Source organism: Asterias rubens, chromosome 21 (genome assembly GCF_902459465.1).
Source record: "Asterias rubens chromosome 21, eAstRub1.3, whole genome shotgun sequence".
Classification (NCBI taxonomy): domain Eukaryota; kingdom Metazoa; phylum Echinodermata; class Asteroidea; order Forcipulatida; family Asteriidae; genus Asterias; species Asterias rubens.
In genome coordinates this window covers 11,500,996-11,724,306 of record NC_047082.1, presented here as the reverse complement: position 1 = coordinate 11,724,306, position 223,311 = coordinate 11,500,996, and the positions used below count along the sequence as shown (strand labels likewise).

General features: G+C 39.4%; 9 protein-coding genes and 1 long non-coding RNA gene across 12 annotated transcripts; 4 read left to right on the top strand and 6 right to left on the bottom strand.

The window, feature by feature from the left end:
* Nucleotides 1-8,529: 8,529 nt before the first annotated feature.
* Nucleotides 8,530-52,715, bottom strand: LOC117304780 (CAD protein-like). The gene is made up of 39 exons (XM_033789388.1): nt 52,069-52,715; nt 49,483-49,752; nt 48,507-48,565; nt 48,226-48,309; nt 47,216-47,357; nt 45,930-46,101; nt 44,375-44,668; nt 41,490-41,643; nt 40,555-40,686; nt 39,877-40,110; nt 39,166-39,387; nt 38,020-38,208; nt 36,705-36,938; nt 35,565-35,702; nt 34,827-35,071; nt 33,471-33,717; nt 33,111-33,311; nt 31,839-31,961; nt 31,078-31,260; nt 29,867-30,085; nt 28,634-28,804; nt 28,148-28,330; nt 27,073-27,177; nt 25,544-25,786; nt 24,358-24,606; nt 23,810-23,974; nt 23,293-23,424; nt 21,700-21,901; nt 20,826-20,941; nt 20,048-20,263; nt 18,950-19,184; nt 17,220-17,422; nt 16,209-16,286; nt 13,905-14,046; nt 13,319-13,515; nt 12,187-12,342; nt 11,797-11,898; nt 10,993-11,087; nt 8,530-10,050 (listed from the first exon to the last, which is right to left on the bottom strand). The coding sequence occupies exons 1-39, from the start codon at nt 52,151-52,153 to the stop codon at nt 9,948-9,950; spliced, it is 6,720 nt and encodes a 2,239-aa protein (XP_033645279.1). The 5' UTR covers nt 52,154-52,715; the 3' UTR covers nt 8,530-9,947.
* Nucleotides 52,716-54,544: 1,829 nt separating this feature from the next.
* LOC117304583 (nucleolar GTP-binding protein 2-like) lies at nt 54,545-71,551 on the bottom strand. The gene is made up of 14 exons (XM_033789108.1): nt 71,381-71,551; nt 69,846-69,933; nt 69,336-69,430; nt 68,095-68,228; nt 67,148-67,246; nt 63,642-63,794; nt 62,547-62,705; nt 62,094-62,207; nt 61,409-61,642; nt 60,488-60,646; nt 59,086-59,184; nt 57,387-58,020; nt 56,831-56,952; nt 54,545-55,670 (listed from the first exon to the last, which is right to left on the bottom strand). Exons 1-14 carry the CDS (start codon nt 71,448-71,450, stop codon nt 55,533-55,535), a joined length of 2,298 nt encoding a protein of 765 aa, XP_033644999.1. The 5' UTR covers nt 71,451-71,551; the 3' UTR covers nt 54,545-55,532.
* A 193-nt stretch (nt 71,552-71,744) lies between these two features.
* On the top strand, nt 71,745-74,446 carry LOC117304690 (inner kinetochore subunit wip1-like). The gene is made up of 3 exons (XM_033789284.1): nt 71,745-71,905; nt 73,035-73,148; nt 74,262-74,446. Exons 1-3 carry the CDS (start codon nt 71,816-71,818, stop codon nt 74,286-74,288), a joined length of 231 nt encoding a protein of 76 aa, XP_033645175.1. The 5' UTR covers nt 71,745-71,815; the 3' UTR covers nt 74,289-74,446.
* A 2,585-nt stretch (nt 74,447-77,031) lies between these two features.
* Nucleotides 77,032-98,251, bottom strand: LOC117304367 (tudor domain-containing protein 6-like). The gene is made up of 6 exons (XM_033788774.1): nt 97,575-98,251; nt 86,493-90,926; nt 85,563-85,669; nt 84,654-84,735; nt 83,615-83,784; nt 77,032-82,519 (listed from the first exon to the last, which is right to left on the bottom strand). Exons 1-6 carry the CDS (start codon nt 98,107-98,109, stop codon nt 79,832-79,834), a joined length of 8,016 nt encoding a protein of 2,671 aa, XP_033644665.1. The 5' UTR covers nt 98,110-98,251; the 3' UTR covers nt 77,032-79,831.
* Nucleotides 98,252-100,836: 2,585 nt separating this feature from the next.
* On the bottom strand, nt 100,837-125,234 carry LOC117304674 (transcription initiation factor TFIID subunit 2-like). 2 transcript variants are annotated; one of them, XM_033789243.1, is made up of 27 exons: nt 125,074-125,234; nt 123,955-124,009; nt 123,312-123,384; nt 122,568-122,658; nt 121,592-121,710; nt 119,966-120,063; nt 119,080-119,318; nt 118,126-118,228; nt 117,560-117,678; nt 117,067-117,280; nt 116,184-116,447; nt 114,977-115,069; nt 114,084-114,260; nt 112,524-112,633; nt 111,762-111,827; nt 110,676-110,808; nt 109,989-110,108; nt 108,992-109,132; nt 108,521-108,631; nt 107,902-108,012; nt 107,002-107,218; nt 105,312-105,486; nt 104,599-104,698; nt 103,301-103,399; nt 102,525-102,686; nt 101,775-101,967; nt 100,837-101,146 (listed from the first exon to the last, which is right to left on the bottom strand). In XM_033789243.1, exons 1-27 carry the CDS (start codon nt 125,130-125,132, stop codon nt 100,962-100,964), a joined length of 3,627 nt encoding a protein of 1,208 aa, XP_033645134.1. In that variant the 5' UTR covers nt 125,133-125,234; the 3' UTR covers nt 100,837-100,961. The 2 variants fall into 2 exon arrangements, with proteins under 2 accessions (XP_033645134.1, XP_033645135.1); XM_033789244.1 differs by lacking the exon at nt 103,301-103,399.
* A 210-nt stretch (nt 125,235-125,444) lies between these two features.
* On the top strand, nt 125,445-130,299 carry LOC117304549 (40S ribosomal protein S21-like). Its single transcript, XM_033789073.1, has 6 exons — nt 125,445-125,509; nt 126,541-126,603; nt 127,245-127,308; nt 128,393-128,464; nt 129,003-129,058; nt 129,972-130,299. The coding sequence occupies exons 2-6, from the start codon at nt 126,554-126,556 to the stop codon at nt 129,988-129,990; spliced, it is 261 nt and encodes an 86-aa protein (XP_033644964.1). The 5' UTR covers nt 125,445-125,509; nt 126,541-126,553; the 3' UTR covers nt 129,991-130,299.
* A 4,147-nt stretch (nt 130,300-134,446) lies between these two features.
* On the bottom strand, nt 134,447-158,884 carry LOC117304650 (biorientation of chromosomes in cell division protein 1-like 1). Of its 2 annotated transcripts, none has more exons than XM_033789209.1 (4): nt 158,838-158,884; nt 147,339-147,531; nt 143,406-146,742; nt 134,447-134,833 (listed from the first exon to the last, which is right to left on the bottom strand). In XM_033789209.1, exon 3 carries the CDS (start codon nt 146,729-146,731, stop codon nt 143,417-143,419), a length of 3,315 nt encoding a protein of 1,104 aa, XP_033645100.1. In that variant the 5' UTR covers nt 146,732-146,742; nt 147,339-147,531; nt 158,838-158,884; the 3' UTR covers nt 134,447-134,833; nt 143,406-143,416. The 2 variants fall into 2 exon arrangements, with proteins under 2 accessions (XP_033645100.1, XP_033645101.1); XM_033789210.1 differs by having other exon boundaries at nt 147,339-147,403; nt 158,838-158,853.
* A 15,264-nt stretch (nt 158,885-174,148) lies between these two features.
* On the top strand, nt 174,149-187,727 carry LOC117304355 (monocarboxylate transporter 13-like). Its single transcript, XM_033788759.1, has 6 exons — nt 174,149-174,467; nt 178,935-179,231; nt 182,788-183,188; nt 183,605-183,830; nt 184,310-184,453; nt 185,421-187,727. The coding sequence occupies exons 1-6, from the start codon at nt 174,290-174,292 to the stop codon at nt 185,669-185,671; spliced, it is 1,497 nt and encodes a 498-aa protein (XP_033644650.1). The 5' UTR covers nt 174,149-174,289; the 3' UTR covers nt 185,672-187,727.
* A 3,752-nt stretch (nt 187,728-191,479) lies between these two features.
* LOC117304437 lies at nt 191,480-192,994 on the bottom strand. Its single transcript, XR_004520595.1, has 2 exons — nt 192,868-192,994; nt 191,480-192,003 (listed from the first exon to the last, which is right to left on the bottom strand). It is a non-coding gene; the product is annotated as an uncharacterized LOC117304437 (long non-coding RNA).
* Nucleotides 192,995-193,352: 358 nt separating this feature from the next.
* LOC117304436 (monocarboxylate transporter 3-like) lies at nt 193,353-213,782 on the top strand. The gene is made up of 6 exons (XM_033788894.1): nt 193,353-193,824; nt 196,601-196,894; nt 199,015-199,391; nt 206,265-206,490; nt 212,761-212,904; nt 213,425-213,782. The coding sequence occupies exons 1-6, from the start codon at nt 193,515-193,517 to the stop codon at nt 213,643-213,645; spliced, it is 1,572 nt and encodes a 523-aa protein (XP_033644785.1). The 5' UTR covers nt 193,353-193,514; the 3' UTR covers nt 213,646-213,782.
* Nucleotides 213,783-223,311: the final 9,529 nt, after the last annotated feature.

The window sequence follows — 223,311 nt, the reverse complement described above, 5'->3', positions numbered from 1 at the left end:
TTCGGAAAAGTTCACAAGGCTATAGCCTTAGGATTTTTTCCGAACAAATCATAAGGCCTTATGATTTTTTCATAAAAGTCACAAGCTATAGCCTTATGATTTTTTCAAAAGTTCACCAAGGCCTTATGATTTTTTCGGAAAAGTTCACAACTGTAGCCTTGAACTTTTTGAAAAAATCATAAGCTATAAGCCTTATGATTTTTTTCGGAAAAACATAAGGCTTGTGAACTTTGTTGAAAAAATCATAAGGCCTTGTGAACTTTTCCGAAAAAAATCATGAAGCTTATAGCCTTGTGAACTTTTCCGAAAAAAATCATAAGGCTATAGCCTTGTGAACTTTTCGGAAAAAATCATAAGGCTATAAGCCTTGTGAACCATCCGAAAAAAATCATAAGGCTATAGCCTTGTGAACTTTTCCGAAAAAATCATAAGGCCTTGTGAACTTTTGAAAAAAATCATAAGGCTATAAGCCTTGTGAACCTTCCGAAAAAAATCATAAGGCTATAGCCTTGTGAACTTTTCCGAAAAAATCATAAGGCCTTGTGAACTTTTGAAAAAAATCATAAGGCTATAGCCTTGTGAACTATAGCCTTATGATTTTTTCAACAAAGTTCACAAGGCTATAGCCTTATGATTTTTTCAACAAAGTTCACAAGGCTATATAGCCTTATGATTTTTTCCGAAAAAAATCATAAGGCTATAGCCTTATGATTTTTTCAAAAAAGTTCACAAGGCTATAGCCTTATGATTTTTTTCAAAAAAAAGTTCACAAGGCTATAGCCTTATGATTTTTTCCGAAAAGTTCACAAGGCTATAAGCCTTATGATTTTTTTCGGAAAAGTTCACAAGGCTATAGCCTTATGATTTTTTTCGGAAAAGTTCACAAGGCCTTATGATTTTTTTCGAAAAAGTTCACAAGGCTATAGCCTTATGATTTTTTTCAAAAAAGTTCACAAGGCCTTATGATTTTTTCGGAAAAGTTCACAAGGCTATAAGCCTTATGATTTTTTCAACAAAGTTCACAAGGCTATAGCCTTATGATTTTTTCATAAAAGTTCACAAGGCTATAGCCTTATGATTTTTTTCAAAAAAGTTCACAAGGCCTTATGATTTTTTCGGAAAAGTTCACAAGGCTATAGCCTTATGATTTTTTCAAAAAAGTTCACAAGGCTGTAGCCTTATGATTTTTTCCGAAAAGTTCACAAGGCTATAGCCTTATGATTTTTTGTGAACTTTTCGGAAAAAATCATAAGGCTATAGCCTTGTGAACTTTTCGGAAAAAATCATAAGGCTATAGCCTTGTGAACTTTTTTTTGAAAAAATCATAAGGCTATAGCCTTGTGAACTTTTTTGAAAAAATCATAAGGCTATAAGCCTTATGATTTTTTTCGGAAAAAATCATAAGGCTTGTGAACTTTGTTGAAAAAATCATAAGGCCTTGTGAACTTTTCCGAAAAAAATCATTAAGCTTATAGCCTTGTGAACTTTTCCGAAAAAAATCATAAGGCTATAGCCTTGTGAACTTTTCGGAAAAAAATCATTAAGCTTATAGCCTTGTGAACTTTTCCGAAAAAAATCATAAGGCTATAGCCTTGTGAACTTTTCGGAAAAAATCATAAGGCTATAAGCCTTGTGAACCTTCCGAAAAAAATCATAAGGCTATATAGCCTTGTGAACTTTTCCGAAAAAATCATAAGGCCTTGTGAACTTTTGAAAAAAATCATAAGGCTATAGCCTTGTGAACTATAGCCTTATGATTTTTTCAACAAAGTTCACAAGGCTATAGCCTTATGATTTTTTCAAGAAAGTTCACAAGGCTATAGCCTTATGATTTTTTCCGAAAAATTCACAAGGCTATAGCCTTATGATTTTTTTCAAAAGTTCACAAGGCCTTATGATTTTTTCGGAAAAGTTCACAAGGCTGTAGCCTTATGATTTTTTCAACAAAGTTCACAAGGCTATAGCCTTATGATTTTTTCCGAAAAAAATCATAAGGCCTTATGATTTTTTCATAAAAGTTCACAAGGCTATAGCCTTATGATTTTTTTCTAAAAAGTTCACAAGGCCTTATGATTTTTTCGGAAAAGTTCACAAGGCTATAGCCTTATGATTTTTTCAAAAAAGTTCACAAGGCTATAGCCTTATGATTTTTTCCGAAAAGTTCACAAGGCTATAGCCTTATGATTTTTTGTGAACTTTTCGGAAAAAATCATAAGGCTATAATAGCCTTGTGAACTTTTCGTAAAAAATCATAAGGCTTGTGAACTTTTTTTTGAAAAAATCATAAGGCTATAGCCTTGTGAACTTTTTTGAAAAAATCATAAGGCTATAAGCCTTATGATTTTTTTCGGAAAAAATCATAAGGCTTGTGAACTTTGTTGAAAAAATCATAAGGCCTTGTGAACTTTTCCGAAAAAAATCATGAAGCTTATAGCCTTGTGAACTTTTCCGAAAAAAATCATAAGGCTATAGCCTTGTGAACTTTTCGGAAAAAATCATAAGGCTATAAGCCTTGTGAACCTTCCGAAAAAAATCATAAGGCTATAGCCTTATGATTTTTTCAAAAAAGTTCACAAGGCTATATAGCCTTATGATTTTTTCAAAAAAAAGTTCACAAGGCTATAGCCTTATGATTTTTTCCGAAAAGTTCACAAGGCTATAAGCCTTATGATTTTTTTCGGAAAAGTTCACAAGGCTATAGCCTTATGATTTTTTTCGGAAAAGTTCACAAGGCCTTATGATTTTTTTCGGAAAAGTTCACAAGGCTATAGCCTTATGATTTTTTTCAAAAAAGTTCACAAGGCCTTATGATTTTTTCGGAAAAGTTCACAAGGCTATAGCCTTATGATTTTTTTCGGAAAAGTTCACAAGGCTATATAGCCTTATGATTTTTTCGGAAAAGTTCACAAGGCTATAGCCTTATGATTTTTTCAAAAAAGTTCACAAGGCTATAGCCTTATGATTTTTTCAAAAAAGTTCACAAGGCTATAGCCTTATGATTTTTTCCGAAAAGTTCACAAGGCTATAGCCTTATGATTTTTTCCGAAAAGTTCACAAGGCTATAGCCTTATGATTTTTTCCGAAAAGTTCACAAGGCTATAGCCTTATGATTTTTTCCGAAAAGTTCACAAGGCTATAGCCTTATGATTTTTTCCGAAAAGTTCACAAGGCTATAGCCTTATGATTTTTTCCGAAAAGTTCACAAGGCTATAGCCTTGTGAACTTTTGAAAAAAATCATAAGCCTTGTGAACTTATTTTTTTTTTCAAGAAAGTGTTCACAAGGCTATAGCCTTGTGAACTTATCATTTTTTTCAAGAAAGTGTTCACAAGGCTATAGCCTTGTGAACTTATCATTTTTTTCAAGAAAGTGTTTAGCCTTGTGAACTTATCATTTTTTTCCAGAAAGTGTTCACAAGGCTATATAGCCTTGTGAACTTATAATTTTTTTCAAGAAAGTGTTCACAAGGCTATAGCCTTGTGAACTTATCATTTTTTTCCAGAAAGTGTTTAGCCTTGTGAACTTATCATTTTTTTCAAGAAAGTGTTCACAAGGATAGCCTTGTGAACTTTTCAAGTTTTTCCAGAAAATGTTCACAAGGCTATATCAAATATCAAATTTTTCCAGAAAGTGTGCACAAGGATAGCCTTGTGAACTTATCAAATTTTTCAAGAAAGTGTTCACAAGGCTATAACCTTGTGAACTTGTCAAATTTTTCCAGAAAATGTTCACAAGGCTTATAGCCTTGTGAACTTATCGATTTTTTTAAGAAAACTTTCACTAAGATAGCCTTGTGAACGTATCAATTTGTTAAAGAAAACTTTCACAAGGATAGCCTTGTGAACTTATCAATTTTTTCCAGAAAGCGCCTTGTGAACTTATCAACTTTTTCCAGAAGATGTTCACAAGGCAATAGCCTTGTGAACTTGTCAAATTTTGCCTTGTGAACTTATCAATTTTTTTCCAGAAAATGTTCACAAGGCAATAAATAGCCTTGTCAACTTATCAATTTTTGTAAGAAATTGTTCACAAGGATAACCTTGTGAACTTATAAAATTTTTCCATAAAGTGTTCACAAGGCTATATAGCCTTGTGAACTTGTCAAATTATGCCTTGTGAACTTTTCAAATTATTACAGAAAATGTTCACAAGGTTGATAGCCTTGTGAACTTATCAAATTTTTCCAGAAAATGTTCACAAGGAAAGCCTTGTGAACTTATCAAATTTTTCCAGAAAATGTTCACAAGACTTATCAAATTTTTCAAGAAAATGTTCGCAAGACAATAGCCTTGTCAACTTATCAATTTTTTAAAGAAAATGTTCACAAGGATAGCCTTGTGAACTTATCAAATTTTTCCAGAAAATGTTCACAAGGATAGCCTTGTGAACTTATCAATTTTTCCAGAAAGCGCCTTGTGAACTTTTCAAATTTTTCATGAAAATGTTCACAAGTCAATAGCCTTGTGAACTTATCAAATGTTTTCAGAAAATGTTCACAAGGCCTTGTGATAAGTGAACATTTTCAAGAAAAAATTTACAAGTTCACATTTTCTGGAAAAATATTTTTTGAAAGACGCTGTGTCGTCTAGCTATGGCGCCATCAGCGTCTTTCAAAAAATAGTCATGGTCAAATACACTCTAACCAGAAAATGTTCACATGGTGATGCTTTGAAATTGTTCACAAGGCCTTGTGAACTTGTCATATTTTTCCAGAAAATGTGAACTTGTCAATTTTTTCTTGAAATTGTTCACTTATCATATTTTTCCAGAAGATTTTCACAAGGCCTTGCTTGAAAATTATCACTTATTATATTTTTCCAGAAGATTTTCACAAGGCCTTGTGAACTTATTAAAATTATTTTAAATTAAAGCAGATTTGTGCAGAAAGTTAGTGAGAGTGAAGACCAGGCATTCAGGGGACTCGAAGTCTAGTCGAAACCAGCGTGGTGATCACCCATTAGTACCCTTATGGGATGGCTAGTCCCGGCCCCTCCTTTACTTTCCCACCCGGAATAATCACCCTACCCTAATTTGGGGAGAGACATGACGGACCCCAATCACTTACTGGTGCTAGCAGTAAAAGTCATGTCCCTTTGGTACGGGGCGGGATTCGAACCGGGTGTACCAGCTCTGGAACGCACGCAATTGAACGATCCAGTGCACTGTGTCGCCACTGTGCCCGTTGGTGTAAGTAGGTGATTTTAAACACTACTTATTTAATTCACTGCGTCCAAATAAAAGAGAAAAATGCAAGACACCAGCGGGATTTGAACCCGGATCTCTTGGCTCCTAGTCTACTCGCCTGTGTCGTCTAGCTATGGCGCCATCAGCGTCTTTCAAAAAATATTCATGGTTAAATACACTGTAACCAAACCCAAATTATCCCGCCTCTAGAGACAGAATCATTATTGACAGATATTGTTTCTTTTGTTTATCCTCGGAGGTTTATGCAATATTCCATTTTATTTAGTATTATTTTATTGATAAGATTGCGTCATAAATGCTTCTTATTTCCAAATAATAATTTCGGGTGAAGATCAGACAGCCCAAGCGATCCACGGATCCCCATCTTACCTTCCCGATGTTACTGACGATATGTCCCGGATGTTGTGATTCCATTGCCCTACGTTGGTGACGTCATGCTTAGCTTCTTCACTTCCGTGAAAATCTCATAGCAAGAGAAATTTATTTATTCCTCCCGACCGAGGCCTTTATGTTATATATTTATTCTTCATTTATTTGTTTGCTATTTTCTTTGTTTTGTAGTCGTCAAGTCCATTTTGACCGTTTTCTGAAAATTCACAAAGGGTTTAGCAGGCAATCGTTAAATTTTGTAGCACGGCAAATTTTGCCGTAAATCAAATCAAAATGGGTAAGTCTAAAATGAACTTGTCAAATTTGTCTTCAGTGAAAATGTTCATATCTTCAGTGAAAATGTTCATATTTTTCCATTAAATGGATTTTTTTTTTTTTTTTTTCAGTTTTGGAAATGTTTTACCATATTGGCTCTTGGTAAATTCATGCAATTTTGTCCATTTTCAGCCTTTTTTCTTAACAAATCACGACACAACCAGTAATTGTATTGATACCTTACACAAGAGATTTATTCCATTCGTACCCTGAAGCTACTATAAGCACAAAGAACTTCTTAAAGGGAAGGTACACTGTTGGTAATTGTCACAGACCAGTATTCTCACTTCGTGTATCCCAACATAAGCATACTAATAACAAACCTGTGAAAATTTGAACTCAAATGGTCATCGAAGTTTAATGCCGAGAGAAAAAACACCCTCGTTGGACGAATTTGTGTGCTTTCAGATGGGATTAAAATACTTCTGGCTAGAAGTCTTTTATTATTTTAGTGAGAAATTACCTCTTTCGAGAAAACTACGTTACTTCAGAGGGAGCCGTTCCTCACAATATTTTATACTATCAACAGCTCTCCGATGCTCGTTAACAAGTCAGTTTTTAAGTTAATATTTGTTTTGAGTGATTACCAAACGTGTACCTTCCCTTCAAGTCAAATTTTCCTGCTGTTGGACATCCTTGGAAATGATGAAAACAAAGGACAACTGAGTTCATTTCAGGAGTTGAAACTCTGATCATCTACAAACCCCATTCACGCGACGTCATGTCACCCAGGATGAATCTAGGTAGAGCCATTTTTCGAGCTGGATTCCCAACAGTGTGTTACTGCCAAGATTTCCCACTGTTGTATATTGTTTGTTACTGCTATTCAGCCGTTGTTTGCTTATCCTGAAAATCACGTGAAAATTTGGTTGGTAATCTTGTTTTTATCATATTTTATGCTAAGCAAATTGTTGTGCTTAGCAGCTCTATGAAATTGGGCCCAGTTGGGGTCGTGCTACATGAGGCAAATTACCGGGAACCAGTTCTAGGCAAAATGAAGAGCATCAGCAAGGATCATAATTTGCAAAATTACTCATGCGCTACCAAAATGATCCTGTAGCATGCCTCTGCAATTGGTTGCCTCCCATAAGTTGCTTTTAAAACTTGCCCTGTGTGTGTGACAAGACCCTTTTCAATTGGTCTCTGAAAATGGCAGACTACCCTAGCCGCATGCGACGCCAATGAATGGGATTTAGAAAAGTGAAAACCAATGCTGACAAAAATACCCATGATTGTAGTATACATACATCAAATTCAATGAATAACGATCGTTACATCACATTATGTAAGAGTTTAGTTTATTATGACAAAAAAATAGATTTGGAAAATAAATTGCCTTCTAAGTTTTGAAAGCAGCACCACCCTTAGTTTTAATAATGAGTCTTAGCAATATTTCCTCCTTTCCACAAGAAAATCATTTTAGGATATTGTATGGTAATCAGTTCAACTACTTAAATCACCTATAGAAGATTAAATCTTTACACATTACTTTTGCCACTGTTAAATGAACATTGCCATGGTTCACTACAGTTTATCAAGGTTTACCTTGTTTTCCCATGGTTTAACCAATGGTTAACTATGGTTTACTACAGTTTATCAAATTTTGTAGTGTTTACCTTGGTTTCCCATGGTTTAACCAAGTTTGCTGTGGTTTAACACGATTAAAGGGTCACACCGGCCGAAATGTGCTATTTGGGCTACTAAATAGACTAAGAAATGAATTCAACTGTCTTTCAGGAATGAAGAACAGTCCCTAAAAAAAATCTTCAAATTTGGCCGTTTTTGAGCATTTTAAAACAAAAACGAAGGTCGCGTGATTGTTCTAACCAAAAAGTGGTACAAACAATCACGTGACCTTCCGGGCTAGTTTTACTTCCAGCCGTCTAAAAGTAACTTACCAAACCAATTTAAATCTTTTTTTTATACAAAATTATTAACGAGTAATTGACGAAAAAGATCATGTATTCAAGTTATCGCTACAAAATGTAAATAATGGTGAAAAATCTAACATAAGATTCGCATTCAAATTGCGTAAACGGTGAGCGGGTGTGTCCCTTTAACCATGGTTAACCGTGGTTTATCATGGTTTGCAGTTGTTTCCCTTGATTCAACATGGTTTGCTGTGGTTAACCAACGTTAACCAACATGTTTGCCAATTTTTTAACGTGGTTTGCCACGGTTTACCATGTGTTTGCCAATTTTTTAACGTGGGTTGCCACGGTTTACCATGGTGAAATCATGGTTTGCAGTGGTTTATTGTAGCCAAAATTCAAACACAGTTTTACAATTGCCTCATACATTGTCATACAGCAAGCGGCCCAACTTTCAATTTCAAAAACACAGTTCATGGCCAGAAAATATGTACACCAAATTTCATGATAACAGTTAACTCTCATATACTCTTAATTACTGTCAGTTTTTCCGTTTCACAATTTTGATTGCATATAAATGAACACAGATGGAATGTGATTGTGATCTGTATTCTTGTTTTATTTAAAGAACTGCACCGAGTATTAAGGGCATAATATTACTAATACTAATACATAAATGTTGAGCAAAACCAAACTTACTTTCATAAAGTGGCATTTAAAGCTCACAATTTGCCTACTTTTTTTTTTTTTTTTGGGGGGGGGGGGGGGGTTGCGCTTTACTGTTTCTCCACTTGTGGTATTTCATTACACAAAATAAACAGGCCCCGTCCCCAAAAGAGTAGACAATTCATTAAATGCTTATAGCTTGTTATGACATACAATACAACAAATACAACATTACAGAAGGCACTCAAATCCATACAGGTAAACATGAATACATCCATCCACAACAACCCAAACTGAAATTTGTTTTCAAATCCAAACTTTACATATCAAGTTATTTATTACACACCCAACGTTCCGGCATGATATCTGATCCTTGGAAACAAGTAGGACCAGTTGATTGAGTATAAGGGCTGGCCTAGTTGTTCATATGGTGTAGGGTTATTAGAAATTTCAGGATATTTCATCAAATTTTTTCTGATTTTTCCATGGGCAAACCATGTACTTTTAACATCACTCCAAATGGGAACCTGCAGCCGATTTCACGAAACGCTAGGATTAATCCTAACTCGAGTTAGGACGAGTAACTCGTCCTAACTAAGGATGGGTTCAATTCGTCCCACGTATTTAGATACGGATCTGAACCCGTCCTAAGTCCTAAGATTAATCCCTAGTTAGGAGGATTCGACTTTTGGGGACACTAGGTGGTAGCAGACTAGTACCAGGTAAATCCAATGTTCTTGAAGATGTTCGCACTTGCAGAATGACGTCTACACTTGTGATTTATCTGGGCCCAATTTCATAGATCTTCTTAAGCAGAGAATTATATCTAGCACTGGTAAGCATATTTTAGTTTGTGCTTAGCTACTTTTAGTGCATAAGCAGCTCTATGACATTTGGCCGTGGTAAGCCAACTACATCCTAGAGATTCCATGTCTCCCATATACCTCTGAGTTTCTTCCCTTCTTCGGTCCCAATTTCATATAGCCAGTAGGCAGAACATTTTATACTAAGCACATTGTATCTGGTAAGCAGAAATTAGCAGGGAACCAATCAAAAAGAATACACATTACATTAAGTTTTCACTGGTGACCTGTTTCTGCTTAGCAGGATTGTGTGGTCAAACAGCTTTATGAACTAGGCCCAGTGCCCAATGTCATAAAGCTGCTTAAAGCAAAATAAAACGCAAACATGAGGATACCATCCACAGTTGGGATACCATCCACTGATGGCACAAGTTGCATGGTATTTCGGCTGGTTACCCGATTCTTGTGACCGTAATTCTGTTGTGCTTAGCTTCTTTGTGTGTGAGCAGCTCAAACAAATTCGGCCCTAGTCTTTAAAAGTCAAAGGGTAACATACAAAAGATCCTAAGAAACAAAACCAAAAACAGATTTCCCCTTCTTCCGAAAAAAACATATGAAACGGAAATTATTTCTACCTCTAGGGGGCAAGTGATAAACGAAGATCTCTCGTCGGGTCCCACTTTCTTCTCCAACTTCGCCTAACACTTGCCGAGGACTGTTGCCAGGAGAGCCATACGGATGTACATACCACACTCCGCCTGGCGGAAGTAGGCCGCTCTAGGGTCGCTGTCAACATCAGAGCTAAGAAACAGAAACAAAAAAACCCTCGCTGATTAATAAAAGGTTTCAACAGGAAGGCCTCCAAACTTCCCTTCTTCTCAAAAGAATTTTAGAAAAGACAAGCACGAGTGGAACTCGCTAGACAGTATGGGCAAGTGCGCACTGTTGCAGTTTGTCACTTTTTTGAAATAACTGGGCATGGCTAGCAGTGGAATTTGCTCACATTGACTTAAGATTTCTTGTTAGGACTAGACAACAACGACAAGTGTGCCCTCTACCTTTTCACTCGCCAACTTTTATACAAAATGGCCTATCCAGGAAGAAACTGTAGAGGGAGCCCTGTATTGTGAATTGTCCGTACAGGCTGCACTGCCAGTGCAACCTCGTTGTCCGACCATCTAACAAATACAGGCACTTAAAGAAATGTTCGCAATGGACCTTTTAGTGGTAAACTCAGCGAGAAGAAACCTTGTCTCTCATAGAAATACAGTCCTACGGAAATCCAACAACAAATTTAACATTGGAGAATTTTTATCCTGAACTAATTTTGACAAGACCCCTAAAAAGCACTGGACACACTTAATAGTAATTACTCGAAATTTATATTACATAAAAACTAACTAAAACATTAACATAAAAACTAACTCGGTAATGAGAAATGATGAGCCGTTAATAGTATAAAACATTGTGAAAAAAGCAGTTTTTGAGAAAGAGGTAATTTCTTATTAAAATATCTGAATCTGAGAAAGACTTCAGGCCTGAAATCTTTCTCAGGCATCTGAAAGCTCACAAATTTGTGCAACAAGGGTGTTTTTTTCTTTCATCATTTTAGCACCTTCAATGACCAATTCAGCTTGTGCATATTTTGGGATACACCAAATGAGAAGACTGGTCTTTGACAACTGTTTTAAAAACGTGTCCAGTGCCTTTAAGAAAAGGCCAGACCGCGGAGTTGACCCTTACCTGATCTCGTTGTTCCGAGGCATAGGATGCAGCACAACCATCTTCTCCTTGGCTTTTGTCATGATTCGTGGCGTCAAAATGAAATTACCGCATTGCTGTAAACAAAAATTATTATAAAAACAAGGCAAAAAAAAACATCATTAGGGAGCTCACAAAATTAAGAAACATTAGTTATCTAATAATGTGCGGACACAGACCAGTCTGTTGGACTGCTGAGGAATTCTACTGGAATACATAAAATAGATTGTACAAGTAAACCTAGGCACTGAAAGAGTTAACATCCTCCAATATTGGCGTGTCAAGCTCCGGTGTTTCTGAGCGGCAGAGTTTGGGTTCGAGTCCCAGTCGTTGAACTTGTGTCCTTAAAGCCATTGGACACTTTTGGTAAACAGTATTTTTTATTTTTTTTTTTTAAATACAGCCCTCTAGCGGCGAAAAAACTATTTGAATATCCGGTTAATTTCGGATAGTTGGCCAGCGGAAAATTTCACTTTTCGCCCAGCACTAGCGAATATCAGGGGTGAGAGTCATTACTAACGAAAAAGTCTGAAACTTGGATACAACTTCAAAGGTTTGTTGAAATAATGCCATTTCTAACATTTGGTAACCCCTGGGGTTATAGATTCCAAGGAGCTTTTGGAAACAGTATCCAAAGCACTGGAGAAGTAGACCAATGAGCAGGATTGATTAATTTTTGGGTAAAAACATATTGTCTGATTTTCTTCACCAGGCCGACATAAAAAGTCTGAATTCAGCCAAAAGTCTGAACAATCTCATCCCTGGAATACTAAAACACAGACTTACCGTTTCATATTCCTCTTTGCTTGCGAAGCGTTCTTGTTGGATACGTGTCATGTAAAGCACATCAGTATCAGGTAATGCCTCCTCAATATTCCTGAACTCCGCCTGGAACCAGAAACAAGTTCAATTCATTCTTTATTAGTTCAAACAACACAGCTTGTTATTCTATAGGCCTCTCTTAAAGCAATCGCACAACAACAGTATTGTCCAAAGGCCAACACTTGGTGTATCACAACTTATATAAAATAACAAACCTGTGAAAATTTAGGCTCAATCGGTCATCGGAGTCGGGAAAAAATAACTGGAAAACCCACCCTTGTTTCTGCATGTTTCGCCGTGTCATGACATGTGCTTAAAATAAATCCGTAATTCTTGTTATTATGGTAAGCCTACCTGTGGTATGCCTCTCTCACTAACAAAGTCTTTGACTGCTTTAGGCATCTGAAGGTTTTGCGTGGACACATAGCGCAAGTTGACGCGATATAGCGTCAACAGACGAGCCAGAGAGTGAACGGTTCGTCCATGCTTCAGGTCCCCTACCATCGTGATCTGGAAAGAAATCAAAATCAGTTTGCAATGAGCTAAAATTGAGCGGCAGCATGAGTTGAATTGTCCAACTGTTCAGACTTATATATATCTGATCAAGTTACATGTAGGTAGCCAAAATTTGTATTTGAGGAGAAGGAGGAGGGGGGGGGGGGGGTTATGGAAATGAAAAAAAAAAAAATGAAGGGTGGCTTTGATGTTTACCCAGAGAATCAGTTTGCAAGAAGTAAAGGTTAATACTGCTACTATTATTATCATTATTATTAGAGATTTGCTGGTACTTCAACCAATCATGCCTTATAAGTGAACTTAGTAAGTTAATTTAGTTCACAAGCCTGAGGAAACCCGTTAACAAGGGTGCTTGCTATGTAACCTGAATCACTAGGGTTAACCCCTACTCTTCCTCGACAAATCTTAAAGCCATTTGACACTTTCGATAAACAGTATTGTCCAAAGGCCCACACTTCGTGTATCACAACTTCTATATAAAATAACAAACCTGTGAAAGTTTAGGCTCAATCGGTCATCGGAGTCGGGAGAAAATAATGGGAAAACCCACCCTTGTTTCCGCACGTTTCGTCAGGTCATGACATGTGTTTAAAATAAATCCGTAATTCTTGATATATCGAAAATTGATAGTTGTTTTAATGTTTTCTCAAAAAGTAAAGCATCTCATGGAACAATATTTCAAGAGAAGTCTTTCACCATTACCTTCTGTAAACCCTGTTAGTTATTTGTAAATCTGTGAACTTTAATTTTTTTCTTCTGTTCCGAAAGTGTCCAATGGCTTTAAGGGTTCTTTTAAATTATACTACTACTACCAATCCTAGTACATGAGACCTAAAGAATAATGCTACTGTTATCTCAAATATCAAATAACAAATCACGAGGGAAACTGACTAAGTAAAATGTTTAATAATTGGGGTTTTGAACAAAGAATAATTGACAAGAGCAGGAATATCTTTTCATGACGGCGTACCGTAAGATCATTGACTGTTCCGATCTCCTCCCTGATGGTGAAGACATCCAGCAAGGCTTGGGTCGGATGTTCCCCTACCCCATTACCAGCGTTCAGGATGGGCCGACGGCACACCTTGGCTGCAATGTTAGACGCCTCCTGGTCAGGATGACGCAGAACTATCACGTCACAGTATCCACCGATAATCTGGACAGTGTCTGTTTCAAATAAACAGTAATCAAGTTTGTAAAATCATTTTACAATTGTAAAATAAGTTCATGAACCTGTTTAGCAGAAAATACTGCTTGGCAAATTTCTTTGCTAAGCGAAAAATGAGTGGTGTACAAGTTGTACAAGTTGTAACAATGTAAACTTTACTGAAAGTCGATAGGTAACATGTTTCTGATTAGCAAGATTTGTCTGTGCTTGGCAAGTTTTTGTGCTTAGAGGGTTTATGAAATTGGGCCTATTGACTTTGAATGTCAATTAACCAACAAGGAAAACCGACTAGTTAGATTTTAAACAATTTGGGTTTGAACAAAGAAAACTTTACTGGAGTGGTTCTTGAACCAACGACCTCCAGATTAACGCACAGAGTCCACCTTACCTGCGAGTGTTTCTCCCTTCTTGGAAGATGAGGTGCTCTCATTGAATGAGATGACGGTCCCTCCAAGACGTTGCATGGCGGCAGCAAATGAAGACGCGGTCCTTGTGCTTACTTCATAGAACATACTTGCCATCACTTTACCCTTTAACAGACAGTGGAGAAACAAAAGTGTCAAATGATAGTTCAAGAAATTTCAATTTGCGTGCAATAAGTATAATTGTCAATAAATTACCCGTCACAATCCTTATAGACGTCTTAGATCATCCACTTCTTCCTTACTGCAGCGTTCGACCTTAACGGTGGTCCGCTGGCCAAATGCCAGTGGAAATCGCGGCGGACCAGCTGAAACACCTTGCCAAGTGGTCCGGCTGACCAGTCGAAAATATCCGTAGCGGTACTACAGAACTATGACTATTGTTTTATATTATTTTCAGGTTCGAATAAAACGTAAAAACAATCACTCAAGGTTTGGATAAAACGTTAAAAGAAATCACTCTAAATGCCGCTGAATGCTGGCAAACTTCCGACGATCACGAATACTGGTTGTTCCCCAAACCCAGAACAATTGGGGTGACAGGGCTTTTTCTCATGCTGGTCCTATACTTTGGAACAATCTGCCTCTCAATATCTGTAACATGTCTTCTATTTAATGTTAGAGGCCCTCAAAACTTTTTCACAGCTGCTTTTCATTAATTTTTGTGTTTCTTTCTTGCGCCATGAGCATCACTTGTGGTGGATACCGGCGCACTATAAGTGTTTTTATTATTATTTTTATTATTATTATTTTAATTATTATTATTATTATTATTATTATTATTATTATTATTATTATTATTATTATTATTATTATTATTATTATTATTATTATTATAAAAATATATAAAATGTTGGCATTTCCCTATTTTGTTCATAACTTTGTTTGGGGGTTGGGGTGCAGTCAGAAGCCATTCAACATGAAACTGCCGTACAGACAATTCTGCTCGACAAATTTGTTCAGAAGGAAACCAGTCGACAAAGGTGCATGCGACATGGTATTTCGGCTGGTAACCTTATTCTGGTACGCATGATTTTGTTGTGCTTAGCTACTTTTTGTGCTTCAGAAGCTTCGTCAAATAGACCGATCCATTAAGCTCCACCCACGACGCACGTGTGAGCAAGAACACGTGAGCCTCTCCATGCCTTTCTGCATAACTCTGCCGCGCGCGCCAACCATACGCGCACGCATGTCGGACCTTATTTGTCGGACCTTCGTTGCGTTGTGATTGGTCAATACGCAATGGGGCGGATCTTAAAGGATCGGTCTATTGGGCTCTGAAGGTGATATTGGCGAGACACAAGTTGCTTCGGCTTCCACCTCTGCCACCGCAGTTCCAATACCATCAGGGGCACTATCTGGATTGGGTTTTCAGTCCCTACTTGAAAGGTGAACGTCTTCACTGCCACAGTGGAATCAGTACTGCTGTACGGATGCGAGTCATGGACACTAACCAGTCTTCTAGAGAAGGCTGGACGGCTGCTATACAAGAATGCTTCATTGTATAAAACAGATTCATTGGAGAGGCATGTCACAAACCTGGAGCTCTATGGTGGACTACCGAGAGTAAGCACCAAGATTAGGGCAAGAAGGCTGAGATTAGCAGGTCACTGTCTCAGACATACTGAGCTGGCAGTGAGCAAGCTTGTGCTTTGGGCCCCTACTCAAGGTCACTGTTCCCAAGGCAGACCACAAACCACCTATGTGGACACCTTGTGCCGGGACTCTGGCCTGCGACGGGAGGAGCTGCGTATGGCAATGGAGGACCAACGTGTTTGGAGGGCCATCATTTAGTCGATGCTCCGCATCGACTAAATGAATGACTTGACTGCATGGTTTTTCCCCTTGAATAGATCTCTGGGTTTTCTTTCCACATCTAAAGTGGAACTTCTTCATTGCTTCTCCTCTTCTTCAGTTGATGAACAGGATTTATCACAGATGTAGGTGTAGATAGACCATAGAGTTATATATAAGAACTAGAGGGCGCACTGGCCTATATGCGCGACACGGCATGCGCCCAGGCGGCCATTTTCTAAGTTGACAAAACAGGCATTGCTTAGCATGTGTTTGTGCGGCCATTTTATAAGTTGAATAAACAGCATCGCGTAGCATTCAATCAACACAAACGCAAACGTGTGTTTCATATTCAACGCGCGAACAGAATGGCGCGCGCGTGTCTCCTTGTGGTCCCGTCGCGTTTGTGCAAGAAGTATCACCAGTGAGCCCTATAGTCCATATATATAACTCTAGGATGTAGATAGACTTCTTACCTTGAGAATGTGGTCCAGAGTTCGTTCTTTCTGAACGGCAACACGCATGCTGTGTGCAACATTGAACAGATAATGGAGCTGGGGAAATTGAAGATAAAAACACACGCTCAAAACATGTTTGTACACTAAGAAATTCAGGGGGGGCTTACTTTACTCTGTGGAACGATGAAAACACTGGCACACTTTCATTTTCATGAATCGGGCACACAAATTAAGGTGTCCTGGCCAAGTGGTTAAGAGCATCTAATTTAAACTCTGGTGGCAAAACTTATTGGGATGTGGGTTCGAATCCTGACTATCACACTCGAGTCCTTGGGAACGATGCTCTACTACATTTGATTTTTGGTCCCTACTTGAACAGAGGATAAAAGTTGAAAAGTCAATGATTAGTTATCCCCTTCCACTGTAAAAAGCTGTGAGACTTGTATTTTTCATGTATTTCTTTAAAAAAAATACTCCACAAAATGGCCTACCATGTAGGTTCACGTCATATAAGGAAAACCATGCAAATTTGGGGCATCTTTGTGTGGATTGGATCATCATATTCTACTTTTAAAACATCTTTCCAAACATATGCATTTCATAACAGTTTTCAAATGCTTTTCATAGACCAGCTTGTCCGATCCAAGACCGTGTCCCTTGAAAGACACTGGCCACTATTGGTAATTGTCAAAGACCAGTCTTCACAGTTGGTGCATCTCAACATATGCATAAAATAACAAACCTGTGAAAATTTGAGCTCAATTGGTCGTCGGAGATAATAGTGAAAGAAAAAACACCCTTGTCGCCTGAAGTTGTGTGCTTTGAGATTTCAAATTCTAAAATCAACTTCGTGGAAAATTATTTGTTTCTCGAAAACTATATTACTTCAGAGGGAGCCATTTCTCACAATATTTTATACTTTCAACCTCTACCTACTACTCGTTACCAAGAAAGGTTTTATGCTGATAATTATTTTGAGTAATTACCAATAGTGTCCACTGCCTTTAAGATGACAATTAAGCTACTCACGTGTTCTCTAGTGAACTGCGTTGCACTGAGGATGTGTTTATTGTAGAGTAGATTCACACCGGCTGTTGATTGAATCTCCATGGGAACAGCTTGACTGGGCTGAGGGGTAAGCTGACTGGGGTGTTGCTGGGGAGGAGGGGTGAAGGTCAGCGCCTTGTAGGGTCCCGTCACTGGGATCACATTGGGCGACAGGATCCCGATATCTATCGATGAAACAAAGATTTTGGGGGTTGAACAAAGAATTGACTAGAGTGGGATTCGAACCAAAGACCTCCGGAAACGTGCCGGCGCTCTACCAACTGAGCTATCTAGCCCTATCACTTTTATTAAACATCGGAGTAGACGGGAAATAAGGTTGAAATGGGTCTTTCAATAAGGGAATTAAAGAAAAGTGGTTGGCCGGTGTTTCTCCCTCCCTTTTATTATTGTAGTCCCACAACGAGGATCCACAACAGATATTGCAACGGCGGATGGACGTAGCGTGTGTGTGGAGTAATGTATCCTGCAGCGTGCACATTAAGCACATGTACACACATGAGAGTTCGTAAAGCTAGCAATCTGTTAAATGCGCTGCTCAATCTCGAGATTGCACAACAGATGTTGGTGGCACCGTATTGAGCGACGTTCGCCGACGGGTTGCGCTACGCCCTCGCATTTGCGCCGCCTGGAAATAAAGTTCCCAATGTTACTGGACTCAACAATCAGGGCAGGTTGAACACGTTTTGTTTGATCCCCCGAAGCGGCTAGTTCTTTGCGTACGTCCATTCACCATTCTGCCGTTGCGTTGTGCGTGGTTGAGCTGAAGAAACCGCTGGCCGACACGAGTGTAGCCTGGATGTCTGACGTCAGTATATAAAGATCGTGGGATAAATAGACAGGGGACGAGTCTATTTCGCTGAGACACGAGTATAGCTTGAATGTCTGACGTCAGCATGTAGAGATCGCTAGGATAAATAGACGGGCACCAGTCTAGTCTAACCCGAGTTGCGCTGAGAGGGGGAGCTGAGGGCGGTTGATACACGTTGTACAAAGGAAACATGGAATACAATTGTGGTGGGATTTTCAACAGGATTTTGTCATCACACAGGCAGGTTTTTGTTCTCGTTTAAGAAAAAAAAACATTAATTAGAATATTTTACAAACGATCTTTCTTTTCAAAAATGCCGCAGGAAATTAATTAGAAAACATTAATTAGAATATTTTACAAACAATCTTTCTTTTAAAAAATGCCGCAGGAGTTCAAAAAAATGTCAAAATCAACATATAAACCGCGGTTTATAATCCGAAAATTACGGTATTAGCAGTGTTAGGGATTCTTTGGTTTCTCTTACCTCCATGTTCAGACACTCTATGCAACCTGGGTGGTATTCATAAACCTTAGTAGGGTTGGGATTTTATTTCTGTGCTCATACTTCCATGCACCCTGTGGGCTATTCATAAACCTTAGTAGGGTTGGGATTTTATTTCTGTGCTCATACTTCCATGCACCCTGTGGGGTATTCATAAACCTTAGTAGGGTTGGGATTTTATTTCTGTGCTCATACTTCCATGCACCCTGTGGGGTATTTATAAACCTCTTTATATGGTTAGGTTTTCTTCGGGTTTTGTTACCTCCTTGTTCATCAGACACTCTATGCACCCAGTGAGGTATTTATGAATCTCTTTATATGCACCCTGTGAGGTACTTCTAAACCTCATCAGGTGCGTAAGGGTTTCTCTATGATTCTTACCTCCATGTTCAGACACTCTGTGCACCCTGGGCGGCAGATTAAACCTCTCAACCCCTGCCTTATGAGGAGACGCCGGGGCAGAGTTTGGAGCCGATGAGGGAGTCACCTGGACAGCCAGGGGTATGTTAGCCGCAGTGGGTACGAGGTTGGGGACATGCTTCTTCATGGCAGACGGGATTAAGATGCCCTCCGGGGTTGAGCGAATGTCACGACCGAAACCGGGTGCAACCAGGACCTTTTGAGGATAAATAAAACCGACATTTAGAAGTTAAACTACAATGGAAAATCGTTGTTAAAGAATGGTTAATAAATTTTGAAAATCCCTTATCGACACTGGACACTATTGGTAATTGTAAAAGACCAGTCTTCTCACTTAGTGTATCTCAACATATGCATAAAATAACTAACCTGTAAAAATTTGAACTCAATAGGTCGTCAAAGTTGCGAGATAATAATACAAGAAAAAAAACTTTGTCACATGAAGTTGTGTGCTTTCATATGCTCGATTTTGAGACCTCAAATTCTAATTCTGAGGTCTCGAAATCAAATTGGTGGAAAATTACTTCTTTCTCAAAAACGATGTTTCTTCAGAGGGAGCCGTTTCTCACAATGTTTTATACTACTAAGGTTTTATGCTAATTATTATTTTAAGTAATTACCAATAGTGTCCACTGCTGTTAAGCCTGGTTCATACTTCCTGTGAAAGCGTATGCAAAATTTTGGTGACACAATAATCGGTATACACGGTTTTTCCTTTTGTGAAGCAAGAAACTTTGCTTTGCAAAAAGCGCTTTCAGGAAGAACGAACCAGGCGTAATGGTTAACTATCCGATGTTTCGACCCTCGCACGATGTCTTTCAAAAGCTCAATGTGACGGGCTCTATGAAAATGAGTCACTTGATGACAACCCACTTTCCAGTAGAGGCCTGATTAGTGATGGGACGGTGAAAAAAAAAAACATTCTAATTTTTGTAATGTGGTTTCATGCTTCTTTAGGGTCTAAATTTACTCATTTGTTTTTGATCGATAAAGGTGAATAAAACATGTTCTTATTGTGCATCCCTTAGACATCAAAAACCAAAAGAAACAAAACACTACCTGTCCATCTATGTAGGCCACCTCCCCTCTGAGCATGACCCTCCTGAGTTGACCTTTGACCTTGCGACCTGCAAAGGGAGTCCATTTACTCTTGGTGAAGCTCATGGCTTTTGGAATGGTCCACACGTGATCCATATCCACCTCAATGTACGTATCACGCTGTTCTGGAAGACCGAAGATCGCCCGTGGATTGGTGTACAGTCGGGCAATCAGGTCCTGTCAACATGAACAAAATTACATATTTGCCAATTTATTACATTTTCTTTTTACAAGGGTCCCCCCTTTTCATTATTGGCCACTAAAGGCAGGACAAAAAAATGGGGAGAACTAATGGAACACAATATACATTTTCTTTTTACTAGCGCCTGGCGTCAGCTGTTGTGACCAGAGGTGCTTAACGCAAATATTGCCAACATTTGCAAAAATTTCAAGTGGAACAAGTTTTGCGCGGCCAACATTGGCGAACGTTAGCAACCGTAGGCAAACATACTTCTGAGATGTTGGTGGGTGGTTTTAAAATGGCGGATAAGAAGAAGAAAACCAAAAAGTAAAGGCCCGGTCCCACTGCAGCCATAACGAGAACGATAACGATAATGACACAAAGAGAATGCATTCCATTGGTTGAATGAGCGTGTGCGTGTTCTGCGTGGAGCAATTCAACCAATAGAATACGTTCTCTCTGCGTCGTGATTGTTATCGTTTTCGTTATCGCTGCAGAGGGACCGGGCCTTTAGGCTCTTTATTTCACAGTAAGTAGTCATAAAGGATGTGAACCAACCTCCATAGTCAGTCTGCCATCATTGACTGCAGTCAGCAGTAGCGGTAGCATGGTTTCCAGACCGGGGAAGCCCGGAGGTGGATTCGGACTCTCCTTCTCTTCCACAGTGTGTGGGGCTGGGATCGAAAGCAATAGAAACGACACTCAAGAAATTGCATTAGACATAAAGAAAATGAGAGATTTGAGGCACAACATTTGAGGTTGGGCTTCTCCAAGGATACATCAAGCAAAACAACATTTTGTTGTTGTTCTCCATTGTTTTTGTCCATCATTTGCGTCGCGACTGAAAAGGGTTTCTTTCAATATATTTAGCTTTTCTTTTTCTTTTTCTCAAAAAGTTTTCATTTAAAAACTTTAAAATGTTGAAACCGAAAAAAAAACCTATAAAACTTGTTATTTGAAAAGTTGTGATTATAAAAATACTATTCAAGACATATAAAGAGAGAGTTTAATGCAGTGAATTTGTTGTGTTTGAACATTTTCATACCAAAGAGTTTATTGTCCCAAATACAATATCCCGTTTTCAGGTTGAAACAATCTGATTGGCCAAGAAAGAATTGTTCTGGGAAGAATCACAACAAGACAACTTTGAAATTGCAAACAGTTTGTTGTCCCAAATACAATTTCCGTTTTTGGATTCTTTATTGAGAAAACAAACCAGCATTTTTGGGAGCCTCATGTATGTATATTATTTTACAGGGGCTAGAGTCATTGCTGACAAAAATGTCTGAAACCTTGATCCAAATCTTAGAAGCTACAATGAATTGACAGCATTTGCACTTTTCAAGAAATAAGAAGTATTTTTACAACATCTGCTTTTCCTTTATACAAGTGGGAACGATAAAATAACTATTCCAAGAGGTTTTTTTCTCACCATGATCTGTGGCAAAGCAGTCGATGATGTCCATGTTCTCCCACAATGCATTTTGATCCTCCACAGAGCACAACATCGGTTTGACTTGACCTTTACCGTGACCTATGACATCCAGGTCATCCTGGGTCAGGAAGAGGTGATGAGGAGCAACCTCGCAGGTGACCTGCATGCCAGCATTCTTGGCCAATCGGATTGTTTCAATCTGGAAACAAAATCGAAAGGAAGCATTTGCAATTGTTCTGTAAAGAATCTCAGAAAAGCGACTTTGAAATTGCAAAAATTGAAGTATACCCCTTTCAGTTACCATCTGTTTGCAACACAGGGTGTATCAAACTCAACTGCGCATGCCAACAACTCTTGTTTGAAGCAAAGTATCTATTTCATTAATATGGAAATCCTTGCAGTGAAATGACATCATAAAATATAATACAGCACTCTTCAACGCATGGCTGAAAATAAGATGTAGTTGACCAGTGTAAAATAAGGCATTGCAAAACCTTCACGGGAATTGATCTCTTCTGTTACTACCCAGGAGAATCAAACTCCTTCCTTGGTCCTTTCACTAGGGGTACTTCTAAGAGGAGGGGGTTTGCCTCAGTGTCTGCGGAATGTGCTGCAACACCTTGTAAGGTACTCCCTAAATGTTGTCTCACAGTTAAAAAAATTCAAAAACCCGTCTTCGAATGTTTCTGTATGTTCAAGTTCCTTGAGTACCTTATCAGTGGATATGTGCGCTATAAGAGACCATTTATCTTCCAGTATGCGCTAATCCACCATTCATAAATACCCCAGACAGTTTCTCTTCTCCTATTGGTGGAGAGAGCGTCACGTGGGGGTGTTTAAACGGTTGATAATGACCAGTGTTTATAACCGGCTGGCTTCCGCATGTCAGTCGCGCAAGATTATCACGTGGAACGCAATTCATAGCAATTAGTAACAGCATGTAATCTACTTCTAAGCGCACGCGTAATCTATTTTTAAGCGCACACACAACCCACGTGCAACAGACAACAGACTCTTTACAAAGTTTTTGAGAAAAAAAATATTTCAAACCTCGAATTTTCAACTGTCAAAGTGTCTGTAATTGTATTTTTTTACGTTTTTTTAATAAAAGGGCATTTATGAATGGGAATAAAAGAATAGTGACTCGCAATTCGACCCTGCCGGCTCTAACTGGCCGTGTAAGAACTCGTCGCTACCCTTTTATTCCCTTAATCAGATACTCGAACTGGAGGGTGGTATAAAAAGCTATAACCTAATTCCAGTTTTTATATTGCACTCTGCGTATTGTGAATGTTTATGCGTCACGCTTCGCATTCAGACAGTGCAAAAATTACATTCTAATCTTTGCGCATGCATGCCGTTTGTCGTGAAATAAGGTTCTAAAATTTTAAGAGACTGGAAGATAAATTCGCTATATCACGCGCGCTCGTGGAGTACGGAAAAATATTGGCGTCTGCGTCCCATATCCAACTCGGCTGACGCAGAAGCGCTACATTTTTCCATATTCAACTCGCGCTTGTGTGATAACTTATATTATATATTATATATTATTATTATTAAAAGCTGAAGCTGTGGTTTTAGAGAACGAACCTCTTCCTTGCGTGCGACGTGAGCGATATGAATGGGTCGATTGAAGGTCTTTGCCCAGAACAAGATGGCTGCAGTGGTGCGTCCCTCAGCGTGAGCCACTAAGGGCAGGTGGTGAGGCCAGTTCTCAACATGCTGTTGAACAATGAATGACAAAAAGCATGATTAATCATTTGCAAAAATAGATAATAATGATAATAATATTTAATATAATTGGGGCTGGATAATAATATTTAATAATAAATTGGGGCTGGTAACAGAGGCTGTTGCCACCTACTCCTAGGGCTGAAACAAGGTTACCCTTTTTACAGTCCATACGGATGTAGCCTTGGGTATCATCAGTCCGAAGCCTGGCCGGTAGAGCAGAAAGGACTGTTGGGCTTGGGTGTATACGGACAATACTTACCAAAACCCAACAATGTTACAGTAGTGTACACCATACTTCAAAATGGCGTTTTGCTGTGGGCGGCAGTGGGTTATTTCAAGGCAAGAAAGTGTCATATAGTAAAAGAGCACTGACCGTTGCCCACAGGGATACGTCGTCCAATCTGAGGGTCGTAAATGTATCATTGAGGTACATCTTCAGTCCCATTGCCATCGGGCCAATATTTGCCACTTCCTTAGAGTTCTCGGCCGCCGCTCCAAGATACAAGCCGTAATCACAGCGTGCTCCAAGTCTGGCCAGCTGAAGTGAGAAGCATAACAAAGAGGTTAACCCAGATACAAGCCGTAACTATAAATCAGACGAGCTGAAGTTAGAGTCATTTTATAAGAGGCCAATCTTGATACAACATCCACCTAACAGTAATGACGGCATGTACAAGAATTAAAAACTCAGTCCGCAGTAGTGACGTTAACAAAAGCTGAAGAAGTAATCCTGACTGATTTCCAACCTTCCTCCCAGGTAGTAGTTATAAATCAGGACATTTATTTTCAGAACTGAGAAGTCCCCCCCAAAAATCTGAAAAACAGTAGTAGACCATAATAACAGTTCTTAAAAGAACACAATCTACCCAGCAAGTAGATACCGCAAACCAAATATTGAATGTAAGGGACACTCATTAATACCTTCTGGGAAAGGAGGAACGATGGTTCATCTGTAACCGCTGGGCTGGTGTTCGGCATGACTCCAACCATGGTAACGCCACCGGCCAAAGCAGCCGCGGTCCCAGACGCAAAGTCTTCTTTGTGCGTTGCTCCCGGTTCTCTTAAGTGGACGTGGACATCGATCAAGCCAGGTAGGCGAACGATACGATTGGACGTCATGCAGTCAACGTTGGTCTTGAGGCGTGGGGCGCCACCAATGCGTCGTAGGGCCTGTAACAAAAAGAATAGCAGATTCTAATTCCAGTCTTATGAAAGGAAACTTTCAGTCCCAAATATTATTTTAGTAAAGGAAGGAATAAGAGTTGTACAAAACAATGTTTGGGACTGAAAACCCAATCTACATAGTGCCTCAGGTAGGATTAGAACCATGTCCCATAGGCGGTAAGGCAAGGCAAGACCACTATGTCAACCTGATTGTCCATTACTTTGATATGGAGTGACATGGCCGAGTGGTTAAGAGCCTGGTGCAGAAGGCAAGGCCACTATGTCAACCTGATTGTCCATTACAAGGCCACTATGTCAACCTGATTGTCCATTACTTTGATATGGAGTGACATGGCCGAGTGGTTAAGAGCCTGGTGCAGAAGGCAAGACCACTATGTCAACCTGATTGTCCATTACTTTGATATGGAGTGACATGGCCGAGTGGTTAAGAGCCTGGTGCAGAAGGCAAGACCACTATGTCAACCTGATTGTCCATTACTTTGATATGGAGTGACATGGCCGAGTGGTTAAGAGCCTGGTGCAGTCACCGGACTGTGGGTTCGAATCCCGGTCGTGACACTTGTGTCCCTGAGCAAGATGCTTTACTATAATTGCTTCTCTTCACCCAGGGGTATAAATGGGTACCTGCGAGGGTAGAGGTTGATATTGGGTATGAATTGCCACAAGCGCCTTACAGGCAGCTCAGGGCTGTATACTCCCCAGGGAGCTGAGAAACATTACAGGGATGTTATTGGCCCTATGACCAGGGCACTAATGTAAAGCGCATTGATACGGTTATTGGGAAATGCGCTATATAATAATTTGTTATTATTATATTACATAGGAGTTGAGGATATTGGAAGGATTGGGGTCACGTGTTGGCAAGAGGGCATAAGGAATAAACATTCATACAGTGTACTAGTCTCGGAATTTTCAAACCTACCTCCACAAAGAGTTTTGCCTTCTTGACGTCGGTGATCAACGGGATCTGCTTGTCGATAGCTAGACGACGTGTCTGGTACCCACGGGTTACAAACGACGACGCTCGTCGTGTACCACCATTGCGCATCGGCAGATTGATCACCATGTCGAAATGTTTCTCGGCGAGGTAGTCTACAATGCTTTGCTCTTGGTCTTGGTTGCGTTTCTCACCGGTATCCTCGAACGGCCAATCAACAGCCTTTATCTGATTACATAAAGTAAATAAATACATGTTTGTTTTTACCCTTACATGGATGTGTATGGAATGCGCTGCCTGCGAAAAAACCCTGAACATCTCCTGGCAAGACAAGGTACGAAATGAAGAGGTGTGAAAGAGAGTGTCAGCTGGTGGTAACCCACCAGAGTCGATCCTTCTACGCATCTACAAGATCCAACTTTCCTGGGTTTGGCCATGTAGTGAGAATGAAAAACAACAGACTCCCAAAATGCATCCTACTTGAAACAGTAACTGGAAAAAGTAGAGGGATAGTCCTCGTAAGAGACATCATCATGAACAGCACCTTCTAGCTGGAACATCAAAGAGCGCAAGATAGGCAAGAGTAGAGAAAGAATATTCGTAGAGCCAACGTCCTGCGGGATACGGTGCAAGATTGATTGATTGATTGGATGTGTATCAAGCACTCCATACTCAGGATTTCCCCCGAGTTTATTGAAAACAAATCTACAGGCAAATCACTCAGGCGGGATTCAAACCCCTGACCCTTGCATTGCTAGATGTCTTAGCACTAAACCAACTGAGCTAGCATGATGGTTAGAGGCAGTTCGAGTCCTATGTGTTAGCGGTGGGTACCACAATAATTTAATAATGTTAGTTTACATGTATGTTAAAGAATATAATTGTTTACTGTTATTAAAAAGAAGTTTCTTTACTTTTGACAAATTGTTGGCCAAGGACTATTAAAGGAACACGCTGCCTTGGATCGGTCGAGTTGGTCTTTGAAAAGCATTTGTAACTGTTGTTATAAAATGCATATGGGTAGAACGATGTCGTAAAAGTAGAATATAATGATCCACACAAACATGCCTCAAAATTGCACGGTTTTCCTTTCACCCCGTCGACTAACACGGTCAGTCATTTATGGGAGTCAATTTTTTGACTCCCATAAATGGCCGACCGTGTTAGTTCGCACAGTAAAAGGAAAAACACGCAATTTCGAGACAAATTTGTGTGGATCATTGTATTGAATTAAGTTTTGCAAAAAGTAACATCTGCTGTCAGGGACACAACATCCTTCAACACATTCAAGGCACTTCTTGAAGCCCACTTGTTTCAGGAGGCCTACCATCAATGACTTGTTATTTCTTCTGTGCCTCAGCGCCTTTGAGCAAACTTTTGATTTAGGCGCTATACAAATTACGTTTGATTGATTGATTGATTGATTGTCAAAGGAAACAAAAATTTCTGTGCGGATATTGATACATGTATACCTACTAATACCTGAAGTGACAAGAAGAAGCGAGTCAATTTACCTTGATATCATGTTCACTGTAGAAGTCTGCCGTTCCTATACTCGCATACAGCTTATAGTCCATGTGTTCCAACATACGTACTGCCGGTAAGAGCTCCACTTTGCCCTGCAGAGAGAGAAACATTGTCCAGTTCAGGAATGAGGCGAGTCGAGGAATGTGAAAAATGGCCTAAGTTCCCCCTTATGCTACAATCAGAAGCTATACAAACTCTGTGAATCAGCAGAAATGCAAAGAGCAAGTTCGAGTTTGCACCATGGTTAAAGGCAGTGGACACTATTGGAAATTGTCAAAGACTAGCCTTCACAGTTGGTGTATCTCAACATATGCATAAAATAACAAACCTGTGGAAATTTGAGCTCAATCGGTCATCGAACTTGCGAGATAATAATGAAAGAAAAAAACACCTTTGTCACACGACGTTGTGTGCGTTTAGATGGTTGATTTCGAGACCTCAAGTTCTTAATCTGAGGTCTCCAAATCAAATTCGTGGAAAATTACTTCTTTCTCAAAAACTACGTCACTTCAGAGGGAGCCGTTTCCCACAATGTTTTATACCATCAACCTCTCCTCATTACTTGTTACCAAGTAAGGTTTTATGCTAATAATTATTTTGAGTAATAACCAATAGTGTCCACTGCCTTGAACTAAAGGTTTACCATTTTTACTCAAACTAAGGCTGGTTGACCATTGGTTGACCATTTGGAACCAGACTAATGACCATGGTTTCTTCACTGGTCTCTATAGCCTGCTCCATGCTAACATGTGTAAAGCGCCAGATAGGAACCAGTGACACTTTAGTGAAATGCGGAAGGTAATGAAGTGTTGAATATCGTGGTACTGATGGTTGATTAAGCTCTAACTGAGTCGTTCAAATACATTGCTGGCCAGTAGTTGACTAAATATGTGCACTCATACTTGCTCCATATAGACTATTTTATTCTCCCTTTGGAGAATGCATAACTTCTCCGAAGAAAATGTGAAGCTGCGAGGATATTCTTGCGTAATATCCTGAATTTTGGTTACTATTCTATGTAATGATTTTCAGGGAACCAGACTATGTAAACTGACTATTCACCTTGTAGCTACCGATGGACAAGAGGATATTCTTGCGTGGTATCTTGAATCCCGTACTCAGCATGGCCTTCAGGTACGCCTCGTATCTGTCCTCGCCAAAGCAGGCTACTTCCCCGGTACTCGCCATCTCAACACCAAGAAGCATGTCGGCACCGGCCAGGCGAGAGAACGAAAACTGAGGTACCTAAGAAAGAAACAGAAAAATGTGCACATAGTGATGGTCTGGGCCCCATTTCATAAAGCTGCTAACGAGGCTAAGCACAACTAAATTATACTTACCAGAATAAGGTTACCGTCAAACTACCATGTCTTTGTTACAAAGTCATGATCCAAGTCCATTGAGACGAAGGCAATAAAAAATGCCCAGGGCAGTAATTTAAAGCGCGTTGATACGTTACTTTGAAATGCTCTATAAGAACTTGTTATTATTACTCAAATGTTTCACAACTTTTCCACTACTGACGAAGAAGAATAACCCAATGATTACCTTGACACCGACTTTTCCTACTCCTGCAATGAAGGCGCCAACAAACTCCACGGGCTCCCCCATCATGACCCTCGTTGCCAACGCCACAAAGTCATGATCCAAAGTCTTGGAGACAAAGGGGAAGGAGCGAGACACGCGCAGGTTGCATTCTATCACCTTCAACTGATTGTCCTAAAAAAAGAGTTGAGAAGAAAAAAAATTAATTTATGGAGTTCAGATTACTTATATTATTCTTCCCCCGAAACCCAAACATAATTTGGGGGGGGGGGGGGCTAAATTGCGACGGAAGCAGCTACAACGTGTTCGAGAAGCAGGCATCAACCCATTATGACCACGGAGCACAGCCAAGATCGAAAGTATTTTATTTTTCCCGAGGGAGGAAAACCGGATAGTCTGGAAAACCCTCGTGGCACAGCAGAGAACCAACGCACAACTCAACTCACATATGACCCTGGCCGGGAAACAAACCGGGGTCACCTTGGTGAGAGGCGAGCGCTTACGCACAAGCCAACCATGCCACCCTAAGGAGTCCCTAAGATATTTAGACTAAGCAATTTGTCTACCCTTACAGGGACACACTGCCTTCGGGTTTGGCGCTTTGGGCCATAACAAAAAAACATTTGATATAATTTAAAAAAAAGGTTTTTAAAGTTAGGCATGATATTTGGTCCCAGCAGAACCAGTTACCCTCTCATTTTAACCCTCTCATTTTACTCGTCTTCACCTTTTTTCACTGGTCAACATTTGAAATGAAACATGGGCCCAATTTTATAGCTCTGCTTAACGGTAAGCAAATTTGCGTGCTTACTGTAGTAGAAAAATTTGCTTAAGCCTTAGCATATTTCACAAGGTGAGCAGAAAAAATGGGCGGCCATATTGCGTGTTTACCGTGGATTTGCATTGTGACATCATTTATTTTCGTGCGGTCAGCACCAGAAGGTTAGCATGCCTTTTCGTGTGCTTACGGTGAGCAGCGCTATGAAATAGAAATCGCACAGTAAGCCAAAAACACGGCCGCTAAGCAGCGCTACGAAATTGGGCCCTGGACGCTTTCCAACAACGAACTAGCCAGCAGCCAGACAACTAGGTGAGAATTTTGACTGGTCCTCATGTGTTCTTACTACCATTTGGCCAGCGGACCACTGTTACGGGAGACACTGTAAACAAATTAATCTGTTAAGCAGGTTTATCAACTCAAAAGCTGTCTGAAATAAGGCCCAAGTAGTCAGATACCTTTGCGATGAGTTGCAGGTTGTAGGGGCCATTGACCTCCAGGTTCTGTCCGATCGCCGTCGTGATGCTGAAGATCTTATCCATTGTCTCTTGATTCAGATCCTGAGGTGGGGTGACGAGGGTAGCATCCCCGGAGTGGACTCCTGCATTCTCGATGTGTTCCGAGATGGCTATGGCCACAATCTGACCATCTTTGGCGACAGCGTCAACATCGATCTCCTGTTAAAATGAATAACATAAAAAAACAATTCAAAAAGAGTGTGAACAAGTGGTTTTCATTTCGGTTTTTTAAAACTTATTTTGTTGCTCGAGTGTATTTCAATCCCACTGTTTTAAAATCGAGGTTGCAAATAAATGTTCTATTCCACTCTAATTAGATATTTTCTTTAAAGGCACTGGACACGTTTGGTAAATGACCAGTATTCTCACTTGGTGTATCCCAACATATGCATAAAATAACAAAACCTTGGGCTCAATTGGTCATTGAAGTTGCAAGAGAATATTGAAAGAAGAAATACCCACAATATGTTGTGCATTCAGATGACTAAGAAAGGCGTCAGGTCAGAAGCCTTTCTCAGTTTCAAATATTTGGTTTAGAAATTGTCCCATTCCCAAAAACTACCATTACTTCAGAGGGAGTGGTTTCTCACGACATTTTATTCTATCAACAGCTCTCCATTGCTCAATACCAAGTAAGTTTTTGCTTAAATGAAGAGCAAGTACGATCAACGACCATAGTTAACCATAGTTCGACTAACTTTGATCGAACCCGCGTTAGTCTACGATAGTAGGACCAGTCTAGTCAACTATTTGCGACCATCCACTCGAGGCTGGTCGAGGTTGGTCGCATCGATGGTTACCAATAGCAATTTGCCATATCACAGTGTGCTGCAGGCAGAGAGGACCAGTTATTCTTAAAATAGCTGAAAAGAAGCGAGTATGGACTTTTTATGTGTTCACGGCATAGAGCTATGGTTCACAATCATCTTTTATACATACGGTCGCTAGAAAATGACTAAAGTCGTTCGCACTTTTATTTCAGCGCGCATGCGTTGCGTACGTCACAAACTAATCACTAGTCGACGATTGTACCCTGATCGAACTTGCTCATATATTTTGAGTAATTACCAACTGTGTCCAGTGCCTTTAACCAGTCAACCATGACGCGCCATTAAACATTTTTAAGTATGATAAAAATTCACCGAGCGTACCTTTGCCTCTAGGATGAACTTTGAAATGACTACAGGATGATCTCTGCTGACGGCTGTAGCTGTACAGAGATAAGCCTCTAGGTCGTGATGGGTGTGTGCTACGTTCATTGCAGCTCCACTCAGTACATAGGATGGACGAATCAGACATGGGTAGCCTACACGATCGCAGAATTCCTTAGCAGCCTGTCAAATCAAAAGAAGGTAAACATTTGATTTACGGGAAAGCCTCATTAGAGATGTTTAGAGTTCAGCACAAAAACCCAGAGAACATGAATCATTTCCAGTGTGCGTGTTTGTTTGCTTTGAATTACGTGGGCCATTAAACTTAAAAGATGAGCAGTTAGTTTGATTTGGCAATCAACAGCATCATTGGTTTGTGCAAGATCCAGATATTTAAGTCCACTGTTTTAAGTTGATTGGTTTTTCGACCGTTGCTCTTGGACGTGGACATGTTGAGTGCCTACTCAACTTTCTCACACGACAACATTAAACCAAATATGAGCATGTTTGTTGTCTTTCCTTTGTCATTTAAGGGTTTCATTATGGCAACCATATTTCAAACGGAAACAAATTACCCCAGAAGCTAAAAAAAAACTCTGAAAATTAACATCGAAAGATGAGCGTGGAATTTTTTTTAAATAGTGTTATGAAATGGTTAACTTATTCAACATGCCACATAATATTATTTGCTACACATTTTTTTGAAAGCAATATCTCCTTGATGTCAAGTCAAACACTCTTTGGCTGAGAAATGGTCTCACCTCAATGTTAGTGAGTTCCTTCCACAGGGGTTGGTTCAGTCCGATGGTGTCAAGCAGACGAGAGAACTTGAAGCGGTTCTCCGCAGAATCAATGCTCTCTGGTGAGGTTCCTAGAATTCGACACTGGATTAAAACAATAATAAATAAATTTAATATTTGATTATTACTGTACGATAGTTATGCACTTTGCACTAGAGTTGTGCCTCTCTATTTACTTTCCTTAACAATTAAACGGAACTTGTGATATCCTGTTATTAAGCTTGGGCGATACCACGATATTATCGAATATCGCGATACTAAATTGGACACGATTTCGATATCGGATCGATTTGGTTTTAATCGAAATATCGATATATTGCGATAAGTATTGCAATATCACGATGTATTTTTTAGCTAAGACATATTGCACCCCATAGGTTTGGAGAAAAACCATAAGAATAGGTCATGAGGACACTTTTCTTATGCTATGACTGTCTCTTCTACAACTTTCACTGGGAGTTTGAAGACTGATGATGTCAAATTTAATTAATCGGGATTATATCGTATATCGCGATATATTGTCGGCGATATATCGTGATTAAAATAAATTGATATTGCCCAAGCTTACTGGTTATAACCCTAGTCCAATCCCAATTATTAGCCTATCTGCAAACAAAGTGGTACAATTTAAGTACGGCAATTCTGCTCATAGTACAGACTCCTTGTTTTAGGTTTGTTGCCACTCCATCTAATAGACCGATCCATTAAGCTCAGCCCCATTGCGTATTGACCAATCACAACGCAATGAAGGTCCGACAATAAGGTCTGACATGCCCGCACGTATGCTTGGCGCGCGCAGTAGAGTTGGGCAGAAAGGGATTTGAGAGCCCCACGTGTTCTTGCTCACATGTGCGTCGTGGGCGGAGCCTACTGGATTGGTCTATTGCAGGGCGGATGGTTGCCAGAAACTTTTGAGCAGGCTCGAAGTTCTGGGTAGTATACAGCCTGTGCCGCCAAATATGTAGCGCAATCAAGGCTAATCAATCACAAGAACCAACTCTGCCCTCAAAGGTACCCATTTACCCTTGGGTGGAGAGAAGCAATTAGAGTGAAATGCAGCCAACCCTGACCAAACATTTGAAATTGAATTTACGTGAGTATTGGCTGTGTTTTGTAGAAAATTTTTTGATAATTTGAAATAGAGTACGTGATGGACTCGGACGAAGACTATGTCCACTCCGTTTGCACATTTTTACAAAACTAGTCCAGTGTGATGGGGTTGGTTAAACTCACCTGTTGTCGATGTAGCTGCATAGCGATGTTGTTGGGCAGTTGACCACCCATAGACAGTATCACACCCCTGGGATTCTCTATATCGTAGATATCCATGACGACCTCAAAGGAGATCTCGTCAAAGTACAGACGGTCGCACATGTCGTAGTCCGTGCTGACGGTCTCTGGGTTGTAGTTCACCATGATCGTCTTGAAGCCAAGCTGTGAAAGAACGTCCAAACATTGGTGACAGTTTTACACCAAGCTCAGTAAATTGTTTGTTTGAGATGATCTTACTGTCAAAGGAACTCAGCAAAGCTGGCAACAGCCAAAAAGTCAATTCATAACCCGGAGCATATCAAAAAATTATGTTAGACGTACCTCTCTAAGGGCAGTAATGCACCCCACAGCGCACCAATCAAATTCCACACTGCTTCCGATACGATACACTCCCGATCCAATCACCATGACATAACCACCGGGGAAGTCTAGATCGTGGGACTCTCCGTTGTATGTCAAGTACAGGTAATTGGTTGTAGCTGGCCACTCGGCGGCTACCGTGTCGATCTGCTTGATGTGGGGTCGGATGTCGAGGGTGTGACGGGTCGTACGTACGGCTAGCTCAGTCCTGATGGAGGAACAAGTAACAAAGATTAGTTGTTGGAGAAGTAAATTCGTGCTATGTTTTTATAAGTGTTTTTATTTTCTGGACAGTATTGAAAAAATTCTGCTCAGCTGTCGGCAAGTCATACAAATGTATTGACCCAATTCATCTGACGTCATCATCAGAATAATCTTGGATGCGCCATTTTGGTGGTCAATGTCAACGTGTGTTATTCAGAGAAGTGCGCAATTTAGGCGACGCGGCGTTTACACATAAACCTATTGACCACCAACATGGTGAGCGTGGCACAGTCGCTGTGTGTGACGCGCATGCAAGGGGTCAAAACCACCATATAGCCGGGAATTTCACCCATTTTACGATACAACCTCGGCAGCGGCAGTGAGAGTATCACTTTTATGGAATGTGACTTTCTCTTTAATGTTGGGGTGAACAAAGACAACAATTGAAGAGAAAGAGTTTTGAACCTGCAACCTCTGGGTGTATGCACAGGTACTCTGAACTCCACAATACAAAAAACTTGTCCAAGCTGTATGTACAAGGCAGAAGACACTATTGGTAATTTCTCAAAATAATTATTAGCTAAAACCTTAATTGGCAACAAGTAATGGGGAGCTGTTGACGGTATAAAACATTGTGCGAAGCGGCTCCCTCTGAAGTAACGTAGTTTTCGAGAAAGAAGTAATTTTCCACGAATTTGATTACGAGACCTCAGATTTAGAACTTGAGGTCTTGAAATCAACCATCTAAACGCACACAACTTCGTGTGACATGGGTGTTTTTTCCTTTCATTATTATCTTGCAACTTCGACGACCGATTGAGCTCAAATTTTCACAGGTTTGTTATTTTATGCATATGTTGAGATACACCAAGTGAGAAGACTTCTCTTAGACAATTACCAATAGTATCCAATGTCTTTAACCAGACAATAAGTGTTCAAAGAGTACACAGTAAATACAATGTATGATTAAAAACTGTCACTTGTGTTTTCAATTCATACTCATAACTTGTAGCCTTCAAGATTGTTCCTCCTGTCTGAGTCATCAACACCAAAACTTGTTTATCCTACAACCAGAGATGATTTAAGACAAGAAGTCATCTTTGCCAAACTTACATCTCCACGACTTTGCCGATCTGCTTATCGGAGAAGCCCAGCTGCTTGGCCTCCAGCAGGATACCGGCGGTGAGCGCCACTCCCCGAACAGCCTCAAGACGCTCAGTGCAGTCGACGATCCGACGGAACTTATGCAAGAACCATGGGTCGATCTTAGTGAGGGAATAGAGACGATCGATGGAATAGCCGGCCTTCAGAGCTGCGGCCACGACAAAGATACGCTCATCTGTTGGCGTTTGTAAAATCTGCCAAAAAATAAAGACAAAGTTGAGGAACAGGTGTGGAAGTACGTAAAGGCCAGAAATTCCTTGAAATGTTACCCTGATAATGGCTTATGTGATATGTGATGCAATCAAGCAAAATGAGTCTATTTGTATATTTAAAAAGAGCATAATATATGCTTTGCTATTGTTCAAACCCAAAACTTGTGAAAGTTTTGCAATGCTAATTTAAACCTTTTTTTAATGTAACTTATCAGGGACTTACTAATATAAAGTAAAGTCTTTTGAACAGGATTCGAACCGAGGTCCTTGAAGTTGAAGGCGACTAAAGTTACCACTACTTAAGCTTCCAAATAACCAACCGGACCCACAGCAATTGCCATGATGCCCTGATGCTTTTGCCGTGGTGCCCTTTGCAAAGTTCCAATACAAATTGACATTCTAGTCGTAGTAAGTGCCATTTACCAGAGGAAAATCACTGTGCCCCGTCAAGAGTGAAATTCAAGAACCGTCTTACCTCATCTGAGACTTTCTGCACGTCACACTCAAAGCCATTCACATGCTCGTTGACCATACGCAGTGCCTTCTGGAACGCCTCCTCGAAGCAACGGCCGACAGCCATCACTTCACCGACACTCTTCATGGAACTCCCAATCTGATAAATCAAAGAATACGGCATTTGTAATAAGGAATAAGGCGCACTTTACTGTAAACCATTCAAAGCCGCCGGTTTAGTAAAAGTATTGTCAAATTGTTGGGAAAGCAAGCTTGTACAAGTGCGTTTTAAGTTTGTGCTGGAAGAGAGTGATGTTGTGCACTTGTCTGAGTAACCTGTCTGGGTATTTTGGCAGGTTACCTAAATCTAGTAAGCATAACTTTGTTGTGCTCATCTACATTTTCTTTTTGGGCATCTTTTAAAAAGGAGCAGTTTCATTGAGCTGCTTAAAGACACTGGACACTATTGGTAATTGTCAAAGACCAGTTTTTTCATATGCTGTATCTCAACATATGCATAAAATAACCAACCTGTAAAAATTTGAGCTCAATTGGTTGTCAAAGTTGCAAGATAATAATGAAAGAAAAAACCACACTTGTCACACGAAGTTGTGTGCTTTCAGATGCTTGATTTCGAGACCTCAAAATCTAATTCTGAGGTCTCGAAATCAAATTCGTGGAAAATTACTTCTTTCTCGAAAACTACTTCACTTCAGAGGGAGTCGCTTCTCACAATGTTTTATACTATCAACCTCTCCCCATTACTCGTTACTAAGTAAGGTTTTTTGCTAATCATTATTTTGAGTAATAACCTGTGGAAATTTAGTTGGTAATCCTGTTTTTATCAAGGAAGAAATTTCATACTAAGCAAATTTTCGTGGCTACAGGCTTTATAAAATTGGGCCCTGCTCATTTTTACTTAGCACTTAATATCCAAGCAGTCATTTCTGCCTATAGGCAAACTCGGGTGCTGTATAATGGCAAAGGTTGTGGGTTCAAATCCCACCCAAGTGATATGCCTGCGGATATTACACAACTTAACACCGAGAGGGTTGAAACATACCAACTTGTTGGCTTTTGTGAATTTCTCGTTGTAAAGAAACTACTCCAGAATGAAAAAAAAAAAGGTCCCACACTGAATCCCACACTGAGACATACTTACCGTCTTGCTGACTTTAGTGAATTTCTTCAGATCCCAGCGGGGGATCTTGACCACCAGATAATCCAGACTGGGCTCAAAGCAGGCTGTAGTGGAACCGGTCACGGAGTTGGTCAGCTGTGGTAGCGGGATACCTAGCGACAGCTTAGCTGCAATGTAGGCGAGTGGGTAACCGGTTGCTTTACTGGCCAATGCTGAGCTACGGGAGAGGCGAGCGTTGACCTCAATGATGAAGTACTGCAAATAAGAAGAAAAAAATAAAAATTACTTGATTGGTGAACAGACAGATAGTGTACGTCACATACTTTTGGAAATACAAACGAATGCATCTATCATCAAAAGAAACCTCTTTACCTAAAATAGGTATGATTTTTAGTCCTTAGGGAAAAAAAGTAGGAACACATCATTGAATACAAGGGCTGACCAACATGTACATGTGCATTCAGTGTAGGCTATTTGATTCTAGTGTTCAGATTTGTCCAAAGGCAAAATCGGAAATCAGACTAACTTTAAGAAACACGTTGCCTTGGTTGGTTGAGTTGGTCTTTGAAAAGGGTTTGTAACCGTTTGTTATAAGATGCATACGAGTATAAAGACGTCTAAAAAGTCGAATACAATGATCCACACACATTTGCCTCGAAATTGCGTGGTTTTCCTTTTACTTTGCAAACTAACACGGTCAGCCATTAATGGGAGTCCAAAATTTGACTCCCATAAATGGCCGACCGTGTTTGTTGACGAGGTAAAAGGAAAACCACGCAATTTCAAGTGATACTTGTGTGGATCATTATATTCTACTTTTAAAATATCTTTCTAATCATATGCATTCTATAACAAACGGTTACAAACGCTTTTTTTAAAGACCAACTCGACCGATCCAAGGCAATGTGTTCCTTTAAATCAGACTAAAGTAGGAAGAAAATCATGCATGCTAAACTCTCCGTAATATTCTTTCAAATTATGGTTTTTCTCTAGAAAAAAAATAATACCGTTTCCACAGTTGAACAAATCGTAGACAAGACAAAAAGGAAAGAACAAAAGAAAGGAAGCCAACAGTTTTGACTAAAATAAACAAATAAAAATTGGGAACTTTTTGTTCCTGATAATGTTTCAGGGAGAATTAATGACATCCTGTTTGAAGGCAGAACCGCCTTATCTTCATTGCCAAAAAAATATTTGAATAATTCGCAACAGTTGAAATGTGCTCAAATCCTGCCAAACATTTGCTGCGAAAACAGCCCTTTGACAGGAAGTATGAACTGGGCATATGCCATTTTCAGCTCAACCCATTCCTACAACGCAAGGAGCTCATAGTTACCTCTTGTGAGAGTGGATTCAAAGCATACTGTATGTTACACTCTCCGACCACACCAAGATGACGAATGACTTTGATGGCTGCTGTGCGCAGTAAGTTGTACTCAATGTTAGTCAGCGTCTGACTTGGGGCAACGACGATCGATTCACCGGTGTGTATGCCGAGTGGGTCCACATTCTCCATGTTACATACCTGTCAATACAACATAATAATAATAATTACAAATCGTTCTTGTGCACTCCGTCAGAATGCCCTAATGCTCTGTACAAGCAAGGTATACTTTTGGTAAGCCAAGGAACTGATTCCTACATTTTAGGAGGTATATTGAAATGATGGCATTTCCACCTTTTGGTGACCACTTGAGGTTAAAAATGTCAAGGAGCTTCTGGGATCAGTATCCTCAGTACTAGAGAAGATCAAAGAGCAGGATTTATCGAGATCAGAAGAAGATAACTGCTCTTTTGTCTCCTGACGATGACTAGAGCAAGCTAGTCGAAATGTTGACACCAATTCAAGAACTGACTCCATGGTAGTACAGTTAATCCTGATACAATAAGCTAGAGTAGTAGTCCCAGCCTATTTCTATACCAGGTAATAGTTAATAAGCAGGACAGTTCTTTTCAGAACTGAGAAGTCTCCCGAACACCCGAACAATCTACTCTGCGGTAGTAGAACAAAGCAAGACAGTTCTCTAAGAACAAACTCTACCTGGCAAGTAGATACACACATGGTGTTACTGCAAACCAAATATACATTGATACCTCACCATGCAATGCCTCAAATCCTATATGCTATTTTGTCATCCAGCAAATTCATAAAAAGTCCTAATTTTCTCATCCCTTACAGGTGCAGTGAATCAAGCCAAAAACTTGAGAACATGTGCCACTATTATTTAGTTTGGCTCATCAAGGGCTGGCTGTCTCAAGCCTTTGTTTTGTAAATTGGAATAAACTGATATACCAAGTACACATGATATTGGATTTCTGATTTATCAATATAAATGTACATTGATTGTTGACGAAAATGTTCTGTCGATGGACCTTAGTTATGCCAGTCATTTACTGAAATAATAATAATAACAATAATAATAAACAGTTCTTATAAAGCGCATATTACAATTAAGTCTCTACGCGCTGAAATCGACCTTACCGTGATGCAGTTGTCGAAGGCATCCCTCACGACCTCGTACTCGACCTCCTTCCAGCCTCGTAGTGACTTATCAACGAGAACCTGACTGGTATGGGCAAAGGCTGCCGTCACTAAGGGGACCAACTCGGCTTTAGAGTTGGCGAATCCAGACCCCAGACCTCCCAGAGCAAAGGCAGCTCGGACCATGACTGGGTAGCCAATCTTCTCAGCAGCCTCAACTGCCTGCATCAGATGAAAAATGAAACAAAATGGTTGGTTTTTGTGGTGAGTCTGGTTGTACCTATTAAGAATACAAATTATCGTTAATTTCAAGTTCCATAATAGAGATTACAAGATACCTAGTTTGAAGGATTCAGGTACTTTTCAAAATGTCCACAGATTTACATTAAACTTACAAGGTTTGAAGATAATGATAGTAGAAGAAAAAAGAAAAATTGTGACATTATTTTACTCATTTCTCAAAAACTACAGCACCTCAGTAAGTAATATTTTAAGGGTAGCTTTCTACAAAACAAAGTGTATTCATGCCGCGCTCGAACGGCACCCGCTGTACAATGCGTAAAGCAGAATAGAATGCTCGACGGTTACAATCTCTTAACTTTTTACGGACTGATTTCTGATGCTTTTTTAGTTTAACAAAAAGAAGCTTAATAAAGAATGCAATTTCAATATGCCGTACTGTCCCCACATGTTATTCCCACTACCATTTACCTCATCAACAGAATATGCCGCCTGACTCGGTGCCACTTTCTCCCCAATCGACTCCATCTTCTCGGCAAAGATCTTCCTGTCCTCCGTATCGATGATGGACTTGACCGGCGTACCGAGCACCTTCACGTTGTACTTGCTCAAGGTCCCTGCTGCATCCAGCTGAACGCCACAGTTCAATCCAGTCTGACCACCGAAGTTTAGTAAGATGCCGTCTGGACGCTCACTCTCTATGACCTGTTCAGTAAGTCAAAATCAAGAAATAATGGCATGGCGCAGTACTCACGTCAAATTCATTCATATAGAATTCTTTGCTGAAGACGCCCTGTAAAACACAGTATTCTTTGGGCCGTAAGTGGAGAACAAAAATGAGTTCGCAGAATGTTAAATTTCTTAACATAAAATGGCTTGAATGCCTTGATGTGCTATAGAGGTGGATCAAAAAGCAATATTGGTTCATATAAAAAGAAAATAACAGCTACTTTTATATGGCAGACATAAAAACATCTGATTTCAGAAAAAATTCGAAAAAATCTCATTCCAGACTTTTCAGGCTATTTAATGCTGATTTTTTTGAGAAAACTTCTGAGAAATCGGAAATCAGACTTGAGAAGGACGACTAGCATCATAGTAGACATCATCAACATGCATTAATATTGGACGATGAATATTGATGACTACCTGTGCGACATAGTCCGGTGTGATGGGCAGGAAGTAAACGCGGTCCGCCATTCCCTTGGATGTTTGCACCGTTGCGATGTTGGGATTGATCAGAACCGACTGTACGCCTTCTTCTTTCAATGCTTTGATCGCCTGAAAACACAAAATAAGAATTTGTCAGTAAAAGAAAATGTTATACCATCTGTAAAATTTACTGACAATCTGTTCTTTCTGACTGAAAGCATAGAAATATATTGCTTAGCAGAAATACGTTACCAGCCAAAATACCATACAGTTTAAATTTCAGCAACTGGTACTCCACTTAATTCTTGCTGAGCAAAACTATCTGCTCAACAGCTATACCGTGTGTCTCAAAAAAAACTATACACTTTTGAAATGGCTGCTGAATAAAAAGTATATGATTCTGGAGGAAAAGGTTTAGGTGTATGGATAACTAATGGTCTCAACTTTCATATGACACCATAAAGTCCGAAAATAATTCATGATTGTGTGAGCAATGCTCACTTTTGTGAAGGGTTGAAAATTAGGCTGCGCAGGAATTAGCCTTCCCTTTGTGAGAGGTAAGTCCTTTGTAGCTTACACAATTCAATCCAAGATTTCGGCTACATCAGGTCAATGGGTAACCTGAAGAATACGTAGCCAACATCTTTGACATTCCCGTTTTCAAAAAAACGTATTATTGAATAATCTTTGTACATAATCCCCATCTGATTATTAAGAAAAACCAATGAAATGTTCAACTCATCTTACAATAACTGAAATGCGGGATGAAGGTTTTGATTAAAAGTCACCGATGTTAAAAAACAAACACATATTTGCTAAGCAAAATTATCTGCTTTAATAGCTTCATGAAATTTGGCCCTGGGAAGCAGCAGCAAGGGGATGATGTCAAGGGGATGCAACTTTTTTATTTCGGATACCAAATTTGGTCTTACCTGTGAGCCAGAGTAGTCAAACTCCCCGGCTTGACCGATAGACAGTCCTCCGGAGCCCAGGATCAACACCTTCTTAGGAGGGTTGTCTTCCGTTGGGGTTCCGGGTAGTGGCTTGAACATCATGAGTGAACGGATCCTCTCTCGTACAGACATCCTGCAAGGCAACGTCATAATGCTTTTATCCGATGCTCGAAATTGGGGTACAATTACACAGGACGGCAGGGCTTGTAGCTTAAACAAAATTACCGCATCAAAACTTCTTTGCAAGTCTCAAATCTAAATAAGAAACAATTGTTCCCTCACAAAGTACGACGTGTAAACTGTTTCTATTTGAACAGACATTTCGGCAACATCTTTATGGCTAATACAGTGCTTAAATTTGGGGTCAAGTTCAACAAGACTGTAGGGCTTCACTTTTCCCGCACCAATAACGTTTTTGAAAAGTCCAAAATCTTAATATAAGAAAGACTTAATGTGTGTCACTGTCAAGGCCAAAAGGGTATGGTATGATAGGGTATTTCCAGGAGTGGGAAATACCCTACATCATACATATGCATGAGGTGAAGAGGAAATAATGCAACATTGACTGACTGATGCAACTTAAAAACAATCAGTCATCATTGTTGGCCAATCAATGGACCCAACCTAGGCCGTATTTCATAGAGCTGCTTTATAGCACAAGGAGTAGCTAAGCACAACAAAGATATGCTTACCACAATAAGGTTAGCAAACTACCATGTCACATGTACAATCTTTGACTGGTATCCTGCTTGTTTTTGCTAAAGCAGGAAATGTTTAAGCAATATTTACAGCTCTACGATATTGGACCCTGATATTGACACACTTGTTCTTTGGCAACGGCCTGTAAACAGGTGTTGCTATGGATACAAGGAAGGATGTACGTCGAATGTATTCTCGTATTAATAACCTGCCTATTTCACACACATTTAGAATGTGATGCCCTTGACAATGCTAATGCACTAATTTTTTTTTTTTTTTTTGGGGGGGGGGTTCCCAAGTACAATACAGGGCTACGTAAATATAAAGTCTTGTTTCTCACAGGACATGAGGTAAGAGTTTTTTGCTGACAAAAATATTTAGAACTAGCATCCAGATTTGAGGGGGGGGGATGTTGAAATGGTGGCGTGTTGAACTTTTTGTAACCAACCCGGAGTAACAAGGTTTAAGGAATTTCTTTATTTATTTAAAAAAATTATATAATTTTTTTTTTTTAAACTCCAACTGTGAGAATTTAAACAACAAACGATTACAAAGCCTGTCTGATTTACCTTTAAAAATTACTAGACCGTTTCCAAGATTTTTCAAAAGTCTAAACTCAAGAAAAGAAAAATGTCTAAAATTATGAAAAATAAAAAGAACAAACTGTTACAAAGTCTATTTATTAACTATCAATTTTGTTTAGAAAGTTTTCAAAGGACGGATTTTGAAAGAACAATCTTTTAACCAAAAACTCCCCACTAACTTAAAAAAGAAAGACTTTTTCTGAAAAGTAGATGCCGGCGGAGAAACATAATTTTTTGAAGGCAATATACAAGAACCAACATCGTCAGATATTGAGAACAAATTTTCACACAGAATATGGTCGTTGACAAAGCCCGTTGTAATGGAGGCACAATGCGTGATTAATAACTGGTATTCTTTGAATGATATTACATGGAGTATATGATGCACTGGTCAGCTGGTATCCGTCCACGTTATGCTCATATCGCATTGATGCAGCACGAGAATACCACAAGAGCATCCTGCACGTTAGTATGCCAAACAAACAAGCACACGGGTAAGATTGTGGTCGAGTGTTTGCCACATGTAAGCTTGGGAGTCTTTATTTTATTTATTTATTTTTTGTGCAAATTCCACCAAAAGAAGGCCTGAAAGGGTCTATATAACTTTTGTAGGACAAAAAACACCATGTCCACAGATTTACACTAAACTTACACAGTTTAAAGATAATGATAGTAGAAAGCTTCCCTGAAAATATTACGTGCTGAGGTGCTGTAGTTTTTGGGAAATGAGTAAAACAATGTCATGAAAATAATTTTCGTCTCATGAGACGAAAATTATTTTAATAATTTACAAATGTATTTGCATGACATTGTTTTACTCATTTCTAAAAAACTACAGCACCTCAGTAAGTAATATTTGAAGGGAAGCTTTCCACTATCATTATCTTCAAACCCTGTAAGTTTAATGTAAATCTATTTACATTTTGAAAAAGTACCCAAATCCTTTAAGCCACTCTTGTTTCTAGGGGCTACCAGAAGAAAAATTGTTTAGATGAAAATAACTTGGGGACCTGAAGGTAGGAATAGATATTACCACTTAAAGCCATTGGACACTTTCGGTACAGAAAAAAAAAAAAGTTCACAGATTTACAAATAACTTACAGGGTTTACAGAAGGTAGTGGTGAAAGACTTCTGATGAAATATTATTCCATGAAATGCTTTACTTTTTGAGAAAACACCAAATATCAATTCTCGATATCGAGAATTACGGATTAATTTTAAAACGTGCGGATACAAGGGTGGATTTTCTCCCGACTCCGATGACCGGTTGAGCCGAAATTTTCACAGGTTTGTTATTTTATATATAAGTTGTGATACACAAAGTGTGGGCCTTTGACAATACTGTTTACTGAAAGGGTCCAATGGCTTTAATTGTAAAATGTCCAGATTGTAGGATGGAGGGAAACATGCACCAGGCAAGGAGTTCCAAAGAGATGCAGTAAGTGGAATAAAGCTGATTGGAATGGCTCATAGTTATACATCTCAGCAAAACAAGAGTGTATGAATTAGGCAATGGGTTTCTCAACTAATGTAAACTTGGAGACAACTAAATTCTCTTAATACTGTACTCGACTACTTACTTGTTAGAATCAAGTCCCATCTTGCGATCTCGCACCGTGTCAATGAAGACGTCGAAGAGGAATTCCAAGTCCCTTGGGCCAGCCATGTTCTCTGGATGAAACTGCACGGCAAAAAGCGGCTTGGTGTTGTGAACGATCCCCTCATTGGTCAGGTCATTGGCATTGGTAAACAAAATGGACCAATCGGAGGGCAGTTTGGTGGGATCGATGGCGAAGCCGTGGTTTTGCGTGGTGATGTAACAGCGCCCGGTTCCGCTGTGGACACAAGGTTGGTTGTGGCCACGGTTCCCGTATCTATGGTAAGGACAGGTTCACAGCATCATTTAAGTGTGGTTTTACTTATTCATTTTAAAAAGCAACATTCAACCGTTCTGGAGTACTATGCGCATTACATGATGCATACACATACATGTAGTGCCATCTAGTGTTGCGTATCGTGGTACATGTTTGAAGATAGTAAAAATGTCTATTGCACACAGTATCTGGAGGACCATTTAAAGGCGCCAGTCACTAGCAACTCACTAGTGCTGGGCAAATAGTGAAATTTTGTTATTCGGATACAGCTGGCCAACTATCCGAAATTAACCGGATATTCGAATAGTTTTTTTCGCCACTAGAGGGCGCTATTCAAACAAAAAATTAAAAAAAGAAAATTAAAACATATTTTTTTTGCTGCTAGAGGGCGCTGTTTGTTTGTGAATTAGATCTTATGGGCGGATTGACATTAGTTTTAGACAGTGTCACTCGGTTCATTCATAAAAATGACCGGATCTAATTTAAAGATGGCGATTTGCTTTTTCTTTTGATCGTGATTGACTCTACGTGAAGGAAAACTTTTGTAATCTTTGAACAAATTACGTCAGAAATGTCATTGTTTTAACTCTTCACGGAGGTGAGCATAGTTAAATACTTAATTTATGCTGTTTCATAAGGATTCAGACAAAACATTCATATCAGTTAACGCCCGACGTCCGCGGATATTAGGATATTAAAGAATATCCGGTTACTCGGTTGTAATTACAGAACTATCCGGTTTGTAAATAGGTATTCGCGCCCTATGCGGATATCCGGTTAAGAAAAAAAAGGCATTCGCGGTTACGGATAGGAAAACCAATTCGCCATTAACCGGATATTCGAATAATTCGCCCAGGCCTACAACTCACTGTGGTTCAAACAAAAGATTAAAAAAGATGGTGTTTGAAAGATGACAGATCAGTTGTGTCCCTTAACTCGTCTGGCCAGGAACTTCAGAGATGCAGTGCACAGCTGGAAAAGGCCCAATCCCCGTAGCTTGCCAGGCGAGTTTTAAAAACAGATAATTTTGTGATGAAGAGATCATAGGCCCCAGGTTGCGAAGTTATAACAGGTCTTGTATGTAAGATTGAGCTAATCCATGAAGGGTTTTGAATGCAAGTAGCAATTTTGAGTTATGTTCTGTATTTAACAGGAAGCCAATGAAGATTGTGTATACAATGTTAACATTCTCCAGCAAGTAATACAATATTGACGTCATCGAGAAGGGTCTAAGTATACTACTTTATCTAATTAGACTTACTTCATCTTGAAGGAGCCAGTGCCCAAAGCCAGGGAGATGAGCTGATGTCCGAGACAGATACCAAAGACAGGTTTAGGGTTGGGCTCGCTGAGAATGCGACGGATATGCTGTATGGACTCTGCACACATCTCAGGGTTTCCAGGTCCGTTGCTTAGGAACAGGCCGTCATAATCTTAACAAAAAATTGTAATAGATGTTAATTTTTTGCATCGGGGATAAATAATTTCATTTGTTTTTTTTCCTTTAAATAGATGTGTATTAATGACACTGGACACTATTGGTAATTGTTAAAGAACAGTCTTCTCACATGGTGTATCTCAACATATGCATGAAATAACAAACCTGTAAAAATCTGAGCTCAATTGGTTGTTGAAGTTGCGAGATAAAAAAACAAAACATTGTCACTCGAAGTTGTGTGCTTTCAGATGCTTGATTTCGAGACCTCAACTTCTAATTCAGACGTCTTGAAATCAACTTCTTGGAAAATTAATTCTTTCTTGAAAACTATGTCACTTCAGATACTCATTACCAAGTAAGGTTTTATGCTAATAATTATTTTGAGTAATTACCAATAGTGTCCACTGCCTTTAAGCACTGTATACTCAGTACTTTCTCTTTGAGTTCTGTCAGAAATACTCACAGGCAAATCATTGGGGTGGGATTCGACCCCAAGACATTTGCATTGCTAACGCAAATGTCTTACCATTAGACCACCGAGCTAGCCTGCTGGCTAGAGGCAGTTCGGATCCATGGAAACAGTCAGAGTTTAAATTCTTCGACCATCGTGACTCAAGTCCAAATCAGAGTCAGCATTACTGTGACTCGAGTCTGACTCAGAGTCTGACTCAAGTCTGAGTCATGAGTCAACACTGGTTAACAACCATCATGACTCGAGTCCAAGTCCTAGTCTGACTCACTGTGACTCGAGTTTGAGTCACAATTTAACAGTGGTTTACATCCATCAAGTCCAAGTCTGAGTCAGCATTACTGTAACTCGAGGCTGACTCAAGTCCGAGTCACAAGTCATTAATGGTTTACAACTATTGTTACTTGAGTCCAAGCCTGAGTCAGCACTACTGTGACTTGAGTCTCACTCAAGTCTGAGTCACAAGTCAACAGTGGTTTACATCCATCAAGTCCAAGTCTGAGTCAGTATTGCTCAAGTCTGAGTCACAAGTCATTTAATTTGTGATTTATAACCATCGTCACTCGAGTCCAAGTCTGAGTCAGCATTACTGTGACTCAAGTCTGACTCAAGTCACAGTCACAAGTCAACACTAGTTTACCTTCGCTGTTCAAGGGATGATCCCACGGGACAATCTCGATGCGAGCGCCCAACGAGGCCAAGAGTCTCAATTGGTTGAACTTGATCCCGGTGTCCAGGGCAACTATTTTCACCGACCCCTTTGGATTTAACACTCTTGGTTGCTAAGGGGAAAAAACAATGATGGAATAATATGATATAGTGATGATGCTACCATCGACTCCTTCTTTTATAGATTCTAAAAGAAAAATGTATGTTTTTGCAAAGAGCAAGTAACACAAACAATGATGCAAGCATTGAACTTTTCTTTTGAAGAGGTACAGCAATTTTCATCTATTAAGGAGCACTTCTATGAGGAAATGTTGTATTGGAACTTTGCAAAGGGCATCACGGGAAAGGCACATGGCAGCAGAGCAATTGCTGCGGGTACAGTGGGTTATTTCAATCCTGCTGAAGCAACAAAACTGGAGCACTGGCTAGAAACTAAGCTTGGGCGATATCACGATACTATCGAATATCGCGATATTAATTTGGAAACGATTACGATATCGGATGGATTTGGTTTTAATGGAAATATCGATATATCGCAATATATCGCGATATATCGCAATATCGATTAAATATCGCGATGTATTTGCTAGCTGAGACATCTTGCACCCCATAGGTTTGGAGTAAAACCAGAATAGGTCATTAGAACACCTCTCTTATGCTATGACTGTCTCTTCTACAACTTTCACTTGGAGTTTGAAGATTGATGATGTCAAATTTCATTAATCGCGATTATATCGAATATCGCGATATATTGTCGGCGATATATCGTGAATAAAATAAATCGATATCGCCCAAGCTTACTAGAAACCACCAAAAACTACAAGGTAAGATGTTTAATTTTAAATTAATGTATTCAATACTAGCAATAACAAATTAATCCAAGTGCAAAACAGCTGTTAAGTTACCAGGCTGGTAAGTTAACTTACCAGGCCGGTAAGTTACCAGACCCAAAAGTCCAATGCGATCGCGGCTATAGCTTACCTTCAAGGACACCTCGGCCACCAAGTTACGCAGATTGGGATCCTCAAACTCTATTGATTCGGGATCAGTTCCCTCCAAAATAATCTAAAGACACAAAAAAAACATCAACAAGTTTGAGTTGAACATTTTTGTTTGATCTAAATAATTGGTCAATTGGAATTGGTGTTTTCCGTTTAACCGGCACTTCACCAACTGAGGATATTAGCGCCAAACAAATTTAGGTTATCACTATTATTATTGCTGTTAAGATCTTTTCCATCATCTTTTCTGTTCATGTTTACCTTTCCTTTCATTGTTCCACTCTCTCTGATCTTCTTTGTCAGGGCTCGTGTGTCGATTCCTAAAGGGTGAATTTAAAGAAGAACATGAGCTTCGTAAAAAACAACATTTACACCGTTAAAGGCGGTGGACACTGTCGGTAATTACTCAAAATAATTATTACCATAAAACCTTACTTGGTAACGAGTAATATGGGAGGTTGATATAGTATAAAACATTGTGAGAAACGGCTCCCTCTGAAGTGACGTAGTTTTCGAGAAAGAAGTAATTTTCCACGAATTTGATTTCGAGACTTCAGATTTAGATTTTGAGGTCTCGAAATCAAGCATCTGAAAGCACACAACTTCGTGTGACAAGGGTGTTTTTTTCTTTCATCATTATCTCGCAAATTTGACGGTCAATTAAGCTCAAATTTTCACAGGTTTGTATCCCAGGTTGTATCATAAACTTTGGTGTGATCCCTAGCCGTTTAAGGTTGAACGGCTTTCGACTGCAACCCACAAACAAAGATGTTGACACAATAAGGGGACCGCTGATGAAGGGCTGTATAGCTCAGTTGGTAGAGCACCAGTTGGTTTATCCTGAAGTCATCAGTTTCAGTCCCGTTCTAGTAAGTTTTTCCTTTTCAACCTTAAATTTACCCGGTCAGTTTCCCATTTTGGCAACCAGTAAAAAGCAACATGCTTAGACTGCAGGACTTGCAACCACAAGGTTGTGGGTTCGAATCCCTCAAGCATGCTGCTGATTTCACAATGACTAGTATTGTAATCTAGTTACTGGGGAACCCCAGTTTGTGGATTTGTGCAAAGGGAATCACAATTTGTTGATTTGTGCAATTCATCTTCATAGACATTAAACTAATGTGTGTATGAGAGAGATTGGCTATTGCCAGCTTGGCATTTATTTCCTTAGACAAGAAGATCGATTAAACAACCAAAAACAAAAAGTATTTAACCTTCACTTTCAGTTTCATCTCACCTGATATTCCCGGAACTTGACTTTCTTTCAGCCAATCACTGAGTGACCTGGTGGCCGCCCAATGACTGTACTTCTCCGACAGTTCTCCGACAATGAGGGCCGAGACGTGAACCTTTTCTGACTCGAACCACTTAGGTAGACCATTCTGGTCCCGATCGTCTGGTGGGACGCCATAGTTACCGATGAGTGGGTAGGTCAAGACGAGTATTTGTGACCGGTAGGAGGGATCAGTTAGTGACTCTGGGTATCCAACCATGCCAGTCTGGAAAACTGAATGCAGACAAATTTTTACGGGGATAATTAATCACTCAGGCCAGGGGCCAATTTCATAGAGCTGCTTAAGCAAAAAATTTGCTTAAGCACAAAAATAGCTCGCTTATTTTACACATGTTACTGGCCAAAATTTCCTGCCATATACATTGCTTATGACTAGGATTTAGCTGTTGTTTACTTAGCATAACAATTGAGTGGAGCCTTGGCCGGTAATCTGATTTTACTAAGCAATGAATTTTTTGCTTAAGCAAAATTTTGTGCTTAAGCAGCTCTATGAAATTGGGCCCTGGAAATAACCCGCGGGATCATAGAAATTGACTCAACTGCACAAGAGCTCCTACCACACAATCAAATTTGTCTTAAAAATATCGAGGTCGAAAGTTACTGGTTAGTATGTGTTGTTAGTAGAGTTTTTAAAAGAGAGGAAGTTAGGCAAAAAAATAAAAAATACCAGTTGATTGTCCCAGCCCGCATCCTTTTTGGGGGCCGCATCCTTTTTTTTTTACCATTTTCTTTTTTGATTTTTGTAATAAATAAAAAATAAAATGAATCCTTTCAAAGGACTTGTCTAGGAGCTTTTCCTGAATTAAGCGTGATGCTCTCGAATACGAGTAACCATCTGTTTCATAAAACAAAATTAGTGAATGCCTACCAGCAAATAATTATATATAGTGTATTATCCGACCCTGTTAACCCGGGTCCGTATGCAACAAATAAAAATAAGTTTGCGGTTGGTTCATACTGAAGAAATGGTGACCTGTTTTATTTGAAATACTAAGCGGCCATCTTAGAAAAAAAAAAAATAAAAAAAAATAAAGAGACCCTCATCCTCCTCTTTTTTGAAAAATCAAGACGATCAAAGTGGTATTTTTTTTATTTGGCCTAATTACTCAGGCCTGGAAATAACCCGCAGGATCATAGAAACTGACACGACTACACAAGAGCTCCCGCCACACAATCAAATTTGTCTTAAAAAAAGGTCAAACGTAACTCATGGTTAGCATGTTTTGATAAGGGAGTATTTAAAAAAGAGGAAATAAAGTCCAATCTACTAAATTCCTAAATAAAATGCAAATAGAATACGAAGTGGCTGTTGCCTGGAATTTGTTTCCAAACTAACACATCTACTCTCTTTATAATTATCAAACAAAGTAATAACTAATTAGTAACATTCAGTCAACAACAACTAACTCTGGCTAACTTCACAGTGCAGTAGCGAGGCAATGTAATATAATGCAATGATAGGCCTACATATTATTTATAAATAATTTTTTTTAATTGTCCTCTCTCTTATTAATCACAATTACAAGCATTTGAGTTTGATAATCTGCACTCAACCAACAATCAAGCACCCGTTTTGCTTAAATTAAAGTCCTCACTTATTTTAAAGTCACCTGGAAATAGATTTGTTTTTCTTTCAAACATAGAGTATATGCTTACGAACAATAAAACAATTTTTTTAGTAATTGTTTGTCACGATTTATATGTTTAAAAAATATATAAAGTTGTTTGGGGGGCTGACTCCGCCTACCCCTTTTGTGACGTCAATCGAGGCAGACTTTGCCTGCAATGTGTATAGTAAACACATGTGCAAAGTACATGTACGTCCAAGTCGCGAGTTGGTACATTTCAAAAAGTGTTTTTCTGCATTGCCGGAAAAAAACAATTTTTTTTTTTTTTTTGAAACATACAAACTCACGACTTGGTCCGTACATGTACTTTGCAATTGTGTTTACTCTACGCATTACAGGCAAAGTCTGCCTCGTTAGACGTCATGAACAGCGCCCTCTCGGGTCGGGGTCTACTCTTAAATTTGTAAATAACATAAGAACTGATTTTTTAAAACCTTAGTTAACTGTTAATTCACATTCCACTCATCAAAACACATATATTAGTGACAAAAGCTTTATTTTGAACAAATACCACTTCCAGGTGACTTTAACTAAGTGGGAATCCTGCCAACCAAGTTTAATATCAATCATTATCAACAAGGTAAAACGTAAACATTGATTCACATTATTTGTATCTTGTTTACATTACAGATTTGCTCTCCTTGGCTTTATCAAGTTGGAAAAGTTTCCGTATGGCGCCACCACTTTTTCATTCGAAATGAAATAATATAGTATCTAATTTACCTGATTGATATATCCCTTTTTGTAAAAATGTGTGAAAAAGTGGTGGCGCCATACGGAAAGTTATCCATCAAGTTTAATAAAGTTAGTTTTTGATTGAACTTTGGAGACCATCAGGAAGATTTTTGTGGGCCGACTTCAACTTGAGCCCCCAATCAGAGTTCTAACTAAGTCAACTTACCAACTTCACCAGGGACGCTGACCTTTGCCCCGAAATGTTTCCCACGAAAGCTTGAGCCATCCTCCAAGTACAGTGTGGCGGCCATAGCGCTACGTACTGCTAATGCTATCGGACAAACTGAAACGTAATTGCTGCTTGGTAAACTGTTCAGCAATGGATCGTGTCAACGTCCAAAGTTCTGAACTGAAAAGATAAGACAGCTAATTACTGATACAATACTAGCACCGTTTGTTTATGTTAGTTTTCTAATTCTAGTCTAGCCGGGAGATTGAGTTTCCCGCGGGATCAGAGCAAACAAGCGCGCCAAGAAGACTTGAACTTTGATGTTCCAGCAATGCCAGAGTTCAACGACCGACCTTGCTTCACACGTTGTACACGCACGTGGATCGTGGATTCGCGAAGAGTCTGACTATCGGCAGATTCGACGGATTTATCTCGACAACTACGTAGTATCACGCCACCAAAGTTTCACCGAGTGTACTCGAACTGTGAAGTAACAAGATGACAAAGTTAGAGAGAGAACTGTGAAATTTTTCTACAGCTACGATTCGTTGAATCTGGCAGGGTTGTTGATGAACAACTTGGCATGGTGTGCCGCCATATACCATTTGACTATCTCGCTGGTGTACGCTGCTTTTGACATGCCGTTTGCACGCAACAGGCATGCGCGCGGTTACCAGCCGGCAGGCTGTGCACTGTATGCATATGGTGCAGTGAAGTGTGCATGATAGCACGTGTTATTCACGCACTGATGATGCGTTATTGTGACTAAAACATGATGACGTCATTATGACGCATGATATTTTCTTGGGAACTTGGGCCCCTAGAAAGTGTTTGAAACTTATCCATTATTTGACTCAAGCACGGACGTGGGTAATCAATAAATTAATGAATAAATCTTGAAATGTGAACCCGTTATATGCATCTCCACTAAAAAAAAAAAAAAAACAGACAGAGCCCAACTTCTTCGGTGATCTTCCAACTTCGGGTATTTAATTGGATGACATTTTTAGGCCCTGATGAAATAAATGTTCCTATTTGCCGAGCGGGTATTGCTCATGTAATGGAGACAGTACATTAGGCCTATGGAAGAACTTCGAGTAGGAGGTGTGGCCTATAATAGGGATACAGACCCAAAATGGGGCGCTGTATTCTTTTTTTCGAAATTTTGACCACTAGCTATTGTCATGAGTCATAACAGATAGTATCAACATTTTGAGAAAAATAATACAGCGCCTAGTTATTGGGTCTTTAATAGGGATATATTTTTTTTTTAAATGATGCTCGAAAGGTTTTATTTTTAGAACTCTACCGAAAGGTTCAGGAGTTGGTGAATAAATCCCCCTTTATAGTTTTAATGGGGATGCAGCCCAGGTGGGAAGTTGAGGGCGCTGCACAAGTTTCAACGTTTCAAAAAAGAAGAGGCGCAAGCACTTCAATTGTTTGTAAACCCACAGAACTACTTTTCTCCGGGGACAGAATCTTCCCTCAAGCGAATAATATAATGTCCACACTGGAACATTAATTCCTGAACAAAATATTATACTAAAATAAAATGATGGGGGCCAGGGAAAACTATTTTTTACATCAATACATTTCTTCGAAGTGAAACGTTTCTCAAGACCTACATCACCCCTCAGGAATATTTTTGTGGAATGAAATACTTATAACGTTCCCTAAGATTTGCCGATAATACTCAGGCGTGTGTAAATTTTCCTTGTTGAGTTAAAGTTGGTTCTGAGAACAATAAAACAGTGGTTGACAACTCAACGTTTCGATCAGATACAAAATACGTTCCTATTCAATTAAAGCATGATTAAAGGCAGTGTGTGCCTCTGGTAATAACTCAAATGATGTTGATGTTAATCTTCTTCTTTTATAGGACTGACCCCCTTTGAAGTAATGTAGTTTTAGAGAAAGAGGTAATTTTCACAAACAAACTTGATTCTGAGAAAAAGCTAGGCTTTCTACACAGATTCTACTTCATTCCACACCGAGCTTGTTAAATTTGAGTGAATTTCCCTGAATATTTTCTGCAATTCTATGCCGGGCAAAGTTGAAAGCTCCTTAAAATTCTTATGACATTTTTAACAACATTCAGAAAGTTAACACTCCATTTCAGATTTAAACCGATCAGAACCATTTATTTCAACAATTCTTCCAAATAATGTCGTGGACAAAGTTAAAATAATATGTATCAATAATTATACAGGTAGATTATTCAAAATGATTTTTTGGGGGAAAAACTGCTAATATATTATACAGAGGATGATAATATTAATTAAGTCAGGATTTTTTCAAACAGTTGAGAAAAATCCACAGTGACAACAGTTGAAAGTGATTCAAACTCATTATTAACCAAATTTCACAACAAGGTAGCTTAGCACAATTCAATTTTGCTTACCAGAACAAGGTTACCAGCCAAACTACCATATCACATGCGCAATTTGTGACTGGTTGGTATCCTGCTCATTTCTGCTAAGCAGAAAATTGTAAAGCAATATTTTCTGCTTAAGCAGCTCTATGTAAGTGTTGATTTTTCAAACAATTTTCTGTGCCCCTGTGTGGTTTTAGTTTGCAGAACTTTTTGGGGCTTCTGAAGTAATAATTGTCCTTAAAAAAAACATCATTGTCACTAAGAAACCCTGACTTGACAAAGAAAATGCAACCAATGTTTTAATAATGGGCACAGTGATTTCTTGCTCTGTTGCGAAAAAATAGTTTCCTGCACTGTGACCATGCAAAACCTTGGCCGTTCGCCACAGCCGATTATATGCCATGGTATGCTGGATTCTTCCAGCGCTCAACCTTAGGTTCCACTGAGCCAAATACAATGATTAAAAATTGTGCCAGATTTGTTGTCTATTCTTGCATTCCACATTTACATTTACAAAAGAAAACAAAATCTGACAATCAGAGAAAAGGGGAGATTACAAGCACAAATTCCAGTACCTTCTGTCCCTATTTGCATGGGGGAAAACATGCACGCCTGTCCCTGTGTACAATACACAAAGGAATGACCAGATGACTATACACATCAGCCATCCCACTGACTGCAAGAAATTATTGTGCTCCTAAGTTCAGGGGTGAGACTCCTTACTAACAAAAAAGTCTGAAACTTGGTAACAAGTTCAAAGGTATGTTGAAGTGATGCCATTTCTACTGTTTGGTAACCCCTGGGGTTATAGATTCCAAGGAGCTTTTGGAAACATTATCCAAAGCACTCGGGAAGTAGACCAAAGAGCAGGATTTCTTTATTTGTGGGAAAAATATTGTCTGATTTTCATGACCAGGCCGACATAAAAGGTCTGAATTCATCCAAAAAGTCAGAACAATCTCATCCCTGTAAGTTGTTCAGGACGTTAAACAGTTCTCCACCATGAGCCCTTTTAGAAAAACTTGTCAGATATACGTGTCATGAAGTGGTTTCAGATAAATTATAAAGACATAATTTTGGACAGAATTTATTTTCTCCTCTGTTTCTGTCCTTTAAGGACTCCAGGTTTTTGACTCCTTTCTCGATTTCTATTCTTGACGTTGGCTTTGGCGTAGTAATGCTGGCCAGTCTTCTTGGGGTGTTCATTCCTCTCTTCTCGTCTCCTCTGTGAAGCGAACAAAAAAGGGGAACGATAAATAAGAAAGAAGAACAAGGAATTCTGATGAGGCATTTTTGCTTCCTAGACAATGTCAAAGAGTTTAAAGGCAGTGGACACTATTGGTAACTACTCAAAATAATTATTAGAATAAAACCTTTCTTGATTACGAGTAATGGGGAGAGGTTGATAGTATAATACATTGTGAGAAACGGCTCCCTCTGAAGTGACGTAGTTTTTGAGAAAGAAGTAATTTCCACGATCTTGATTTCGAGACCTCAGATTTAGAATTTGAGGTATCGAAATCAAGCATCTGAAAGCACACAACTTCAAGTGACCATGGTGCAACAAGGGCGTTTTTTTCTTTCATTAATATCTCGCAACTTCGACGACCGATTGAGCTCAATTTTTTACAGGTTTATTTTATGCATTAGTGGAGATACACCAAGTGAGAAGACTGGTCTTTGACAATTCACAATAGCGTCCAATGTCTTTAAACAGTTTTGATATGTACTTGAGTATAACTCTCAACAGTATTGAAAGATATTTATCCGACTCAAAGTCAACATTCGAATTTAATGTTTTAGGATAAGATGAGGTATTATTATTCAACCACACAACACTAGTCCTAAGTTTACTGCGGTCCAGTGTTAATTTGAAGCCCTGAATGTGTACATTTCTTCGAAGTGTAACGTTTCTCATAATGCTTTACACTACAGAAAGCTGATGTAGGCTTCTAACCATAATTTTTGTTCGCCACTAATTTTCAGAGCGATGTTGCACACTATGGTAGGCCGCCAAGCGAGCGATGGTACGGCACGCTTTTATTAATTGCTTAATTCTGGTTTAGAAGCCAAGGACTCTCAAAAAAGCGAACTTAATCACTAGCCAAGAACCCAATGGAGAGAAGACAAGGAAGGACGTCTCAGTTTTAGATGTGGGAGGAAAATCCTAGAGAAACATTCCAGGGAAAAACCCACTTAGTCAAGTAGGCACTGAAAACCCAATCCACATAGCATTGATTTAATACATTGTCTTAAACAGACAGTGGATGAAAATGAACAACAAAAGTAGCATTTTCGTTCATGGCAGAAAATACTATAATATCCAACAAATCCTAAGACATCCAAATGTTGCCTCACACTAAGAGGTCAAAGGTCAAGACTCACCTCTTTAGCATTTCTGGTCTTCTTCTCCGCTTCATCTTCCGTATCGAAGTATCTCCTCTTCATCTTCGACTTCCCGTCCTCAACATCATCAGCACCGGTCAGCTTCAGGTACGAGTGACCAGCTGGCAAGGAAAACAATCAGCGGAGTTAGTAATTAGTAATAATACCAACAAATAATATATTACTTTTTGGGTTTTTCCTCGCATCGATGTGTGTTAGCACTCAGTACTTTCCCCGTGTTTGGCGAGAAAAAATCACTAGCATACATGTATTACTCGGGTGGGACCTTTGCAATTCTAGAGCAGTGTCATACCAAATAGACAACCGAGATTGCCTGTTAGCTAGAGGCAGTTCAAATCCTATGTTTTAGCGGCGGGTACTGCGCCAAAAATATTATACATTTTGTCGCCGTCCCCCTGAAATGTCGTCAACAAAAACTAATAAATATTATTATTATTATTATTATTTACAAGACACATGGGACCTCAGTTTTAATCAAAGTACACTACCGATAATCATCACCAAATGGTGACCAAATGCTGAATTTTTTCCATACCTCTCTTTCTCTTTTGTGCACTCTGTCTCGGCGTTCCTGTTGGTGTCTTGTCCTCATTCTGTTTCTTCGCTGCCTTCACCTGAGCAAGCATCTGCAGATTATCCGCACTGAGAAACGCATTCACTCCGAATGCGGTCGCTCCCAAGTCCCCGTCCTCCGCGCTTTGTGCAGTCGTTTTATATTTCGCCAACATCGCCGCCGCGGATGACGTTTTCAGTTTCTTGCCCTTAACCTTCCGTTTCTTCCTGTCATTTGTCGCAATGACTTTTTTCTCCGTGCTCTCTTCTTTGTTGTTTTCCTCTCCGACATCAGCCTCTTGAGGGCTCTCTCCACCTTCGTCGTCCTCTTCATCATCGCTGACTAGATCCACATCTCCTTCCGTTCCTTCAGGTCTTAAATCCTCACCGCTGAAATCGACCCCTACGTGGATCTCACTCAAGTCCTGCTGGACTGTGACTACAACTTTGTCTTCGGTGGCCGTCGATTGTTCACTTTCGTCGGCCGGTTTCGCCTCAGCTACGGATTTGTCCTTGGAGTAAGCTGTAGGTGGTGCTACCGTCTTGTAGTCGTCGGCTGACACTGGAGTTGTTTCCGCTGTGGTTTCTTTTCCACCCTCTCTGTCAGGTACCGGATCCTTTAACACACAATTGTAAATAAATAATAATAGGTATTTGTAATTTGCCAAATCAATCTAAACAGTGCAAAGTTCAAGGCGCAGCAGAGACAATGTAAACAAAACAATACAAGTACAGAACCAGTGAATGCTCATCAAACAATAATAATAACACCAGGCTGCAGCATTGAGCCAATGGCGAGAACTGAACCTGTAACCTACAGAAAGACTAGCTGGTGCTCTACTATCTGAGATAACTAGCCCTATGTTGGCTTTCTCTCTCTTAATCAATATCTTTACTGGAGGGCAGATGGGGTTTCTAAAAATAAGCGTCCTCGTCCCAAGTTGAATTTTGTTTCAATGTTAATTAAACAAATTATTTGTTTTTATTTGAACATTCAAATTGATAACAAACTGCTACAGATATTCTTAATTTCATGAACATTGAAGAAAATATCATTTAAACAGAAGGTTTAAAAAATAAGGTCTATGTTTGAGTTGCTTTCTCTTTTTCAATACACGTACGAATTGCCCAAGTTTAGATCAGCAATAAGTGCCAATACACAACCTGACAATAGACCGATCCATTAAGCTCCGCCCCATTGCGTATTGACCAATCACAACCCATAGCACAACCAAAAGTCCGACACTATAAAGTCCGACATACGTGCGCGTATGCTTGGCACACGCTGCAGAGTTGTGCAGAATGGCATTGAAGAGGCTCAATAGTTCTTGCTCACGCCGTGGGCGGAGCCTAATGGATCAGTGTATTGGGCCTGCAGCCGATTTCACGAAACGCTAGGATTAATCCTAACTCGAGTTAGGACGAGTAACCCGTCCTAACTTAGGATGGGTTCAATGCGTCCTACGTATCTGGATACCGAACTAAACCCGTCCTAAGTCCTAAGATGAATCCTAAGTTAGGAAGAGTTTGGTGAAATCGACGGCAGGGCCTGGAACTTTGCCTTTGAAGGGGGATAGAAATTTTGCTCCGGTAAGGGGCACCAATATGAACCAAAATGTGTTTTGCAATGAAACTTTGCAAAGGGTACCACAGCAGAAGAACAGGGCTTTATTGAGACTTACTGTTTCACAGTTTGGCGGTTTGACAAAGAACGGAATTTTCCCTCGTTGCCAGTCGTTGAGAACCATTTTAGAGACGGTGCGAATGTTTGGCTCCCCACCCTGGGTAGGATCAAAAACAACAAAATTAAATCAGGCTTTGTTGAAATTATATCAAAAAAAGAAGAAGTTATGAGTGACCAACATCACTAGGGCACTGCTGACCACTTCAAGGTGATGGCTACACCAAACTGTTCCCAGGGTCACGTTGCTATTTACTCCTGGGGCTGACACAGGGTTACCCCAGCCACCTTCAGAGTCCATAAGGATGAGGCATGGGTATCGTCTACTAGGAGTCTACTTCGCAGTCCATAGCGTCGTCCTTTGGATGGGACGTAAAGCCGTTGGTCCCATGTGTTGTGTAACGCATGTAAAAGAACCCAGTGCACTTATCGAAAAGAGAAGGGGTTCGCCCTGGTGTTCCTGGCTGTGGCTGCTTAATGCGCCGTAGCACCTTGTAAACCCTTATAAGGTGCTAAATAATTGGGTCTCAGAATTCATCACTGCAATAACCAAGCCCTGGCGGCCTTACACTTTCGTTTTGTACTACAGTGACGTCCTGGACATCAGGGTACATTTCTGGGGCGGAAAATTTTCACAGCTTCATAACTCAAATCTTACCTGCAAGAAAGCACCAATTTCAACAGATTCACATTCCATGGCAGCATATGTTTTTCTGTGGTGGGTTTTGATCGTCATATATTTTTCACAAATCCGTCATTTTCATGAAATATGCAGCTCCCAACGTTAAGGAATTCCCATTTTTGTTTGTACTCTCACAGTCTGCCGTGTGTACGCAAGACGCACAAATTTTGAATTGTGTTGTTAACGCTGTGCAGTCAAGATACGGTGACCAAGAATTCATGCGTCTAAGCTTGCATCATGCGTCTTGCACGCGAATGTATACTCGTACGCACGACAACAGACAACACTGTGAGAAAACGATCAAAACGGGAATTTTTTAACGTAGGAAGCTGCATTATTTCACGAAAATGACGGATTTGTGAGGAATATATGAGGACCAAAACCCACCGCAGAAAAATGTATGCCGCCATGGAATGTGAATCTGTTGAAATTAGTGGCTTGTTGCAGGTAAGATTTAAGTTATGAAGCTGTGAAAATTTTCCGCCCCAGAAACGGGCCTCAATAGTTAGGACTCTCTTCCTGTGTGTACAGAGAAAGAGTCCTATATAGGGCTATGCAATAACCTATCTTTCTGTAAGTTTGTATATACCCAGCGCCTTGAGTACCTTGTTTGGTAGATACGTGCGCTAAATAAGACTTTGATATCATTATTAGAGCAGAATGCACTACCTTTGAAACTTTAATACAAAGCATACAGAGAGAAGAGTTTTGTTTGTTTTACCTTGAGCAGTTTGCCGGTTCTCTGAGCTACTTGTTCCAGGAAGTCGTTTGCGTCCGTCCAATCCACAAGTCTGTACGTCTTCTTGATGTAGTCTAGTTTGACTCTCGCAAGGAGGTCTGGGATGTAGTCCTCTGGTGTCTCACAACGCTCAACCCGCACCTTAAGAATTGTATCAAGATTCATCAATACAAAAAGCTGTCGATTTACACCAACACCTGCTAAGCACACAAATTTGCTTAGCATGAAATTTCTTCCTTACTGGAAAGCAGTGAACTACTACTCACATACCCCACTCCTACCGTGTCCCTAATCCACCCACTTCCCTACCCCAGCACACCAACTACACTTACCAATAGGGCCCAATGTCATAGAGCTGCTAAGCACACAAATTTGGTTAGCATGAAGTTTCTGCCTTGATAAAACCAGGATTTCCAACCAAATTTCCACTTGTTGCATTTTGCTTGTTACTGGTATTCAGCTGTTGTTTGCTTATTCAGAAAATCACGTAAAAATTTGGTTGGGAAATCCTGTCGCACTGCTGCAACAATATATCTTGATGGAATGATCCATGTAACAAAAGTCAAGAGAATTGTCCAATGTAACATAAGTTTATTTAAGTTTGCTTTCTCCCTGCTTTTCAGCATTTGATGTTGGCCTATGGATGAACATCACTTGCCTCAGGGAAGTGGTTCCAGGGTGAATGCATATACTAAAACTACTTCACTGACAACTATTCGCTCGGCCCAAGCGGCCAGGTCTATCCAGGTTTGCTGCTGATCAGCTTGCACAGATTCTTGCCCATCCCATCGCCTTTGGTTAAGGCAAGGCTGGGACAGAGCGAATGACAACTATTGATATGAGTCAAGCCAGTGAAGAGATTTGAGTTAGAGGGAGATTTACGTAATGTGTAAAATATCTTACCACTCCTTTGAGTACAACCTCAGCATCCGTATCTCCAGATGGGTAGACCACACCGGGACAATCGATCAAGAAAATACGTCTCATCAACGTGATGTACTGCCACACTTTAGTCTCGCCGGGTACAGGTGCCACCTTGCAGACTTTCTTGGCACGTAGTGTGTTGATAACAGAGCTCTTGCCGACATTTGGGTAACCAATGAAACCCACGCTGATTTGTTTCTTGTCGACATGGAGCTGATTAAATAGTAACATTTGAAATCGACGTTGGTATTCAACAGCATAATAACTAAATTAATAATGATGTGCGTTTGGCTCACTCTCTACACTGGGAACCACAGTGCTTTACGAGTGGGGATATCTACCTGGGCCAAATTTCATAGAGCTGCTTAGCGGCCGATTTTGTGCTTACTGGTGCAATTTCTATTTCATAGCGCTGCTAACCGTAAGCACACGAAAAGGCATGCTTACCTTTCGGTGCTTACCGCATGAAAATAAATGACGTCACAAACCAAATCCACGGTCAACATGCAATATGGCCGCCCAATTTTCCTGCTAACCTGTGACAAACCCCTTCTCTTTATGATAAGTGTACTGGGTTCCTTTTTGAGCATTACACACCACAACATGCTGGAGTCAATTAAGTACATGCCTTGGAATAGAAAGACACAATGAACATAACTGTTACCTTGCCAAACTGTCGCAGAAGCTGTATCAAGGCGCCTTTACCAAATGGGTTCTTCACGCTGGCGTGAAATGCTAGAGTTGGATACTCTGCAGAGAGTATGGCTACCCAACGTTTCTGGAAATAAAACAGAAACAGACTTTAAATAATTTAAGCAACATCTTGTCATGTGTCAGGAAGAATGACGTAACAAAATTAAATGGTTGTAAACGTCAAAGAGTTCACAATGTTTGCAGTATTATTTGTTGAAACTTACTTCAGTCATCATAATTGTTATGTGAAAGTACGCCAAATTTCCCATTCATGTCAACGACAGAGCTGAAGTTGAGACTTATGGAAAAATTGCTTCTAATGGCTAAATGTCAGGCGTCTGCCCCTATCGTGTAACTTCCCCCAGGTCATTTTTTGTAACTATAGAGGGCGCACTTCACCATACACATTCTTATGACATCTTACCGTAACCCAAGTCGGTACGAGATCAACTTTGTTCAACACAAAGACTAAGTGTTTGTGGGTTTTCTCCTTCTTCAGATAAGTCTCCACGAATTTTGACCTGGTCCCCATGGGGTCCCTCGCATCCAGGACCTGGACAAGGATGTCGGACGAGTCTATCACCTACATCGTACAAATCAAAATCAAAAGAGCAGGTGTAAATACAACTTCGTTCCCAGGGGTGACCTACATGTATCTCGCCACGCCATTTTTTCCAGGTATGCCTTGCTCGATCATAACCCCTGGAAGTGTGACTTCAAAATATCCAAATATATGGGATATTACAATTAGTCCTGTGGTTGCTCTGTTCTGTGTTGGGCGTTAGTCGCGCACGGGCTGGATGCGCTGTGTGTAATAAAAGTCATGAACTTGCCTTGGCGTTCAGTGTTGCGTGATGAATACGTACATCTTTATACACACGCGTTTCAACGTATACTAGAGCTTTTGAAGACGCACAGCGTTTCATATTGTGCGCGTATATGGAGTAAGAGAAGTACGCAGAGCTAGCGTGATACGGTGCACTGCCCATGGTAGCGAGGTTGGTGTAAATAGTCATTTTGTCTGATAGTGCTATCATAATCCTACTACTACTAATAATAATCCTACTACTACTAATAATAATGCTACTACTTCTAAACCAATCTTGTAAACTGCTTTCCATAGGCATACCCCAAATGCGCTACACAGGCATGAAACTTTCCTAATGAAAATGAACAATTCCTGAACAACTCTTGAGCAGCCCTACGAAAGAGGCTGAGAAAGAACATGTTACAATCACAACGACACATAGTATGAAATGGAAAAAAATGCCCTCAGTTTACCCAGAATTATCTTTTATAAGAAACAATTTTTTTTTTAGTTTGGCCATTTTGCCATTGAAGGGCTGCAGACAAGTCCAGTCTAGAGTTCACTGGCACGAGCCTAACATCACTGGCCTAGTGCCTGCGATCCAGTGTTTAGTTTTAGCCCCGACTTGCTTATCTTGAAGTAGCTTTATGAAAATGGCAAATGGTCGTAGAATCTACCAAAGCCATCAATTCACGCCCAGCCTTAACATACCTTATAGAGTTCATTCCATATTCTTTTAGATTGTCCAGCTCCAAAGATCCACTCCCTGACCTCTGGTCTGACCCCGTCATCATCCGTCACTAAATCTTTGTCTTTCTCTACGTCGTACTGCTCAGTAGAGTCCTCTGCTGTCTTTATGAAACTCTGAATAAAACAAAACCCCAACATACATGTATATCTTTATTTGTGTAGGGTCTTTGTACATGTACAATGTACGTGTAGGATCTCGCCCAGGTCCTTTCTTTCATGTGAGGTTTTTAAAGACACTGGACACTATTGGTAAATGTCTAAGACCAGTCTTCTCACTTTGTGTATCTCAACATATGCATAAAATTAAAAAAAATTACGAAAATTTGAGCTCAATTGGTCATCGAAGTAGCGAGATAATAATGAAAGAAAAAACACCCTTGTCACACGAAAATTTCTGCTTTCAGATGCTTGATTTCGAGACCTCAAATTCTAAATCTGAGGTCTCAAAATCAAATACGTGGAAAATTACTTCTTTCTCGAAACCTACGTTACTTCAGACGGAGCCGTTTCTCACAATGTTTTATACTATCATCAGCTCGCCATTACTTGCTACCAATTAAGGTTTTACGCTAATCATTATTTTGAGAAATAACCAATAGTGTCCACTAGGCCTGGGCGAATTATTCGAATATCCGCTTAATGGCGAATAGGTTTTCCTATCCGTAACCGCGAATGCCTTTTTTTTCTTAACCGGATATCCGCAATGGGCGCGAATACCTATTTATAAACCGGATAATTCTGTAATTACAACCAAGTAACCGGATATTCTTTAATATCCGAATATCCGCGGACGTCGGGCGACAACTGATAGGAATGTTTTGTCTGAATCCTTATGAAATTTCTATTAAGACAGCATAAAACAGCATAAATTAAGTATTTAACTGGGCTCACCTCCGTGAAGAGTTAAAACAATGACATATCTGACGTAATTTGTTTAAAGATTACACAAGTTTTCCCTCACGTAGAGTCAATCACGATCAAAAGAAAAAGCACATCGCCATCTTTAAATTAGATCCGGTTATTTTTATGAATGAACCGAGTGACACTGTCTAAAACTAATATCAATCCGCCCATACGATCTCATTCACAAACGAACAGCGCCCTCTAATGACAAAAATATTTTAATATATATATATATAATGAATAGGGTAGATGGCCTTAGCTTTCGATCCAATCCGGACCTTCTTCAGAGGCATAAGACAAGTACAAACAAATACATATCCATTTATAGAAAAAGAGAGGGGGAAAGGGATTAAGGAAAGGATCCAGAAAGAAGCGGGAAAATAACAGCCAATCAAAGTTCCTATTTCAGAAACAATATTGGGGGCTATGAACCAATAGGAGTGAAGTGGCGAGGACAAAGGATGTTTAGAATGAAAGGAAGGGTTACTGGACCATAAAAGTGGTAAATGTATTGTTCGACAACAATGGAGGGAGACATGAAAGGGTAGGATTAGAGAGCAAGTTGCATCATGATGCAACTAACAATGGTCAATTAATAAGAATAGCAAGATCAAAGGTATGATGATTTTAAAAATAGGTATGAGGGACCTGTGGAAAAAAAGGGGGGGGGGGTTACTTACATCAGATAGTTACAGTGATGAATTTATAAAAACAACTTTAAACTAGGTTAATTTATATTTTATGTACAGAATATATACAACATATGAGTTCTTAGGCAGAAGTGAAGTGGAGGGTAATGAGAAGTTATTTAACACCAGTGTTTATGTTAAGTCCAAAGGGTTTGACTGTCTTGAGTTGGTGAATCCAGTGTGATTCTCTATTCTTGCGGTGTGTGTCATCACCATTGCAAGCTTCAATCACCAGAAGTTCAACATCAATGACACTATGATTGGGGCTGTTGAAGTGGATAGAGACTGGGTACGGTTTCTTAGTCTTTATGGAAGAGACATGATTCGCAAAGCGAAGACTAAGTTTGGTCTTAGTCTCTCCCACATATTGTAGCCCACATCTCTTACATGATATGACATAGACTACATTAGACGTGCTGCATTCAGAGTCGGTCTTGATGTTGTATGAAGAGCCAGTGGTATGACTCTTCACCTTAAGTGAGGGCTTAATGTGCAGACACGTTTTGCATTTGGAACGGGTACATTTGTGACAGCCCAGTATATCTGTCGGGGGTTGTGTTTGGACTGTACCTGGGGGAAGTTTGGCCCTGACTAGTATGTCACCAAGGTTCTTAGGGCGGCGGAATGCAACCATGGGAACCTCAGTGATTGCTGAGTGTAACCTGCTGGAGGAGTGAAGTATAGGCATGTTATTATTGAGAATTGAGGGAAGTTTGGGTAGTTTGGGGTGGAAGGTGGTGACCAAAGCAACTCTATTGGTAGGAGGTTTTTTAGCTCCCGTGTTAGTCAACAGAGTATGACGAGGTACGTTGAGAGCCCTGTTGATAGCAAGTTGGACCCTACGTTCGCTGTGTCCCCTAGATACAAGGTGTTTCCTTAGCTCTGATGAGCGCCTCTTGTACAGGGTATCTGTGGAACAGATACGCCTGATACGTAAGGCCTGACTGTAAGCAATTGCCTTCTTACAGTGACTAGGGTGACAGCTATTGGAGAGAAGGTACTGGTGGGTGTCGGTGGGTTTACTGTAAACATCTGTGACAAGGCCATTAGGAGACTTGGTTATTGTCACATCTAGAAAGTTCACACTGGTGAGAGATTGTTCGGTAGTGAACTTTATGGTGGGGTGAAATGAGTTGATATGGGCAATAAACTCATCCAATATATATTTTTTTTAATATATATTTTTTTAATAGCGCCCTCTAGCGGCGAAAAAACTATTCGAATATCCGGTTAATTTCGGATAGTTGGCCAGCACTATTCGCCCAGCACTAGTGTCCACTGCCTTTAATAATGGGTGACCATCGATGAAATGACGCCCGGTGACTTGCTGACGATATCTCTAAATAAGGTTTATTCAGAACCAACTTCTTTCAAATATCTCTCTCTTTCTTTTATTTCTTTATTTTGCTCCAATCATTGTTTGTTAAAAAAACCCAAATATAATTATTTATAAAAAGCATCCTAAGTTGCGGCAATAGCTTCGGCTACGACTGTGCTAAGTGTTTTGCTTAAGACATCCTTAGCCCTACATAGGACTCTTCCTCTGTGCCGTATACAGATCCAGAGTTCTAACTATCAGGGTCCATTTCTGGGGCGTAAAATTTTCAAAGCTTCATAACTCAAATTTTACCTGCAAGAAGCCAATAATTTCAACAGATTCGCATTCCATGGCAGCATACATTTTTCTGCCGTGGGTTTTGGTCGTCATATATTACTCACAAATCCGTCATTTTTGTGAAATAATGCAGCTCCCAACGTAAAACAATGCCAATTTTGATCGTATGCTCACGGTTGTCTTCCTTACTTCAAAGCATGATGGCCCAAAACTCTAGACATAGCCTTAGCCTGAAGCCCCTAACGCGTACAGGGCCTTACCTCCATGTCAGCAAACTTCAGGTTTGGTCTCTTTCTTTGTTTCTTGGGGCCAAAGGTAGTCTCAAAGCTCTCTGTGTCTAGCAGATGAACTCTTGCATTCTGTATAGGATTAAACAAAAATCCAAGATCAATGGACAAAATAGGGCACCAAGTAATAGAACACCACATTGTCTTTTGTAACAATTGAATTCTGAGAAAAACATTCTAGTTACAAGAGGTAATGTTAATAACCGTATAGTTGAGAGTTTCGTTTGTCTTTTATTTAAAGCCAGTGGACACTATTGGTAAATTTCAAAGACCAGTCTTCTCACTTGCTGTACCTCAACATATGCATAAAATAACAAACCTGTGCAAATTTGAGCTTGATTGGCCGTCAGAGTTGCGAGATAACTATGAGAGAAAAAAAAAAAACCTTGTCACACACAGTTGTGTGCTTTCAGATGCTTGATTTCGAGACCTCAAATTCTAAACTTGAGGTCTCAAAATCAAATTCGTGGAAAATTACTTCTTCCTCGAAAACTACTACACTTCAGAGGGAGCCCTTTCTCACAATGTTTTATACTACCAACCTCTCCCCATCACTCGTAACCAAGTAAGGTTTTATGCTTTGAGTAATTACCAAGTGTCCACTGCCTTTAACTCTAGAATTGTACTCAATGTCCCACCTAAGCCTGCACCAGTTTTCTCTAAATCTAACCAAAATACATTCCTCGGTCTGCAAATGTCTCTGTTACAATATCAAACTTGGGATACAGGTTGTTTTTGCACCGATACGATAAGTGGTATTTCAGGCCTGATAGTTCACGGAGGCAACGAAGGCGATTGCCTCCATGCCCCCTTGTCATTGCCTTGGTGCCCTTGAAATGCTCCAGTAGAAATTTAAAATTTCCTCATAGGGTGCCCTTTACTAAGGATCATACAGGCATGTTACATGTATTTTAACATACCTTAGCCTTCTCTTGCAGTAGCGTGATGGGTAGTTTCGTCTTTCTCATCACAACTCGATACGGATCCTTCAATACTTTGCCCATCTCTTCTTGGAAGGTCTGCAGTGCTGACTGTGTGATCACTCTGGTGTTACCTGCAGGGGATTTCAATCAGGATTTTTGAGAAATTTAATTAAAGGCACTGGACACCTTGGTAATTGTCAAAGACCAGTCTTAACTCACTTGTGTATCTCAACCTATGCATCAAATAACCCGTCTGTGAGAATTTGAACTCAATTGGTTGTCAAAAATAATTGTAGAAAAAAACACCCTTGGCGCACAAGTTAAATTTGAATATATTTTAGTGAGAAATTTACTTCTTTCTCAAAAACTATGTTACTTCAAACAGTGTTTTATACTATCAACAGCTCTCCATTGCTCACTACCAAGAAAGTTTTGATGCTAACAATTAGTTTGAGTAATTTCCAATAGATGAGAAAACAGAATTAGCTGAGACTGTACACTCTTTACCGACCAAAAGAATGCAAAAACAAAAAGAATTACAAGTAATGGCCTGATGTTCAGAGTCCTTCTCTATGGCCTTTGAGAAAGACTCTGCTGTAGCCTTAAAGAAAGACCTGCTAGGGTCAAAGCATCAGGCCATTACTTAAATCACCGGAGTGTGGGTTCGAACCCCGGTCGTGACGCTTGTGTCCTTGAGCAAGATACCTTACTATAATTGCTTCTCCTCACCCAGGGGTATAAATGGTTACCTGCGAGGGTAGAGGTTGATATTGTGTATGTAAAAGCCTTAGGAGCCCCACTGCAGCCGAGAAAGATTAAAGGAATGTTATTGGCCCAGTGACCACGGCACTAATGTTTATAGCGCATTGATACGTTTATTGTGAAATGCGCTAAAAATTTTTAAACTTGAATTATTCTCTGTTCTATGCTGAGCTGTTCCGCCAAAAACAACCTGTGCAGGGGTGTGGGGGGGGGGAGGAGTATACAGTGCCCAATACACATCTGAGTAGGGATAAGAAATAATAATAAATTGCAAAAAGTCATTGCTAACCGTAACGAAAAACCACGTACATCAAACCACCTTTTGAAATGAAATTCACAAGTTAGTTTTATTGGATACGATCTACATTTATATCTAGGATAAAAGCAATAAAATTGGTTTGAAACCACAGGTATACTAAGCCTTTAATGGGTACAAGGTTATAACTGCGTTGGCCTGATAACAAGTATTTACTTACCAAACCACCTTCGGTTAGGCTCAACCCTGGCGACTGTTCCTGATGGCAGTTTAGACTGGAAAATGGCCGGCTTGGTGATCTTTCCTTTGGCATTTCTGTGATTAAAAACAAATGTCCAAAATTAAGGCAAACATTTTCTACACTATTATGGTTAACGCTTATACAATATGTATAATGTTAGCTAACTCCAGGGTACATATTTTAAACTGGACCCCTGGCCCGACCAAGCCCTGTCGAAGTAACGTAGTCTTCGAGAAAGAAGTAATTTTCCACTAAAATATTTGAATTTGATTTCGATACCACAGAATTAGATTTTGAGATCCGCGAAATCAAGCATCTGAAAGCACACAACTTCGTGTGACAAGGATGTTTTTTCTTCTATAATAAAGTTTTCACAGGTTTGTTATTTTGTGCATAACACTGCATATGTTGAGATACACCAAGCGAGAAGACTGGTCTTTGACAATTACCAAAAACCTTTGTCTAGTGTCTTTTATGATTGAACTCTACCTTGTTGGCTTGCCACCCTTGTACATCTTAAGACGCTTGATGGTAGCGCGGTCGCGCATGTTGTGGCCTCCTGCTCCATCGATTCGATCTAAAAAAAACAAGCAAGAACATTCAAATGTTTGATTTGTTTAACAGGTTCCTTTTAGGCCTAGAACTTCTTGGTTGTCACCATACTGACCGGGGCGGGTCTCAGGCCTGCCTGTGTCAAAAGGAAATCTGTTCCTGGGAGATTCTGTCCCGCATGAGATATTAACACGGGCTGGGAAGGTTGATTCAAAGAGGGCGCTTTCACCATCAGAAGATCTTTAGTTAAACCATAGTTGCGATAAGGTAACCCTCCTCCCGACGGCCGCCAGGCCAGAGGGTTACGAGATTGTTTCGAGCGGCAACGGTTAATCTGGTCCAACACGTACATTTTCGACAGCTAGTCACCAGATTTGCCCCATTTTTACCACTTTCAAAAATCATGACACACATTCTGAGGGTACGAACTTAATCATCACTGTCTAATGCAGCCTGCCATAATACTCGAAACACCATTGAGGAAATATTTGGAAGAAAAATGGACAAAAACTTACCAGAACCGGAGTGAAATTCACAGGTTCAAATGTTGAACCTGCATGGGGCGGAGCTTCGGCTCTAGGTGTGTGACGTGTAGTTCAAAAGGTCGTTGCAATGCGTGGGGTGCATTGTGTAGCCCGGCAACTGTGCACACATGTGCGGTCCGACACGTCACACACGTAGAGCCGAAGCTCCGCCCCACGCAGGTTCAACATTTGAACCTGTGAATTTCGCTCCGGTTCTGGTAAGTTTTTGTCCATTTTTCTTCGAAATATTTCCTCAATGGTGTTTTGAGTATAATGGCAGGCTGCATTAGACATTGCGGATTGAGTTCGTACCCTCGGCCTCAGAATTTGTGTCATGATTTTCGAAAGTGGTAAAAATGGGGCAAATCTGGTGACTAGCTGGCGAAATTGTACGTGTTGGACCAGATTTACTGTTGCCGCGTGAACCTATCTCGTAACCCTCCGGCCTGGCGGCCGTCGGGAGGAGGGTTTCGCTATCGCAACTAGTTAAACCATAGAGTTAGGACAGAGAAAACAAAGTTCACCATGGGATTGGGGGACAGAACCTCCTGCCACATTAATAATAACAATAATATCAAAGTCCTATAAAGCGAAAATAGAAAGGACTATTCTACTTTGAATCGCACTCTGCAGACTGAAAGTCCGACTCTTTTATTTATTCCCAATCACAATTTTTTTATTCAACCTCAATCCAAGTTATTTATGTATAACATAGGTCATTTTATTTTTGGTGTGTTTAGTGTAAAAAAGGAGCATTAAATTTGTTAGAAATTCTTGTTTCAATTTAATTTAAAATAATAATTTTTTAAAATTTAAAGAGACAAAAATCAAACTGCAATGCAAACAAGACATCCCCCCATGACCTGAGAATTGATTGAATGAATGGAAGAATAGAATGGAATGGACAGTTCTAAATTATTTCAATTGGAGATATGATTTCATGCTTACCAGGATTGGAACTCGAAGCAGATTGATTGATTTTCTCCTTCCTTTTCTGTTTTTGAATTGTCTTCCCCATTTTTGATAAATTATTGCTGTCAAATGTAGGGTCAGAAACATGCAGCAACAAGATGTAGAACAGTGTGTTTTCTCGGCAAAACACACACGTGAATATTTTCGCTGGTGTTCACCACCATTCCAAACCCTACTTTACTTGCCTACAGGGTACCGATGAATAACTGACCTATGACCTTTAAAAGTTGCGAAATCAACAATGCTCCTAGACTTCTTTACACAATATAGTTACGTGTTTGTAGCATTGGTATCTGACTAAAAACGGAACTCCCATTGGTTTGTGTACATTGTGTTTACGGGTGTTCACCGCTACATTCAAAACCAAAAACGACAAATGCAGTTGAGTTTTTCACATATTAAATCAGCAAAATGAAAAGAAAGTTTCCGAGATGCAAGATTAAAACAATACTGAAAAAGACCCAACCGAATGTGCGGTTGGGTAAAAATGTCGATATACTGGTAAGATTTACTGTTCACCGACCAACGAGTACAACGTTACATTTTTAACAATAAATACAAATCTGTTTTTTTGTTTACGTTTTTGTGTTGTATTTTCTAGTTGTGATATGCATTTGATCTTGATCATTGAGACAGTCATCATAATCATAAACACCATGGAGGAATCGTCCATGTAAACACTAACACTACAGATCATTAGCTTCCGTCTTATAATTCGAATCATCCAATTTTGTTCAAATGAAATTAAACTTAAATAAATAGAGTTTTTGTTTGAGCGAGTATGGCTGGTCCTAGCCTGGTCCTAGCCCCACTTGTGTGGCCAAGGATAGCTGAATACTTCAGCTATCCTTGGCCACACAAGTGGGGCTAGGATGGTCCTACTCCTAGAACTATTTACGGGAGACGATAGCCGGACGAAACTGAAATAGTTCTAGGAGTAGGATATGGTCCTACGTACTTTTAATTTGAACTTGAAATTTAATTTAACTACACTGAAACTGAAAGTGAAACCGTCAAAACCAAACGTTAAAAATAAAAATTTCCGTATGGCGCCACCACTTTTTCATTCCATATGATAGTACACGTATCTATCTAATTTACCTTATTAAGGTTTATCACGAATAGCAAAATATCAAGAGAGGGCGCTGTTGAACCCACACAAAGGTAAAGGCGTTGCGTGCGCGAGTCGTAGAAACTGCATAGAAACCGCCCCATATTCCTTCCCACAATGCATTGCGTTTCTGAATCGCGATAAACCTTTTTTTATTATTATTTTTTTTTAAACATTTGTGAAAAGGTGGTGGCGGCATACGGAAAGTTTTGCGTGTAATCTAGGTCCAAGGAGAAAACAACTTCTTTGGTGCCCTTGCTTGTTCAAGAACGAAGCATCGAGTGTGTTTAGTGTTTATGGGACGTAAGACTAGTCACTTTTAGAATTGAGGTTCATTCCTCTATCGTCCCTATGAAAAGCGAAACGAACCCCAGTTCTAGGGGTAAGGATTAAATATACAGTGTATTTGTACGTATGTGTAATGTGTAGGACTAGGAGAAGGTTCCGATCATTTGAACCTGCAGTATCTACGTACATGTATTAATAAAGTATGCAAGTAAAACTTTCCATTTCTCACAGGTTTTTCTAGACTACATGATGTTTCTAAAGAGGTTGTCTACCGAGGCGAATGTTGCAGCACAAGAGCAGAAGGAGAATACACTAAGTGCCGATCACATCAATTCTGTGCTCAAGGTGTGACGGCTAGACGCAAAAAAGACTGAAAGTCTTATTCAAACATTGGGACCAATTGAAGTGTGCAAGTTTGTTTCCTTCGTGCCTTAAAAGCATTGCGGTGCATGATGAAAGCATTGCGGTGCATGATGAAAGCATTGCGGTGCATGATGAAAGCATTGCGGTGCATGATGAAAGCATTGCGGTGCATGATGAAAGCATTGCGGTGCATGATGAAAGCATTGCGGTGCATGATGAAAGCATTGCGGTGCATGATGAAAGCATTGCGGTGCATGATGAAAGCATTGCGGTGCATGATGAAAGCAAAGTACTTGGACAAATTGGCCAAAATTTGTTGAGTACTGTACATGCAAGACTTGATTGAGATTATCAAGTTAACCTCGTGTCCTTGAATAGAGGGGGTGTTTGTTGCAGGATACGTCATTACATTGCATCAAGTTAACCTCGTGTCCTTGAATAGAGGGGGTGTTTGTTGCAGGATACGTCATTACATTGCATCAAGTTAACCTCGTGTCCTTGAATAGAGGGGGTGTTTGTTGCAGGATACGTCATTACATTGCATCAAGTTAACCTCGTGTCCTTGAATAGAGGGGGTGTTTGTTGCAGGATACGTCATTACATTGCACAATTGCACAATTTTCAGCCGTTCTTGTTGGTCTAATGTTGAAAGAAACCATCACCTGTACATTTGTGTACACTTACCTAAATAATTTCAGAACCAATCTAGACCACATGGGAACACTTAAAAACAAACATAACTGCAGAGTTGTACATCTTTGAACTTCTGGGACCTGTTGCAATTTTGAACTGGAACTGATTTTGAATATTAAGTTGAATACAATTTGTACTAAGGTTGTACTTCTGTAGAAGAGGACTCAATAAACAGGAAAAAAACAAAATACCAAACACCAGTCTGACGTTTTATATGGCCTGTGGTTTGTGTCCATGTCCGCTGTATAGGTATACATGTATTTGTTGTGTGTTGTGCACAAAGTCTCTGTGGATCACAGAGAAGGTTGGAAGGTCCCAATTGCCCAATGTCTTAATATGGACGAAGCAACATTAGATTCAAACATTCAATAATATAACATCTCTTTCTGTTCTTTCATCCAGGATGTTCTTAAAGGCATGAGAGGATGAATCATAATCAACAGAAGACAATCACAATCTTCCAATCAACAGCCGCATCAGTTGCAGTTTTGATGTCAATCTTTCCCAAGCTTGATCTGTAGATCTGTCATCAATCAGTACTTTTCAGTTTCTGATTAAAAATGGGGACTTTCTCTAAAGAACTGGGGGGGGGGGGGGGGGGGGGGGGGCGCTATTTCATAGAGCTGGTTTTTAAAGCACCGAACAATTGTGCAAGCAAAAATTTGCAGAAAACCAGTCAAGACATCCCATGACTAATTCGGTTGATTTTGACCCAAAGTAGATAATATTAATTTGGGAAAAATTGCAAATCGAACTTGTATAACATTTGATACAAGTAATTCTTCACCTGAAATGAAGAATCACAACATTTTACAAAGGATGTTTCATTGTGCAAACAAGCCAACAGTAATAACATATGTACATGTAAAAATATTAAATATTTTGTACCAACCTTGTAAATAGTATTGTTTAAAGTTTTGAAACAATGAAGTTGTTCAACTTCAACATATTTGTATTGTATTTTTTTTTTTAACGTACAAACAAATAAAAGTCGTTACTGTAAAAATTATGGTCTTGTACAGGTGTTTTTTTTTTTTTTTTCAGAAATTTTTTCAATGGTGATATCCTATTTTCAAACATTTTAAATTGGCAATATGCTATTTTTGGAGGCACTGGACACTACTGGTAATTACTCAAAATTATTATTAGCATAAAAACTTAATTGGTAACAAGCAATGGAGAGCTGTCGATAGTATAACAAATTGTGATAAACGGCTCCCTCTGAAGTGACGTAGTTTTCGAGAAAGAAGTAATTTCCCACAAATTCGATTTCGAGACATCGGAATTAGATTTTGAGGTACGTAAATCATGTGACAAGGGTGTTTTTTCTTTTCTTATTTTCTCGCAACTTCAACGATCAATCGAGTTAAAATTTTCACAGGTTTGTTATTTTGTGCATAAGTTGAGATACACCAAGTGAAAAGACTGGTCTTTGTCAATTACCAAAGATGTCCAGTAAAAAATAATGTATTTAAAGGCTCACACTGTGTCATTTTTAGAAGACGTTCCTAACTTTGACAAATTCAAACGGTTTGGTGACCGTTTTATTTCTCTCAAGAAAATTGTAAGTCTCAAGAAGATTTTGAATAGATTTTTAAATATCCTGATAAATAACCGTGTGAAAAAAACCCCAATAAGTTCAAAGCATAAACACAAATGGAATCTTGTAGGCGCAAAAAGTCCTTTTTATTCCTCCATAACTCAATGAATACAAAACTTAATGGCTAGGAGAAAGAATTGACTGAATCAATCCTCCTTAAAAATCTGATTACATTATACAATGGTATGTCATGGTAAACGGAATGTGTATACCACCCAACAATACCGAGTTGCATACTGTTTCAACTGCATTTTCCTTTTAACTACAGGATGTTTTTTTTTATATATAATAACATGAACAATTGTAACACACAAAATGTTTTCTCAAACTCACAGAAATCTTAAAGCAAGTGTTTATTTACACAGTGTACCATTTTTATCCACGATGTACCTTTATACAAACTGTCTGTATTTCCGTTTGGTAAATTTTGTTTGAAAAACTTGGGTCACTGTGGAACTAACATTGGGCCCTGTAAGCCATGAATTGCTACCTACAGTAAAGCAGTGACATGGAATTGGAGCAAGTATCCCCAATCAATGGTTGTATAACTAACTACGCAGTCATGCAACCATCTACATGCAATTTGAGCAAATCGGTTTGGGCTGACAGTTGGTACAGTTGTAGTTGCAAATACAAAAGAAAAAGAAGAAAAGAAAAAAAATCTTACTCCAGAAGTCCCATTCGAAATACAACAATGAGAGTAAGTCCATCACATTCCAACTTATCTGTCTTCCAAATTGCTTGTTTTTGGTAAAATACATCATTTGTAGAGGGTGGCATTTCATCTCACAGAGATAAAGATGTTGCACAAAAACGAATGCTGTTTATGGCTGCAGTTTAGTGACAGAATCACAAACTCATTCATTACATTTGTGAAGGAAAAACTTGTTTCTTTTAGACCACTGCAACTGACAACATCTAAAAGAAGGTTGACAAATATGTTACCCTCAACTAAATCTTGCAAAACCAAAATGACACCCTTGTATTTGATTTATAGGTAGATATATAATATCAACTTTAAATTTGGCACTTTAATCACAAAAATGTGGTCGATTCACTACCAGAGAGACCATTTCACCCAAAAGCTATGGAACTAATATAGTAATAGTAAAAAATAAAAAAAATGCAAAAAAGGAAAAAAACGAGGTAACAAAAAGGCAAAACTTCCCTACCCACACCACAGAACAAAAAAACACCCACAATGAACTAAAAGACAACAAAAAACAGACTTTACGCACTGACATGGTCCCACTGCTATTGTAGAAATAAAGCCATGTTAAAGGGAAGGTACACGTTTGGTAATTACTCAAAACAAATATTAACTTAAAAACTGACTTGCTAACGTGCATTGGAGAGCTGTTGCTAGTATAAAACATTGTGAGAAACGGCTCCCTCTGAAGTATCATAGATTTTGAGAAAGAGGTAATTTCTCATTAAAATAATAAACGAGAAGTCTTTTATTCCTATCTATAAGCACACAAATTCGTCCAACAAGGGTGTTTTTTCTATCATAATTTTCTGGCAACTTTGATGACCAATTTAGCTAAAATGTTCACAGGCTTGTTATTTTATGCTTATGTTGGGATACACCAAGTGAGAAGACTGGTCTTTGACAATTACCAATAGTGTACCTTCCCTTTAACACAACGCAGAAAACAGAGCTTTGTAGATGTGAAAATAGGTTGTTGTAACCTCAATGAACGTCCACCCAACTCCATTGACAACAAGTGCATCAAGTTTATCAGTTGTTCTCTTTGAACAAATTTCTCAACTTCTGATTTGTGTAATGTTTACTTGTGCATAAATTCAAGAGAAGAAAATTTAAACATAATTTCCTACATCTTTTTCACTTTCACTCTTCGCAGTTACTGCACCAGGAGAATATACAAGTTCAATAAAGTTTTTTTAAATTTTTTTTTTAAACATGTTCATATAATGCGTTTAATGTGCAGTAGTTGTGTGTTACCCCGGGTTTGGAATTTCAACTTTATGAGGGCAGCGTTATTTTCAATATTAAGCAAGGGGCATCTTAAAGTCTTTATTGGGAAACTTGTGAAGGGGCACCAAGACCAGGGGCAACAGATACCATGGCCTCCAGGCCTGGTACCCATTATGCCAATGGGAGACTTTGGAACGCTAGGTGGCAGCAGACTTACCAGGTAGATTTCCATTGTTTACGTAGTTCTGAGCATGCGCACATTACCAAGAACAATGGATTTTACCTGGTAAGTCTACTGCCACCAAGGGTTACAAAATTTTCCCATTGTGGTTATGCTTTCGAAACCCACGGACAGGATTTGAACCATCCAATAATATGGACAAATATTGGGTGCTGCACATCATTAATCTAGGAATAATCGTCCCCAGCAAAAGGGTCCACTGACTTTTGGACAATATTCAAATGAATATAATTTGTTTTAAATATACATGTACATTACATGTATACATGTATCATGGCAAAAGTGAAGGCAGTAGAAAACAGTCAAATACAGGATCAAATCAACCATACATCATCGTGTCGGTGCATCAAGGTTGTTACTCTGTGCAACAAGTTCGTAACTCTGTACAACAAGGTCAAATCTCTGTGTCTGTTGACTGTGTGTGTACATCCTGGTCAATTTTAAGTGTGACTTTTTGACATTCTAAACTTCAAGTTTTACATAAACACTGTTTTCAGAGGTACGACCTTACTGCACCGAAACGACGACATGTACCTGGGCCAAATTTCATGGCCATGCATACCGTAGAATTCTGCGCTTACAGCCCCCCATGAAGCGGATGATTCCGTGGGCTGTAAGCGCTGAAGTCTGCAGTAAGCAAAGCCCAATACCATCAGAGTAAATGTATAATACTTAAACAAAAAATAAAGAAATAGTTTTAATATATAAACAAAAGTGTTAATAAAGTGAATAGCTGTCAATGGTTTGTTATCGTTTTAAGTATAGAATCTTCTTTTTTTTTTTCCTTTATTTTTTTTTCACTTTAACGCTCTAGTATAAAAAAAACTTATGACAGGTGTCTCATACTCTACAATCAAAACATCACCTCTCGATTTAAACTTCAACCAAATGTTTTTTAAGGCGTGAATTTTATCTTTCTTTGTACAAATGTTATCTGCGTGGAGTAACACATGAAAAACTAGGTGGGAAACGATCACTTCATCAGCAAAGACATCCTTTGTCAATAGCGGCTTCTCTAAAGTAAATTTTGTATGTTTTTTGTTTTCGTTTTATTAAGATGGCGTTGATACCGATCTCCTTTCTGTTTTTCTCTTGTTGAGAACTTATTTCAAGATACTTAAACAGCGGCTACAGAATCATGTTGTCATAGCCGGCTATTTATGTGGAAAATAGCACCCTCAGTTGGCCACAGCTTGAGAACTGTGTACAGACCCAATTGGGGAAAATTGTCACTGACGTCAAGGGGTCATTATAATAGATAAGCCGTTTTTGACCCTCAGGTGAAAAAGCCGTGCGGAGAGGTGCATTTTTGACTTGAATTATTTATTACCAAATGAAAATTTTAAGCGTAAAATGGTTATAAATCAGTATCTACAATGTCTGTTTGGCCAAAAAAAGGTAATAGTTGAAATATTGAGATTATCCTGTAGCCGCTGTTTAAAGTCAAATTATATAATCAGAGCATAATTCTGTAACTCCAATTATCTTAGTATTTTTTCTTAAAGCGAGAACTTTCTCAAGGACCACTTTCATGGCTCTGCTTACCCTAAGCAAAGAATCAGAACTGCATGACGCAGGAAATTCTGCGCTTACATCAAGCGTATTACACAGGTTGGAAAGGAATTTACGCTTGAAGTGTGCGTGCCTTAACCACATAACTAGGAATTCTTCGCTCACACAGCTAGCGCAGATTTTCATTGATTGCCCATATTAGCAACGAGTGTTGATTGAAGCTCAGATTTACGTAGTGAGCATAGCCATAAAACTGGGCCCTGATCGCATGAGTGAAATCTCTTTCTCTGTTTTACGTGGAATTTATCAATACGTGACACTTCAAGCAAGGCACTATCATCGTACAGGGAGGAATGCAAAGTTGAACAAGCTGTAACTTGGGGTTGAACTTCATGTGAAGACACTGGGGGTCACACAACGTTCAATCTAAGCTGCCAGTGCACGTTACTCCGGTGAAACTAGTAGCTTCTTTACAGGCAAGATTTGAATGATGGAGCTCTGAAATTTGTCCACTCCACAAACAGACATATACAGGATGTCTTTGTAAAAATACGAAGGCTCCCAGGACTACCTTCAACCCCCCAAATTACGCCTTGTTTAATGTTGCATTCCTCCCTCAAAGGGTCTTAAAGACGAGCTTCATCTTACTCGGCTCCCGGTTTGGGTTCTGGGTCTGGAGTTTAATCCTGGTTTTCAAGCTCCTCTGATTCCGAGTCGACCCTGGCCGCGCCCTTGGCGTCAGGCGATACTCCATCCAAAGTCGGTGGATCCATTTCTTGCGTAACCGGGCTCGACTTGTCTCCGTCTTTTTTGGATGGACTGTCTTGGACTTCCTCCTTGAGTCCTTCTGCACTGCTCGTCTGGTCATCACCTTCCTGCTCATTTGTGATATTGTCTTCGGAAGATTCCTCTTCAGTGGCCAGCTTCTCTTCTTGATTCTTGATCGACGGGTTGTCCTTAGGTGATTGCTCACCGGAGTCAGCTGCTTCTGTTTTGGGATCTTCCAGACTCTCTTCAGATTCTAAAGATGCCTTAGGACCATTCTCCTCTTTGATGTTCTCGCTGTTGTGCTCGTCTTCATTATTCATCGCCTCAGACGATTCTTCGTCATCAGCCATGAATCCATTGACAACTTCCCCAATATCATCAACATCCTCCTCATCATCTACATCGGACTCTGATTCCTCCTCTTCAACAGCTTTCTCACCATTGTCCTTTTGCCCATCAGCCACTCCATCATTATCTTTGAGCCTTTGAAGATGGTGGTCAACAAACTGGTCGAGAATATCCTTCATGCTTATCATTCTTGCACCATGACTCATTGGGCTATTCCCATCTGGTGAGGCTTCCTCAGTTGCGTTGGTTTCTTCAGGACTGGTCTCTTCATTGGACACAGTAATGTCCTCGTTTTCTGACTCTTTGGCACTGATCTCTTCATCTTGTTGCTTGTCATCATCAACCTGAGCTTGCTCAGCCGCTTTATCAAACAAATCATCAATAACTTCAGCGACGCAACTCTTAACTTCATCCCCAGTTTCAGAAGATGAAGCACCCACATCCGACCTCTCCTCGCTTGTAGCTTCCGAACTTCCCAATGGCAGTTTTAGAATGATGCCTTCTTCTTCCCAAAGGGTCTTTGCGACATCAATGAGCACCTCCTCAACGAGACTTTCAACCGTCTTCATGTAGATGCTGCCTAAGATTTGAGCATTGCCTTCCTCTGCAGCTTCAAACAATTCTTCTGCCCCTACTGAGTCTTTATCAACAGCATCAAAGAACTCACCATCTCTTTCTTCGTCTTCTTCAGTATTAATGGAGCCTGCTTGTGAATAATCAACCAGCTGGGACAAGAATGTATGATCCTCTTCTGAGAGCTCAGCAACTACCTTCTTTTCCTGAACTTCGATGACTTTTACGTGGAGATCACGTTCTGTCCCCTCACCTTCCAGAGCAGCTTTGGCCTTCTTGTTCCAAGTTGTCAGAGGCACCAGCGGCTTTGTCAAGTGAACACGAATAGCCTGGCTTGGGATCTGTCTCAGTTCATCTTTCAACTCTCGGACACTCTCGAGAAGGACCTTGTCTGTCCCGCCGTAGTCAGCATAGAAGACTTCAACACTTTTCTCTTGGTCAATGGACACAACTGTAGCTCTGTACCAATCTTCAAACTCAGAGTGCTTAGCAGCACAAGGATCTCCAACCTGTGGGACCCAGCTGGAGCTTTCCAACTCTTCGTAGACCTCCAACATTTTCTGATCAATGTCCAAGACCTTTTGTTCATTGTGAGCAAACTGGCAGGAGACTTCATCTGGACCATCAATCGTCACAAGACATAACGTGATGTCCTCACCAACCTTGAGATCTAACCCTTCAAAAGCCTGCTTGAAAGAGTCTGGTAGATGAACCCCAACTGGGAAGCTCTCTTCAAGGTCCTTGTCGACTTTAGTAAGGGCTTCCTTGTCAGCTGCTTCTTGGAGTTGTTTCTGCAACATTTCTGCTTCTAATTTGGCTTTGGCGTCTTCCTTTCTCTGGATCATTTTTTGTATTATGGACTCCTCCCCATCATAGAGAGAAAGCAAGTCATCAAGAAACTCTGCCTGGAGCGTCTCCCCATCAACCATCTCTCTAAATGCTTCCTCATCCTCCTCGGACCACTCCATACCAGATGGAGCTGCTTCAAGGGAGCACTTCCTTGCCTGCAAAGGAAACGCCAGCAAGGTATTCGTTATAAGTTGGAGGTCGGTCAGTCGGACGGTTTGCAGCTTGGCTTCATCTACAAGGAACACTCTCAACTCATCTTTACCAACGACGTCAAGTACCTCAGCCCGCCGCCATAATTTATCCTCGCACTTGGCGATACACGGCATACCCTTGCTGGGTACTATCCTGGTCTGACCAATTAACTCTTGGATATGTTCCTCTATCTTAGACGTAATCGTTTCCAGACTTTCCGTTTCCTCTCCTACTCGGCAATAAAACTCAACAGGACTTGTGACTGACAGGATAACCACAGTCTGTTTACCATCAGTGGGCGTGGATGATGCTTTGTAAGTTGGTCCGTCCCAGTCGGGTGTGGTGATGACCAATCTGCTCTTCGTTTCATGTCCAGCTGGAACTTCCTTTGCGTGACTCTTTTCCACGAGGAGGTCAGACACAGGTACAGCTCCATCATGTAGTGTCACCGCCACCGCACCGTCGGCACTCCTTTCCACACTCACAACTTCAGCCATCAGGGAGTGATCGGATGTGAGCTTCTTGAAGGCGTTGATGGAATCCTGGTCCCAAGACTGCTTCCAAGGTTTGATTCCAGTCAGCCGACATCTAAACGCCTGCCTAGGTAGTGTCATAAAATCGGCCTGCATTGCTCGTACCTAAATATAAATAAAAAAAGTTCATTAATAACTTCCACTTTGTGGAAAAAAAAGAGGAAAAAAAAACTGTTCAAGGTGTGCAAATATTCTATGAAACTAGGACATCTTTTTGGGGACTATTGGATATGTAACCCCTCACTTGAGTATTTGTTTTATCTTGGGGGTTGGAGGCAACAGTTCCAAGCACACCCCACCCCTAACCCATTTTTTATTTTGCAGTAAACAAACGGATTTTGTAATTTGATACAACAATTACTTCATCCAACGATTTCTTTTCTGAGTTTAAGAAAATAACAAATTATCCAGTAGCTTCAAGGGATCATTATAAAATTCCCACTGAAATTCATGACTTAATCCATAATTTATATTCATTAACTTCAATTAAAGACACTGGACACTATTGGTAATTGTCAAAGACCAGTCTTCTCACTTGGTGTATCTCAACATATGCACAACATAACAAACCTGTGAAAATTTTAGCTTAACTGGTCGTTGAAGGTGCAAGATAATAATGAAAGAAAAACACCCCTGCCACACAAAGTTATGAGCATTCAGATGCTTGATTTCGTGACCTCAAATTTTAAATCTGAGGTATAAAAATCAAATTCGTGGAAAATTACTTCTTTCTTGAAAGCTACGTAATTTCAGAGGGAGTCAATTCTCACACCATTTTATACTATCAACCTCTCCCCATTACCCTATCATGTAAGGTTTTATGCTAATAATTGTTATGACTAACTACCAATAGTGTCCACTGCCTTTAAACATGTATCACTGCTGAATTCTACCAGACTGCTCCACAGTGGTGAACATAGTTTTATCAACAAAATTACACCTATTGTGAAGAATTGTCTCTCAGTGTACTTTGACAGTACTTTGCAGTACAGCAGCTGATTTCACAAAACCTTACGCAACTGCGTAAGTCCACTTGCGCAACGTCTATGACGCAAGTTGCTCCATAAACATTGCGCAAGTGGACTTACGCAGTAGCGTCAAGTTTTGTGAAATCGGCTGCAGGAGGTGTTTAGGTTAGACTGCTGATAAGATACTCACTCCATAACCAAGAGTTTATTTTCATCCATCCCATATTCTTACCTTGGCACTTGGCATGGTGTCAGTCTTTCCATTATCAACAAATAGAACAGTGATGTTGTCACTTGTGACCCCTGTGACCTCTGACCTGTACCAGTAGCCATCTTGAGCACACTGGGCCAGGCACATGTCGCCTGCACACAATTTCATCTCTTGAGGTTCCAGGTTGTCTCCTGCAGAAGAATTTGAAGAAAAAACAGTGAGGGGAAAATACTCCTGCAAAATTTTTATTTTGTTTCAATAGCGACTCATAATTATCCAATTACCTCTACAGTTTCCCTTTCAGTAGCAATTATTTCAATGCAGTAATTCATTGCAATGCACAATCATGTCGCAATAGTACAAGCAATACATTAGACGAGATATTATACATTTAAGTACACAATGAATCAATAATAAGCAGCAAATGTCAACATTTTGGTTTGAGGTTTTAAGCTGGAAATTGTGAACATGTTCAAAAGCACTTTTTAAACCAAGGCGCACCTCTGTGACCCGAATGAACTGCTAACGAATGCAACTTGCCAAATGTGTCATGATTGAATGATGACAAGTCTCGAAGGAGTGACAACTAACACATGTACACAAACGTACACCCTAATTTCTCAAAAAGTTGGGCACCCGTTAGCTTTATTCGCAACAGTATGACAGGGCCTTACGGGGTGTCGCGGCCGAGTGGATACGAGCACAGAACTCAAGCTCTGATGCTTCTGTTCAGCAGAGTGTGGGTTAGAATCCCGGTCGTGACACTTGTGTCCCTGAGCAAGACACTTAACTATAATTGCTTCTCTCCAACCAAGAGTAAATGGGTACCTGTGAGGGCAGAGATAATTGATGTGATTGGTTTAGCCGGGTAGCGCATATATTGCGTACATGCTATATACTCCCCAGGGAGCTGAGATGGTTTAAGGAAGGATTTAAGGCCCAGTGACCAGGGGTAATAATGTCGGAAGCGCTTTGAGACACCCCTGGAAAGCACTATATAAAAATGGTCTATTATTATCATTATTGCAAGGGGCCATATTGAGAGTTGAATACCACTTACCCAACGGGATAACAAGGCTCTGTATGGAGTCCATCACGGCATTCAGATCATCTTCAGATTGAGCTAGCTGACACCAGAAATCCTGAGGGATGCAAACCAAAAAGACAGCTTTTACAAATCATACTGTAAAATTTGACACAACAATTAATCCTGAAGGATACAATTAAACAAATCTGGTTGGAGGCAACTTAGATGTCAGAACGGTAGGAAAGCTATTAATTGGATTGGATCAGTATTCCAGTGAGTGCTCACGGACTGGTCCATTGGACTACCGGATTGTTCCATTTCAAAATACTAATTATGCGCATATTCATTCAAGTAAGATTGCTCCTATACTTTCGCTCAATAATATGGTCCAGTGGAATGTTCTGGCAATCTGATGGATTGCATGCAAGCGCCCGCAGAAACATTCTTTTGCGCTTATGAGGCGCCAGCTTTGGACCATCCCTTTTAAAGGGTCTATGTACTTTTTGTAGGACAAATAAACACAATGTCCACAGATTTACATTAAACTTACACCGTTTGAAGATAATGACAGTAGAGAGCTTCCCTGAAAATATTACTTACTGAGATGCTGTAGTTTTGAGAAATTAGTAAAACAATGTCCTGAAAATTATTGTTGTATCAGTGATCATGAGACGAAAATTATTTTAGCATGTAAAAACCTATTTTCATGACATTGATTAACTCATTTCTCAAAAACTACAGCACCTCAGCAACTAATATTTTAAGGTAAGCTTTCTACTGTCATTATCTTCAAACGGTGTAAGTTTAATGTAAATCTGTGGAGAGTTGTTTTGTGTTACAAAAAGTACCCAAATCTTTTAAAGAAGACCCTGGGAGAGGCTAGCTAAACTCTTAACAATTTCGGGGATTGAATTTCTTTCATCGATCCTTCTTAATGCTTACATCTGGACTAGAGACGGTAGTAACAAAGACCTCCACAACTTGACTTGGCTCCAACGGGGCCCATGAGTAGCTTCCTGCAGATTGATCTGGCACAGCCGGTAGTGGTTCTAAAAGATGGAAACAATGATTTGAAACATTACTTAGATGAGACTCTAATCAGTGGATTCTCTGGTGGAAAATGTTTGATAATTAGCTGTATGAAAGTGAATTTAACTTTAATAACCAAGGAAATTCATACAGGGCTCTCTCTTTAAGGAACATGTTACCTTGGATCGGACAAGTTGGTCTATAAAAAGCGTTTGAAACCGTTTGTTATAAAATGCATATGGTTGGAAAGATGTGAACTAACACGGTCGGCCATTTATGAGAGTCAAAAATTTGACTCCCATAAATGGCCGTCCGTGTTAGTCGAAGAGGTGAAAGGAAAACCATGCAATTTCGAGACATGTTTATGTGGATCATTGTATTCTACTTTTTTAACCATATGCATTTTATAACAAACAGTTAATAACGGTTTTTATAGACCAACTCATCCGATCCAAGGCAATGTGTTCCTTTAACTCTTTCGCTTAAGCTATCAGTTTTTTGAAAATTCTGTATTTAAAAAAATTATTAATATGAAAACCTTCAAAGATAATTCTTTCTCAAAACACTAGCAGTGGTTCTCACCAAAAAAGTCTTTAGGCCGAAAAAGAATTGGACTTCAACCCAGTTTTAGTATCTCCTATCTCTTGATGTTTTTACACAACTTTTGAAGCAACGGTGATATCAGAAAGGGTTTTAACAGCATTAACACATTTTTATAGATGATTGTATTATTTTTTAAATGACCCGAGTCAATAAATGATTAATTTTGCTTGATCGTATCACAAAAATTAAAAGTTAAAAATGCTTGATGATTGTGACAGATGCCGAGTTTGTTTTTCTCACCTGGTTTGTCATCTCGGAGTTCAACACCCAAGGCTTCAGCCACTGGTTCTCCATCATTCCGCAGTCTCACGATCATCGTTTGTCCCTTCAAGCCGACGAAATCCGCCATCAACGCTTCACTCTCCAATACCAGCTCCTCAAACTTTGCCACGGCAACATCATCATGCGACGAGACGTCAGGGATGCGAGCGAGAGCGCATTTTAACGTCTGGGCCGGTAGAGATGAGAAGGCATCCGTCATTGCTCTCATGTTATCTCGAGGGATGCTCTCCTTGTTGCCGTAGTCAACAAAGAAGACGTCAGCGCTGTCTTCCTTCTCGGCCACAACCGTAGCGCGATACCACTGCTCATCATCAGAGAATTTAGCAACGCAGGGTGATCCCAGAATGCTGTCAGCTGTCAGAGTTGGAAGTGATGGCGCTTGAGCTTGCAGGTCTTCGGAAAGTGGTTCCAGCTCTTCAAACGACTTGGAAGCTATCTGGCAGTAGAACTCGTGTAATGAATTCACAACGGTGACGTAGACCTTCTCTGAAGATCCTAGGGCGATGTCTAGCTTCTTGAAACCAGCAAACTGGTCTGGTTGGTTGTCACTCTCTGAAGCAAACCTGATGGTTTTGGTTGTTATCGGCACGACCTCAGCGCACCCCTTTTTGGCAAGTTGTTGACCGAGGCTTATACCCAGATCCAAGAGGGTCACCTGGTAAGCTGAGGTAGGAGGAGTAATCCCAACAACTTCAGCCAAGAGTTTTTTGTCAGTAGTCAGATCTGAAAAGTGATTGGAAGCCTCCTCCTTCCACTTGCCACCCGCTGGGCGAACTCCCCCGAGACTGCATAGTATGGCTTGCTGATCGACCTCCATGAAGTTGTCTTTGATGTTCTTGATCAAACTTCTGGAGACGTCGTCCGTGTTTCCGTAGTCGATAAAAGTCACAGTGCATGTGTCAGGATGAACTTGGGTGATTCTCGCTCGATACCAGCCTTCATCCAGAGAAAACTGTGCAATGCAGGGAGCGCCGACTGTTGGAGCTGTCAATTGCTCTTCCTCGGGTGACAGGGCGCTGTAGTGTGCATCTATCGCATTCATCAGGTTGTTCAAGGTATCTTCAAATCGGGCAAGCTGGCACCAGAATGATGCTGGACTCGTGGCAGAAGCAATGTATACCTCCTCTTTGGATCCGATAGCAATCCCTTTCAGAGGGGAGAACTCCTTCGCCGAAACTTGGGATTGTGGTGTGTCGGTAGACTGCATTTTAGCCAACTCTGCTTGCAGCTCGGGAAACTCTACTTGATATGGTTCCTCCTTGCCGTAGAACTTGCACTTCAAACTTTTGTCGATGGCTAAATCGAGAAATTCATCGGCAGCAGCTGCACTTGTCGAGGATGATCCTTTGATTCTGCACTGAACGGCGGCTATGGTTCTCTGAGCGAATTCACCCTTCAGAGGCCTGAGAGCAGATGCAGCTTGCTCCTCGCTGTTTCCAAAGTCTACAAACCTAACGATGACCTTGCCGGGGTTCGGCTGCCCTGTGACCACAGCACGATACCAATTTCCGTCTTCGGAGAACTTGGCACAGCAGAGAGTCCCCACTTTGACTGGCGAAAGTGCACCGGAGGCATTGTTGTCGTAACTTGTTTTGAGTTTATGCTGAAGATCGTCAATTTCATCGCTTCTGTAGCCGAGCTGAATGTAGAACGACTGCAGGTTGTCAACGTGAGTGACGTACACTTGGGTTTCTGTCCCTCCAAGCGCTCCCTGCTTGATGTAGTTTGTCGTCCCTGAGGTCGATGAACTACCTCCCTTGGATTCAACGACAGCCTTGGATTGCTCAGGCTGACTCGTACCTCCAAAAGCTTTTATTATCTTGGCATGCATGGCATCATCCTTGTACTCAATCTTTAGCTTCCCGTCATTTTTCGCCTTCACCATAACTGTTACCTCTTGATCCAAAAGCATCTCCTGGAACTTCTTGGATATTCCTGCCATGCTACACTTGATGGCCTGGGTCGGTAGAGATCTGAACTTAGGTAGAAGGTTACACAACGATTCTGCCGGTAAAACATCAATGTCTCCAAAGTCGACAAATTTCACCTTCACTTTCCCAGGACCTTTTGGGTGAAGTATCTTGGCACGATACCACACCCCGTCAGAAGATGACTGGACGGCACAAAATGCCCCAGGAATAACTTCGGTAAGAACCTTCTTGTTAGAGCCAGGGGATGCATAGAACTTGTTCATGTCTGCACAGAGCTGCTGGAGCTGATCGTAGGTTGAGCACAGCTGACAGAAGAACTTGGTGGGGCCTTTAACGACGCTTGCTGCCATCAGGGCAGTTTTACCGACCTCAACACTTTCAGCGGCCGATGTAAGTTTGAATGGCGGGGTGGTAGCAACCGGCGTTCCTTTCCGTCTCGGAGGTGTTGCTTCTTTTGGTGGTTTGGTATCCTTTGGGATGTTGGCTCGGATCTTCTTGAGCTCTTGCAGCATATCTTTACCCTGCCACTTCAGCTGAACAACAGAAATCCCCTTGGACTCCTTTACAGTTACCTGGAAGCTCTCGAACTCGGCCGCCAGACTCTTAAAACGTTCGGCAACTTTGTCTTCTTTCCATGCTGCATCCCAGCCACTCAGACAGCAGCACACAGCTTGTTGGGGAAGCACCAGCAGATCTGTCGTTATCTCTCGGACCTTGTCCACAGGGACATCTTCTTCGTTGCCGTAATCCACAAAGCAAACCCTGTAGAAACCTGGCTTCCTGTCCTTGATGACACCCCGATACCAGCTGCTGTCCTCAGAGAACTGAGCTACGCATGCCATTCCTACACAGCCTTGCATCAGTGGTTTGAGTTTGTTCTCGATACAAGCAGTGTGGACCTTGTCCATCAGCAGGTTAAGTTTCCCCTCCTCTGCAACTAACTGACAGAAGAACTTATTGGCATCTTCAACGTGGGACACGTAAACATTGGTCTCCTTGGCGCCCATTTTCACTTCCATCCAAGCGCAGAAATCCGATGAAGCAGCCCCCTTTGGACTCAGCGACTCGCCCCTCGGTGAAGAGCGCTGAGTCGCCTGAGAAGCTTTGACCATTGGAGGTGACATCAGCGTCTTTTGGGGTGGCAAGATTTTCTTGATTTCGTGATTCAAGACAGTTCCGTCCTTATCTGACTTTAGGATAACTGTGTATTTGTCATTCTGAACCCCAGTAACTGATGCCGTTAAGTTTTTTTCAGAGTATCCTTCAAGCCAATCGAAAGCTTTCTTTTCATCAGAACCTTGAGGAGTGGGCACACCATCTAGACAGCACGCTATACACTGAGGGGGTAGTGCTAAAAACTCTGGCTTCAACATCTTGAGTTGACCTGCGTCAACAACCTCACCATTACCATAGTCGACATAATGAACTGTGACCTTGTTTCCCTGGATGAATTTGATGCAGGCCCTGTACCAATTATCATCGTCGCTGTACTTAACACAACAGGACTGGCCAATCTGTGGCGACTGGACGGTGTTCTTGTGCGACGGATTTGAGTACTCTGACTGGATATCATCCATCATGGTATTGAAGGCATTGGCGTCCTCCATCAGTTGACAAGATAGGTCATCCGGACCTTTGAAGGCAATGAGCTGGACGACTTTCTTGGAGCCGCGGCTGATCAATTGAGACGAGTAGGTCTTCAGAGCAGAAGCATCCCCTCCACCGTTGCAAGTCGCCGTTGAAGTCTGCCCAGAGCCTCGAGAAACCAGACCTTCTTTAACGAGCACGCTGACAATATCTGCATTCTCTTGACCTTGGGGATCTATCAGCAACATGCAGCACGAGTTACCGCTCATCCCGACGACTTTCCCACAGAGCTCTTTGTCAGTTGTCAGCTCATTGAATCGATCAATAGCCTTCGGAGAGGACGGCGCTGAATCGACCCCGCTCAGTAGGCACTCTACAGCGAAGGACGGTTGCTTCATCAAGTCATTGGTGATCATCTTCAAACTTGCTGTATCGGTGACCTCAGAGTTGCCAAAATCTACAAACTGGACTGTACACTGGTTGGACCCCTTCATCTTTGTGACTACAGCTCGGTAGTTCGACCCGTCTTCTGAAAATGTGGCGACACAAGGAGTACCAACTTCGACGGCTCCCAGTGCCTTCTCGGTGGCTCCGAGATGGTCATACTGTTGGCTGATTGTCTCCATCAGCTGATCCAGACTATCGCCGATGCTGGCCTGCTGGATCCAGAACTGACCGAGGGAGTAAGCGTTACTGACGTAGAGGTTCTCCCTGCTTCCTACGGAGAGTGTAGTTGGTGTGTAGGCCTTCTTTGAGTGCTTCTTCGCTCCTGTGGATGACGGAATACCGACTTGCCTCTGCACTGCAAACTCATCCTTGATGAATCTTTCTGCAATGTTGTCACCGGTTTGCGTGAAGAGTTTAACTTCCAGACCTGGAGATTGAAAGAAAAAAAAAATACAAACAAATTAAAGCAACAGGAAAACTTATAAAACAAAAGCTGTTGGCAGTAAAAGCAGTACAAACTATTTTAAAATTATTTTATGAAAAATGGGGCACCTACTGATACCATGTACAAAATTGCTTGTGCTATACACAGATTGTTCACACATGGCTGCAGATTCAAGTCTATAACAAAGTTAAAACGAGTAATTTTGGCTCAGGATTTTGTTGTAAGAGCCCTACTCGGCAATCTGGGGCGTTCTTTATTTGTGCAGGTTTTTTTTTTTGAAAGGGAGGGGGCGGGGGGAGGTAAAACAAATTGATTTCTACTTATAAATAACAGGGAAATCGCATGTTAATTACAGTTATAAAGGTAGTCAATATAGTTTTCCAATCCACTTTTCTCGCGTTAGGGAGAGAGGGGGGGGGGGGGGGTCGCTTAGTTTTGTATCCTTGATTCCCTACTCCCCACACTCATTTGAACGAAATTGTTTGGTTAATATTTGTGAACTCACTTCCTGTTTTTTTTTAATGAAATATTTAGCTATATAACCAATGAATGGGGACACGGATCATAAACTTCGCTGCTAATTACAGCAGAACCATCCCCTTGCAGGTGTAAGTCATGCTTGAGTAATTGGTTACATAATCACAATTATATTCAGCCAAGTAAAAGAAAATACCAGTTGATCCTCCGGGTTTTTTCCAAAAAGGGGAGGATGAGGGATTTTTAAATTTGTTATTACTTTCAAAGGTGGCTGCTAAGCATTTTATTTCAAAATGGCCACCACACCAATTCTTTAGTTTTAAGTCACCACTTACCAATATGTAGTTACAAGTTCTTAAAGAATTACAAAGTTTAATGAGATTCACACAAAAATTTGTCTTTTTGAAGAAAAACAAATGAAAAATAATAAAAAATCAAAAAAGGGTGCATCCTCAAAAAACAATCAACTTGTACTTTTGGCCTTTTCCCATATACAATCAAATGTTTTTAAAACCTAATTAACATCAATACCACAATTTTTCTATATAATCCATGCTCCGTTGCACGCTGAACAATCTATAAAACCATCTGAGCATAATCATGACAACAAAGTTGGAAATGAAGAGAAATACACAAAGAAGTTGCTGGGCATAAATTAAAATGCACCTGTTCCACTAAAAAAAAGAGATATACTTCAAAAAATACTTCAAGATGTGTAGTAGACCCATAAGACTGTCATTAGTGTCCGTGTTGTGATCACTCACAAAATCCAACAAAACAACAATAAAGTCCTTAAAGACACTGGACACTACTGGTAATAGACCGATCCATTAAGCTCCACCCCATTGCATACTGTCCAATCACAACGCAACGAAGGTCCGACACTAAAGTCCGACATGCGTGCACGTATGCTTGGCGCGCGCAGCAGAGTTGTGCAGAAAGGCATTGGAGACCCCCCACGTGTTCTTGCTCACACGTGCGTCGTGGGCGGAGCCTACTGGATCGGTCTATTGTCCAGTCTTCTCACTTGGTGTATCTGAACACTTGCATAAAATAACAAACCTCAATTTCATGGCCCAATTTCATGGCTCTGCTTACCATAAGCACAGAACTGAAGCAGCATGCGTATTTCAGGGGTAAGCGGCGAATTTTGGCTATGAAAGTGGGCCCTGATGTATTTAGAGCTGGTTAGCATGCAGGCCTGGAATCGGCCTCCTTTTGCCCTAGATACTTGGCCTTGGTATCTTTACTATCGCCTCAAATTTGTGCCCTTGGTATGACTATGACCTCCTGGGTGCCTTTGCGTTTTCAAGAACTGAGCATCAAAAAATTTTCAAGTTTAAAGCCATTGGACCCTTTCGGTACAGAAAAAAAAAAAAAAAAGTTCACAGATTTACAAATAATTTATAGGGTTTACAGAAGGTAATGGTGAAAGACTTCTCTTGAAATATTAGTCCATGAAATGCTTTACTTTTTGAGAAACCGGTAAAACAATATAAATTCTCGTTAGCGAGAATTACGGATTTGTTATAAACACATGTCATGACACGGCGAAACGCGCGAAAACAGGAGTGGGTTTTCCCGTTATTTTCTCCCGACTCCGATGTCCGATTGAGCCTAAATTTCCACATGATTGTTATTTTGTATATAAGTTGTGATACACTAAGTGTGGGACTTGGACAATACTGTTTACCGAAAGTGTATAATGGCTTTAATGCATTTCCTCAAAAGGTTGCCACTCATGCGAAGTGTGAGAGACTTCACTTCAATTAACAAACATTCCCTTCACCCAATGTTTTTGCGCACATCCTTGATCAAAACTTCTGATATTGAACAAATTTTGTTTGCAGATCCAGACCTTCCACAAAGTTTTGTTCACGGAACCCTGTACAGAAAAACAATTGTTGTCCTTTCACAAGAGGAAAATTTGTTAAATTTACAACCATGCTACAATTTTAGCAAGGGACCTTTGCTAAACTGCTCTGTGTGAAAAGGGGCATAATATCAATTCTACTGAAGGCTGACATTATTGATCAAAATCAGTATCACTCAAACATTGGGTACATCTGACTCATTTTCACAAAGTGGGTCACGTTTATTGAAATCAGTAACCCCCTTCTGAATGACATTGAATGGCCAGACAGTGGTGGGTAAGCTTATTAGATAAACAATTGCTCAGTGGATAATCTTCATACTAACTCTTAATCCCTTGATTGTGCACACATGTAAAAAGATGTAATCTGTGTTCATCAACAGGTGGCTCCACATCCACACAGACCATGGAGGTCAATGATGGACGTAGGCAATATACAATGTGAGGATTTCTGTTGAATTTTTATATCTCTTTCAGTGCCTGCTTTCTTTTTTGCATTTTGAACCTGAAATGCTAATATTTTTAAGGTTTTTCAAAATTGTGTGAATTTTTTTACAGAATCTTTTGCACCAAACAAAATGTATGGTCTGTGTTGCCTTGGAATTGTGTAAAAAAAAATACGTCTTTTGCACCAAACAAAATGCATCTTGATGATTTAACTGCCTATAGTACAAAGTCAAATATAAATAGTATTTCTTAAGTGATAATGCCCTCTCATGATAACATTAAGGGTTGTACACGGAACACAATTGATTACCTTTTGGAACACAAATAAATAGATCGTACAACATCTGACCTTGGCACTGAAAGAGTTAAAGACACTGGACACTATTGGTAATTGTCAAAGACCAGTCTTCTCACTTGGTGTATCTTAACATATGCACAAAATGACAAACCAGTGAAAACTTCAACTCAATTGGAGATGGAAGTTGCGAGATAATAATGAAAGAAAAACACCCTTGTCACACGAAGTTGTGTGCTTTCAGATGCTTGATTTCGAGACCTCAAAATCTAATTCCGATGTCTCAAAATCAAGTTTGTGGAAAAATTACTTCTTTCTCGAAAACTACTTTACTTCAGAGGGAGCCTTTTCTCACAATGTTTTATACTGTCAATGAGCTCTCCATTACTCCTTACCAAGTTATTACCAATAGTGTCCATTGCCTTTAATGTCTGCAAAATAGAAGCCAGACAATTCAACCATAGCCAGGTAGCAGAGTTTTTCTTGTCTGAAGGCTGAATGACAACACTACACAAACAACTCTACCATGTCTACTATAACTAGTGTACCAGGCAGTCAAGTGGAACTTGATGAACGGACAGATAAAGGCTTTAAAAAAAGATCACAGTGGGGGATATGCAACAAGTAGAAAAAGCGAAGTGTTTCTACTTGAAACTCTGTAAAACAAGACTCAAATTTGTTGGGGGAAACCCACAAGTTACATGTAGATGGCTTGTAGCTCAAAACTTTTACTGGACCAGAACATTTTGTTACAAGACGGGAATCAAAATGAGAAGAACACTAACAGTGTATCTCCAATGTTTCACATTTGAACGTTTTTTTTCCGGATCGAGCACAAGAAAGAGAACTTTCTCTTTTTTATCTGAGCCCTGCCCCCAATTTCACGAAGCGCTGCGACGCGTCGCAAGTGCAAGTTGCGACCGGTTACACGTCGTAAGTTGCGATGCGTATGAAATCCATTTCATCAAAGTTACGATGCGTTGGATACGTCGCAAGTTCCTTGACAACGAGGAAGAACACGTCGTAAGTTACGACGACCCATAGGGTCGTCGTAAGAATGCTATGTTTCATTTGTTTACGCACAAAATGCATGAAAGGACATAACAATTACCACACGTAACTTCCGTGAACCAATCGGGAAGACACTAGACAACAAATGGAAATTAACCCTCCCCCCCCAAAAAAAAAAAAATTAAAATAAAATAGTTTGGGTAAAAGAAAAGAAAACAAACACGCAAACAAACGAACACACAAAAACTAAAACAACTAAACAAATAAATAATTATAAACCAACCCCAAAAACCCAAACTAGTCCGAAACGGTGTCTGCCATCTTGAATGACCTATAATACACGACTGTTTCATGACCAAGTTGTACACAACATAAAACAGCCGCAGAACTTTAGCAGTTCATCCTCGTCCAAAGGGTTGTTTTTATTAAGAGTGAAAATAGTTTGAAAATAGCGACTCGTCGCACTTACGACGTGTACACTCTTACAGGCAGGGACTCTCAACACAAACTTGGTTGATTGGCATTTTGACTGTGTTCTTTCTCTGTGACATTTGTTATTATCTTTGTCATAAGCTGTGTCTCAGTTCAATTTCTACCTCTATGGTTCACTGCACGGTGTACAATATTTTGATTTATTCAAGGGGAAATCTGTACTGTATACATTGTGTATTTTATTTTGCTCAGAGTGCTGGGCAAAAATTGTAAGTTCTGGTAGGCCTGCCTAGCACTGCCCACCAAGGCTACAACACTGGAGATCACAAAACCAAAATCAAACTTACTTTACTTGGGGTAAATTGTTGTTTTCTGACCACTAATTCAAAAGTACAATGACCAAAATCATCATTTTGTTTGGTTAATGATCAAGCATGATACTTGGTCCATCAAAACAAAAGTAAGATTAGTTTATTGAGCACAAGGGTTGGCCTACAAACGTACACATGATGGATACTAAAAACTAATTAATCAAATTGTCTCTTTTTTTCAGACAACATACTAAAATAGGGGGTCGCACGAAATACCGACAACTCACGACAACTCACGACAACAATTTTTACATGCACTTTCACAGAACAGTTGAACATAAGTCAACCGTTAAATATATCCGCAAGAGTCATATGCACCCAAATCACTTTCAAACTGTTGAATAATTGTATTTTTAACTGTAAAAAAAGTGTTTTTTACCCCGATTTTAGTAACAAACGGTAATATCCGCCATGTTGTCTTTCAACGCACTTGGACCGCAGGGGTGATACAATATGCAAGATGATTATTTACCTTTTTTTTTTTAAATGTATTTTATGGAGTTTAAACAATATTATATTTAAGTTTTCCCTTTTAACTTCGAATTCGAAGTGGTGACTTAGTTACTAACAAGAAAGAAAAAATCAGCAGCTAAAACCAAAACGAAAAAATAAAACTCAGCCCTCAGAAATTACCTCGCCCCCTGCGGTGTAATAGAATCGTCCAACTACGTCGAAAGACAAAATGGCGAATATTTCCGTTCGTTACTAAATTTTTTACAGTTAAAAATACAATTTTTTCTACAGTTTGAAAGTGATTTAGATGCATTGACTCTTTTGCACATATTTAACGGTTGAGTTAGGTTCAAATGTCCTGTTAAAGTGCATTTAAAAATTGTTGTCGTGAGGGGTCCGTGAGTTGTATTTAGTGCGACCGAAAATAGGAAGACTATTGAGCAAGTAAATACAAATTCTCAAACAGGGCCAGCGAGTTAGACGGTTTGTAAGCGTTTTATGCTTTTCAACACTGAACTAGCCATGCCAGACATCTGGAAGAGAACTCTTACTTTTGACAAGCATTTTTAGCCAGTGAACCACTGTTGCTAAAGGGAGAAAGCTTAACATGTTGTCCTAAAAACTGCATAATTGATTCTTTACTTTAAAGTTTAACTGATCAAATGTGACCATAGCGTCCAGCAACAACTTGTACCAAAAATGCCCATAGAGGGCACAAATTGACAAGATTTTACCCATTTCCACTCAACCGAAAAAAGATTGAAGCAAAGATTTTGTCTTAAGTTTCTCGTGTTAAAATAGTATTGCTTCTAATACAACGTCTGTTTCACATTATTTTTTTCAGACACAGTTCTACAGTACCAGAACAAATGGTGTACAAAAATTTACAAATTATATACAAATTACATAGTCAGCCATGTGTCTTCTATTACCTATTCTAGTCTACCTACAATGTTACTATACTCGGCAAGAACCATAAAGAAAGTTAGGACATAAATGCCAAGCATTATTTTTAGTGTCCTACTCAAGGACACAAAGTGCTGCCAGGATTGAGGTTCGAACCCACATTGTGATGACTCAGCCACCACTGGTTGACTGCTGGTTGTCAGGTCGTATGGTGATCATTAATTACAGGAATGGTCTCTCTAAAAAAAGGGTTAATTTAAATGCAATCCAGGCGTAGCGTGGCTTCCAGACTTATGGGATCTACAACTGAGGGAATTTGATGAGCGAGCAAATGGGTTCGGCATCTGTTTCAAAATTATATTTACCATAATCTGTCATCTGAAGTGGCTCTCCTACAAACGTCTGGTCAACCAACATCTTCGTCACGTAGCCTTGGGTTCCCATCTTTACTTGATTATGCTGCATGACAGCCGAGACACCAGCCAAGACGCAGTCGGTAGCCTGCGCTGGGAGCGCAAACACATCCTTCCCGTTGATGGAAGACTCTGTTCGCACAAGATTTCTCGGGATGATCTCGGTGTTGCCGTAATCGATGAAAAACGCAATGACATCATTTCCGGTGACGCTGTCGATGCGGGCGCGATACCACTGCCCATCCTCCAGGTACTTCGCTATGCAACGTTCACCAACTTGAAGCGTGACATGTGACGATGGGCTACCAGCAAGCTGAGCCATGTACTGAAACTTTTCACTTTGACCCTCGATTGCCTCCACACCACTGGGGTCAAGTTGAGTCCAAAAGTTAAACAGGCCCGAACTCTTGTCCGTGTATGCTGCAGTGACATACACCTCAACTTTAGAGCCCATGTTGTCTAAAACCTGCTTCGAAACACTGCCCATGTTGGCTCTACAGATTCTATGGGCTGCACAGATTGTGTTTACTGCGATCTGAGCCTTAGTTGCATTTGAAAATAGTTGAAAAACTCACATTTTCTGTCGTGACAAGTTGGGTGTCACTCTTTTCAATCTCGCACTTCCAGCCCGCGTGTTGGACATGAACTACATGCTTCAAAAGATTGTGCACTTTATAACTCGCGGTTGGACGATACTATAACTATTTAGGGATGGTCGAAAAACCCAAAGGGGAAATATCCGTACTTTTCTACATAAATACCCAAACAAGAAACAAGTGTTTGGAAATCCTAAACTAAAATGTTGATTTAAAAACACTTTAATTGTACTTTGGTATGAAATATATGTTTAATATTTCATGTTTGTGCTGCAAACACAACAACAAGATTTTACTACCCCTATTTATACAATACAGCCTCCCACAACCTTTACCCAATTAATTTCAGGGGAAATTAATATGTTCCCCTTTCATTTAAAGTGTTTGGTAAGTTCACGTTTCCTTTAAAAATATTTGTCCATTCGCCCCAGATAATTGACCAGAGTTTAGAAATTAATCCGATGACGGGATGTTTAGCGTCTTCGAGCAAATAATCCAAGACCAGATTTGCGGGTTTGTAACCTGTAGTTGGTTGCACTTTTCCCAACATTACGCTGAATGCTCGCCATGCTGCAAATATAGAGGGCGCCCTAATGTGTCAAGTTTTTCTTTTCTTTTTCGGGGGAAGGGGGCGGGGGAGAGGAAAGTTTGAATGCTGGGTTTTCACAAAAGCCAGCCATAAAGAGTGATAAGGAAAAGTTCTTGCAAAAAATCATTATTTAAGACTTGTAAAAATGCTTACCCGTCAAATATATACCATTTTCCTTGGTGGGGTGCAGGGGGGGGGGGGGGCACTTGGGCTTCAAAGTTACCCTTTCTTTACAACTTAATGATTTATGCAGGCAAACTTCAGGCCAATTGTAAAAACAAAACAAGGAGGGCGAGGTGTAAATTCATTTAGTTTTCATTACTGTTGTACCTTTATATTGGTATTAAAAGAAAGATATTTAGCGATGAATACTGAACATTTCCGCATGTATAAATTCAACTATGGGCATTGATAAGCAGTTCAACTTTCATTGGCCTTTGGTGATGGTGTTAAATAAATCAAAGATCTCACCAATGTAGAAATTTAAAACCTTTCGAATGAAATTAAACATGTATCTTAACAATAAAATCCCAAGCAGTTAGCAAAGTACACAAAAAAATAAAAATAAATCGTACATTATTTTTTGACATGATTGTTTTATTTCCACAAATACAATGTTTGTACATATTTATAGCTATTTACAATTAAACCAACAAATTATATTTGCCACTCTACAATTTCCAACAGAAACCATTTTCCCGTTCCCATTTTGCTTGAAATGCAAAAAAATGCACATTGAAATAAACATACAGGTAGCACCTTCTATAAATTATATTTTTATGCTATAAAACGAAAGCAAAACTAACTACTTTTGGGGCCCTCATTGCATCAAGTTTCTGAACTTCAACATCCTTTACTGTGGATAAACACAAATAACTAACTTTGAGGCCATTCAGAACGATCATTGTCCTAAAATGTTAGGGTTTTTTTCAATTTTTGACCCACCCACACCCCCAATTTAAAGTTTTTGTACCATTTCTAGTCGGCCATAAAGGGCATTGTTGACGTGGTTTAGACTAGTTGTTCATAATTTTGATCAAACTTTTAAAGGCAAAGGACACTACTGGTAGTTACTAAAAATAATTATTAGCATAAAACCTAACTTGATAACGAGTAATGGGGAGAGTTTGATAATATAAAACATTGTGAGAAACTGCTCTCTCTGAAGTGACATAGTTTTGGAGAAAGAAGTAATTTTCCACGAATTTGATTTCGAGACCTACATGTAGGAGTTAGATTTTGAGGTTTAATCAAGCATCTGATGAAAGCACACAACTTCATGTGACAATAAGGGTGATTTTTCTTCCGTTATTATCTCGCAACTACGACGGCCAATTTGATTTCAAATTTTCACAGGTTTGTTATTTAATGCATATGTTGAGATACACCAAGTTAGGTGACTGGTCTTTGACAATTACCAATAGTGTCTTTAAGCTTCATTACACAGCAGCCTTCTGTAGGTATAACCTGAGAGACCAGCCTACTACTATTACAGGGTGTCGAGGCCGAGCGGATAAGAGCACCGAACTCGAGCTCTGCTGTTTCTGTTCAGCAGAGTGTGGGTTCGAATCCCGATCGTCACACTTGTGTCCCTGAGTAAAGACACTTAACTATAATTTCTCCTCTCCACCCAGGGGTAAATGAGTACCTGTGAGGCCAGAGATGGTTCTTGTGAGAGAGTTAGCTTTGAGTGCGCTACATATTTGGCGGCACAGGCTGTATACTCCCCAGGGAGCTGAGATAATTTAAGGAATGAAAAGGCCCAGTAATCAGGGTAATATTGTTGGAAACGCTTTAATACATGGTGTATAAAGCTCTTTATCTTCAAGTACGCGCTAATCCACCAATCAGATTCGCAGAATGGAGTGGTGATAAATACCTATATTGCACGGCTAATATCACTACCTGCGTCTTGTGTGTTCTATGGTCACGCGCCAAGTTTGCTTGAAGATAAATCTGTTATCACACGCGCGCTCGTGGAAATACGGAAAATATAGCGCGTCTGCGTCCCATATCCAACTCAGCCGAAACGCAGAAGCGCTATATTTTTTTCCGTTTTCCACTCGCGCTTGTGTGATAACTTATAATATAAAAAACCCTGATTACTACTACTATGGTAAGGAGATAATTCAACCATTATCCAATCATCCCTCTCTAATCATGAACATCCCGATCATGGCGTTTCTTGTGTCGATGTTTATCCTTCTTCTTCTTCTTCTTGTGTGATTTATTTAAGCTGCTTCCAGATGTCGATTGTCCGCTGTGGTCGTAAGATTTGTCCGAACTGCTGCGATTTAGTTTTGGGATACGATACTTGAACTCCATGGGTTTAGAGAGACCTGTTAAGAAAACAATATATAGTTATGGACTAGCAATGAGGTCACTAGAGGGACTGTGAGTAATCGAAAGCGGGACCTATTTTCCGGAGGTGGAAGAGCACAAGCCTATATTACGTGACAAACATGTACCTCGGTCCAAAATATGAAATAAGAAAACAAAGGTATACTTTTCCTTTAAAGGAAAATTACAGAATTGGTTTTGCTAATAAACAAGTTGCTGGCAGTGTAAGCACTTTATGTAATCCACCATATACATAAACTGACAAACCTGTAGAAGTTCGGGATCGATCGGCCATCTGGGTCACGAGAGAATAGTGAAAAACCGATTACAAATTTTGCATTGCATCGATGACAAAACAAAAATGAATAAAACACTCACTGAGCGATAAACTCCAAACTCTACTATCATCATCATAAGACCGTGTAAGTTTTATGTATATCTGTGATCTTCACGTTTTTTGTTTCTTACCAATTCTGTAACGTTCCTTTAAACAAAGCGCAAACAGTTTGCTTACCAGAATAGGGTTACACTGAGCCAAAATGCCATGCCACAAGCCTGGTCTCCTTCAGTTAGAGAGAAGCGGGAAAAAAAAACTTAATGAACCAAAAAGGTTTGCATAAAACTGACCTGGTAATGATGAAGGGTTGGGCATCATCTCCTCCTTGACTCTTACACTTGTTGCTGTTGGCGTGCTGGGCTCCGTCTTAATCTGCCTGTGGATCGATGTAGCCTGGTCGGTTTTCTCCATAGAGGGCGCTTCGTCATCATCAGACGAAGACTCGGAAGACATGACGCTACTCTGCGTCTCTAGTATAGATTTCTGTATGGTGAAAATGAATAATACATACTGGCTTCTTATAGAGCACTCAAATCTATCACTCGGTGGTGCTCACGGTGCTCCAACATTATTACCCCTGCAGCCGATTTCACTAGGATCAATCCTATCTCGAGTTAGGACGAGTAACCCGTCCTAACTGAAGATGAGTTCAATGCGTCATACGTATTTTGATACGGAACTGAGACCGTCCTAAGTCCTAAGATTAATCCTAAGTTAGGAAAAGTTTGGTGAAATCGACGTCTGGTCACTGGGCCATATGTTTCAATCCTTAAACCATCTCAACTCCTTGGGGGGGTATTGAGCATGTGCTTCCAAGTATGGTACACATAGGTTCTTGGAAAAAAAGTAGGTTAACTTTACTTAGTACATACTGTATATATCTAGACTGTTTTAAGAGAAATATCAATTCCTACCATCAGCTCCCCCCGAGTTATTTTCGCACATAGTTTTTTTTTATCTTGTAGCCCCTTACAAAGAGTGGCGTTCAGCCTTGTTTGGGGCGAACTTGCAAAAAATAATTAATAATAATAATGTTTTACCTTCCTCTTTAAGGCGTGGTCTTCCTCAACTTCTTCATCGCTCTTTGACCCGCCTCGTTGCTGTGAGGATGACGGGAGGGGAGAGATAGTCTTCCGTTTGCGATCAACGTTGCTCTCTGAACCGGAATTCTGACTCTCATCTTTCATCTCCTCACTGTCATTCTGTGGAAAGTGAGGATGCGAGATTCAAACTTCAGATTCTGCATTAGTTTACATGTATTTTCGCGAAAGAGAAAAAGAAATCCTGGTGTATTTTATGAGAGTGTTTGTTGTGGTCTTCACTTGGTTTAGTCATGGTTTTATTTATTGATTTGGAGAATGAACAAAAAATTATTAACTAGAGCGGGAGTTGAACCAACGACCTCCGCAATAACATGCAGGCAAATGAGCTTTATTAGCCCTATTCTGTCAATTTCTTTATTCCGGTGTACCAAGTCAAAAACAATCGACCTTTAACTGCCATGTAGCCAGGGATCACACTCAATTTTACGATACAACCTGAGAAGCGGTTTTATGTAATGTGACAAAAACATAAGTGTATTTTGGAAATTTTGAGCTAAATGTGTGGGTAAGCCAGGAATTATTTTGAGGAAAAACCGTTGATAGAATTATCCCATCTCGAAAAAAGATAAATAATTAAACAATGACTGCTGGAAGATTAAAAGTATCTTGATCAACAAGTCATGTTACATGAATGCGACATGTGACTTATCATGCAAGTGCATCATGTGATCAAGCATCATGTGTCATGTGAGTGTCATGTGACCTATACTTACCAGGGATTGTGAGTCACTCTCTATAGAGTCTTCGTCGGGGATTACAATAGATGGATTCAGCATGGTTCGTTTCTCCTTTAAATTAAGCACCAAGCCAAACTACATGCAGCAAACAAAAAGATTAGAACAAAATGCTGGGTGCAGTTACACGGTCATTGCTGTAGGCTGGGGGAGGGGGATGAGTTGGAGACATGATAGGAGAGGGAGAGAGGATAGGGGGAAAAGTAATCAGAACATGGGGAAGAGGTTGAATCTGAGGGAATAAGACACTAGCGAGTTAGATTTGAATAATGTCTGGTACAATGACTTGCTTTGTCACAAGTTGCCGCTTACATTTGAGTTCCTCAGACTATAGAGACAGATGCTACATGTGGGTCAAATGATTCGGGGCAAGCTTTTGTATAGCAACCTCCAGATGAGCAGACCCTGGTACCATTGTTCCATACACATCCATTCAGAATTGTGTATGGATGTTCACCGTCTCTAATACGTAACTACGCAAAAGCTTGCCCTGAATCATGTGACATAGAAACTGTCTCGATAGTCTGATGAATTCAAATTTAAGTGGCAATTTGTGATCAAGCAAGTCATTGTACCAGACAATATTCAGATCTAACACGCAAATGGCTAATTGGGGTAGGGGGATTTCAGCTCATTGAAAGGCAGAGGAGATGCAATAGACAGACACAGAACCTTGGGACAGGATTTTTATGTCAGGAAGCTGGTGAGCTGATCAATGTCAAATTAACAAAAAAAAAATTGAGGAAGGTTAGGGGGGTCGGGTTGAAAATGGAGTCATTCATAGGTTCAAGAGTTTATTTTTGTTTATGCAGCATGCACAAAATGGCCATAAACAACATGCAGATACTTGAAAAACAAGGCTAGTATTGCTTAAAATAGACCAATCGGCACTCAACAGTTTTCCAATGTTTTTGTGTACAAAATATTGCACAGCCAGTACTCCCAGCAATGGCTGTGCTATCACATCACATCCAGTTGTATTCAGGATTCAGTTTCTATTTAGTTTTAAACACTTATGGTCAGTGTTCTACATTACTATGTAATTTTTTTGTTTTGTTCTGTTTTACAAAATAGAGAAACATTGTTATACACCGACGTGGTGAGATAATGTTGGTCTTTTGTAGATTTCAATAAATAAATAATAAATCATTTGAACAAATTGATAAAGAAAGATAAAAGAAAGGGAAGACAGGAAATGCACAATGAAAAAAATAATAAAATCTTATGATTTGTTGCAAAAGAACCAGAGGAGACAGAGAAGCGTGTTCACTACCAACCTCAGGTATTGGCAGACAAGATGGACGGCTCCTGCCGTATAGACTGTGGTAGAAGTCAACAGCATCGCATCGCAACCTGGCATCGTGTGACGTACCACAGCTACAAAGAAAAATGAAAGAGTAGCGCGGTTGAGTGATACAACAGGCGTGATCCAGCACAGAAAAGTATTGCTAAACAAAAACAGGTTACCAGCCAAAATTTACACTACATTAATATTGTTGTGACTGGTGCCCCACTAAATAATTGCTTAGCAAAGAAAGTTATTAAGCAGTATTTTCTGTAAGCACAGAAACTTGCTAACAACAGAAAAGTATTGCTGAACAAAAACAGGTTACCAGCCAAAATTACACTACATAAACGTTGTTGTGACTGATGCCCCCACTAAATTTTTGCTTGGCAAAGAAAGTTGTCAAGCAGTATTTTCATAGAACTGCTAAGCACAACAATTTGCTTAGCATGAAATTTCTTCCTTGATAAAATTAGGATTAACAACCAAATTTTAATTTGTTGCATATTGCTTGTTGCTGGTATTCAGCTGATGTTTGCTTATCCTGAAAATCACATGGAAATTTGGTTGGTAATCCTGTTTTTATCAAGGCAAAATTTTATGCTAAGCAAAGTGTTGTGCTTAGCATCTCCATGAAATTGGGTATGTTGATTACGACATGCAGCAGTTTGGAAAATCCCAACCCAGCTTGGGCCATGTACTTACTTCATGAGAGTCCACATTCTCTCCACCAGAGCCTCGTTATTAAGCGGTGATTCTTCTCTATGCTTAAATGGTGGATTATCGATGAGCATCTGGAACAAACGATGTCTGACTGATGGCATGGGATCTTGTTCAACGATGTCCAGAAGCCACGAAAAGATGTCCGCATTGGCTTCAACTAAAGAGAGTAACAAAAATTGTAAGACAATAACCAAAACAGACAAGAGGATGGACAGCTTGGGCGTGAACTTGTTCATGCGCCGACGGGTTGACTGGTCTTAAAATATTTTAACTACCATTTGGCCAGTGGACCATCCTAGGGAGAATGCTGCTTTTAACAAATCACAGGCCTTTAGTTTTGTTATCCTCATTACCTATGGAACCCATAGACCATTGAGTTGGTACTCAATGGTTTAGGAAAGAGCAGTTTTCAACATGTGGTTTAGGGTGTCACTGCTTTAGGGTGTCACTGCTTTAGGGTGTCACTGCTTTAGGGTGTCACTGCTTTAGGGTGTCACTGCTTTAGGGTGTCACTGCTTTAGGGTGTCACTGCTTTAGGGTGTCACTGCTTTAGGGTGTCACTGCTTTAGGGTGTCACTGCTTTAGGGTGTCACTGCTTTAGGGTGTCACTGCTTTAGGGTGTCACTGCTTTAGGGTGTCACTGCTTTAGGGTGTCACTGCTTTAGGGTGTCACTGCTTTAGGGTGTCACTGCTTTAGGGTGTCACTGCTTTAGGGTGTCACTGCTTTAGGGTGTCACTGCTTTAGGGTGTCACTGCTTTAGGGTGTCACTGCTTTAGGGTGTCACTGCTTTAGGGTGTCACTGCTTTAGGGTGTCACTGCTTTAGGGTGTCACTGCTTTAGGGTGTCACTGCTTTAGGGTGTCACTGCTTTAGGGTGTCACTGCTTTAGGGTGTCACTGCTTTAGGGTGTCACTGCTTTAGGGTGTCACTGCTTTAGGGTGTCACTGCTTTAGGGTGTCACTGCTTTAGGGTGTCACTGCTTTAGGGTGTCACTGCTTTAGGGTGTCACTGCTTTAGGGTGTCACTTCTTTAGGGTGTCACTGCTTTAGGGTGTCACTGCTTTAGGGTGTCACTGCTTTAGGGTGTCACTGCTTTAGGGTGTCACTGCTTTAGGGTGTCACTGCTTTAGGGTGTCACTGCTTTAGGGTGTCACTGCTTTAGGGTGTCACTGCTTTAGGGTGTCACTGCTTTAGGGTGTCACTGCTTTAGGGTGTCACTGCTTTAGGGTGTCACTGCTTTAGGGTGTCACTGCTTTAGGGTGTCACTGCTTTAGGGTGTCACTGCTTGTGAGTTTACTGAAACCATAACGTGCTCTATGCTGAAACAGACACCAACAACATTTACACAGGTTCTTGTTTATAACGTGAAGTATTAGGAAACAGTGTTAAATGCTGTCATCTAAGTAACTTTTAATCATACAAATTGTCCACACACTGATCTTGAGAAATCAAATAAGAAATAGAAGGACTTTCTCTCCGCTCTTCAGCATTTCCATTATTTGACGCCATTATTTGGCTTGTGGGTTAGGATTACTCGCCTTTGGGAAGTGGGTTCCAGGATAAATGTGTATATGACTTTTTCACTATTAACAGTTGATAAGAGTCACAGTGAAACATGCGAGTAGAACTCAAGAGATTTTGGCTAATGGGAAATTCACGAAATGCTACTCCACCTTTGACATAATCAACGAGAGATTCTAACGCGGCCATTCTGATCTCTACAAAGTGACTGTACTGAGCGTAGGTCTGGAACAGCGTTGGATCACTGGGTAGGTGGCCGTTCTTCTGGAGGGTGCGGATTGCTTGAAGGCAGCTGATGGTGACTCGATGATGATAACAGGGTAGGAGCTTCTCAAGATTCAGACAACGAGTCACCTCCTCAAGGACCATCTGAGAAACGGAACGGTAACCCAGGAAATCGTAAGAATTATTATTACCAAGAGTTATTATAACAAGAAGTCCACTTGATCCACTAAGCGAAAGTAGTACATGTAGTCCCTGCCGATTTCTTACCTTTCACTCGCGTAGAAATTAAAAGCAAGACAGTTCTTTTCAGAACTGAGAAGTCTCTCGAATTAGGCAAATCTACTCCGCGGTAGTGGAATACAAAGCAAGACACATAAATCCTAGTTTATTGCTTCCCAAAGTAATCTATGAAAGCACTGCCTGCTCGGAATGTTTATGGTTTCAAGTTAAGTCCCATACAAACATAAATAAAAACCTTAAAATACGGACCAGTGAAAAAGCTGGTGGAAAAGTGACGAGATAGCTGGTCCTGCTGTCCAGTCACTGAAAAAGTTAAGTAATAAACCGAAGGAGACTGACTGGGTGAATTTTAAATGATTTGAGTTTGAACAAAGAAAAAACTACTAGAGTGGGACTTGAACCCACCACCTCCAGATAAAAGTACCGGCACTCTACAAACTACGCCGGTACGTTAATCGGGAGGTTGCTGGTTGAAGTTCCACTCAAGTAAAGTTTTCTTTGTTCATACACAAATCATGATTTTTTTAGGGCAAACCCTGTGAAGTGGTGGAGCTTAAAGAGATTTAAACAGTCTGATTAGATGGTACCTTTGTTTCTGGAGTGAGATTCTCAACGCTTGTGCTGACCATTGCCACAGCTGGAGTTATTGTCCTGGTCAATGCGGTAATGAGTGATGCACGGTAGTAGTTATCTGAAAACTGACCACGTCAAATCAAAAACGTGAAACCTCATTATTACTATTCAACGCTGGTGCTGAGTTATCGTCCTGGTCAATGCAGTAATGAGTGATGCACGGTGGTAGTTATCTGAAAACTGACTATTAGTTCTGACAAGACCTGTGGGGTGTCGTGGCGGAGCGGATAAGAGCACCAAATTCAAGCTCTGGTGATTCTGTTCAGCAGAGTGTGGGTTCAAATCTCGGTCTCTGAGCAAGACAACACTATAATTGCTTCTCTCCACCCAGGGGTAAATGGGTACCTGTGAGGGCAGAGATGGTTCTTGTGATTGATTTAGCCGAGTAGCGCATTTGTTGCACAAGGCTGTATACTCCCCAGGGAGCTGAGATAGTTTAAGGAATGAGTTAAGGCCCAGTGACCAGGGGTAATAATGTTGAAGCACCATGAAATATCACCTTCCTCCACTGCAAACAAAGTATTTGGGTCCATCCACGACCCTGATCTACCAATGATGGAGTGAATGACATACCTTGTTTTTGGTGTTGTCGTTGTACTTGATCAGGTCCACCAGGAAGTCGAGGGATTCCCTTGGACACAGTGAGTGGCCATTGCGGATTGTGGCAAGTGCTACGGGTAACGTCTAGTTAATAACAGGGAAGGAAAGTTGAAGCACAACATCAAGGCTGAATTTCATAAAGCTGCAAATAATGCTTAGCAAACTTCTTTGCTAAGCAGACAATTAATGGTAGGGGCACCAGTTGCAACAATGAAACCTAACAAAATTTATAAAAGTGGACTTAATTGGATCATGCACACACCAATTGTAGAGTGCTGGCACATTAATACAAAGGTTCAATTTCCGCTCTAATCATTTTTATTTTTTTTTGCCCCGCGCCCCCCCCCCTTACAAAAAAAAGTTGACAAATTGAAAAGCTTTCAGGACCAATCATGTCAAGGTCTTTCAAAAAAAAATAAACGCCAAATAATCAGAGAGTTTTACCTTTTGTAAGAAGTAGTCCATGAAGCTATTGAAGTTATTTTGTCTGACGATATCAGCGCAGGAGTAGGAGCCAAAGAGCTTCTTGAACATCGCGATGATAGCCGTGTGACCCATGTAGGACGCTACCAGCTCGTTAGAGATCTGATGAAGGGAATGACAAGAAAACAAATATAAAACAATTAAAGGAACTTGTTGCCTTGGATCCGACGAGTTGGTCTATAAAAAGCGTTTGTAACCGTTTGTTAAAAAATGCATATGGTTAGAAAGATGTTTTTAAAAGTACAATACAATGATTCACACAAATTTACCTCGAAATTGTGTGGTATTCTTTTTACTTTGCGAACTAAGACGGTCGGCTATTTTAAATGGCCGACCGCATTTGTCGACGAGGTAAAAGGAAAACCGTGCAATTTCGAAGCATGTTCATGTGGACCATTATATTCTACTTTTACAACATCTTTTTACCCATATACGTTTGATAACAAACGGTGTACCAACTCGACCGATCCAAGGCAACGTGTTCCTTTAAACCACTGAAACGTTGAACAAGACACACTAGGACTTTCTCTCTGCTATTTAGAAATTTGGTTATTTGACAACAGGGCCCGTTTTCATGGCTCTGCTTACCGCCGAATTCTGCGCTTATGGCCACCATTCTTTGCTGACATGACTAGTGCCGATTTTCTGTGGTAGCTGTGTTAGCGAAGAACGCCTAGTCAGGTTGAGTATGCACATGCACAAGCAAAAATTCCCTGCTAACCCGAGAAGTACGCTTGCTGTAAGTGCAGGTTTCCCTACATCTGTAAGCGCAGATTGTTTACTTTTAGGATCACTGGTCTTGGTGGCTTCCAGGGTGAATGTTTATATCTACTTTACACTGAAACTGGAGAGTAGAACTCAAAGATTTTGGTTAATGGGAAATTCACGGAATGACGGGCTCTAATAACTGTGGAGAAGAAACTTGAAATTACATCTCGGAGGATTACAATTGCCTTACCTTGGCTAATGAATGAGCAGCCACCATGCGCACCTTGTGGAAGCATTGTCTGTTCTCAATGGACTCTGATAAGACATTCACTGTAGATGTACTCGGAAACTTCTCAAGATTCTCAATGGCCTGTAAGAAAGGTTTCCCTCATTGATCAGTTGATTAGTCAGTGTTATATAACACCCAAGCAGATCCTTGCCATTTGATTGGAGGATTGTCCGTCACGTGATAGCAAAGAAAAGTATTATTGCACGCTACGTCACTCACCGTGCATTTTTCGTTCCATTCACCAGGTATTATTCGTTCCATCCGAAAAGTACTATTGCACGGTGAGTAAAATCATCACTACGTGCGCGTCTTTGATAATACAGCAGTGTTTACCTCAGATTTAGAACTTGAGGTCTCGAAATCAACCATCTCAACGCACACAACTTCGTGTGACAATGGTGTTTCTTCTTTCATTAATATCTCGCAACTTTGACGACCGATTGAGCTCAAATTTTCACAGGTTTGTTCTTTTATGCATATGTTGAGATACACTAACTGTGAAGACTAGTCTTTGACAATTACCAATAGCGTCCACTGTCTTTAATAGACCACAAGTCCTTTTGGTTTGAAAGCAGTTTGCAACAGCACATTCTACCTTTCTGTATCCAATTTTTTTGTTAGTGACTTTGACACTTATTTTTGACTGACCTCAATCTGAGCTATAATATCTCTCTCATATCGCAGCTGATAATGCCACTGGAAATCCGGCTGTTTGAAGATAACTTGACGTAACAGTGTCATCTTGGTATCCACACGGATCCATAATACTGGCGAGTCAGCACTGAAAGTACAAGATAATGGTGTCAATAAATTAATAGTAACTCTTACCCAATTGCGCTTACGAACTCCAACAACATTACGATAACTCAAAACCCAAACTCTTGGACTCTGGTTTACTAAGCCTGGTTTACTAAGCCTGGTTTACTAAGCCTGGTTTACTAAGCCTGGTTTACTAAGCCTTTCCTTACCATAGGTGACTTTATTCGACTGCACTCATACGCGCACCCTCTTCCGCACCATAGGCGATTTTAGTCACTGAGTACAAAGGCTGAATGTCAGTGCAAAAACCTAATATCTCTATTTTGTAAAAACAACGCATTAGGCACGAAAATGCCCTTGTTCAAACAGGGGTGGGAGTCTGTACTAACTGAAAAGTCTGAAGCTTGGATACAAATTCAAAGGTATGTTGAATTATGATGCAATTTCTACTGTGTGGTAACCCCTGGGGTTATAGATTCCAAGGAGCTTTTGGAAACAGTATCCAAAGCACTAGAGAAGTAGACCAAAGAGCAGGATTTATTTATTTGTGGAAAAATATATTGTCTGATTTTCTTCATCAGGCCGACATAAAAGGTCTGAATTCAGCCAAAAGTCTGAACAATCTCATCCCTGGAATACTAAAACACAGACTTACCGTTTCATATCCCTGTTCAAAGATAACATATCTCTGTAAGTACTTGTTTGTTGGTGTACTTCCTGGTTTAATTTTATACATTTTAACAACTTCCAACTCGCATGTAACACAAATTTTGGCTGTTTTTTGAGATCCCTTCTAATTGGAATGGAAAGATCAAAAATGCAAAACGGCTATGGAGCGCCAAAGTGTTTACAGATCACATTGAGGAAACCAAGACCAAGAATTTGACATCTATTAGCCGTTCTCAATGATTTTGGTTTGATTGTATGAAAGGAAATTCCTTGAAGCATTGGGGTAGGGTTGTAAATCATACTCACTCCATGGTACTAAGATCCATATCCACTTCCTCACCATTCATCAATGGAATCTTCTTCTTCTTGTGCCTATGGAAAAACAATAGTAATACAGATTGTAACCCTTAAAGGCAGTGGACACTGTTGGTAATTACTCAAAATAATTATTAGCATAAAACCTCACTTGGTAACGAGTAATGGGGAGAGGTTGATAGTATAAAACATTGCGAGAAACGGCTCCCTCTGAAGTAACTTACTTCTCCTCATACATGTATGAATTTAGGTACAAAAGTTTTCTGTTGGTAATGGAGACATTTGTTCTCATTTCCAAAGGTACAATGTATGTTGTGATTATTTTCAATCAGTTGTGTAGCTTTATGGAAAGGTTTGCGGTAACAACATGTAATGACTATCTCTAAATGAGATGAGTTGGGGTGGTTTTGAACAGAACCGTTGGCTCCAACTCGCAATTCGATCAGTATGCTCTGATCGTCTTCTGTAGCTTTGTTTTCCTTGTAGATGGCAGTACAGTTGAGAAAACTTGTGTGCCAAACTTTCCAGGTAACAAATGTTTACTTCATGCACAAACAAATGTTTCCTAATTTCAGTTGATCTTTCCTATGTTTCTAACCTCAAAGCTTCAATTTGGTAAAGTAAACAAAACAACTAGTTCCTTATTTGCTGCGTGTATAGCGCGTTGCATTCATGCGGTGTTTAGTAAAACTAAGACTTATTATGTGGTGTGCTCTAAACCAATCAAAAGGCAGAATGTTTTTGTTATAATACCTTCTGCTTTTTGAATGACAAGTGATGTCTCCTTTCGTTACGTTATCTTCAACTTGTAGAGTATGCTCAAAGGATCCGTCTAACTCTTGAACTGTTACCTTCAGCGGTCCCTGCAATGATAAATAACAACAATAATAATATCTATAATATTCAGTTCAAAAGTGTGTCTGAAAGTGTCTCAAAGGCTGTCTGTCTTTATACTGTGTGACGTCAAGTGGGGACAATGTATTGGATAGCAAGGCGTCCTTTATCATGCTGCAGCCATCTTGGTCATGTTCCCTGTATCCAATAACAGTAAGGGAGGCTAATATTCATTGTACAACAAGAAACCAGACTATTTTTCCGACCAACCTCAATTTGGGTACATTGAAGTTAAATGGGTGAAAATGCAAGATGGCCGCACTTAGATAAAGGTTTCTCTAATACAAAGAGCACGAGAAAAATCAATCAATCAATGTTGCCCGCCGGTGAGACAAATGACTTTGTTTAGCAGCAAATTCACACCTATATGCAGGCATTCAGGATCCACTACTTTCAACAGTGAAAGGCAGCAAGCTTTCCTGGTATGGACATGTGTCCCGTCACGACTCACTGTCCAAAATAATAATAATAATAATAACAAACAGCATTTATAAGGCGCATTATGAATCAAAGATTCCTCAATGCGCCTAACAATAAAAACTAAAAGGCAAAAAAACAAGACTATTAAACCGAAAAATAACCGACATAAAAAAGATACAACAATGCAGACAAAAGTAGATACAATCCTCCAAGGAACAGTTGAGGGCAAGCGACAGAGAGGCAGACAAAGGAAGTCCTGGTCTGACCACATTTGAGACTGGACGGGCCGAAATATTGCTGCCCTTAAAGTCACCTGGAAGTGGTATTTTTTCAAAATAAAGCTTTTGAGACTAATATATGTGTTTTGATGAGTGGAATGTGAATAAACAGTTAACTAAGGTTTTAAAAAAGCAGTTCTTATGTTATTTACAAATTAAAGAGTAGACCCCGACCCGAGAGGGCGCTGTTCGTGACGTCAATCGAGGCAGACTTTGCCTGTAATGCGTAGAGTAAACACAATTGCAAACTATATGTACGGACCAAGTCTTGAGGTTGTACGTTTCCAAAAAAAAAAATGTTTTTTCCGGCAATGCCGACCAGGTGTATTGCTGCTGAATGCAGAAAAACACTTTTTGAAATGTACCAACTCACGACTTGGACGTACATGTACTTTGCACGTGTGTTTACTATACGCACTGCAGGCAAAGTCTGCCTCGATTGACGTCACAAAAGGGGTAGGCGGAGTCAGCCCCCCAAACAACTTTATATATTTTTTAAACATATAAATCGTGATAAACAATTACTAAAAAAATTGTTTTATTGTTCGTAAGCATATACTCTTATGTTTGAAAGAAAAACAAAATCTATTTCCAGGTGACTTTAAAGCATGACAGAGGACAGAGCACTGTGGCAACTATCGTGGTACCCCCAACGCCCAACTTGACGGTCTGAGGATGAATAAGTGAGTGAAATGTGTATTCCTGGACTTGCTCTACTCACCACATATTTCAGAATTCCTTTCCGCCCAGGGTCTTGTCTCAACTCCAGTTCCACAATGTTTCGTTTTCTGTTGAAGTTGAAGCTGCCATGGAATTGAACAATCCCTCCTTGGTACACCCATTGGTCCAAGAACAACGAAAGATCCTTACCGGAGACAGTTGATAATGACTTCAAGAACTGACGATAAAAGAAAGAAAGAGAAGAAGAAAACAAACACAAAGAGTTTTGAGAATACCAGTTTTGAAATTGACACTTATACTTCTGTTCATTTACAACAAAATGAATTGACAAAAGTGACTCAAAAGTGTGCCATATGGCCAAGCAGTTAAGAGCACCGGACTCAAGCTCTGAGTGTGGGTTCGAGTCCCGGTCGTGACACTTGTGTCCTTAAGCAAGCTTTACCATTATTGCTTTGCCCTTCAATTGGCAGTGCATGTAAAAGAACCTAGAACACTTATCGTAGAAGGTTAGTGGTTCACCCAAGTGTTGTTCACATATCAAGCACACTTGTTTGCAGGTTGCTTCATGCGTGAGAGCTAAAGTGATTTTCCTGAAGACTAGCAGAGTATACTGTTCGAAACGTCGAGACCACACCACCTCTTCTCTCAGAGCTAACACTCGAACAAAAAAGATTCACACATGGTTGTACCCGCAAGTTTACTATTTATTTATAGTTTCTTCTTACAGTGACTTACGTAGTTCACTTGTGAGGAACCCTTAGTTTCATGACCAGAAATATTTCAATGTAGGCACATTTATTTAAGTTACCTCTGGATTGGTGTTTTGTCCAATGGGTGGGCCTACATTGCTAAAAACAAGTTAGCAATCAATATAAGATCAAAGAGAAATTCAAAATTAACTGGGTCACAAAAAAATTGTTTGTCTTAACTCACCCCGCTTGTCGACAGGAGCATGTTACCCCAGGAGTTAGTGATGAATTTAAGAGTTGCAGCTGAAGTAGCCAGAGACAGTAACTTGTTGAACACCTGGTAGATATAAAACATAGCGGGAGAACGTTAGCATTTAAAGCAATCGCTCAACATCGGTAAACAGTTTTGTCCAAAGGCCTACACTTCGTGTATCACAACTTCTATATAAAATAACAAACCTCTGAAAATTTAGGTTCAATTGGTCATCGGAGTCGGGAGAAAATCACGAGAAAACCCACCCTTGTTTACTTACGCATGTTTCGCCGTGTCATGACATGTGTTTAAAATAAATCTGTTACTCTCGATATCGAGAGTTGATATTGTTTTAATGTTTTCTCAAAAAGTAAAGCATTTTATGGAATAATATTTCAAGAGAAGTCTTTCACCATTACCTTCTGTAAACCCTGTAAGTTATTTGTTAATCTGTGAACTTTTAATTTTTTTCTGTTCCGAAAGTGTCCAATGGCTTTAACATAACAGTTACATTAGGTTTGGCTCATGAATGCTCTTAATTCAATAGTTTGGTTTGGCGCGACTGAAACGGGTGTAGCTTAGTAACAAGTCAGGCATGAAACTGTTACTTCACCCCAAAAAAAAAATTACAAAATTCCAATCGTTTCGTACAGTGTTTGTTTTCAAGTTTAAAGGCAGTGGACTCTATTGGTAATTACTCAAAAAAACTATTAGCATAAAACCTTACTTGGTAATGTGTAATGGGGAGCTGTTGATAGTTGAAAACAGTGTGAGAAACGGCTCCCTCTGAAGTAACCTAGTTTTCGAGAAAGAAGTAATTTTCCACTAATTTGATTTCGAGACCTCAGATTTAGAATATGAGGTCTCGAAATCAAGCTTCTGAAAGCACACAACTTGTGTGACAAGGGTGTTTTGTTCTTTCATTTTTATCTTGCAACTTCGATGACCACTTGAGCTCAAATTTTCACAGGTTTGTTATTTTATGCATGTGTTGAGATACAGCAAGTGAGAAGACTGGTCTTTGACAATTACCAATAGTGTCCAGTGTCTTTAAGTGGCACAAATGAGAATATAAAAAGAGGAGATCAGCTGACCCCAGGAAAAGTTGCATACAATCAAAGTGCAGAAAAAAGTCATTTTATTTGACACTCCTTGTGGGTAAAATTTGAAAGATGACGATGTCAACAGGTTTTCATACCTGAAGAAGCAAATCTTGGCCGATCCTGAGCTCAATCAGCCTCATGACGAGATGCGCCTTAACCCTCATCATCTCATGATACCTCCAGGACACCGTGTGAGGGTTCTTGATGGAGAAATACGCCCCGCTCTCCCCGGACTTAGGGGTGGGTTTGGTAGAACCTGGCTCAGTGTCATCGGTGCTGGTGGTTTGGGCTGTTGGAGGATTGGAATGAAGGATGACACCTCCTATCTGTTGCTCGTACTGACAGAGTGAGGTTAACTCCTGAAAAAAAAAGGCAAAAAGTGTCGCGTGGTTAATAATAATAATAATAATAATACTTGGTTCTATAGCGCTTTATCAGACCCCTAAAGGGGCATATCAAAGCCCACAGTATTTTTCCTGCAAGGTATGTGGAGTAATGGTTGTTTACAAGGAGTTGTGGCACAATATGCTGCCAATCAAACTAGAAACACAGGGGCGAACCCCCTTCTCTTTTTAATAAGAGCACTGGGTTCCCTTTACGTGCGTGACACAACACGCGGGACTATTGGCTTTACGTCCAACCCGAAGGACAAACCAATGGTTAAGTGTCTTGCTCACGGACACAACTGTCGCAACTGGGACTTGAACCCAACACTCTGCTGATTAGAAACACCAGAGTTTGAATTTGTGCTCTTAACTGCTTGGCCATGACACTTCCACTTGGTTTAGAGCAGGTGCACAAAGGTCAAATTCAGTTCTGTCCCTATTTAAGATAATCAATAATTTTGTCCGACTTTTCAAACCCCCGAACAATCTACTCCGCGGTAGTAGAATAAAGAAAGACAGTTCTCGAAGAACTCTACCTGGCAAGTAGATACAACCATGGTGTTACCGCAAACCAAATACATATCTGTCTCACCTTGTGTATATGATATCGATACTCGTTGACCCCAAACATCCTCTTCAGCAGTAGACCTGTCAGATACTTGGAGATACCTTTAGGCAACCATAAATCAGACCAGCTCTGTGAGCTGACGAAACAACCAAAGTACTGCTCGGCTAGGGACTGCGCCATGAAGCGTCGGGTCATGAATGTCTGATCGATGATGCGGGACGAGTGAAGTAGATTGGTGCTGTAAGGAATAAGTTAAGCCGGAGAATAAACTAAATTGATTATAAAAATTGGTTTAACGTCTATGATTATGAATTACACATATCAAGAAATTGTGATTCAGTAACTAGACGACAATATTTATTCATCATTGTGAAATCAGTGGTTAGCTGGGGATTCGAACCCACAACCTTGTGATTGCAAGTCCTGCAGTCTAACCACTTAGCCACGGTGGCCGCCATGGTGAAATCGACAGCAGGTCTGCGTCCTTGTGGGTATTTGTAGCCACTCGTTGTCTTACCTGAGAATAGAGAGTGTAGCGAATGAGGAGTAGTCTCTATATGCTTCATCTACAAACACCTGTTTGTAATTACTGTAGGGATATCTGGTACCCAGACACTCCTCAAAGTAATCAAATGCCTGTCAACAAAAATCAAATCACAACCACATTATTATCCATTTCAGAATGACGTAGCACTTGTCATTAAATAAGTTCATCCAAATTGAAGATAAATCATGGGTTACAAGGTTTTTTTTCCCTTCAAATTTCTGTTTAGATGTTGCTAACATGTTGTTTTAGTTACTTTTCACTCCTAAGCTAGGTTGTCAGACTGGCAACCATGTCCAAAGCTTAGCTGTTGATTTACCAACACCTTGTTGACCCTCTTGTAGGAGTGGAAGTAGGTAAAATCTTGCAATGATTTACGGCAGCTATGGTCTCAAATGGGGTAAGGTGTTTTAAGTGAACCATATATGTATCATAATTCATGATTGAAACAGAACCCAAACTCTCACACAGTCAATTACACTCAGAGGTTCATATTCCTACTCCTGGTTGCAGAGAAGCAATTGATGGTCTGAACTCACCTCATGTAGAAATGCTGTGGAGTGTTCAAGGAGAGGCTTCAGCTGAGGTAGACAGAAATGAGTCACCTCTGGCATGACTGGATCAACTAAAATCTCATACGGCCTGAAATGCATTTAAATACACAAACTTTAATTTAGTTTTGTAAAATTGCCTGGCCAGCTTTGGAGCATGAAGAAGCAAACCCATTGGTGCATGCAGCAAACATGCACGCCTTCAAGGTCTACTTATCAACAGGATGTAGCAATTCAAACGAGACACAATAACCATCTGACAATATTGAATCAGGCCTGCAATCCCCCAGGAGGCCATGGTATCTGTTTCCCCTGGTCTTTGCATTGGTACCCCTTCAAAAGTTTCCCATAGACTTTATGATGAAAATGGCCTTGCCCTCTCAAATATGAAATTCCAGGCCTGTAGAATTACCTGTCAAAAATAGTAATAATAATAACAAATTCTTATAAAGCGCATTTCACAACAAACCTTATCAATGCACTTTACATTAGTCCCCTGGTCATTGGGCCAATAACATCCCTTTAATCTTTCTCAGCTCCCTATAGGGAGTATACGGCCCCGAGCTGCCGTGGCGCTACAAAGGCTTTTTCATACACAATATCAACCTCTTTCCTCACAGGTACCCATTTATACCCCTGGGTGAAGAGAAGCAATTATAGTAAAGTATCTTGCTCAAGGACACAAGTGTCATGACTGGGATTCGAACCCACACTCCAGTGACTTAGCATTCGAACTTGACTTCGACGCTCTTAACCACTCGGCCACGACACTCTAAAAAATAATGGGTGTATATATACTAACTTGATCCAAGGATAGCTTGCAGAGAAGTTCTTTGTGAAAAAAGCAGATATTGAAACTTGGAATGGAAACTAAACTTATTTGTCATTGTTTCATCAAAAAACTAGAACTGGAAATCAAAGAACCCTGCATTAGAAACTTACCCCACAGCGAATGCAATGTTTGGCGCAGAGGTCGGCACATTGAGCATATAATGAAAGGTTTTCTTTCTCATGTCTAGAGTGTACACAGTCTCCACAAGATCCCCCGATGCTACGGCCGTCATGGCTTTATCGACGGTGAACTCTAGCTTCCATGTACATGGTTCTGAGTAGGTATCGATGCATGGAAACCACGCCCGGGATGAGTTGTCGTGACTGTAGGTGAACATATGAGCAGCTCTCTAAAAAAAAAAAAAAAGAGAAAAGAAATATTTATAAATTCTTCTCTTTAAAGACAGTGGACACTGTTGGTAATTGTCAAAGACCACTCTTCTCACTTGGTGTATCTCAACATATGCATAAAATAACAAACCTGTGAAAATTTGAGCTCAATTGTTCGTCGAAGTTTGGAGATAATAATGAAAGAAAAACACACTTGTCACACGAAGTTGTGTGGTTTCAGATGCTTGATTTCGAGACCTCAAATTCTAAACCTGAGGTCTCGAAATCAAATTCATGGAAAATTACTTCTTTCTCGAAAACTACTTTACTTCAGAGGGAGCCATTTCTCACAATGTTTTTTACTATCAACAGCTCCCATTACTCGTTACCAAGTAAGGTTTTATGGTAATAATTATTTTGAGTAATAACCAATAGCGTCCACTGCCTTTAACCACCCAATTTCTTAAAGCTGTTTAGTAGAAAATACCGCTTTGTAAATTTCTTCTCTAAGCAAAAAATTTAGTGGGCAACCAGTCACAGCAATGTAAACGTTGTGGAATTTTAGCTGGTAAACCTGTTTCTTCAAAACAATACTTCCAAAAACTAAAGGTATACTTTCCCATTTAAGGGTTTTAAATTTTAATTTGAGTCGCATGAAAAATCTCACCTCTGCCATGGATCCTTCAGTGTCAGGGACGACAAAGTGAATTCCACCCTGGGGTCTCTCCAAGGAAAACTCTATGCTGACTTGTAACATCTTCTGATCTGAAATACATCAAAATATTAAAATCAACTCTCTGCAACAAGGAGTGTCTCTCCGGTCACTCTAATGCATGAATTGATTCTCAAATTGTTAAAGGTTGGTGTCTGTTTGGAAATATTGCTGCGTGGCGTGTCGTGGTTGAGTGGTCTAGTCCACCGGACCAAAGCGCTGGGGGGGTTCAAATCCTCGTCATGACACTTGTGCCTTTAAGCAAGTCACTTAACCTTCATTGCTGCCTTAAAAAGTTTGGAAGGTATTGCATTTGGCTCCGACAGTCAGGCTCCTAGTGGATGATACCCATGCCTACATCCTTACTGACTGTGAAGGGGGTAACCCTGTTTCAGCCCCAGGAGTATGTAGCTTCGTGCCCCTGGTGGCAGTTGCTCTGGGTTGATAGCCCAACTCGGTTAAGTGAAGTCCTCACCATGTTGTGTGCTTTCAGATGCTTGATTTCGATACCTCAAATTCTAATTCTGAGGTCTCAAATTCAAACATTTTAGTGAGAAATTGCTTCTTTCTCAAAAACTACATGTACATTACTTCAGAGGGAGCCGTTTCTCACTATGTATTATACTATCAACAGCTCTCCATTACTCATTCACAAGTAAAGTTTTATGCTAATAATTATTTTGTCCAGTGCTTTTAAAAGAGATGCAGGTGTAAACTATATACTCGCAAAAAACATGGATTGATTCAAGGTTTTTTTTTTAAATACCATGACAGTTATTTTGCATGTCTCAGCAAGTAGACACTGTATTCAGCTGCAAATTTCACATGCGACCCTTTTTGAATTTTTCTTTATTAATTTTGCCTTTAAAGGCAGTGGACACTATTGGTAGTTACTCAAAATAATTATTAGCACAAAACCTTTCTTGGTGACGAGTAATCGGGAGAGGTTGATGGTATAAAACATTGTGAGAAACGGCTCCCTCTGAAGTGCCATAGATTTTGAGAAAGAAGTAACATTCCACGAACTTGATTTCGAGACCTCAGATTTAGAACTTGAGGTCTCGAAATCAACCATCTAAACGCACACAACTTCGTGTGACAAGGGTGTTTTTTCTTTCATTATTATCTGGCAAGTTCGATAACCGATTGAGCTAAAATTTTCACAGGTTTGTCATTTTATGCATATGTCGAGATACACCAACTGTGAAGGCTAGTCTTTGACAATTACCAATAGTGTCCACTGCCTTTATATCAGCATTACGTTGACAAAAACCTATACATGATTCTACTTTAAAGGGTCTGGGTACAAAACACAATGTCCACAGATTTACACTAAACTTACACCGTTTGAAGATAATGATGGTAGAAAGCTTCTCTTAAAATATTGTTTACTGAGGTGCTGTAGTTTTTGAGAAAATGGGTAAAACACTTTGTTTTATTCATTTCTCAAAAACTACAGCACTTATAGTAATATTTTAAAGGAAGCTTTTTACTATCATTATCATCAAACTGCGTAAGTCTGTGGACATCGGTTTTGTGTCCTACAAAAAGTACCAAAACCCTTTAGGTAACTTTACTTACCATTGACAAGATGCATGGCGTCTTGAGGAATCTTAATCAATAACTCTCCATTGGCCTGATCGGGGTCAACAGAGTTCATGGCTGTACTGTGGCAGCCAGAAAAGAAATCAAGATTACGCCTGTAAACAAAACAAACATTATTATTAAAGGAAATTTAATTTTCAAATATTCATAGGTTTATTGGAAAGACTAGTGTATCATGTAATGCAGGTCTGGGCCCACTTTCATGGCTCTGCTTAAAGGCAGTGGACACTATTGGTAATTGTCAAAATCCTGTCTTCTCACCTGGTGTATCTCAACATATGCATAAAATAACAAACCTGTGAAAATTTGAGCTCAATCGGTCGTCGAAGTTGCGAAATAACTATGAAAGAAAAAACATCATTGTCACACGAAGTTGTGTGCTTTCAGATGCTTGATTTCGAGACCATTTTCGTGGAAAATTACTTCTTTCTCGAAAACTACGTCACTTCAGAGGGAGCTGTTTCTCACAATGTTTTATACTACCAACCTCTCCCCATTACTCGTAATCAAGAAAGGTTTAATTACCAATAGTGTCCACTGCCTTTAAGAAAGGAAAAGGCCCAGTTGGCTCAGAGCAGAAAGGAAAAGGCCCAGTTGGTTCAAAGCAGAAAGGAAAAGGCCCAGTTGGCTCAGAGCAGAAAGGAAAGAGCCCAGTTGGCTCAAAGCAGAAAGGAAAAAGGCCCAGTTGGCTCAGAGCAGAAAGGAAAAGGCCCAGTTGCCTCAGAGCAGAAAGGAAAAGGCCCAGTTGGCTCAAAGCAGAAAGGAAAAGGCCCAGTTGGCTCAGAGCAGTAAGGAAAAGCCCAGTTGGCTCAGAGCAGAAAGGACTTAAAAGACCTCTAGAAAGACCCAGTCAGCTCACAGCAGAAAGGACTGACAAGATAATATAAATACTTTCTGGGTTGTTCGAGGTCTTATAAATCCTTTCTGATTTGAGCCGACTGTATGAACTTACTGTTTCGTTTCATTTTGGCAGATGGAGAGTGACGGATCACTGTACATGAATGACGCCTCCCATATCTCGTTAATGCAGATACGATAGATTCGTGTTCTTTAGTTAAGGTAAATAATAGTTCTACCCTTACAACGATGTGATAATGGAAATAAGATTTATATAGTATTGGTATTTACATAGAAAACTATTCACTGTGCTAATATAATTAGCGAGCGCGTGTAAAAATGCAAGTCTTTTAACACAATCCACTTCAACTGATTGGCAAACCAAAAGTACCTGCTCTGCACAAGCGCTTGTCAAAATCTTGTGAGCACTTGTGGGGCGCTTAGCAAGTATGTTGAGGCATTCCATTTCAAATGAATTGTGTTCTTTTGTGGTCAACCTACACTGCAAACCATACCACAAGATCAAAGAAGAATTTGTAGGAACCAGTTGCTCTGCTTGGTGCCTCTTTTGATGGCAGGCTGATTAATGCACCACAGAATGGAACAACCACAAGAATTATTTGAAAACAAATCCAATGAATACATTTGGATACTTACTTCAAAGTCACTTTTCAATCAGGTCCATCACACAGTGCTTATTGCTTGGTGTTTGAGTAAAACCAAAGTGAATTTCTCAATCCTCACCTCTGATGCGATCTATTACATCTATTAAATTTAAAATTGGTTCATAAACTTGTTTGAAATGCTTTGAGTAGATTCTTAATCTCAACATGATCTGCCAATGTCAGATAAAGGATATTGCACTGTTTGCTGTTGAGGAAGATCCGATTGACCCCTGACCTAAGGGGAAGGAGATGTAGTTCAACATAGCCCTGCAATAAAATAACAATACATGTAGGCATTAGATTTTGATTTGGATAATAATAATAATTTATTGATCTTATATTGCGCTCTCTCCAGGACCAGCCTGTTCGAGTGCACTCTCTCCAGGACCAGCCTGTTCGAGGGCGCATGACAGTAAAAATTGCAAAAGATTAAGAAAATGACAACATTAAGTGAACAGCTTAAAGAAAAGTACACATGTTCCCAATGCTCTTGTTAGAGCCAAACGAGAAGAGAGAAGACAATTAAGAAAATTCCAGTTTTAGAAGTGGGAGAATTATTCCAGGGAAAACGCACACAGTCAAGAAAGGAATGAAAATCTGATCCACATAGTGTCCCAGTGGGATTCGAACCGGAGTCCCAGAGGTGGAAGGTGAGGCAAGACACGACTGACCGCCATTAGTTCAGGCACTTTTAACAACAGAATTTGAATTTGTTAAATTATCAACAACGACGCACTGCGATCATTTATTTTTCCATTAACTAGATGTGATTTTTAGGAAAACAGAATACATGTACATGCACAACTTTTCAAGAATTGTCAGTTTGAGCAAACTTACGATGATTGACTTCCTCTGAAAGTTGACTCCGGTTATGCACAATATCTGATGATTCGTAAAAATACAGAACAAAAAGGACATAAAATTAGTCTGAAATTTAGTCTACACTAATTGTACATGTAGTTGACCAATTTCAATAAATCAAGCAACACTTTAAAAGCATTAATTTTCTTGTATAAGACTAAGAGGAAATAACAAAAATCCAATCACAGGGTGACAGGAAGTCCCTTCTAAAGTTTTTGTTAATGTTTATTTGACAATGAAAAAGTGTCACTATCACTAGTATCAGGCTTGAGATTTTGTTCATGTACGAGATTCATGTAAAAGATTATCTCATATGAGTACATAAGATTTAGATACTAATTTTGGGAACAAAAATAAATGAATTGCTTGACGTTCACTAAATCACACCCAACAGAGACAGAGTGTTAATAAAAAAAAAGACTGTGCATGTCAGGCGTTATGAACTATATGGTTTTTTTTTGCAATTTATACCAAAACCATAGGACCCCATAGGTTATTTTGGTTGGTAAGTAGTTGTGATAACGTCCCTCCTCCCGACAAGATGCGTTACGTAATCACAACTACTTAATATTTTTCCCACATAAAGATAATAAAGTTAACACTGTTTTAGAGAAAACAAACTTAAAACCAGATAGGCCTATATCTATTAAAATAGTTTTAATTCAGATTCTAAATAATTAATTATTTAAATTTAATCAATCAAATCATCGTGCGATCATGTTCATGTTTGAATGATAAAAACCCGGGCCAACCAAACAAAACAAAATTGACAAACCTCTATTCAAACGAGCAAAACATAAAAGCATAATTTTCTTGTACAGGAGGAAATTACAAAATTACATTTGTACCTATGCATTCACAAACAAACTTTCAATATTCAAATCCAAAGTTGTTGTTTTGAATTGATTGCAATCTTTCTTAAATTGCGCCACATTAAACAGTTTTTCCATCAATGCGCAAGATCAACTCGTGCACATTATAAGTTGTCATTGGTAAATGCGCATTATCGTAAAATGCCCGACCTGAACATTGCACAATTTGCTAACACGAGAGGCAATGCTTATTTATAGAACGAGAAAAAAAAGAAATACTTATAATCTAAATGGACGAGGTGTCTCGAACGTTTTCTCTCCTTTCTTGAAGATCTTGGACATCTTTAGCGGTTTTTCTATGACCTAATTGGACCACAATCAACTCGAAAACCTAAATAAACGGAGTTTTTGTTAGGAAAAATAAAATATTCGTCTGCTCCGCTCATTTTTATGCACAATTTGACCTTTAACAACTTTAAAATATCAAATAAAAGTAAACCACTAAACAAAATATATTAATTAAAGAACATCATTCTGAAACTGTTAAATTTACTCAAATATTTTTGTATGTAGCATTTCTTGAGCAATTAGTAATGTTTTAGAATGAAATAAAATTATAAAATTTAATGTTACTAAAATTTGCCTCGTTGTGGCAGATTTATCAAAGCGCGCCCTCTACCTCTTTTACATGTGGCTTCTGTGCTAGTTGCGAACCCTCGGTAAATCACGAATTAAAATTGCTTAGAAATAACAAATAGCTTTAAATTAGCTTGATTATTTTATGTTTAAATAGTAGTGGAATAAATAATGTTGGGTACGAGTTATGAATTTGTAGTATAAGAGACTTTTAAGATGTTAAAAAATTAGAATGTTTCTTGTCATGTAATTGAACATTAACAAATTCCGGTTTACCTGGCAAATGCACACTGCCCCCAGAGACAGCAGTGCGCGTTCTGTCGTCCAGCGGAGCGTGTCTTCCGAGCAATTTCTAGCTCAATGCCTCCTAATAATATGGCAACTGTAGGGTCTTCTAAGTTAATTAAAACCCTGACAATAGTTGAATAAGGAGATGATTTAAAAATGAAGGTGTTTTTTATTTTGCTTCCCCAAATAATTGGCCCCCGAATTTTTGAAATTTTGAATTGAAATTCCACAAAAAAAGTCACTACACTAGATTTGTTTAAATCTTTGGCTAGGTTTTGCCTTTAATATTTAGTTTTATTAGCATTGTTGTCATGGTTGTGATGGCGAATAAAATGTATGATTTTGTGCTTGATTGAGTGAGGTAATATTTAAAATGTAAATCACATAAGGGGGAGGGGGTTTAAACTTTTATGTATAATTTTATGAAGAATCTCTCCTCTACGTCTAAATCTTTGACTCTTTTGACTCTGAGACACAACATGTTGAGCTACTGTAACTGATGATCACATGTTTGTTGACTGAACATGCTGAAACTGAAAGCTATGAATTTGGGCCCACATAGATTAAGTCTTAAGATGAAAAACGGAAGAAAACACTGAAGAGTGAATGATGGAGACTTTCGGGACACCACCGCATGCACTGTACCTCTTTTTTGTCCTTGAAATTTTAAATCTGTTAAATTATTAAACAGTAAATATTTAAGAAAAAGAAGTAGGGTAGCGGTGGGGGGGGGGAGGGGGGCTATCATCAAGGTACCCAGCTACTGGGTCCAAGACAAGACTCAATGCAATCAATAAAAATTTATCGTATTATTTTGTTTTTACAGAGAAAACGCCAAAATGCAGAACGAAGCCGGTGAATACGTAGATCTCTACACCCCACGTAAATGGTGAGTTTAATATCTAGACCCACACACGGCAAAAATCATTAAGAGAAAAACCATACAATGCCAGGGCTGTATGCTTTGGTTTTGAAAGGGCAAGGGCACCAAGGTATTTTCTTCTTGGTAATGGGCACCCTATGATGAAATTGCGAATTTCTACTGTAGCATTTCAAGGGCACCAAGGCAATTACCAAGGGGCACAGGAGGCAATCACCTTCGTTGCCTCCGTGAAGTATCAGGCCTGGAATGCCCTAAATTGCAAAGTAAGGCTTTCAAAACCAAAGTAAACACCAAGTGGAAATCATTTCGAAGACCCCGTTTCAATTCAGCGTGCTTCGGCCAAACATCCAAAGGTTTTGCTCCATAATGCCCCACAGTTATGAAACATCCTGGGTAGAACCCTTGTTTTGTTGTCCTATGACATAACGTTCCTATTATTGAGAGGTAAGTTGGCCAGCCCCCAACGATCTTGTTGAAGCAAGAGTTGACTGTACACATTTCAGAAGTGAACAAACTGTCCTCTTAATTAATAATAATATTAATAATGAAACAGTTTTTATATAGCGCAAAATTACAACAAAGTCTCAAAGCGCTTTTGGTTTGATTAGTAATAAAAAAGAGTAATTGTTTTCTTCTTCTCTCTGCAGTTCTGCCAGCAAGAACATTATCAACGCCAAGGACCATGCTGCTATTCAGATCAACATAGCTGAGGTATATTACTATAATAATAATAATATAATAATGTAGGTATTTATATAGCGCCTTTAACAAAGATCAAAGCGCTGAACAGTGAATAAAACAAGAACAAAGCGAGAAGGGAGAGAAAAACAGAACAACAAAAAGGATTAATGACGAGGCTGATTGAAGAAGTAGGTTTTGAGTACAGTTTTGAAAATGGCAGTTGAAGATGATTCCCTGATGAGTTTGGGTAATTTGTTCCATTCCTTCGGCCCAGCCAGAGAAAAAGACTTGGAGCCGGCAGATCGAGAAGGCCTTTGCTCACAGAGAAGGGATTTATCAGAGGAGGAGCGCAGACCTTCTCTGCCAGGTGTATAAGAAGACAATAGATCAGAAAGATAATTTGCTCACCAAGCTGTGCATAATTGCAGTCTTTTTGCTTCGCGCTGGGGGTGTGAATTATGATGGTTTATGTTAGTGTCGTTTGTTATTAAAGATGATCTTCCCATCAAGGAAGTTTGGCAAACTCTCACAAGGAAATATGAACCAAGCGATCGCAAAGGCCAATCTCTCTCATACAAACGTTGGTTTATTGTCTATGAATATGAACCACACAAATCAACAAATTATTATTCAGTAACTAGACGACAATACTTATTCTAGTCATTGTGAAATCAGCCGTTTACTTAGGGGGGGGGTGGGGGTGGTTGAACCAATGTGATTTCAAGACCTTCAGTCTATCCACTGACCACGGTGTCGTCGTGACTCTGCTGTGTTGAGCTAGAGATGCATTTTTGCATTAACCCTATTTGACATGGCTCCAATTGGGAGCATTGGAAACAACTAAAGGAAATTTGGAAAGGGGCTAAACTGCCGGTTAAACATCCCAAGTCTATGTTCGGGCCTGATACTTCACGAAGACAACAAAGGCGATTGCCTCCGTGCCCCTGGTCATTGCCTTGATGCCCTTGAACTGCTCCGGTAGAAACTTACAATTTCCTCGCAGGGTGCCCTTTTATACCAAGAAGAAAATGCCTTGGTGCCCTTGCATACAGGCCTGTAAGGTTCATCATTCAATATAATGTTGATAATAATTGTGTGAACGATTTATTTGCAGGTTGACCCAACCAATGGCCATTATAATGGTAGCTTCAAGACATATGCTATCTGCGGGGCCATCAGAACCATGGTAAGTAGAAATCAAATCATTTGGGCCTGTCAAATCTTGTTTGAATCAGGTTGACATGCACCTATTTTGTGACTTGGGGTGACAGTAAACATATTCCGCATGACGTGGAACATCAGTGTCTTGCTGACGGGACTGATGGTAGAACTAAATAAACGGCAACTTTTGTCGGAGTTGAGGCTTTGCATAATCCAATAATATCCTCTGTGAAAGATAAGACGGCACTGAATCAAAGCAAGTTGATTTGTTCTCCAGTGCACTCTTCAACATCAAGGGCTCCATCCATAATTTTACACTTTCAGTATGGGACTTCAAACAGGTGGACTGACAGTGTCCAAGCCTCACCTGAGAAACTGCCTTGGTGACATCAGATGAAATGTCTTAAATGCAATTGCACAATTCATGGGCGTCATCACCTTAGAGAAATCTTCCTTTCTAAAACCATTTTGGGAGTCCTAATCCCCTTGTGTTGTTACCTTGCAGTATGAATGTTAAAAGATTGTTACAAAATTGTTTTTCTTTTTGAACTGTTTATCCTCAGGGGGAGTCGGATGATTGCATCAACAGACTAGCTCTCGCGGATAACATTGTAGCCAAGTAAGTTCTCACCAAATATCAAACATGAACAAGCTACAGTGAACCTGATTCCAGTCATCCCATTCATTACTCCTTTTAAAACGTCGAAGACAGTGTCAATGCTCAAATTTTTGGGGAAAATCCAGAGGGCTTGCAGCTCAAAAATGTTGCTGCCCCGGAGAATCTGTTTCAAGACCGGAATCAAAACGAGAATAATACTATCTTTACAGTTTCACATTTGGGCCTTTTTTTGTGTAAGAACAAGCACTATCTAAGAGAAGATTAATCTCATTTTCTTATGGGTAATACTTCAATACCCAACGGAATTGAAAGACAATTGTATTTGTTAGTTAAAAATAAAAAAATGCAGTGAGTTGTTATTATTCAAAAACACAAGACTGCTAGTTTTGTGCAGTCCTTAGTTTACTGGATCTACGATAATATCACTGACCTCGGGGCCTATGATTCAGTGTTAATTTTGAGCCCCGAGTGTTAATGTTTAGTGTGATCAAAGATAATAGAGCGCCGTAGGCGCAAGATGTAAAACTCGGGCTGAAATGTGAAATCCCACTGGACGCCATTTCGGCAAGTAACTCTTTTGATACAACAATAGATTAGTGCAGACATTGACCATCTCTATCAATGGAAAACAAAACATTCACTTGCTGAAGTGGAGCACATGCGTATTTCACATTCCAACAATAGATAAAGCTTCAGTTGCGCATATGGCGCTCTATAATTTTTGGTGTGATCAACCATGTACATAAAATCACAAGCTCGTGAAAATTTAGGCGTAATCAATGGTGGAGTTGGGAGAAAATAAGTTAAAACGATGCACAATTTTCAGGATGTTATACACAATGATAAATATTCTATATTTGTATCCTTTTTGTTGATTGCTAAACGTTGTCGGTCCCTGTTTTTTGTTTTACAGGAACTTCAGTCAGTATTAGATGTTCCTAGGCAATCACAACTGAGACCAGAGGAGGTCTTCAAGCCATTGACGGAACATCAAAGTCAACTAGCTGGTTTGAAACATTTGGCTTACAGACTTTCTACACAACGACACACCAGATTGGCAACACTTGTCATGTGCAGTTGTTCCACTTGAACAGATCACATCCTGAACAAAATAAGTTTCTTGCATAAGGAAGATGATTTTTATAATGCATCTTAAGATCCTAATGTTACTATTTCCTGAACTACCAGTTAATGTTAATATCAATACTGAATAAAAATGTGTCTCAGTTGTGAAAAGTAAACTTTGCAGTTTGGATTTGTTTTCTTAGTTGTTTGTTTATATTAATTTCCACACAAGAACAAGTCTTAAGCCCGGTTCATACTTACTGCGAATGCAAAATGAATGTTGATGTCACATATTCCCAACAAATTATTCACAGCAGTTGAACTGTGCTCAACTTTTGTAAAACATTCGCTGCGATAATGTCTTCACGTCAAATTTGCTTTGCATTTGAAGGAAGTATGAAAAGAATGGCTTGGAAGAAAATAATACATCTTTGCATTGAGTAGCCTTGATCAAGGCGCTCCAGTCAGCTGCGACCTGCAAAATCTCAGTCCCCATCACTGAATTCCGCCAGCGCACCCCCCATACATAACACAAAGCGTGCATATAATACAAGTATGGCGTATGTACACATACATACTGTACATGTACATGTACCATCTGTACGGTACACGAGTACTATTTAAGTAGCTTGAGCCACACGCACGAGGTTGAAGACACGACCGTACTCGTTACTGTTCTCGCTGTACAATGTACTGCACATACAAAGTATACGTTGTTGATGTATACACTGTGTGCAGTTTTTGTTGCTGAATCGTGCCGCGCACTGGGCCAACAGCCTTGAATCAAGGCTATACATTGAGCAGAGGGCCATCTAGAAACCCATAGGGCTTGTTCCGATGATCCTATGTACACTACATGTAGTTGTTAATGGGAAAGTGGGTGTATTCATGCGAAAGTAGGAATATGTTGGGATACACATAGTGAGGATAGAGGACTCTGACAAAATATCGAACAGTATATAGCGCACGTATAGACAAACAATGTACTCGATGCACTTGGCTATACAAACTTTCTGGAGGATAGGTTATTGAGTTGATGAATTATGAAATACATGTATGTAGCACCTTATAAGGCTTTACAAGGTGCTACAACGCATTCACCAGCCACTGCCATGAACATCAGGGCAAACCCCTTATCTTTTCGATAAGTGCACTTGGTTCCTTTACATGCGTTAGACTACACATGGGACCAACGGCTTTAAGTCCGAAGGACGAAGCAATGGCTCTGTGTCTTGCAAAAGACATGGGATTCCAACCCACACCCAGCTGATCAGAACTACCAGAGTTTGAATTTGGTGCTCTTAACTGCTCGGCAACAACACTTCAACAAAGTATAGCATGCCTTTAAGCATCCAGCACATAAAGGCACCTTCTGTGCGACTTAAATCTTCTTACAAATGACTTCGAAAATCAATTCAAAAAAACTACCAATCATTAATCTCTGACAATCTTTAGATTCTTCTTTAATTGCAACTTCATTACTAAGGACAATTTTATGGGCAAGCATGGTAGAGACTTGTAATTTTGTCTTTACTTTTTCCGGGGACTCGATCCTTTTGAAAATGAGCGCATCACAAAACTGAGGTTGACCCTGGGACCCCTCTAGTGATAGACTTGATTCAATTCCCAAACAAATGTAATGTGCAAGCAGAGTGCGTCCCCGTCGTTAAAATGTAGTTATTGCAGCTGCGATCCTGTCCCGCACGCGGAACAGGTTTCTCTGAATCAATAGTTTTCTCTGGCGATGGCACGGGATTGGGACTCGAGTCAAGTCTACTCTGGGGAGGGTATACCTTTGGTACATTGTACACCGACTATAATGAAAACTTAACTTGGTAAAGAGCACTGGAGAGCTGTTATTAAACATTGTTAAAAATTGTCACCGTGACCCTTTGAAGTAATGTACACTGTAGTTTAAGAGGAGGGTCTATTTTTCACCCACAAATTTGAATGAGAAAGGCTTCAGCAAGGGTGCTTTTTCTGAAGATTAATTTACTTGCAACTTCGATGACCAATTGAACCCAAATGTTCACAGATTTCTAATGTCATGCATTTATGTACATGTACATAAAATCTCGCTCAAATTATTTTCAGGTTATGCTTATCAATTCCTTGGGTTAATTTTAACATTCTACACCAACGACTATTTTTTATTTATTTTTTTCAAAACACGATTCTGCACATTAAATTGCTAGAGACCTTCTAAACTGCACACTTGCATTACATCCTCCTAAGCACTTAAAGGCACTGGACACAATTGGTAATTACTCGGAATAATTGTTAGCATAAAACCTTACTTGGTTACAAGCTAGCAATGGAGAGCTGTTGATAGTACATGTATAAAACACCGTGAGCATCAGCTCCCTCTAAAGAAATGTAGTTTTTGAAAGAGGTAATTTCTCACTAAAATATTTGAATTGAATTCGAAACCGAATCAGCTGAAGTCTCTTATTCGAAACCTCAGCTGAGGTCTCTAATTCAAGGCATCTGAAAGCACACAACCTGTGCGACAAGGGTGTTTTTTTCTTCTTCCATTATTCTCTCGCAACTTCGACGACCAATTGAGTAGAAAATGTCCACAAAGGTTTGTTATTTTTATGCATATGTTGAGAAACACCAAGTGAGACGACTGGTCTTTGACAATTACCAAAGGTGTCCAGTGTCTTTAAACAAAATACTTGTAATTACTTGCATATTATAAGCATTCTACCTGTGTTTAAAGAGCTTTTTATATTGACAAGATTGCTAACTTCCACACTGCTTTGATGCCATGTGGGCAAGCCAATGTATGCGTACAAACAAATAGTGTAATTTATTACAATCAACCTGCTTCAAAGTTGCATAATTACGAAAAAAGCGAAAAAATACAAAAAAAAATTCCTGTGATAAATAATTACAGACATGTACAGAATCAAATATAATCTCTAAATGCACTCAGCGTTGCAAAATCTCACTATTATATACAATCTATCCATAAACTTTGGTTATAGTACACCGAAAGGCAATAAGACTCTTTTTTTTGTATATCACATTTCACTCTTAATAATAGTACTGCATGGAATCAAACATTGTTGATAACTTTACCTGCCAACTTTAAAAATATTTACAATACAATCTGACAAAGCAAACTGATTAAATCTCTCTTATTTATAAAATATCTTCCATCTCAACAAGTAAAGTACTTTTTTGAATACCAAAGAAGTGCAGTACTTGTCATAAACTCATCTGCAAAGAATACCTTTGTGTATTTTTTAAACGTTCCTTCGTTTGTTTTAAAAGCAGTGGACACTAATTTGGTAATTACTCAAAATAATTATTAGCATAAAACATTACTTGGTAAAAGAGTAAAGGGGAGAGGTTGATAGTATAAAACATTGTGAGAAACGGCTCCCCCTGAAGTGACGTAGTTTTCGAGAAAGAAGTAATTTTTTTGCGAATTTGATTTCGAGATCTCAGATTTAGAATTTGAGGTTTCGAAATCAAGCATCTGAAAGCACTTAACGTCGTGTGACAAGGTGTTTTTTCTTTCATTATTATCTCGCAACTTCCACAACCCATTGAGCCCAAATTTTCACAGGTTTGTTATTTTATGCATTGTTGAGATACACAAAGTGAGAAGACTGGTTTTGACAATTACCAATAGTGTCCACTGTCTTTAAAGGGAGGGTAACTGCTCAAAAAAATAATTACTATAAAATCTTACTTGGTAAAAAGAAGCACTGCAAATGCTGATAATGTATATAATTTTGAGAACTGATTCCCTTATAAGGAATGTGGTTTTCACTTTGGGTAACGTTATGCAGAAATGTTTCTGATTGTGTATTCCAATCACGGGTTATTCGTCCTGCATGGACATAACCGCTCCAGATTTTGGGGGATATCTCAACAAACTTTTAAATCCAAATATTCACAGGATAGGTTTTACTTTCATATGATTGAAACAACCGAACGATTCTTAAAGAAACACGTTGCCTTGGATCGGTCGACTTGGTCTTTGAAAAGCGTTTGTAACCGTTTGTTATAAAATTGATATGGTTAGAAAGATGTTGTAAAAGTAGAATACAATGATCTACACAAATATGCCTCAAAATTGCGTGGTTTTCGTTTTACTTCATCGACTAACACGGTCGGCCATTTATGGGAGTCAAAAAGTTGACTCCCATAAATGGCCGACTGTGTTAATTCGCGACGTAAAATGAAAACAGTGCAATTTTGAGTGATACTTGTGTGGATCATTATATTCTACTTTTAAACCATCTTTCCAACCATATACATTTCATTACAAACGGTTTCAAATGCTTTTTTATAGACCAACTCGTCCGATCCAAGGCAACGTGTTCCTTTAAAACCAAAGGCTTACTTTTCTTTTTTAAAATAATTATGAAATACAATTCTGCCTCTTGCTTGCCGCTTACAATTAAGGAGGCTTCTAACACATTTATCACGGCTTAAACGCTTTTAAAACAAGCACTCTTTGGTATACTACCCAGTGTTTTCCCAAGCCATTAAAACTGGGTCGGGGGGGGGGGGGGGGGGGTGGCACAGCGAGATTATTCACCACTGGGAAGGAGGTTGATTGCTTGGTTGAATCCTTGGTAGCGGTTGTGCCATCAGTAGCTGAACCTTATCGTAACCAGAGTTTACAAAAGCTCACCATCACCGATAATTGTAACCAATGCACCTCCCAGTATGGCAACACTACAGGAGGCTCTGAAAAACACAAAACAAGTATTCTGAAATGAGATATTTTACCACTTAACTTTAAAAGATAACAACTACAATTTATAAGGCGCTATTCCCTCCAGATCATAGCGCACTAGAAAGAAATTAACTTGGAAAAAGGGTGAGTCTTAAGGACTTTACGAAAAGCAGATAGAGTATTAGTGTGGACCGAAGAAATCGTGGAGGAGTGTAATGTGACAGTAAAGTGGTAATACAATGAGGTGTAGTTTTGTTAAAGTCACCTGGAAGTGGTATTTTTTCAAAATGAAGCTTTTGTCACTTTTGATGAGTGGAATGTGAATAAACATAAGGTTTTAAAAAATCAGTTCTTATGTTATTTACAAATTTAAGAGTAGACCCCGACCCGAGAGGGCGCTGTTCGTGATGTCAATCGAGGCAGACTTTGCCTGTAATGCGTAGAGTAAACACAATTGCAAAGTACGTACGGACCAAGTCGTGAGTTTCTACGAATGCAGAAAAACACTTTTTGAAATGTACCTACTCACGACTTGGACGTACATGTACTTTGCACGTGTGTTTACTATACGCATTGCAGGCAAAGTCTGCCTCGATTGACATCACAAAAGGGGTAGGCGGAGTCAGCCCCCCAAACAACTTTATATATTTTTTAAACATATAAATTGTGACAAAGAATTACTAAAAAAATTGTTTTATTGTTCGTAAGCATATATACTCTTATGTTTGAAAGAAAAACAAATCTATTTCCAGGTGACTTTAAAGCATTTAAAAACGAGAAAAGCAATCTTAAAATGGATTCGTTCTCTAATTGGTAGCCAATGAAGTTCCCTAAGTGATGGGGTAATATGTTCTCTAAAGGGTGTGGAAAATATTAAACGAGCTGCACTATTTTGTAATCTTTGAGCTCTGTCCAATTCATATGACGTTACACCAAATAAAAGGAGATTGCCATAGTCAATATGAGAGAGGACTAAAGCTCTGCCAACATGACGGAGAGTATCCTTATCCAGGTACCGTTTGATTCTCCTTAAAGGCAGTGGACACTATTGGTAATTACTCAAAATAATTATTAGCATAAAACCTTACTTGGTGTCGAGTAATGGGGAGAGGGTTGATGGTATAAAGTATTGTGAGAAACGGCTCCCTCTGAAGTGCCATAGTTTTCGAGAAAGAAGTAATTTTCCACGAATTTGATTTCGAGACCTCAGATTTAGAACTTGAGGTCTCGAAATCAACCATCTAAACGCACACAACTTCGTGTGACAAGGGTGTTTTTTTCTTTCAGTATAATCTCGCAACTTTGATGACCGATTGAGCTCAAATTTTCACAGGTTAATTATGTTATGCATATGTTGAGATACACCAACTGTGAAGGCTAGACTTTGACAATTACTAATAGTGTCCACTACCTTTAAGTTACTTATAATTGGCAGGACAGTAGAGGGCCTGATATTTCACAGAGGCAATTGTCCCCATGCCCTTGGTCATTGATTATGTATTAGAAGCCTACCACTTATACTCTTTGTTAAATTATAATAAGAGTTATATTAAAACTGAATCTAAAACTCTACTGTGACATATGTAGGCATCAGTCTGATAGGCCTTTTCAATGTAAATTCCTCTTTAAGGAAAGTATAGGATTTCTAATAATCTACACTCCCTTATTAAAACAATTAATGATTAGTTAAAAAATTGGGAATATTTACATACTAAACAACTGTAAAAGCAAAAAAAATAACTTGTACGCCAAATGATTGATACTTGTTTTGACTATTGCGAATTGAAATCCTGATAAACTCAACCATTCATTATAATTCGATAGGTTTGATTATCTTGGTGCTGCAACTGACAACACCGTCTACAACAAACAGTTGGTGGGACAAGCAATAGCTTGCAATCACCATCTGGTGTAATGATTTCCTAGCTAATTACTTGCAAAATGAAACCTCACAGATCACTAGGTTTCATATTAAATTACTCTACTATATGATCATTTGTCAGCCGAACACGGAATATATAGTCTGTAACTGAAGACTTCAATAGAAGTTTGAAATGGGATATTAATTTTAAGGTGTGTCTGATACTGTTTGTGACATGATGAGCATTGCAGGTGTTTTTGATCAACAGAGATGTTTCATCAAGCAGCTCAGTCGTCATCATTATGCAAGTTTTAGGAGCTGCATGTCATGCATGTGTGCTTTAAAAACAGCAGCTCAGTCGTCATTATTACGCGAGTTTCAGGAGCTACACGTGTGCTTTAAAGACACTGGACACTACTTGGTAATTGTCAAAGACCAGTCTTCTCACTTGATGTATCTCAACATATTCACAAAATGAGTAAACCTGTGAAAATTTGAACTCAATTGGTCGTCGAAGTTGCGTGATAATAATGAAAGAAAAACCACCCTTTTCACACGAAGTTGTGTGCTTTCAGATGCTTGATTTCGAGACCTCAAAATCTAAATCTGAGTCTGAGGTCTCAAAATCAAATTTGTGAAAATTACTTCTTTCTCGAAAACTACTCCACTTCAGAGGGAGCTGTTTCTCACAATGTTTTATACTACCAACCTCTCCCCATTACTTGTTAAAACCAAGTAAGGTTTTATGCTAATAAATATTTTTAGTAATTACCAATTTTATAGTGTCCACTGCCTTTAAAAACAGCAGTATGGATGTTTTATTTTTACATCTATAATTTGCAGTACCCGCTGCTAAAAATATAAGATTCGAACCGCCTCTAGCTACCGGGCAATCTCGGTGGTCTAGTTTGTAAGACACTGCTCTAGAATTGCAAAGGTCGTTGGTTCGAATCCCACCCGAGTAGTGTGCCTACGGGGTGATTTTTTTTTCTCCAAAGAACTTGGGTAAGGACAGAGTATACAGTGCTAACACACATCGGTGTATGGGTAAAAACCAAAATGAATGTTAAATATAATCATATAATTTTTTAGACTACAACTACAAGTTTGGTTCTGAAGCGTGCAAAGAGCTCTTCTCAAAAAGAAGGAGAGCAATTTACTACACATGTAGCTCTCCTCGTATTTTCTGAAAATGAAGGAAGCTGATGAAATACAATGTATACACATGTAGCACTCAGACAAACTTGTGAATAAGCTTGGGCGATATTGATTTACTTTATTCACGATATATCGCCGACAATATATCGTGATATTCGATATAATCCCGATTAATTAAATTTGACATCATCAGTCTTCAAACTCCCAGTGAAAGTTGTAGAAGAGACAGTCATAGCATGTTCTAATGACCTATTCTTCTGGTTTTACTCCAAACCTATGGGGTGCAAGATGTCTCAGCTAGGAAATACATCGCGATATTGCGATATTTAATCGATATCGCGGCGATATTTCTATTAAAACCAAATCGATCCGATATCGCAACCGTTTCCAAATTAGTACTGCGATATTCGATAATATCGTGATATCGCCCAAGCTTACTTGTGAATGTATGTAATACACTAAGTTGTTTGATTAGTTTCTAGTAAACGGCAACAAACACAAGTCAACAACCCTGTCTTTTCAGCCCATGCAATAGTTTTAGTTTCATTTCAACATGTTTAATGACTACGCAATGTGCAATGTCTGTATCGTACAGATGTGCACATACATGTACATACATTGTGACATCCTACTTTGCTCGGCAATGAAAATTTAAACACATCTAAAGATCAATCTTAATTTTGCTTTGTACAACCCCCCAGCCTCATGTACATCATGTACACATGTTTATTGTACACCCCCCTACTATAATGTTTCATATTTTTTGTAGGGAAATTCTCAAGAAGGCGGCAACCAAACCATGGCATTGGGTGCCTTAAAGCCACACACTTTCGGAACAAAAGTTCAAAGATTTACAAATAACTTACAGGGTTTACAGAAGGTAATGACGAAAGACTTCCCTTGAAATATTATTCCATGAAATGCTTTACGATATCGAGAATTACAAATTTATTTTAAACACATGTCATGACACGGCGAAACGTGCAGAAACAAGGGTGGGTTTTCCCGTTACTTTCTCAACACCGATGACCAACTGAGCCTAATTTTTCACAATTTGTTATTTTAAGTTATGATACACGAAGTGTGGGCCTTGGACAATACTGTTTACCGAATGTGTCCAATGGCTTTAACAAGCCTTGACCATTGATTATGTTGGCAAGTTTCAGATGTAATGTAGAATTTGTACATTATGAGTAGCTATTGAAACCACAACTACATGTAGTGATACTGTAGGGGAAAGGCCTGTTTTATTATTTGTTAGAACGATGAAATGTGTTTGTTGCCATTTTGACAATCATAATTCCATAGTGAAACAATAACTTGCATCTAAGCACAGAATCATTTTAAAAGGCATGTTTCGCACGCAGACTTACGGGAAAATTACTACTGAAACCAAAACTAAAACTAAAAGTGTGTTTTTTTGTTGTTGTTAGAAGGAACACTAGGGTTTCAACCTTCTGTATTTGAGTTGAAGTTTCAATTGTTCAATTTGTAGGATTCCGAAGTTTCTAAAATGATTTAATTTTGCACTCATTTCTTACACAATTTTGTACTTTAGTACGTGTTAACTATGAAATGTACACCAATGCATTCTTTAATTTCTTAATATCATTAATAAAAATCTGCATACTACACAGTAGGTATTGTATTGACATCAGGTTCACCAGTGGCTTAAAAGCATGCACATCTAACGGTACATGCTGTATGTTTGTTATGTTTTTGTAAATTGGGGAAAATTACAAGTGTAACTCATGTCCATTTCTCAACAATGGTGTGTACAATTTCTAACTAAATTGCCACATCTCAATTTGCCCTGTGGACTACGAGTGCAACACATTTGAAATCTTTGTATTCCACTCCTCCCCCCTCAGACATACATGTACATTACATGAATAATTCCAACAAAATATTTTAGTTTTTGTTTTGAGTGTGTGAATTTAACTCCATCTCACCAATAAACATGATAAACCAGTTGCGATTCTCTACAAGGGTTATAAAAGGTCACACAATGGCATTGCACAAAATGTTAAAAATCTTGGCTCATAAAAGTTGTTTGGCTTTTAATGAGTTTTTAAAGCACACAGCCCTAACAGTCACAACATCAAAAGATAGGCCTACAACACAATTATATGTCATTTGCTTATGTAGGCCTATGTTATATATATTGCTTCAAACATTACGTCTCTACAATGTACATGAACCTGTTACGAATTAAGCTTTAAAGAAACAAATAGACCCCCACCTATCTAGCATGTCTGGTTATTTGTTTATTTTTGTCAACGGTTGTGATAACTGGCTTCCCAGTTACATGTATGGGTCAATGGTTTTAATGGTAGAGTTCCCAGCTCATATGAATGGCATGTTTGATGCATCACAGGTCCTTCCCACAGACATGACAGAATTAATGACAATACGCTCACACCATACCAAAGTTATGAATGTACATTTCGTACATGTTGGAACCATGGTGCCATAAACTATTGCTCCATGGTAGAATTTAAAGGCACTGGGTACACGTTTAGTACGATAATTGTCAAAGACCAGTGTTCTCACTTGGTGTATCCATAGAGTATGTATGGACATCCCATGGTGTATCTCATCATAAGCATAAAATAACAAGCCTGTGAAAATTTTGGCTCAATCGGTCATCGAAGTTACGAGAAAATGATGATCGAAAAAACACCCTTGTTGGACGAATTTGTGTGCTTTCACATAGGAATAAAAGACTTTAAAGCTTGGAGCCTATAAAAAAGGGAAGGTACACGTTTGTTAATTACTCAAAACAAATATTAACTTAAAAACTGACTTGGTAACAAGCATTGGAGAGCTGTTGATTGAGTAACAAACATTGTGGGAAACGACTCCCTCTGAAGTAACATAGTTTTTGAGAAAGAGGTAATTTCTCACTAAAATATTAAAAGACTTCTAGCTAGAAGTCTTTTATTCCTATCTGACACACAAATTCGTCCAACAAAAGTGTTTTTTTCCTTTCATCATTTTCTCGCAACTTTGATGACCAATTGAGCCCAAATTTTCACTGGCTTGTTATTTTATGCTTATGATGGGATACACCAAGTGAGAAGACTGGTTTTTGACACTTACCAAGCTTGTACAGTGCCTTTAACTACTGTACAAGAGAGGAACGAGAGCATGAAGGCCGGTTTACTCGGTCGCGCGATGGAAATCTTGACGCGCAATCATAAAAAGACACGGTTTTTAGGTTTTAGGATCGCGCGCAAGATTTCCATCGCACGACCATCGCGCGACCATTGCGCGACCGACTATAATCCATGTAAACCGGCCTTTAGGCTGTTGGCAAAATTGTGTATAGACGATGTGACCTCTGACGTCACACGAAAACCATAACATGAATCGCGCGCATGCCGCCGGGCAAAACCTTTGTGTTTTGGCAGCCAGCGAGAAAGTGTACGCAATCTTACTATGACTACGCAACTCTTTGCCCGGCGAAACATCACGTAGTGTTTTGTCAGCAGAGGGCGGTTTGGATGTAAACATAGGTCACATCGTCTATAGTGAGAAGACTGGTCTTTGACAACAACCAGAGGTGTCCAGTGCCTATAAATACAATGTATGAAAGTATGTATGAAACAATTTCCAGAAGTGCAAGGTGACATAAACAATAGAATTCTGTCATAATGGCATGAATGGCATTACCAATACCACATGACTCAGATGTTACAGGACTTCCAAAGCTGCACAGTGTGTATTGTGACAAATGCCAAAGGTATTAAGTTTGGGTCAGTAAACCTCCCAATTGACTAAAAAGAAAATTAAAGGCAGTGGACACTATTGGTAATTGTCAAAGACTAGCCTTCACAGTTGGTGTATCTCAACATATGCATAAAATAACAAACCTGTGAAAAATGGAGCTCAATCGGTCATCGAATTTGCGAGATAATAATGAAAGAAAAAACACCCTTGTCACACGAAGTTGTGTGCTTTCTGATGCTTGATTTCGAGACCTCAAGTTCTAAACATGAGGTCTCGAAATCAAATTAGTGGAAAATAACTTCTTTCTCGAAAACTACGTCACTTCAGAGGGAGCTGTTTCTCACAATGTTTTATACCATCAACCTCTCCCCATTACTCGTAATCAAGGAAGGTTTTATGCTAATAATTATTTTGAGTAATTACCAATAGTGTCCACTGCCTTTAAAGTGTTTTTCTACAAAGTATGTTCTTGAACACGAAAAAAAAACACTGAGAGTGAGATTGATGTTTTCATATTGTACACCAAATCTTGTTTTTTTTAAATTGATTCCTTCCTGCTTCATGAGAGATTATATGGAATACATTTTCATTAAAAGGCAGCGGACACTTTTGGTAATTACTCAAAGTAATTATTGGCATAAAACCTTTCTTGATTACAAGTAATGGGGAGAGTTTGATGGTATAAAACATTGTGAGAAACGGCTCCCTCTGAAATGACAAAGTTTTCGAAAAAGAAGTAATGTTCCATGAATTTGATTTCGAGACCTCAAGTTTAGAACTTGAGGTCTCGAAATCAACCATCTAAACGTGTACACAACTTCATGTGACAAGGGTGTTTTTTCTTTCATTATTATCTCGCAACTTCGTAGACCGATTGAGCTCAAATTTGCACAGGTTTGTTATTTCATGTATATAATAAGGTACACCAAGTGAGAAGTATGGTCTTTGACAATTACCAATAGTGTCCACTGTCTTTAAATTCCTCATCCCACCATCATAGAAAATGTATCTTCTTCAGTTGAATTTAAAAACAACCAATTGACTCGGTTGGTTGTTTTCAAATTTGACAGCTTGACATTTTTACCCTTCTTTAGGGACCAAAAAAAAGGCCCAGACATTGCTATATTGTTCATTTATTTTATCAAAGTTTGTTAGTAAAAATGTCAACAAAAATATCACTGTTTTGGGGCACTGTGTTTTCAACATAGACAAAATTGCATAATTTGCAAAATGGCAAACTATGATTTATAGACTATCGATACGTACATGCAACATGTACATGTAGCACTGCAAATGTACTGGTGGTATAAAATGACTAATGCCATTGAACTCCTGTTGTTCAAATTCTTCATCAATGATGTCAATATTTCTGTGCAACGTCAACAAATTTCAGCATCCATTCTTACCTCAATCATGTTTAAAATACAAGCTGTAGGCCTGTCACTGTAAATAGCGGCCCAGTGGTAAAGTCTATCTAATCTAATGACTTTTTTAGTTCCACAATTCTACACACTGTACTCCTGTACAGTGTACATAGTAAATGTACAGTGTACGTACATGTAGTATTATGTATAAGTTCATTGTACACCGATACTATTGATATTTGACTTTACAGATTCAATTACACTAAATTACACTTTGCGCTATGCATGATGTAATTTTTGCTCAATATACCTGGGTGTTAAAAAAAAAACATTCCAGCACTTTTACAAGACGCCTCACTACTTATTACCTCTATATTATTGCTAGTTAATTATGTTCATGAGGAGACTTTGCTTTGAAAAAACCTAATAAATAGTGTCTCTACAATCTAGAAATGATAACAGACTTACATCATCTGCGATCAGGAGATGCTGGATGCACGAGCCTTCCTCATTTGACACAACCACTTGATGACACGGGCGTTCTTGGTGATGATCGACGACGACGTATCCGGGAGCTTCTTGGCAAGATGCAAACCCTCGTTGCTGACATTACTCCCCCGAGAAATGTTATCCGAGTCCTCCGTACTGAAGGAGCCAGCCCGGTCGTGCTTGTACTCGTGCATGTTGTGGAACACGTCGTCCTCGTCGCTGTAGTGTAACGGGGAGAGGGGTCCCTGGAAGAAGCTGTCGTTCATCCCCATCTGATTGAAGAAATATTCCACCTCGGAATGAGCACTTGAGATGGAGCATCTCGGACTCATCCCAAGATCCGATTTGGAACGGCGGCGAAGCATGTCTCGTCTGGTAGGGGAGGTCAAAGACGCAGGCGGGGAAACGAAGGCATCTTTGCATTTGCTTTTAGTTGCGATATTCAAATTAAGTAAAGGTCTGGTGAGGTTAGTTGCCTGGTACCTACATGGAACTGATGATCCAGCGACGTTAACTAACAAGGGTTTGCTATGCGACATATCTGCAGTGTTATCATCTCTCTTGGACTGCTGAGTTGCTTCCTGCTCTGACTTCTTAAGATCCGAGATTTTCTGTCCTCTTTTGAGAGTGTTTAAATCGTCTTCGGGGTTTATTATCCTTGAGAGCAAATTCTGCAATGATTTATCCTGCTTCTTACTGTCAGCGCGAGTCTTGCGGACGCGCAAGACTTTACTCCTTTGCAGCTCTTCGTCGCTGTCTGTCTCTGAATTGTCACCGTGACTTCTATCGGATCTGGACGGAAGTCGGTGCCGCTTGTATTCGGTTGCACCTCTTCTGACTTCCGTCCCCTTTGTCTGACTAACTTCTGCCACTCCTTGCGAATTATCTTTACTGAGCAAGTCCGCAAGAGAAATCTTCTTGGCTCTTGGTTCCGCAGCTTTCGTACTTGTCTCATTGTCACCATGACGGGGTTCGACGTTTCTGCTGTGTTTGAATGGTGGAACATCCGCCTTCTGACCAAACTTAGAATTTCGACCGCACTCCTCATGTCTTTGTTTTTCAACAAGATCAACGTGGCGTAGCTTAGTCTTATCTGGATACCTGACTCCTCTATGTTCATTCACATTAGACACTGGTTCCTGGGCAACAAATTTGATCTGCTTATACGGGTGTTCCTGACTAGTCATTAAAGTCAGTTCAACATCTCTAGATGAAGCTACCTGTGACGAAACTTCAACAGTGTTCTTTTCGTTCTCCACCAGATTGTTAAGGTTTAAGTTTAAATTTTTGCTGCCTGTAGTTGTTGGCCTGGTTGGACTGAATGTACCTCTGAACCCCTGTGAAGTTTCCGTACCAATTTGGTTTCCATTACCATCCTCAATCACAACAGGCTCGTTGTCCGTTTTAGAATTCTTATCGTTGGCATTCTGTAGATGCATCGGGCTGCTCATTACCCCAGAGAGAAAACTCTTAACTGTCGTTTTTGCGTGTTCATGCATTCCTGTTTCTTGTGAAAACAGTTGTCTTGGCAAATTCTTATTCGGCTCGTGTGTCCTCGGAGTCTGTACAACTGTCGATGAAGCTCTTAGTTCTCGGCCAGTGATTCGGTCGCTCTTTGTGACCCACTCTTGGTTCTGATTGAAATTGATGGGCCCCCAGGATTTCTTTTGAAAATTCTCAAGGGTGTCTGGACTGGATTTGACACGTTGATGGGAAACCGACGGTGCCGAGACTTTTCTTTTTTGCTGTTGATGAGGGAAGTCCTGTTCTGGCCTCAGCTGATCGTCGTGACTTAAGTGTCTGACCCGATTTGGCTTTGTCTCCGATGAACTTCTCGCGAGATTGCTGCGATCTAGATCTGATTTTGCTCTTCGGTGGTTGACATCCATGGTGGAGGAAGATTCTTTCGGATCGTCTGATTCTAGCCTCATCTTGGAGACCCTCTCTCTAACATGTTGGATGGGATGTCTTGAACCAGATGGTTTGGTGTCAGAGGAGGGCTCAGTTGATTTATGTTCCATGCTTTCCATCAATCTGGCTAGCTCGTCAGACTTCATCGCTTCAGTCACCTCATGATTGTTGGCATGGAGCGTCTTCTGAGTCTTGCAATTTCCGGCAACAATTTCTTGAGAGTGTTTATGTCTGGGATTTGCATTACTACCAAGAGAGTGCTTTTCAAGATGTAATATGGGGTGACAGTGATCAGTTTCATCAGTGGATGTGGGCGCTCTTTCATTAACTGTTATTGATGACATCTTATAAGTTGGCTCAATTGCGGCTAAGCTTCGCTCCAATCTCTCTGAGACCCGACTCCGGGGCTTGAGGACAATCTTATTGACCTTGCGTTTTTGACAGCCCTCCTTCATGGCATGCTGTGCTTTGAAGCGTTCAATCTGTCGTCTTGTCAGGTCAGTTTGATGGTTTGTTTTAGGTTCCGCAGTTACTTGTCTTTCACTAAGATGACTCTTGTCTTCACTTGAAGAGGACCTTCTTGCCGGAGGGTGAGCAACCTCTTCTTGGCCGTTTTTGACTGGTTCTGTTGATTTAAGACTTAACTGAGGTTTTCTTGAGTTTCTGATTGTTGTATGATCTGTTTCTCTACCGCCTTTCCATGAGTGGAATGATTTCGGCGAGCTCCCCGATTTTTCCGTTGGCGTTTTTCTACCCTGACTTGTGTCGCTCTCACTCTCCGCAGAGCCGATCGCTTGAAACTGCGCCTTTAACTTTCGGACACGACTACCTACACTTGAAGCTTCTCTGGGGCTCTGCGGGGAGGCTGAAGCGGACGAGACGAGAAGATGATTCGGAGAGGGATTAAGAACGTCGTCGTCCGAGGAGCTGTTGTTCTTCTCGCTGAGCGCTAAAGAGGCTGCAACAATCTCAAGCGTTCGATCTCTGCTTCCTTTCCTTAACGCTGATACTTCCGGTTTCCTTACATCTGATTTGTCAGGAACAGGGGGAGGGGGACAAGTTTTCTTTGGCAGATGTGGACCTCTGTCACCGTCATCTCCACAGACATAATATGGCACTGCTTTGAATACATGGCTTTCTTGACTGGCGGTAACACGAGACGTTCTAATTTCTGTTGGCTTCGTTCTGTTCTCGTTTCCTTTGGCGTCGTCCAACTCCTCACCGCTTCCCGTTCGAACAAACTTGGCACGGCTCTCAGCCAATCGCTCCATGGCCGATTTATGCCCTAGTTTGTGATGATCCTTTGTGGGCGCTTCTCGGATGAAACTGGGTCCTGCGTTGAGAATGCGGAGAGGGAAACTTGTGGTCGCAGACACCTTAGATGTTACAGCCATTCTGATTTTTTCTGAGAGATAAAAAAGGAGATGGTAAAAGTGACTTGTTATGAGAAGCATTCTCCCTGAACAGTGGTTCGCTGGACAAATGTCAGTTAGTCTTGCATCAATATACACAGACCTATGGATCAAATTTGATCACCAGCTGGCCAACAATTTACCTAATTCCAAGCTTTACGCCCCAGTATTTACGAAAAGGTCTATGTGACCCCAAGGGATTTGAAAACAAGTACATTGGGGTTAAGTATTCACAATGTGGCTGAAACAAGTCAATAATAACCAAAGGTAAGTTTTAAAAAAACAAACACTGACTTAGGGTTGATCAAAGTCAAATTTACTAGAGTGGTCTACCATTCTGTACACTTAAGGAAAATCCATTCTTCACCGCTGTTATTACATTGTGTATTGAGTCATGTGAGTGTGGGGATGTACAGGTCTACATAGTGTTTTAAGTCCCTACATTTATGTGAACCTTTCGTTCTCATGTCCACATGACGTACATGTACATTGTATGATGTAGCGTTAAAATGCACACAAACACAGCTGGTTCAAGATTGCCTTTTTAAAACATGTTCTTAAAAGAAATAAAAATAACACCATGGCATACCTGTATATTAGGTATAGATCTAGTGTAGAACTGCAGCCACTTCCAGCATCAGGATACCACAATAACTGTATAGGATGAGTCAATCTTTGTAATCCATTCATCTAGAAATAATCCCAGAGTGCTGCATTAGCCATTTTATTGTCATGCATTCATACAGACGCTGGCTTTCTGTCAGCTAGTTGTACACTATCTCCTGAGAACATGAAAGAAAACACATTCACACGGGTTAGCAGTCTGTGTATTAAGTGATTTGTTTCCTGTTTCATTGATGAGGAAAAAGCAGAGGGTGTGATGATACAAAATGACACTGCAGTGCTACAGTGATATTTAATGGCACCAAAATCTTAAGCGCCGTCCCTTTTGGAAAAAAAGGAGGCGGCCTATAAAAAGGAAGCGGGCGGGGACGCTAAACATGTTTTGTTTTTGTTTGTTTGTTTGTTAGGTTTGTTTTCATTGATGAGGAAAAAGCAGAGGGTGTGATAATGAGAAATGACAACTGCAGTGCTACAGTGATATTTAATGGCACCAAAATCTTAAGCGCCGTCCCTTTTGGAAAAAAAGGAGGCGGCCTATAAAAAGGAAGCGGGCGGGGACGCTAAACATGTTTTGTGTTTGTTTGTTTGTTTGTTAGGTTTGTTTTCATTGATGAGGAAAAAGCAGAGGGTGTGATGATAAGAAATTACACTGCAGTGCTACAGTCATATTTAATGGCAACAAAATCTTAAGCGCTGTCTCTTTTGGGAAAAAAGGAGGCGGCCTATAAAAAGGAAGCAGGCGGGGACGCTAAACATGTTTTGTTTTTGTTTGTTTGTTATTTTTTTAATTTTATTTTATTTTTATTTTTTTGGGGGGGGGGGTGGGGGAGGGGGGTCGGTGTAAGTGAAGCATGGTGTTAACCAGGATTTTACATAGGACCACTGGCCCGATGCCAGTGATTTTAATGCCAGGCCAGTAAACTCAAGACAGGACAAGTCTGGTGGTATTATTTTTTTCATTGCAACATCATAGTGTTTGGACCCTGGAAATCACTTAAAGACACTGGACACACTTCTCACTTGGTGTAACTAATCAACATTATATATGCATGAAATAACAAACCTGTGAAAATTTGAGCTCAATTGATCGTCAAAGAAAAACACCCTTTATCACACGAAGTTGTGTGCGTTAAGATGGTTGATTTTGAGACCTCAAATTCTAAATCTGAGATCTCGAAATCAAATTCGTGGAAAATGACTTCTTTCTCAAAAACTGTCACTTCAGAGGGAGCCGTTTCTCGAAATGCTTTAAACCATCAACCTCTCCCCATTACTCGTTTTATGCTAATAATTATTTTGAGTAATTACCAAGAGTGTCCACTGCCTTTAAAGCACAATGAGACAAGAAAACAAATTTAAGTATTTCATTGATCTTAGAATTGTAAAGCCTATACATAGGGATAAGAAAACTGACGGAACAGAAAACAAAATGAAAGTTCACAGATTTACAAATAACTTACAGGGTTTACAGAAGGTAATGGTGAAAGACTTCTCTTGAAATATTATTCCATGAAATGCTTTACTTTTTGAAAAAAACATTAAAACAATTATCAATTCTCGGTATCGAGAATAACGGATTTATTTTAAACACATGTCATGACACGGCAAAAACGTGCGGAAACAAGGGTGGGTTTTCCCATTATTTTCACCAGACTCCGATGACCGATTGAGCCTAAATTTTCACAGGTTTGCTATGTTTTTTATCAGTTGTGATACAGTCTGAGAAGTGTGGGCCTTTGGACACAACTGTAACCTAAAGTGTCCAATGGCTTTAAATAATTTATAGTCTAGAAGAATTCTAGTGTCAGGTGCCGCATACCAGAGTATTAGAAAGTAATTCTAGAGAGATTACACAGTTACTGTGGCATTCAATTTATCATATATTTTTGTCCATCCTACATTGTAGTATTGTAGGCCTACAAACATCACTTCAGTCTCGATGTACGAAATACAATGTAGCCAGTTTTTCACACCATGCAACAACTATTCATTCATGCCTTGTTAAATCTTCTGAATACATCTTCATCTTCATATAAATGATCATGGCACAGCATTTGTTTGCATGTTGAGTATTGAGTGTAGACAGTCTTGACAGTGTGTGAATTTATTCAATATGGTCAACCTACATAGTACAATAGACTGGAATAGAAATCTGACAATTGCCTGGCATGGGCCCACTACTCTACTGATTGTCAGTAGAGGCCCGTAAGGGCTCTATGGATCGGAGACATTGGACAACCTTTCCATCAGGGAGTCACATAATAGACACATACTGGCATTGACAGTAGATGTAGGTTTCAGAATACGTTATGTCTGCGCAGTGCCGCTGTTTGACTGTACATTGTACGTCCGTACTTGTACTATGATATAAAGAAAGTAGTGAGATGCTACCTGGGCCAAATTTATGGCTCTGCTTTATTGCAATGGAGTTCTGTGCGTAATGGAGCCCATTGAACTAGCCTAGAAGTAACATTACATCTTCTGTGGAATTGCCCAAAAATTTTGTAAGCCCAAAAGCCACTGTTGGATCATTTTGACACAAGATAATAAAAGCTATATTTCTTTCAACAGTGCCTGCTTCCCCACTTCAACTTCTATCCTATTTTAGAAATTACAATACTCATTCCCACTTCTTTCTGCCAAGGTCTCAAGTTTGTTTATGTAACCAACAGCTATTGAGAAGTGAGTCAACATTACAATGTCAACCGTAGTATTTTTTTTTCAGAAGGGAATATTTAAATCACAATTACAACATGAACTGAATCATATATAATTGGGTCATGACAATGGATTGTTAGGCCTATCCTTTATTTCGATATTCACTCCCACAAAAGTTAAAGCCAGTGTATAGTACTTTGGGTATAACAATGGAATCCTTACTTGGTGTAACATACATGATGTACACATATGTACACCCCAAAATGCTCTGCATCAAGGTAACAAACCTTTGCAAATTAGTGCTCAATTGGTCATCAAATTTGCAGATATAAAAGAAGAAAAAACACCCTTGTTTTTTGTTGCATAGAATCTTTTGCCTTCAGATGCTCGTTGAAAACTTTACACGCCTGAAGCCTTTCTCAGGTTCAAACTTTTGTGTGAAAAATCGCCTCTTTATCTGAAACTATTACCTCAAACGGGGCTAATTCAAATTAACAGTGTTGGAAATATCAATAGCTCTCCCATGCTCATTATCAAGTAAAATTTTATGGTCATTGATGTACACCAAAAGTACAAGCTCTGCCTTTAAAATCCTTTCATATGAAAGCCCGCCAACAATGTTTTACATTGTATGTAACCAACTTTTCTTGATGACTAATTTCCAGAGAAAAGTGCATCATTGTAGGGCCCTTTTGGGTTGATCATTCATACTTAATAATAATGCCAAATACATGTACCATGGAGGAAGCAATGTACTTTGGACTGTGTTTCACTTTGGATTGTGTTTCAGTTTTAGAGACAAACCCACTGCAAGGCTGGTAGAATACCATTCATACTTAATAATAATGCCAAATACATGTACCATGGAGGAAGCAATGTACTTTGGACTGTGTTTCACTTTGGATTGTGTTTCAGGTTTAGAGACAAACCCACTGCAAGGCTGGTAGAATACCAGAAATTCCATGGCCACTTATTAATAGTCACTGTTTGTTTTTGATGACTGCTCTACTGGAAGTAGTTTATAGGGAGAGATTTATGTTCTAAATTCTCATCCTTGATTTGACCATAGAGGAAGATTTGACCAATTGTATCTTGGGGGGGGGGGGGGGGGGGACCGGGCAATACATTATTATTTTAACCTTGGAGGAATATCTTTGCCCCCAATTTCAATGTTGTGTGCCGAGTGCTGACAGTACTTTACATATTTTTTCCTCGTTTTTAAATTTTGGGTGGGTCAACAAAAATCAAAGTTTAGATTTTATTTCATGAACAAACCTAGCTGGCCAAGCTGGCAGGATTGTCATTACTCCTGACTAAAAACTACTACCAAGTTGTTTGTTGTAAAAGCAGTGGACACTATTGGTAATTACTCAAAATAATTATTAGCATCAAACCTCACTTGGTAACGAGTAATGGGGAGAGGTTGATAGTATAATACATTGTGAGAAACGGCTCCCTCTGAAGTGACGTACTTTTCGAGAAAGAAGTCATTTTCCACGAATTTGATTTCAAGAACTCAGATTTAGAATTTGAGGTCTCGAAATCAAGCATCTGAAAGTACACAACTTCGTGTGGCACAGAGGGTGTTTTTTCTTTCATTAATATCTCGCAACTTCGACGACCAATTGAGCTCAAGTTTTGACAGGTTAATTTATGCATGTTCAGATACACAACGTGAGAAGACTGGTCTTTGACAAATTACCAATAGTGTCCACTGTCTTTAAGCCAAAAAAAGCCATCACAAAAAGTGACAAACAGACATTGAGTTTCACATTTTTTTTCCAGCCACAACATTTCTTGGTTTCCAATAAGTAGCCTTTGATCACATTGTTGACACATACACCAACCCTTTCCTTGACATCACTGTTCTTCAAAGCTTCACGTCCAAGACCTCGACCCCACTCAAATATTACTCTCACTTCAAGAATTAGTCGAGAAAATACAAAGTGACAGCTAAATTTTCCTTTATTATATCACCTGTCATTGCTACATGTCAAAAGGACTTACTGTCAGTCTGCCTAGAAATTGTATTCACTTACTTTAAAGGCACGGACACTATTGGTAATTACTCAAAATAATTGTTAGCATAAAAACCTTGTTGGTAATGAGCAATGGAGAGCTGTTGATAGTACAATGTATAAAACATTGTGAGAAACGGCCCCCTTTGAAGTAACGTAACTTTTGAGAAAGAAAGCAATTTCTCAAAATATTTAAATTGAGTTTGAGACCTCAGATGACGTCTCAAATTCAAGCATTTGAAAGCACACAACTTCTTCAACAAGGGTGTTTTTTTCTTCTTTTCATTATTCTCTCGCAACTTCTAAAACCAATTGAGTTCAAATTTTCACAGGTTTGTTATTTTATGCATATAATAATATGTTGGGATACACCAAGTGAGAATACTGGTCTTTGACAATTACCAAAGGTGTCTGGCGCCTTTAAAAAACATCTAGGGAAAGGATCATGGAAAGGTACAATTTACACTGTAGGGTCATACTTTGGACTGGTGAAGACCCAGGGCTAGAACTTGGAAGACAAAATCCACAGACCACGGGGCTTGTTGCTCAAAAGTTGACTAGACCAGAAGCCGTGTTGCAACATCAGGATCAAAATCGAAAAACAAATTCACTTGAAGCCTTGAAGGGTATTAAAAGCTCTACTATGATCAATCAAACATCGCATTTTACATCTTGGTTTAACGAAGGTTAGAGACTTTGTTTAGACCTTCACCATGACTTTAATTAGCTAAATTGGGAATGAGTGTTGGACCACAAAACTGAATTTGACCTTGGACTTCACTTGGATCCTTCATTGGAAAATAAAATAATTCCCAATCACTCTTGCTAGCCATGTACATTGGGTGTTTATGATAGACATAAATCACCATTAAGAAAAGAAAATCATGGATCTGTTTTAGAGAATGGACTGTCATTAGAACAAAAAGAGGCTCTGCTTACACACTGTACTCCACCCTTAGAACTTGCTCTTAAAATACAAGGCGCCCTAAAGCGTATCCGGGATTAAGCAGAGCCAAGAAAATGCGAATTGGAGCCAGACATTCAGTATCAAGGTGTCCGAAGTACAGCTGGTGAGTTATGACAAACTTTTCACCTCCCATGATGGCTGCAGGTTGAATAAACTTGACTCTTAAAGGCAGTGGACACTAATTGGTAATTACTCAAAATAACTTAGTGTGTAACAAGCAATGGATGGAGAGCTGTTGATGACATAAAACGTTGTGAGAAATGGTTGTCTCTGAAGAAGGAGTAATTTTTCACAAAATTTGATTTTGAGACTTCAAAATTAGATTTTGAGGTCCCGAAATCAAGCATCTGAAAGCACACAACTTTCTGTGATAAGGGTGTTTTTCTTCCATTATTATCGCGCAACTTTGACGACCGATTGAGTTAAAATTTTCACAGGTTTGTTATTTTGTGCATTAATGTTGAGATACACCAAATACTGTGCATTAATGTTGAGATACACCAAATACTGGTCTTCGACAATTCGACAATTGCCAATAGTGTCCAGTGCCTTTAATAATAAATTTATGTCAAACATTATGGAAGAGTTGAATTACAACATCAGGGCTATGTGTGTCTACTAAAAGTTTATACTTCTTTAAAAAACAGGCAGGGGGTCCATCCAGTGGGTTGATGGGAGGGTCAAATATGTTAGACTAGCCCTAAATCCCCAAGCATTATTTTACAGACCTTGAACTTTATTTGAGGAGAGCAAATGGCAGTTATTTATTTGTTGTGAAGGTTACTCTATCAGGCCTAACTGAATAATATCGGGCCAGTTGAGGCTTTTCGCAATGAAATACATAGGTGTAAAGAAAGGTTTGCGGTAACACCATGTAATGACTATCTCTAATGAGTTGGGGTGGTTCTGAAAAGAACCGTTGGTTTCAACTCCAACGTTGAAACTCCAGAGTTAAAGTTATAATTTGTTTTTCCCTTACTCCTTCAAGAGCAAAGTTCAAGGCCTGTTAGTGTTACAGTTTTTCTAGATCTTAAAACTTCTAACTATGAAAATGATTTTTTATTATTTACACAGTACGAGATGGTGACACCGTTAAACACTACAGAATAAGACAGCTGGACCAGGGCGGTTACTTTATTGCTAGACGCTCAACATTCAACACACTCTCGGACCTTCGCATTGTTGAAACCAACGATTCTTTTCAGAACCACCCCAACTCATTAGAGATAGTCATTACATGGTATTACCACAAACCTTTCTATAGACCTAATAGGAGACTTTCCAACGCTAGGCGGCAGCAGACATACCGGGTAAATTTCCATTGTTTACGTAGTTCTGAACATGCGCATAATTCTGAGAACAATGGATTTACCCGGTAAGTCTGCTGCCCTCTATCGTCCCAGAAAGTCTCCCATTGAATATGACGTTTAGAAGAAGAGCATACTGATCGAAACGTCGAGTTGAAACCAACGGTTCTTTTCAGAACCACCCCAACTCATTAGAGATAGTCATTACATGGTGTTACCGCAAACCTGTCTTTATTGTATTTCCACCATGCAAAGTTTCAAATCTTACTTACATGTACATACATGTAGGTGTATGTAGTAATAGTTCAATGAGTTTGCAATTCGTGGAGCTGTCAAATAAAGGTGTTGACAAGAGGCCATCAGGGACAATGTGTTGTTATGTTATTTAGGGCTCGCCCTTAACACTGGCTGGGTGTACATTGTCTGGTAGAAACTGTTGTAGGCTAGTGAACGCCACTTCTCAAGTTGCCCTGTGGGTTACTATAGACTGTGCGATCTATATAATATCCTCATTTTCAGATGCATAAGTTATAAATCAAATTTAATGTTTAACTTAATTTTTTTAGTGTGTAAATGTTTATCTGAACATTAAAAATGGTAGTGAATATAAAGATATTGTCCATTGACGATACACTCTACTTGTATTGTAAGTGTATGTTAAATTTGCATCTGGGATTAGGCCTAACAAATATTATTTGTTTTTTATACCAAAACACCAAGAAATGTAGGGCCTAAATGTAAAGCATTTAATCAGTTTTCCTCGAGCCCTGTAAAAAAACAAGCAGGGTTGTTTCAATCAGCTAGAGGACTACATGACACAGTGTAGGGTTAAAATTTGTATAATGTTTGGTTCAAATATAAGCCAAAATCGACAGGAGCATCGATATGGAACTGTCGTGGCTGAGCAGTTAAGAGCACCGAATTCAAACTGCACGGTGTTTCTGATCAGCAGAGTGTGGGTTCGAATCCACAGCCGTGACACTCGTGTCCTTAAGCAAGACACCTAACCCTTGCTTCGTCCTTCGGATGGGACGTAAAGTCGTGGGTCCCATGTGTTGTGTATCGCATGTAAAAGAACCCAGTACACTTATCGAAAAGAGAAGGGGTTCGCCCCGGTGTTCCTGGCTGTGGCTGCTGTATGCGCCGTAGCACCTTGTAAAACCCTTATAAGGTGCTAAATAATAGGGTCTCAGAATTCATCACTGCAGAACCTTTCTTTCTGAAAGTTTGTATTATATACTCAGCGCCTTGAGTACCTTGTTTGGTAGATACATGTACATATTACTATAAGACTTCAATATTATTATTATTATTATGTATTTGAAATTGTAGGAACATTAAAATTCTGTCCTTTTTGTCAATTCAGTATTAAAGCCACTTGTGTGTTGTGTATTGGACACTTTCGGTAAACAGTATTGTCCAAGACCCACACTTCGTGTATCACAACTTGTATAAAATAACAAACCTGTGAAAATTTAGGCTCAATTGGTCATCGGAGTAGGGAGAAAATAACGGGAAAACCCACCCTTGTTTCCACATGTTTCGCCGTGTCATGACATGTGTTTAAAATAAATCCGTAATTCTCGATGTCGAGAATTGGTTTAATGTTTTCTCAAAAAGTAAAGCATTTCATGGAATAATATTTCAAGAGAAGTCTTTCACCATTACCTTAGCTGTAAACCCTGTAAGTTATTTGTAAATCTGTGAACTTTTAATTTTTTTTTCTGATCTGAAAGTGTCCAATGGCTTTAAGGCCACAAGGTTCACGACCTTGCACACACACCTTACTACATGTAATTGCCCTGTGCTTAATAAAGGAATCTAAAGAAAAGACCAGTTTGTCATGTAAGTGGGGTAGCTCTTTGGGGAAATGTCTCCTGACTCTGAGTATGAATGGAATGTAGACCTACTTGGTAAACAGATTGAATTCCCCAAAACTTTCACTCAAACATAGGATTTGTGGAGCAGATACTTCAATGGATTGATAATAGTTTTTGAAAGATGTGAACTAGAAAAAAAAAATACAATGAAGGACACAACTTTCCATGACTGTTACAAATCAATTTTGCTTTAAAAAGGCAGTGGACACTACTGGAAATTACTCAAAATAGTTGTTAGCATAAAAACTTACTTGGTAATGAATGTTACAAGTTGGAGAGCTGTTGATAGTATAAAACATTGTGAGGGGTAAACAGCTCCCTCTGAAGTACATAGTTTTCGAGAAAGACGTAATTTTTCCACAAATTTGATCTCAGTTTAAGATTTTGAGGTCTCGAAATCAAGCATCTGAAAGCACACAACTTTGTGTGACAAGGGAAGGGTGTCTTTTCTTTCAGTATTATCTCGCAACTTTGACGACCTATTGAGCTCAAACTGTCACAAAACTTGTTATTTTATTCATGTTGAGATACACCAAGTGAAAAGACTGGACGTTGACAATTACCAATACTGTACAGTGTTTTTATTGTGACCTCTTGTGAAACTACCCATAAGTGTTTCACATGAATAATGTGCAGGCTTTGAACTTCACTCTGGCCCTTTCCCTCTGGTAAGGCTCGATTCAAAGGGCACCACAGCAAAAGCACGGGGCACCACAGCAATTACTGTGGACTGGGTGTCACTCGGCTAATAATTTTGAGCACTTTGCATTTTGGTTGTGTTCCTGGGAGTTCTTATAAAACCAACCAAAAAGTGTTGTTTTCTTTCTCAATAAAATGTGAATGGCCATGATGCAGATTAATTTGTTTAATCTATTCGTTCTATTCAGGAAATGGTATTGAAAGTCTCTCAAAAAAATAACTTTCATTACATGTATGCCATTAAAAAATCAACTTTAAAACGTATCTTCGTACATTTTTCAAGTAAACTTTTTAATGCCACACTTTTGGTTCAAGTAACTTTTTATTTACTTACTTAATTTACAGTTATTTGTTTATTTTAAACAAATTATTACAAAACTCATCCTGTACTTTTTATTTTTATGAGCAGACACTGACACTGACGCCGGTAGGAATTTAACTCTGTATTAAAATGAAAATGATTAGACAATTCGAATTCAGTTTTCATTTAGTTTTACACTCAAATATGTTTCTAATGAATGTACATGACCACTATCTAGTAAAATAAGAATGCGTTTTTAAACATTGTCAGTGTCAAGGTTTTTGAGCGCGATAATACAGCAGGTTTATTTTGATTGCCACACTCAGAATTTGTGTCATAATTTTCGAAAGTGGTAAAAATAGGGCAAATCTGGTGACTGGCTGTCTAAATTGTACATATTTGACCAAATTGTAACTTGTCGCTCGAACCGATCTCGTAACCCTCCTGCCTTCCGGCCGTCGGGAAGATTGCCACAATCATCTTTAGTAACTTGTGGGGGCTTAAAATTTATATACAAATTACCCTTTCAGTTCTCAGGTTTGAGCTGGTTTTTATAGGCCTCCGCAAAAATAAAACATATATAAAATTATAAACTGTGAAAATTTAGGCTCAATCGGTCATCGGAGTCGGGAGAATATAACGGGAAAACCCACCCTTGTTTCCGCACGTTTCGCCGTGTCATGAGGTGTTTAAAATAAATCCGTAATTCTCGATATAACGAATTGATATTGTTTTAATGTTTTCTCAAAAAGTAAAGCATTTCATGGAATAACGTTTCAAGAGAAGTCTTTCACCATTACCTTCTGTAAACCCCGTAAGTTGTTTGTAAATCTGTGAACTTTTTTTCTTCTTCTGTACTGAATAACGCGCTGCCGACGGGCCTGAGAGGAGCTGCAGCGTTGGCTGTGTTTAAACGCCTCCTCAAGACATTTTTATTTCCAGAACCATCCTAATTTGCTCCTCTTTTTGTGTATCTATTGGCCTGTTTACGTTTTTGTTTTTGTTCTTGTATTCCCCTCCCTTTGTCAGGCACTCTGTTCTTTGTATAGCGACTGATAAATGCTTTACAATATATATTATATTATTATAAAGGCAGTAATATAAAAAAGGGAGTACCGGCATAGATGTAGATGAACAATTAATCCAAATCATTTCACAGTCACACAGACATGAGACAGATCATCAGCATTTCTACACAGACTGGTCACTGGCATGTCATATTTTAATTATTCAAAAGACAGAAAAAAATACAGTGAGTCAATGACTAAGTAAATACAAACAAATCATTAATTTCTTACAGACAGATCATAACTACAAACAAGACAATAGAATATAGATTTTTCTCGCTTGCGTCTTCCGAGTGCGTGATTGCAAAACGCGGCATCAGGAAGACTACACCCGGGTTCACGCTACCTGACTACGGCGGCACCTACACTCAGCAGGGGCAGTCAGCTGGGCAGCGGTTTGCCCGTGCAGCGTCGTCAATAACTGCGTTCTAAAATTTGTTTTTGAAAAGACATACAATTTACCCATCCACACTGTCAGAAACATAAATGACACTCTAACACATAAGACAGTCATAAAATCTTTTTAAATCATATATTTTTCAACTAAAACAAATAATGTGAAATTACCTTAGAAATGTTCACGCTCCCGCATTCACCGACTCAGATCAAAACAGTTGTTGATGACACAAAAATTAACGGTAAAATCAGATTGAGTGTGGGATTAAATTCAATATGGATCTTAGACAAGTATTACGCTATGTGGATAGGTTATGGTGGGTTACCAGTCTAAATTTCTAAACTTTTTCAAGATAGGGGGCGCTGTTGATTATCTGCAACGTTTGTTTTCTAAAAATCACGAGTACGAGGCCATCATTTTTTTTATACTAAGACGTGACGTCAGCCTCTATACAAATAAAATAATTGAGCCGATATCTTCTTGTCCCTATCAGCTACTTAATTAAACCCTTTTTACAAAAATTTTGTAAAAAGGGTTTAATTAAGTAGCTGATAGGGACAAGAAGATATCGGCTCAATTATTTTATTTGTATAGAGGCTGACGTCACGTCTTAGTAAAATAATAAATAGTTAGAACAGTCGCGCCGCATCACGTCTTGAAACTGTTTCAATCCTGACCCAAGGAGAACTGTTACTTTGATAAGCCGTAAGATGTCATCGCGACGCTTTACGTCTTGAAACTGTTTCGTGGCCGAGCGGTTAAGAGCCGTGGCACAGCGGTTAAGAGCACCGAATTCATTTCAATCCTGACTCCAAGATAATTTCTATGAGCCGTAAGATGTTAGATCGTCGCGACGCATCACGTCTTGAAACTGTTTCAATCCTGACTCTAGGAGGACTGATATTTCTATGAGCCGTAAGATGTACAGATCGTCGCGACGCATCGTCGTCTTGAAACTGTTTCAATCCTGACTCAAGGAGAACTATTACTTATAAATAAGCCGTAAGATGCTAATATCATCGCGTCGTATCACGTCTTGAAACTGTTTCAATCCTGACTCAAAGAGAACTATTACTTCGCCGTAAGATGTTCAGATCATCGCGACGCATCACGTCTTGAAACTGTTTCAATCCTGACTCAAGGAAAACTGTTACTTTTATGAGCCATCAGATGTTCAGATCATCGCGACGCTTCACGTCTTGAAACTGTTTCAATCCTGACTCTCGGAGCCACTGTTACTTCTAAAATCTATGAGCCGTATTTGTTCCACGGCAAGTCATGTTTGGAAACTGCGTCAAAATGAACCTATACTAATTCTACCTCCAAAACACACCGCAATGTTGACATTGGTTATAAATTTCGCCACCTCAGTTTATACATCACGAATAAATAGGTTTTATCGGTCAATTTTGGCAAATGAGCAGCCAATTAATTAACCACCCAGCTATTCTATTTCGCGCGAAATCGAATGCTACTGAAAAGTGTCATTCGATTTCGTTTAATGATTAGTCAAATATAATGTTGCGTCATTCGATTTAACAAAATAATCATTCAATTAAACAATTCATCAAAGCAGCATTCAAATTCGCAACGCTTCTTGAGGCGTGTGTGCCACGAAAAAGAATGACGATACGTTAAATTGAACAGAGTGCTGAAGGAATTTGAATCGACTTAAAACGAAATTGAATGGCCGAATTCTGAATTTGAAACGCAGTAACGACTGGAGAGGCAAAACAGCTTTAACTCGAACGCATGAAAATGAAGTGGCTGCTCATTTTCTGAATGTGACCGAGAAAACCTGATTGTTCAATTATTTACATGTGTTAAGCTGAAATCTCAAACAACTATGCCAACTCAATCGGGTTGAGTGCTCTCTGCGTCCGACGGTCCTGTCTTTATCCGTTTGCTGTTGTTCAGGGGTGAAAGTCATTAACTAACGAAAAAGACTGAAACTTGGATACAAATTCAAAGGTATGTTGAAATTACGGCAATTCTACCTTTTGGAAACCCCTGAAGTTATAGATTACAATGGACAAAATATTGTCTGATTTTCTTCACCAGGCCGACATCAAAAGTCTGAATTCAGCTAAAAGTCTGAAAAGTCTCATCCCTGGTTGTTTCAAACAAGGGGCCTATTGTCAGTCTGTCTTCATTCTTTCTAGAGAAAGGTACAAAAGCTATGCTTCACTATGTTTCCTATGATTATACAAAGTGTTTTTGTTTTCAGTCTAGTGTGCCCTTCTAGAATTCAAGTAAAGTCAGCTTTACTTACTGTAACCGTGTTAATTGAGTCTGTTGCAAAACTCACACTGTCCTATTGTGTTCACTGTCATTAAGGATGTTTAATATGAAAACATTTCTGATTGAATTGTTTGATGTAAAACTTCCGACAATAGAGGGCACTATTGATATCTCTATAGTTGTTGCGATTTTCAGCTTTTTGAAGCGACAGTGATCATTAACAAAATTCCGTATAATTGCGCCCTCTGTCGATTATTTATAATGTGGCACAACAATTCTGTTTGTGGAGCTAGACAAACCGACTTGAATGAAACCTTTGAGAATAAGCAATTTGGGACGTAAGTGGCAGTATTGCCTTTATTGGCAACTGCATGCAAGCAACATGTGGTATAGGCCTAGGCCTAGAACAATGGGTACAGTAGCACTTAAAAACCGCATAGCTTTCGTCAGATATATCTGATGAGTTAGTTATAGTATAGGTTTTTTCGGTCAATTTCGGCAAATGGGCAGCCAATTTAACCACCAATCTATTCTATTTCGTGCGAAATCGAATGCTGACTGAAAAGGGTATTTCGTTCTCGTTTAATAATGACTAGTCAAATGTAATGTTGCGTCATTCCATTTAACAAAAATAATCATTAATTTTAACAATAATATCCATCAAAGCAGCAATCAAACTCGCAGACGCTTCTTGAGGCGTGTGTGTCACGAAAATAAATGACGATAAGCTAAATTGAACCTATTGCTTAAGGAATTTGACTCGACTCAAAAGGAAATTGAATGGCCGAATTCTGAATTTGAAACGCAGTAGCAAGTCGAGAAGCAAAATTCGAACGGATGAAAATGAAATTGGCTGCTCATTTGCCGAATTTGACCGAGAAAACCGAGGTACCAGAACACGGTTATTTAGTTAGTTTCTATGATGGAGTCAACAATTTACCACGAGGGTCTTCTAGGAACAGAGGCATATGGCAGTAAATTAAGTATCAAGAAATAACAAAAACAACAACAAATTCTTTTAGAGCGCATGTTACATCAATAACCGTATCAATGCGCTTTACATTAGCGTCCCGGTCATTAGGGCCAATAAGAACCGTTTAATCTTTCTAAGCTCCCAGGGGAGTAGACAGCCCGAGCTGCCGTGGTGCTCAAAATGCTTTTTCATACACAATATCAACCTCTACCCTCGCAGGTACCCATTTATACCCCTGGGTGAAGAGAAGCAATTATAGTAAAGGTATCCTGCTAAAGAACACAAGTGTCACGACCGGGATTCGAACCTACACTCAGGTGACTAAGCACCAACATTTGAATCCAATGCTCTTAAAGGATTTGGGTACTTTTTCGAAATGTCCATAGATTTACATTAAACCTACAGGGTTTGAAGATAATGATAGTGGAAAGCTTCCCTTCAAATATAGTAATATTTGAATGAGTAAAACAATGTAATGAAAATACGTTTGTAAAAAAATGCTTAAAATAATTTGGGCTCATGAGACGAAAATTATTTTCACGACATTGTTTTACTCATTACCCCAAAACTACAGCACCTCAGCACGTAATATTTTCAGGGAAGCTTTCATTATCTTCAAACTGTTTAAGTTAAGTGTAAATCTGAGGACATTGTGTTTTTTGTCCTACAAAAAAAATACATACACCCTTTATCCACTCGGCCATGACACTCTCAAAATAGTTTTAACGAGTTCTTTCTTGCGCCCAAAATCAACTCGTGCTCTCGAAAAAGAACGAACTAAAAATTATTTCTTGGCAGTGAACTTATTCCATTCAAGGACTCCTATGGAGGACCACAAGTTTACAACCCAATTTTCCGATTTTTTTATAGAAGAAAATGAGAATTTACTTTCAAGTAAAACCATTTTTACAAAATCTTCATTTTCTGCTAGCAGGACTCCGCACATTCTGAATTTCACCACAGAGCACCTTCTTTATTGTAATACGGGTTTTTTTTTACTGAAAAGGGACGGTCCCAGATTCGCCACCCGGTTACCTCATATTATTATACCATGGAGGGACAAGGACTTCCTCCATGCTCACGTACATACAAAATCCGGGGTGTTCAAAATGACACTCTTTATTAGGCCGTAATCTGTTATGATGTTTGCAACGTGTCAGCTAGGGTCCGTATTTGTCTAAAGGATGATAACGCAAAATGATAAAGAGGGTTTTAAACACGCCCCGACCATCGTCTGACACTGTAATTTATACCGCAAACAATCGTTACACAACTAGTATTTTTGTTTCCTGCAATACTTATAGGGCCAACTCCTTATAGTAAAGTGGATCCGAAAGTAGCAAAAGCTGAGGTGTGATACTTCACTTGCAAATAACAAACATGTTTTATGTTCCGCGAATTTCTAATCCAACTTTGAGTCCCATTTTTACCTTATTTTCAGTGTCCATTTTGCCATTGAAATGGCTTTTTTTTTTTTTTTTTTTTTTTTTTTTGGGGGGGGGGAAGTCTTTGAATGCTGTTTTGTCTAAATTGACAACATTTAAAGACACTGGACACTATTGGTAATTGTCGAAATCCAGTCTTCTCACTTGGTGTATATCAACATTATGCACAAAATAACAAACCTGTGAAAATTTGAGCTCGATTGGTCGTCGAAGTTGCGAGATAACTATGAACGAAAAACCACCCTTGTCACACGAAGTTGTGTGCTTTCAGATGCTTGATTTCGAGACCTCAAGTTCTAAACTTGAGGTCTCGAAATCAAATTCGTGGAAAATTACTTCTTTCTCGAAAACTACGTCACTTCAGAGGGAGCTGTTTCTCACAATGTGTTATACTATCAACCTCTCCCCATTACTCGCTACCAAGTGAGGTTTTATGCTGATAATTATTTTGAGTAATTACCAATAGTGTCCACTGCCTTTAAATGATACTGTTTCTCAAAAGAATGTTCCAGATGATAATGAAATCAGGAGATTGTATGAATGCGAAATCCTGGAAATCTGATTAAAGTTTCCTCTTCTTCTGCATGATGTGAAACGGTAGAGGGCCATACTCTCTCTATACATCATTTCAAAATATCTGAAGGCCTGGTCAGAGCACCACACAACAAGGTCAAGTCTTTTCATCTTTGTGAGGGTAGTTTCGCCTATTTAAAGGCAGTGGACACTATAATTACTCAAAATAGTTATTAGCATAAAACCTTACTTGGTAACGAGTAATGGGGAGAGGTTGATAGTATAAAACATTGTGACAACGGCTCCCTCTTAAGTGACGTAGTTTTCAAGAAAGAAGTAATTTTCCACGATTTTGATTTCGAAACCTCAGATTTAGAATTTGAGGTCTCGAATTCAAGCATCTGAAGGCACACAACTTACTTAGCCTGACAAGGGTGTTTTTTCTTTCATTATTATCTCGCAACTTCGACGACCGATCGAGCTCAAATTTTCACAGGTTTGTTATTTTATGCATATGTTGAGATACGCTAAGTGAGAAGACTGGTCTTCGACAATTACCAGAAGTGTCCAGGGTCTTAAAAGAAACTCGATCGTGCAGTGAGATCAATGACAAGTCAGACATCAGGACAAACCATGATTATAGTCACATGCCTACAAATTATTTGACGACCATTGCTCCAATTCCCTACTCGATTTTTAACCTTTGATGGGAATACTTACACTTTACACCCAAACTCTTAATAATTAAATAGCACGGGTTCACACAGGTTAGGACACGTTGCCAAAAAGGTACGAGACGCGAGGTTGCGGTTTCTATTTATCACCAAATCAGAATTAAATTGTGATTGGGGAAACATGGTTTTTATCTGTTGTGTTTTGTGGAAGCAAGTTTTTATCTTTTGTGGTTTCCAATGTGGTTTGTGTGATTGCAGGACAGAGCTGTCAATCTGGAAAAACCTTTCGCTTATAAGGGGCTCATTCACAATAGTCAATTATTAAAAAGTTCTGAAAATAGAAATTCAGTTTTTACGTAAAAAAGAAACACATTATATTAAACAAACGAAACATAAGACCTCTAACCTTTGATGGTAAGACTTACACTTTATACCCGACTTTTTAATAATTAAATAACACGGGTCGGAGTTCAGCTAACTTTGCCAAAAAAAAAATTGGGACACGAAGTTGCGGTTGCCACTTATCAATGGATCTTAGTTAAATTGTGATCCCTCAGCTGTATGGTTTTATCTTTTGTGGTTTCCATGAGCTTTGGGCCGACAGGGCAAAGCTGTCAAACTGTAAAAACCTTTCGCTGAGGAGCCATTCACATTAGCAAATGTTTTAAAAAAATCTGAAAATCGAAATTTAGTTTTAATTAAAGCTATTATACGCTTTCGGTACAGAAAACAAAAAAGTTCACAGATTTACAAATAATTTATAGGGTTTACAGAAGGTAATGGATAAAGACTTCTCTTGAAATATTGTTCCATGAAATGCTTTACTTTTTGAGAAAACATTAAAACAATATCAATTCTCGATAGCGAGTCACGACACGGCGAAATGCGCGGAAACAAGGGTGGGTTTTCCCGTTATTTTCTCCCGACTCAGATGACCGATTGAGCCTAAATTTTCAAAGGTTTGTTATTTTATATATAAGTTGTGATACACGAAGTGTGGGACTTGGACAATACTGTTTACCGAAAGTGTATAATGGCTTTAACAAGATATATTTATACTAACGGAAAAGAAGAACTTAAAGAAGACAAAAATTGTCATCTTCCTGACTAAACGACAAAGCTGTTTGTTTAAAGTCACCTGGAAATAGAATGTTTTTTCTTTCAAACGTAAGAGTATATGCTTACGAACAATAAAACAATTTTTTTAGTAATTGTTTGTCACGATATAAATGTTTAAAAAATATATAAAGTTGTTTGGGGGCTGACTCCGCCTACCCCTTTTGTGACGTCAATCGAGGCAGACTTTGCCTGCAATGCGTATAGTAAACACACGTGCAAAGTACATGTACGTCCAAGTCGTGAGTTGGTACATTTCAAAAAGTGTTTTTTTGTATTCAGCAGCAATACACCTGGTCGGCATTGCCGGAAAAAAAACAACAACAAAAATTTCTGAAACGTACAAACTCACGACTTGGTCCGTACATGTACTTTGCAATTGTGTTTACTCTACGCATTACAGGCAAAGTCTGCCTCGATTGACGTCACGAACAGCGCCCTCTCGGGTCGGGGTCTACTCTTAAATTTGTAAATAACATAAGAACTGATTTTTTAAAACCTTAGTTAACTGTTTATTCACATTCCACTCATCAAAACACATATATTAGTGACAACAGCTTTATTTTGAAAAAAATACCACTTCCAGGTGACTTTAAGCCAGGGAAGGCCATTGAAAACAACTGATGTTGAGGACCTTTGATCTAAAATAATTTGGTTCACTTTAAGGTCTTTACTGTGTTCATCGGTGTATGGACTATTATGAAGCAATTCAATATCCAACAATCGAAACGTTGGTGGCCGGTCGGGTCAAAACAATTTTCGAAAAAAAAAAAAAAAAAAAAAAATCTGCGTGCTTGCCCCTTACAATAACCAAAAAAATGATTGGAGTGATAGATTTATGTAATTATAATAGTCACATAAAATTATATGCCTTGAAATAACCATGAAATCAGTAATATTAAAATAGACTATACAAGACTATTCTAATGATGTTGTTTTATTCTGAAGATAATCAGGGCACACTGATCGAAACGTCGAGTTGACCTACTTCCCAATTCCTTTCTTTTTTAATCAATTTTATATATATAAATTTATCTATGATTAAAGGAACACGTTTCCTTGGATCGGTCGAGTTGGTCTTTGAAAAGCGTTTTGTAACCGTTTGTTATAAAATGCATATATATGGTTGGAAAGATGTTGTAAAAGTAGAATACAATAATCTACACAAATAATTATGCCTCGAAATTGCGTAGTTTTCTTTTTACCTCGTCCAATAACACGGTCGGCCATTTATGGGAGTCAAAATTTTGACTCCCATAAATGGCCGACCGTGATAGTTCGCGACGTAAAATGAAAACCGTACAGTTTTGAGTGATACTTGTGTGGATCATTATATTCTACTTTTAAAACATCTTTCTAACCATATGCATTTCATAACAAACGGTTTCAAACGCTTTTAAAGGACCAACTCGTCCGATCCAAGGCAACGTGTTCCTTTAACACACAAGACGGCGGCCACTGCAACTCGTGAACACTGTGTTTACCCAGTGACCCTACCAATGGTGCACACTAGGGCAAAACAACCACCTCTTCGACCCCATTGCGTTCCCGCACGCATTTGCGACTTTAAACCATGGGTTGGTTTGATCAAGCTTGACACATCTTTCAATTGGTAATTAACAGAAAAATCCGACAGTCAATAGTAAATTAACTTCAGTCGCGAGTCACTATCGCTAAAAGAATGCCAGGAAGAACAAAAATACGGGCCAGTGAACAAGTTATATCTACCCCAGCACCTAAAGGCATTATTCCAAAATGGCTGCTGCAATCTTGTCATCACATTGCTGCAAGGGTTGATGCGCAATCTGTGCATTTTGCCGGCAGTCATGCACCCCCCTTATCGCGTCATCGTTGTCTGCATGGGTTCTAAACCTATAATCGTAGATAATTAAAAAAAAACTAGACATGGGTCATGACGGCCTTTCCATGGCAACACATGCCCAATTCGGAATTGTTGTTGTTTATAATAAAATAATTTTCTCGTTAATATTGAGGGCGCTTGTCCTGGTTTCAAAGGCATGCATGGATGTGAATATTATTAGAATATTATGTCCTAACTTGGCTTATTTTTACACCTTCGTCCCTTGTTAAAGGCAGTGGACACTTTTGGTAATTGTCAAAGACTAGCCTTCACAGTTGGTGTATCTCAACATATGCATAAAATAACAAACATGTGAAAATTTGAGCTCAATCAGTCATCGAACTTGCGAGATAATAATGAAAGAAAAAAACACCCTTGTCACACAAAGTTGTGTGCGTTTAGATGGTTGATTTAGAGACCTCAAGTTCTAAATCTGAGGTCTCGAAATCAAACTCATGGAAAATTACTTCTTTCTCGAAAACTATGGCACTTCAGAGGGAGCCGTTTCTCACAATGTTTTATACTATCAACCTCTCCCCATTACTCGTCACCAAGAAAGGTTTTATGCTAATAATTATTTTGAGTAATTACCAATAGTGTCACTGCCTTTAATGGCAAAACAGCTCACTCTGATACTTGCTTTTCTCAATATAATGTCAAAAAAACAACAGACAGAAACGTTTAATGTTGAACCGAGGACTTCTCTTCGTTCGCTCATTGTCCGGACTTATTTTTGTTCAGCCACGTAAATCCCCATTGTATACATGAAAACGAAGCGAGGACGTCCTCGCTCTGTCAAAACACATGCGATCCCTTTTTGGGGTAAACTCGGGTTATGGTGGAAAAGTCCCCTTTTCGTTTTTAAATAATGTTATCGCTTGAGATGCTTCAGTTTTCGAGAAAAGAATAAAACCATATGGTTTGATTTCGTGAGTCCAAAACCAAATTTAAGGACAACACCAAAATGCAGAAAATGCTCTCTAAATGTAAAAGAGTGAAAAACATCATTCTTTACATTTCGAGTTGTCCCTTATGGCTCTTTAAACAGAGTGGTGGTTATTTCACTCTTTCAGAGAGGTTTCACCCCAGGACAGGAGTGAAAAATCACTCAAAAAGATGCAAACTTCAATCTAAAAGAGTGGAAGAAAGAGTGGAGTTGTCCCTCATTATGGCTCTTCAAAGAGTGCCTTTTCACTCTTTTGCATTTAGAGGGTGGAGCATAATATGATTTTCACTATTTTATCCTGATTCACACAACGCCACGCCCAAAGTTCCACAGTTATTATTTTATGTATATTGATCGATCGCACAAAAGGAACACTCTGCGACATTTATTTTTGTCAGCTCTCACAATCCTGTCCATAAGAAGAAAACTTTGGAATAAAAACGAGTCCACTATTCCCCTAAGCCAACTTTAAACCAATAATAACTTTTGTAGCGCTGTAATATTTCAATAACCACGGCATTCTTGTTATTTATAGTCAGTTTAGTTCAGCAACAACATTCACAATCATAAAATAGTTTAAAACCAGCATGGTACTGTCCTATCACGGAGATCGAGTCTGGAAACATTCCTATGACCTCAACCTCGATCTGACCTCTGTCATCCCCATTATCAGTAAGGGCATTATTTTAATGTTAAACCAAGGGGTTTGGGTACAAGGACACAGGTGCACTGTTGGAGTCATCTTTTTAAGTACAAATTTCCTCAAACTGTTTGTTTGTCTTCATCAATATCTACCATCCAGTCGAGCTTGCTAGGCCTCTTGACGTCTAATGGTAACTAAACTTTCCGGTGGAGTATGTGACACATAACCTGTGACACGCAATGTTCTAATCCGAAAATGGCCGTTTTCAGACTCCGTGCAGACTCCGTGCGCCTGTTCAAAGCCTCGGGGACAAAGCCATAGTTGCAATCACAATGACGTGATTTCGAAAAGGACCAACAAAAAGCAACTGGCAATATACAGATAAATGGCGTACACTCAACATCAAAGCCACACATAAGAGAAGCATGGAATTAAGTTATGAGACTTACATTTGGGCAATAATAAACTATCACAGATTTTGCCCACCAAAGGCAAAATCCCATTCCATACACGCGGCACTAGATAGGAATTCCCGCCAAAACACCCAAATTATTTCTCAGATTTTCTGCCATTCAACAGACTCGCAAAGTTTTGGATTGAACAATGACTCACTGGCGAAATATCGATGTTATCAGAGCGACAGACAACAGCAAGTTTCGCGCGTCATTTAGAGCACTTTAAAAGTTCATTTGAAAAGAAAGTGTTTGCCGCGGATAACACAATACTAAAGACTCACTTGCATTTTGGTCCTTCGGTTCCCACACACAGGTACTTCGGACAATTTATATGCTTCAACGTTAAACATTAAATCGCACACTTCCACGAGTCCCAACAGTCTGCCACTCGAGACTTGCCCAATGCATATCCAGCTTTCTTTCACACTTAGCATGCAATCGTGCATTTAGCGTGCACATGTCCGCCATTTTGTTTCGATCTATTAACTGCAAGAAGCGCACACTTTGACAATCTCCCTAACCACGTAGGCCTAACCCACAAGACCGCGCATTTGAAAAAGTACACGCAAAACGAACAAAATTGTGGTAACAATAACAGTGGCATAATGCCATTAAAAATGTGCAAGTCGCGTGATCACTTTTCACACAATACTGCTGTTGGCTAAGTGCAATTTATACGAACATTTTTCGCTAACTACGTGATATTTTTCTGATTTGATTTGATTTATTACAACTACCATCTAAACCAATGTTTATCTACGATTCTACATCACGAAAAGCCGATATGCCCCTTTAGTGGAATCAGACAGTTTATTCTTTTAAGCCTCGGTTTGGGTTACATTAATATTGTGGGAAAGCAACAAGATGGCTGCATCTATATTGGTATAGTAATATTTACCATATAGGCCTAGGCCTGAATAATCCCCAATAATGCCATGGAGACGATGTCCTCAATGATAATGATAACGAATGCCGGCGAGCAATGTGTATCTCTTATCAAAAAAATACCCTGATTAAATAGTACAAGATATTTTACCCTCCAAAACAAGGTTTGTTGTGCAACTCAAGGTTTTGTGATTGGAGTCCTCCAAACAAGGACTATTAAAGGATTCTGGTACTTTTTCAAAATGTCCACAGATTTACATTAAACTTACAGGGTTTGAAGATAATGAGAGAGTGGAAAGCTTCCCTTCAAATATTACTAACTAAGGTTGTGTAGTTTTGAGAAATGAGTAAAACAATTCACAAAATAAATTTGGTCTCATGAGACCAAAATTAATTTAGCATGTAAAATCCCCTTAACCAGTTATGATAGTATACCAAAACCATAGCATAACTGGTTAATACGTTTTTACATGCTAAAACTGAGATGAAAATTATTACTTTTACTCATTTCTTAAAAACTACAGTACCTCAGTAGGTAAAATTTCAAGGGAAGCTTTCTACTATTATAATCTTCAAACTGTGTAAGTTTAATGTAAATCTGTGGACATTGTGTTTTTTGTTAGGAAAAAGTACATAGCCCCTTTAAACGCCTTCATTGATTGAAGTTTTAAATTGTATTTTAGAATGTGTTCTGATTGGAACGACATGCCGAAAAAACTCCAAAATTAAAACAAGATGTTGTTCTGCGATAAGTGGTGTGAATGATTCATGCTGCATTTATAGGCATTGTTTCCAGACGCCCACACAATATGGGCACAGGCCAAAATACCACATTATCCCCTTCTTGTTGTCATTACAAAAAATTATGGGGGAGGGGGGGGGTCGGGGCTGTAACAATCGCTTTTGCAAAGTTTCTTTATATAATTATTGTTTGATTCAAAATTTCAGTTGTTTCAATGCACCGTATGTGCTTGGCACTTTGAAGCTTTCCGGCTCTCATACGCCAAACGGTGTGACGCATACAGATATGAAACTTCAGTGTTATGTTGACTCTTAATGTTGAATTCTGTCACTGGAATTTTCATGCTAAAATGGCCCAGAAGGTGACTCATGTAAACGATCACCCGAGAGACTCGAGAGTTCATAGAACCAAGAAGGGACCAGAAAATCACACAAAAACGATATACATCTTGGAAGTTAACTACAGTGCTGACTAAACCAAATTCATGAAGAACCATTATTACTGTGGTGGAACTAAAGATGTTATTTGAACACGACCGTTCATAAAAAAAGTGGGTAGTTCAGGAATTAAGTTATGCAAACCGACTCGTATAGACCAAGAAATAAGGAACACTAAAGCACCAACAATCGGTAGCCCTAGACCTGAGTTAGAAGTTTAAACTTAGGTGCCGACTTGACTGAGTTCGTGAACTAAACTGGTGGAACCTTCGAAGTTTGATTTGATTAAAAGCAAAGAAGTCTCCCGAACACCCGAACAATACTCCGCGGTAGTAGAGTTAAGCAAGACAGTTCTCTAAGAACAAACTCTACCTGGCAATTAGATACACACATGGTGTTACCGCAAACCAAATATATATTTATACCTCACCATGCAATGCCTCAAATCCTATAAAGTATAATTTCTTATGGAAGAATCTATGTTAATGAAATTATTGAAGAACCTCGGGTCGGATGTATTTGCATCGTTTTAATATCATCCGAGCTTGTGACGTCTATGAAAGTATCTAATCAAAAAATAAAAAGTAATATCGTAACCGTTCATAGGGACCACTAAAAGCACATGGGAGCACAGATAATCGGCAGGCCTAAACCCGACTCGACTGAATTCATAAGAACTAACTTAGTGTGGAGCCAGCCATGATGAAGGAACTGAAGATCGAAACAATACTCTCTTAATGTAAAAGAGTGCAAATTTCACTCTCTTTGCCGAGTGGTGCCAGTTTCGTTATTTTGGGAGTAAAGTCAATCCATAGAGCTGTAGGTCCTAAGCTCTATGGTCAATCCGTGTCACTCTTTTTGAGTGAAATTGAAACTCTAAATCGAGTTGAAAGTCTCTTAGCAAGAGTGGTGTGACGGACTCAAAACGAGTGGTTTTTCACTCTTTTACATTAAAGGCAGTGGACACTATTGGTAATTGTCAAAGACTAGCCTTCACAGCTGGTGTATCTCAACATATGCATAAAATAACAAACCTGTGAAAATTTGAGCTCAATCGGTCATCGAACTTGCGAGATAATAATGACAAAAAAAAGAAGAAGAAAAAAACTTGTCACACGAAGTTGTGTGCGTTTAGATGGTTGATTTCGAGACCTCAAGTTCTAAACCCGAGGTCTCGAAATCAAATTCGTGGAAAATTACTTCTTTCTCGAAAACTATGGCACTTTAGAGGGAGCCGTTTCTCAAAATGTTTTATACCATCAACCTCTCCCCATAACTCGTCACCAAGAAAGGTTTTATGCTAATAATTATTTTGACTACCAATAGTGTCCACTGTCTTTAAGAGAATACCAACTCGACCGTTCATATCGAGAACGTTCCGTGTTGTATAGATCAGTCAATTAGGCCATTGCAATGATACTAACTCGACCAAAGAACAATTTGAACAAATCGAAACTTAGTTCATGTGATCCTGAATGCACTTGTTGTTGCTGCCTAATATCTTGCAATATCTTTCCCCAATGTTTGCCACATGGGCAAGCAAACAACATCCGATCTGCCCGGAACATTTTTGTTTTCATTGTTCTTGGGAGCAGACAAAAAACAACGAACAATACCTAGTGTTATTTCCTTCTTGAAAGTCAGGAAAACAACGTGAGGGATTGTTTTAGTTTCTGACTTTGGTTATTATTAAAAGAACTTTTAACCATGGGGGATTAATTCTTCAACTTACATCAAAAACAAATTCATAATTCCTCACAGTTAGATTTGGTACCGACTCTCCATTTAACGAGCATGACTGGCAGGGAACCCCTTGGCTATGTGCGACTTACAATACACGGCTAAAGTTCCGGGTTTGATCTTGTTTAGATGCAAACTCAAAAACTGCAATGTAAAAAGAGGAAATCTCTGAAAAAGTATGCACTAGTCCATGAGCAAAACAAAATCCATGTAACCCGTGATATATAGGCGTACACGTTGTACTATTAAACAACGTTGTCGCTTACGATAAAGACAAACTATTTAAAACTGGGTTTATTATGAAAAAGAGCAACTGACTTCGACCAGTCAACAAAAGGGGCTCCATCACGTACCGAAAGAAATGCAACAAATCTAATCTTTTAAAAAGTGTTTATTACGAAAACATGCCTAGCCTTTTCTATTGAGTTCATCATGAAGTACCGTTACTCGGTAACAGACAAAGGCTAGGAATTTAATATCCGCCTCAGTTTACAAAAATAAAATTTCTGTCCGAAATGATTGCCTCATACCATAAAAAACCAGTCACCGAGTCATAGCGCAGTATGATGCTAAACCGGATCGGACCAGTTCCAGGCAGTTCCCAGCACAGCGTCCATTGTTCGCTCCATGCCTGTCACTCTGTTGGCATGTCTGCCTGGTGATACACCGAGGTCGGGAAAGCCCTTTCCTGACGTCACAAGCATCCCGGCAATTCGATTGGTCCAAATCTCTGTCATTGCAACAACCGGGGTCCCCGTTGCCAATCAGCTGATTGGGGTATTATACAACTCACAGCTGATCCGGCCAAGAAATAGCATTTTCCACCACACGGGAGAAGAGATCTACACGCTGAAAATTTCCACGCTGCTCGTACGGCCATAGGCCCCTCAGACTTGAGTAGAAATCTTCATCACAAAGATACGAGAGCAGAGGAAAAAAACAACAACAAAGATGGAGGCTTTCCAGAGAATAGCGGAGAAGGTGAAGTTGTTGATGTCCAAGAAGTGGGGATGGGTTGTGACCATCGCTTCGTTCTGGATCTTCTCGGCAGCTTTCGGCACAATGTATTCCTTCGGCATCTTGCTGGTCGAGTTGCAGGAGGAATTCGACAGTGGAGCATCTGAAACAGGTGGGTCTTTTGTTCTATTTTTAATCAGTTTCTATTAAAATGTCTTGCATTATAATGTATAAATTAAAAATCCATTCTGTATGTTTTGTCTTATATCTGTGTATTGTTTTGTTGCTCGTGTGTACAAATTTAAACATTGGCATTATAAACGATTTACCGTTTACATAAAAAGAAAGAAAGGAAGAACCAAATCAAAGTATTGAATTTGAAATAATGCATTTGCGAAATTAATGTTCTCAATCAAAGATGTTTGTAGCCTTTCCTGTCTATTTCATGGAAATAGACAGTCCCGAAATCCGACGGCATTGAGTCTTCTGAATCTGAGAAACATTTCCGTCACATATTCTGTCATTGCGTGATAAGTGTTCCTCGACATTTAGCGGATCTTTTGCAAAACTTGAAAAACCTTCCTAACGCAATTTTTCTTCCTCCATGATTATATGAACTCTGTAATGTTCTTCTCAAGACTTTACCGTTATACGGGGGGAAACAAGACACGAACCGCTATTATTAAATTGGGTGTTACTTAACGATTTTATTACAGCTAAAGCTTGGTTATAATTAAATCTTAAAAATAGAAAAAATTAACGGTGAAAATGTATTACAGCTCCTTAGTAACTGTAGTCGTAGACATTGAAGGCTGCTCATAAGAAAAAATACCCAACAAGTTACAACACAATCATTTCGAATAGGAAATGCAGGTAGCTATAGGCAAGCCACACAATAATACGGGCACTAAACGGACGATATGCACAGCACACGTATTAATATGAATAATATTCAATAATTACAGAACAATTCTATCATCATGTTCCGACTGAGCTCCTGCTGAACGGACCGTCGTATTCAGTCTATTCAGTGTCAATGGACTGTCTATTTTTAGGCAAGGCAAATTGACCAAGATTTACTAATAAAAACTATACTAGCAATATTGATTAACCCGTACATATATAAGAAAATACAAATTTTGACCGATAACTAATCGTTTCACACAACAAATACCACAGGAAATTCTGAGATAAAGCACACCACTTTATCTTTACTGGCAATTTGCTACAGGGTTTTATTTAGCCAGGAAGTTCTAATTTTGACAACTGGCCACTTTCGATTTCGCAATGCTAAGCTGGATGATGCAAGCCAAACTGAGCAGCACATGACTGACTGGTATAGCGGTTAACAACTACACGAGCACACAAAGCATGTTTATTGAGGGCTGATTGAATGAATATAACGGGCAGGGGATAATTCCCGTCTGCGGTTTGTGCGGTCGAGTCTCGTGACTGCGGATTCGATATCACACCATGCCGTGGGATCGATCGCCAGCCCGGGGCTCCCCTGGCATGGGTCAGCTGATGGTCAGAGCTTGGCCCAATATGGTCCGTTCGGTGTTCCTTTAACACTCCTGTCGGTTCGGTACAGGTGCTGGCGTCCATTGTTTGTTTAAGACTTGGCATTGTATGATAATGCAGAAATGATTCTGATACGAACAACACAATCTGAAAACACAGTGTACAGGGTTGGAAGTTTTCGAGAAAACAAACATAGCGTACGATAGTTCCAATCCGAAAAGTTGCTGAGCATAAAATTCATATCTGTGTCAGAAATATTTTCGTCTGAAATGAAATGTGATGAACATTTTTGACGATGATCCACGCAAAAGGTCGGAGATGAACGTGGACACAATCCTTGACAAAACAGGGGCTTATACATTTTGTTCGTAGTTGTCTCTATAAAACGTAATATTTTCACCGGGGATTGTGTTAAGCAGGAAGATATAGTACAAATAAATCGTTTATTGAGGAATGTATTAATTTTGTTAACCGTGACTTTGAATAAAATTGAATTTTCTTTTTATAACCCAAGTTTTTTTCTCCCCATTCAACCCGCTTGAGCGGCTTCATTAGCCGCTTCTGAAGCCGCTTCATTAGCCGCTTCTGAAGCCGCTTTCTAGAAGCCGCTTCTAGGAATCACATTTCTCGTTCCATTGTCTATTGCCTCTCGCAGGGTTAATCTTTAAACTAAATACAAGTAAATATAGAAGTAAATATACAAAATAAAATAAAAAACACACGGGTAACCGACTGATCAAAATAATGCCAGAAGCAAATACTTAAAGACACTGGACACTATTGGTAATTGTTAAATACTAGCCTTCACAGTTGGTTTATCTCAACATATGCATAAAATAACAAACCTGTGAAAATTTGAGCTCAATCAGTCTTCGAAGTTGCGACATAATAATGAAAAAAGAAAAAACACTCTTGTCACACAAAGTTGTGTGCTTTCAGATGCTTGATTTCAAGACCTCAAATTCTAAATCTGAGGTCTCGAAATCAAATTCGTGGAAAATTACTTCTTTCTCGAAAACTACATCACTTCAGAGGGAGCCGTTTCTCACAATGTTTTATACTATCAACCTAGTGTCAAATGCCTTTAAAACACAGAAATCGTATGATTGTCAAACACACATTATATGCCATAAACAATTGAAGTTGACCGAGTGGGTGTTTAGACAACTCGCCAATCTTTACTCGATGTCATTAAGTACCCATTCTTCAAAAACCATACTTTTAATTTTGACCAAGAATAGCTTTTGGCTGCTATCTTTATTAATTTATAACGGTTCTAGCCCCTCTGTCTGAGTGCCAAGTCTATAAAAACAGATATTATCATGTTTATTTGTACTCATGTTGTTTACATACAAACATAAACGTGTAGTAAATAAACATAAAAACCGCAAGATGAACTGACATTTAGGGCAATAATTATTGCAAACGCATGTTTCAACACACGAAACATGGTGAAACATACCCTTATATAATTTTGCATTATATGATTGGTGAATTATCATCAATTATTCATGAGATGTTAAGTTTTACGCCCCGGGGTTTGTTTATACATGCTGTTGACAAACATTAATGTTTAGTAAACAAACACAAAAACCGCAAGATGACCTCGCATAATCTAGGGCAGTAATTACTGCAAACGCATGTTTCAACACGTGAAGCATATACCCTTATGTCATTCTGATTGGCGAATGATCATGAATTATTGATGAGATATTGAGTTGCACGCCCCTGGTTTGTTTATACACATTTGCATACAAAGGGCCCGTCAACTCGTGATTAAACCCTGGATATGCCTAGCTCTGTGTGTACTGCAGAAGTCAATGCCTGCTGTGTTCCAATTACCAAACAATGGTTTTTGTTCGGTGGTCAGAGGTTTATGTGGGTTGTTTTTAAGTAGTATCAAACTAATATTCAGACAAGCTATCGCTGTGAAAATGGGTCAATTTCATTGTCAGTCTAAATTGAAAACGAATCTAATCAACACTTGAACTGTGTTTGACACAACACAGAAATCGAGTCTAAACAACATTTGGAGTCTAAAAGTGAAGATCTGAGGTGAAGAATCGAATTGGCATTGACATTTTCAGAATAGAATATTGTGATAATTTCGACTCTGAATTATCTGATGGTGCAATAGTTTTATCATAGAGCAAGGTCTTTGCTCTATGGTTTTATAAACTCGAAAACAAAGGTTTTAACTGGATGGATTGTGAGGTTGATTGTTGACAAATTCTAGGATAATTCAAAAACAAAACAAGCACACATTATTAGTATGCACGATGTAAACAAGTATTGTGACACTAAATTAATTCAAATTTAGCAATAACTCAATTATTCAATAGACCGCTGACTAAGTATGAGACGATGTCCAAATATAGTGTAAGGCCTTACACCAGTTGGACCCTAGACTGTGAAACCGCAGAAAGGTTATCCCCGTTGAATCATCAACCTTGTGAAGAAAAGGTTAAACGGATTCACTCGAGTTAAAAGACTCATTATTGAATAGACAAAAAAGACACACAGCCGAATTATTAATTTATCATAAGCTGATTAGGGAGTGGTGATCGCGGCGTTGTGGTTTTATAAAAAAGCAAACCGCACGGGAAATTTTTAATGGCAGCGATCTCCCCTAACAGTGGTCCGTTGGGCAGCAGTTAAAACACCGACAGAGGACCAGTCACAATTCACCCCAAGTGCCACATCTGTATTAAAAAGCATCCCCATTTTATTTGAATATAATGAACTTAAAAAAAAAATGGTGAAATGGTGAAATAAACTTACTGGTCCTGCTTGCCCAGTCAATAAAAAAACTCAACGGCAAAATATGAATGGAAGGTGGTGGAACATTCGTACCTTATGTCTTGGTGGGCCCTAAAGCCCCTCCCTGAACTCAACTCTGAAAGTCTTGTTAATATGAGTTTCTTCGGATTGCGGCATAGTTACGCGTATTTGAACATTTTCGATGTTCAATTAAAACAACTTGATCTAGATATGTTGTCAGAATACGAGTAGGTACTATTATTCTAAGCGCCTTTTCAGCTGCTTGAATAGCATTGGTTATTATTTGATTGTGATTATGACTTAATTAATTATATTGATTCATTTTATTGTTTTGTAGCTTGGATCGGTTCTATCGCCATCGGTCTGCACACACTCGGCACGTTCGTCTCTAGCGCCCTCGTTCGACGGTTCGACAACCGACCTGTCGCCATTGTCGGCATCTTCCTTTGCTTCAGCAGCGTCATCATTACGTCACTCATGCCCGTCCTGGAGGCCCTGTACTTCACCTTCGGTGTCGTGTACGGGATCGGGATCAACTTCGTTGTCATCTCATCCATCAATTTGATCCTCCGTTACTTCCCAACCAAGAACTGCTCAAGAGCGACCGGTCTTGCCCTAACAGGCACCACAATAGGTGAGAAATCCTTTTCGATAAATGTATATTCTTTATTCTTCCATATTTTCTCAAATTTATCTTTGTTTCAATTTCTTACACGCAAACGTACAGACTTGTCATTGTTGTATTCATATTTCATCCATAGGTCATGGGTCATACCCATCCCATCTACACTCGTATCACAGTCAAACTCAAGAAATAATTTTAGAGACGCGAGATTATTATTATGACGAACGTTTTCATGAAACCGTTGTTTCACTCAAAGTTGTGTTTAAGGATAAATAAAAACCGGGGTCTTCTGATAAAATGGTTTAACAAAGTGTAGTATATTCGTCTTGTGGTGTTCTATCAAAATGCACAGTAGTTGTTACCTGTACGAGTTGTTATGATTCTTGGTTTAGATTCATCCAAAACTGAAAGATAATAGCGTAAATCTCAAATGAAACTTGTGTACTTGAGATTTACAACCGTCGCACCACTGTTTTGTTTTCACAGAATTACCACGAACTCGTGAAAGGTTAAATTACTAAATAATTACCGCTAAACTTAAAGTTTTAGACAACAGTATCATCGCTAAACTTACAGATTTAGACAACAGTATGAACTCAACATGTACGAAAAGACGCAAACTGTCGATATTGGGTTCCATTTTAACAAAGGTGGATGCATTTCAGGTGGTAAACACAGTCTGGAGAATTTTACTATACTCTGACAAATTCCGGGTCAGAGTTGACCCGGATCCATGGTTCCTTGGACCTTACTCATATCTGAGACAGTATAACCCGGACTGTGTCAAAATGACACAGAAATGGATCATACCGACGCAGATTCTGAGTTAAAGTCCCAACCACTTTTCCGGAACAGCCTGACCTGAAAATCGTCAGGAGGGGCTCTTAGAATCTGGGTAAATTCTGACCAGGATTTCTGTGGAGTACGGGCGGCAATCACGCATGGGTCACAAGACGGTCACAGAGTTTGGGTCTGAAGAACGGGTTATTTGATAAGTGTTTTGAGGGAGGTTTATCAATAGTTTTGTTCCTACTTCATCAGATCTTAACCGGGTAAAGGTAGCATCATACAATCTATCGGTATCATCGGTCAAGTTTTGTGCATTTTCTGTGATCAAAGTTTCAACAAAATCGAACTATATTCTCCTTTATCAAATTTCAGTAGGAACCCTTGTGTTCGTTCTAATTAGTGCCACCATCGTGGTAGTCGATGACTTGATAAGTGCAAATCTGTCGCATGGATATTAAATCGTTATTAGCATAAGGGGTCATACATGAGGAGAATCGTGACGTGACGAGATAATAAAAAGACAATTGAGGGTCTCTATTTATGGTTATGATTAATTGTACTTTATCGTGAATTTAATCGCCCGCAATAGACATAAGCCTGCTCTTGTTTACTTTGAGTTCTCGGCTGTGTTTGAACAGATGAACCTAATGTTTGAGTTAAGATGAACAGATTGCTTATCACACAAATACCAGCGCCATGTTTGTCGAAAACAACTTGGTTGGGAAACTTTAAAAAAAGACAAAGAGATAGTGATTTTGGGGTTATTAAGTTCACAATTATCCTAAAAGTGTCCACAAGCAGGGTGTTCCAAAACAACAAACCTACACAACTTTATATTTTACAACTCCAGTTTTTTCCCAATGTGGGACCACGGGACGCATCAGGTGACAGCAGACGTAAAATTTAATTCCAAATTCTGCTTACGTAATTCTGAGCATGCGCACATTTCTGAGAGCGATGGAGTTATCTTGCATGCTTTGGCTGCCATCGTTGATTAAATTAATGAAACGTGCACGCGTGGAAGGCTATTATTGGCTGAGAGTCATGTACAGCGCGTACACGCGTGCACTTTTCAAATTGTTTGTCATCAAAGATGGCGGCCAATGACGTCATGAGTAGTCCATTGGTCAAGTTTGCTGCCACCTAACGTGTCTTATAAAGTCTCACATTGCTTACAAATTTTTAATATTATTATCAGGATGATTATTTGATGTCGGCTTTGAAAGGTTTTGTGCAAATTTCTGGAACAACTTTGTGGTGTGATTATTGTTTCACCAAATTAAGGGAAATGTTCATTGGTTCACCCTGTGTAAAGAGCTGTAGAACAACAATTGTTAATGAAAAAAGAAAGGGATCAAATATTTTCTCTATATGGATTAAGCGTATCGGTTTAGGTTTTAATGTGTCATTTAACGTTAACTTTACTAAACTACTACTTTTAAACAATGGATAAAACTCTCATCTATTTATTATGGTTAAACACAAGTTGAATAAGTTAATAGCTTTAATACTCGTTTTGTATACAGGTCTATAACATTAACAACTGAGAATAAACAAGCAATTTGGTTTTAATCTGTTCCTATCGCAATTATTTTCGTTCCTTTTCGTTCGGCGGTTTTCTGGACGGAGAAATCCTCGTGTGAAATCAAACCTGAGGTGCGTTTTCGCGGTCGTGACCAATAACTGTTTCGGTTGAATTGGCCATTGGTTTTACCATGGAGGTAGTAATTCTACCTTCATTGTTTTACTGACCAATGATCGATGGTTACAGACACCAAAAAGTACCCCAAGACGAAGCCTGACTCTTGCGGCTGTAACACATGGATTTCTCCGCACCACCATAAAACTGTTCAAAGTCTACCATGGGAATTTGGTAAAAACTTCTTAAGACCACTTAATAACATTTTTCCTCTTTTTTTTATTATTCAATTTCTGTATACCTGCTAGAGTCCCAAAGCTTCTGGAAAGCTTTGGTTACTCCAGCATAGATCAAGTGCAGATAGTGAACCCATCACACAAACGGTAAGACATGCAGGTCATCTGAAAAGAAGGACTTCTTTCAAGAACCTCCCTGCGGCCACGACTTTGGTTTCGGAATTTGACGTTTCGTCCACGATTGATACGAGATATTCAAGAGGAACATGTCACATCAGCAGGAGTCCTTCTAAAGAGAGTCTGTCTTCATACTAATCAGGCAAGAGACGACAGGGAGCCTGACCTCGGCATTGACTTTCTTCATTGGTGGCCACGGGCCACATGGACGGCGTTCACATGAACTCGACTCGACCAGATTCCGAGCGACTTCGACTTGAACGTCTCCACGCCCGATCTTACTTCATAAAAGAGAAGCTACGCATCCCAAGACAACAAAACAATGGTGACCCGTGTGTCACAACATCATGGGTTCATCAAAATCCATTCACCTACAATCCATTTTCCATCCTGACTGATATCAGATGTTTAATCAAGACAGGGGGACGCTCATGAATCCCGTTTGTTTAAAAGAGAAGTATTGTTGGTATGTATTATGAATGTAGTATGTATTTATTTATGTCCACAAACTAACCCCTCTGTTTCTTGTTTTAGCGTGTAGCCGTGTTCATGGCCAGCGTATCAAAAGAAACTGTTGATACCCTGACTACATTAGCACGGTCATGCAGCGTGGCGTACTCGCACTCAAAGGGTGTACCCAACTCAGGGACGTCCAAACATCAATGCCTTGAGACTTACTCTTTTTTCCTCTTTTTCCCCTCCTCTTTTCATTTGTCTCTTCAAGGAATGCTTATTATGAACCAAGTTGTGCACCATCTCATTATCTCGTGGGGTTGGCGCAACATGCTTCGCGTCGTTGGTGGCATTCTCCTCTTTGTGTCCGTACCGTGTGTCACAACCTTCGTCCAGCCGTCCTCTAAGAACCTCATCCAGGCCGACTCGGTGGCCCCTCTCGAAGATGAAGACGAGCTGGACGAGGAGAAAGCCAAGCTCAGGGAGGCTACCTCGGAGATCACCGATGAAGAGAAACTAAGACTGAAGGAGAAGGAGGCGAGTGAAGATAAGGAAGTTGTGAAGGAGGGAAGATGCAGTCGGTTAAGGAACGTTGCGTACCCGGAACTCTGGTTTCTGTCCTTTGGAATCACCGGATGCTGCATGACCATGACGTTTTACTACGTCAGTATGGTAAGTTAAATTCACAAAAAACGCTTTTGAATGTTGAACACAAATCAATGTGTGCTGATCATGGAAGTACTCATCCCATACACTCCGAGAAAAAAATGGAGCACGCCCTCAACTTGTCGTGCACGGGGGTGGGGTGGGGTACGCTGACGTGCGTCTGTGCCGACAGACAACATAAAGCAAGTCAATTCAACTGTCGCTTCTCAGCTTTCACACTAGTATACTCAAGACAAGTAGGATTTCAAACTTTGCATATTGGAAAGCTTTCTCCAGAAGACGATCAGATCATACTGATCGAAACGTCGAGTTGAAACCAATGGTTCTTTTCATAAAACCCCAACTCATTTAGAGATTATCATTACACGGTGTTACCGCAAACCTTTTCTATCACTTATGACACTTGTTTCTCCTCCACGCAGGTGAGCTTCATGACCACAAACGGCTTCGATAAATCAGACAGCGCCCTCTTTATGATGGTGGTGGCCATTTCAGAGGTGGTAGGCAAGGTCGTCATCTCGGCCGTAGCAGACAGCCTACCATTCCCCAAGATCTACCTCTTCGTGTTGGCCAGTATTCTCGGTGTCGTCGTGATGGTGGTGCTTCTCGTTGCCAGCTCCCTTGGGCTCATGCTTGGGCTCGCTGTCGGTAAGTCCATTAAAATCACAACACCAAAAAACGCCATCGTGTCTGTAGTATTAGCTCCAGACGTGCATGTATTCTTAGCCCTAGACGTGCCTGTAGTCTTAGCCCCAGACGTACCTGTAGTCTTAGTCTAAGACGTTGCTCAGTGTATGATTATTACGAGAGTACTCATGTCTCGAAATAGTTTCTGTAAATGGAAGTCCAGTTAAAGAAAGAGCCTGTTACTAAGCTGGCCTCTTTGCTTAAACTTCCATTATGAGAAACTGTCAGTTGGTCTCTTCCACATTACCATGTTGTATAAATAAGACGCCTCTAAAATAAAGTTGTGTCTATTTTTTCTCTCTCTTCAATTGTATTACTATATTGTAGTTGCTACTACATGCGATCAAGGACGGATCACAAAAGTACATCTTGTTGACCGACGTTCACATTGTGGTCACCGGTAAGTCATAATAAACATTTGGATGTTATTTTATCCACAGTAACCGGAATGATCGTCATGTCAATATTCGATACTCTGCCATATTCGATCTGCGTGGAGGTTTTTGGGTCAGCCAAAGCTGCCGATACGTCATCTGTTGTGCTCTTCATGAGCGGGGTTGGTCTCGTCATGGGATCGTTATTAGGTGAGCTACATCAACATTTTGTAATGGGTGACTTTGGAACGCTATTAAGTGGTAGCAGACTAAGCTGGTCAAATTACATGGTTTAAATAGTTCTGAGCGTGCGCACCGTTCTTAGAACAATTGATTTACCTAGTAAGTCTGCTGCCACCTAGCGTCCCCAGAAGTCTCCCTTTATTTGGTTATATTGGTTCAAAATCATCTTTCTCACGTTTAAAGCTCTTCATCAACTCGCCCCTTTCTACATCCGGGACATGCTACAACTTCGTAAGCTCAGGCCTGGTCTACGGTCATCGACTCTCACACCCCATGTACCCATATCCCGCCTCGCTAGCTATGGAGACAGAGCTTTTTATGCTTTGCACCTCGTCTTTGGAACTCACTGCCGCTTGCCCTCAGAACACAAAGTAATCCCTCAATCTTCAAACGGCAGCTGAAAACACACCTCTTCAAACAATTATCTTAATCATGGACTCTTGACTTTCGGAACCAGCGCCCTTGATTGGCATTTTCTTTGTCAGATTCTGTGCGCTTTATAAGTGCTGTATATTATTAACATGGTGACATTCCTGTTCTTTAGTGAGGCGACCTGCTGTCATATTCCAACAATACTATGACAAAAAATAATGATACAGTTAAAAAACAGACGAACAGTAGCGGCGAATGACGAACGAATTGTAAACAACACTGCCGATTGTTGATATAAATATTAATTCTCTGATCCCTCTGAACATTTAAAAAGACAATTTGACCCATGACATTGTCCACAGATCAGTGAAAGAACGATAATTACGCTCTATTGTAATTAGTGGAACTATCACTTTGTAAGAACGTAACTCGTGGCCCCAAAAGTATCCCTCCCTGCACACGTAGTATTTCTTGCTTGATTTAAAACACAACTGATTCTCAACGAAAACCTTTGAAGAGTTTTTAATGAATCTTTTTCTTCCATTTTCTTTTCCCTGTGCAGGCATGAGTGTAGACAATACCGGAAACTATGACTCAGCCATCTATGCAAGTATTGGAATCTATTCATTGTCTGTTTTGCTTTACCTCGCCGTACCCTTGTACCAAAGACTGTTTGCCAAAGAGAGATACGTAATGGTCAGGAACAGACGAAAGGCCCTGCTGATGGTGGAAGATGGCCCGGAGCCAACCTTCGCACTCTCTCCTCTACCATCCCCGGAATATATCTTCACAGACATCGTCAGTGTTGTATAACATACGGCGAGAGCAAGTTCTTAATGTATATTAATTTAAAAAAAACACAGACAATGCTGCAAGATTTACTAAATTATTTTGATATTTATATAAAAAAATTCCAAGTGAGTTTTGATGAGCGGAAGAATAAGACCAGGAAACGAGCGACAATTGCGACCAAAGAAAATGCAGCGACTGGTTGGGAGAGCGAACGGAGAGAGATGGAGACTGCCTTGAGTAGTCAAGTGTATAATAATAAATTATGAGGTTTACTTCAAATGAAGTCAGTGAAATAGAGTGCAACTAGGGGGATGCATAGAGTGAAACAAAGGGTGATAGTGACGGTGTGAGAAAGTGTGAGAGAAAGATAGTTTTTAAGCTTTGTGAAAGCTGAATAAAAAGCTGGGTGAAATATGGGTGAAATATGGGTGAAAACTTGGTGAGACTGTGTGAAAGCTGTGTGTAGGCTGGGTGAAAGCTGGGTGGAGCTCGGTGAGAGACCAATGTATGTATGTATTTAAAGTCGTGAGATTCGGGGCTTGGATAGATCAAGACAACGAAAGAGGCAGGCGTTTCCTGTCATGTAAAGACCTTTATCACGGTGCGGCCATCTTGATTTTCTTACATTCAAATCAATGTAATCAAACCGAGGTTAGAAGAAATAGTCTGGTTCCCTTTTTGGGGCAAGACATATTAGCATTACGCACAGATATTGGATTACAGGGATGATGACTAAGATGGCGGCACAGCATGATAACGGTCTATACTCAAAACATTGGGATTTGAACTTATTATACGTTCTTATAAAGAAGTATGGGTTTTGGATGGGGTTTCAAAGGGTGGATGTTATGTACACACAGGGAGGTTGTGGTTACACAATTACTTCATGCGGGTATTTTGTTTCATCATCGCACACCGTAAAAATGTAAAAAGACATAATATCATTTTATTTATAAGACAATAGAGGCTGTAGGAAATACTTTAATGTGAGGTGAATATCAACTGGATTGATACAACAAAAGTACAGTATTTTAACTCGGAACAAAATTTATGTTTCAAGAGTCAAACCGTTTTAAAGAATAATGGTTTTGAAAATATAAATGTCGAAATTCTATAAAACAATAAATCTCTTTTATATTTCCTCACAATATTGTTATACTTTGATAACAAATAACAAAAAGAAAATCTTGCAGACGCACTCCTCAAAACTATTTGTGACCAGATAAAACGAGGACAATTACTGGCGTTTATCTACCCAGAATATTAACTTTATGAAGTTTGTGAAAAGTCACAATGTTGGTTTATTGAACATAAAAATATGTAAGAAAAAAGAAACGAGGTCTGTGGAATATCTGGTGTCATTCAAAATGTGGCGTTTAAAAAAGACTGAAAACGCAGAAATGACACAAACATTTTTCTTGTTTGTAATCTGGTCACATCTTGTTTTGGATACATAATACACATCGGTGTTCTAAACATTTTTTTTCATCTTGTCTATCAAACTTAAAAAAGGGATCTACAGAAAGCATTTTTGAAATAGTAAACAAAGTTAAGAGTGAATTTGTGATTTAGAAGTGTTGTTTGGGAACTAGTTTTGTTGAATGTTTTTTTTGTGTTCTAAAAACACTACATTGCCATCTCAACCAACATCTTTGCCGAATTAAAGTATTAATCAGCGATTTTTTTATTAAGTTATTATTCGAAATGGAATACTTTTCTTTCGATGACGAGGGCCGAATGAATACTTAATATAATTATAATACTATAATATTATAATAATATAGTATTATAATATTATAATAAATAAATGGTTTTGTATTATGATGTCATGACATGAAGCAAGAAATAGCAAAATCAAAATATCTCCAACTGTATAACAGCTGAGACCAGAGTGTGAATTTGTATTATATATTTATTTTTTTCGTCATGCACTCTGGGATAAAAATTCTTTCATGAATGGAACAAAACAAAAACAGTGAGATATTTCTCTTTTTGTTTTCTTGCTTCATGTCTTGTACATTGAAGTAATGATATATTGATATGTAAATAAAAGAATATATTATATTGACATTTTGAATTATTGTGTTTTGCATTCGGTTTGTTTTATTAATATTTTTTATCAAAAATGGGAGAAGATCATAAGTGCACTCATCGAAATACTGCATCCGTGACATATTATTGCTTGTTTTTTTTATGATATAGGCTTATACAAAATGAATCAAACAAAGAAACTGAACACTATTGGTATATACTCAAACTAATTGAGTCAATAACTGAAGTAACGTAGTTTTCGAGGAAGAAGTAATTTTCCACGTATTTTGTTTTCGAGACATCAGAATATATTTTGAGGTCTCGAATTCAAGCATCTGAGAGCACACAATTTGTTTGACACGGGTGTTGTTTCTTCCATTATTATCTCGCAACTTCGACGACCAGTTGAGTTCAAATTTTTACAGGTTTGTTATTTTATGCATATATTGAGATACACCAAAGAGAAGACTGGTCTTTGACAACTACCAAAGGTGTCCAGTGTCTTTAAACACACAATGATTGATTCTACTGCGCCTATACGTACGTCTTTTATCGGGGCATCGGACGACCTTTTGACACTTCGATCGCGTTTGTACCCCATATCTACCCCGGCTAATTGGCGTTCTAAGAATGGCCATCCGTGCTTTGGAGTGGGGGATTAAGCGGTAAAACCTCAGCCGTATTCTTGAGAGGTACAAGCCGAGACTGTGGAATTCAACAGGGATCGAGGCAGGTACAGTGTGAATGTGTACGCCATTTTGTGTGGGTTATTGTGGGTAAAAACCTCCCGGGCCTCTCCAGGGCTGTATTCCACGGGGATAAGAGATACCGTGTAAAAAGGGTTTGACCTTAGGTGCGTTCGATAAGCTTCCCTGGGTCGACCCCGCAGTGCTCACTAGGGTGAGCCCCTGATGACAAGAGCTAATCAAACGACCACACTCGCCCTCTCGTGGTGACGGCATGAACCTCAGGTCACTCCCAAGTGACACTCCACAAGCAGGGCACTGGGAGCTGACCCGGGTGAGCCCGTCCAAGCTATTCGAACGTACCGAGGCAGACCGGGGTCGACCCAGGGAACCGTTTCACACAATGGTTTATACTATCAACAGCTCTCCATAACTCGTGACCAATGTTTTATGCTAATAATTATTTTGAGTAATTACCAATGGTGTCCAGTGCATTTAAGTACAATTTAAAGATCATTGAAAAATATCGGACGACATTTCACAGAAAAACGAGCCTCACTAACTACCAGCAATGAATATTGCAGTGACTATTGTTATAACAAGGTCACTAGGACTTGTCGAAATTACCCCTTTATAACAGAAATGAGGGTTGTGTATATTATAGATGAGAGCAAAACAAAGAAACACTAGCAAACATGAGATTCGGGACTTAATAATATACTCTTTATATTACAGTGGACGCTATTGATAATTGTCAAAGACCAGTCTTCTCACTTGGTGTATCTTAACATATGCTAAAATAACGAACCTGTGAAATTTGAGCTCAATTGTTCGTCGAAGTTGCGAGATAATAGTGAAAGAAAAAAACACCCTTGTCACACGATGTTGTGTGCGTTTAGACGGTTGATCTCGAGACCTTAAATTCTAAACCTGAGGTCTCGAAATAAAATTCGTGGAAAATTACTTCTTTCTCGAAGACTATGTCACTTCAGAGGGAGCCGTTTCTCACAATGTTTTATACCATCAACCTCTCCCCATTACTCGTCATAAATTAAGGTTTTATGCTAGTAATCATTTTGAGTAATTACCAGTAGTGTCCACTGCCTTTAACATTCGAACAGTATAAATTAATATGTTTATTATTTCCTCAATTTGTCAATATATTGACCGTTGTATTGTAATCCTTCCTGCATGTCAGAACAAATGGTAACCGATAACATCATTTAAAACCCATTGTGTTTACACCGACCACTGAGGTTCTTCCTCCACTCCACTGGGCCCAACTTCATAGAGCTGCTGAAGCACACAATTTTGCTTAAGCGAAAAAATTCTTGCTTAGGAAAATCAGATTACCGGCCAAGACTCTGCTCAATTGTTATTCTAAGGATACAACAGCTTAAAATACCAGTCACAAGGATTTTTTTTTTATGTCATGAATTTGTGGCCAGTAACATGTGTAAATTAAGCGAGCAATTTGCGTGCTTAAGCAAATATTTTGCTTAAGCAGCTCTATGAAATTGGCCCCTGGTCAGTAGGGGTGGCGTGTGAATGGGAATGGGGGGGGGGGGGAGGGGGGCATGATGGAGCAAGTCTGGTCATGCCATCGATGCATAATGTCTGTACCCTTGCGACTTATTAATTTGATTCATCGACCCTTTCTTCATGAATATTCCGGGCAATGTAAAATCCAGATTGAGCCGGTACCATCGCTCTGCATTTATGTTTTGTAACGTGTAGTTCGTACCTAAATATCGACCTCCGTGGGAAAACCCATCGCGCTTTCCTCTGACGCAACAGGTCGTTTCCACACGATGATAATGGGGGAAAACAACCTCAACTTTGAAGAGGATAGATACACATAGTCCAGCCTAGTCTAAACAAATCTTGTTAATGCCTAACCACCACAAATGTTCAAGTGATGAGTGCATGGTCTTAACGATAGCGTTATCAGTTAAAGGCATGCTGGACACCTTATTGATAATATTATTGTCAAAGACGAGGGGTCGATTTAACAAAGATAGTGCCAACTTAGGACATAGTCCTATGAGTTAGGCTAGGTCTAAGCTAGGATGTGCAAAACTCGTCCCATCTCGTCCGAACTCGAGAGGAGACATAGTCTTAACTATTTGCTCTCACTTGGTGTATCTCAATAATTATATGCATACAATAAAAATCTGTGAAAATTTGGAATCGATTGGTCGTCGAAGTTGCAAGAGAATAATGGAAGCAAAAAACAACCAATTGTCACACTTGTTGCGTGCCTTCAGACTTTGAATTCGAGACCTCAGCTGAGGTCTCTCTTAATAATTCAAATATTTTAGTGAGCAATTATTTCTTTATCAAAAACCTTCAGAGGGAGCCGTTCCTCACAATATTTTGTTTCTGTTTAACAATTATTAACAGCTCTCCACTGCTCGTACCAGGTAAGTTTTTATGTTAACAATTATTTGTTGAGTAATGACCAATGTATAATGAACAATCTTTCAGATGTTGTTACCATCTGCAGTAGACCATGAGCAGACGAATGCTTGTTTTGTTCACTAAGCTCACGTGCATGTTACACGCGCCACCTACCAACACACACAAAGTGCTACACCCTTTGTATGCAAAAACGATAGCCAACCATTTAAAGGGAAAGTATATCTCTGGTCGTTTTGACTGTTTAAAGACACCGCATGGACACTATTGGTAATTGTCAAAGACCAGTCTTCTCACTTTGTGTATCTCAACAAATGCATGAAATAACAAACCCGTGGAAATTTTGGCTCGATTGGGTCGAGTCGGAGTTGCGAGATATGAAAGAAAAAACACCCTTGTCACACGAAGTTGTGTGCTTTCATATGCTTTATTATTACGAGACCTCAAAATCGTGAAAAATTACTTCTTTTTCGAACACTACGTCACTTCATTGTTCACTGCCTTAATTTATTGGAAAACACAAGCTGAGAAACGTTACGTCAGTAACGTTTCTCAGATTCTAATGTGTTTGGGGAAAAACAGTTTTTATTGCCATACATTTTTAAGAGTGATTACCAATCAACCGTGAGTTTATTAAATAGGTCTACCTATGGGTATTTTTGTTAAAGTTGATGACTAAAATGATGCTTTAACATCTTTTAATAATACCGTTGATGATGCTGGTGCATTGGTCCAATAGAATTTTGAGGTAGTTACAAAAATAAATGTAAATTAAGGACGGCATTACAGACATAAGCTACCAGCCTAAAAAAAACTATCAGCAAGTGAAAACATTTTCACTTCCTCAATATACACTGACGGTGGTATTCTTGCACAAAATCGCCTTTAAAACCCATTGTGTTTACCGACTGGGACATCTTCCAGGGATTCGCGACTGGTCAGTATTATTTCCGTTCCAAAAGCATCTCCCCCATCCGCATTGCAACTTTATTGTTATTGGAACTAAAGAAAAGAAAACAATGGTGTGTGAAATCATGATGAAACTCTGCAGGGTTGTTGTGAAAATTTTAGCAAACACCAATCCTTCGATCCCGTGAAGTTCGTCTGCGTTTACCCCTCAGCTCATTGATCAGTATGCTCCAGGGTTATCCTCCTCCATGGGCAGAGTGGCTCTATGGTATTCTACAAAAACACAGTCCATCAAGGATGTCTACATCCCTACAACAAAGGAAAGCGCAAACATTCAGTGGTTTTCGAAAGAGCAGACTTAAATACACGTAGTTTTCAATTCACAAATCATACATCTGCCCCCAAAGTCATCAACCATGTTCTATAGCGATGTGACCTGTGACATCACATGTTTACGAAGAGCCACATAGCCTGGACTTCCTGCAGGCATGATTTGTACACAGCCTAATGGAAGAAAACATAATATCTTACATTTTATTGAGATTGCCACTGTCTAATTCCTATCAACTTTTGATATGATGAATAAAAGGGGGGCACATCTTAAAAATTGTCCAGCTTTTACTTTCATAACTCTTGAATCTATGTGGAAATTATGACACAAAATGTAAATTTTCCCCACATGACGAGTGTAATATCTTGCCTGCCAGAATACTCAAAGAATGCACAAGGTCACACTTATTGTAAACAAAGTTCACATGGTCTATGAAGCTTTAGAGAAGACAACAACTGCATCAGCATCACTGAACAGCGTCTCTTATTCACGAATAGCCACGACACACCCCAACACAATATTTTATGTGAAATTTCGTGTTGTTGCCACGTATAGTCACAATGGCACCAGGCAGCTCTGCATACTTTGTTTTTCCTTTCGGAATGTAGGCCCTTACACTTCGAATTATTAAAAACACAACTCTTCACGTCATGATGTTTTGTCCTCGACAAGCCATGCTACTTTGGAAACCCCATCATGTACATATTAATGATTGATTGAGCGCAAACAAAGCACTGGACTAAATTGAATTGAATGAATATGGATTGCAAACATTTTGTTTAAATAAAACGAAGAGGAAATAAAATAATACACGTGAAGTTCAAATTGATTTAAACGCTTACTGTTGCCTAGCTGGCCTACGGCACCAGCACCACCATACTCAAGCATGTTTGACCATACTTCATGGATGAAGAAAAATAGCTTCCTACCGACGTAACCCTGCAAAACAATTACGAAATTCCAAGCCAAATGAAGCTTGCCGTCGGTGTTTTTAACCATCAAATACACGTTATAAATTACACAATAAGACGCCTTGAACCAACTCTCGAGCTGGGCGAGTTAATAAACAAGTCCAGGTAAAAATAAGCTTAAAAACAAAACCCTTAAAATGAGTCAATAAATCATGCATTAATTATTGTCCTCTCTGTAGAAAGAAACGACTTGTAATAATTACTGTTAGTATAGCTCGAATTAATATTTTTCATCCTCTTTGAGGCGAGAGAGTATTTTAAGAAGACTCTATTATTACGAACACCCCTCTTGTAAAATGGAAGTGCCAAGTGAAAACAGCTGACGGATAACAACAATGTGTAACCCCTATGTCGCAGCACAACTGCTCAAGGCTGGATTTATCTGCTCTTTTTTCATAGCATCCATCACGGGATATCTGGGGATGGAGAAAGCCTCCAAATTCTCGTACAAACTGGACGAATTTTGCCTGTGAGCTGGTAATCTTTGAAGGGTGAAAAAGAGGACTCCATATTTAAACATGACGGAGAAATCGTACTGCAAATTGCCGATGGATGGTGGAAAAGATGAGGCTGGAATGGACAACAACACTAGGCAGATGGATGCCGCTATGCTACGGCAGCAGAAACCGGCTGTCGCCGCCTCGACGAAGATTACGGACAAAGAAAAATGGCGATTTTGTTTGAGAAAACTGCGCCGACCGGGCTGGAAATGGGTGGTACTCATCGGTGCATTTGTAATCAGAGGGACACTGAATGGATTCTTGAGTAATTACACCACACTTTCTGTTAAATTGCGAGAGTCGTTTGGATCCAGTGAAGAACTAACAGGTAGCATGAATTATTCATTGTCTGCCATTGCTTATTCGTATTGTCCTCTACGCGAGTGCAGCGCTCCTTGTGGAGGCGGGGTTATCATTAAAATAATATGCAAAATGGTTGACACGTAGAGATATTGTTTTACTTGTAAGATGGTGACGGCTGTATATTCTTGTGATTACTTTGTGTTTCGACAACCCTGTTTCCAAAAATACATGACGATCTAGGATTAGGGTTACTCGTAAGAGCATGGAGGTAGGATTCTAATCCTACCTCCATGATAGGAGGTTCGTTCCGCTATCGTCTACTAATAGCGGAACGAGTTCAACACCATAACATAGGAAGGGGTTAGGGTTAGGGTTCAGTTAAGATTAGGAAAATGCATTGTTCAGAAAAGCTGTTTTAAAGGGATTTATTTTAACAATAAATGCGTTTCCCGTTTGGGGCATTCTCTTTTTTGTATAAGGGTACTGTACTACTGTGTTTTTCTTGTTCATAGTGTGCAGAATATTGAACATTCCACTGCCGACTACCAATTTTGGGGAAGAACCTAGATCAAATGTTTTTAAAATAATTGCTTTGCTGAAAATATTGCAACTTTTGAATTTCTCTGTTTAGCAGAACCCAGTCACAAACGGGTTGTGCATTGCATGATATTTGTGCTGGTAACGTAACCCATTTTGTTATTAGCTTTTTGACGAAGAAATTTCGAGCTAAAATGGCTGGTGCTTAACATTATTCTGCTTAGCATAAACGAGCAGGAAAACAGGCACAGACAGCAAGCATCTTTGTGTGAAATAATTCGACTGGTAACCATATTCTGGTAAACCACAATTTTTTCGTGCTTAGCAGCTTAGTTTTTGAGCTGAAGCAGCTTTATGAAAAAGGGCAATCTTGCTTAGTGTTAACAGGTTACGAGCCAATTTACCATGTACATTGTTTTAATTGGGTAACTGTTTATTTGTGCTTAGCATATTTTGTTTATACTTGGTTAACAATTTCAATATATATGAATGGTGCCCTTGGTGTATTATTCAAGAATTTGAATAATAGGAAACTGTCTCACAGGAGTTAAAGGCAGTGGACACTAGTGGTAATTACTCAAAATAACTATTATCATAAAACCTTATGGGGAGAGATTGAGGGTATAAAACATTGTGAGAAACGGCTCCCTCTGAAGTGCCATAGTTTTCGAAAATGAAGTGCAAGTTCGATGACCGATTGAGCTCAAATCTTCACAGGTTTGTTATTTTATGCACATGTTGAGATACACCAACTGTGAAGGCTAGTCTTTGACAATTACCAATAGTGTCCACTGCCTTTAATTTGTGTCATGTTGGCAACTACCAGGACTTGTATGTAGCAAACATAATTATAATATTGAATAGCTTGTGCGCGAGAAATCTGATCAAGTCAAGGTTGTTATTTTAATTGATGGATAGTGTCAATAAAACGTCTGAACGTGTACAAAGGCTACTATCATAATTATCATATGCAAATGTTTGCGGTAACACCATGATGACTGTCTCTAAAGAGTTGGGGGTGGTTCTGAAAAGAACCGTTGGTTTCAACTCGACGTTTCGAGTTAAAACCACGGTTCTTTTCAGAACCACCCCAACTCAATAGAGATTGTCATTAATACATGGTGTTACCGCAAACCTTTCCATATTGTATTTCCACCATGCAAAGTTTCGAATCCTACTTATAATTGAAATATTCGCAGACGGTGTGCGATCAACCACTTACATGAAATATCAAACCTGTTAAAATTTGGGCAGAATCCGTTGGGTGAATAAAAAGAAAACAATGAAAAACATTATCAATTTTCAGCATGTATTGTCCTAAAAGATAGTGGACAGTGGACACTATTGGTAATTGTCAAAGACCAGTCTTCTCACTTGGTGCATCTCAACATATGCATAAAATAACAAACCTGTACAAATTTGAGCTCAATTGGTAATTGAAGTTGTGAGATAATAATGGAAGAAAAAAACATTCTTGTCACACGAAGTTGTGTGCTTTTAGATGCTTGGTTTCGTTGAATGGTTGATGACTGATTTCGAGACCTCAAGTTCTAAATCTGAGGTCTCGAAATCAAATCACGGAAAATTACCACTTTCTCGAAAACTATGTCACTTCAGAGAGAGCCGTTTCTCACAATGTTTTGTACTATCAACCTCTCCACATTACTCGTCATCAAGTAAGGTTTTATGCTAATAATTATTTTGAGTAATTACCAATAGTGTCCACTGCCTTTACATTTGATTATAACAACCGAAATCAGCTGATGCGTATTTTGTTAGGCTTTCAGATACAATTTACTCGAATATGACTTCATTCTAGAGGGAAATATTTCACAGAATCAAATAGTAGACCTTCATAACCAGGAGGCTATAAGCGTTCATAAGGTAGACCTTTATTAAGTGCACAAGCCTAGAGTTAACCCACGGCATACACAGCAGTTGCCCGTAGTGTCCTGCTTTGTGTCGGTGGTGCCCTTTGTAAAGTCCCAATGCACAGTTTCCTTATGGAAGTGCCCTTATCAGATGAAAAATCCTATGCCCCTTTAAGAGCTAATTTAAAGGCTGAGTGAGCATCGGTGTACATTGTACACATGGGTAAAAAACGTTATGTTATTTATCAACGGTTCAGAACTAACATAAATTATTGCATATAATTAATTTTCAATAGCTATCATGAGTGATTCAGCTTTTTGCTGCGTTTCATGACCATACTGATAAACCATTTTGAAATGAAATGAAACATCAATTTTTGGTTCATTTCGTAGGCTGGGTAGGTTCTGTGCTTCTGACTCTACGGTCCATCGCCTCGCCGCTCTCCACTGTCGTCGTGGTCAAGATCGGCTACCGTACAACCATCTTCCTCGGAATCCTCACCTGTTCATGTTCCCTAATGATCTCCTCTTTCATCCAGGATCTAAGATGGTACTTCGTGACTCTTAGTTTGATGTGCGGTGTAGGGATGTCTTTAAGTACCTTCTGTGCCTACGATTACCTCATGAGTTATTTTCATAAACAGTTCATCAGAGGATCGGGAATGATGGCTTTAGCTTCGAGTTTAGGTAAAACTTCAGTATTTTATGTTGTTTACAGTTCATTGATATTGTTACCATGACACACTTTTAACGTTTTGCTACATTACATCGTAGAAATTACAGGAGAAGGTTAAAACCTTCTTCTGAATTCAAAGTGTTTTTTGATGTCCGGTTGCTGAAGAAAGTACAAATATCTTGGAAAACTCCTGGGGTCAGAATTGACCAGGATTCGGGGTCTCGTAGGCCTGACTCGGAAAGTGTCTCAAAATTTCAGATAATGACCCAGAATTCAACGCTTAAGGTTCGTGCTGCTACAGTGGGGGGGGGGGGGGGGGGTTGCCCGTTGCCCTTAACCTTGCTCTAAAGGGTGTCGTTTCTATAGCAGTGTTTTGTAATACGAATATAGCTCCTGGTGCTCTTTACTTTACAAAAAAGGTTTTGTGACCATTAATGTTTAGAGAAATTACCAAAGCAGTAACTTCTCCCTAGTGACAGCTCATGAGCTCCGTGACATAGCCTATAGACGATGTGACCTCTGACGTCACATGAAAACCATAACATGATTCGCGCGCATACCGCCGGGCAAAACCTTTGTGTTTTGGCAGCCAGCTAGAAAGTGTATGCAATCATACCATGACTACGTGTCTTTTTGCCCGGCGAAACATGACGTATATACAGGGCTGAGTTTCGTAAAGATTGTAAATGCCAGAGTTGCTGAGTAGAGAAAACTAACAAAATAAGGTAACTATCAACATAAAATGTGTTTTAACAATGAAGACATGACCTTTTCATTGAAACATGGCCCCCCACCCAAGCGCCATGCCTCACCTTGCTAAATCATAATCATGACTGATTGGTTTTGGAATTGGCATGAGTTAGAGGGAGGTCAAAATGTTGCAAGAGTCTTGCACTTTGCAGGATAAAAAGCCCCAAACAAACACTACCCAAATACCCAGACACAACAACAAATAATGTGCTCGAAAGTAAGTTTGAACTGCTCCACCGATTTATTGTAATGGTAATGTTTAGCCAGAATAACAAGACCTTGGTTGGGTTTATAATGATTTCCGTATATTGATCAAGAATAAACCCCGTTCAGAGAAACACAATAAACATCAGCTGCAAGAGATTGCTCTTTATGTGTTATCATGGAGGAAGAAAATATCCTCCTTGGTGTTATGGATGCAGAATGAGACCTCTTAGAATATGTAAATTGCAAATCGCGCGTGCGCTCTAACACTGGGTGGCAAAGTGAGGGAAGGACCAAGCTAGACTTGTGGACAAGTCGTTAATGATCCCTCGCGGTGAGACAGTCGAGTTGTCACTGCTCTCGCGCGAAACTGCTGGTTGCCGACTTCTACTCCATAATGGGGAGTAGAGTCGGGCAGCGGGCAGTAGTCGCGCAACCAGCAGTTCGCGCGGAGAGCACCGCTGCAACTCGACTATCTCACCGCGTGGGACCATAAACGACTTGTCCACAAGTCTAGGACATCGGTGGCGTTTGTGCGTTTGCAGTACTGTACAGCCAATGACAGTTGCCTCTAGGTCTTATTTCAAAAAGTATGCTTGCCAGAACAGAATTACAAATCATTTTCCCATGTCTTGGCGTGCCCATTTTTATTTATATCAAGCAACTGGTTCTTAGCCACTTGACAATAGTGTTTGATTTACTGGCGGGATCTTCCAAAAAATATCTCAACTAAACTTTGCATTAATTAGCCTCTGCTACCAGCAGTCTCGGTGGTATAGTTGGTAAGACACTGCTCTCTAGAAATGCAAAGGTAGTAAGAGCGGGTCCCACCCGAGTAATATGCCCATGTGATTTGTTTTCACAGAACTCGGGAAAGTACGGAGTATACAGTGCTAACATGCATCGGTGTATGGGTAAAACCAAAGTGATATTAATTCTGCTAACAAAGACACCCTTGTTATCCCTAATATTGTCACCAAAACATATGGTCAACGTAGTTTTCAATTTGATTCACCTACTTTACACATCAAACAAGCTACCACTATCTCAAGTTTCAAGAGTCTTCTCCAAACATTTCTGTTCAACTCATCGTTTTCTTTTGTTCCTCTGAGATCTAAGAGATTTTCTTTTGGAGGTAGCGCTATATAACTATTGATACATTCATGTTATAAAACAGGGTTGATGGTATTCGCCCCAATGATGGAGAGTCTTCTAGAATCCATCGGACTTGAGAACACCCTCCGCATCTTCGCCGGTCTCTTCCTCTTCATCAGCGTCTTTGCCTTCTCCTTCCGGCCCTCCCCCGCCGAGAGACGCCGAATGTCCGTCATCCAGCTCCCCATCCCACCAGGCAGGGACAGACTGCCTTCGGACCCCGGGGACCTGAAGGTGTTTCAGCCCCTGGAAGTCTTCAAACCACCCGTCCACCAGAAGAAGACTTTTACGGAGTCCATGAGTGTCTATGCACATCTACTCAAGTCGGCTGATATGTGGATCTTGGGTCTCATCAGTCTCATCATATGCCTAGCATCCACCTTCACTTATCTCAACATGGTAGGTACTTGTCTTTGTCTGTCCACCCCTTCCCCCATCTACACGTTCCACAAGACGGTGTGACCTGTGACATTACATATAAAAGAGCCACAGAGCCTGGACTTCCTGCAGGCACAATTTGTACACAGCTCAATGGAAAAACATAAAGAAAATCTTTTATTTTATGGAGATTGCACTGTCCAATTCTTATTTTTGATAAGATGAAAGGGGGCACATCTCAAACTTGTCCAGTTTTTACTTTCATAACTCTTGGATTTATGTGGAAACTATGACACAAAATGTCAACTTTCCCATATCATGCCAGTGCATCTTGCCTGCCAGAAAAGCCAAAGAGTGTAAAAGGTTGCATTTATTGTAAACAAAGGTCACATGGTCTATACACCAGACATTCAATTCATTCAGCCAGCCCGTTCCACACAGTTGGGCAGTGATTCAAATCAAGTCTTTTATCCACCAATCAACCGTACATCAATTAAGCTCCACCATGATGCATAAACACAGCACACTGAAACAAGGAGGAAAATATTATTGTGGATAAACATACTTCCGGTATGGTTTACTGGTAAAGTCTTTTGGGGTCGAGAGTTGTTGAAATGAAGAGGGGTGTTTCAAATGGGGCGGGGGCAAATAAAGAATGCAAAAAAATGAAATGTTTCCAATTATGACAGGTGCATATCCCTGTCAGGCACTTGTGTTGCGTCTAAACGCACAGCAGAGACGTTTCGTTCTTTATGTTCCCGCCTTTTTCTGTTGACCCTTGCCCTGTCACATTCATATTTATAGGGGTGTAAAAGTGCACTACAATTTCCAGGTTTCCCCTCTCGATCTTTCACGTGACTCTACTTTGTACACCTGCCAAACAAAAACAAGGAAATCGCCCAAGTTTCGGCAAGTGGTTATGCAACAGTGGTGGCAAAGACAATAGCAAATATTCTTGGACTCAATTGGCACATACGTTATCTTTATAGACAGGGAAAAAACAGCTTATAGACAATTGATTTAAGTGTAGTGTTGTTTCCAGAAGTTATTGCGCTCTCAGTGTTATCAGGTCATGTTACTGATAGCGGCGAGTGTTAATAAATAATCAAGGTTCTGGAATTGCGACTATTATATCATTGATATTATGAAGAAGGAAGGGGTCAAGCGGGTGAACAGAAATGGCAACAAAAGCAGTTTACTGGCTGTTTTTCGATCATAACAGTTGAGCATGGAGGTGGCTAATTCTACCTCCATGAATGAGCATGTCAATTCTGTACAAAAATATTCGCTATTGATCATCCAAAATATGAACAAACACTTTTCCTCAACATATCACGGGTCATCATGGAATATTCTTTGAAGAAGTTTGTTTCTGGAATTGGCAATGAGTAGTGGTATTTACTTGTTGTTTTGCTTCTTCTTTTTTGTAAGGGGCAAGTTCTGTGATACTAATTTCTTTAAACTGAAAAGAACAAGGAAAAAAAAAAAAAAACATATCTGATCATTTCCTTTTCAGAACCAACCTTCTAAATATAAGATTTGACATGGCGTTTATCACTATTAGGTTTTCATTGTTAGGCACAGTCAAAATATACCCCGAGTGAAAAATTACTATGAAATCCAGACATGCATTCAAATCTAATTTCATAATAAAGTTGGATGTCAGCAGATTTATGCACCAAGTGACTGGCCATAAAACAGACTGAGTTTGGCGGTTGGTTTTTCTTTTCTTTCTGCAACATTTCGTGAGAAAGAAATTTGGGCCTGGGGATGTAAACCCCCACCCCTTTAAAATGGTGCGAGGCATTTCAAAATGGTGTCTGTTTCAAAGTAGCTTTATTTTCCTGGTAGAATTACTCAACGTTGATTGGATGAGAGAGGTGAGGTTGTGGAGTAACATTATGTGCTTTATCTGTCCACATGATGTTGCATACTCCAAATTATTGGTGACGTTTTGTCACCATTGGCACAAACGTAAGTGGTATAAAGTGGACAAAACGAGGGACAATGTTTTTATTATTCAAAATTTGAGAAGTAATTTCAGTTAAACACTGAGGTTAAAGAAGTTTTGAGGTTAGATTTTAAGTAGCCTCGTTTCCAGCCGGTGATCCATTTTTAGTTACAATTCAATGCAGTCCGAGACAGACGTATATATAAAACGCGGCTTCGTTTTATGTTTTGAGAGAAGCCCACAATTAGACAGAAAATATGCAAATAATGCATAGAAAACAGACGCTAACTTGGTTTGCTTGTTTGAGTTTAATCGTTTGAAACTTGTATCTCAAGTTGGTGAATTGAAATAGCACTTTAATTTGAGGTCAATAGAAGACTAAAAACCTAGGCCCAATTTCATAAAGCCTGTAAGCACAGCAAATCATTGCTTAGTAGAAACAGGTTACCAGTCAAAAGTACAATAAGTATATATTGTTGTGGCTGGTGTCACACCCAATGTGGGTTTAGCAAAGAAATTTGCCAAGCAGTATTTTCTGCTGAACGGCTTTATGAAATGGGCCGTGTTATGTTGAGATGCAAAAATTACCAATGGCGGCTGCCGATCGGACGCCAATACGGACACCAGCAACGAATAAAATCAAAATGGCTCCTGGTTGGTGGACGAAATGCCAATTGTCTTGATCTAGGCATAGATGCCATGTCAACATTGTTGAATAATGGTCCTCAAACTCACAACTCTGGATAATTCCATTACCAATTAGCCATCAGGATTTTCATTTTTTTTATGTATTGTTTAACTCACATGGAGATAGTGGAGCTGCACTTAAAAACTGCCTAATTGCAAAAAAGCTTTCATGTTCTATGAGCGTTCATATCAACAACTACTTCATCAGATGCACTCCAAGTACATGTTATTATACAGATGAATGAATTGAAGCAAATGGTGGAGTGGGTTTAAGAGCCTGGTAGATGGGACAGGAAGCCATGGACCCTATACTAAACAGCTCTAATAAAGTTCTCGATCAATGTTCAGATTCTTATTATGATCTTGAAAGTCTGGCCTAATTAAGCGATCAATTTGAATTCCGTAATTATCAGCAAGAATTCAAACAAACCAGCGGTTATTATGGAAATATTTTGAACAATTAACTTTGTACTCATACACGTATAACACGATGTGTTACAGTAATATGAAACATCCTTTTGGCAAGTGGCTCAAAGTCCATTAAAGAAAGCAACATAATTTGAAATGAACAAGCTCACAAAACAGCCATTATCAATATTTGAATATAAAACAAAAACGTCTTGATGGTAAATGTTTTTTCGTTTCCTACTAGGGTATGGAATTATCCGAGAGACCATAAATTTTATCTGAAATTTTATTTTACGTGTAAGAATTCAAGAATATACAGAAAATTATTATCACATCTTTGCAGAAATCTACCAAGCGGTGATGTAAAAAGCATGCAGGATTTACATGGGATTACTGTCTAGAGAAACAATTTGTAAAAGCCTAAATGGAGACAAGCCAGTCTTTGCGTTCTCTCTTTGACGAACAATTCAATATTGAATACAATGGAACAATAGACCTTTTGTAATCTACAATGCAACTTTCACATTTGAAAAATTATTCATCCAGATTGTTTACTGTCAGAATTATTGATTTCCTTGTTTGCAATACTCGAGTGTAATAGCAGGAAGGTATTTAAAGGGAGGGTATACCCTTGCTTACTTACTCCAAAAGTTAATGACTGTAACAACTCGCGAGCTGGAGATATTATACAACATCGTTAGAGAACGACCTCTTTAAATTAATACGGTTTTAGAGAAAGAGTTCATTTCCCAACCCCCAAATGTTAATCTGAGAAAGGCTTCACATGCGTGAAGCCTTTCTCAAGCATCTGAAAGAAAGCATACAATTTCATGCAACAAGGCGTTTTTCTTAAATATTATTTTCTTGCAACTTCGATGACGAATTGAGCTAAAATTTCCACAATTGTTCAGCCCCAACATTTGGATCCGAGAAAAGCTCCAGGCATGGAGCCTTTATTATGCAACAATGTGTGTGTTTGGGGATTCATTATTTTCTTGCAACTTCGAGCCCAAATTTTCACAGGTTTGTTAATAAATGCTGCCATTCATATAACCTAAGACTATCGAGTTCCGTTTTATAATCTTGATTCTAAAGTTTGACTGCATTGTTCCATTTTCACGGTCAGGAGAAAACACAAAAATGTCTGTCGTTATTCAGGTTTCACGTTTAATTTTTAACCCTCCTACTATCTTACCATTGTATGATATCCTTACGTTTTTGGATTTAATATTGTCAGAAGCAATAGACCCGTATCATGCTACCACCATCTTGGTCATGTACCCTGTATCCATCAACATATAATGAATGCTAATATCCATAAACAGAAATGGAACAGACTATTTCTTCTTTCAGTCTCGGCTCGGTTGCAATGATTTGGATTGGAGATTAATCAAGATGGCCGCACCATGAAATAAGTCTATAATGGTATATTGTGGTGAAGGCATCCGCACAGGACATCTCGGCCCAACTGCATCAAGCTGCTAAGCACACAAATTTGCTTAGCAAGACATTTGTGCCTAGATAAAAAAACAACAGGATTACCAACCAAATTTCCTCGTGGATTTCAGGGTAAGCAAACAACAGCTGAATATCAGTAACAAGCAATACGCAACAAATGGAAATTTGGTTTGTAATCCTGGTTTTATCAAGGAAGAACTATCATGCTAAGCAAATTTGTGTGTGCTTAGCAGCTCTATGGAGTAGGGCCCTGTGCTTAGTTGCTACAGCCTTCACACCCGTGCAGTTGACTGGTTATGTTTAGGTTGGTCAACTCGCGGGCAAATGGTTACAGAAAAAGGAGGGTTAAAGCAAGGGACAGTGTTATATCAGCTTCCCATAGAATGCTGACGTACTCTTACAGTACAACTATCTCAATAACGTCACAACCCAATTTACTATGGAGTGAATTCCACTGGTTTCTGTACATGAACCTCTTCCCGAAGAAGCCTTAGGCCCGCACAGTATGAGAAATCTCTCGACTGAAAATCATTGCACAATCAAGTTTTTCGACGTCATGCGTCTAAGATTTCCTCATGTAAGCTTTAAAGGCACTGGACACTATTGGCAATTACTCAAACTATTAGCAAAAAAATCACTTGTTAACAAGCAATGGAGAGCTGTTGATAGTTTTTGAGATAGAGGTAATTTCTCACTCAAATATATTTGAATCTGATACAAGACGTCTAAAGGCACACAAATTTTGTGCAACAACGATGCTTTTCTTGCATTATTCTCTTGCAACTTCGATGACCAAATGAGTCAAAATGTTCACAGATTGGTATCCATATGCATATGTTGAGATACACTAAGTGAGGATACTGGTCTTTGACAATTACCAAAGGTGTACAGTGCCTTTAAAACTGCTCCAAAAGAAACCACGGGCTTTTATACAATTCAGGAAAGGCATGTGCAGAAACGGTGATGAGAATCATGTTTACGATCGGGTGTGTTTAGGCTCAAAATGGCTTATAAATATTCGACTAATCTGCAAGACTGGAATTGGTTACAAAATATAAAGTAGAGCTTCCGAATGATGAATCACAGGTCAAACTTAACGTTTGCTTCCTTTTTACAAGTGACAAAAAGCAAAAGACAAAATACATTTCACAAAAAGACAAGTTTTTTAAAAAGTGGTCTGGTAAAGTTTTGTGGTAACATCATGTACATGATGACGTTTTGTTTTTAAGAAATTTGGCGGTTGTGATTATAAATTTGAAGAGAACAACGTGGGTCTAAAGGGCATTGTCATTCACGAGGTAACTTTCACAGGCTACTTGGAGCCAACCAGCAACTGCAGTGAATGCTGCAGGACCACTTTGGTAGCACATGAGTTATTTTTACGAAAAAACATGTCTTTTCCCAAAGAAAAATATGTGAACATTAAAATGTGAATGCCTTTCTTCTTTGAGATGGCCTGAAACTTGTTTTCTGTGAATATTGCCTCGTGTGATTTTGGTTCTTACAACTTGACGTTTCGCTCTGTGTGCTGGTGATAATCAGACCAAAGAGAACTTTTGCTTTCGTGTGCATGGTGTTACTGCAAATCTTTACTCGACCAAAGTTTTCTGTGCCCGTGCAAAGTTTAAGTTCTTGCTAATCTATAGCCAAGATTTTCAATCTAAACCTACTGATAAAATATTTTAGCTGTAACATCGCTAACAGGAAATATGTTTAACAGTTCGCTCAGTCTGCACGAATCTGAATATTTATAAGTTGGATTTCTAAACACGCCTGATTTTATTCACCTGTAACCATTAACTAGAGTGCATTCAGCGCTTACAACACGTGCCATTTGAAACGCAAACAAACTTAAGTTTATAACAAAAGGAAAAGTTCAGTCTTTTGTTGTTACAGCTCTCTTGCTGTTGTGTTGAGTTTAGACCTAGGGGGGGGGGGGGGGGGGGTTATGTTTGCGTTTACTTAGTGGCTGTGTAGGTTGTAAGTGATGTTGAGTAATATCCTTTGTTGGGATAGCGTAGCAAGAAACCGGTTCGATCTGGATTCGGCAAACGAAGACATAGTAAAATCCTGCTTGCTCTTCGAACACCGTTGTTGGTTTAATAATGTAAAAAGTTCGATAAGGGTGAGGCTGGTAAAACAGTGTTGACATGGCATAATGCTACGACTGTTAGAACAATTGCTCAATATGGGGGATTGATGAAGACTCTCAGTGCCAAGGGTTGTAAAGAAAGGTTCACAAACAATTGATTTGTTACTGCCAACATTTTGATTTGATGTTTACGTGTAAAACTGTGTTTTTATTTTTTTTATTTGGTGTCAGAGCTAGCTGCGTGCATTGCCTGCGCTTTCATGTATTACTATGTGATCTGATTTTACGACTTGCACAGGTAAGCTTTCTGAAATCCATCGGGTTGAGCGTGAAGACAAGTGCCTTTACGCTGAGCATGATGGGTGTCGGAGAGTTTGGGGGCACCGCCTTGTCCACTGTTCTCGGTGACCGCATCCCCCTTCTAAAGGTGGAGATATTGGCCATTGCTTCCCTGGTGGCTTCCGTCGCTACAGCCGGATTAACCGTCGTGCACGTCTATTCGGGAGTGCTAGTGGTCGTTATAGGTAAAATTATAAATGAACACAAGGGATATAACGTCTAAGAACAATGTGTTTTATATGAATATTCTGATAATGCATGGTTACTCCTTAATGCGTGTTAATTACACGAACCTTGTTTATATTGTTTGCAATTGTTTGTGGGGGTTGAGTTAACAAACTGGTGGAAATCTGATAATGATTTGTTTTTTCTCTCTGGTGCTTGACTTACTAAACTGTGTTAGTAAAAGGCCTGCTTGTGTTTGTTCGCAAAAGAAGGAATCATAAACATAAACACAAAATGAGTGAAATACACTATCGATGCTGTAACTCAGATCTCTCGTTTAAAAGATCTGCTGTTTGGGAAATGTCCAGCAGTTATACAAACATTTATTTTGATGGATTTGACCCATAGCTATAGACACACACAGCGCTGGTATGTATAAGTGCCACTGTGGAAACAAAATCATTACTAGATTCCAAGACACTTAGACTGCCCCTAGTCCTCACATTATAATTACTTCTAAGTGGTTTGGTGTCAAGTTTTGTGTTCACTTGCGTTTCTTCTCTCAACTTTACCAACAATTCCAGTAGTTTCCTCTCTCGCTTCGTTCTTTACTGCTGTTAATCATTTAGGCCTAAAATATTAACCATAAATTCCGAAATCCACGATTACTAAATTGATGCATACCCAGAAAGAAAAGAGTGAACAATGTGTCAAGCAAAAGGCAGTTTATGTTTCTAAAAAAAATAAGTAATAACACGGAGACTTCACAATTTGTTAGAGCAGTTGTTAAGAGCACCGGGTTCAAGCTCTGGTGTTTGATCAGCAGAGTGTGGGTTCGGATCTCGGTCGTGACACTTGCTATGTAAAATTTGGGAGGTTGTGCTCTCTGCTCTACCGGCCAGGCTTTGGACCGATGATAGGGTTGGGGTCTTGCCTATAAATACTTTGTCGAAATACACTGTCGACAATGCCTTTGTCATCGAAAATAGCTTTGTTGCTGAAAACGGCGGGTACACCAAACTCCAAAGGTTTAAATTGATTTAGTCCTACTCAACCGAAGAAAAGAAAAAGAAGAAACAAAAGTGGAAAAAATGGAAATCAATGTTGGTGTGAGATCTTTGGGTTTTTGTGTGTGTTTTTTTAACGAATTATTCGTGACTTTTTATTTACGAAATGTCACACATTCCAATAAACAAAATAAACAAAACAACAATAGCAGAGTATTTTACTCTAGTAAAACAAAGAAGGAATTCACATTCCGTCTTTTAAGCCTTCCCTTCTCAAACACATCAATTGTTTATGGCATATTATTTGGAAACTTCAGAAAGGAAAGACCCCCTGCCCCCTTCTCTTATTACGAACCCTGGAAAGACCTATTGTTACAGAGAGAAGTGATACGCCCAACACGGCGTAGAGCTACAAACAAAACCATTGTTTCAAAATTCTGAATTCGTACTCAGTGAAATTTGAGTGTCAAGAGAGCTATTTTGTTACCCAAAACGTGTGCAAGGATAAAGATTGTCGGAGTAACTAATAATCCACATTTACATTTTGTTAACACTTAGTGGTAACTGAGATGAAAACTTGTTTTCTCTTTTCTTTTTGGGTATGCTGAAACGTGGATGTTTGGGATACTGACTTAGCATAAAGCAAAATCCAAACAACTTGTAACAAATAAAGGCAGTGGACACTATTGGTACTCTGTATGCTAAATAATTATTAGCATAAAAGCTTACTTCGTAACGAGTAATGGGGAGCTGTTGGTAGTATAAAACATTGTGACCAACGGCTCCCTCTGAAGTAATGTAGTTTTCGAGAAAGAAGTAATTTTCCACGAATTTGATTTCGAGACCTCAGATTTAGAATCTGAAAGTACACAACTTCGTGTGACAAGGGTGTTCTTTCTTTCATTATTGTCTCGCAACTTCGACGACCAATTGAGCTCAATTTTTCAGAGTTGTTTTTATGCATATATTGAGATACACCAAGTGAGGAGACCGATCTTTGACAGTTACCAATAGTGTCCAGTGTCTTTAAAACTAACGTGTTGTGGGAAGTTATCATTACAATTTATGTATTTAGGAGTCCACAATAAACTCACCATTGGGCATTAGGTACTAATATCTTTATCGTTATTGATTGTATACTAAATTTAATTCACATTCGTGCGTAAAATTTCGTAAGGGAAACACGTCCATTAGTGCAGATATTCAGACAGCTTTGTTTAATGTTATTGCACACACGAACATCAATTTATCCATCAGCGATGAGCGTTAAAATAGTTTAATCTTGACTTTCCGAAATTGCAGAAGTGAAGGTACTTTCTTTGATGGGTTGCACGGGATTCGTTAAAACAAATTTCATTATTAATTGAAGCCTCGGTTACATATGTACGGTGCCCCAGCAGTGCCATGTCAATTTTTCCAGATGACGAGATAATTAATCTCGTCCCGTCGACGTATTGTAGACAAGTCGACCTGTCGTTGCTAATAATTCTCGCGAGGACGACTTATTGAACTGAAGAGGTCGACTTATTGTAACAAGTCGACTTTCTATTGAATCTAAGGTTGACTTCCAATCAGGTGTCGACTTGAATTCAGTAGGTCGACTTGGTGATACAGATCGTGTGGACAAGTCGACACTGGGTATATTTGGCAATCGAATATACACAAGTCTCCATTATTTGGTGTCGTCTGTGCAATACCAATAATTAATACGATGGTTTGTTTCCCATGTATACAATAAAATAAAGATATAACGGTGCTTTTGGTTTTATCCTTTAGTTTTACTGTGGGGTCGTGAGGTAGTATTACTGTTAGAGTGTTACGTACACTAGCCAAGAGCACTGGCTGGACGTCCTGCGTTATGATGGTAGGAAACTGCCATATAATGCTGGACACAAAATATGAACAATGCAAAAAAGCACATTTTCCGAAACAGGTTTTGACGAAACTGTTTCTGAAAGTAATGCTTTGTTGATAGGTTGTGGATTTTGTTTGAAGAAAAACAAAGTAACATCATGTTTATGATATTACTGTTTCTAGTATTTTTTTACTGAGTGATGGTTAGTTATTATAACTATTACTATTGACTAGTTTATGTTCAGGTCGGTTCATTCTGCGAAATATGCAAACGACTGCACTGATTGCGCAAGTCGCGACGTTATTGACAAAAGGGAGTTTTCGTCTTGACAACGGATGGTTCTGCGACGGTAATGATGACATTTGGCGTCATCTGCGCTTGCAGATGGTCGTCCCTCAATTTCTACGACAGTACTCGGGATGAATCTTCGTTTGCGGTGAAAACGACAACGTTTGGCTGAAAAAAATCGTCGCAGAACCATCCGTCATCGAAAACGAAAACCCCCTATAAAGAAAATACACTACTCGGTGTTTTGCTCAAATGCCTATACACAACAGCAACTTTCACTTTGTTTTGTTTCTTGTGAAGATGAACCGACCGGGAAATAAAATTGTGTTATTGTGTTTTCATACTGGTAGATGTTATTCCTAGGTATAAGCTATAAACTTGTAATAGAAGTGGAGGGAAGTCTTATAATGTTTTAAGTGATTATAGAATCGGAGAAGGGTGGGCGTTCCCACAGATGAACAGAAGGGTGTAGTATTATCCTAAACTGTCTAGTAAAAATTGCACGGGGAAAAAAAGATGGCAAACACCAAATGCTTGTCGTCTTGATAACAAAATTGATTGTGTTCGCAATTAGGAAGGATTTCTAAACGGTCGCGCATGTTTGAAAAGGAGTGATCTCTCCTTAATATTGTTTTTTTTTCAAATCAAATAACTTGACAAAATGAAACACTTTTTTATGTGAACGCAGACCTTCTCCGACTCTTATCAAAATATGTGTTATGTTCAATAGAACAATGTACCGGTGCTCAAGAGTTTTTTTAATTTAGAATTTGTAAGAATTAATTAGTTGTTTATCTGGTGTAGAGTGTGTATATAGTTTTAATTATAGGAATTAACACTTTAATTGACAGATAGTTCGAGGTAAGTGGTTTTATTTAGTGTACTTCATGATCATACAAACGGAAAAAAACTATTATTAATTTGCACATGTGTTTATCTATGCATGATTGTTCTAAACTCTTTCCACACACAATGTGTTCACACCTGTTATTATCTCCCATTGTCCCTCTGTTGTTTGGTACTTTCATTTGCAACAGCTCCCATTGTTTTTTGTACACATTTCCCAATTGGGGACCTTTACCCAACTGGGAACCCTGTTGTCCTCCGTTGGTTGTGTGCACACTTTCGAGGTGGGGACCTTTACCCAACTGGGAACCATATTGTCCTCCATTGGTTTTGCGCACACTTCCCAACTGGGGACCCTCACCAAACTGGAAACCCTCACCCAACCGAGAACCCTATTGTCTTCCATTGGTTTTGATATCACTTTCCAACTAGGGGACCCTCAACTGGGATTGTCTCTTTAGTTATGTCCCCCGTTTGAATGTGAAAACCCTACCCACATGCACACATAGGCCTACCAAAACTTTCGGAGCAGGTTTGTGTGTTCCTAGCTGCTATTGTGTTTTTATTGTTCATCTTTCTAAAAAATTCCTTTAGGGTTAAAGTTGTACACAATAAAATTATGTGGGGTCTATTGTTACATTCTGTAAAAGACCCCACACGGGCTTCTGTGTAAAAACAAGAATGGCATTTAACACGTAGACCCAATAAGTTTCCTTTGTTATGGCATAAGTCACCGGTTTGAAATTGATCGTCGCAACAAATACACCCATAGAGGAAATGTTTGTGGAGTTTGGCATTACTCACTTCCAAACTGAGACCGGTGCGTAATGCATTCCAGGTTTATTTCACCCTTGGAATAATTTGTGAGTTGCGCAAATATTTTGCTGGCTTCAAGAAAATAATATGCACTATGGGAGTGCGACTTCCACTAAGGAAGTCAGGTAGCTGTTAAAGATTAAAGAGGCACTCTTCGTGAGCGAGTCTGTGACCAGACTTTAAATAATGAACAGATCAAGGCTTGCGCGTTGTCAAATGTTGGGATACTTTGCTCTTATTCATGTACATCGCTTTCCCGCGTGAGGACTGCTAGTCTACTCTCACTTTTGCACACGGCGCCCTTTAAAGCGTTTGTACTTGATGTGACGAAAGTATTCTGGGTAGCACGACGACTGTGCCCCTTTAATTCATTTTGTTCAAAGTTTAAAACACGGTGCCACTAAACTTTAAAAAATGTCTGTCCCACACGTGCAAACTTTACAAGGTGTAGAAATTCATGTTTATGGTAGGCATGGGTAACTTTAACTGTAACGTTAACATTGTTATGTGTGGAAGGAGTTGGAAATGGTCATGGGTAGATTACAGAACATTCAAAGTTCACAAACCACATTACATTCATCATTTAACCATATCGATGTTATTCATGTATTCCATTTTCATGTTTCTATATGTGATTTTTGTTCCACCAATACAGTTAGTATTGTTAACACTTTTGTTGTGTTTTATTTGTTATAGATACAAAGTATTAATCACACCAAATCTAAACGTTATGCATTGTCGTCGGTAAACCTATTATCCAATGACAATTGTTTTTCTGCTTTGTTCGAATGGGAGACTTTGGAACGCTAGGTGGCAGCAGACTTACCAGGTAAATTTCCATTGTTTATGTAGTTCTGGGCATGCGCACATTACCGAGAGCAATGGATTTTACCTGGTAAGTCTGCTGCCACCAAGCGTCACAAAAGTCTCTTATTAACGTTCCCGAGAGAGAAATTGAACAGAAATTAAACACGACGTTGGTGTTATACTTTAAAGAAAACTGATGTGGAACTGAAAAGTCAAAAACTGCAAGTGCAATTATCGCAAAATGTAACAAACATGATAAATTGACATCTCCGTCTTATCACTTGAAGTGTGTTGGAGTATTGTGACGGATTATAGCAACATATTGTCTTTGTAACAATAGCAGTTTATTCTTCCCTCTTTGATAATAGTTTTATCTTAAATGTTCTTAACGCCATGGTTACTACAACTAAAGACTAGTTCATACTTTAATGTAATTGTAACATGTAAACAAATAATCTGAAGCATTTGTCAGAGCTCTTCTTAAATTCGAAGTATATCTTTGTTTTTGTGGGGACCGTTCGGCTGTTGTAATTTAATATTACAAATACAATACTATAAAATCTCTTGAGATTTCCCTTTGCTTTAAAGTATGAACATGGTCTTTAGATGGGGAAGCCATGTCATTGTGAAAAGAACCAATTGTCTGACATTGTTATCTTTTTTATTTCCAGTGATTGGTTTTTGCCGCTCATTGTACAACATGTTGATATTTCCGTCCGTGATCGAGACAATGGGTAAGGGGAGGAAGCTAGAGGCCTGCTCTATCTCGTCTGTCATGTGTGGTATCGGATATCTACCAGGCGGAATCATAGGAGGTAAGCAGCGATAAAGGCAGTCTGGTCCCCCGACTTATTATCCACAAGTATAAAGGCAGGCACTGGCCTTGCGGGCTCGATGATTTCATTGGATGCACTTATTTAGTAGCAACATGACGTTAGTATATGGCAGTCTGTAATTGATTTAACGAAACAATACTGGTTGGCATGGACGGCCGAGCCAAAACATTCAATCTTTTCAACAGTGTGACAAAATTCTACATTTCTGCAAACTTTTAATTTAACAAAACACATCCCATGATATGGACCATTGGTCTTTTATTCACAACAAATTCAACACTACTTTTAAATAATTTGTGTATCAATGTTCATTTGCCTTTATGACTTCCTATAATTCACCATCAAATTGCACGCCAAAAATTGTAGATGTGAGTAGTTAGCACAGCATGGCTTGAAATGCGCGCTATGCACACATGGCCACAGACTAGCTCCTAAAAACGGCACAACCAAGTGTTACGATGACGTCATGTGAACATTCCAACCTCTCTTCGAATCACAGGTGCCCTGTATGATGCCACTGGTGACTACACAGCTTCGTTGTGGGTGTGCGCATCCCTGTATTTCATATCGGTTCTACTGTTGGTATGGTGTTCCTATCGCTCTCGCCACTCAAAGAAACTGACAGACAAGAACAGCGCGATGATGAACAGCGACGGAAAGGTTGATAGCTTTCAAGAGAGAGATTACTGCATAGTAGAAAACATCATAACTACGGTGTAAAGAAAGAGACCTGCGAAAATGTGTACAACAAGAGCCATGAGGCCTGGACTTCCTGCATGCCCCAAATCATTGGGTGAAAGCTTGCAGTACTTCTAAAGACGATGTGACCTGTGCAACTGATATTTACAAATAAGCCACAGAGCCTGGACTTCCTGCAGGCACGATTTGTACACAGCCGAATGGAAGAAATCATAAAATCTGTTATTTTAAGGAGATTGCACTTTCTAATTCTTATCCATTTTTGATATGAAGAAAGGGGGCAAATCTCAAAACTTGTCCAGCTTTTACTTTCATAACTCTTGGATTTATGTTGAAATTATGACACAAAATGTTAACTTTCTCATATAACCTGTGCAGTGTTATGTCTGCCAGAATACTCAAAGACTGACAAGGGCACACTTATTGTAAACAAAGTTCACCTGGTCTATACGTTTTTGTTATGGCGAAAGGGGAGTACGGTGTAGACAACTCAAAACTGAAAACCAGCTTTCACAATTTCAATGAGCTAATGTTGACAAGACGCTACAAAATGTCTAAAACAGTTTAGACAACTAACGAGCCACAAAGCATTGACTTCATGCAGGGACATAATGTGCACATATCAATGGGTGAAAGTAGTTAGGTCTTACGATTTCGATATGATATTATAGAGTTAAATCGAAACTGAAACAGCTGTCATTTTGTCAATGGCTTATTTGAAAAAGATAATACGAACATGCCAAAGCCGATGTTTCCTCATAATAAAGAGCCACAAATCCTGGAATTCATGCAGGCACAAAATGTGCACTGCTTATTGTGTGAAAGCAGTATATCTTTACCTTTTCAATACGATGAAATGGAATACAAAACTCAAACTGATTCAGCTGTCATAATGTCAAAGGCTTATGGTGAAAAGACGCTACAAAATCTAAAATAACAGTTTTGACAACTAAATAGCCACAAAGCGTGGACTTACTTCAGGCACAAAATATGCACTGGTCATTGCGTGAAAGAATTAGATCTTATGATTTGGATGTAATGACGAAAGGGAGTACACAAATCGAAACTGATTCAGCCTTTAATAAGTTTCAAAGGCTTATTATGTTAAAAAAAGACGCTACAAAATGCCAAAGCTAGTGTTGACAACTAAAAGAGCCACGAAGAGCTCACGCGCGAAATACCGAATCGGGAAGCCAGCAGTTCGCGCGAGAGCAGGATCTCGCGAGAGCACCGCTACTACTCGACTATCTTACCGCGTGGGGCCGATTAAACGACTTGTCCACAAGTCTACGAAGAGCATGGACTTCCTGCAGGTACAAATTTGATGTTGTGACGAAAGAGAGTACACAACAAAAAACTGATCTAGCTGTCATAATTACAATGGCTTTGTGTTGAAAATGACGCAACAATATGTCAACGCTAACGTTCTTTTTACCAATACAAAATCGGCGTTTAATTTTGCACAGTTGGTGGAAGAGGATTTCTGCAAAAACCTGCGTGGGAATTTTGAAGCTCTGTTGTTAATTTGAATGTTAGCACAATTTGCTTCGCAGTTAAATTCAATGTGTTATTTATGCTCATGTGTTATTTATGCAGGCATGATATTCATCTGATATTTCACAACGATTTTTGTCCAGGGGTCAAATGGGACTGCTCTGCTGCCACCTAGCGTTCTAGAGTCTTGCTTGATTTTCCAGATCATACTTCACTTTTTGTTTAAACCATACTTTCAGAGTGTGTTTGTTTATGTACGTTAAAGGGACGGTACACGTTTGGGAATTGTCAAAGACCAGTATTCTCACTCAGTGTATCCCAACATAAGCATAAAAATAACAAGCCTTTGAAAATTTGAGCTAAATTGGTCATCGAAGTTACGTGAAAATGATGAAAGAAAAAACACCCTTGTTGGACGAGTTGGTGTGCTTCCAGGGATGATTAAAAGACTTCTGGCTAGAAGTCTTTTATTAGTTTAGTGAGCAATTACCTCTTCCCCAAAATCTATGCTACTTCAAAGGGAGGCGTTTCTCACAATGTTTTATACTATCAACAGCTCTCCAATGCTTATACCAAGTAAGTTTTTAGGTCAATATTTTGTTTTGAGTAATTACCAAACGTGTACCTTCCCTTTAACGTGTGTGAACAGGTTGGCGGTGATGATGTCTTGCGTTTTGATTGTACGTTGTGTGGTTTAACTTGTGTTTATTCATGCTGAGCTTGCTGATCAAAACGCTTGGTTAAGATCGTTGTAAAAATATTCCACTGTAAAAAAAAAGTATTGAGGAAAAAAAGTATTCCTTCATTGTAAATAACCATAAAAACATTTTGCTATTGACCAATATATGTGATATTCGAATCAGCCATGTTGTGTTGTTATTAGAATATGATTTTACTTCGTGCCGAAGTTGTTTTAACATTTATACGTCTATCATTCTACGATAGTTGATGTTTTTGCTTGTTTTTAAATTATTTTACGTTTTTGTTAAAGACACTGGACACCTTTGGCAATCAGTCTTCTCACTTGGTGTTTCTCAACATATGCATAAAATAACAAATCTGTGAAAATTTGAGCTCAATTGGTCGTCGAAGTTGCGAGATAACTATGAAAGGAAAAACACCCTTGTCACACGAAGTTGTGTGCTTTCAGATGCTTGATTTCGAGACCTCAAAATCTAATTCTGAGGTCTCTAAATCAAATTCGTGGAAAATTACTTCTTTCTCGAAAACTACGTTACTTCAGAAGGAGCCGTTTCTCACAATGTTTTATACTATCAACTTCTCCCAATTACTCGTTACCAAGTTAGGTCTTAATCTAATAACTATTTTGAGTAATTACCAATAGTGTCCACTGCCTTTAAGATTTTCGTTTTTGTTAAAGAATTAATGTGTAAAGTATAAAGATCACAGTTCAATAGTCGCCCTTAAGTCGGAAACGTGCATAGTTCAGAATTCTTGATAGTTCATGTTTAGCTTGCCTTTAGATTTTTTTTATTTTTTATTTACATACCACAAATTTAACTTTGTAGTTAGCAACAACAGTGCTTTTCAGTAATTTTAAGTATTTAAAGATGTATAAAGATCGGGAAAGTGCTCCTTTATGACATTGTGTTTATATGTGTAGGAAAAAAAAAAAAAATTCTCTATTATTATCATAAAAAAGGCACAACAGCGAGCGGGTTTTGTTGACAGGGTCCAATTCAAAGTGTATAATTCTTATTTTATTGTGACGATGTGCTAACACACGTGTAAAGGACTGTATATGGTTTTTCGAATACTTTACGTGGCAAAGTGTGTAGTTCGCGTGTAGACTGGTTTTAACATGCCTTTCGTGCTCATAAGTGACCTGTAGAAAAAAAGAAGTCAATAGACCTTATGCATTGACGTCATCCAGCGGACGAAACAATCGAAACGCACAGATTTGTACGCGCGGCGCACAGGATTGGCCAATGAACAACCTCCTTTTGACCTCTAGGTGAGGGCGCCCTACTGAAATGACGTCATGTGCATAAGGTCTATATTTGGTCTGGTACCAATAAACTGCCGTTGCTATAGACCTTATGCACATGACGTCATCTTAGTAGGGCGTCCTCCCCCAGAAGTTAAAAGGAGGTTGTTCATTCGCTAATCCTGTGCGCCGCGCGTACAAATCTGTGCGTTTCGATTGTTTCATCACCGTTTTTACCTCTAAGATGGCGGCTGGATGACGCCAATGCGTAAGGTCTATTGATACAATTCATTCTCTGCTATGGATATAGTTTATTCATTGCTATAGCATGGGTTTAGGACATTCGTTGAAATGGGTATTCGTGCAGCTTTCTAGTAAAAAATGAGACATATCCAGCAAGCGCTTCAGACACTAAAGGTAACAACTTAATATTTAAAAGGTGTGCTAACAATTCTAAGTTACTTATTGTAGTGCGTGGTATGTTTGATATGTGTATTTACATGGACGGTCAACCTATTTTCTGTAAGGACTTAAATAGCGCCTGTGCATGGCACTACTTTGATTACTTGTAAATAAAATGAAGCTTCTACTAATTTTGAAATGTTCGAGTTTGATTGTAACTTTACAGTCTGTCATTCTTTTTATTATTTCATGTGATTTCTCACACCTGTGTGGACAGATGTCAGCATTGTGGTTAAAGGCACAGCCGATTTCACCCAACCCTTCCTAACTTAGGATTCATCTTATGACGTGGGACGAGTCAATTTCCATATCCATAGATGTTTAGGACATATTGAACCCATTCTAAGTTGGGACGAGTAACTAGTCCCAACTCGAGATGAGATTAATACCAGCGTTCGTGAAATCGGCTGCTGCACACGTTTGGTAATCGTCAATAAGCAGTATTCTCACTTGGTGTTTCCCAACATAATGCACAAAATAACAAACCTGTGAAAATTTTGGCTCAATTGGTGGTCACAATTTTGTGATAATAATGGGGGAAAAATGCCTCGTTGCACAAATTTGTGTGCCTTCAGATGATGGAAGAAAAGGCTTCGAGTTGTGTTATGACGTCTTTCGTTGAACAAACTAACAGAGTTTGTTTGTAGTTGTGTCAAACTCTGCTGTACATTGCGCATTGTCGTCTACTTGGCTTGCATGCAAGTTAAGCGCATGTCTATAGGGTCTTAAAGGCAGCATAAAACTTTGAGTGAGTTCGTTTAGTTTCCCTGGGTCGACCCCGGTCTGCCCCGGTGCGTTCGAATAGAATTCGAGGGGCTCACCTGGTCAGCCCCCAGTGCCCTGCTTGTGGAGTGGGTCACTTGGGGGTGACCTGAGGTGCATGCCGTCACCACGAGAGGGCGAGTGTGATCGTTCGTTTAGCTCCTGTCAGGGGCTCACCCGAGTGAGCACTGACTGCGGGGTCGACCCAGGGAAGCTAAACGAACGCACCAATTACTTGGTATTAACAAGCAATGGGGAGAGGTTGGTAGTATACAAAATTGTGAGAAACGGCTCTCTCGGAAGTGACGTAGTTTTCGAGAAACAATTAATTTTCCACGAATTTGATTTCGATACCTCAGAATTATATGAGATTTTGAGGTCTCGAAATCAAGCATCTGAAAGCACACAACTTCGTGTAAGGGTGTTTTTTCTTTGATTATTTTCTTTGAAAATTACTGGAGAACAGATCTCTGTATCAAACAAACAATCTGGCTATAAGCCTCGTTTGCATTATGCCTGTGGTTTAACGCAACCGGGGGAGCTAGACGAAAATCGTCAAGACACTATTTTGATTCTGATTCGAAGACTTGCCCCGTCCCTCTGAGCAAATATATTACGCCCTCTAACGGTGACAATACAAAAACAGCAAACCAAAACTATAGGCCTGGACCAACTGTAAAACATTTTAAAACGACACTATAGTTACATCACAATGTACACGTTAAAGGACTTCAAAATAACAACATGATTATTTTGATAAAGCATTGTATACGGAAAATCAACATGGGCTGAAGGAGGATAATTACAAAAAGGGCACTATCAGACGCAGTTCTACACAGTTCGCCGTACAGGGGAAACAATACCCTGCCAAACAGACAAACAGAGACAGGCTGCCAGTTCGAATAATATAAACATATTTAAAATGTGTCTCAGACAAAATGGTTCTGGATACCGTTTACCTCACCAATAGAGGGCAGTATATACAATTTACGTATCTTTACAGTAATCAGAAAACTATTAGCCCATTAACCCATCTCTGAATACCGATAAGGCAAATTACGTAATAACTGATCCTTTCGCAAGAACACTACTAAAGTTTATAGTAGGTTTCGGGAAATCTTACTACACACATGGTATGTTAACCCATTAAAATCAGTCGAAAAAGGTCTAAAGTTACAAACGGTTAATTTTGGTGTTTAAAGGCAGTGGACACTATTGGTTGTTGTCAAAGACTAGCCTCCACAGTTGGTGAATCTCAACCTATGCATAAAATAACACACCTGTGGAAACTTGAGCTCAATCGGTCATCGAAGTTGCGAGATAATAAAGAAAGAAAAATAACCCTTATTGGTTATTGTCAAAGACCAGTCTTCTCTCTTGGTGTATCTCAACATGTGAAAATTTGGGCTCAATTGGTCGTCGAAGTTGCGAGATAATAATGAAAGAAAAAACACCTTGTCACACGAAGTTGTGTGCTTTCAGATGCTTGATTTCGAGACCTCAAGTTCTAAACTTGAGGTCTCGAAATCAAATTCGTGGAAAATTACTTCTTTCTCAAAAACTATGGCACTTCAGAGGGAGCCGTTTGTCACAATGTTTTATATCATCCACCTCTCCCCATTACTCGTCAGCAAGAATGGTTTTATGCCAATAATTATTTTGAGTAATTACCAATAGTGTCCACTGCTTTTAAAGTCACCTGGAAGTGGTATTTTTTCAAAATAAAGCTTTTGTCACTAATGTATCTGTTTTGATGAGTGGAATGTGAATAAACAGTTAACTAAGGTTTTAAAAAAATCAGTTCTTATGTTATTTACAAATTTAAGAGTAGACCCCGACCCGAGAGGGCGCTGTTCGTGACGGCATTGCAGGCAAAGTCTGCCTCGATTGACGTCACAAAAGGGGTAGGCGGAGTAAGCCCCCAAACAACTTTATATATTTTTTAAACATATAAATCGTGCTAAAAAATTGTTTAATTGTTCGTAAGCATACTCATATATTTTACGGATTGAACAAAACCTTTCCCTGTAATTTTGCTGCAGGAATACGGAATTTTATTTTGTTCACTTTACTTTTACTTTTATTTAATTCACTTTTATACTGACAGTGACGGGATCGGAGGGTTTCAAGCAGCACTTTTCGTGGGCTTATCCACCGACTTTACTTTCCAGGTACCATGCCCATGGGTCCCTTATGGGTTGGGCACCATAGGCTCGCTTCCTTGCCCTGGTTATAATCTTACATGTATCATGGGAGTCTTATGGGTTGGCTCTAGCAAAATAGAGTATTGGCTACAACATTCATTTTACAATATGAAACTATAACATAGTCCACGAGGACGTCCATGATATAGTATTAACTCACCTGTCATCACCTTTCCCCTCGGTACGTTGTCCTCCGTTGTCCCTAGTTCCAGTCACCTGTATTCCAGTGGTTATGAATGCAGGACTTGCAATCACAATTGTTGTAGGTTCGAATCCTCCAATGACTAGAACAAGATTGAAGTCTTATTACTGGATCCCAATTTCTTGAATTGTGCAATTCATAATCATAGCTCGTCAATGTTTGTATGAGAGAGATTGGCTGTTGCCAGCTTGGCGTCTATATCCCCATCGGTGTGAGGTGCTACTGTGACAGGAAGATCAAACCGTTGTGGTATACTGTGAACTTAAAGTCAGCATGGCTGGTGAACGGGTGGTCGGGCACAGCATTCGCATCTTGTACAACATACGATTTGGAGCCACACAGAATACAAAAACGATTTTGAGCCACAATCACGTACACCCCTGGCATTAATTTTACATGTACTTATCACAAGAACACCAATTGAACATTGGGTTAAGTAATATTATATACAAAAAATGCCTTTCTTCGACGATTCGGATAGTTGTTGTTCTGGCCAGCAATAGTTTAGACTGGGCCCCCGTCCTTAGCCTCAAAGAAAGAGGCTATAGCAGTAGCTCGACCGGACCTGCAATAAGGTTCACTGCTTTTGCAAACTACCGGGGGTATATTATATAGTATGTGTACTGACCCGGTGAGTGGTGCCGGGAATTTTACGCAACAACCCACACGCCCTAATCCCTTTCTTCTCGAACTCTTAACAAAGCCCACAGTACTTTCCAACCGGTTCTGTGAATCAAATCACCGGCATATTAATCGGTTGGGATTCGAACCCGAGACCCTTGCAAATTTAGATCTTAAGATATCCCGGGTTACACTTAAGTTTCTATTGCCAATAATGTTAAGAGTCGTTACCAAACGTGTACAGATCCTTCAAGAAGCCGACAACAATTAAAACAGTAAGAAAAACAGCAGGAAAACAACAACAACAACAACAACAACAACAACAACAACATCAACAACAACAGCTTTTTTGTCAATCGACTGATTTAATCACTGTTGAATACTTTCAAAACTAGTACCTCTTAAAAAACAATCTATAACACAAATATAGGATAATTAAATTCTAGAGCAATGTGGGGGAGCTTATTACACTGGTGCTTCTTTTAACCGAATATTCGTTTTAAAATTATAACAAAATAAACACATAACAAAAAGGTATATTATTGATTGTTATTGGTAAATGAAATGACGGAACCATTTTTACTCAGAAAGCAACCTTATTCACACGGCCTGCCGTCGATTTCATCAAACTCTTCCTAACTTAGGATTAATCTTAGGCCTTAAGACGAGTGCCAGCCCTGCACTGTAGCATGCAAACCTTAAGATTTATCCTAAGTTAGGACGAGTTACCCGTCCTAACTCGAGATAGGATTAATCCTAGCGTTTCGTGAAATCGGCTACAGATGTCATTATCGATTGTCCGCAGCCAAATTTATACAATTAAGATACAGTATTCAATTAATACGAATATCAGTTTGTCACTAATGCTGCCAACTATCGCTAAATCAGATGACGCCCTTTTTTTCAATTGACGATTATGCATCTTTTGTGAAAAATCTCACATTGTTTTAAATGTGTTTTTTATTTGTTAAACGAGAGACACACACGACCAGTATAAAGGCACATTTGAGAGGGGGAGCGGGGGCAAGGGCGCGGGGGGAGGGGGGGGTGAAGGGCGGTCGGTACAAAGCGTTAGGATAGCTTGTTTCTTGATCGCCCGTCCATCCTTCCCTGAGAATGTGATCTTGGTGTGTGCGACTTGTAGGAGTATGTCCGTGGTAGATTTGCATTTTAGGAAAAGGTTTCCACGTGGAGCTTTTACCTCTTTTTATGTTATTTCTTACCAATTGATGTGCAAACAAATAATTGTGTTTTACCCGATAATTCTGTAAAACTTGCATGACCAATGTAAAGCTTTAAACAAAAGTTTTGTAAAGTACAATATTACGTAACTTTTCCATAAATTTGAACATTTGAGATTGGTAATACATGTATTTACATAAATCTTGTGATATTTTATCAAGTCTTTTTTACCGACTTAATTTAACACTCATTTTGTTCGTGTATGCATCCCCATAGATGTTTTATGTTCCCTAAATGTACTACTATACCTTATAATTAAAATATTTGTGTTTATGATCGAATTGACAAACCCAACAATATTAAAAATGATAATACTTTGACGTTATTTGTTGGGAATTTATACCGCCATGTTGCAACAAAGCGGCTATACAAAACGGAGCTCACACAAATACAAATGACGAAACTTGGGTCATGACGTAACGGGGCTTCTTGTGAATCTTTCTGAAATACACCAAAGAAGGGTAATCCAACTGATGTTCAAAAAGTTATGTTAAATATCACGTGAATTCAACTTCCCTGTCGATTGAAAACTTAAAAAAAAATTCAGCAAAAGTCACTAGTGTTGCAGTTTTCGTTCAAGCTGGTAATTTTAACATCGTTCCATAGATTTTGCACAAATCCTTTGCGGATACCTTTGGTTTTATTGCCCTTGGCACACACAAGGAAACGAATAACAGACTATACGGTGACATTTGAGCAACATTAAACTAATTTACAATATTTGTTTGCACAGATAGACAAGTATTGACAAA

Excerpts from the sequence above, each read along its gene's own strand:
- LOC117304583 (XM_033789108.1), bottom strand. The coding sequence starts at position 71,450 with ATGGGGAAGACAATTCAAAAACAGAAAAGGAAGGAGAAAATCAATCAA. Across the intron at positions 63,795-67,147 it reads TGAAGTTTGCTGACATGGAG|AGTTTCATAAAGACAGCAGA; the intron begins GTAAGGCCCTGT and ends TGTTTTATTCAG. Across the intron at positions 62,208-62,546 it reads TCGTACCGACTTGGGTTACG|AAACGTTGGGTAGCCATACT; the intron begins GTAAGATGTCAT and ends TTTTATTTCCAG.
- LOC117304674 (XM_033789243.1), bottom strand. The coding sequence starts at position 125,132 with ATGTCCAAGATCTTCAAGAAAGGAGAGAAAACGTTCGAGACACCTCGT. Across the intron at positions 117,281-117,559 it reads GCTACACTCTCTATTCTCAG|CACCAATCTACTTCACTCGT; the intron begins GTAAGACAACGA and ends TATTCCTTACAG. Across the intron at positions 112,634-114,083 it reads AAGGAATTCTGAAATATGTG|GGACCGCTGAAGGTAACAGT; the intron begins GTGAGTAGAGCA and ends TTATCATTGCAG.
- LOC117304650 (XM_033789209.1), bottom strand. The coding sequence starts at position 146,731 with ATGGCTGTAACATCTAAGGTGTCTGCGACCACAAGTTTCCCTCTCCGC.
- LOC117304367 (XM_033788774.1), bottom strand. The coding sequence starts at position 98,109 with ATGGGCAGTGTTTCGAAGCAGGTTTTAGACAACATGGGCTCTAAAGTT. Across the intron at positions 85,670-86,492 it reads ACTCCGAGATGACAAACCAG|AACCACTACCGGCTGTGCCA; the intron begins GTGAGAAAAACA and ends TCCATCTTTTAG. Across the intron at positions 82,520-83,614 it reads ACACCATGCCAAGTGCCAAG|GTACGAGCAATGCAGGCCGA; the intron begins GTAAGAATATGG and ends ATTTATATTTAG.
- LOC117304690 (XM_033789284.1), top strand. The coding sequence starts at position 71,816 with ATGAAAAGAAAGTTTCCGAGATGCAAGATTAAAACAATACTGAAAAAG. Across the intron at positions 71,906-73,034 it reads GTAAAAATGTCGATATACTG|GTTTTTCTAGACTACATGAT; the intron begins GTAAGATTTACT and ends CATTTCTCACAG. Across the intron at positions 73,149-74,261 it reads ACATCAATTCTGTGCTCAAG|GATGTTCTTAAAGGCATGAG; the intron begins GTGTGACGGCTA and ends TCTTTCATCCAG.
- LOC117304780 (XM_033789388.1), bottom strand. The coding sequence starts at position 52,153 with ATGGCCGCCACACTGTACTTGGAGGATGGCTCAAGCTTTCGTGGGAAA. Across the intron at positions 33,312-33,470 it reads GCATTACTGCCCTTAGAGAG|CTTGGCTTCAAGACGATCAT; the intron begins GTACGTCTAACA and ends GTTCTTTCACAG. Across the intron at positions 20,264-20,825 it reads ATGGCAGACTGACTATGGAG|GACCTGATTGCCCGACTGTA; the intron begins GTTGGTTCACAT and ends TCATGTTGACAG.
- LOC117304549 (XM_033789073.1), top strand. The coding sequence starts at position 126,554 with ATGCAGAACGAAGCCGGTGAATACGTAGATCTCTACACCCCACGTAAA. Across the intron at positions 126,604-127,244 it reads CTCTACACCCCACGTAAATG|TTCTGCCAGCAAGAACATTA; the intron begins GTGAGTTTAATA and ends TTCTCTCTGCAG. Across the intron at positions 127,309-128,392 it reads TTCAGATCAACATAGCTGAG|GTTGACCCAACCAATGGCCA; the intron begins GTATATTACTAT and ends ATTTATTTGCAG.
- LOC117304436 (XM_033788894.1), top strand. The coding sequence starts at position 193,515 with ATGACGGAGAAATCGTACTGCAAATTGCCGATGGATGGTGGAAAAGAT. Across the intron at positions 199,392-206,264 it reads CCTTCACTTATCTCAACATG|GTAAGCTTTCTGAAATCCAT; the intron begins GTAGGTACTTGT and ends CGACTTGCACAG. Across the intron at positions 212,905-213,424 it reads ACCAGGCGGAATCATAGGAG|GTGCCCTGTATGATGCCACT; the intron begins GTAAGCAGCGAT and ends TTCGAATCACAG.
- LOC117304355 (XM_033788759.1), top strand. The coding sequence starts at position 174,290 with ATGGAGGCTTTCCAGAGAATAGCGGAGAAGGTGAAGTTGTTGATGTCC. Across the intron at positions 174,468-178,934 it reads CAGTGGAGCATCTGAAACAG|CTTGGATCGGTTCTATCGCC; the intron begins GTGGGTCTTTTG and ends ATTGTTTTGTAG. Across the intron at positions 183,189-183,604 it reads CGTTTTACTACGTCAGTATG|GTGAGCTTCATGACCACAAA; the intron begins GTAAGTTAAATT and ends TCCTCCACGCAG.